General features: G+C 47.1%; 5 protein-coding genes, 5 non-coding genes and 1 pseudogene across 26 annotated transcripts; 2 read left to right on the top strand and 9 right to left on the bottom strand.

Annotated features, from left to right (window-relative positions):
* Positions 1-2,533: 2,533 nt before the first annotated feature.
* MAP2K1 (mitogen-activated protein kinase kinase 1) lies at positions 2,534-80,892 on the top strand. 2 transcript variants are annotated; one of them, XM_072738874.1, is made up of 11 exons: positions 2,534-2,986; positions 40,193-40,403; positions 41,680-41,826; positions 51,766-51,843; positions 52,391-52,442; positions 72,261-72,385; positions 74,429-74,630; positions 76,133-76,197; positions 78,959-79,020; positions 79,400-79,445; positions 79,852-80,892. In XM_072738874.1, the coding sequence occupies exons 1-11, from the start codon at positions 2,907-2,909 to the stop codon at positions 79,963-79,965; spliced, it is 1,182 nt and encodes a 393-aa protein (XP_072594975.1). In that variant the 5' UTR covers positions 2,534-2,906; the 3' UTR covers positions 79,966-80,892. The 2 variants fall into 2 exon arrangements, with proteins under 2 accessions (XP_072594975.1, XP_072594976.1); XM_072738875.1 differs by lacking the exon at positions 2,534-2,986 and adding an exon at positions 12,972-13,081.
* Positions 28,822-28,894, bottom strand: TRNAR-CCU (transfer RNA arginine (anticodon CCU)). Its single transcript has one exon. It is a non-coding gene; the product is annotated as a tRNA-Arg (tRNA).
* Positions 77,969-85,652, bottom strand: SNAPC5 (small nuclear RNA activating complex polypeptide 5). 2 transcript variants are annotated; one of them, XM_026010771.2, is made up of 4 exons: positions 85,510-85,652; positions 84,293-84,382; positions 83,384-83,506; positions 77,969-80,067 (listed from the first exon to the last, which is right to left on the bottom strand). In XM_026010771.2, exons 1-3 carry the CDS (start codon positions 85,597-85,599, stop codon positions 83,390-83,392), a joined length of 297 nt encoding a protein of 98 aa, XP_025866556.1. In that variant the 5' UTR covers positions 85,600-85,652; the 3' UTR covers positions 77,969-80,067; positions 83,384-83,389. The 2 variants fall into 2 exon arrangements, with proteins under 2 accessions (XP_025866556.1, XP_025866632.1); XM_026010847.2 differs by having other exon boundaries at positions 83,384-83,503; positions 85,510-85,640.
* A 1,489-nt stretch (positions 85,653-87,141) lies between these two features.
* Positions 87,142-92,070, bottom strand: RPL4 (ribosomal protein L4). Its single transcript, XM_026010917.2, has 10 exons — positions 91,982-92,070; positions 90,415-90,586; positions 90,121-90,227; positions 89,662-89,800; positions 89,109-89,233; positions 88,747-88,876; positions 88,110-88,266; positions 87,771-87,854; positions 87,554-87,674; positions 87,142-87,462 (listed from the first exon to the last, which is right to left on the bottom strand). Exons 1-10 carry the CDS (start codon positions 92,063-92,065, stop codon positions 87,232-87,234), a joined length of 1,350 nt encoding a protein of 449 aa, XP_025866702.2. The 5' UTR covers positions 92,066-92,070; the 3' UTR covers positions 87,142-87,231.
* LOC112918125 (small nucleolar RNA SNORD18) lies at positions 88,411-88,480 on the bottom strand. The gene has a single exon (XR_003234605.1). It is a non-coding gene; the product is annotated as a small nucleolar RNA SNORD18 (small nucleolar RNA).
* Positions 89,341-89,412, bottom strand: LOC112918110 (small nucleolar RNA SNORD18). The gene has a single exon (XR_003234603.1). It is a non-coding gene; the product is annotated as a small nucleolar RNA SNORD18 (small nucleolar RNA).
* Positions 89,862-89,960, bottom strand: LOC112918140 (small nucleolar RNA SNORD16). Its single transcript, XR_003234607.1, has one exon. It is a non-coding gene; the product is annotated as a small nucleolar RNA SNORD16 (small nucleolar RNA).
* LOC112918133 (small nucleolar RNA SNORD18) lies at positions 90,301-90,372 on the bottom strand. Its single transcript, XR_003234606.1, has one exon. It is a non-coding gene; the product is annotated as a small nucleolar RNA SNORD18 (small nucleolar RNA).
* Positions 92,071-92,284: 214 nt separating the features above from the next.
* Positions 92,285-129,592, top strand: ZWILCH (zwilch kinetochore protein). Of its 15 annotated transcripts, none has more exons than XM_026011165.2 (19): positions 92,291-92,629; positions 95,731-95,782; positions 98,375-98,470; positions 103,360-103,478; positions 107,295-107,491; positions 108,587-108,657; positions 108,995-109,150; positions 110,705-110,776; positions 113,799-113,892; positions 114,360-114,409; positions 115,025-115,130; positions 115,708-115,787; positions 117,819-117,975; positions 118,700-118,728; positions 120,872-121,008; positions 122,148-122,243; positions 123,408-123,520; positions 126,561-126,675; positions 129,133-129,592. In XM_026011165.2, the coding sequence occupies exons 1-18, from the start codon at positions 92,577-92,579 to the stop codon at positions 126,647-126,649; spliced, it is 1,767 nt and encodes a 588-aa protein (XP_025866950.2). In that variant the 5' UTR covers positions 92,291-92,576; the 3' UTR covers positions 126,650-126,675; positions 129,133-129,592. The 15 variants fall into 15 exon arrangements, with proteins under 15 accessions (XP_072594980.1, XP_025866950.2, XP_025867114.2 ...); XM_072738876.1 differs by having other exon boundaries at positions 92,466-92,629; positions 129,079-129,592; XM_072738878.1 differs by lacking the exon at positions 95,731-95,782 and adding an exon at positions 92,825-92,919 and having other exon boundaries at positions 92,500-92,629.
* Positions 129,235-138,732, bottom strand: LCTL (lactase like). The gene is made up of 9 exons (XM_026011880.2): positions 138,604-138,732; positions 138,404-138,499; positions 136,738-136,792; positions 136,492-136,653; positions 133,355-133,629; positions 132,497-132,623; positions 132,135-132,334; positions 130,806-130,869; positions 129,235-129,350 (listed from the first exon to the last, which is right to left on the bottom strand). Exons 1-9 carry the CDS (start codon positions 138,691-138,693, stop codon positions 129,235-129,237), a joined length of 1,185 nt encoding a protein of 394 aa, XP_025867665.2. The 5' UTR covers positions 138,694-138,732.
* Positions 138,733-176,913: 38,181 nt separating this feature from the next.
* LOC112929763 (uncharacterized) lies at positions 176,914-178,524 on the bottom strand (annotated as a pseudogene).
* Positions 178,525-260,635: the final 82,111 nt, after the last annotated feature.

Here is a 260,635-nt window from a genome sequence, read left to right on the forward strand (position 1 = left end):
CTATTCTTGGCTCTTCTCCTGAATTTCTTTGTTGATGTTGTTGCTTTCATAACAGCTTTATTGAGAAACAATATATATATACCATATAATTCACTCATGTAAAGTGTATATATAATTCAATTTTTTAAAAAATCTTCTTTTTTAAAAAAGAGTTTATTTATTTATTCATAAGAGACACAAAGAGAGAGCCAGAGACACAGGCAGAGGGAGAAGCAGGCTCCCTATGGGGAGCCCAATGTGGGACTCAATCCCAGGACCCTGGGGATCACAACCTGAGCCAAAGGCAGATGCTCAATCACTGAGCCACTCAGGTGCCCCAATTTAATGGTTTAAATAAATTCACAGAAATGTGCAACCATTACCAAAGTCAATTTTAGGATATTTTGATTACCTCAGAAGGAAACCTTATGCCCTTTAGCTATCATTCTACTTACCATCCCTAGTTCATCTGCTTTACCAAGCCTTAAACAACCATTAACCTCTCTGTCTTTATAGACTTGCCTATTCTGGGCATTTCATATAAATGAGATCATACAATACGTGATATTTTGTGACTGACTCTTTTCACTTGGCATAATATTTTTTTTTTGGCATAATATTTTTTAAAGTCATTTGTGCCTGCATGTAGCATGGATCAGCACTTCATTCCTCTTCATGGCTGAGTAATATTCTATCATATGGCTATGTCACATTTTGTTTATCTGCTCTTGAGTTGATGGAAATTTGGGTTGCTTCCCCTCTTCGGCCATTATGAATAATGCTTCCACAAACATCTGTGTATAGGTTTTTGTATGGATATACGTTTTTTATTTCTCTTGAATATATAGTCAGGAGTAGAATTTCTGGGTCATATGGTAACTATACTTAACTGGAGGAACTGCCAGACTGTTTCCCAAAGTGTCTGCTCTGGGTTACATTCCCATATCAATGTTAAAATGTTTAAAAAATGTTTTTAATTGAGTAAGTTACTTGCATAAGATTCAAATAGTACCAAGGGCTACAAAACAAAAAGGAAAACCTTACTCTCTTTATATATTACAAACAGCTGGGTGGCTGACTTTGTTCTGCACACTTAATACCTTTAGGACTGAATAGGAAGGGTGAAGGGGAAGAGAAGGACTGAATCTATATTTATATATGTATGTATGTAAGAGAGGGGCAGAGGGAGAGGCAGGGGCGGGGCAGAGGGAGAGGGAGAGAGAATATCAAGCGGGCTCCAGGCCCAGTGTGGAACCTTGATGCCCTTGATCCCGTAACGCCACCACCACGAGATCATGACCTGAGCCCAAATCAAGAGTCTTATGCTTGGGGATCCCTGGCTGGCTCAGTGGTTTAGCACCTGCCTTTCGCCCAGGGCGTGACCCTGGAGACCCAGGATGGAGTCCCACATCCAGCTCCCTGCGTGGAGCCTGCTTCTCCCTCTGCCTCTCTCTGCATCTCTCATGATTAAATAAATAAAATCTTAAAAAAAAAAAAAAGTCTCATGCTTAATAGAGCCACTCAGGCACCCCTGAATCTACATTTAAAAATAATAGAAAAAAAATAAAAAAAATAAAAATAATAGGTATGAATAAATAAAATTAAAAAAAATAAAATAATAGGTATGGTGCTTCCTATACTTTAGTAAGCTCTTTATTTACATCTTATTTCCTCACGTTTCATATACCTGGAATCATTGGTTTAAAGGTCTTTTTTTTTTTTAAAGGAAGGTTTCAAGATTTCGTTTATTTTATTTTTTATTTTTTTATTATTTATTTTTTTTTAGGTTTCAAGATTTTATTTTATTTTATTTTTTTGGTTTCAAGATTTTAAAAAATACTATCAATCTGCTCTCAAAAAAGGTTGCCCCAGTTACAATCTCATGGGTACTGAGTGCCCATCTCCCTGTACCCTCACCAGTAGATCAACAAAGTGCATAACAATTTTGCATAAATCGAGGTATCCATTTGCCAGTTTGTTAGGCGCAAGGAGTTTCTTGACAAGTTTTCTACCCCCCCCCCCCCCAGGCTCCCTCTCCTCTAGAAATGAGGCCTTTTTCCTTATTCGTCTGATTATTGCACGTCCTTCATCACGACCCGTCCCCAGCAGGACGCTGCAGTCCCCGCAGAGGGGGCCCCGGCGGCACCGGACCTTCCGCTCCGCTCCGGGAACCAGGTTGCACGGCTCCTTTCCCCGCGGAGGAGGGAGGAGGAGGAGGAGGAGGAGGAGGAGGAGGAGGAGGAGGAGGAGGAGGAGGAGGAGGAGGAGGAGGAGGAGGGACCCGGGTGGGGCGGGGGGCGGGGGGGGGGCGGGGCGACCACCTGAGCGCCGCGCGGCGGCAGAGGGCGCTGTGGAGCCCCGCCCCCCCCCCCGGCAGCGCGCCGCGCCCCCGTGACGTATTTCCGCGTCATCTGCCGCCGAGGCGTGCTCCCATTGGCTGTCGGCGAGGCGACGGGGCGGGGCCGAGTGGGCGTGTGTGGAAGGCGCCGCGGCCCCGCCGGAGGGGCGAGGCTTCCCTGTTCCCCGCCCCTCCTCCGCCCTCCGCTCCCTCCCTGGGACGGCTGCGCCGAGCGGCTGGCGGCGCGGCGCCGGCGACGGCTGTACTCTCCGGGCTGCGGCTGTGCGGGGCGAGCCTGAGGGACCGGTGGGCTGGGGGACGGACGGAGGGAAGCCGGGCTGCGAGCTGCGCCGGCGGGGGGAGCCCTTGGGTTCCCCGCGCGCCGACCGAGCCCCCCCGCGAGTGGGGCGGGGGTCCCCCGGGACCGCCGGCGGCTCCTCGGCCCTGACGCCCCCCCCCCCCCCGAAGGCAGCCCCGGGCCCTCGGCCCCTGCTCGGCCCTGCGCGGCGGGCGTGGGGCGGCGCGGACGCAGGAAGCGAGACACGGGCCGCTCTCCGCTCGGAGCCGGACGCGCCTTCCCGCGTCCAAAATGCCCAAGAAGAAGCCGACGCCCATCCAGCTGAACCCGGCCCCCGACGGCTCGGCGGTGAACGGGACCAGCTCGGCGGAGTAAGTGCGGCGCGGGCGGCGGAGCCGAGGCGGGGGTGCGGGGTGCGCGGCGCGCGGGGCTCCGCTCGGGCTCGTCACGCACGAGTCGGGCCGGCAGGGGCGAGGGACTCCCGGCCGCCGAGGTGTCGGTGACTAAGCACAGATCGTGCTCCTGACTCAGACCAGTTGGTGGACCCAGCGAGTCCCCATGTAACACCCCCCCGACCCTTGCAGTCATCCTTGGCCACTGGCCATTCACTTTCTTCCCGCCCCCCCCCCCCCCCCCGCCCAGGATGAAACCAGGTTCACCTCCCCCCACCCCCGCCCCCCGCCCTCCCCAGCTGTTTTCTCCAGCTCGTCTCGGGGAGCCCGGCCTGTGAAGCGGAGAAGGGAGGCAAGCGTCCTGCAAAGAATGAAGGCCGGCCCGAAGTACGGAGTGTGGAGTTGGGACCAGCAAGCAGCGTCCGCACCTTTGTGCCGGACACCTGTGGGCCAGGAGTGCCCCTGTTGCGGCCACCGGCGGGCTGGCTGGGGCTGGCGGGGGCGTGTGTGCACCTGGAGCCCCTCGGCCCTTCCCTTGCCGACGTCGGGGCGGGGGGCGGGGGGGGGGCTCCAGGTCCTTGGCCTTCTTCCTGGAAAACTGTGTTGTCTCTAGGGGAGCCGCTTTCCCCTTTCTCCGTTGGACTCTTCATTCATTAACAAATCGCTCCTCACCAGCGACTCTCTTGGCTCTCCGTACTTGTATCAGGAGCCTTTAAACTCCTAACCTAATACACTGAACACCCCATAGCTGTGAAAACCACACGCACAGGGTGCTCCATCTCTGCAGCTTCCAGTGTTGCTCGCAAACCAGCACTTTCTCTCATTAAACGGGTGACGAGGCTGTTTCCTAGGGAGGGTGTTTCTGAGCTCCCAGAACTCGGTTAGCATCTGGAGTAAGGGACAAGACTGTGAGGGAGAGAGACCCGGCTACCTGGAGAAGTAACCAGGAAAGATTTTTTTTTTTTTTTGAGATTTTATTTATTTATTCGTGAGAGACAGACACAGAGAGAGGCAGAGACACAGGCAGAGGCAGAAGGCTCCGTGCAGGGAGCCAGACGTGGGACTTGATCCCGGGACCCCAGGATCATGCCCTGGGCCAAAGGCAGGTGCTCAGCTGCTGAGCCACCCAGAGATCCCTGAAAGATTTGGTTCTTAATCTTTATCTGCACACTTGGAGATGTAGGGAAGCTAGCTGATGAAACGAGTGGAGTAGGTCTGAACCTTCTGCTCTTTGGTGATTTCTATCATCTTCCTTTCTCTCTTTAGATTTTAATAGCCTGGGGACCTGCTGGCTTGGTGACTCTGTCCATCCCTCTAATGATCACAAGGCCAGTGGTGGACCTGTGATGTGAACTCAGCTAGGTACCTCAGACCTGCTCCCAGCAAACGTCCTTCAATACTATAGTGTTTGTTTTGCACGGTATTTACTTGTACAGGTCAGATTCTGCGCAGTTAAGACTTTGCAGAATTTTACCCCTTAGAAACAAACTGATCCCCCCAGGACAGGGCAGAACATGTTTTGACCACAGTGGCTTTTTGAATGTTGTGGCCTGACCGTCCTGGTCCTGTTTGATTTGGAGTTAGGTACTGGGTCATTCTCTTGTTAATTGTGGCATCACAGCTGTATTCTTGCAAATGGGAGGAATCTTGTTAAAAAAAAAAAATATGAGGAAGAAAAGAATAAACTACTCTGGAGTTGGTGGCAGAAAAATTTGGTGGCACTGGGAGATTCTCCACAGTGCTTAAGAAGTTGGACTCTGGAGTCAGGCTAAGTTTGAAGCCTGGTTCTGTTACTTTGTGGTTTTGTGACCGGGGATGTCTCTCTCTAAGGCTTAGATTTAGTTTTCTCATCCGCAAAAATGGAGCTAATGATAGAACCTATGTAGGGTAGTCTTGAAGGTTAATTGAGCTAATACGTAGTAAATCTCCATAAATGTTAGCTTCTGGTGCCTTTGTTACTGGATAAATGTTGAGAAAACTGAAGGAAAGTGGAAGGTAATTTCCATTCGTGGTGGTGGGCATGTATGTTAAGTTGCCTTTGCTTCTGGATAAGCGACTCCCTGCAATCCCTTCATTTTTTGTGCCATCTCCATCTACCTCCATGACTCATTACTGTGTTACAATGGGAGGCATCTTTGTGTAGGCTGCTTGAGACAAACATGGACTGTTCCCCTACATTTCCTGGCACTAAAGGGAGGAAAGCTGTACACATCTTCATCTTTCACCTTCGAGAGTATTTCTCAAGCAAGGCTGCTGTTCTCTTGATTTCTGTGGTTAGACAGGGTACAGTTGTGAACATTACCATGTCATGTAAACTGAAGAAAAAAGAAAAACCTCCATTGACATTAAGGATCTCTTGGTACTAAATTGGCAAGGTTGCTTCTCTGTGGCTCCTTGGCACTCTGGGATTTACCTCTTAACTTAGCACTTAATGCATTTGAACGGAGCTGGGTTACATGGGACCTGAAGTTTATACAAGTTGTGGGGGTCCTTGAAGAAGAAGAGTGCAAAAATACCTCTTTTGCAAATTTTGCAAAAACGTATGAGCATACTTCAAGGGTGCTGAGTGTTAGGATGAAATAAATTGGAAATGAGATCATATCATTCCCCTGTTTAAAATGTTTTCATGGTTCCATTGGATTTATAATAAAATCCAAACTCCTATTGGGCTATGAGACCCAGAGATATGCCCACCATGAACCTCTACCCCCATCTCTTTCACCACATTTCCTGCCACCCCTTTCTTCCACTATACCAGTCCTTTTTTACTTCCTCCTTGGGATGGTCTCTACTCCCTCCAGGCCCTTGCACATGCTGTTTCCTTTGCCTAGGATGAATCATCCCTTCCTTTTCCCAAGCTAGGAAGGAAGCAATCATCATCTTTACCTAAATACCATTTCCCCTGAGGTGTTCACAGACCACCTAATTTCTAAAGGAAGTTACTTTCCCATGTCATCTGATTTTCTTTTCTTTTCCTTTCTTTTCTTTTTTCTTTTCTTTTCTTTTTTTTTTTAAGGCAGGGCACTTAAGAGTGCCTGCCTTTCTTTTTTTTTTTTTTCTAAATAGGCCCCACGCCCAATGTGGAGCAAACATGACCCTGTGATCAAGAAAGTCTCATGCTTCACTGACTGAGCCATCTAGGTGCCTATCACCTGATTTTTTTTTTTTTTTTAATGACACTCATTCACTGTCTATAGTTTCTTACTAGGATATTTTAAATCTCTGTCTTTTCTGTACACCATAAATTGTAAGGTCAGAGCTGCCTTTTTCTGATTCATTGTTTTGTAAGTACTCTCTGGAATATAGTAGCTGGCACATAGTAAGTGCAAAAATATTTTAGTAAATCAGTGAGTGACTTTCTATTTGCATGATGTATTTAACAAACCTTTTTATACTTTTTCGTTTTTTCTTTTCTTTTCCCCCTTTGCTGTCATTTCCCCCCTCTCGATTTCCTTTTCTTTCACAGGCACCCACTTTAGGGTATTTAATACATGGTCTTCTAGTTCCACCCATTTGTTGGGTATGTGTACCTTTGGGAGGTGGATGGTGTTCTGTACGTTTCTGTGCATAGAGTGCTGAATGCGATTGTGCCGTTATTCTGCCTTTAGAAAGGAGATCCTACCATTTGTGGCAACATGAATGAACCTGGAAGACAATTATACTAAATGAAATAAGCCAGACACAGAAGAAAGAAAATACTACATGATCTCACTTATATGTGGAATCTAAAACAGGGGGGGAATAAATAGAAGCAGAGACTAGAGAAGTGATTACCATGGGTGGGGAGGTGGGGGTGTTGGTCAGAGGGTACAAACTTGCAGTTAGCATAGGTGAATAAGTCTAGAGATCTAGTGTACAACATGGTGACTATAGTTAATAATATAGTTAATGTATTGAATACTGGACGTTTGCTAAGATTATAGATTTCAGGTGCTCTCATACACAAAAAAAGGTAACTGTAAGGAAATAGATACCTTTGTTAATCGGCTTGACTGTAGTAATCATTTCCCTACCTGTGTATCAAATCATCATGTTGTGCACCCTAAATATATTCAAATTTTATAAAGATTGCTCTTGTTTTTTTTTTTTTTTAAGATTTTATTTATTTATTCATGAGAGACAAACACAGAGAGAGAGGCAGAGACAGAGAGAGAGAGAGGGAGAAGCAGGCTCCATGCAGGGAGCCCAGCATGGGACTCCATCCGGGTCTCCAGGATCACACCCTGGCCTGAAGGCGGCGCTAAACTGCTGAGCCACCTGGGCTGCCTTAAAGATTGCTCTTGTGCTGTAAATATGCCCCAGTTGGGATAGATTAGGTTATATGGAGGTAACAACCAACCAAAAAAAATCTCAGTTGTTTAACACACTTGGAGGTCAGTGGGAGTCTCTGTTCATTGGATTCCATTAGGGATCAAGGCTCATGGAGGCACCATCTCAAATATGCTCATGTTAGAAGGGTGTCTTGTGAACTGCATTCTGGCTCCTAAAATTTTTGGCCAGAAGCGACACAGGTCACTTTTGCTCCTATTTCATTTGCTGAAGTAAATCACATGGCCATGCTGACCTTCAAAGGAGTGGGAGCTTCTTGGAAGGAGAACTAGGGATATTTAAACAGAATAGTTCCTTTTATTTTTTTTAAACTAAATACCATGTTTCCGACCTCTATTCCTGATGCTGCATTATGCTGTTCGTTATTTCTCTTGGTTGCAGAGTGGTCATGTGCATGTACCACATTTTATTTGTTATCCTATGTCAATTCCCCCAGAATGAGACAACTCTGTTTTCAACTCTTCTTTTGCTACATCAGGCAGTGCAGTCATGACCATCTTTGTGCACAGCTCTTTTTGTACCCTTGTGAGAGTTCCCTGTGGGATGTACTCAAATGGGATTGCTTGGGGGTACCTTGTGTTTCCTTCCATGATGAGGCACATACTTAATCTTTCTTTGTTTCTGTCTAATCTATAACCCGGCACTCCCTGTCACTCTCTGCCCCTTTATCGTGCCCAGTTTTTCCTCATAGCACTTGCCACTAACAGTGCACTGTAAGTGTCAATCTGCTGCCCCACTAATATGTGAGCTCCACGAAGGTGGGGCCTTGGCTTTGTTCCTTGCTCAGTGACTAGAACAGTGTCTGCTCTTCAGTAGACACCTGCTGATGAAATGAAGCATTCCTACCTTGAAAGAGTACTGTGAAGATTAAACAAGGGTACCTCATACAGAAGTGCTTTGAAGGCCATAAGGTGCTGAATAAATGGGAGGGTGTGTTGCTTGGCCTTGGTGGCATCCACAGATTATGGCTTTTGAACTGTGTCACTGTAACCCAAAAACAGACTTACCTCATGATTGCATTTGGAACATAGTTCCTAGCGTCAGCACTTCTGCTAGGTTTGTAAGGGACACCTGTCTCTTAGAATGTGAAGGCCCTTCAGAAAGGGGACAGAAAGGTTAAGACAGGTTGATGTGCTTTTTGAGGGTCTCCCACGGCCTTTCCAGGCTGTGCTCCATGATATCTAGGAACCCCCTTTTTTTTTTTTAAGATTTTATTTATATGTTCACGAGAGACAGAGAGAGGCAGGCAGACAGACTGAGGCAGAGGGCGAAACAGGCTCCTTGCAGGAGCCAGATGTGGGACTTGATCCCAGGACCCCAGGATCATGACCTGAGCCAAAGGGAGACACTCAATCCAACTGAAGCCCATGTTCCTGGGAAGAATGCCCCTGCTCTTGTTGCAGCAGGTACAGAAAAGGCAAAAAGATTCTTAAAGATGACTCTGTCCATAGCAAGGAGATGTGTGGGGCCCTTGTTTGAATATAAACACTTAGAATATTCTTCTTTCACTTACTTATGTGTCTTTGAAACAAAGGGAGAATACTTTAGTAGAGTATCTGCTACTGGTGCTGCCTTACCCATCTCGTTTGATTTTTCTCTCTTTGGTTCATCTGTTGTGGTTTGCACTGACCCCTTTACTGTCCTCCTTTCACCCCATCATGCTGCTTCCTACTTCTCCATGCTTGCCACGTGGTTTCTTTTGTCTGGAACGCCCTCCTCTGCTTTCCTATGTTACTGTATTTTTGTTTTGTATTTGCCATCACACTTTAGCTTCTGTGAGGGCAGGGACCATGACTGTCTTGTATACTGATCTTTACCTTGCATCTGGCAGAGTGTCTGGAATGAGTGAATGCTGCTGCCCATCTTTCAAGACCTAGCATAAATCTCATCTCCCATTTACATAATCTTGAGATTTTATAGCGTTTTCTGAGTAACTCCATGCTATTCTAGGACTTGGCTTCTAGACTTAGTTTTATTACTTCTTAATTGTTGATCTTGGCCGTGTAATTTGACTTCACCGAGCCTTGGTTTTCCTTATTAGTAAAGTAAGGATGATAATGTAACAAACCTGTGAGGGAAGCTGGGCAGGTGAGCATCATCTGAAATAATCTATCAAAGCACTTGATAATTACCGGAATGTTATTCAAAGGGGAAGTGTTGTTAATCCACTTTGATTTCTTCCTTCTCAGAAAGCTATTATCTTTTGCTCTTAATACCAAGTTAAAAGTGTTGATAAATCATATTAATTTGGACATTTTATATGCTGCCTGTCTTTTAAAATCTAAGCCAGATCTGTGTTTAGAATCAAGCCTTGAGACCTAACTTCCTGTTTACAACAAATGCAGGAACAGAGGAACAAGTTAAATGACACCAGGAGGAAATCATTAGACAAATCCAGGATGTGGAACATTCTCTATAACAACTGACCCAGTCTCTTTAGAAAGTCAGTATCATGGGCAAAAGGGTGCTAGTGGTATGGTTCTAGAATAACAGACTAAGGAGACATGCCAACCAAATGTAATGCATGAACCTCAGGTGGATACTGAATCAAAAATGAAATAGCGATCAAATGTATTCTTGGGACAGTTTGGGAAATTTGAATAGAAAATTGCTAAGTTTTTAGATGTAATGTATCATGATTATGTAGGGGAATGTTATTCATAGATGATACATGAGACTCACTTTGAAATGGTTCAAGAAAAAAATCCACATACATAGTAGATAAAGCAAGTGTGGCAAAATGTTCACAGTTGCTTAGTTGGTTAGTTTATGAGTTTCACTGTTTTATTCTTTCCACTTTTCTGTATGGAAAAATTCATTAAAAAATATATATTTTAAAGACTTTATTCATGAGACAAAGAGGGGTAGAGACATAGGCAGAAGGAGAAGGAGAAGCAGGCTCCCTATGGGGGAGCCCAATGCAGGACTTGATGCCAGGACCCCAGGATCATGACCTGAACCCAAGGCAGACGCCCAACCATTGAGGTGCCCCCATAATAAATATTTTAGAAGTACCCAAAGAACAAAATTCATCCTGAATCTTATGCCCTTTTTAATGTTAACTCACATTTTCTATTTCCTCTTTTGTACTTGTGGTCTATATTGTGTAATGAACATCACATTAAATGCAGTATTGTTTTATTGTTTTATTTTTATTTTGTTAAAAATTTTATTTATTTATTCATGAGAGACACACAGAGAGAGGCAGAGACATAGGCAGAGGGGAAGCAAGTTCTCTGCAAGGAGCCTGATGTGGGACTTGATCCAGGACCCCAGGATCACAACCTGAGCTAAAGGCAGACACTCAACCACTCAGCCACCCAGGCATCCTGCTTATATGTCTTTTTTCCCTTAACTTGTTTTAGGGCCATACCTTTTTGGACCCCTGGGTCTATGCCACTGTTGATACAGTTAATCATTATTGGTAGATTGGACAAAACCAAAAAAGTTTTTTTTTTTTTTAAGATTTATTTATTTTAGAGGGTAGGATGGGGCAGAAGGAGTTTTAAGCACATTTCACGATGAGCACGGATACTGTCATGGGGCTGGATCCCTGTGATCAAGACCCTGCTGAAACCAAGAGCTGTCAGATATCTGATTGTACCACCCAGACACCCCCAAAATCATGTTTAAACAAAGAGACTGAGTCACCTGGGTGACTTGGTTCAGTATTGGACTCTTGATTTTGGCTCAGGTCATGATCTCAGGGTCGTGGGATTGGGCCCCATGTGGGCAGAGCAAGGAGTCTGCTTGAGATTCTTGCCCCCTCCATCTCCTGCTCCCTCTCCTCCTTCCCGCCCTCAAATAAATAAATAAAATCTTAACAAAACAAATCAAAGACACTGATAACAGCAAAAAAACCTTCTTGGTAGCTTTCCTGTGTGTGAATTGTTAGTATTTGCACCACCTCCCCAGGAAGCACAGGTCAAGCAATGGTGAATGTTTTTGACATGCTGAGAAAACAAACCAAGAGAATCCACAGGATGGGGCAGAAAATGAAGTTGAGCCTGAGAAGAAAGTTTAAGGTCCCAATTTTGTTTCTGTTGTTTTCTTCTAGAAGCTGCCAATTTTCAAAAATGCTCTTACTGTCTTAATGCTGCTTGATTGTGTTTTTACTTCATGTCCTGTGTCCTGGTTCTGTTGCCTGAAAGCCCATGAGAGCTGTTTGGAGGCCCCTGTACCTGTTTGCTAAGTTAACTCCTCCCAGGATGAATGGTGTTTTGTTTTAAAGCAGCAGGTGTTCTCTGGGTCTTGGTTCTGGGCAGACTGTGAAAGAGCTGATCCTGCATCGGATTTCTCAGTGTATTCCCCAGGGGGTCCTGCTTTGATGTCACCAAGGGAGTCAGATTAAGAAGAGGTTACATGGGGGTTAAGAAAAAGCGGAGAGGGGTAATGTGACCTCTTTTCCCCACCACACCCCTTCCTCGAATATTTGCCTGCTAAAGCACAACTCTTTAAAAAACTTGAATGTGTTAAACATCTTCTAAAGAAGGAAACTACAGACATTCGAATTTCTAGTGTAACTTTTTGGACATTCCATTATTTACATGTGATCAGTTGGTGAGCACCCCCTCTTCCCTCCAACCCTTGCCTCCCCAATTTTGACACTTGGACATAATCCTCATGATTGTCATTTATTTTGGCTGAAGAGTAGAATTGGACAGGGTCTGGCTTTATAAATGATACTTTGTTGATTACTTAGGTGGTATCCAGATTTTTGTTTTTTGAAGATTTTATTTGTGAGAGAGAACCCAGGGGCTTGTGGGGAGGGGGACGGGAAAGGCAGAGGGGAAGAGACTTAAGCAGACTTTCCACTGAGTGTGGAGCCTGCCACTCCATCTCATAACCCTGAGACTTGGAGATCACCCTGAGTGAAAACCAAGAGTCGGATACTTAACCAACTGTACCACCCAGGTGCCCCCAGATTTTTATTATGTACGGATAGTCTTGCAAATGTTTTGAATTAATTTGTTTTGTTCTGCTTTTAGATTAATTCATACACCAAATCAGAGGCAGTGAACCATGTTGCCGCTGTTGTTACGTATTAACAGCATATGTTCCAAAAAAAGATGGAACCAATTATATTTCAACTGTTTCCTCAAGCTGCAGAAGGTTTTTTATTTTTAAGTGTAGTTTTTTTTTTTTAATAGTTTAATGGGTGAAAAGGGCTACTTTGAAGGTCAATCTGCTTTACTTTAGGTGTTAGCCAGGCTGTATTTTTAAAATGAAGTTATTTTCTGTATTTTACCAATTCTGTTTAAACTAATATTTATTGAATGCTTAATGCAATTTGCTATGCTAGAAGCTGTAGGCAGTTGAATAAGATTGTCTTTGGATTTTGCGCCCAGGGATTTTGAAATCTCATAGGACAGGGAGAGGTTGCAGGGCCACAAGAAGAAGGAAACAAATGGCTGCAGGGTAAGAAAAGTGCCTTGATGTACAAAGAAAGTACTGTCGGAGCTCATTGAGAAGAGGAAGGCACGTCCAGGGGGGGAGATTAGGAGAGCCATCACGGAAGAGATGACATTTGAGCTGGGTCTTGAAGGATGGCTAGGATTTCCATGGGAATGGGTGGGGAGTGGGGGTGGTGGGGGTGGGTGGGTGGGGGGGCAGGGCATGGCAGGAAGAGAGCACAGGATGAGCCACTTCACATAAGTGGGAAAGCCTGGGATGCCTGGAGGAGCCAACAAATAGTTGAGGGCTCTGGGTGCATAGGTGCAGGTTGTAGAAGATGAAGCCAGAGAGGTAGGTGGGTTGGTTTTGTGGTAGCTACTAGACATTTTGAAAAGTCACATGCAAACTTTTCTTCTCTGCTGATTTTTTAATAGATACGTCTAAATAGTTTTTATGTGCTTTGTATTTTTATTTGTTCATTCACATCTTTTGTTAATTTGTACATGATTACTTGTGGGTTGTTGAGGTCAGTGTGCTTTGTATTTTAAGATTTTATCAATTATGTGGCTACTGCATTGTCCTGTCGGTGTTTTCCTTTCATGTTGTGTTAAGAAAAAAAAAATCTTTATTTTTTCGTCTTTAAAAGCATGTCTTTTGTATGGGACAGTCTACTTCTCTTTAGTATTTAGACCTATCTCTTCACAACTTCGCAGGAGTATGTGGCTTCTTTTTCTTACAGTCTTTTCTCTCTTATATGGTTAATTCTGTCCCATCTGGAATTTATTAATGTGTTTGGTGTGAGAAACATGTCTAATTGTTCTCCACAATGAGTTCTAGTATCTTTTAGGAGTTTATTAAATATAATTTATCTACCTATCTGTTGTATTTTCAGGTTTGCTTTTATTTGGTCTTTATTGTATTTTGATGTATTTCTAAAATTTCCTTTTAACTTATGTAGTTTTGATGATTTTTTTTATTTGGTAGGGTTAATGAAAACTTATTTAAAAATATATTTTTTAAAGATTTTATTTTTTAGTCATCTCCACACCTGATGTGGGGCTTGAAGTTACAATCCTGAGATCAAGGGTGGCACACTCTACCAACTGAGCAGGCCAGGTGCCCCTAATGAAAACTTTAATAACTTTCGTGGTGTACCTTTCCGTTTATTAATGTCTCCTTTCTCTTCTATAATAGTGTTATAGTTTCTTCTGAATAATTCTTCTGTGTCCTTAGTTAATATTTCGAAGACTTAACATTTTGGTGCCATTGTTTTGGTTTTTGTTTTGATGCCGTTGTGATTGAACATTTTTTAATTTGTATTTTCCATTCTGACCATGGTTTGGTTTGTATGAATTGTTTATATCCGACAGCTTGTTAAATTCACTCATTATATCTAGTAAATATTTGGTAGAATTATATGCATTTTAGGTTTAGTATTGTCATCTTCAAACATAACTTATTTTTTCCTCTGAACACCTTTATATTTTTATAGCCATCTTACGTTACTCTCAATAGCAGTTCTTGTGTCCCATAGGAACACTGTTAAGTATAATGATGCTTCCCAAGGACCTTCTGGGCAAGGAACATTTCTGCTTTTTCCAAAGAGCCATGAAAATAAGAAGCAGCTGCCTAGCTTTATAGAAGCAGAGCCTGTTTGGGCTGAATGGGACCTTACAGATCCTTCAGCCCCCTGCCTGCATTTGTGAGATTAAACCAGACCCAGAGAGAAGGAACTTGCTGGGAGCTCACACAGCTGGAATGGAGGAGGTGGTTTTCAGACTTCAGTTTCTTTATGGTGTATATATTACATGTTTTCATTTGGGATACTTGGTTGGAAAAATTTCCAAGTTTACCCAACACCAAATTTTGAGAACTTTATCCAGTTATCCTAACAATTTTTAAAAAACTAATCTGAATTTGTTCAAGAAATAATCTGAATTTTTTCATGTAATAATCTGAAGGTCTTGTGGAGGCACTCCTCTCTATCACCATTCTCTTAGGTGTTTGAGTGAAAAGGGAATAAGGAAATGAAGGGAGGAAAGGGTATTTTAGTCTAGGATCCTTAGTAGGAGGGTCTATTTTTAAGCTTCATAATGTCAGTTTTAAAAGCAGTGGTTTTCAAAATAACCACAGACAAAAGTCCCCTTGAAATGAATGCCTTTCTGGAATTGACCTATTTTGAGTTTAACTGTTACCAAGAACGGTTCAGAATCTCGAATGCTCTTACGTGTATCTACTTTTCAGACTAAGTAGAACAGTAAGTTGAGTGAGTGATCTACATGGGTTCCAGATTCAGGTTAAATCTAGGAATATGGGGATCCCTGGGTGGCACAGCGGTTTAGCGCCTGCCTTTGGCCCAGGGCGCGATCCTGGAGACCCGGGATCGAATCCCACGTCGGGCTCCCGGTGCATGGAGCCTGCTTCTCCCTCTGCCTGTGTCTCTGCCTCTCTCTCTCTCTCTCTCTGTGACTATAATAAATAAATAAAAATTAAAAAAAAAAATCTAGGAATACGGGAAGTTGTAAGAAGACATGACTAGCCAATCATATTGTCCTTACAGACTTGTCTGTATCCAGGATAATTATAGTCCCTTCTTTATTGAGTTGTAGGTTACATTTCCAGATTAGTTTTAAAAATATTTATTTATTTATTATTTATGATAGACATAGAGAGAGAGAGAGAGGCAGAGACACAGGAGGAGGGAGAAGCAGGCTCCATGCCTGCTTCCATGTCGAGCCCGACACGGGACTCGATCCCGGGACTCCAGGATGGCGCCCTGGACCAAAGGCAGGCGCTAAACCACTGAGCCACCCAGGGATCCCCTCCAGATTAGTTTTAAAAAATTAGAGTTTCACCACATTTGAGAGTCCAGAGCTAAAGTTATTTGCCCAATTTGATTTCCTACCATCATTCAGTAAACGGTTGGGGGAGGCCTCAGAGGTTAACAAAAATTCCAAGCCAACTGTAAACCTTTTGTCTGATGGCTTACTAGAATCTAGATTGAAATCCTACCAAAATGCCAGTCTATATTTTCAGCTTCTTCCCCCACTCCCAGCCCCCAATAGGAAGAAGACAGAGGCTTGCCATTCCAATAATTATTAATAGAAAATTTATCCTGCTTCTTTTAGGCATTCATCTATGTCCACTATAAACCTTGGTCATTGGCACCATGGCAAGGTTCCATTCACCAGAGGACAGGCCAGTGGAATGCTTGGACCAGGCTTTTAACACTTATTAATTTAGGTAGAGACTGGGGGGCCTAGTTGGCTCAGTCAGTAGAGCGTGCAACTCTTGATCTCAAGATTGTAGGTTTGAGAGCAGCCCGGATGGCTCAGCGGTTTAGCACCGTCTTCAGCCTAGGGTGCGATCCTGGAGACCCAGGATCGAATCCCACGCCGGGTTCCCTACATGGAGCCTGCTTCTCCCTCTGCCTGAGTCTGTCTGTCTGTCTGTCTGTCTCTCTCTCTCTCTGTTTCTCATGAATAAATAAATAAAATCTTAAAAAAAAGATTGTAGGTTTGAGCCTCATGTTGGGTGTAGAGCTTACTTAAAAATAAAATCTTTAAAAAAATTTAGATAGGGACTACAACATTTTTATTATTTTATTGGAACACTCCTATAACATAGTCTCTTTTGCCTTGTTTTATTTTGGTAATGAAACTAATGCTGGGTTAGCTGTAAATGTAGCTTGTTGCATTTCTATTTCTGAGTATTCTGAATCACTGAGCAATTACAAAATGAAAGGTTATCCTAAAGCATTTCCAAATAAAGAAGCCATAAAATATTAGGGGAAGTTGGAGGGTGGGGGGAGTGGTAGGGAGAGTTAAGAAGGGAAAGACCAGAGCCACCAACAGGTGTTCTGGTTGCATTGAACGAAGTGTCAGCTTGGTATGCAGTCACGGGTAAGAGTTTTGTGAGTTCCTGAACGCTGGTGTGAGGGTACACAGGGTAAGCGGAAGTCAGCAGTTCCGGAGGTGCAGAGGACTTGGCTCACTGGCTCATCCACAGCTGAGGACCTGAATCAATTCCTGGGCAAGTTGCATTCTTGAAAGACAAGGGCTGCATCTGTAGGAGCACAGCAGTTAATCTGTGGGGTAATAAGTCCTTCCTACATCAGGAAGGAAGAGTAGGATGAAGTCCAGAGACATGAAACTTGCATCCCTGAAGGACATCATTAGTTGGAAAAATAACTTGACATTTATTGAGAGCCTGTCTGTTCTCTTTACATGCATTATCTTTAATTTGCACAAAAATTCTGCCAGAAAGATTCTAATATTCTGTTATACAAATAAGGAAAATGAAGTTCAGGGGAGTGAAGTAATTTGCAGATCACATAGCTAGAAAGTGGTGGGACTAAGTTTAGAATCTAGGACTAGCCTACTCTAACCTCCACGTTTTCCCCACATGGCTGTCCAAAGATTATGTAAAATGATAGAGGTATTGAAAAAAAATTTTTTAAGTAAGCTCTGCCCAGTGTGTGGCTTGAACTCATGACCCTGAGATCAAGAGTTGCGCACTCTACAGACTGAACCAGCCAGGCGCCCCCTAGAGATCTTTATAGAGTTGTACTCTCCAGAACTGGAGCCACTAGCCATTTGTAGCTATTCAAATGTATTTGTATGTATTTCAATGTATTAAAATTCAATGAAGTTTAAAAATCAGTACCTAAATTACACAAGCCACACTTCAAGGGACTAAGGCTGCATGTGACTAGTGGCTACTCTGTTAGCACAGATTAGAACATTCTGATCATTGCAGAAAATTACTGGCTAGACGTCATCCAATTTTACCCCTTTATTAATTTATTTTTGTCCCTTGCGAAGGAAAAAATGAGGGTCAAAGGAAAGTAACGTGTTCAGTATTGAGTCTGGTTAATCTGGGCCTGTGGACTGATCAGCTCATGACTTTCCCATGGCTGACGCTTTCCTTTGAAAACAACAGAAAGGTGTGCAAGAGGAGTGACTGTCCTACTCTCCCAGCCTTGCCTGGCCTGCAAACTAGATTTTTTTCTCCCAGAGTGCAGCCCTGTGTTTTCCTAAGTTCAAAGGGCATGTCCGGATTAGTTGCCTCTAGGAAAATGAGAGATGTTTGTCGGAAAGGAATTCCATGTTTAATGTATGAAACAGCACTTTGATTCCCTCTGGTTCGTGCTCCGCCTTCCTACCCAGCCCTTTGTAACTGAACTTGCAGCTGCTAGCCATTTGTCTTCCAATCAAGGCCAACTTCAAAACAGTTCAGATGACAGAGGTATGTATACTTTGAATAGAAGCAGCTGCTTGTTGTTTGTTGTTGATTTGGATGGCTTTTGTGTGAGGGTCAAATAGATTTAGATTTTGACTAAAATTACAATAATAGGTTTTGAACTTCGGTGTTAAGATTCAAATGTATTAACATTCATTTAACTGATAGTTATTACATACCTAATATAGACCAGGCACTGAGCTGAGAAATGGATGAAATGGACTTTTGCTGAAGATGGAAAAAGATGCCAGTGTTCTGGGCGAAGTCTAATGAATTTTAAATTCATTTATTGTCAGCATTTGCCATCCATGTATTTACCTATTTGGTCCTGATATGTAATGGAAGCTCCAGTTTGGATCATTTTTTTGAAGTAAAGTGAGGAATCATGTGCAAGTGTCCTTTTAGTAGATTAAAGACATTTAAAATTATACATGCTAGGATCTAAATAACAGTCTAAAGTGTATGTGTGTATTTGGGGGATGGGCATGTGGGAACAAAAGGGAGGCATTGTACAGGGGTAATATTTTTAGGAAGCCTTAAATGTGATATTTGATTTCAGTATAACACACTCTCTGGTTTAGAAAATTGTCTTTTAGGGATTCCTGGGTGGCTTAGTGGTTGACCACCTGCCTTTGGCTCAGGGTGTGATCCCTGGTCCAGGATGGAGTCTCACATCCGGCTCCCTGCAGGGAGCCAGCTTCTCCCTTTGCCTGTGTCTCTGCCTCCCTCTCTGTGTGTCTCATGAATAAATAAATAAATCTAAATTAAAAAAAAAAAGAAATTGTTTTTTTATTTTTTTATTTTTATTTTTTTTTATTTTTATTTATTTATGATAGTCACAGAGAGAGAGAGAGAGAGAGAGAGAGAGAGAGAGAGGCAGAGACATAGGCAGAGGGAGAAGCAGGCTCCATGCACCGGAAGCCCGACATGGGATTCGATCCCGGGTCTCCAGGATCGCGCCCTGGGCCAAAGGCAGGCGCCAAACCGCTGCGCCACCCAGGGATCCCAAGAAATTGTTTTTTTTTAGAAACAAATTGAAGTTTCAGGTTTTTTTCTCTCTAAAGAAATGTTGATGTCACATGCATGAGTATGGTCAGAGATTAAAAACAGAAGTTGAAGTGATGGCAAGGTATCCAGGAAAGTGCCTGTCTTTTCTGAGACTACAAAGGCAGAGGTGAAGAGGACATTAGAAATGTCTTAGAAGGGGTCCCAAGGAGCCTGATGTCTGGTCTTACTCTAATTAATTCCCTGAGGTGGTGCGGCTGTGGCAGCAGTGGTGGTGGTATTGGGGGGAGGGTGTGGGCAGAGCACCCATCCGACTCCTGATAAGTTTGACAGAGTAGAGTCTCATTTCTAGAAGGTTGGGAATGGGCTTAGGAGAGTTTTGGAGTCCCCAGGTCCAAACATGAGATGGTCTGAGGAAGACCTACTTACTGTTCCCCTCTTGGAGTTTTGGATGCTGGCAGTGCAGCAAAGAGCCCAGCTTCCTGGTCAGGTTTTAAGTAATTGTTTCTGTCTCTCCAGGTGTTTCATCTGAATCCAGAAATTACCCCCTCTTCCAGAGGGCTCCAAAAGTCTGAGGCTTGAGAATTGTCAGGCTGAAAGGCTTTTGAATAACAGCCTTGTGTTAGAGGGAGAGTGAGATCTCAGCTCCTTCCCTGGGAGAGCTGTTAACTTGCCACGTGACCACCCTGTGCCTGCTTCTCTGCAAAGTGGGCTGATGGGAATGCCTTCCTACCTTTCAGGCTTTATATAATGAGTCCACATAATCCTATAGGTCACCACTGTGCACACTTTCAATCTCACAGTAGATATCAAGTAAATGAAGTTTTATTACCAAAAGGAATCTTGGAGATCTCCCTTGGCAGTCCTCTTCTTTTGTCAGATAAAGAATTCAGGACTGCAAAGAAGGGCTAAAGGGAGTTGGCCACGTCACACAGTAGGTTCTACTGTGAGTGTGACTGTTGAGTAAGAATGGCCTGGAGATCGTGTGACCCAGGGAAAAGGCTGGCGGACATCGGTTTGAGTTCTGGCCTGGCCTCTTCGTCTCTTGAGTGATCTTGTGCAAGTTCTTTCACATCCTCGAGTCTGTTTACACATCTGTAAGATGGGCATCGTGACACCTACCCAGCAGAAAGGATTCAGACATTCCATGTGTATAGACTGGTTCTTACGATTAACAGGACTAGTGAGAAGGGCCAGGACTCGATTCCCTGCCAGGGTGCCTTATTCTCTATCATATGAGGAGAGACAGTTCTCCCCTCCCAAGGCACCTCCAGTGATGGGACTCTTCAGCTGTTCTTCATCCAGACAGAATAGAGACAGTGCTGGGCACACTTGCAGTTTTGGGGGAGGAAGTGAAAGAATTACTTTCAGTGAAACGGGAGGCTGCAAAAGGTGCTCAGCGAACAACTGTCACACAGTACATCTCAGTACAGACTCCTCATAGCTTCTCCAGGACCACCATCTGCCTGACAAGAAGCTCTGCTTTCTTCTCCAAGAGTTTAAAGAGGATCTCCTGTGGGGTGTGTGTGTAGGAATAGGAAGGGGTAGACACTGATGTAAAGCGAAGGTAACACTCTTGTGCTAAGCCAGATGTTGGGGAGGTCTGCTCTAGGTGGCTCTTGGGTTCTACTTTTTCATGGTTCATCCACATATCTTTCCCAGTGGGTCCTGGCCTCTGCTCAGACTGTCTTCTGGAGATTCCCTTCTCCACCTTTCAGTCCATGTTGCAATCCTAATCTTGTGTCAGAGCTCAATTTGTAGGGTTTTTTTTTTCTAAAGACTTATTTTAGGGAGAGAGAACTAGTTGGGGGAGGGGCTGAGGGAGAGAATCTCCATGTATACTTCCCTTTGAGCTCATTGCAGTGCTAGGTCCCACAACCCACAAGATTGAGCCAAAACCAAGATGCTTAACTGACTGAGCCACCCCTGTAGGTTAGCTTTTGTGTAAATCTGTCACAGGTCTGTCCACCCCACTCCAGTGGTCACTTTTCTACCTTCCAGGGCACTCTGTGCATATTCCATCACACTGCAGTTGTTTCTGGAACTCCTGTCCTGTTGGACTGATATTGGGGAAGCCTGGAACTGGGTCTTGTTCCCAGTTCATGGCATGTTCCCTGCCATCTGGTTTGGTGAAGTTTTGCTGAACGACTAAGTCGTGACATGACAGTAAAGACAGAGGGCAGAAGTACTCCTTTCCAAAGGTCAAAGCTCTGTTAATCCCTGCAAAGTCTGACTTATTTTGATTATTTTCAGTTTAATATTTTGGCACAAGAAGGTCACAGGTGGTAATCTTAGCTTTTATTCTGTGAGGCTTTGTATACTCTTCATTTTTTTTTTTAAAGTTATCTCTCTGTCCAACATGGGGTTTGAACTCACAACCCCAAGATCAAGTGTCCCATGCTATAGTGACTGAGCCAGTCAGGTGCCCTTACTCCTTATCATTTTTACATCTCTTTTTTCCTCATTCAACCACATGAGACGTGTGGGGATATGTGTTATCTTTACTCAACAGATAGGAAACCGATTCTGGTTAAGGGTCTTGTCCTTGTCATGCTGGCAGCTAAGAGTGCTTATAGTCCTCTATACTGCCTTTTCAGCCAACAGCCCCTTCCTTGCCCAGAGGGGAAACATTTGGGAAGCGTATACTGGTGATGACATATTCCCTGTTCTGTGATGTTCTGCAACTCCCTGCCTGGTGCAGAGGAAGGCTCAGGGAATGTTTGGGGCCAATGTATCAGCGAGCCTCTTTTGCATGCTGAGCTGAACACTTATCCCCAGCAAATGTTGGGCTTCTTGATGGATATGTGACATTGGTGGCTGAATATACATAGCACCTGTGGCTTTTCACACTCTCCCCCCACGCCTCTCCAGGGACTGGGATAGGACAGATGGTCATGGACACAGGATTCTCAGCTCTGCATCCTCTCTGCAAATCACATTTGGAGAAAAGTTAAGTTTGTGCAATAATACAATTTCAGTAACACAGTTTTGTACTGCCGGTGAGTTGTTTAACACTCTGGATAAATCACACTTCAGCAGAACTCATTTGGGAACAGAGTTTAATTCCACTGTAGGTGGCTGTGATTCTCACCCACCACACACCCCCCGCCCCCCAATAAATCTAGACTGATAAGGTGAATGCAGCACTAAGCCAGGCTATTTCTGGACCCAGGGTAGCATTACATTGTATTAATCATCCTTTTCACCACCAACACCTTTCATTCTTTCTCCCCTGAGGATTGCTACTTGTCTGTCCTTAAATGTTAGAGATGGAAAAGATCTTTATAGTACGTCCTCCTGGATGTATGATGAAGAGATGGAGGCCCAGAGAGGCCAGGTGGCTTATGGCTAGTGAGCAACAGCCTCAATGGAGATCCAGGACCCCTGACTTTTCTCTAGTGCAGGGCTCTTGTTTTTCTGCCCTGCCCACCCTTTGATTCTGTTTTATGACCAGAGGAGAGAGTCTTTATGTTCAGTTAGAATGAATAAAGGTGACCAGTTCACTGTTAAATGCTCCCAGCACAGAGTGAATTCATTTCCTATTAACCCTCACAGCCTCTCCTGACCTGTCTTTGCTAAGGGTTGCTAAGTCTTGACAGATTTCTATACAGGTCAACTGCATCCTAGGGGTGGCCCTGTATTGGTTTGATTGATAGGATTTAACTTTTAGGAAAAAAAAAAAAAGGAAAAGTAGGGATAATAAGAGTATGTGGAGAGAAAAAAATACTATTAAATTCTCTCTTAACAGTATGTCTTTGGGTTCTAAAAATCACCATATTTTGATGTTTTAAAAATGGCGGATAAGATATAGCACAAGAACTGCTGAAGATTGTTAAAACTTACAAAAGGTCCAATCCTGGATCTTGAAAAAGTACTTCTCATTTGTCATAGAAGCTTCGTTGTTCTACCTTCTCCTGCTGATGGAGTTAGGGCATCCTGGGAGCTCAGCAACTGGTGTGCCATTCACTGCTCTGTGGTCCTCCCGTGTCATGGATGAGCATACTCTTTGTCTAAGTGGTAACTTTGGGAAGGACACAGGCCTGGCCAGCCAGGGGGTCCCAGTCGACCTGTACAGGGGTGATATATGTGGCAGGAAGCCAGTTGTAGCACAGCGGAAGATAATTTTCCTCTGTATAGGATCTCACATGTAGTAGGTATTAGTGTTTATTGATTTCGGAATTTAAAAAAATACATATATTCCTTATCTTTCTTGACTACAAAGATCTCAAGTCTCTTAAAGGGGAAAAGAGTTTAATTATGCCCTGCTTCTCTTCTTATACTATGACCAGCTTTCCCACAGTTATAAACTCTATTCTGACACTTAGTGGGTGCTCTTGCTTTGTGTTGTAGGAGTGATCCCTAGAAGCAGATAGCTGAGGTTGGAGTCCTTCATCCCTAAACAATGATGTCAATTGGACTTTTTAAGGTCTGTCATCCCTAGCTTTCTCATTAGTAAATATGGGGGTGATAATAATACCTGATTTGTAGGGTTGTTTTGAGGGTTAAGTGTAAAGTCTTTAGCATAACACCTAAACCATAATAAGCATTCAATAAAATGTTACCCGTGACTTTATACATTTCCTTTGGGATTTCTCTGTCACGTTTATTGCCAACCTTTGGGAGTCTACCCTCTCGTTTAAGGTTGAAGTCCAGTATTATCTTGTCTGTGAAACTTTGCCTGGTCTCCATTAGAAAACTTCCAGTGGGGCTGTCCATGAACTACCTGTGAGACAAACCACTTTGGGGTGTTGTATGTGGATGTGTGATCTTTGTATATATCTGTTGTTTCATCATCTATGCTGTGAGCTTCTGGAGCCTCTTAATTTTGTCTGGATGCCCCATCTCTAGCCTAGGTCTGGTGTGTAGTAAGTGGTCTATAAATATGTAATGAATGTTGGTGTTAGCTTACAGAGCCCATGTGGGACAGGAGATTTGCTTCATTGGATTTTCCCTGATACCAAATACAGTGTGCATTAAGTTTCTGGATAGCTTTCCTTGAATCATTCTCCTTAAAAAAAAAAAAAAAAAAAAAAAAAAAAAGAGAGAGAGAGAGATAGGGATGCCTGGGTGGCTCAGTGGTTGAGTGCCCGCCTTCAGCCCAGGGCGTGATCCTGGAGACCCTAGATCCAGTTCCACATGGGGCTCCCTGCACGAAGCCTGCTTCTCTCTCTCTGCCTGTGCCTCTGCCTCTCTCCCTCTGTGTCTCTCATGAATAAATAAGATCTTAAAAAAAAAAAAAAGATATTAGTGTAGAGCACACACATGCACTAGTGGGGGTAGGGGCAGAGGGAGAGGAAGCGAGAGAATCCTCAAGCCAACTCTGCTGAGCATGGAGCCGATGCAGGGCTGTATCCCAGGACCCTGAGATCATGATTTGAGCTGAAATCAAGAGTCAGCAGATTAACTGAGCCACCCAGGGGCCCCAGTCATTTCTTCTTTTTGTCTTTTTTTTTGGCTGATTAAGCAAACCTGGACTAGTTGGAGCCCCCAGGTGGGACCAAGAGATGTGGCTCCTGCAGGACTGTGTTGTAGGTCAGATGCTTACTTCAGTGCGTAGCATGAGGAAGTCAGGAGTATTATCTGATCGTGTGGATTCTAATTACTAGACTGTAAATGACTGTGGTGGGTGAGGCTGTCATAAATATAGTAGTGGTTTGGGGGGCCTGAAGGAGTTAAACCTCTTCTCAGAATAGCCGGAGCAGCTCCTGGGAAGTAGCTTCCGAGGCAGGATGTGGCAAACCAGTGCGTAAAATGAATGCATTCTCCTTTGGAAGAAAAGGAAGTGGGTGGGGAGTAGTGAAGAGGAAGAGCTTGGTGGACAAATGTTTTTATCTGTTGCTTTAAGAACAAGTTTCTCTTTTGAATGCCAGTCAGAGCCTGCAGAATTTTAACGCTAAGTGACCAAGGTCCAGAGAATGCTTAATGATGCTGGTTTTGCAGTTTTCTTGTTTTTTTTTTTTTCCTCCACCAGTACCTCTAATTTAATATGCAATGGAGTGTTGTCTTAGTAGGTTTTGTTTACTGATTGTGATCATTGGTTATTATTTAATGCTGTTTGAGGATTCACAGTTAATGTGAAGTGTCTTGACAACCACAGTCACCTAACCAAGAATCATTTATTTATTTGGCATTCATTTAAAAACATTTTTTTTCTCTATACCCAACATGGGGCTCAAACCCACAACCCTGAGATCAAAGGTCACATGCTACAACCCACCGACTGAGCCAGTCAGGTGCTGCTAATCAAGAGTAATTTAGAAGAAAGTTTTTTGTTTTAGAAAAGTCTCTTTGATGTGTTTGCTTCTTTATCTGTTTTGGAACACATTCTCACCCACTGTCTGTGCAGGTGCTCGTAATAGCCCCTTGTGATGCGGGACAAGAGTCTGCTTCCGTTTTAGGTTCAGGGTTAGATGGCCTGTTAACTGGCAGAGGAGGGCTCCAGACATCTTGACTTCAGGTTCAGTGCTATTTCCAGAATTTTGGTACTTTTTGCTAAAAGCATGTTTTATACCCTTGAAGGCAAATTGACAGTGCGATTGTGTGAATAGAAATAGGTGTGAACTGAATTTGGTGAGCTTCAGGCATCACTGGAAAAGCAGCCACCACTTCTATGTGGATTGTATAGATGGCAGTAATGTGGATGAGTGTTGGATTTAGGAATTGGATCCAGGACTGTGGATTGGTGTGTGAGAAATACTGTCAGAGGATTTTTTGAGTCAGTCTTTGGACTAGGTAATAAGATTTTAGTTATCGGAAGAGAAGTCCCCTATGGGCTTCCTAAGATTTGGAAAGCTGAGCTCAGCAGCTTTCAGACTTCAGATTTCTACAGTCTCTGTCTCAAGGAAGCTAGTATGTCTCCTGAGATGTGCAGATCTTGACTCCATTTCTGTGAAGGTTCCAAACTAGAATTTTTACACTTATCTATGTATGTTTTGGACAAGCACTTTATGGGTGATTTGACTCCAAAACCACATACTTAAATTGCATCCTGGTCAAATTGTGATGTTTTGCATGTATTTTAGATTTTTAAATATAAAAGTGCTCTTACGGCATTTTAAATTTTTTTTAATTAAAGATATTAAAAAAAAAGAGCTTTATGGCATTTTTAGAAGCTAAGATGTCAGGCGGATCTTTGCCAAACCCTGAATATTCTGAGGCATTCTAGGCTGGTGTGCTGGGACTTTTTTTTTTTTTAAGATTAAAATTTTTTTTCTTGAGGTTCTAATTGATGCATATAAGGGTGCTGATTTGATACATTTATGTATTGTCATATGATCGCCACCATAACTTTAGCTAACATCTCTATCATGTCCCATAACTATCTCTTTTTTGTGGTAAGAGTATTTAAGATCCAATCCTGTAGCAGCTTTACTGTATATGATACAGTATTGTTGACTGTAATTACTGTGCTGTGCATCAGGCCTCCAGGACCTATTCATCTTCTACTGCAAGTTTGTACCCTTTGACTGACATCTCCCCAGTATCCCTTCCTTTTCTTTCTTTCTTTTTAAAAAGATTTTATTTATTTATCCATGAGAGACACAGAAAGAGAAGCAGAGACACAGGCAGAGGGAGAAGCAGGCTCCCTGCAGGGAGCCTGATGCGGGACTCCGTTCCAGGATTCTGGGATCACGCCCTAAGCTGAAGGTAGACGCTCAACTACTGAGCCACCTAGGCGTCCCTCCCTTTAACTCAAACCTAATCCTTCAGCAGGATGTACTATGCCCTTCCTTGTCTAGCCTCAACCTACCCTCCAGATTTATCTGTAAGTTCTCCTGGATGGATGCACCTACTCTCTGGCCACTTGGAATGGCTTGTAACAGCACCTTTTTTTTTTTTTCATGCTGATGCCCAAGCCTGGAGTTGGACATTACAGTTTCCGACCTTCTCTTCCCCTTCCTTATCTTAGATGAAATTGGGAGTCTTACCTCTGTTCTTTTTTTTTTATTTTATTTTTATTTTTTTTTTCTTCTTCTTACCTCTGTTCTAATAGCCCCCACTGCACACCTCACTTTCAGCATTATGATCTACTTTACCTTGTAGACATTTCTGTACTTGCTAAAAGCGTGCTGTGTTTGGCTTGCACTGTGAAACCTGTTTCTTTCATCTCTACATCTTTATCTCTCTGTCTCTCTGTCTTTCTCTCTCTCTCTCTCTCTCTCTCTCTCTCTCTCTCTCTCTCTCACACACACACACACACACACACACACAGAGTGCCTGATGAGGGCAGGGACCTAGTCAGCTTCATTTGTACCTTCCAAGCCTCTATCGCAGATAGATAGTGCATGGCGCACAGTGGGTGCTCCATGATAAATCTGCATTGCAATTTCAAGCTGTGGGTGTAAATGGGTAGAAACCAGATGTCGACTTAAACTTCCCCATCCTCTGCCCTCCTCTAGATTGGAGCAGCCCTACAGGTTTACATTCTATGATCACTTGTTTCTGTAGAACCCACGTTTCCCCTCCTGTTTTTTTTTTTTTTTCTCTTCTTTTTGCTTTGTGTTGAATCAGCTTGGAAGTTGGCCCTTTTTTCCTGGTTTCCACCAAACAACAATAAGAATGCAATACACACAAAGCTATTTTTGTGCACAGCAGATTGGACTGAAGGTCTGGGGTTAGGGGGATGTATTACATTATAGCAATAAAGACAACTTAGAATCTAGTGGTGTAACTATATTTGGTCTTTTTTTTTTTTTTTGGTCTTAAATGACCTTTGCCCCCTTGCCATGATGCCTCATTTCTTCCTGTGCCACTTTATAGCCACTCTCCAAACAGCCTTCTCCCATCTTACTCTGTAGCCTAAATCATTTCTCTGGTTCCTCCTCCAACATGCTGTTCAGGCCTGCTTCTGCCTAAGCCACGGATGAGGATCAGGCCCTTATAAACTATGGGCGAACCTTCTGGTCCTCTGGTAGCCTCTGCTGTGAGGGGGTTTGTTAGTGCACGCACGCGCGCGCACACACACACACACGCGCGCGCGCGCGGTTCTTTCAGAAGACAGAAGCCAACACGGTCACTTTTTGTTTTAATTGAGTTTTGTTCTCTCTGGTCTTATTGTTACTTCTGCCAGGTAGGTTTTGACCCTACCAGGCCAACTGCTATTTTTTTTTTTTTTTAATTTATTTATGATAGTCACAGAGAGAGAGAGAGAGAGAGAGGCAGAGACACAGGCAGAGGGAGAAGCAGGCTCCATGCACCGGGAGCCCGATGTGGGATTCGATCCCGGGTTTCCAGGATCGCGCCCTGGGCCAAAGGCAGGCGCTAAACCTCTGCGCCACCCAGGGATCCCTGGGCCAACTGCTATTAATTTGAGGGCCTAACTCCTAGTTTTCGACAAGGCGAGTGCTTACATAGACTTCTAGTCCTGGTCCTGAGATCAGGGTTCTGTGAGCATTGCCACACAGTGATGTAGGGAGTAGGGAGGGGGTTTTCCCTAGAGATGATGGGTGCTCAGAGACGAGGTTTGCTGACCCTTCTAGTGGGTACTTTGATTAAGGAGAAGGGCCAAGCTGTCATAAACATGTGTATTTAAGGAAGGAACAGGTCTGGAGAATTGGTGATTTCTCTGTGTGGACTAGAATTGGAGACATTTTGAATCTGTTTCTTCCAACTGGATCTTCCTGTCTTAGCTGTGCCTCTGAGCATGACTGTCCTCATGGTTCTGGGTTATGAGGTTTAAGATGATGGTCACATTGGGTCCTATACCTTTTTCTTTCATTGAAAAGCAGCTTGCACTGCTGATTCACAGAGTGACATGGGCCATTACTATATACATAGGCAGTTTCTCCTTTTCTTTCCCTTTTCCTTTCCTTTTTCCTTTCCCTTTTTTTTCCAAGGAGGCTCCATGCCTAACATGAGGTTTGAACTCATGACCCTGAGATCAGGAGTCATACGCTCTACTGGCTGAGCCAGCCAGGCACCCCTACATAGGCAGTTTCTGAAAGGTCTTTCTATATGTCAGCTTCTCAAGCGCAGGGAATGGGTATGGTCAAATATATTATCTTTCTAAGGCCACAATCAACCAGCTTGTCTGTTCAGGAACACACCCATTTTGTGGCCACCACCAGACCCAGGGCTCCCTTTGTCTCTGATGGCGACCACATATTTATTGGATGTTCCACTTGGATTGTCCGTGGTGTTTTCTCCCTCTCAATACTCCCTACTGCCTCCTCACCACCCTGCCTCCCTCAGTAGTCTCCTGGCCCTCTTATGGCCACCTGAATTTGTACTGCTGCTACCAGTGTACTTCACTTGTGCAGGATCCTTTCTTTTCCCTTCCCATCCTAATCAAAATGTCTCAGTCTAGGATGTTCCTCTGAAAGGAATTCCTCTCTGCATAGATTTAATTTGTTGCCTTTCCAGGAACCTTTTAGTAGAGTAGAGCACAGTTCTTTGCCTCAAAGGAATAGTAGCTAACAGGTAAATACCTGTGTTATGGCTCATTGAGTGGGGGATTTGTTTGAAGGACATGAGCTCTTCAGCTCATGGTGTGAAGGAAAGATAACTTTTAGAGTTCCAGCCCTACCTAGTCGTTACTGCTCCTGGCCTCCATTCCCATTTCTGTAAAATGGGAACAACATACATAATTTTTAAAATTGCAAGGATGAAGTGAGTTAATGGGAATAATATGGCTAGCATTTAAGAATCTCAAGTCTTTTTTTTTTTTTTTAAGATTTTATTTTATTTATTTATTCATGAGAGAGACAGAGAGAGAGGCAGAGACATAGGCAGAGGGAGAAGCAGGATCCCTGTTGGGAGCCTGATGTGGTACTCGATCCCAGGACCCCAGGATCGCAACCTGAGCCAAAGGCAGCCGCTCAATCACTGAGCCACCCAGGTGTCCAAGAATCTGGAGTCTTAACTGTATCTAAATTTCATTATCAGACAAGCATTATGTTCCTCTTTTGTTCTCATCAAGGAAGGGCATTATTCCTTTTTGTCCTTCATCTTCTGATCTTTTTTATCCCCCCCCTCTGCCTCCAAATTTTGTCACAATTTTTTTGATACTTTTCTGAAAGACTGATTCTTTAGTAATTAATTCATATATGGCTAATATGAAACAAATTTTGTCCACTGGAGTGGAAGACACCATAGTTAGTTCTTTCAAGCAACAATATGACACTCCCTCTCCAATTTAGGATGTTGTTCAATATTTAAGAAGAGTCTGTGTGAGTGGGTGGTCCTGTCATTCCAGAGGTTCCTCTGTGTGGGCATGTGCGTGTATTTTTCAGTGTGACTCTTCTGCAGAAACATGCCATGGGAAGGCAGTTTGTATCATTTCAGAAGTCTGATTCCGGAGGTTAAGTATTTTTGGTTTTTGTTTGCTTTTTTTTTTTTTTTTTTTTTTTAAATAGGCTCCACACCCAATGTGGGGCTTGAACTCATGACTGTGAGATCAAGAGTTGCACACTCTATTGACTGAACCTGCCAGGTGCCCCTGTTTATCTTCTTAAAATTAAACCTGTTTTCTTGACTTTGAAAAACATTTGTTGATTTGCTTGGAAGCTACTTGATTTAAAGTGAAATTAAAGAGAAACACTTGTCCTGACTCTTGTTTTCTTTTTTCTTGTAAGTTATATTCTTCTGACACGTTTTGTTTATCACAGCCTTAATCCCCATTTTCTACAGGAGAGACCATGCTACAATGCCCTTTTTCTTTTTGCTGTCTAAATTTTAAGTATCGTTGTAGACCAATTCAGGTCTCCTATGCTTGTAAAACTTAGACTGATTATGCCAGCATCTTCTGAACTACAGAGCTGTCTGTGTCAGGCCTCTTGAGAAAATAGGGGAACTGCAAGACAGTCTTTGCCCCACAGTCTTTTTGGATGTGGTGGTGAAACCAATGAAAGGCAATGAGAGTAGTTTTTTTTTGTTTTTTTTTTTTAAGTAGGCTCCATGCTGGGCTCGAATCAGAACCATGAAGTCAAGAGTTAGAGTTGGGTGCTCAACCGATTGAGCCACTCCAGTACCCCAAGCAGTATTTAACTACATTGTACATTTTTGTGAGATTATTTATTACATGAAAACATGAAGATGCAGGAATTTCATCAGTAGAATGGGGCTGACTGGTGATCACATCATGGTGTTGTTAAAGGGACACCTACCTTTTGCAGAATGCCTGATGAACACAATACTCAGTAAGTCAGTAGGGAGTACTACCAAATTGTTACCCCTACTAACCAACAATTACTAACCAATATTACCCTTACTAGTACTGTTAAATACTTGTTTAACACTTTAGAGGATTTCTACATTTTTTACATCTCTACAACAACCATTTTTCATTTTTATTTTTTTTAAGTAAGCTCTTCACCTATTGTGGGGCTTAAGCTCATGACCCCAAGATCAAGAGTAGCATGCTCTACCGACTGAGCCAGCTGGGCACCCCATCCACAACAGCCTTTTATTTCTCATCACATCATTGGTTTAAAGTGCCCTTGGCTGTCTGAATTCCTCTCACTGCTTCACAAAGGGCCTTCTGGTGCCCAAATGCATTGCTCACAGAAGGCTATGTAGCCTCAAAGGAAAAGGCAGGGGAACCCTCTCAGGTCCCCCTCCGTCCTTGGGAGCTTTGTAGTATCACTTCACTATTGCTCAATAGACATTGCTTTGCTTCCCACCAAAAACAAAACCAAAAAACAATAAAAGGAAAAGGCAGTGAGGGTGGGAAAACAGTCAGTGGGGTGTATGTGTGGATAAGAAGTAATGAATGACCAGGGCCTCAAACATGTACAGCAGAGGAAGCCAGGCATTGTGTTCACAGAGATGTGTGGCCCTGGGACTTAGCTGCAAAGTTCTGTCCTTAGAAAACTGCAGGATGAATCCGGTAGTAGGATTAGAGAATTTTAGCATTGCAAAGGACTTTAAAGACCACCTAGTTTAGCTTTCCTATTTTACCTATGAGGATAATCAAGGGGAAGTAACGGGACAAATCTTCTGACTTCCAAAGCCTTCACGCTTCTTAAGGAGTATATGGCAGCCACGTGGATTTTTTTTCTTTCTTTCTAGTTTTATGTCCTATTGTGAAAGACCAGTTCTGTGCTGACCCAGAAGCAGCAGATTTCCTGCATATGTCACTGGCCCTGGAAGTGGGTCTGGGGAATGCTTTCAAGAATGACTGTGAGACTTTGCTCACCTATGTCTATCAGCAAGCAGAAGAGAGTGGGCGGCCAAGATGCAATTTACATTAGCAGTCAGCATCAAGGAAAGGGAAAAAATACTTGAGCTAAATTCAGTGAAGCACATCATGATACCAGGCAAGGGAATGGCTGTACTGAAGCATGTCTTCCCAGAGCCGCTTGAGAGTCTAAACCCAAAGCTGGGTTCAACACCAACACAAAGCAGAGGTCTATTGCTGGAGGAGGAGTAGGAAACTTTCTCCTGCTCCAGAACTGCCACAGATACACATTTGTTTTCGTTGCCATGGAAAGGAAGGAAGTCCATGTTCACAGGGCCTGTTTAAGACCGAGGCTGGACCAGGATAGGAGAGAACTTCCCTATCGCTACCATGGGCACTGTGGCTGGCTTCCCATGCTTTCAGGTCCTGGTTGTTAATTTCTTGTTGACACATATGCCCCACTGACCCTTCTCCCTCCCTCACTGCTTTTTCCTTTGAGACTATATTATATTGACTGTTTTATCTTCCCAGGCCTTCTGTGAGCATGCATGCATTTGGGCACCAGAAGGCCCTTCATGAAGCAGTGAGAAGAATACAGACAGCTAAGGGCACTTTAGGCCAGTGTTGTGATGAGAAATAAAAGGTGGTCACTGAGATGATGTGAGAGCGTTATGTAAAAGTAATTGCCATCAACCCCCAGAGCAGGGGCAAAGGCATGGAGAAGGATCCCACTCTGTGGCCAGGCATCATGGGACACTTCAAACCTGAAGGAGGAGTAGGAACACTGAGAAAAATCTCTGCAGCTCTGGCTCCACTCTTTGCATAAGATAAAACCCATTGCTGGAGAAATTTACCTCATTTCCTGAGGTACATGGAAATTATCAGGGTTCACCAGAAAACCCAAACCTAGCTCAACTCCCAACTAATACTAACAGCATGACAGCATAATGTGCCTATCTCTAAGCATGAAGATAATGTACCTCCGTCTTTATTCTTCTATTACAGTGTGCACCAGTTAGTGCACAAAAGGCACAAAATCGAGAGAAGAAACAACCTACAAGAGATAAGGCCATCAATAGAACTAGACTCAGAGACGACTCAGATGATGGAATTAATGGACAGAGGCTTTAAAATAACCTATGATTATGGACAACATGCATGAACAGATGAATTTCAGAAGAGATAGAAACTAAAAATAAATTCAAGTGAAAGTGCTAGAAAATTTTGAAAACATGATCTCAGAGGTCAACAGGTCTGTCAGCAGACTGTAGGGAACTGAGGAAAGAATCAGTTACCCTGAAGATAGGTTAATAGAAATTATCTAAACTGGGGGGTGGTGGGTGGTATCCAAACTGAGACAGGAGGAAAGGAATAAAAAGAAATCGGATCACAGCATCCAAGTTATAGGTATATATAGAGAGGAAGAGATAGAGAAAGAGAGAGAAGACACCCTACTAGAACTTTTTAAGTAATTGGCCTATGTGGTTATGGAAGCCTGGGAAATCCACAGTCTGCAGGGTAGCCTGGCTTGCTGGAGACCTATGCAAGATTTGCAGTTGAAATCCGAAGGCAGGCTTCCTTCTTTGGGGAGGTCAGTCTTTGTGCTATTAAGGTCTTATACTGACTGGATGAGTCCCACTCCCATTATGGGGAGTATTCTCCTTTACTCAAATTCACCAATTTGAATGTTATTCTTATCACACCCCTTCCACAAACCTCACTTCCATGGAAACATTTTAAATAAAGTTTGACCAAATAACTTAGCATTGTGGCCCTGCCAAGCTGACACATAAAATTAACCATCACATGTCCCCTTCTAGTTACTGCCCCCACCCTAAAGCATGTTCACTTTTCTACCTTATAACTGCAAAGATTAGTTTTACCTTTTTTTGAATTTGACATAGATGCAGAAGAACATATACTTTGTTGTTCCATCTGGCTTCTTATATAATCCTAGAATTTTATTGCCTAGTTAGTTGAGCAGCCCTTCCCAGAGTGGCCTGTGGGGCTGAGGGGTAAAGGTATAGAGCCCCTTCTCCACTTTGTTGTTTGGGGCTGGCCTAAACTGCACTCCCTTACACCGATGGGCTAACTTAGGATGGAGTCTGGAATTGGTTAGCTCTGTCTTCCTCTTTCAGGCCCATTCTTTCCTCTCCTCTTTGTTGTTTTGTTTTGTTTTTATTTTTTTTTAAAGATTTTATTTGAGAGAGAGGGAGAGACAGTGCGCATATGCATGAGCAGGGGAGGGACAGAGGGAGAAGGAGACACCAGTAAGCTCGACGCAGGGCTCGATCCCAGGACCCCAAGATCATGACCTGAGTAGAAGGCAGACATTTAACTGAGCCATCCAGGTGCCCCCCTCTCTTATACTCTTTGTTACTCCCACACTCTATGCCCTGTCCATGGTTTGACTCTGTAGAGAATCGTAAAGCCAATCTTCCCTCTTCTCATATTTTCCTTTTGAAGATCTTTAGCTTTTCAACCCAAGCACACATTCTGTCTTACTCTGTATTTCCTCAGCTGGTTGTCACATTGACAGGCTTGGATCTCAGAGACACTTAGACAACTCTCCCCTCCCTTCTCTCCTCCTCCCCATGTACTTTTTTCTTTTGGTAAAAAATGGGTGTGGAAACTGAATACCAGAAAGGGTGGGAGCTTGCCTAGGATCTGACAGATGGGACTGGTATGGGGTGAGGATTGAGGGATTGCAATAAGTCCCATGCTGTTATTTGCCCTTAGCTTGGGTCCTTTACCTTCCCTCTTCCTTCTCTGTCCCAGTAGCCTTCCAACTGCCAAATGCCACAGGGGAGAGAGAACTTCCCAACTCACTATACTCTCTGAGGATACCCGCCTGCCTGCACTGGAACCCTTTCTTTCCTCCAGCACAGTTACTGAATGTCATCACATTCCCTCTTTGCTCCTTCCTGGCAGGAAGGCTAGAGCAAGGCTCAGGTTGGTGACAGACCCCTGGCTGGTGTTTACATTACTGTGTCCCATTTCTGTTTGGTGTGTGGCTGTTTGAAGACTCCATTCCTTTGTCTAGACGTCACCTCCCTTCTCCTTAAATCATTCCTTTAGGTCAGCTTCCCATTTCAGGGTCCATCAGGGCTGGAGATGGCAGTGTACGGCCTTGAAGAGAGCTCTGTTCTAGGATTTAGGAAACCTGCTGCCAGTGAGCTTTGTGACTTTGTACTCTCTGGACCTCTGTGACCTTACCTGTAAAGTGGATTGGATCAGGTGGTTTTTAAGGTCCCTCCCATGCCACGTTTTATACTGCTTCCTGACTTAAACCACCGAGCCACAAATGCAAGATTCCAGCTGTGGTACTGCAGTTAGGCTTAGTGGATGGGTGGGATGAGGGAGAGGGAAGGAGATGTTCTTGCCCATAGGATCATCCTTTCTCCACCCACTACATTGTGCCTTCTTGGTGTGTTCAGAATACAAATGACAACCCTTGTTTTTCTCCACATTCCTTGCTCTTCTCTACATTCCTGTTTCAAACCTATAATCTTGTATCTCGATGAACTTGTGTTTACTATAAGACAGCCACGGTGCAGAATTCATGTTGCCATGGGTTATTTTCTTTCTGCTGTGGTGCATGAGGGTGATGGGAGTCAGACTTTACAGCTGGTCCCTGGAGAGGGCTGTGTGTGTATGTCAGATATTTATTGTTCTGGGCTCCGGTGTCCTTTCTCTTTTTTTTTTTTTTTTTTTTTTTAAAGTTTTAGGGTTTTTAAAAAATTTTTTTAAATTTTTTTATTTATTTACGATAGGCACACAGTGAGAGAGAGAGAGAGAGAGAGAGGCAGAGACACAGGCAGAGGGAGAAGCAGGCTCCATGCACCGGGAGCCCGACGTGGGATTCGATCCCGGGTCTCCAGGATCGCGCCCTGGGCCAAAGGCAGGCGCCAAACCACTACACCACCCAGGGATCCCTCCGGTGTCCTTTCTCAATCCATAGTCCTGATTTTGCTGATTTCAGTTAAAGCCAAAGACTGGGCAGGACACAGATTCTGGTCCTCTGAGATTTGGAGACTTGTGGTGTGGTTGAAGGAAGACAGGCCCCTCTCTTCCTCTTTCCTTTGTTGGAAGCATTTCAGCTTGGGGTGGGGTAGGGCAGGAATGAGCCTTGTTGTTTTTTTTTTTTTTTTAAGATTTTATTTATTTATTCATGAGAGACACAGAGAAGCAGAGGGAGAAGTAGGCTCCCTGCAAAGGGCCCAATGCGGGACTCAATCCTGGGAATCTAGGCTCAAGCCCTGAGCCAAAGGCAGATGCTCAACCTCTGAGCCACCCAGGCATCCCACGAATGAGCCTTGTTGAACTTGATTGACTCCCTGTCCCGGAGGAAGCAGTACTAAACAGTGCTATGTTTATTGATTGATTTATTTTTATCTTTTTATTTATTTTAAGGATTTTATTTATTTATTCATGAGAGATACAGAGAGAGAGGCAGAGAGAGAGAAGCAGGCTCCACTCAGGGAGCCTGACCTGGGACTCAATCCCGGGTCTCCAGGATCATGCCCTGGGCCCGAAGGCAAGAGCTAAACTGCTGAACCATCTAGGGATCCCCGATTGATTTATTTTTAATGAGTACTGAAAGCCATTTAGATGCCGGGATTTTCCTTTCACCTTCAGATAAAATCCTTTGTCTTTCATTCACTGCAGTAATTCTTAAGAAACTTTTCAAGGGTTTTAGGAATTGTTGAAGGAAAGACAGTAGCTTCTGGATGCCACTGTTGCTGCCTTGGCAGCTCCTCACCCACACTTGCCCTAACACTAGTGTGGAAGTGTGTCCAAATGCCGTTGTTCCTTCCCATTAGTTTTCTGTTTTGGTCCTCCCCTGGTAGAAGAAGCACGGACTTGTGACTCTCTTTGACAGAAGAGAAAATGGAGATGTGTCAAAGTTAATGAGTAGTCAGTCTGTGGCCGCACAGCTGGTTGTTGACTACTTTAGGGTAAGAAACTGGGATTCCTGATGACAAATGACTTGTTAGCATGGCAGTGCTGTTCCACGCAGAGTCATCAGGGAAGTCATGCCACCATAGCGTACAGTCTTTGCTGTGTCCTGTGGCACAGCCTTCTGAAAGCACACACCAGGAGCAAGTCAAGTCCCTTAGTCGGTGCTGTGGGCGGTGAGACTGGTGAGCATAAAAGGTCGAGGAGGGAGGAAGCCTAGATATAGTTTTTCTTCCTGAAGGTAGGATAATTACTTATTTTACAGAGAGTCAAGGAAAATGAGCAGAGTTAGAATTTCCTCTTTTTCTTTGCTAGATGGATGGGGTTTCTTGTGGCCAGCATTACTTGCAAGGCAGTGTTCAGCTTGATGTGCAGGGCAGGCAGGATTGCATCTGGCACAGAGGGCTCTATGTAGGTCACCATCTTCGTGTATGATGGAGCCCTGGTATGGAAAATGCCCCACACTGGGATCTTATGCATGTCTGCAAGTTGATTCTCTTAAAAGTATTGAACTTTTTGAAGAGATAGTAGAGGTTAGAGATTCTCTCTGCCCTGGTTTCAGTCTTTGCTCTGTTGCTTACTAGCTGTGTGACCTTGGACAAGTCACTTCACCTGTTTGTGCTTGGGTTTGCTCTCTGCTGTGGATTAAATGCATTAGCAAGTATGAAACAGCGCAGCCCAGGTGGCTCAGCGGTTCAGCGCCTGCCTTCGGCCCAGGGTGTGATCCTGGAGACCCGGGATGCGTCCCATGTTGGGCTCCCTGCATGGAGCCTGCTTCTCCCTCTGCCTGTGTCTCTGCCTCTCTGTGTGTGTGTCTCATGAATAAATAAATAAAATCCTTAAAAAAAAAAAAAAAAAAAAGCAAGTACGAAACAGTACACAGTGTTGTGAGGAGAGTGATTTCCTTCCATTCAGTCCTCCCCTCTCCCTCATACCTGCTCAGTGTGTGTGCAGGTTTGACCCAAGCCTTTGGAGGGTGTGTTTCTAGTTGGACAGCTGAGGCCTACAGGGCAGCTGTAACTTCATTGAAATTTTAGCTGTGGAGTCTGTCTGCATTTGACAGGTGTCTCCAAACTTTGTCATTGATGAGTTCTTTGTGGAGTGACCTGAGAGTCCGGAAACCTGAAGGTGTGTGTTGTGGCCTCCCAGCCATGCTCATTCTGGGTCCCTACCTCTGAGAGACTGGGGCAGTTGTGAGACTTAGTTGAGCCTTTCAGCAGAATGAGAATATTACCAGCTGTCTTAGTCTGGGCTGCAGAATGAAATGTCATAGACTGGTTGGCTTAAACAACAGAAATTTATTTTCCCGTGGTCCTGAGACTTGAAGACCAAGATGACAGTGCTGTCATGGTTGGGTTCTGGTGAGGCCTCTCTTCCTGGTCTGCAGACAGCTACCTTCTTTTGGTGTCCTCACATGGTTGCCTTTGGTGTGTGTCCAGAGGCAGCGGAGGCCACCTTTCTTCTTATGGCCTTCAGTCCTATCTGATTAGGACTCATATGACCTTAATTAACCTTAATTACCTCCTCAAAGTCCTGTCTCTGAACATAGTTACATTTGGGGTCAGGGCTTCAACATATGAATTTTAGGGAGACATATTCGGTCCATAGGTCCGAATATGAAGGTGCAACAACCTTCCTTCCCTGAGAGCTACCCAGTGAGGTCACTTGGTAAAAATAGCCTGGTGTCCTCTGTGGCCCCTGTACTGTTATTTGTAAGGTATGTTGGGTCTTTCCATAGACTGGGGAGGCAGTAGGTCTGGATCTCCTTGCCTTCTTGAGAGTTGGAATAGAGGGTAAATGAAAAGTGGAAGGTGATGCTTACTTCAAGCTCAGTAATGGGGTGTATGTTAAGGGGTGGGCACCAGCCTTCTGATGTGTAATGATGCCCTGTCTTGTCACCCATGTTGTTTGTTTAGACTAGGACTAAAATCACATGAAACACAGTGGAAGCTCTCTTTATCATTGTCCCCTTAATGAACTCCCAGGAATAACGAATGCTTTTCCATTCTCTGAAAACCTCAGTGCTGCCCACAAGCGTGCTAAATGCACAGCTTGCAGGCTGCTCTCTGCCCTGCCCACTCGCCTCAGCACCCACTGGCTGAATTATGTGCTTACTAAGAACTAGTTTGTTCCCAAAGTCATTTGTACGGATGTGACTGGTATTGTAATTAAGTCATGTACTTAAATATCAGATAAACTGGTAAAATAAGCCTGCAAATGCAGTGGGTCGTCCCTGTCCCCCCCCCCCCCCCACACACACACACTTTGAACACTAATTAGAAGCCATGGAAAGATTCAATAAGTCCAGCTCACTAAAACATTACTGTCAAATTAGATGGGCGTTAAGATTGGGGGGAAACCTAAAACTCTTACAATTTTATTTTGATATTATTCTTTGTCTATATTTTTACTCCACTTTAATGAATTGAGCATTGGAAATGATGGACAACAGATCATGTTCTGGTTCATGTAAGGAAGATGATGTGGGGCTCTTACCAATGGATCTTTACTCAAAGTGAGGTCTTCCCCTACCTACATTAGAAGGTGGATGAATGAATGCACATTTATATATGTGATACAAAAATTAAAATTTTAGGTATATATATTTTAGGATTCCTTGCTTTATTTTGATGAACCTATCCCCTGACCTGATTACAGGTCAGAGGAGAGTGTTTGCTGTTGCCATTCAGCTTAGAGCCTATTTTGATGGTTTGACTTGATTTCAGTTTAGTGGTTTTAGGGCATAGATTTGATTTTGTGTATGATGTTAACTTAATAAATCCAATACCAGTGGGGCTTTGGGAACTGGGATTTTAAGGCAAATGAAAGTGGCTCGTTCTGGATTTTAGCAGATTCTTTGGTTCCTTCTGTAGACTTTCAGCATAGTGAAGAGACCTAATTCCCTCATTTGACAAATAAGGAAACCGAGGCTTCGAGAGAAGGGTGTCAGAGGGGAGGGATGTCTGGTGGTGCATTGAAGGGAGCAGAGGCAGGGCCACTGCACATGGAACTGTCCCCCAGAACCCCTGCATCCATTCTCCTATCCGGCCTGGGAGCTGGAAATCTCCACCATATAAGTGCTCCTCTAGGAGGGACCTCTCTGATGGCAGTTCTGACTCGTGCTCCCCCCTTTGGTACAGGACTAACCTGGAGGCCTTGCAGAAGAAGCTGGAGGAGCTGGAGCTTGATGAGCAGCAGCGGAAGCGCCTTGAGGCCTTTCTCACCCAGAAGCAGAAGGTCGGGGAACTGAAGGATGATGACTTCGAGAAGATCAGTGAGCTGGGTGCTGGTAACGGTGGCGTGGTGTTCAAGGTCTCCCACAAGCCGTCCGGCCTAGTCATGGCCAGAAAGGTGAGGCCACTCAAAAAAAAAGGGCGGGGGGCTGAATGGGATTTGACTTGGTGAATGGGTAATTGGATTATCTCTTGGAAGATCTGGGGCCAGTGGGAGGAAGACTGACTTTTCATTCAGTACCTTTTTGTGCTGTTGGAATTTTGAGCTCCTGTTATCTATCAGATTATAGGATAAACATACTGATGATGTGTTAGTGTATTTATCCCCACCCCCAGACTGGTAAATAACGGCAAGTGACCTTCCTTAGCTTTGTGCGTGCTCTAGAAAGAATGCAGGGGTGCCTATTTGCCATTATCCCATGCAGGAGAAGCTGCTTTTATTTAGCTAGCTCCAGCAATGCACCGACCTATCAGGTTGTTTGCCCAAGGTCCAACCCTGTAGATGCTTCCTCTGCAGCTCCCTGCAGTGTAACATCTCAGCTCCCCGCCGTGGTCAGCAGTGTTGGAGCTGGACTTCCTGTGGAGCCATGGTCCTCCTCTTTCTGAAAACGGCCCCTGCTCTGGCAAGGCTGGGCTCTTCCATGTTTTCCAGCATACTATGTTTAATCCTGACTGCATATGTTTGCTTGGGCCACTCCTTCCATCCTCTTGAATAGTGCCCCTCTTTATGGCTCGCCTCCTGTCTGGCTCTCACTAGCAGCTTCAGCCCACACCAATAACCATGGCTTCCAGGTTCTCTGCCACTCCTTGTCTGTGACCCCTTCTAGCAGCTTACTATTATTTAGTAACCATTTCATATGCCTGATGTGTCTGTCGCCTGTCTCTGGATGAAGCCAGGGACAACATGAGGGGGACATAAGGTGGACCTGAGGCCCTGGCTGACTCTTAACCACCTCGGGCTCCAGAGGTCAAGGGGAAATCTCCTGGGCAGCCTAGGTCACATACTTAGTTTCTCATACCCTTCTACTCCCATAGCCCTCAAGTATCAGCCAGGTTCTCAAGGCTACTTTTCCCTCATCTCTCAGCTTCACTGCTTCTTTTGGAGGAAACTCTCCATTCAGCTTTGTTCTCAGGAGGTGTGAGGGCCCCCCCCCCCCCCCCCAGTCTTGGCTCCTAGGAGCAGAGGCATAGCCACTCTCCCCTCGTTACAGCTCCTTCAGAACCCATACTTGCCTTGGTTAGTTGGCACTGAGTGCTTTGGGCAAAAACTTGGTAGTTAAAACTTATCTGTTTTCTCTCTTCCTACCTTTAAGAGCGTAAGCATTTAAGAAAGCTTCTTTCCATTCATCCATATATTTTTAAAGCCTCTCTTCCTCCCACCTCTCTTTCCCCAGCTAATTCACCTGGAGATCAAACCTGCAATCCGGAACCAGATCATAAGGGAGCTACAGGTTCTACATGAGTGCAACTCCCCGTACATCGTGGGCTTCTATGGTGCATTCTACAGCGATGGCGAGATCAGTATCTGCATGGAGCACATGGTATGTGGCAACCTGTCAGCCTCTGCAGGAATGGCCTGGGAGTTGGATGACTCTGGTGTCATCTTTGATTTGGGAAGCAACCAGCTGCCCACACTGTCCACTCCCCAGCCCAGCTCCAGATCCACATCACTGTCTTGGGCCTCTGGGAAGACTGTCTATAGAACCTGGAATAACCAAAAGATAATAGGCCTCTTTCCTTGGTCCCTTCCTGTCTTCAAAGAGAGGTGGCAGCAACCATAGATCCCTGCAGGGTGTGCTGAGAGACCATCTCTCAACTTTCTTGACCCCAAGGGTTTGATAAGAGTGAAATCTGGTTAATACAGTTTAAATCCATTTATTATGTGCACTGTTGTATGCTAGGTACCCAGTTCTGGAGATGATGGAGATGAGACATCCCTGTCCTCAGTCTATAATCTGATTTAGGGATAGTCTCTGCTTTGGGTGTGCAGAGAAGTAATGCCACCTGATGCACATCAGAGAAGGCAAGTAAGGGGGCATTTATGGGCTAATTGTGTGGATGTGAGCCGCCAGTCTTTGTACCATTAGCTGCCTGGAGCCCCTTCTTCCTCTTCCCAGTACCTGACAGTAATAGTAACCGTGTCCACAACAATAATAATGCTTGCAGTACTTACACTGATTAATTTCTTGGGTGTATATCATATCATGTTCTGCCCAATGCAGATTAATATTCTATTGCATTTTCTCAACAACCTCATTGGATGGTTAGATAATCTGCATTTCACAAATGAGAAGGCCGAGGCTCAGAGAAATGACTTGCCCAAGGTCATGCAGCTACTAAGTGGAATTGGTAGGATTTACATGAAGACTGTCAGACCGCAGTGCACGTCCTTTCTTGAATCCACTGGATAGCGACTGGGGCTCTGTTTCCATCCTTGGTGCAGAATTTCAGAGAGAGAGGCTGGCTTCGTGATCGCTATTTTTTTCCTGTCCCCATTAGGCAGCAGGGGACTTTGGAATCCGAGATGTTTATTCATATCTCCCTTCTCCACAAAAATCCAAGTAGACATTGTTTTGTTTGCCACTGTGTCTCCAAAGCCCAAAATAGCCCTGGCACACAGCAGGTGCTCAATAATGATTTGTTTACAGATTGTCTCCTTCTCATAAGTACCTGGGGCAAGTCTCTTTCTCTTTCTGATTCTGTTTCCTTGTTTGTAAGATGGCCATGACTAGACCTCCCTCATTGTAGATTAATCCTGAGGATTAATGAAAATAACAGAGTAAGTCTCGGTGCACTGACTCCAGGCCTGTCTTCTGTGAACGGTAGTGTTTGCTTTGTTTCCACTAGAGTTGACAGCTCAGATACAAGGGCTGACATGACTGAGTTTGTGCCCTTACGGTGGCTGGGCTTTCTCCTTGGCCGGGTAGAGTATCCTGCCTCAGCTCTACTTCCTTTCTGACCCTGGACCTGCCCTGATCTCTGGGGGGAGAGCCTCGGTGCCTGGTCTTAATGAACTCCAGGAGAACCTACCCCACGCAACCCCCCACATCAGGAGGTTTGTCCCTTGCTGGTGCCCCAGGATTTTGAACTTCTCTCCATGTTAACATGGAAGTGAGGAAGTGCCGTGCACACTGTTGCAGGCATCTGCTGGCTTGTGTGGTGTCAAATGGAATGTAGAATCTGAAATGTCTTCTGTGCTCCTGAACGTTATTGAGAAAGCTCTTGTTCTTCTTGCTTAAATGGGAATGAAGCAGCCTCTGGAAAGCACATGAACATTTCTGGTTTGGTCCTCACCCAGGCTTGGGGTGCTGATATGTTCCCCTTGGGTCTTCACCTCCCTTTGGTGTGGTGTGCAGTGCAGGGGGAGGGGGCTGCTTCTTATGCTTTGGGTTTCTTGGGCTCTTTGTGCTGTTGATGGTTGGTTTTTTAGCTCTAGCCCAGAGTTTTGGATGAAGATGAGTAACTGGTGGTAGAGGTCCTTGCAAAGTAGAAGGGGAAGAGGCTGGAGGTAGTGATAAACCCGTGACAAGAAAGGCCAGAGTAGTCTTTTTCCTCTTAGGTGTTGCAAATAATTGAAGGTGGGTGGTGGCATGGCTAGACATAATAGTAACTAGTTTTCCCATTTTCCACCTCTTGGTGAGTCATTTCCATGGTATAGAAGTTGACTACCCTCCCCAAGGTGGTGGATGGAGGGAGCAGGGCCTCGGGCTTTGTAACAAGTCTGAGTTACAGAACCAGTAAGTATCAGAACTCAGTTCTAATTAATGTCTCTAACCAGGTCTGCTTTCTTTAAATGTCATGCTCTCTCCCAGGTCTGCTTTCTTTAAATGTCATGCTCTCTCAGACTTTTCTCATCCATGCAGAGATATGTTTGGACCAGATCTTCTCTAGGGGCCCTCCCCCTGCTAAAACCCTGTGTCTTTGTGTTTTTTTGGCACTTTTAACCAGTCAGGGTTTACATTAGTTAGCATGGGTTCACCTTCACAGACACTTATTTGTAGTGCTTGTTATGTGAAGGGTTCCACGTTAGCTGCTGGGGGATGGAGACACTGAGAGTGCCCTCTTTGTTCCTCAGAGGTGTTCACAGCTGGATGGCTGTGTCCTAGGGCCTTCTTAGATGAGGAGTGTCAGTTTGGTCAGAAGGGCTTTTGAGCATCATCTCTGTGTCATCCCATGCCTGCTGGCTTCTGATCCATCAGAGACTCTTCCTGAATTACCTCCAAGTTCTTTGTCACTCAGCATCCTCCCCTTTGTGAGAGGAACCAGAATGCTATTTGTAGGATGTGCATGGTTGAACTCCAGGGTGCTTGCTTCAGAGGTTAGGATTAGGCCCCAAACATTGATAGTCAGTGGTCTTTTCGTTTATTTAGAACTTGCTGGAAGCTATTTTGTTAGCTGTATGTTGCCTCTTGCCATGTGGAGTTCAGTCTTTTTATTTGTCTTAAATGGACCTGAAGTGAGGCTTGCTCATTCTGGAATCCTTTATTCCCTTTGGATTCATAGAAACCGTGCATAACCTTTGTGCCTCTTGCTCTGTCCTACCCACCCTACCTTTCCCTTCAGGAGGACGAGGTGACTCAGGACAGGACAAGGGTTGGTTTCCCATTCTCTCTGCCCATTTCCAGTATCTGCAGGTCAGTTTTCCTCCTGTGGATTTGACTCTGTGGGCAGGGTAGGGTCCTCCCACTTTAGTCTCTGAAGGAGAAGAAACCTTTGGAGTTAGCCTGGGGATCCTGAGCCTAGAAAACTGGCTTTCAGAAGCTGGGAGGGTCAAAACCTATTGAGGACCAAGCACAGTGTCTGGCACCTGTTGGGTGATAGATATTGAGTGGCTGACTGAAGGAGGCCAAGATGCAGAGGATGTGGTCAGGCCTGGGGCTCAGTGGGAGAGAGTTAGGCCTTGGAGTCAGCAATAGGATCTTGTGTTCCTAGGTATCCACAGGCCCTGAGAAGAGCTGGAATAGTCTGTTAGTACTGGTGGGAGGCTCAGAGCTACCAAAGGCAGGACCCTGTAGTGAAGCTGTTGTGGCCTAGAGTCCAAGTGGCCACGCTCCACAGTAGTTTTCTGCTGTAGCCCTAGGCCCTCTCACCCCTTCTTGGTCTCTGAGTAGGCCTTTCCTGCAGGAGAGCTCCTGTCCTGGCCTCCTCTGACAAGAAAACCCTCTGATTGCTGGTGGCCACTTCTCTTTTAGGGAATTTCTGTTTTGTCTCAGCTTCCACATTTCAGAAGTGTTGTCATGTAGAGCTTTGTTCCTCAGCCACATCCCAACTTTATAGATTCTTTGGTTTTGCCTATGTCACAAGCTCTGTGTGTTCTTTGTCACTAACATTTCCCCCCAATACTTTACTAAGACAATTTCAAACACACAGCAAGGTGTGAAGGGATTGTGTAACATACCCTATAAACCTACCACTCAGATTCTGCAGTTTATTGTTTTGCGATATGTGCTTTACCATGTATCCCCCATTTATCCCTTGCTCACATCATTTCTTAGATGCATTTTAAAGGAATTTGTGTCACTGACAACCATTGGGCCCCATCTTCTAAAGGACTCAGCCAGGGGCTGACTTTTGCTAGAGATAAGCTGTGCTTGCTCTGCCCAGTCTGAATTTTTGAGACCCAAGGGGTAAACGGATGCCCCCTGATCAGCATAGGAATGCTCCTGCCTTGGGGGAAGTAGATTCCTGCTCAGGTGGTAGCTGAGCAACCAGAGAACTGAGGATTCAGAGTGGATGGTTCTCATGCAGGAGTAAAAGCTTTTGAGCTCTCTCTCTCTCTCTCTCTCTCTCTCTCTCTCTCTTTTTTTTTTTATAAGGTATTTGTCTCTTTTATAGAAAACCTTCACAAAAGCACCATTGACTTAATAATTGGCTTCTAAAAATAAGCACAATTTTAGTAGCTTTAGTCAAGAAAGGCAAATCCTTGGCAACAGTGAAGTAGAATTAAAAGGTTGTAAGGTGAGTTGTAGGCAGCTCTGGGTAATTCTGACTATGGTTCATGCTTCATAAATCTTGCTAATAATCCCATTGTTCATACTGTAACTCTGCTTATAGCTTGGAAGGAGGTGAAAGGAAAGAGAGCCAAGGTTTCTTCCCTTTTTTTTTTTTTTTTTTTATGAGAGAGAGAGAGAGAGAGGCAGAGACACAGGCAGAGGGAGAAGCAGGCTCCATGCACCGGGAGCCTGACGTGGGATTCGATCCCGGGTCTCCAGGATCGCGCCCTGGGCCAAAGGCAGGCGCCAAACCGCTGCGCCACCCAGGGATCCCCTCTTCCCTTTTTTAATAGAAATATTTACCACAACCTCCAGGGAAAGTGTGAGCCAGACTGCACTCTGTCCTAAGCTGTGGAACCTGAGAACCAAGGGGTTAACATTTCAACCTCATTTTCACAGAGTTGCTTTGTTACCTAGTTTTAACTGCATAGTCCTCCCTGATAATTAGGCAAAGCAGATCAAAGAAAGGATCTGAAACCACATCCAACTGGAAGCAAAAGAGAAATGGCTTGGAAACTTTCTTCACTGGAGTCCCTCTTCCCATTGGTAAAGGAAATTGAGAGGTGCTATCATGTTTCTGGAAGCCTGCTAACTTGGGTGTGGCTACCTGGACTCATGCCCTGATTTGGCCACCAGGGTCCTGCAGCATTGTGAAGGCCTCCAGGCTCACGGGGTTACTCAAACCTCAGCCTGGATCATAGCTTGGGTAGGGCTCCTCCAAGGACTCTGGGAAAATAAATGGGTCTATAGGGGATTTCTGTTTGGTTCTAGATGAATTATTCTACTCTCATGTCTGTGGGAATTCTGGCACATAGGAAATTTTAGATTGAATTTCAGAATCTTCCATCATGCACTGTGGATTCTGATTAGAAGACACACTATGTTCTGGGATACTAGTGTACATTTGTGAATTCACACACAACGTATACTACTTTGTTTTCCCTCAGCATCTGTGATCCAGAGTTGACTGTGACAGAAAGTGATTGGTTCAAGTGCTCCTTTTAATAAGCATAGGATTTTTAAGTGCATAATCTATTTTTAGCATTGTTTTAGGAGACATTTATTGAGGGATCTGTATCCTGAATGAATCTTATTTTCTCACCTCCTTTAGAAAGAAAGCAGTATTATATATCTTAGAGTGCCTTTCACAAACTGGACACTTAGTACTATTAATTGATTTGTAGGTTTAATTCCCCACTCTCGTAAAGGAGTTCAATAATTTAAAAAGGTAAAACATTTATCATGTGGAAAACTTACAAACAATAGAAAAACACAAAGAAACTATCATGCAACAGAAACCTCTCATCATCTTACAGCCTAGACTAGAAATAACCGTTGGTAACATTTTGGATGTTCTGGTTTTGTGTGTGAACACAAACATATTTTTATGTCTACCAAAGTGGGACTATGTTCTGTCATTTTGTTTATCATGCTGTGCCTTGTTCTGTGACCTTATGCTCCCTGACTATGTCATTGAGGCTGGGTGGTTTTGGAGGCAGGGAGCTTACAGAGATGTCTCTCTGCTTGGCCACATCTTGCCACCTCACACAGACAGTGTCCACGTCCCTCCTGCTGCCAGCTTTTCCCTTAGCTGTCCAGGAATCACTTCCTCCTCCTCTGAGTACCTGTAGTGATCTCTGTTCTCCTTATTCAGCTATTTCCTACCTTGTTTCAGAGGAGGATTTAAGGTGCCTGGCCTCACTGAATATTCTGACTCCCTGAGCAGAGTGTTTTTGTTTTTGTTTTTTTAAGATTTTATTTATTCATGAGAGACACAGAGAGGCAGACTCCCTGCAGGGAGCCCGATGTGGGACTTGATCTTAGGACCAAAGGCAGAGGCTCAATCACTGAGCCATCCAGGTGCCCTTTTTTCTGTATTTATAGTTTTTTCTATCCCTAGTTTCTCACACATTGCTATGCCTTTCATAGGGGTGATTAATAAATGATGGGTAACATTGGTAAGTGCTCAGCATAGATGAGATGATCAGTCTGATTCTCTCTCTCTCTCTCTTAAAATAAATAGGTAAATCTTTGAACAAAGAAACAGGGCACTTGAGTGGCATAGTCGGTTGAGCATCGACTCTTGATTTCAGCCCAGGTTGTGATCTGAGGGTCATTGAGATGAAGCCCTGAGTCAGGATCTGCACTCAGCAGGGAGTCTGCTTAGGTTTCTCTCTCTATCTCCCTCTGCCTCTACCTCTTGTCCCACTTGCCCCCCTCACAAGTGCTTGTGTGCTGTCTCTCTTTCTCAAAATCAATAAATCTAAAAATCAGTCTGAGTTTGCAGGAATTGTCTCTACTTCTGCGGGTGATTTTAAATTATGGCTGATAATTGGCAGCACTTGAAACCATAGGGGTATGAACCTGGCCTGCTTCACTACATCAGGGTTCCCTGAGTGAAGCTTTTCTTCACGATCTTAGGTTGCAGTGTAGAATCCATGAATGGGAAGGCCCTGGCATGTGAGCCCGAGAGAGACTGACTTCACACCCCATGTGAGTCCTGTCTCTCATTCTCCCTTTCCACTGCCTCAGCCCAGGGTTGGCCTGTATCACCTCCTGCTGATCAGCTCCTTCACACTCTCCCTGCCCTTTCCTTCAGCTGCTGTGGTTTTCACTGAAAGCAGGCAGCCTGGATTCCTTGCCTTCTGTCTCCATCACAAAGGCAAGTCTTGATTCTTTGGTGGGGTGCTGTGACTGGGCCGCAGGTGGTGGTTCTTGGCCTGACCCATCTCTACATTTCTTCATGCACCCATGGTGAAGTAAAACACACGTCATCCCAGGAGGACTAAACAGTTTGATGCTTTTCTGCTTTTGATCTAATTGAAATAACTTGTTCTTTCTTACTCTTTACCCCTGCCCTCCTGCCACCCCATGGTTCCCCCATTCCAGGTACAGAAATCATTCTTTAAAAAAGACTGTAACTCAAATTCCATCTTTTTTTTTTTTTTTTTTTTTAAGATTTTATTTATTGATGGGGGGAAGGGGCAAAGGAACAGAATCTCAGGCAGACATCTTGTAAGTGTGGAGAGCCATGCGGGGCTTGATCTTATGACCTATGGGATCATGTGACCTGAGCCAAAAACAGGAATTGGACCCTTAACAGACTGAGCCACCCAGGTACCCCTCAAATGCCATTTTCTTCTTCTCCTCCTTGTCCTCCTCCTTGTCCTCCTCCTTGTCCTCCTCCTTGTCCTCCTCCTTGTCCTCCTCCTTGTCCTCCTCCTTGTCCTCCTCCTTGTCCTCCTCCTTGTCCTCCTCCTTGTCCTCCTCCTCCTCCTCCTCCTTGTCCTCCTCCTCCTCCTCCTCCTCCTCCTTCTTCTTTCTTCTTTCTTCTTTCTTTTTTCTTCTTTCTTCTTTCTTCTTTCTTCTTTCTTCTTTTTTTCTTTCTTCTTTCTTTCTTCTTTCTTTCTTCTTTCTTTCTTCTTTCTTCTTTCTTCTTTCTTTTCTTCTTGATTTTATTTATTTATTCCAGAGAGGCAGAGACACAGGCAGAGGGAGAAGCAGGCTCCATGCAGGGAACCTGACGTGGGACTCGATCCTGGGTCTCCAGGATCATGCCCTGGGCTGAAGGGAGCGCTAAACCGCTGAGCCACCCAGGTTGCCCTCTTTTTTTTTTTTTTCCTTAAAAATTTTAAAATTTAAATTCAATTTAATTAACATATAGCATATTACTAGTTTCAGAGGTAGAGTTTAGATTCGTCAATTGCATATCACACCCAGTGCTCACTCCATCACGTTCCCTCCTTAATGTCCATCACTCAGGAACCCCATCCTCGCACCCCCCACCCCTCTAGCAGCCATCTGTTTGTTCCCTGTAGTTAAGAGTCTCTCATGGTTTGTCTCGCTGTTTCGGTCTTGATTTATTTTTCCTTCCCTTCTATGTTTATCAGTTTTGTTTCTTAAATTCCACATGAATGAAATAATATTTTTGTTTTTCTCTGACTTATTTCACTTTGTATAATACCCTCTAGTTTTATCCACATCATTGCAAATGGCAAGATTTCATTATTTTTGATGGCTAAGTAATATTCCATTGTGTATATATAACATATACACATCACATCTTCTTTATCCATTCCTCTGTCAGTGGACATCTGGGCTCTTTCTATGTTTTGGCTATTGTGGACATTACTGCTATAAACATTGGGTGTAGGTGCCCCTTCCAATCACTTTGTGTCCTTTAGATAAATACCTTAGAGTATGCTGATGGGTTCATAGGGTAACTCTATTTAACTTTTTGAGGAACCTCTGTACTGTTTTCCAGAGTGGCTGCTCCAGTTTACATTTCCACCAGCAGTGTAAGGGGGTTCCCCTTTCTTCACATCCTCACCAATATCTGTTGTTTCCTGAATTGTTAATTTTAGCCAACAAATAGCATTTTCTAAAGTGAAGTCAGTATTACTTCTCTCTTCTGCGTGTGTAACACTTTTCTTAAGAATTTATTCTGTTTTGTTATATTAGGAATTATATATTTACCCTACTTGTTTGTACTTTTTTTTTTTTTTTTAAGGATTTTATTTATTTGAAAGAGAGTGAGAGCACAGGTTGGGGAGGGCAGAGGGAGAGGGAGAAACAGACTCTTTTGAGCAGGGAGTCCAACTCCAGGCCCAATCCCAGGACCCTAGGATCATGACCTGAGCCAAAGGCAGATGCTTATCCAATTGAGCCATCCAGGTGCCTGTACATTTATTGAGGATGGAAACTAGGTCTTTTTTTATATCTCTGTCCTCCATAGAAACTAACACAGTTCATGACACTTGGTAGGATTTGTGGAACAAATTATTGCTTTCTGTGACTTTTTCTTTTGATTTTATTTAACTATGATTTTTTTTTTTCGGATAATACCAAATACAAGTTGTGACTTATATGCTGGTGATAAAATGGCTAACATTTATCGAGCACTTAGTATGGGCTAGAGTTCTTCTGAGTGCTTTATATGTATTAGCTTATTTAATACTTATAATAGCCTATGATTATTATAGTAGCCTTAAAATATCACCATTTTTCAAATTGTAAGTAACATGGTCCCAGTTTCCTTGATGGTCCCAGTTGGTGCTATGCGAGTTTAGACAGTTTGCCTCTAGAACCTCTGGTCCTAACCATATACTGTTCTGTCAGTTCAGTGCAAACCTTTGCTTTTAACGTTTTATTTTTAAGTAATCTCTGCACCCAACGTGAGGCTCAAACACACAGCTCTGAGACCAAGAGTCACATTCCACCGGCTGAGCCAGCCGGAAGCCCCAACAGGGTTCTTTTGATCCCTGAATTGGTAGTTCACTTAATGATTATCTATACGATTTGAGTTTTCGGTTATTTGATCCCTTGCACAGTATTTTGCATTTCTATCTTTTGAGGTCTGGAACAAATCAAAGGGTTCCCTTCCAGGGAGATTTGCCACATGGGGGATCCACTCCTCTGCTGAAGTTTAATACTTGAAAGAATAGTTTGAGATGCTGTCACTAAGTGGGATGGTATTATTTTTCTTAGGATGGGGGTTCCTTGGATCAAGTCCTGAAGAAAGCTGGAAGAATTCCTGAACAAATTCTAGGAAAAGTTAGCATCGCTGTGAGTATATTGTACAATTTTTCTTCCAAGTCTTCTCATTGAGAAGTTAATGAGTTGGCAGGAAATGGACAAGGGAGGAAGATAGTAAGTCAATCAAGGGAAAGTTTGTAAGAAAAATAGGGTTTTCTCACTGGAATTTTCCCTGTCTAGATTCTAGATATAATATTGTTTCTTTCTCTCTTTTCAGAACTAGGAAAGTGACTTTCTCTATATTAAAATCTGCATCTACAGAAATAGGACAGGGTGTCCAAAGGAATTCCCATTTGTGGCATGAGAAAGCCTCTTTTTATATCACAGCTTTAGGAAAAAGTCCAAATTCAAGCACAGGGGTTTTTAAAGTTGTCTAAACTTGCAATAATCAATGCTGCTTAAAAATAACTATATGCCATGTGAAAATATGGTTTCTTGATAATACAAGTTAAAAATAAGGGAAAAAGGCAAATTTGTGATGTTAGGTGAAATATTTTCTAGATCATTTTAAAATATAGAGGCTGACTAACCACCACCACTTCTAGTTTCCCATCTTTTGACATTGTCTTTCCTCTAGGTAATAAAAGGTCTGACATACCTGAGGGAGAAGCACAAGATTATGCACAGAGGTGAGAAGTTTCTTGCTAGTTATATTGTGAATTGTAGATGAAATCGAAAAATTGTTGTATCTTTTGTGTTCTGTTTTGGTGTAAAAACCATTGAATAGTATTTTTAATTTTTATAACAAGTCTTTAACTAGTTAGTTGTTTAGCTTTGAAGTAAGCTTTATGTCCAACATGGGGCTTGAACTCATGATCCTGAGATGAAGAGTTGCATGTTCTACTGACTGAACCAGCCAGACTCTCCAAGACTCTCACTATTTATTTAGTTTGATGGCTAGGGCAAGTCCCACTCTTGTTTTGGCCTGGCTTACACTTGTTATCTAAAGCTTTGACAGGCAGTCACCCAGTAAGCCCAAGTGGGAGCTTAGTTACCTATCCACCAGTGTCACCATCTGTCTACTGGACTAGATAGTACATAGGCTCAAGGCCATGACTGACTGACTGAATGTGAGTTTGACTATAAAAGAAACTGATTTCTTTTAATAAAAGTATCTATACACTTACCATATGAGCACTCTTAGATATTTACCCAAGATAAATGAAAAAACATGTCCATACAGACTCCTATACAGATATCTAAAGCATACATAGTAGAAAAAACCAAAGTGTTCTTCAACTGGCAAAGAGATAAGCAAATTACGGTATATCCATATAATAGAATATTATTCATCAACGAAAAGAAAAAGGCTACTGATGCTGAACCTCAAAAAACATTTATACTGGATGAGAACAACCTGATACAAAACAGTACAAACTAGGGGTGCCTGGGTGGCTCAGTTGGTTAAGCATCTGACTTCAGCTCAGGTCATGATTCTCAGAGAATCTCAGGGTTGATTCTCTGGGATCAAGCCTCGCATTGAGCCTCCACATCGAGCTCTGTGCTCACAGCAAGGAATCTGCTTGTCCCTCTGCCCCTCTCCCCACTCTTGCTCTCTCCCTTGTCTTGCTCTCAAATAAACAAATAAAATCTTAAAAAGGTACAAACTATTTCTATTTATATAAAATTATAGAGAAAGCAACAACAGATCCGTAGTGATAGAAAGTACATCAGTGGTTGCCTGAGGGTCTGAGGAGAAATTAACAGCAGCATGCAAGGGTACTTTGGGGGTGGTGGAAATGTTGTATCTTAATCGTGGTGGTAGATGCATGCATGAATTTATCAAACATCAAACCTTCTGCTAAAGTGTCTATATGTTATGGTATATAAATTACACCTCAGTAAAGTTTATTAGAAAAAAAAAAAAAGATAAGCCAGAAGACAGAAAAGAGGGAAACACAGTGCTGTGGACTATGTCTCTTCAGCTGTGGGGTGCTAATGGTGACAAGTGTAAGGAGGGAGAGCTGAGGAGGAGTGAGGAGGGCTGATGGAATCGGCTGGCCAGCTACTGTAGATTAGGTGATAAATTCTAAAATTGGAATTGGTTTTTCAAACACTATAAAATGTGCATAACATAAAATTTATAATTTTAAACCATTTTTAAGCATACGTTTCTGGCAGTAAATACATTCATGTTGTTATGCAGCTACCACCACTATCAGGGTTGTTGAAGTGTCAGTTTTGCTTTAATTGATCTGTAGATTGAAAGCCATCCTGTTGAACATCCCAGTAAACTTTATTGTAGAATTCATAAATTATATACAAAATGTATGTGGAAATGCAAAGGACCTAGAACCGCCAAAATGGCTTTGAAGAAGAAGAACGAAATTGGGGCACTTAGACTACCTGATTTCCAGATTTATTATAAAGCTGTGATAGTAGTGTTGTGTTGGTGTGAAGCTAAACATAACAGATCGAATAAAATGGAAGGATTCAGAAATAGACATGTACATATGTAGTCAGTTGAGTTTTGACAAAGATTCTGAGGTAGTTCGATAAAGGAACAATAATCTTGCCAGTAAATGTTGCTGGAACAGTTGTATATTCTTATGTACAAAAATGAACCCTCACGCTTATCTCACATCATAAAGAAAAATGAACTCTCAGTGGATCATAGGTCTAACTGTATGAATTAAAACTATAAAACATCTGAAAGAAAACATAGACTATCTTAATGACCTCTGTTTTAGCAAAGTGTTTTTAAATGGGACACAAAAGGCATGGAGAAGTATAAAGGAAAAATCAATAAATTGAACTTTATCTAAATTAAAAACATTGCTTTTCAAAAGATACAGAAACAAAGAGGCAAGCCGCAGACTAAGAAATTATTGGCAAAAGCAAAACCTGTATCTGTCTAGTGGCATTGTCTAAATTATATAAAGACCTCTTAAAATTTAACAATAAAAAGATAAACAACCCAATTAGAGAAATGGGTAAACCTTTGAACAGATGTCGTACTAATGAAGATACATGGATAGCATATAAGCACGTGAAAAGATACTGAACATCATTTGTCATTATGGAGATGTAAATTTAGTTCGCAGTGAGATACCCCTTCACAACCTACTGGAATGTCTAGAGACTACCCATGTGTTATTGAGGATACAGACCAACTGAACTCTCAGACACTGTAGGCAGAAATGTGAAATGGTACAAGCATGCTGGAAAACAGCTCCTCTGTTTCTAAAATGTTAAGTATGTGCCTACTCTATGTTCAGCCATTTCACTCAGGATTTTCTCTAAAGAAATGAAAGCGTATGTCCATTCAGGCCCTGTACATGACTGGTCAGGGTGGTTTTATTTGTAATAACCCAAAACTAAAAATAACCCAAACATCTATCAATAGTTGAATGGTTAAACAAATTGTGGTACATCCATACACTAGGATATTATTCAGCAATAAAAAGAATAAACCATTGATACATGAAAAATGTAACAGACAAAAAAGAGCATATATCATGTGATTCCATTTATATAATTCTAGAAATTACACACTGATCTGTAGTGATGAAATACAAATGAGTGGCTGCTTGGGGAATGAGAGAAGGAGGAGGGAAGGATTACAGAGGGGGACAAGGAGAATTTGGGTGTGATAATTTTGATTGTGGTGATGATAACATATATATGTTCATCAAATGATACACTTCAAGTATATGGGGTTTATTATTTAAAAATCACATACCAATAGGGGCGCCTGGGTAGCTCAGTCGGTTGAATGTCCGATTTTTGGTTTCAGCTCAGGTCATGATCTCTGGGTCATGAGTGGGATCAAGCCCCATCTCAAGCTCTGCACTCAGCAGGTAGTCTGCTTGAGGTTCCCTCTCTCTCTCTCCCTGCCCCTCGGGCTTGTTTTCTCTCTTTCTCTCCAATAAATAAATAAATCTTTAAAAAAAGAGAGAGAAAATGATATACTAATAAAACTGTAAAAAACAAACAAACAAAAAAAACCAAACCAAAAAGCAAACACCCTCCTCAAAAAGTGAAGTTGTTAAAAACAGTGATAAAGCAAGTTTCTTAAAAGCAACCAGGGAAAGGGACAAGCACTTTGAAAGAGAGTTTTGTAGAGTCTTTTAAAATTAAACCATACAACAAATCCCTTAGCCCCATGTCTCACTATTGACTTAAGAGAAATGAATACATTTGTCCACATAGAGACTTGTGCACAAATGTTCATAGCATCTTTATTCACAATAGCCCCAAACTAAGACCAACAAAATATTGGTCACTAGATTAGTGAATAAACAAATCTTGATAGATTTAAACAACAGAATGAAGCTCAACAATAAAAATGAGTAAACTATTGATACAACTTGGACGAATCTCAAAAACATGCAGAGTAAAAGAAACTCTATGCAAAAGAACACATAAGGGTAGGATTCCATGTATATGAATATCTAGGACAGATGTAATTTTTTTTTTTTTTTTATGATAGTCGCAGAGAGAGAGAGAGAGGCAGAGACACAGGCAGAGGGAGAAGCAGGCTCCATGCACCAGGAGCCCGATGTGGGATTCGATCCTGGGTCTCCAGGATCGCGCCCTGGGCCAAAGGCAGGCGCCAAACCGCTGCGCCACCCAGGGATCCCTAGGACAGATGTAATTAATCCACAGTAACATAGTAATAAAGTAGATTAGTGGTTGCCTGAAGGTGTCAGGGGACTGGAGTGGGGATCGCCCTCAAAGGGATATGAGGGAACTTTCTGGAGTAATCAAAATATTAAATCCTGATTTTGGTGGTGGGTTTACCATTGTATGCTTTATTCAAAAACGCATCAAACTACACACTTAAAATGCAAAATCGTAGAAAGCTTTCTACTTTATAACTACACTAGCTACTATTTTGTCCTTTTTCTAGTGACAAGAAAAGTGTCAATAAGGAGGTACAGTATCACTGGTGTGGGGGAGCAGTTTTCTAGTAGTATATAGACCTTGATTTTTTTTTTTTTTTTAAAGACCTCTGAGTTCCTGGATAGAATATTTTATTGTACTTATTTCTAGGAAATAGGAATAGCTGAAAGGGGGGGAGAGATGAACATTTCTTGAGCAAGGGGCTATGTTCGAGGGCTGCAAAGGACATAATTCTCACTTAGCAGAATCCATGAGGGACTGACCAGTGAGTGTTGTAGAAGGATTTGGTGGAGGAAAGCCGGTGTATCATCTATAAAATAGAATCCTCTTGCCTACTTCAAGGTTGCTGTGAGGATTGAGGACATTACATAAGGAAAACAATTAGCAAAATGGTTTGCGTAAAGAGGGGCCTAACAAAGGTGAATTGCCTTCCTTCTGCCTTTATGTACGAAGAAATTGAGACCCAGTGAGGATGAATTTCTTTGATCAGCTGTACCTTTGTGTGCTGCTCCCTTTTGCTCTTATTACTGCCTTTCCTGGGAATGTTTACTTCCCAACCCTACCGCGTCCCTCATATTCCTACCTTTTCTAGGCTAAGTCTGCTCATCTTTTTAAGGTATAGCCCCAAGGCTTGGGAATCTGTCAGTTAAAGTTCAAGTCTTAACTCTCTTACATACAGGGAATATAAACTCTTGAGTTATTTATTCATCCGTTAAATGAGGAGAGTTCATGCCAAAGGGCAGCAATTGCAAATTATACGCATATTTTGTATATTTGTGAGGATTTAAAGGGCTGCTTCCCATAAATCATTAATAAATAATGTTACTGTTTGGCTTAGTTATGTTGTTACTATAGTAATAATGTTACTGTTTAGTTCAGACGTCTCTTCCAAGAAGTGTTCCCATGAACCAGCCCCCTCCCAGAGCAAATTAAGTGCTTTGCGTCTGTATTCCTTTGGCACAGTGTCCATCCCTTTCTTACTGTAATAAATAATGAGTATTTATTGAGGGCCTGTTATGTACCAAGTACTGTATTATGTGCTTTAGCTACTTTTCTCATTTATTGGTCACAGCAACCTTGTGATAGGTTTGTTTTGCCTATTTTACAGATATGGAAACCCTAGCTGAGAGTTTGTTTTTCTTTCACCAGTTTGTGAGTTTCTTCAAGTCAGGGGACACATCACATTCATCTCTGTATCCCGACTCTAGTATAACAGAGAATAGCTTGCCCCTCAAAGGGTTGTTAAATGGGTGGATGTGTGATTAACAGGTGTCAGAACACACAGGAATCCAACAGTGTCTCCTGCCTCTAACAGTCATTGATCTAGGTCTGAGTTTTTCTCTCCCCACTGCCTTCCCTGTACCGTGCACTGGGTTTTTGATGGAGAGCTCTAACTTTATTTCTGTTCCAAAGAGAGGAAACTTGCAGCTCATTCCTGGAATAACCAACTTGCTTTTTCCTTCTGCCTGATGCTGCCCCCACTTTCTCAGGAATTTCTTTTTTGGCTCTGCAGTTACTGCTCTTTGGCAAGAAGAGTTGCTTTGTGAGCCAGATGGGTCTCTGGACAGTTATCTTTGGTGGAGAGTTCATTCTTTGCCCAGCCAAGAAGGGGAAGTCACTAGGACTTCTGCTCCAATGAGCAGTGTCTGCAGCAGGCAGCTTGGCCTAACTGCTCCACTTTTCAGACTCCTGCTGTCATGCATCTTCTCCAGAAGCCCTGAAAGAATTCACTGTGAGGCCTGGGCTGTGGAATGGTATTCTTGCACAACGCGATTCCTGAGCAAGAAGAACAATGAGTGGATGATTCCCAGAAACCTGGGTTAGGGTGATGATGGGATAGTGAGGCTCCTTGCTGCCAGTAAGTTTTTCCTCTGGTCTAAATATATTCTTTCCTGATGAAATTTAAACTCTGTTTCTTCTCATTATGTCCTTGAGGTGAAATGGGGAAACCTGCGGAGGCTTTTTCTTGGCTGTACATTTTTCTTTATTTCTACTTGCTGATAATTGATTTCCTGGTTGAAAGCTTAGTGGTTATTTCAATGAGTTTTCACTGTGGAATAAACCAGCCCAACCCTTAGTAGTTTAAAAACGGCAGTGTCGTGGGGTACCTGGGGGCTCAATCTGTTGAGCATCCAACTCTTGGTTTCAGTTCAGGTTATGATTTCATGGGTTGTGAGATCAAGCCCCACATCAGGCCCCTGTGCTCAGTGTGGAATCCGCTTGAGATTCTCTCTCTCTCTGCCCCTCCACCTGCTCTCGCTCTCTCAAGTAAATATCTTATTAAGTAAAAATTAGAGAAAAAAAAAACCCACAATAAACCAGTAGTGATTTACTCTCTGTAATTTTGTGGGCTGGTTGGACCTCTTTCCTCATGTTTTCACTCATCCTCTGAGACACAAACTCCCTGGCTTCTTCCCATGATGGTCTTGGGGTTTCAGTAATAAGAGAGGAGTAACCCTACTACTAAACCACCATTTAAACCTCTGTTCCCATCAGGTTAATGTCCTGTTGGCTTTAAAAAAAAAAAAAAAAAAAGTCACATGATCCAGTCAGGACTAAAAATGTAGAGGGATAGGTTCTGTCTCTTTGGGAGCAGCTAGAAAATATTTCAGCCAGTTTTCTCACTCTGTCCTGGTGACAAAAGTTCAGGGTTTGAATTCTGACTGTGCTACTGAATGTGTAACCTTGGGCAAGTTATTTAACTTGTCCAAGCCTCAGGAGGAATAGTCTACCTCCAGGGCTATGAGGATTGAGACAATGCCTACAAGCGCTTAAAATAGTGCTTGACCAACATCATGGACAATCTGTGTTACTGTTGCTTAACAGATCAATCAGTAGGTTTTTGTGATTGCCAGATGCTGGTTTAAGTATCTCAAAATGCCTAAGTGTTTTGAGATCCTGGAAAAGTTGAGAGAATTTTTTAAAAAGCTAGACTCCCACACTTGAGTAGGGCAGGAACCAGGGCCTCTCTGGTTGGGAGATTGGGTTGTGTAAGCAGAAAAGCAGTTGTCCTCGTTCCTCAGCTAGCTACCCCTGGGGTGCTGCTGCTGGGGCAGTGAGGCCTTCTTAGCCTCATGGTGGGTGTGGGAATAATGTTGGTGATATAACACTAGGCACACCTGAACTCACAAATGACTTTCTGTGAGAGGAAGAGCCATAATGGTAGTTGGGGGGAGACCACATCTAGGTGCCATTTAAGTACTGTGTTTTTCCACCTAGGTAATAGTCTCTTGAAAGTATTCACTTATTTTTAGTCGACCAGGTAAGTTGAAGGACCGTTGGCCCTAGTGAGATACCCTGCTTTGGGCATGCATATGGCTAGCTTTCATATATCTCTGATGTGTCTGTCCATGCTGGGTGCGAACCAGGTTCTCAGCCTCATTCCTGAAGGGATCTGTCTTTGCGGCTGTAGAGCAGGACTTCATGGGCCTGACTAGTACGGCTCATATTCCCACTGTCTGAGGTGATGGCCTGCTGTTCTGGACTTTGTTTGCAGGGAACCCTTCTGCTGTGATCCTGTAGCGGTGGACAAGGGTGCAAGAGCACCTGGCTCCGGGGGTACCACACATACTAGGTTTGACCACTGGCCATGGACAATCCAAAGGCAGAGAGAAGACTGGTGGTGAAACAAGAAAGGAATTTGTTTCAGTGAGGCCAACACTGAGAAGGTAGCAGACTAGTGTCTCCAGAAGGCTGAAAACACTTGGAGGTTTTTTTTTTTTTTCACTTGGAGGTTTTTAAGGAAAATGTGGGACAAAGGTCGATGGGTACATGCACGTGGGTAGTCCAGGTCAGGTCAGGTGGATCATTGTTTTTGGGGTCAGTCATGTGGGGTCTTGTGGGGGTCTTGCTGGCCTCAGGGCAGTCCCTGTTGCCCAAAGGGATAGTTCCCATCACAGGATGCTTTGCCTTCCACTCTTGCCTGAGTTGGAAGATAAGCTGCAAAGAAGAACTTAATCAATTGGAAAGAACAGATGGAGATCAAGGAGTAGTTGAAGTCCTCTGCCAGTCTGTCTTGCTTTTGTGTAGACATTATATTCTATTCCCCCGAGTGTTCAAAGGGCAAAGCAGACTGTGTGGCTTAGCCTGGTGTATGTAGTTTGTGGGCCGCTGATCAGAGAGTCGGTATTAGTTTTGTCTGGAATCTCTGGGTAACATTTTTTGGTATAATCATGGGTATGTATGTGCACATGTTCCTCCATGTTGATTTGCCCTTCTCCTCACTGTTGGCTTCCTTGATGCAAAGAAAGTAGTATTTGTATAATATTCATAGAATACCTCTAATTACAAGGTACTAAGTGAATCACTCCAGAGGCCATAAAGATGGCTCAGAAATGCATTGTGTCCTCCAGGAGCTTGGAGTCTAACAGGGGAAAAACGTCTCGAAATACAGGATGGTGGAACACAGCCAGTGTCATTTTTTTAAAAAATTTATTTATTTATGATAGTTACAGAGAGAGAGAGAGAGGCAGAGACACAGGCAGAGGGAGAAGCAGGCTCCATGCACCGGGAGCCCGATGTGGGATTCGATCCCGGGTCTCCAGGATCGCGCCCCCGGCCAAAGGCAGGTGCCAAACCGCTGCGCCACCCAGGGATCCCTATTTTTTTTATGCATGAATCGCTGCTACCCTGCCAACTTTCAAATAGAATTTGATGTGATATAATTAGGATTCTTTGGTTGTGTCAGAAATCCAGTGCAAGATTACTTAATCAAAAGAATGTATTAGTGTGGGTCACCTGTTAGAAAGCAAGGATGAATATGGGGTTGAAAAGACAGCCTCAGGACCCTGTTACCTCTCAGCATTACTCGTGGTGTGGGCCTTCTTTACAGTCTGAGGCTTTTCATTGGGGGCAGCAGGGACCTCAGTCCTTAGTGTTCTGTTCCAGAGAAAGAGCTCTGCCCACTGTCCTGTAGGCCTGAATCACTGATTGGCTGTGCTGCTAGTGCCCGCCCACTTTTGGGCCAATCACTTGTTCCAGGGACTAGCGTGGTCTGGTTGTCCACCTGGGATTATAACCTACTCTGTGGCAGGATAGATGGGACTTGTTGGTTGACAACCTAGCAGAAACACTTGTTGGGGGGAGCCTACCCCAAATGAAAAGAGGGGTTTTATTACCAGAAGGTGGAAAGGAGGAACAGAGGCTGAAAGCTAGCAAATTAGGAAGAAAAATTATATTTTGCTACTAATATGATCAAGCACTGGATCAGAAAGACAAAAAGCTGTTAACAGATCGAAACAATAATTAAACATTTAAGCAGGGGTGGGCAGACTGGCAGCCCACAGGCCACATAGGTCTACTGTCTATTTTTGTAGGGCCTGCAAGCCAAGAATTGTTTTCTAGAATTTTGTGATATATGATAATTGTTTTAAATTCAAATTTCAGTGTCCATAATGAAGTTTTGTTGGAACATAGCATGCATATTTGTTTTTCATGACTGTTTTTGTGCTATAATGGCAAAGGTAAGTGGTTGCGTGTGAAAGAGACCATATGACCCTCAAAGCCTAAAAATATTTGCTCTGTGGTCCTTTACAGAGAAAGCTTCCTGATTACTGGGTTTTAAGGGGAAGAATTTCCCCCAACTAAGGAAACCTTAGAATTTAAGTGCAAGAGGAAGCTCTGGGGTTTTCAGCTTTGAGTTCTTGGTGAAAACCTGATGGATGGCGTAGGTAGGAGAGAGGGTTTTTCACTGATCCTGAAGCTCTGATGGGAATTAACCACAAAGGTTTCAAAGTGGTCCTTGCACTCCCTGTGGCAGGAGCTCCTAGGTCTGGTGTCTCTAAAGCGGACTCAGGTGGTTAGGCTCTGAGTTCCAGGGTGGGAGGTGGGGGTCCTAAGAATGCAGCTCTGCTTCACGCCACTTACAGTGGTGATTTGCATTGCCAGCCTGTCATTCTTCTTAGCCCACTCTGCTAATCAAGGTCTTACTTTGATCAAGACTCTGAAGAAACATTATGTAAGTTAAATTGGTAGAGCATTTATACAGCTTAGCCCATAAATTGTTTCTGCCGTGGAATTGCTGGCTGATGAAGATCAATAAATGCCAAGAATAGTTTTAAGCTATGCCTCAGCTCATTTTTCTTTACCTTCTGTCAGCTGGGGTAGTGTGTAGCCTGCCTGATGCTTACATGCCGTGTTGGATTAGTAGCCTGGGCCCACAGTGCCCTGGCACCACCAGCCTAGACTTCTGAAGGGATGCCTGGCCATGGCTCTCTTCAGAGCTCGAGTAGCTCGTGCGGGGCCGTCCTGCTAGGAGGGCACCCTGGGGAAGCTCCTTATTGCCCAGGGAGCTGTCGGGCCAGAATAATTGTTGAGGCTTCTGCTGAGACTCTGATTGTTTTTGGATCACGGCCCCGGGGACAGTTGGGGGTGTCTGGAGCACGTTGTGGGTGTGCTAGCAACAGCCTCTGAAGGAACTGTGCCCTCCGCCAGGGTCGCGGTTAGAACCCTGACATCTTCGTCTTGCTGTTGGCACCTACAGGCAAGATTGGAAGTGGCCCAAGTGTGTTTTTGTTTTGTTGTTTTACAAGCCGCATGTAGCAGGCTCACATGTGATAAGTTTCTGAGTGGCTTCTTCTGTGGCCTTTGCCAGGCCCTGTCCTACCTGCCGGGCCTTTTCTGGTGTCCTGCCAGGCTTCCCTGAGCAGAAAGTCACAGTGGCCCCTGAGGCTGCACATGGGCCTCTGTCCTGACCACGGTCCTGCCTGGGTGGAAGGGGGTGTCCTTGTGCCACCATCTGTAGGCTGCCCAGAGTGTCCAGGGGGTGGCTGGGCTGCACTCCTGCTTCCTCTACATGCTAGTCTTATTCACCAGTCATGTGGTGACAGCCTTGGGGGCGGGGGCAGTGAATTTACAGGAAAACTGATTCCTTTGAACCATGTCTAGACTGCTCCACCTTACAGATGGAGAGAAACAGAGAGTGGCTAATCAGTAGCTAGAATCCAGCATGCTGGTCTCTTGGTGAGAAATGTGAATCACGTTCTCTCTAGAATTACCTCAGCTGCTAGACCCACAGAGATGGATCAGGGCTCCAGATGAGTGTCTCTTCGCTCTTTAAGCGAGGCAGATGGGCCTTTGGAGGAGGGAGAGTGCTTCCTCAGTCCCTTTAGGGAAGCACTGTGGAGGGGGTGTAACTGGCCCTGAGCTGGAATCCCAGGTAGAGGGGAGCACATGAATCGTGGCAACAGAGGCAGAGAACGCAGATCAGTCCTCACAGGGAACAGCAAGCTGTTTGGGTTGTCTAGGTTCCTGATGGCGTGTGGTGGGAGTCGATAAGGAATGCTTAAGGCACTCGAGGGGGTCTTCACTGCCCTTCTCAGGGGCTGGATATCATCATAGGCAGAGGGGAACAGAGGAGGGCTCCTACGCAGGGAAGTAAGGTGAACGATTCTTGGAAGAAGAGGGCCCCGGCTGCTGTGGCTAAGATGAGCTCGAGGGGGAGAGAGGACAGTTAGGAGGCCGTTGTCACGGTCCAGTAAGAGATGATGTGGGTGGGTCTGAGTCAGGATAGTGGCTTGGTGGGCAGCTGGGGGGAGTGGTTGTTGGGGAGCAGGTGGAGAGAGGTGGTCAGGGTTTATTCTGGAAGCCTGAGGAGAGCAAAGGGCAGGTGCCTGTGCATTCAGATAGGGAGGGGAAGACTTGCTCCCTAGCCCTTCCCAAGGCAGCTGTGGTGCAAAGGAGTGTGAGGCCCAAGCTTGTGTCTTGAGGCTCTAGCTGGTCCCTTGATGAAAGGCCTGGTGGCCCAGGCTGAGAGTAATCCTGGGAGATCTGTGTCCTGTTCTCTCTCACATCACAAAGCCTCACTTCTAAAGGAAACCTTGAGGCTATGATGTCCACCCAGAGCTCTTGTTCGGTGGGAGGGAGGAGCATGTCTTCCAAAGAAGAGTGTGTAGTTGGGGAGGGCTCTGCTCAGGACACTCCACAAGGACTGTCTCGTCCATCTGGCTCACGTTTGTCTGTAAATTGGCACACACACTCTGCTAAGTGCCTTTTTTAGGGGTCTGTCCCAATCTAAGCTAGAAATGACAATGAGTGGCCTCTTGACATCCTGGAATTTCCAGGCTTCTCTGGTGCGTGATGTGAACTTGTGACCCAGGTACATATGGTCATGCCTTACTTTGATGGAGCTTGGGCTGTCATAAATACAGTGATGCTACTAGAAATTCCCTCTCCTTGGCATTTAAAAATGAGATCTCCAGTTTTCTCTACCTTTCCTTTTTCCAATCTTTTATGCCTGTCTTCTGCTGCTGAGGAAAATTACCCTTCAGCAGGTCAAACACATTTTTTTAAGCTAATTCTCCTCTCTTGAATTGTGGATGAGAAGTATCCGTGTTAGCCAGCATTGTTTTCCTGCCTTCAGGTGGGTGATTGGCCTCGTGATAGATGTGCTGTCCTCTGAATTAGCCCACAGCCAGCAAAGGGAAATGTGTGCTTGTGGCCGGTTTCTTTAGTGGAAAAGTTTTTCTGTGTGATCTTTGGCAAGGGACATCTGTCTCCTTAAGCCTTGATTTCTGTGTCTGTAAAATGGGGCTGCTCTGCCAAATATTATTAGGGAGTCATTGAAGATGAGAGACCAGGAATCTGGGACCCATAAGCTTTTCCTGTGATTGCCCTTTCTTTTCCTTTCGCTGTCTCCACTACCACCATCCCTGCCCCCACCTCTCTTTTTTGAGTGTAACCCATGATGTACTTTTTGCTGTGGCTTTTGTTGCATCCTCTTTTAAAAATTGACCATTTCTTGCAATGGCATATATTAATGGAAACCAAAATCTGAAAAAGAAAAATGGATTCTGAGTGCTGGCAATACTGTCTCGTTTAATTGCTGACATTTCATGTGCCTTATGGGTTAGGAGATTAACACCAAATTTGCAGAACGGGGCACACAGAGTTAGAAAATGAAAGCATTTCAAAACTGATGAGTCTTGGGAGGGAAGAAAAAAAAATTAAATGGCACTCAGTGGCCTGAGTTGTAAGAAGTGCAGAGGTGAAAGTACCTGCTTGTTAGGACCAGGCTCCAGAAGTTCCGTGGTTGAACTCGGTTGTTGAAGCGGGAGGAGGTGGGAAGCAGCCTCTGGTTCCCTGTCTGCAAGTTTCTGAAGGTGGGACAGGGCGCCTATGCTGAGAAGGAAGCTCTCATCTCCCGGAGCAGAGAAATCTTTTCTCTCATGAGTCTTAAATGATTTATCTGTCCTGTTCCCAGAAAAAGCCTGTTACATTTATAATGTGAGTGACCTTCTTCCCCTACCACAACTTAAAAAAAAAACTGAGATATGATTAACATAACATTGTGTTGGTTTCGTGTGTAAGGCATGCTGATTTGATGGATGGATCACCACAGTAAGTATAGTTAATACCAGCATGCGATTGCATTTTTTTTTCTTATGATGAGAACTTTTAAGAACTTGCAGGAGCTTCTGGCTGCCTCAGTCAGTAGACAATGTGAGTCTTGATCTTGGGGTTGTGAGTTCAAGCCCCATGTTAGATGGAGGGATTTCTTTAAAAAAAAAAAAAAAAAAAAAGGCTGCCCGGGTGGCTTAGCGGTTTAGCGCCACCTTCAGCCCAGGGCCTGATTCTGGAGGCCCGGGATCGAGTCCCATGTTGGGCTCCCTGTGAGGAGCCTGCTTCTCCCTCTGCCTGTGTCTCTCATGAATAAATAAATGAAATCTTAAAAAAAAAAAAAAAAGTACTCTCTTAGCAACTTACAAATGAACAATCCAGTATTGTTAACTATAGTCACTGTGTTGTTCATTGCACCCCAGGAATATTTGTCTTACAACTGGAAGTTTGTACCATCTGACCACTGTCACCCGCAACTAAATAATGGCTTTTCTGAAACTTTGGAGTACAGCTCACCGTTTGCTCGGTCATCTAGAGCCCAGTTACCTCGGCTCTGGATAATCAAGAGTCTGAGTGCTACTGTAGCCTCTGCCATTAGCTCCCTGTATAATCTTGACAGACCTCTCCCTGACTCTGGGCCTCACTGTTTCTCATCTGTACACCAGGGGGTAGGGGGCTTGCTTCTCACCATTGTTGCGAGGATTAAAGAAGACTGTATTTAAAAGGCCTGGCATAGGAGGTCTTCGATGAACCAGAGCTGTTGTGGCATCTTCCCAGGCTGGCTGGGCTTGCCTGTGCCATCCCCCCCACCCCCGCCCTGGCAGCTGCATCCCTTCTCCTTCCCTGGGAGAAGGCAGCAAGAGGAGAAAGCCGTGCTCTTGAGGAGGTTGGGTGGGAGAGGAGGTTACAGTTCAGGGCTAATTGAGGGTTTGGGATTTTCTCTGAATGTTAATTAGGTTGCTATTTAATTAGCTCCCTGAGGTCATGGGTAAGGTAACTGGAGGTGGCTCTGTGGAGAACATTATTTGACATACCAGGGTTGGCCACTTTTCCCTTCTGTTTCTTCACTTTTAGAGAAGGGTTATTAGGGACCTTCCAGGGTTGCTAAGAAGGGATCATTTGAGGCCTAAAGTCATCATTTAAAAATCTCATTTGCCTTCATTTCTGTAACCTTTAACTCACTTATCCAAAGTCATCTCACTTTTGGATTTAGCCTTTGTCACAGATGAGCGGGAGTCTGGCTTCCAGGCATCATTCAGCTTGCTTCTTTCTCTGGGGCCCTCATTTCTTTTTTCTTCCTCCTATTTCTCTTGCGTTCCCCATCCCCTCTGCGGCTCCCCAGCCCTCTCTTTCTTCATGCCCTCTCTTCCATCGTGTGCACCCCCACCTCCATAGCGAATGCAACTTCCTATAATATTCTTCTCTGCCAAATGAAACGAGGTTACTCGATCATACCCTTTGGGGGGCTGACACTCGCCTTGCTGCATCTGCCTGATGGGAGCTGCCCACTAGTCAGGCTGGCGTTGAGCCTGGCCAGGTGGAAGAATTCAGAGTATCAGTCCACAGTGCCCTCAGGCCCTCTCCCTTCGCCCTCACCATCGTACACATGTGTACGACGTTCTTCTTACTTTTCGTGTCCTGTCTCTCCTTGTGGATGGCCTTGAAGAACCGTGTCCTTTTATTCATAGCTCAGTTGTGTTTATAAAATAAGTACATGACCCACTGATTTATTTAATCCAAACCCTTTGTTTTACAGGGATAGAAAATGCTCAGAAATTAAGTAAAAATTACGTGCTCTTGGGGAAAGGATCAGAAGGCTTTGCACAGTGGTTATTTTCTGGGGCAGAAAATAGGAAAGAAGAAAATACTTTGTCCACTTTTTTCATAAAACCTCCTTGTTTGTTTCTGAGGAAGGAGGACTTACTCGTCCTCATTGTTGCAGGGCCTGAGCAGGATTGGGGCAACAAACCATGGCTCCTCAGAGGTTTCCCGGGGAAGCTTGTCAGCCTGGGGGCCTCATGGATGCTGGGCGCTTCCTTCAGAATGCAGCCCAGCCCGCCAGGTCCTGTGGCTCCTCCCAGTCTCGACCTCTTGATATTGGAGGGTGAGAAAGGGAACCCACGGCCTGGAGAAGGCTTTGGGCAGTAGAGGGGGCCTGGGCCTCTGATGTGAACAGTGGTTGGGGTTGCTGCTAGGACATTGTGGGAGGAAGCCCGATGAAACCTTGGAGGGCTCCAGGAACAGGGCAGGCTCCCAAATGAGGAAGGGGACCCTTGAAAACTTGGACCTGGACCTGGAGGTGAGGGTGGGCTGGAAGGGTGCGTGTTTCACATGTGGGGGAGCGGGGGAGGCATGGTTAGAGGGGCAGGCCTGAGCTGGGGCCCGACACAGCAGGAAGCTGGAGAGGGAGGGAGGGCTTTGGGCTCTGTGGCTAATGTGGAAAGGCAGGCGAGAGGTGGGGACTTTCCCACTGCAGGAGCACCGATTTCTGTGCAGGACTGAGTGAGGAGGAGGATGTGGGGACAGGATGGAGGAACAAGGGCAGTGATGGTGGAGAGCAAAGGTAGGATGCTGCCAGTTGGAGAAAGCAGTCTCTCTGGACTTGTATGACATGGACCTTTTATGCCCCCAGAGAAGAGCCTGATTTGGCTGGGGCTGCTAGAAGGAAGCGTGTCCCAGCCTTGTGGCTCAGCCACATGCTCTGTAGTTGAGGGCTTTGGAGGCCCAGGTCTGCAGGCAGCCTCTTGTCCGCCCTCCAGGTCACCAGGAGGGAGCATCCAGGTCACCAGGAGGGAGTGTGTGCAGTGGGAGTGGTTCCCAGGGTGTGGTCCAGGCAGGGAAATCTCAGGGTTTCCCTCTGCTCCTCTGACCCCATCCCCCATGGTTTCTGCAGCCTCCCAGGCAGTGTTGTTCCCTGGCAGTGGGGGAAGCGGGAGCTGACAGTCAGCGATGGAGGAGAGTGGCGTTACATAAGTTTGGAGAAAAAGAGGCTTGCTTGCCATGTGAATAGAAATCAGATCCACGCAGTGACAGAGGCCGTGTAGCCACTCCTGAGCAGCAGCTGCAGCCTGGAGAGAAGCATCTGAACCAGCAGAAGAAGGAAAACCTGGGTGGGGGTGGGGGTGGAAGGTGGGGGAGGCTCTCTGGGGTGGAGGGAGGAAGCAGGTGTCTGGTGCTATGAACTGCTCCTCGTGGAGGGTGGCCTGTGAAAGAATCCTTTTGTCTCTGTAACATTGTGTGCCGTGTAAATGCCAACCCCGCATTAGGTTGGTCTTGGTCACCATCGGGTAAGGTCACAGGAGCTGTGATTGTTACCATCACTTCACCCGCAGGCAGGCCGGTGCTGGAGAAGCAGAGGGCCTGGCTCAAGGCTGCCAGTGGAGCAGATGGCAGGGCGGGATTTGAATACAAGTGTCTTTAGCCAGGCTGTTCTTTTGCTCGAAAACAGAGCCTAACCTGCCTTGGGCTCCTTTGGGAGGTGAGGGAGGCACAGGGGTGAAGGGCCGTCCAGGTTGGAGTGCCTCCTGTGTGCTCTCCCTGCGGCACCTCCTGCGAGCACCATCTCCCTGCCACTTGGCATCACCTGCCACACACTGGACACTCTCCTCTGGGGTGAGGTGTGTGTCCTCCGTTGGAGAAGGGCCATGGTACTGTGCGGGTGAAGACCGCGGCTCCTCAGCTGGAAGTGTGTGTTGGGGCCTGCCCTCATTCTAGGTGTGGAGAAGAAACAGAAGACAGGTTCAGTCCCTGACATCCCGAAGGAATTCTGCGGGAGGCTGCATGACTCTATCCAGGTCGTTGCTAAGGGTCCTCCTCCCTGCTCAGAGGCACCCTCCCCCTCATGGTGTGTGGTCTTACCTGGTTTTCATGGCCCTTGAGACCACCTGACGCTGCCCATTTGTTTGTTGGTTTTTGTCTGTACGCACGCTAAAATGTAAGCTCCTTGACAGTAGGCACTCCCATCGGTTTGCTTGCCCTTGTCTTCTTGGTATCTGCACCGGCCCTGACGCATCCAGGTGCTCCATGAACAGGAAGTGGATGAGGGGAGCAGAGGTGGGTCATGTGGCCGCAGGGTGGGAGGGAACCAGATTCCTGCTAAGGTTACTTCTGATGCCTGCATTCTGGAAGTCTTTATGGAACAGACACAGGGAGGGTGACAGGGCCTTTGGAAAGGTCTCATGTCCTGTGACATGATGAGGGCTGGGTCTTGGGAAGACTGCACCAGTGGCTCTGAGTGCTCCTGTATGTACACCGTGAGTTCAGAGCCTTCCTTTCAGGAGGGTTTAGGAGCCCCTGCTGTGAGCAAGTTCCAGGCCTGTCTCCCGGGGGGGCGTGAGGCACAGAGACTGAGATGCTGGAGCTGGCGGAGCATCTTGGGAATGAGGGGCGGAGAAGGGACAGGCAGGAGAAGGACTTTATTGGGATACAGGAGACTGGGTTTTTTGTTTTCACTTTATCCTTGGAAAGATGCTTCTGTAGACTTGTTAGAATCTGTTCAAGGATAAATACAGGCATATATCATTTTATTGTGCTTTGCAGATACTGCATTTTTTTGAGATTGATGGTTTGTGTCAGTCCTGCATCGAGTGAGTCTACACTACACCATTTTTCCAGCAGCGTTTTTGCTCACTTCACGTCTCTGGGTCACATTTTGTTAATTCTTGAATTTTTCAAACTTTTCATTATTATGTTTGTTATGGTGATCTGTGATCAGTGGTTATGACTTGCCAAAAGCTCAGGTAATTGTTAACAGTTTTTAGCAGTAAAGTATTTTTGAATTCAGGTATGTACATCATTTTCTTAAACATAATGCTGCTGTATACTTCATAGACTATGGTCTAGTTTAAGCATAACTTAAAAAAAAAAAAGATTTATTTATTTATTTGCTTGAGAGAGAGAGTGAGCATGATCGAGGTGGGGGAAGCAAAGGGAGAGGGAGAAGCACATTCCCCGCTGAGCAGGGAGCCTGACCTAGGACTTAATCCCACGACCCTGAGATCATGACCTGAGCGGAAGTCAGCTGTTTAATCTACTGTGAGCCGCCCAGGTGCCCCAACATAACTTTTATATGCACCAGGAAACGCAAGAAAACTCACTTGACTCTCTTTACTCTTTATATATATTCACTTTATGTAATGCAGTGGTCTGGACCTTCAAGGGGTGTCTGTAAATGCATTCATCTGAGAGTACTGAAGAGAAAAATAATAAAATGGGAATAGTGGTTCAGATAGCTTTGGATTATGGGGATTTGGTTTTTTCCCTTGAATTCTCCAGATATTCTCTAGAGTATCCCTATTACTTCTATCAAAGATTGCCTGTCCAGTTTATGCTTTGCCCTCGGCTATGGCCTGCTTACTGGGGGGGTATCATTGCTGAGGTCTGCCCACACAACCCTGGCCTGGGGACTTTTACCAACTTCCAGCCTCGTTTCCCCACGTATAAATAAGAACCCTTGACCCTGCTCTGCCCACTTTACAGAGCAGAGTTTGAATCAGGGGAGATGGTGGAAGTTCACATCCCTCTGCAAAGGGAAGGGCTGGTGAGCTAGTAGTGATGGGGCAGCCAGGTGGGAAGAGGGGAGGGTCCGAGTGCAGGGAAGGCTTTGGGGCTGGTACTGGCGGCACTGCCTTGACTGACCCTGGTAGGGCAGTGGGGGGCTCCCCTGGGCCCATAGCTGCTGTGGCTGTGGAGACTGTTTGGGGGATGACCTCCGAGACGTCAGTCCTAAGGCAGCTGCCAGCCTCTGCCACGCATATTTGTAAAACCCCCATGCTTTGTGCGTGGTGTGAAGGTCAAGAATAGGCATTCCTGTCTGGTCTCCCCTGATTCTTTGGTGTGTGGCCTCAGCCAGCATACAAGTCTTACTGTCTGTGCTGTTCTTCTGCCATATGATCCAACCGTTGCTGTTCCGTCTTGCCAGTGAGGGTGACTGAAGCAACCAAGTCTGAAATCTTATTTATAACTGACTCCTTCCTGTGGGTCATGTGTTCAAGTCTGGATTCTCAAAGAGTGGAAATCCACTGACTTTCTGGCCTGCTTGTATAACAGGTTGCCATTTCTTCTCCTGGCAGTCTTTTCTCGAACCCTGAACAAGACGGATTAAGGGACTGTGGTGTCCCGTGTTTGCAAGCCAAGAGCTGGCTGTGGGATGGCAGTACGTCCTGGGACTCGTGGTCAAGGCTGTTCTGTCTGGAGAGTGCTGACCCTTCTCGCCCCCAATCCACCTGTGTCAACTCCCTCCTTTTTCTGTGTTCTCTCTCCTGCAGATGTCAAGCCTTCCAACATCCTTGTGAACTCCCGTGGGGAGATCAAGCTCTGTGACTTTGGGGTCAGCGGGCAGCTCATTGACTCCATGGCCAACTCCTTCGTGGGCACAAGGTCCTACATGTCGGTATGAGCAGCGAGTTCCATTTCTCAGGCGTCTTGCCTGGTCAGGCATAGGAGCCAAGTGGGTGGTTTCCCCTGTGGGGCCAGAACGTGTCCTGGGTGATGGAGGTTGGGGAAAAAGAAATGGGGGAGGAGGCATCATGGTCCCTTCCTGAGGAGGCAGTAGCATCAGCATGTCTTCTTCCCACCATGCCATGAGCTCCCAGGGGTCAGGGATAGGACCGTGGGCGTCTCTGGTCCCTAGGGTCTGGCTTGGGGCCTGGCCTGTGATAGGTGCCCGGGCAGTGCTTGGTGAGTAGGCTAATGTTTGGTTGACTGACTGGGTGAGTAAATGGCTAGCGTGCTCCAGAGGATTTGGGAAGGGGGGATGTCTCTGGGTGAGTGCTGGGGTAGAGGGGCGCGAAGGTGAGTGGGGATCTCCATGGCAGGGACTGCAGCACGGATTAACCCGGGGGTGGGGGGGAGGCCCAGAGGCTGGGGCATCCCTGCACAGAGAGCGTTTCCCAAGCTCTCTTCTACATCCTTGAGGGATCGCATCTGGTCTATGTGGTTGTCCTGTGAAGTGCAGATTATCGCTCCCACTTTGGAGATGAGGAAATCCAAATGCAGAGCCTGGATTGAAAGCCAGGTCTTCTTGCCGTTTTGTCCCCTTTGCTCAGCACACCCTCACTTGCCCCTTGGATCCGACTCATTGACAGCTGCTTCCGGCCTCTGTGTGTGGAAGTCCATGCCCACATCCTCATTCCTTCTTGCCCGCCCCTTGCCCCTACCTTGACTCCAGCCACTGTCAGCGTGGGTCACCCAGTGCCGACCCACACTTCCACCCCCTCCACTCCAGTGACACACGGTCTATAAGAAACATGAAACCTGTGGGCCCTTCAGCTTCTTCCCTGAGTATCTAAGAACTGAGTAGCTCACACTCTGGGCTGCTCACCTGCCAACTGCAAAGTTCAAAATCAATCAACAGGCCCTGGGACTTATTGATCCAGGGTTAGTGGTTTGGGTTTTGTGGTTATGTGATCAGTTCCAAAATAGTCTGGTGTTTGAGTTAGTGAAAAATCCTATGGGAGATATTAATGATGTCTTAAAAATAGTACAATGGTCAGAATAAGGAGGTTTTTTTTTTTTTTGTGGTAGAGTTCTTAAAGTACATGTGCTATTTCAATTAATGCTGTATAGCACTATATACTTTTTTTCCTGGATTCTTCTACCAGTAACAACCCGTATTTGTGTAGTGTTTTGCAGCATCTAACATACATTTCCATTCGCTTTGACCTTCTCAGTAACCCCCGTAAGGAGAGCAGATATTTTGTGACGTCTGTATTGTCGTCCCCACCATCTTTATCGGCTCCACTTTATGGAGGAGGGGTCTCAGGCTCAGGGTCATGTAGTTTACAGAAGTCGCAGAGTTGGGACTTGAACTCCGGTCTCCTGACCCCAGATCCCCTACCTTTTCTACTGTTCCATGTTGTCTGAGAACAGTCAATGAGTCTGTGGTGGAGCTGGTCTTAGAGTTCAACTTTCCCAACTCAAGGCCAGTGCTCTACCCACTGCACATTTCACTCATGACTCACATTCCAGAAGCCACATGTTGCAGACCCAGGGGACAAGATGAGCCTCATAGGCCCGGCTTTGGACCAGCTACCCTGCACGTGCAAGACAGTGACGAGGCTGGGCAGAGCTGGAGCCACAGGGGAAGTGGCGGCCAGAGGCCAACCAGGCCTGTGCCTGTTAGTGGAGGGCCGTGAGGAGGCGTGGGTCAGAGCCATGGGAGCCAGCTCTAGGATTCAGTGAACACAGTAGTTGAGGGCAGGTCAGAAACCAAATTAAAGCAGTTAGTAGAGGTCCTAAAGAAGGAAAACTGCATCAGATCCAGGGCCAGAGTCCGGACGGAACAGGGCAGCCCACTCCCTGCAGTGTGAACAAGCCTCAAAGGGGCAGGGAGTGCCGAGGCCTCCCTTGGAGCCTCTGGGGGACTCGCCTCTCCCTCTCTTGAGTGGGCCCGAGTTAGCTCACAAGTGATCATAATTGTGTGTCTCTCCTGCAGCCAGAAAGACTCCAGGGGACTCATTACTCCGTGCAGTCGGACATCTGGAGCATGGGACTCTCTCTGGTGGAGATGGCGGTTGGGAGGTATCCCATCCCTCCTCCGGATGCCAAGGAGCTGGAGCTGATGTTTGGGTGCCAAGTGGAGGGAGACGTGGCTGAGACCCCACCCAGACCAAGGACCCCGGGAAGACCCCTTAGCTGTGAGTGGCCTGGTGTGGCCCCAGCTTGGACTGGGGTAGAGTGGGGGCAGGGTCCCTTATCGCTGTGGGTTACTTGAGGGCTGACTGAACATTCTCCCAAGACGGATTGCCTGTCTCCGGATGCCAGGGCGGGGCCAGAGAGGGGGGCTCCAGGTGGGTGTTAAATGACTGTTACTCCCAACATCTTCTCACCCTTTGCGGAGTGCCTGCTATGTTCCTGGCACGGCATTTAGGACTTTATGTGCACTCTTGGATTTTTTTAAAAACCATGACTTTTATTTTTTTAGGTAGATATATATTTTTTAATGGTTTTATTTATTCATGAGAGACACAGAGAGAGAGAGGCAGAGGGAGAAGCAGGCTCCATGCAGGGAGCCCGATGTGGGACTCGATCCCAGGGCTCTAGGATCATACCCTGGGCGAAAGGCAGGCGCTAAACTGCTGAACCACCCAGGGATCCCTAGGTAGATATTTTTGAGATAAAATTCAGACAACATAAAATGCACATTTTAAAGTGTACATTTCAGTGGCTTTTAGTATATTTTTCCATGTTGTGTAGCCATCACCACTATAATTCCAGAACGTGTTCGTCACCCTAAAAGAAACCTCACGTCCATAAGCGCTCATTCCCAACTCCCTGCACCTCCAGCCCCTGGCGACCCCCCAACCTCCCTGTCTCCGTAGACTTGCCGAGGATTACCTAATTTTATTTTATTTTAATTAATTTATTTATTTTTGGATTACCTAATTTTAATAGCGATTGTGTGTGAGTAGTAGTATAGTCTCCATGTTAGATACTTTTGAGAAAACTGAGGCACGCGGTGCCTGACTTTCAGGACTGCATTCTCTAAGTGTCCAAGTCTGAGTTCTAGGTCCTGAGCACTGGGCAGCACCACCTGCCTCTCTGATCACGCATAGTGGGAATAGACCTGGTGCTGGGACTGTCCTGGCTCAGCCACTGTCTTCTGACATACTTCCTGCTGGGACGCTCCTGTGTGGCCAGGAGGACCTGCCGTCTGCCCCGGGAAGGCCCTCACGGGAGGGCGATATGAAGGGAGAAACGGGGGCAAGGAGAGCGGGTGCTGGTGGGTCACTGGAGGGGCTGCAGTCCGAGGCTGACCTCGGACTCTGGAGGACAGAAGGAAGAAACCCAAGTTCAGGGAGAATTAAGACAGTCCTTGAGTTCTTGGTTATTACCTCATTTACTCCTCGGGAAGAAGGGCAGACATGATGATTATCCGTGTCCACTTTATCAAAGTCGTGGATTTGCCTGAGGTGGCCGTCCTTGGAGGGAATAGGGCCCAGACTCTGGCTGCTGGCCAGCTCTGTGGCCTTGCCGGTCCCTTCTGTGGCCAGCCTTATCTGTGGCTCTGGTATCGCTGCTTATCATCCACCACCCTATTCTGGTCCCGAGGACCCACGGTCCAGTCCCTAGTCTCACGTTGGAAGACAACTTCCTGTTTTTCTAAGTGTTTTCTTTTTTCTTGCTATAAAATCTGCAGCTTATGGAATGGACAGCCGACCGCCCATGGCAATTTTTGAGCTGTTGGATTACATAGTCAACGAGGTAAGTACCACATGGCTTCCTTGACCGTGGTATTTGCTTCTATTAAGAGAAACAGTTAATTTGACTGGAATATCTGTGAGTTGTTTGCACAGTGGGGCTTCTTGGGTTCCTGTGGATTCTTATAGGGTGTCATGCTCTTGGAACTGAGCGGCTGGTTTAGAGGCTGCAGGTGTCCCCTTTGGCAGGGAACATCTTTGGGTAGCTCTTTCTCTAGCTTTCTTAGAGTCCAGAGCCTCCAGCGTGCCCATTACATTCTTACTGCTTCATTCACCAGGCGTTTCTTGTGCACTTACATGGGTTGCATGTGCATTGTGGGGTGGTGGCAGGGATGCGGTGGGGGTCCACAGATGGAAAAACAGAAGTCTCTAGTCTTGAAGACCATTAGATTCACACAGGAAGCAAGGCAAAAATACATACCTACCTGTAGGATAGGGTTTTCTCTTGTGCCATTAAAAACCAGTGGATGTAGAAAAAAAAAAATGACAGTGTAGAAATAGTATGGAAAATATTCACTAGAGATTGTATGAAAAACATTACAAAGTAGTACGTCTGCTGTGATCAATTCTTTAAAAAATCTCTATGGGAAAAAATCCATGTATGCATGTAGGTTCGTAAAAGGCTAGAAAAAGTAGTATGAAAACAGTGGTTCTCTCTGGGTGATGGGAGTCTTTTGGCTTATTGCTGCTGGCTGACTTTAATGCAGAGAACACACATTATTTGTTCTATATGTAACCCATATACTGGTATGTTTAAATGAAGAGGACCAAGGAAGGAAGAGACCAACCAGCATTCATGAAATCCGGGTTAGAGGGGGTGGGAAGCCGTGGTGCAGAGGGTGGTGCAGGGCAGGAGGAGCAAGGTTTTGGGACAGGATCTTAGGTGGCGGGGCCAGCACGCCCAGCCTCAGGGCAGCAGGGGTAGCGGGTGAGAAGGGATCAGCTGTCAGAGGTTGGGGAGGCAGCTGAGTACATGCTAAAAGGCATGGTCCTATGCTCTTTTTCGAGACCAGTGGAGTAACTTTTTGTACTTTGTTACTGCTAAAATCAGACCCCAAAAGGCTCAGAGGGATCCTTGTCCTTTATAAACTCAACGGGGAAAATCCTGCCTCACTCCAGCAGTTAGTAAATCACTAACCATGGAAGCTAATTTACCTTTCCTGTCATTTTATGCTCAGCACCACGGGACATGAAACAAGTTGGGATGTGACCTTGGCTGCTTAGGACTCTGGGCAGGCAGAGGGCCTTGGCCTTGTAGGGGTCAGGGAGGCCGCCCTCTACTGCTGGGACCTGAGTGGGGCGCTGCCAGGTGGGAACCAGGTTAAGGGTTGATTAAGCAGCAGCAGCCAGGCTCCTAGTGTGCTCCGCTGCCTCTTGCACGCCCCCCCCCCGCCTCCTGCCCCCCGGCCTCATTACCCTTTCATGCAGGTGAGGATGCTCAGGCTCAAGATGAAGAGTAGCTCCACTCTTTCCTGCCCAGTGTTCATCCTTCTCTACCATCCACACCTCCTGGGCGTTGGGCTGCACGGTGGCCGGTGTGGGTGCTAACAGCTCTCGTCCTCCTCAGACTGGCCTGGCCTCTGGAAGCCAAGCTGTCAGTCTCTCCCTCGAGCATTCCCTTTATCCGTCTCAGCACCAGCAGTGGTCTGCGGGGAGGGCCTGAGAGCTAGGTTTTAGTCCCTGACCTCCGATCAGGTTCATTCACCTGCTGTTCTGGTAAGGCCTTGGGGCAAGAGAGCAAGGCAGGGTTTTTTTTTTTTTTTTTTTTTTAAGATTTTATTTATTCATTCATGAGAGACAGAGAAAGAGAGAGGCAGAGACACAGGCAGAGGGAGAAGCAGGCTCCATGCAGGGAGCCTGACGTGGGACTTGATCCTGGGTCTCCAGGATCAGGCCCTGGGCTGAAGGCGGCGCTAAACCACTGAGCCACCCGGGCTGCCCAAGGCAGGGCTTTTTATGGTGTCAGGGTCTGATTTTCAGTCTCAGACCACCTATTGATCTGGGCAACACATCAAATAGTGACACCCCAGGCAGCATCTGGGAGTCCACTCATTAGGAAGCTACACAGAGACCCAGCACCGGTCAAAGAGGGTGGAGCGCAGAAGCCAGGTGATCCAGGGCCCCGTCCTGTGTAACCCTGCACAACTTCCACTGTGTATCCTGAGACGAGAGCTGTTGCCAGTGTCCTTGCACTAATACCTGCCAACAGCTACATGCCTTGGAGGGTGAGGGTGCGGGGAACAGTCTTCTAGACCCAGCCTTCCATCAGCCTAGTGTTTTATTAACCTTTGTCTACCTCTTTGAGGCTTAGAAAAGGGATGTAGCTCATTACTATTTAGGCAGCCTTCTAGGCCGTGCACAGGTGCTGTCCAGCCTAGGCCATGCCTGGGCACTCATACAGCCCCTCTAACCGCTGCTGCTTCTAACTGCTGGGTGTTTCCGTGCCACACTCCGCGGTTTACAGTTGGGAGTGTCAGCAGACAGGCATCGCAGAGGTCAGGAGGCTCTCGTTTTATAGGATAAACTAAGGTTCATAGAGAAACAGTGACTTGTTTAGTCACCAGACAAGCGGGTGGTAGAACAGGAAGTCTGCCCCGGTTCTCACTGGTGGGCGGTTCCACCGAGCTGACCCCGCAGGCAGCCACTGGCGGTCAGCCGCTGCCTTCCTGTGGCTGGAGAAGGGCAGCAGTGCCCAGGGGCCTGGGGGGCCTACGGTTGGGGGGGGGGGGGACGCCAGGCCTTTACTTCTTGGTATATATTTGCAGCCCCCTCCAAAACTGCCCAGTGGAGTATTCAGTCTGGAATTTCAAGATTTTGTGAATAAATGGTAAGTCTGCCCCTTGCTCTCTGGAAGAGTATGCTGGTTTTGTCAGCCTCCCCACCCAGGCCTGGGGAGCAGAGCTCTGCTCTTTTCCCTGCATTTCCAGAGGGCTAGGACCTCGGGGACTGGTCTAACTACACCAGGGAGTAGAAGCTGCTGCTCTGGGCACCTGCTCTGTAGGGCCTGGCCATACTGCCTTTTGAGCTTAGTTTAATTCACCAAGCACTTACTCACCTGCCGGCATGCCACTGTGCTAGAACAGGAGGGCCAAAGGCTCAGGCACTCCTTAGAACCTACAGGGTGTGTGGAGGGTAGCACAAAGCCTAAGTAATTGGAGTTGGAACCAGTGCCAGGTAAGGTCTCTCACATTATCTTTTTCTTTCAGCTTAATAAAAAACCCAGCAGAGAGAGCAGATCTGAAGCAACTCATGGTAAGTCCACTTATTTCCCATTTGTACTTGCCCCGTTTATTACTTTGTTGTGTCATCTGCCCAGGACTCCCCGTGCCCATTCCCTGCACCACCTTGACCAACCCTGGGGCTGTAGGATCCCAAATATCAGCCTCTGCCCCTCAGTGTAAAGGACAGGCTGAGGGAAGGAAGCCCATCTGTTCCTTCGTTTCTCCTAGCCGCCACCCAGAGGCCCTGAGGGTAGAGCTGCCACCCGCAGGTCACAGTGGAAGAGCGTACGTTCTTTTGGCAGGAGCTGGTCATTTTCACGGCCCCCTATGGCTACCCCAGGACAGGCTCCAGGAGCTCCTCCTGAGCGAAGCTCTAGACCCAGGACTCTTGAACTTTCCTTTTGGTTTTTTGACACTTAACTGTTTCCCTCACATAGGTTCATGCCTTCATCAAGAGATCTGACGGTGAAGAAGTGGATTTTGCAGGTTGGCTCTGCTCCACCATTGGCCTTAACCAGCCCAGCACGCCGACCCACGCAGCTGGCGTCTAAGTATTTGGGAAGCAGCAAAGAGCGAGTCCCCTGCCCAGTGGTGTGCCATGTTGCTTTCAGGCCTCCTTCCCATGCCTGTCTCTGTTCAGACGTGCATTTCACCTATGACAAAGGATGAAGAACACAGCATGTGCCAAAATTCTATTTGTGTCATTTTTAATATCGTCTTTATTCTTACTGTTCTCTCCCTAAGTGGATTGGCTTTGTGCTTGGGGCTACTCTTGTGTATGTCGATCCAAACATGCGCAACGTTGAATTACTTTGGTGACACTTTGGTGACCGTGGGTAGTCATTCTTACTCAAAATTGCACTGCTCTTCCCTCACCGTGACTGGCTAGCTGCCTGTATTTTTGGGATTCTTTGACACTTGGTGGTACTGCATTCTTGCCAGGCATACCTCCTGTTTGAGTAGGAAGGAGCCTTGTAAGATCCTTCACAGGCAGTGCATGTGAAGCATGCTTTGCTGCTATGAAAAAGAACATCAGAAAGTATATATCATGTTATTTTATATTTTTGCTTTTGGTGTAGAGTGAAGCAATTTCTATCAAAATCTAGCCAGAGCCCTTCACTGCCATGATAGCTGGGGCTTTACCAGTCTGTCTACTGTGATGATTTGTAGACTTCTGGTTGTATTTCTATATTTATTTTTAAATATATTATGTGGGATATTTAGTGGTTTATGTCTCTTTAAGTTTGAATTAGCGTTTCTAAAATGGTGGTTACTTTGAATGTTACAAACGGATCAAGGCATTAAAATGTATGAGATTTATCTTTCCCCAGAAACAAGTACTGATGCTATTGTAAAACAAGTGTGTACAGTGCCTAAAAATTGTAACGAAAATCCTTTTAACCATTTCAATCCAAATGTTTAACAAATCTAATCTCTTATTCTAATAAATATACTATCAAGTTAAAAGGATGAAAAAATGTCTACTTTCATGATAGAATTTTCATCAGTGTCGCCGGCACACAAGAAATCAAATAATTTAGCCAAGCCTTATCGTGAGGGCAAAGGTAGAGACCGGAAGGAGGCTGGAAGGCCACACTGAGGACAAACTCGGTGCTCTGGACTAACAAATCTTCTCCTGATTCCAAGTCTGGGACTTTGTCCAACTATTCTCACCACTTGTGTGTGAATCTTCCAGCCACCTTTCCTGTGGACCCTGAATAGATCCATGTCTTCCTGCCATTTCTACACGGGGAAACGTAGGAGGCAAGTGGGGCTGGGGCATCACTGGTGTGCTCCTGGGAGCACGGAGCACAATGCTCTTGGCCAGCCATGCCTGGCTGGTGTGGGAGCCTCCACTCGGGACGCCCAGTCCCGTGTTGCTTTGCTCCCCTGAACAACGAATTCCTGCTTTCACCAGTGACTTCATTCTGCTTCCCCGGAGAGGAAGAGACCTGGCACTGGCCTGGTCCTGCCTGTGAGGTAGCAGTGAAGTCACAGAAAACAAAGCCATGTCCCAGATGACCACTGATGCTTTTCCTCTGACCAAGTCACTTTTGGAACTCGAGGTCCCTGAGATGCTGTGTGGTTAGCACCTCTTCCCTCATTTACTTGGACAGTGCAGGCTGTAGAAAACCAAAATAAACACCTCTTTAAAAACCAAAAGGCCTATTTTGTTCTCAACTAAAAACAGAACTTGGGTAGTAGCTCTCCTGAGTAGGTAGTTCCACTCTGGGTCTACCAGAGCTTGGAGCGCAGCCAGGGTTTTAAATACGGCTTAGTGTCCATGTATCGTTGCCTCAGCCAGTCCATTTTTTCTTGCTGTGAGGCCAACATCTGATCTAACGGTCTTATGTGCTTCCACAGCCATTCAGACCAAGGTTTAAGCCTCACACCCTGTGTCTTTTGCTAACGGAGAAGATACAAACAGAGAATGTCTCATGAAAATGTGCAAACTGCATCTTGGGAAGGCGTAACCTGGAGTCTAATATCTGGATCTGAAGGCTTTCATGATCAGTGTCTTTTGACAGGTGTTTTAAATTCTCTATTTACATCAAGAAGTGTTACATTTCCAGAGTCAAAAAGGTTTCTTCCTACTACTGGTGTAGATCGATCTTGTTTTCAAGAATGACGTTCCCTGCCTCAGTCTTGCAGTTTTGAGTTCCCTTTGTCAAAATCCCTTCCTTAGACTTCCTCTTGCTGAGACACCAACAATAGCTGGATTTTTAAATGATGCCTTGTCAGCACCCCACAGCCACCTGTGAAAGTGCTGGCAAAGGGAGGAATACTCTCATTTTACATACAGGCAACCAAGAACTGCAAAGAGTTAAGGGGGCAAGTGACCAGTTAGTGGTAGAACTAGAATTCAGAGCCAACCTTTCTAGCTCTCAAAAACCCATGTGCCTATTTTAAATAACACCCCCAAGTGTACAAGCCTGAGTGCTTTTCGTGGCAAAACAATTTTTTCACTTTTTCAAGAAGCACACTCATTTAAACTTCTGGCTACTTCCTGTAAAATAACTTTAATGAAATGTTAATATACTTATGTTCCTTTCTGGAATAGCTACAGAAGTAGTTCTTGAGTAGGTTTTTTGTGTTTTGTTTGACTTTTCCGTTGCTTGGGCAGGGCAAATTACTTTCATAAAATTAGGCAATAACTTAAGTGTATATTCACTCGAAAAGGGACAGTATGCAGAAGTGAATCTCAACTCTAAATACCAAGTTTTAACAACTTCATTTGTCATTACAAAACCCCAATCTCCTAAGCATAGTGATTTAATGGCACATTTCTTTTCTAAGGCCAGAAATGAGTTTTAAGCCATCCTGAAGTATTTTTTGCCCCAGAGAAGGAACTAATCCTTTCCTGTTACTATCTGGAAACTGGGAAGCTGCACCACGGCTCTTTATCTATGATTTACCACAGTGATGTCTCAACCTCCATGTGATGGCAGCCACGCAGAGCCGTCTCTAGTATGGTATTCCTATCGGCTGCACCGAGAGGGGGCAGCAGCTTGTGTTCTCAAGTGGCCCTCTCTGCTCCTTGCTTGTCATCATTCTCTCTGTGGCCTTGCTCTGCTCATAGTGGTTCAACAGCATGCAGATGGCCTTTAATTAGTTTTCTTAAAAGAGGCATTGTTGACTAGGAAAGGCTGCTTGTATTTAAACTTTGCCCTTTGTGCAAATGCCAGACTTTCTCAATAGCATTTTAGAGGAAGTTTTCGGTTTTGAGCACAATTACTGAATCTGACCAGAATAGTCACAGCACCATCCATATTGCTCAATGCTAAGACACTGTGTCTTTGCTTTTCCACAAGTCACTGGTTGTTATTAAAGTGTTCTTCAACTTAAGTTCTCAATGGAACCACTTTCATAGCTACATATCCTAAAGTTCTTGCTTTCTTTTAAAGCAGGCCAGAGGGCCTGCAGAAAGAAAGTTTTGGAGACAAAGTTCCTGAGTTGTAGAAACCCTACCCTGCTTCAGGAATCTGATTCTTCTTCCTCTTCCTCCTCCTCTTCGAGCACATGGCTCCTTGTGCTCAACTCCAGTGCAGTTTGGTTGATTGATGCTTCATTGTCTACATGCACCAGCATCTGCTTTAGGCAAAGACATTATCCATTAGGAGTAAAGACATTGGCATCAAACCAGCAAATTCTTAAATATGTTTTAAAATCAAATCTCAATTGCATATTCATCCCCAGTATTTATCACCAGGGGGTAAGGCCACTTCCTATTTCTCCAATTTCTAACCTGACCCTCCTACCCATCTCATTGCCAAAATGGGAGGAGAGCGAATGCCCCAGATTTGATAGACTGCTACCTCATCTATAAACACGGTTCATGCATAAGAATTATGCTAGTCTAGATATGCTTTCAAATGGTTTCAGATGCCTTAAACACATTTGAGAAAAAAATGCTCAAATATGGTAGATTTAGAGTATTGTACTATTTCACTTGAGGGCTTGGTAAGAGGAGATGTTGAGGACTAGAACTCACTGTTTAGCACTATGCTTTGTAGTTGAAGCTACACTGTTCTCAAATCCCAGGCTTACTTATTCATGAAGCAGTGGAAATTTTGACAGATACTTGCAAAACTCTCCAACTCACCCTGGGTTCACTGGATTAACTAGAGAGATCAGAGGACTAGGCAACTCAGCAGAACCTGACTAATAAATCAAAATGTGACCAGCTGGTACAAGGATGGGTTGTTCCCAGTCTAGAACAGTAATATGTAATAGCCAGTTTATTTAGAACATTCTAGCAATTCTCTGACTCCTTTGGGCTCAATAATGTAATTGACAAAATTTTTTTGGCCTCCAAGCAGCATGAGAGCAGAATGCACTTTACATTCTCTCCCTAGCCCCACACTTGATTAAACTTACATCATGTGACTGTTCAGGTGCAGGTTGAGAAGAGAGCATCTCATCTCCTCTCCTTGAACTAATTATTGACTGGAGGGCTAGTTCTTCAACCTAGAAAAGAAAAATTGAGAATACTTACTATTTGTTTTTTTTTTTTTTTAAGATTTTATTTATTCATGAGAGACAGAGAGAGAGGCAGAGACACAGGCAGAGGGAGAAGCAGGCTCCATGCAGGGGAGCCCGAGGTGGGATTTGATTCTGGGTCTCCAGGACCACAGACTGACCCACCCAGGTGTCCCAATTTGCTTACTATTTCACTGGGCTACTGACATGGGTAAAATCTGAGCATACTGTCAAAGGCTAGCACCACGACAAGTAAAACCAGTGTAACCTCTGTGCAGCTCTAAGAGGGAAGGGTGGGGCCCTTGACCTTTCCCCACATTTTAAGGAAACGAGCCCAAGAACACCTCCAGCCCCTTTCCCCTGGATGTACAGGTGTTTCAGCTGAACCAAGACTTTCATTCCCTTGGATACAGCAGATCTGGGTAGCAAAGCCAAGTGTGACCTTAGAGAAGCCAAGTGTCTTCTGATTCCACAGAAGGCGAACTCCTTAGACTGCAGTTTTCTAGCCGGTAATGAGAACGTGAAGGCGGGAAGAATGGGCAGGGCAGTGTTTCCTGGAGCATAGAGGCTCCTGGGCTTTAGAGGCCGCCCTCATCATCACATACTGTGCACACCCACTCGGCACCTGAACAGGTACCACCAACAGAGGAACGGACGTGCGGGCCATTAAAGGACACTTTGAGATGTCACAGCTATACAAGGCTCTCGGCTTACAAGGCGCCTTCATAACCTGCATCTCGTTTGGACTTAAATGATCGGGTGCTGAGCAGCCCTTATGGGGACCGCCGCGCTGGGGCACCCACGCTCGTCCAGGCCCTGGAGTCTGACAGCTGCCCCCGAAGGAAAGCCACCGGGAACTCGGCGACGGCCCCCGCTCCGGGGCTCGCCGGCGTCCTTCGCACAGACCTACGAGCGCCGGGGAAGCGAGGAGACCGCGGCTAGCACGCGCGGCCGGAGCTCGGGGCGGGGCCCGGGGGCGGGGCGGCCCAGGCCGGCCGACAGAGGTCGCGCGGGCCACCCGCAGGTGCGGCTGTCGGGGTGCCACGCGGATCGCGGGGCCTCAGCCGAGCCCCGCGGGCTCCACCACCGACGCCTAGGGCTCGCGGGGCGGTCACCTTGAGCCGGTTCAGCTGGTCGTGCAGGGCCGCCTTCAGCCGGAGCAGCGTCTCCTCCTCCTTGCGCAGCTCCTGAAGCCGGCTCAGCATGGCGCCGCCTCCCGCCCGCCGTCGGCCCGGCGCTCAGTAGTGACGTCACGCCCCGCGCCCCCGGAAGCCAAGCCGCGGGCGGGGCGGGGCTGGCGTCACGCGCGCCAAGGCGCTTCCGGCCGGCGCCCGCGGTCTCGCTCGCGGCTCAGCCCAGCCCAATCCCGGGGTTGGAAGCGGAGGAACCGGAGTCAAGGAACCGTCAGGAGTCCCTAAAGCACAGGGCGTGGGGCCGTAAGGAACTTGGGAGGTTAGAACGGCCAAGTGCCGAGTTTCAAATGCTTCTTTGGAACAGTGCTACCTGCGCTGCACTTTCGGTGTCGCATCCAGTGTGGAGAGCGCACCTGAGGGCGAGACCGAAACCCCGAGCATCTAGCACAGGCTTACGTGCCCTGTTCCGTTTTTGCAGCAAGGATTCCTGGTCCCGTCGAAGTGGTTCCCAGGAGCAAAGTAGAGCCTGGTTTAGGGCTCTAATTAGGAAGATAAAGCCCTGCTAACATTCAATTGGGACCTGGTGCCTTCAAATATTAAAGGACGCAAATCTCTACTCCAAACCAGCTTCATCCCCCTGGATGTAGATGTTAAGTAGGTTGCCAAAGGAAACAAACCAGATGCAAAGCATCTTGCTGGGACAAGATAGGTCAGGAAACAAACCAGATGCAAAACATCTTGCCGGGACAAGATAGGTCAGGAAACAAACCAGATGCAAAGCATCTTGCCGGGACAAGATGTGAATCAGGTGAGGAGAGGAGAATCAGGTGAGGACATGCTGACGGAACGGGGTAGGAAAAAAACCCATCTTTTTGGATTGGCTTTTCTGTGCTCTATGTGGCCAACATATGCATCATATCCATTCCCTACTAAAACCGCAAAACCCGACTAGCTGAAACATGCTGGACACTTCCAGGTCATAGGCCAAAATACCAAGGGTAGCATTTCCTCTAAGTGTCCTCTGTCACAGCAGGTTTTAACAGGAATCTTCCTGAAGGAACCATGAATTTTTTGCAGTGCCTCAAAATACATTCTGCCCTCTGTGGTCCTAAAAAGAAAACGAAGGCCTCTTACCTGTCTTACTGAAGATGTGGTTTTTGAGGGAGGAGTGCCAAATCTGTTTTAAAAAAACTAGAGCTTCCCAGCAAGCACATGGAGAGGGTCAAGGGAGAACCCCAAGCTGACTCTCCCACTTAACACAGACGCCAGAAGGGGCTCAATGCCACGATCCATAGGATCCAACTGAACCCAAAACTAAGAGTCTGTGCTCAACCCACTGAATCACCCAGGCCCTGGAGGAGTGCTAAATCTTGGCAGCTTCTGCATATGAGATGAGTCTTTTAACCATCTGCTTCTCAAAACATTATTTTCAATTTGGCTTTTGTATTTGGATTTATGCAACATTCTTCCCATTCAACTGCATGGATTTACTATAAAGACAAGGCCCTGTTTTATACCAGACTATAATGAAATGGAACCAGAGAGGCTGGAATTATGTAGAACAACAAAAAACCCACAAAATTCTACCCATGATTCACAAACACATCCAACAAGTTATGTTTCTCACTGTCTTTGATCAGGTCTTTATTTAAAATTAGCTGTCCAAAATGATTTGAGTTTTATGGAATAAACAAATAGAAGTTTTTAGGCAGCAGGCTTCTTCTCTTCTGTGGTAGGTTTCTTTTCTGCAGGTTTCTTGTCAGCTGCTGGTTTCTTGGTAGCTGCAGCCTTTTTTCCCACCACAGGTTTCTTCGGCTTTTTCACACCAATAGTTTTCTTTCCCTTCTTCCCTACCATGGGCTTCTTGCCTGGAACCCCCTTCTCCTCCGATTTGGCTTCTAAGGCTGCTGCCGCCTTATCCATCCGGAGTTTGTGCTGCAACAAATTAAAAAAAAAAAAAAAAAGACCTTAAGAATTTTATCTTTAAAAAAAAAAGTTAACGTTCCAGCAAAAACCTATCACTTACATTCTTGGCCTGGCGAAGAATGGTGTTCCGGCGCATGGTCTTTGCATACGGGTTTAGCTTCAACATGATTCTTAGGTTCTTCAGTGGATTCTTCTTCAGGACTCTACGATGAATCTTCTTGCTGTAAAAAGGCACACATTTTATTTTACGTTATCCACGTTTTTGAAATAACCAATACAGTACGAGCCTGGAGCATAATAAAATATCACAACTTTACCGTGGTGCTCGGAGGGCTCTTTGGATCTCTGGGCTTTTCAAGATTCTGCTGAGGTCTGTATTAAGCATCTTATGCATGGGAAGGCTGAAAAGAAAAACATGCTGACAATAAGATGCTCAATTCCTATTTCTCACTATCCATTGAAACTCTCCAAGTGTTCCATCAGAATTTCCACTACACTATCACTGTTCAGAACATCTCACCATTCACAGTATTCAATCTGTATGTAAGAGAAATGGCAACACATTATCCATCACCCGTAAACCAATTCTGATCCTGAATATAAATATCCACAGCGTGAACATCTGTGTTCAATACATGAACATGAAGAACACTCACTTGTAGTTACTCTTGAGGGAGGCAGCCTTACGCCAAGTGCCATACAGATCGTCTAACTTGCGGAAAGCACTTTCAGTCCAAATGCAGAAACGTCCCACATGCCCACCAGGAGCAAGTTTCAGAATGTTTAGCTTGCTTACATTAAGTAAAGTAATTCCTTTAGAAGGGAAAAGAGAATTAGGGAGCCTGTACTTTAAATACAAGAAACTTATCACGCTTATGACTTATGTGCTACCTAAGGTACCTGAGAAATTATGTTACTAATTAGGTAGTTCCAACCATCAATGTGCTCATTCAGCTGAGAATCAGAAGTTCCACAAAATCATGTATTTCAGAAACACGGACCATGAAGTGGAATTTCATCACATTAAAAGCTGAGTAAGCGGGATCCCTGGGTGGCGCAGTGGTTTGGCGCTTGCCTTTGGCCCAGGGCGCGATCCTGGAGACCCGGGATCGAATCCCACATCGGGCTCCCGGTGCATGGAGCCTGTTTCTCCCTCTGCCTGTGTCTCTGCCTCTCTCTCTGTCTCTCTGTGACTATCATAAATAAATAAAGATTAAAAAAAAATAAATAAATAAAAGCTGAGTAAGCTTGCAGAGTACAGGCAATCAAAACATGTATCAACAGTACAATTACCAGGGATGTTTCTGAAGGCCTTGATGATACCGTTGTCTTCATTGTAGATGATGCAGGGTCCCCTGCGCTGGATACGACGACGGTTTCTCATTTTGCCTTTGCCAGCTCTCATTCGCTGAGAGGCATAGACCTAAAGAGTGAGAGAATTATTTATGATAAAAAGGAGCCATAACAATCGTCCAACATTAACACACAAAGCCGTTAACAGCAGTCAGGATTCAAACCCAAGGTGTAAGGTTTCAGAGTCCCTGTTCTCATATCCACTTAAGTCACACTGCCCTCCAGTCATCTTTTGACATTAAAATCTGACAATAAATTTATGTTAAGGACCATGAAAATGGAAACCTGTTCATTAAGCCTACCTTTTTGATATCATTCCAGGCTTTAAGTTTCTTAAGAAGCAAAACCGCCTCCTTGGTCTTCTTGTAGCCTTCAACTTTATCTTCAACCACCAAAGGAAGTTCAGGAACTTCCTCAATACGATGACCTGACAATGCCAATTAACAAATATCAACAAATACATTACCCCAAATCTTTTGAAAAATCTACAAACATTTCATATAATCCACAAAAGCAAAATAGCATATGATGGGCCAAATCAGAATTCCACAAATATCATGTGTTTCAGAAACACGGACCAATTTAAGTGGAATCTCATCATTTTGACAGTTTACAAAATAAGCAACATGAAGTTTAAGTGGCAAGTTTTCTAATACATAAAAATCACATTTCATTTAGCTCCCCAGTTACACAGTATTTATCGATTACAACTATTACTTAATAGAGAGAAATTTAGTCAGAGACTCTGGGATGAATAGAATCCATACAGGTTACTGTTAACATGAATGAAATGGGTTGGGTGGAAGAAAAAAAGGCTATCCTTGTATCATTTCTGTAATAACAGAATATACAAACCTTTAGACATGACCAGTGCTGGTAAGGCTGAAGCAGCCAGGGCTGAGCAGATGGCGTATCGCTTTTGTGTTGTGTTCACTCTGCGGTGCCAACGGCGCCAGGTTTTGGTTGGTGCAAACATGCGGCCTCCACGACACATCTATTTTCACAGTTAAGAATCACATTTCTCAAAATTTTAGGAATTAAAAAAGGTTAGGTCTTGCTCAGTAAGAATTTTCGTCACCCTTCTGAACCAGCTTACTGACAGCAGGCAACTGTCGCTGAGAACAGAGTAAGACGCAAATTACGACATCATTGCAAGCAGAACTTCCTAATGCCAAGCTCTGAACTGCCTAGAACAATGTTTAACCTGGACACTTAGTATGTTGGAAATATTTTCATCACTAACATGAATAAACTTGGTCCAGTCTCGTAAATGCCTTAAGAGCTGACCAATCTATACAATAAAACAAAGGATACATTTCCAAATGCACCCTGGCCAGAACGGTGAGTCCCACCGCCTCGAACTCTGGGAATTCGAGCCACGGCTCTGCCAGTACCCCAAGACTCAGCACTGGTTTGATGACCTGAAGTTGGGAAGAAATACCAGTTTTAGCTACTCAACCATACCCATCCAGGACTATCACGCATAGCAGCAACAGCCTCAGAACATCCAGGAAAATCATGTAGTTCAGAAACACGGACCAATGGAGTGGAATTTCATCACTGCTGTTAAGTGGATCTTCAAAGTATCAGCCCATGAAAAACCCGTACCTGCTAATTCACTGACAGCATATGGCTGTCTGTTGTTTTTGCGCAAGTTGGTGTGAACAAAGTTCACGATATCGGGTCGAATGGGAGCCTTAAACACAGCAGGCAAGGTAACATTTTTGCCAGATGATTCCCCCTTTTCGGAGTACACAGATATCAATGGACGAGCACACGCCTGCAAAAAAGAAAAGATAATTTATATGGACAATGCCAGAGGCACTCATCTCGCATATCAACAGTATCCTTAAAAACTGCATTACAGAACAGATTGGTTTGGAACGGAAGACAACACTTAGAACTAAAACAAAGGTTGTGACCAACACATCAAGTCTATTGAGTTCAATAAATTCTAAAACTTAAAGGACATTTAGCTTATCAAACTCTACCACATGATTTGTTAAACTTTCAAACCACAGCTTACAAAAGAAAACGATCAAATGCATACTGTAAGGTTTGAAAAGGCTATTTAAGGCCTCCAACTAAACTCTCTTGCTCAGTGTCCCCAGATCTGGGCGACCACAAACCCAACCTCAGATTCCTGCCCCGGCCCCCTTCAACCTGAACACACCTGAAATTACCGGTCATGTTACTTTCTGCTGAACCTTCTCCAAAGACTTACCACCTGAGGGTAAAACTCAAGTTCCAAGAAAGGCCTACAACCACCTGCTGGACCCTTCATCTCCCTCTCCTTTCTAACCATCACTGTCCCTACACTCAGGGCCACTCCCCTTCTGCCTCAAACACACTGGTCTCCATCCTGAAGCTGCTCAACATGCTTCCTCACGCTCCTTCAAGCCATGTTCTCAGACGTTTCTCTGATCACTTTAAAGCTCAACTACTGCCTCCTCTCCCATTCCCCGGGGTCCACAGCACTTACCATCATCCGGCATTTTGGTGTTGTTTGTTCAAACTACCATCCAAGCATCATAAGGATGGATTTTTTTTTTCCCACCGAACTCCCCAGAGCACAAGACACTACATAATACGCATGCAAATGCTATTTGTGAAAAAAGTAGCGCGCGGGACATTAGTCCTATCATGGGCTAAGAATTCAAAGGACAAAACAGGACAACTTTAAAAATAAGAGGACCGGAATGATTTCTAGAGAGGATTCTTAAGATAAACACAAACGATTAAAAAAAAGCTAAAAAATAAACACAAACGAAAATTTTTTTAGAAAGTGGATATGCAAGTCCCTCACAAAAATCACTAATGGCGAAAATTATTCAACAGGACGTGAAAATAAAAGGCCCCCAAATGGATTTTCACGGATTCAGTCTTAGGCCCCGTGAGTTTCCAATTTTCAGGAGAACCGACGCCTTCTACGATCCAGGGAAAACTGGAATCCCGAAAGTTCCTCTGCACCTCAGAAGCCGGGACGCCCACGTTGCCTCTAAGATGGCTACCTAAGAGCCGCGCTCCCCAGCTCCGAGCTACAGACAGAGGCTTTTGGCCCTCATCTTCTTTTCCTCGCTTCCTCTCCTGAAGATTCTATGCCCCGAGCCCCGAATCCATTCCTGCCGGGTCCCGAGAAAGGGGGGAAAGCCCACCAGAAAGAGCTTCCACTCACCATCGCGGGGAGAGGAGAAGGCCACGCTCCTCTCAACCCGGCGGCTCCTACAGGAAAAGGAAGTGCCTGGCACTTCCGCTGCATATGTAACCATCAACGCTTCCGCCAACCCGCCCGCATCAGAACCACGCCACAGGCACAACATATCGCCCTACCACCCTATAAAAAAATAACAAATAGAGTGTTATTTCTTCGTTTACATCAATTTACGGTATCCACTGACTTTCAAAGCCAACAACAGCGCTTAGAAACAAGGGACTCCTTTTCGCGGAATAATCCATAAGGAGGCGTGGCAACTCTCGCGAGACTGTCTCCTTTTCCCCCCCTCCCCCTTCCCGCTTTCCGTCTCCCCTCCCCCTTCAACCTCTGCAATTTATTTTAGCTTTTTCTTGCGGGAATGGAAAGCTGCCGGGACAGGAAAAAAAAAAGAAAAGTGTGTTTTACAACAAAATATTAACTTTGTGGGCAAACGGGGCCTATCAGGAGTGCGGGGGGGGGGAACGTAGTCCCGGCGAGGGGGCTATAACCCCGGACGTCAGCGTCCGGCGCGCAGTTCGTTTTGGCGGCTTAGGATTTGCAGTGCGAGCCGGCTGCTATGTGGGCGCGGATGAACCGAGCTGCTGAGGAGTTTTACTGTCGTCTCCTGCAGTGAGTTGTAGCGGGAGCTGTGGCCTGGGGTGCGAGGGCGGTGCTTTGCCCCGGGCGTAGGTCTCGGTGCTGCCCCGTGGATCGGCGTCCCGTCGGGCCTCGGGGGCGCCTAAGTTACAGACCAGGGCGGCTCTCCTGGGGCCTGGAGTCGGGGAACGGCCGGGCGTCGGCTCCAGGGTGCGCTTGGCTCCGTAGGAGGAAGCGACTGCACGTTGTCGATCGGGGTGCAGGGTGACGAGTTTCTCGGGAGGCGCTTTATGGCGGTAATGCGTGGACCTCAGCCTCTCAGGGTATGGAGAACTAGACGTCGGCGTCCTTCATCTGTTTAAAGCCTTTCCGGTGTGAGACGTGATGATGTCCGTTCAGGACAGTTACTCGTGCTACAGGTGTAATAATAAGAGTGTGTTGGTGTCGTCGTTGTTGAGGATTTTATTGATTTACTCACGAGAGACACAGAGAGAGGGGCAGAGGGAGAAGCAGGCTCCCTGCAGAATTCGATCTCAGGACCCCGGGATCAAGCCCTGGGCTGAAGGCAGATGCTCAACCACTGAGCCCACCCGGACATCCGGGTTTTCTTTTCTTTTCTTTTCTTTAGTACTTTTATTTCACTGTGCTCTGAGATTTGGTGCTTAAAGTGAAGTGCTCATGCAAAAGGGGATTCCATCTAGTTCTGCATCCAACTTTAAAATCTAATCCAGTAGCTGTCAAAAAAAAAAAAAAAAATCTAATCCAGGGACGCCTGGGTGGCTCAGCGGTTGAGCGTCTGACTTTGGCTGAAGGGGGTGATCCCTGAGTCCCAGGATCGAGTCCCACGTCCGGCTCCCTGCATGGAGCCTGCTTCTCCCTCTGCCTGTGTCTCCGCCTCTCTCTCTGTGTCTCTCATGAGTAAGTAAATAAAATCTTTAAGAAATAAAATAAAATCTAATCCAGCAGTTCTCAAATTTGAGCTTGCATCATCAATCACCTGGAGGCTTGTCAAAACAGATTTCTTGGCCCCACCTGCAGGGTTTCTGATTTAGTGAATTAGTCTTCGCTGGGGTGGAGGGGTGTCAAAGAATTCCAGTTATTTCCAGGTGAAACCTGCTGTGGCCTGACACCGCACTTTGAGAACCTCTAATATAATGAAACCGCTTATTTTCTAAATGCCATAATTTTCCATTATTTACTGCTTTTTTCCTGTCTACAAAGGTAGTAATGCTTGCCAAGTTTTTGAACATTATAAACAGACACTAGGTTGTTATTTTTTTTAATAATGTTTTGGATGGCTTTCAATATGACACCCTGTAGATCTGTCTCATTGTTTTTTTGTTTTTTTTTTTTTTTTTTTGAAGATTTTATTTATTTATTCATGAGAGACACAGAGAGAGAGAGAGGCAAAGACACAGGCAGGAAGAAGCAGGCTCCATGCAGGAGCTTGATATGGAACTCAATCCAGGGACCCTCCGGATCGCGCCCTGGGCCAGAGGCAGGTGCTCAACCGCTGAGCCACCCACAGATCCCTGCCTCATTGTTTTTAACTGATGTGTAATATTTCATTCTATACCTGTCCAATGTTTTTTTTTAACGAGTTGCCCAGTGATACAGTTTTGTTTAGACTCTTTATAGTTCCCAGTTGTTTCACGGAGGTTAGTCTTTTTCTCTACTTGTAAGCTACAAGTCTCCTTTGCTTGTCTTGAGTTCTTCACAATGCCTGTGCATCCAGTTGCTTACTGGAAATTTCTGCAAGACCTCAAATTCAATATCTGCAAAACCAAATTCATCTTTTCCCAACAACCTGACACTCTACTCCTGAATTTCCTGGCACACCTGGTGTGCTTGTTTTCCCTCTATCTCTACTGCTTTTGTTCACTTATTCACAGGCCTGTGTCTCTGCCTCTCTCTCTCTCTGTGTCTCTCATGAATAAATAAATAAAATCTTCAAAAAAAAAAAAAATGAGACAGATCTACAGGGTGTCATATTGAAAGCCATCCAAAACATTATTAAAAAAAATAACAACCTAGTGTCTGTTTATAATGTTCAAAAACTTGGCAAGCATTACTACCTTTGTAGTAATTTCCTGGTCTCCAATAAATAAAATCTTTAAAAAAAAAAAAAAAAAAAGAATAAATCCATCTTATCCAAAATAGCAAAAGTGAATTATTCACAGACCTAGTTCTCCTCCTTTTATTTCAATAAGTCAGAGTAGATCAAATAGTAAATGGTACCCTGAAACAATTCCATTGGGCTTCTTTTAGGCTTCTAAAGATTTTGTCTCTTTCAGAGTGTAGATCAAACTGATGTACATTTGATATGTTTAATGGTTTATAGTTTACGTGCTTTGGGATGACTGTTTTAGAACTTCCTTGAATGAAGTTATTAGTAAATGATAATCCGAGAGTTTTGTGCTTACAATTTTACGTTTTTAGTGACAGTTCACAAAAATAGAGGGAGGATGGATGTTTGAATTCAGCCATAGAAATCTGGGTCTAGTCAGGTGGCTCAGTGGTTTAGCGCCGCCTTCAGCCCAGGGCGTGATCCTGGAGACCCAATATCGAGTCCCACGTCAGGCTCCCTGCATGGAGCCTGCTTCTCCCTCTGCCTGTGTTGTGTCTCTGCCTCTCTCTCTCTCTCTCTCTCTGTCTCTCTCTCTCTGTCTCTCTGTGTCTCTCATGAATAAATAAAGTCTTAAAAAGATATTTGGGGCTAGGAACCTTAAATAACTTTTCTGTGGTTACCCACTGATTCAATAGGCAGATCAGAATCCAGTGATTTTTACTTCCTGTAGATTATGTGGTAAATTACATTTTAATAGTAGCTGATGGTGTGTTTTAGAAGATAAGAGAGTAGAGATGGGTAACCTGATTTCCTGTTGCCTCTGTAAAGCTGTTGTGCCCAGTTGTGGGCAGCAGTCTATTAATTTCTACCTCATCTCTTTTTTTCTCATACTCTTTTTCTACCTTTTTTTTTTTCCCCTCTTCCCAACCATGCCTTATGGCTGCCATGAGTACTTTTGCACTTTGCTTTTCTCACTGGTGTCCTGCAGAGATAGAGATGACTAACTTCTGACTTTAAATATCAGAATATTGTAGCTCTGTTTTTCACATTTAGTTCTGCATTTCAGGGAATTTGATGAAGAAAAGAAAGGAATCCATAATGATCCATTTATCTATGAGGTATGAACAATTTATTTTTTTATTTTTTTTTTTAAATTTTTTTTTGATTTATGATAGTCAGAGAGAGAGAGAGGCAGAGACACAGGCAGAGGGAGAAGCAGGCTCCATGCACCGGGAGCCTGACGTGGGATTCGATCCCGGGTCTCCAGGATCGCGCCCTGGGCCAAAGGAAGGCGCCAAACCGCTGCGCCACCCAGGGATCCCCAATTTATTTTGTTTTTAAACACAACTCAGTAATCCTAACATTCTGCTTTTTTAAACGTTGGGTTCATTGAAGTTAGAGTAAATCCTACCCTTTTAGAGTACAGTTCTATGAGTTTTTACAAATGCGTTCGGTCATATAGCTATCCTGTAATCAAGATGTAGAACATTTCTGTCACTTCCAAAGGTCTCATGTCCCTTTATAATCAGTCTTTTGTCCCTGGCCCTTTCCGGAATGTCATATAAATAAAATCACACAGTATGTAGTCTTTTGAATCTGACTTCTATCAAGGAATACAATGCATTTGAGATTTGTCTACATTTTGTGTGTCAGTAGTTCATTCCTTTTTATAGTTGAATAGTATCTCATTGTATGTGTGTGTGACAGTTATCCACTAACCAGCTGATGGACACTTGGGTGGTTTCCAGTTTTGGATAGTTATGAGTAAAACTGCTATAAATATTCATGGATTTATTAAGCAGCTAATATATGCTAAGTGTTCCATAGATAAAGTCCCTATAAGGTTTAATCTATAAAATAATTAGTGAACTAAAATTAATTACATACTAAAAGACAAACTGGAGAGAAAGTTATATAAAATAAAAGTTAAAATAATACATAATTAGTTCATAATACATGAAAAGTTCTTAAAAATCCATAAGAAAAGTGACAGCTGTAATAGAAGAATAAACAAAGGAACAAGCCCAGAAAGAAAATTACAAGTAGAATTATTTCTTACAGTTTGAATTTTCACTAACTGGACTCAGGAATTAAGCATATCTAGGTCAATGTATTAATTCCTCCCCATTGGAATGTTTGCTTGATACTATATTAGTTTACTAGGGCTGCTGTAACTACAAACTGGTTTGCTTAAAACATCAAAAATTTATTCTGTTGCAGTTCTGGAGACTAGGACTCTGAAATGAGGGTGTCAAGAGGGCTACTCTCCTACTGAAAACTCTAGGAAAGGATCTTTCATTGGTTCTCCTAGTTTCCGGTGGTTTCCAACAATTCTTGGGGTTTCTTGGCTTGTAGATACATCACTCTAATTTCTGCCACTGTCAATACATAGAATCCCTTTGTGTCTATGTCTCTAAATCTTTCCCTCCTTATGTCAGTCATTGGATTTAAAGCCCTCCAAACCAAGTCAATCCTCAACTTGATTACATTTGCCAAGACCCTTTTTCTAAGATCACATTCAGAGGAACTAGGGGTTAGAATTTCATTGTATCTTTTGGAGGGATATATTCAATCCACAACAGACTTGAAACTCAAGAACCTAGTAGATGAGAATGACAGCATCCTTTGCCCCCTGAACTTGGTATCTAAATACTTCAGGATCCAAACTGAGAAACGAAACGGGTTCAAGTAATGAGAGTTATTTGTCAATAATAAGCCTATGAAAGACTGAAGTCACCTTCATTAGTAATCAAATAAATGAAAAAAAAAAAAAAAACAGTAACAAGCATGACACTTTCTGCTGTGAGATGGTAAAAATAAACTGAAAATACTCTGCGTTGCCATAAGTGACGGCAATGCATATATGTGGGGGTGGCATATTCACAAGGCAATTTGACATTATCAGCATGATTCTACGTATGCATCTTAAGAAGGTAACTCAAGGACATCTATTATTAGTTGTTTATTATAGCAAATAACTTAAAATTATCCAAATGTTGAACAAAATGGGATTAGTTATATGATGGCAGAGCCAAAGAACACCTAATGGATGGAAAGAAGTGTATGATACAGATGTGGTATTTTTCTTAAGCAAAATCCTATCTAGATATCTAAATACTGAATACATTTCTACTTAAGTAGATTTATTTACGTGTCTGGTAAAAGATCTGATAAAATATATGCTAACCAGGCTAATAATAGTAGTGATTATCTTGACTAGTAGAATTATATGTGAATTTTTAAAAAATGACCTAGCTATCTATTTTCAGACTTTTCTATAATAAACATGTTTGCAATTGGAATGAAAAAATATACAGTTCCCAGAAATGCCTAAAAGTTCTAACTTGCATAGTACAATCAGGAGAAAAGATCATTTATAAAGTGCTAATTTTATAGTACATTAAAGTAAATACAGTATGAGTCAAGAAAGAGGATGTCCATGTGATTCTAATCAAGAGAAAGGCTCTACATGTTGGAGTGCACTTTAGGTAACCCTTGAAGCATGTGTAGAGGTGAATAGAGCTAGGTCTGTCTAAACATGAAAAAACAACATGGCAAAGAATAAATGAAATCTCATCTTTAGAGCATTATGTCTTGTTCAAATTCTCTTTTTCCATCACTTGCATAAAACTAGTCTTTATGTGTTTAAATATTTGTACCTATATAGGTGTGTATATATAACATGGCTTGACGTTCTCTGTTTTTAATAGGCTGATGTTCAAGTGCAGTTGATCAGCAAAGGCCAGCCTAACCCTTTGAAAAATATCTTAGATGAAAATGACGTAGTATTCATCGTGGAGAAATTGGTAGGTAGTGCTTGAGCTTTGCTCTCGTTTAATTTTCTTGTTGTTGTTTTAAGATTTTATTTTTAATCTCTACCCTCAATGTGGGGTTCGAACTTATAACCCTAAGTTCAAGAGTTGTATGGTCCACCAACTGAGCCAGCTAGGCACCCTTGTGTTTAATTCCAGGTAGCCAAATTCAGTTTATTGGGAATGATCTCAAATGTGCACATTTATTTTTATCAGCATATTAGTGAAAGTGGATTCTAAGTCTTTTAGAAATACAATAATGTCCAATAGAAATATAATGAAAACTATAGGTAATTTAACATTTTGTAGTAACCATTATATAAAAAGGGAAATTATACAGTAAAATTGACTTTTTTTTCTTTTTTTGTCCACTGCTTTGAATTTTAGCACATGTATAGATTCTGGTAATCACCACATGGTCAGGGCACCAAACAGGTCCATCACCTCAAACAACTCCCTCATGCTATCTCCCTTTAAAATCTCTTCTCCCTGGTAACTGCTGATCTTTTCTCCCTTCCTGTAGTGAGAATGCTGTGAATGGCATTGTACAGTCTAACCTTTTGAGTCTGGCTTCTTTCACTCCATACAATGCCTTTGAGATTCATCCAAGTTTTATGTGTATCAGTGGTTCATTTCTTGTAATTGCTGAGTAGATTCTGTGGTATGGATGTACCATAGTTTATTTATCTAGTCACCCTTTCAATGACATTTGGGTTCTTTTCCATCTCCAGTGATCATGAATAGAGTTGCTGTGATCATTTTTGTACAGATTTTTGCATGAGCTTGTTTTTTCGTTATGGTAAATACTGAGGAGTAGGATTGTCTGAAATTAGGTTTAATAATGCTTATTATTTAGTCTGATGTATGTGATAATACCATTTCAATGTGTAGTTAACATAAAAATCATTAATGAGATATTTCAAGGTTTTTTTTTTTTTCATACTGCATCTTCAAAATCTAGTGTGTGTTTTACAGTTTCATCTCCATTTGATCTGGTCCAGTTTCCAGTACTCAATAGCTGCATGTGGCCAGTGGCTGTTGTATTGAACAGCACAGCAAAAGTAGCTATGATTCATGAAGTTCTACTCTAATTTTTGTTAAATGTAACAGAAAACTTATCTTTTGCATCACTTTATAATTCCAGCCTGAAACCTTTGTGTGTATGTGTGTGTTTTTAAATATTTATTTATTTGAGAGGAAGAGAGTACAGAGGGAGAGGGAGAAGCAGGCTCCCCGCTGAGCAGGGAGCCTGATGCGGGACTCAATCCCAGGACCTTGGGATCATGACCTGAGCCGAAAGCAGACACTCAACTGACCAAGCCACTCAGGCACCTCTCTTTGTGTTTTAATTATGGTGTTTTGGCATAGAAACTACAGTGATTTTTATTTATTCATGGGAGACACAGAGAGAAGCGGAGACATAGGCAGAGGGAGAAGCAGGCTCCTCACAGGGATCCTGATGTGGGACTTGATCCCTAAACTGAGCCAAAGGCAGATGTGCAACCACTGAGCCACCTAGGGGTCGTGGAGGTATTTTTAGAAGGAACTCTTGTTTGCTTGAAGATCTTCATGCTGTCTGGTGGATGAACAAGGAGCTTTTCATTTTAATGCATAAAAAAGCTACTTTGTCTTTTATGTTAACGAAAGAGTGTTATTACGGCTTATCTCTAGTGGACAGATGCTTAGGAAATAATTATAGGTGAATTACGTGGTTGAATTTAGACTTTTGTTATGGGGAGAAGGGAAAACGTATGTAGAGCAAAAGCTGAAAAGATTGAGATGTTCAGATGAAGAAGAGTCACATTGGAAAAGATAAGGATGAGCCAAGGGGGAATGTGGTAATGTGGATTAGGTTTCTAGTGAGGATGCAGCTTGCAATTGTGAGAAGGTCTCTGGTACTCACTGGGGCCCTGGCATTTTTGAACAAGGAGCAGAGGGGCTGTGTTTGGAAAGCTAGGTCTAGAAGGAAATGAGATCTGTGATCTGGCAAAAGAAATTGAAAGTTGAGACTTTCTGATCCTGGATGCCACCCAGTAAGCATCATTAAAGTCTCCCCTCCCACCGCTGTCATGTCTAAGTCAGTCTCCCAAAGAGCCTGAGCAGCTGCAGAAGCTCTTCATTGGAGGTTTGAGCTTTGAAACAACTGATGAAAGTCTGAGGAGCCATTTTGAGCAATTGGGGAACCCTTACAGACTGTGTGGTAATGAGAGATCCAAACACCAAGCGCTCCAGAGGCTTTGGGTTTGTCACGTATGCCACTGTGGAGGAGGTGGATGCAGCCATGAATGCAAGGCCACACAAGGTGGATGGAAGAGTTGTGGAACCAAAGAGGGCTGTCTCAAGAGAAGATTCTCAAAGACTTGATGCCCACTTAACTGTGAAAAAGATTTTTGTAGGTGGCATTAAAGAAGACACTGAAGATCATCTAAGAGATTATTTTGAAAGTATGGGAAAATTGAAGTGATTGAGATCATGACTGACCGAGGCAGTGGCAAAAAGGTTTTACTTTTGTGACATTTGATGACCATGACTCTGTAGACAAGATTGCAAGATTATCATTCAAAAATACCATACTGTGAATGGCCACAACTGTGAAGTAAGGAAAGCCCTATCGAAGCAAGAGATGGCTAGTGCTTCGTCCAGCCAGAGTCCGAAGTGGTTCTGGAAACTTTGGTGGTGGTCGTGGAGGGAACTCAGTGGTCAAGGCGGCTTCAGTGGCAGTCGAGGTGGTGGTAGATATGGTGGCAGTGGGGATGGCTATAATGGATTTGGTAATGACGGAAGCAACTTTGGAGGGTGGCGGAAGCTATAACGATTTTGGCAATTACAACAATCAATCTTCAAATTTTGGACCTATAAAAGGAAATTTTGGAGGCAAAAGCTCTGGCCCCTGTGATGGTGGAGGCCAGTACCTCGCCAAACCACAAAACCAAGGTGGCTATGGTGGTTCCAGCAGCAGCAGCAGCTGTGGCAGTGGCAGAAGGTTTTAATTACTTCTAGGAAACAAAGATTAGCAGGAGAGCCAGAGAAGTGACAGGGAAGCTACAGGTTACAACAGATTTGTGAACTCAGCCAAGCACACTGGTGGCAGGGCCTAGGTGCTACAAAGAAGACATGTTTTAGATAATACTCATGTGTATGGGCAAAAAACTTGAGGACTGTATTTGTGACTAATTGTATAACAGGTTATTTTAGTTTCTGTTCTGTGGAAAGTGTAAAGCATTCCAACAAAGGGTTTTAATGTAATGGTGTGGGTTTGTTTTGTTTTTGTTTTGTTTTGTTTTGTTGCACCCATGCTGTTGATTGCTAAATGTAATAGTCTGATCATGATGCTGAATAAATGTGTCTTTTAAAAAAAAAAACCAAATTCAAAGTTGAGGAAATATCTGGGTCTGATACCTATTAAACAAGCAGAGTATTTATTGCCCAAAGAGCTTGATGAATATGATCCCGAGTTTTGAAGTCAGACTGCTTAGATTCAAATGGGGTTGCCAGTCACTGGCTGTAATTCTAGGTGAGTTATTTAGCAGTTTGCTACCTCAATTTTCCCATCTATAAAACAGAGTTAATGAGACACCTGGGTGGCTCAGTCGATAAAGGGTTTGACTCTTGGTTTTGGCTTGGATCATGATCTTGAGGTCATTAGATGGAGCCCAGTTGGGCTCCATGTGCAGCATGAATCTGCTTGAGATTTTCTCTCTCCCTCTGCCCCTCCCCAAAATGAATAAATATATCTTTTTAAAAAGAGTTAATGATAGTATCTATTTCCAGGTTTGTTTGTTTTTTAATTATTTATTTATTCATGACAGACGCAGAGAGAGAGGCAGAGACATAGGCAGAGGGAGAAGCAGGCTCCATGCAGGGAGCCTGATGTGGGACTTGATCTCAGGTCTCCCGGATTACAGCCCGGGCTCAAGGCGGTGCTAAACCGCTGGGCCACCTGGGCTGCCCTATTTCAAGGTTTTTATAAAAAGTAACAGAACATTAAGGATGGCATGTGATGTAATGAGCATGGGGTGTTATATAAGACTGATGAATCACTGAGCTCTACCTCTGAAACCAATAATACATTTTATGTTAATTAATTGAATTTAAATAAAATTAAAAAAAGAAAAGTAGGGATCCCTGGGTGGCGCAGCGGTTTGACGCCTGCCTTTGGCCCAGGGCGCGATCCTGGAGACCCGGGATCGAATCCCACGTCGGGCTCCCGGTGCATGGAGCCTGCTTCTCCCTCTGCCTGTGTCTCTGCCTCTCTCTCTCTCTCTCTCTCTCTCTCTGTGACTATCATAAATAAATTAAAAAATTAAAAAAAAAAACCTCATTAAAAAAAAAAAGAAAAGTAATAGAAAACTTAGAACAGTAGCTGTTACGTAGTAATGCTTAGGAAATGTTAACTCTTGGGGTTATTATTATTGGCAGGGCTAAACTGTGTAACTACTTAAACATGTAGATATTAAAAACACAGATTTAAGAATCCTGTGACAACTGAGAGCTGCTAGTCCTAAGAGGAGTAGGTTTAAGGAGTAAGGGAGGTGGCCCTTTGAGTTTTGGGAGTGAAAATCAGGAGTGTCCCATGGGTTTCTTGGTGTTTTGTCTTTGGTTCATCATTTTATACATGTTGGAGCACTTCCTTCTCTAATGGCATCAGATACTTCCTTTATCAGTAGCAACTTAGATCGGTATCTTTTAATAGGACAGTGGAAATGCTTCTGATGGCAGGATTTGTTGGTACCAAACTGGTTTGTAGCTGTGATTCTTGACATAACCTACATATTTGTGCTTAAGGATTTGGAAGCCAGGATTTGTTATGGCCTAGCAGAGTGAAAAATTGACTTGTGAGTATTCTTTTTATCTGACTATATAATTAAAAATTATTTTTTAAGCCTTTAGAGAAGGAAGAAACAAGTCATGTCGAGGAACCACAATGTGAAGAAACTGCTATTTCTGATCTCTCTACTGGGGAGAATGTTGGACCACTTGCTTTACCAGTGGGGAGAGCAAGGTAAATTTTTCTTTGGGTCGGGATAGGAGTAGGGCTGGAGGCTAAATGGAAGCTCCATTTAAATAAAAATGTTTTTACAGGGCACCTGGGTGGCTCTGGTTGAGCATCTGCCTTTGGCTCAGGTTGTGATCCTGGGGTCCTAGGATTGAGTCTTGCATTGGGCTCCCCACAGGGGGCCTGCTTCTCCCTCTGCCTCTGCCTCTCTCTGTGTGTCTCTCATAGGTAAACAAATAAAATCTTAAAATTAAAAAAAAGTTTTTGCAAATGTTTCCCAGTTTTACAGACACTGGGGGAAAAAAAGATGTATTCAGTCCAGGTCCTTTCTTCCCTTCTTCCCCCTCTCCTTAGCCATGTATACCCAGCTTTTCCAGGGGTAGGTGTCCCAAGCATGACTAGGAAGATTGCCGTGGTCTCTTCCTCCATTCCCCATACTGTGTGTTCTTACTTCTTAATTGTTCTCTTTGTATTCTGTTCCCTTCCAGTCTTTCATCCTCACTGCTGCCAGAGATCTTTATAAATCACTGAAAGCCTGATTGTATTGCTTCCTTGCTTAAAATCCTTGGGTGGTTCTTGTTGCCTCATGATAAAATCCAAATTTCTCATGAGTAACACATAGGACCCTTACATCGTGCAGTACAGAGGTCCTCCAGCAGGGTTGCCATACCCAGTGGGCATCTGGAAATGTGCAGGGGTACTTTTTGGTGGTGACAGTGCTGAGAAGCAGTTAGCCTGGGCGGTGGATAGTAAACGTCCTGTGGTGCACCAGGCTCTCCTGCACACAGAGGAATTACCCCACTCAAATGCTAGTAGTGCCCCTGTTAGAAATCCTGCTGCCCTGTCTGCCTGGCTGGCTTCACTTCCCGCCTCCCTACCATGTAGCTACGTGCACTTCTTCCTCTGCCTGACTCACCTCCAGAACCAGTGCTCTTGCTGACAAGGAGTTCTGGAGGATAAAGTCCTCTAAACAATAACATTAGACAGTAAGGACTGTAATAATAATATTCACAGACGGACTACATGGTGGTTTTTGTTGGTTTTGCTAGGTAGAAACTTTTTTTTTTTTAAATTTTTATTTATTTATGATAGTCACACAGAGAGAGAGAGAGAGAGAGAGAGAGAGAGAAAGAGGCAGAGACACAGGCAGAGGGAGAAGCAGGCTCCGTGCACCGGGAGCCTGACGTGGGATTCGATCCCGGGTCTCTAGGATCGCGCCCTGGGCCAAAGGCAGGCGCCAAACCGCTGCGCCACCCAGGGATCCCATAGGTAGAAACTTTTAACATTTATGTGGTTAATCAGTCTTTTATGAGTTCTCGATTTTAAGTCATGTTGGCCTTTTTTCTTTTCTCTCCCACAACTTAAACATTATTTATTGGTGGTGTTTTCTCCAGCTAGTGTTTGTTTGGATTTGTCCATATGCTTATCATTGCCTTGCTTTGCATTTCAGACCTTCCTTTTGGGATTATTGTATTTCCTTTCTGAGGTACAATCCCTTAGAAATCCCTTTGTTGAACATCTGTTGATCATAAATTTTCATCTCTTTGAAAAATTTCGAGCTACATTTTTGGGTAACTTAATTTTGATACACTTGCAAATTTATAGAAAAGCTGAAAAATAGCACAGGAACTTCTGTACACCCTTAACCCAGATTCAGCAGTTATTTACATTTTGCCTCATCTGCTTTGTCCTTCTCTCACTCCTCCTCCTAGCCCTCTCCCACTCTGCCACCTGTGTAACGTACTTCTATCACCCACACACTTTTTTTTTTTTTAAGATTTTTTTTTTTTTTTTTTCATGAGAAACAGAGAGGCAGAGACACAGGCAAGAGGGAGAAGCAGGCTCCATGTAGGGAGCCCGACGTGGGATTCGATCCTGGGTCTCCAGGATCATGCCCTAGGCCAAACCGCTGAGCCACCAGGGCTGCCCCACACACTTTGTTGTAATGAAATCTTGAGAGAATGTTGGAGATACTGTGGTCCTTTACCTCTAAATACTTCACTATGTATTTTCTGAGAGCAAGTATATTCTCTTATGTAACCATACAACAGTGATCAAAATCTGGAAATTTAACAGTTCCAGTACTATTATCTCATTTACAGACTATTCAGTTTTCCTTAAATATTCCAATAATTAATGACTTGAAGCATTTTTTCATGTGCTTATTGACTCCTTTTTTTTGCCCCAGCTTTATTATGGTATAATCAACATATCCTATCTAGTTCTTTTGCTTCATCTTGCAGCCTACTTTTGCTTCTATTGAACCTCTTCACCCACAATGTTGGACTCCCTGCTTGTAGTAACTACATTCTCATCACTTACTGGTGTACACATCTTCGTCTGCATAATGTGCCCTTCTACTTCTTCACTGGGTGAAATTTTTATGTATTTTGCTACTTAATTTCCAGAGTTTTGTTTCTGGGATACTAGGGTATTCGAATTTATAATTAGAAGCATATTTGGTTTTTGTCCACTGTTCCTGGCACAGAGTTCCTAAAACCCTTAGAATTTCTAAGTGAAGAGAAAGGAAGGTATCTTCTCATATGTTAATGAGGTGGCTTTTGGGGGGCACCAGCTCAGTCAGCTGAACAGCCAGCTCTTATTTTTAGGTCAGGTCCTAATCTCGGTTTCTGGGATCCAGCCCCATGGCAGGCTCTGCGTCAGCGTGGAGTCTGCTTGAGGAGTCTTTGTCTCTCTCCCTCCCTCCCTACCCCTGCTCATGTGTGCACTCTCTCACTAAAATAAATAAATCTTAAAAAAATAAATGAGGTGGCTTTGGGAAAGCCTCTAGGTAACCATGGACTTGGGGGCTAAGGGGGGTTGCCAGAGTACCAAGCCTGTGATTAGAAGGTTAGAACATTCAGCCCCACCTCTACCTCCAGGGAGGAGAGAAGGGCTGGAGGGTGAATTCAGTCCCCAGTGGCTGGTGATTAATCATTTCATGCCTGTGTGACTAAGATTTCATAAAATCCAAAACAAGAGTGTTTGGAGAGCCTCTGGGTTGGTGAACAGGTGGAGATTTGGGGAGAGTGGCTCACTAAGAGAGGGCATGGGTACTCCATACCCTTTCCCCATACCTTGCCCTATGCATCTCTTCCATTTGGCTCTTCCTGAGTTATATCCTTTTGTAATAAATCAGTAATCTAGTACATAAAGTGTTTTTCTGAGTTCTGTGAGTTCTAGTAAATTTTTTTATTTTTATTTTTATTTTTATTTTTTTTATTTTATTTTTTTTTTGTTCTAGTAAATTAATCAAACCTAAGGAAGAGGTTGTTGGAACCTCACATCTATAGCTGGTCAGTCAGAAGTACAGGTGACAACCTGGACTTAGATTTGGCATTAGGGACACCTTAGGCATTAGGCTCAGTGGTTGAGCATCTGCCTTCGGCTCAGGGCGTGATTCTGCAGTCCCAGGATTGAGTCCTGCATCGGGCTCCTGCATGGAGCCTGCTTCTCCTTCTGCCTGTGTCTCTGTCTCTCTCTCTGTGTCTCTCATGAATAAATAAATAAAATTTAAAAAAAGATAAAGGTGGGTGATGGGGAGGGGGTTTGTAGGACTTCCTTAACCTATGGAATCTGATGCTGTCTCTGGGTATATAGTGTCAGAATGGAGTGGAATTGTAGATACCCAACTGGTGTCAGAAAATTACTTGGTATGAGGAAAAACCTCACACATTAGAGTTGGGTGCAGAATCTTTGTTGGTGACCAGAAGTAGGATCAGTGTTAGAATATTAGATACCCTTCATGGTATCTTTGGAAAAGAAAACTTGATTGATGGATGGTTTCTACTTACAATTTATTCTTCTACTCTTATTTTCAAGGCAGTTAATTGGACTTTACACCATGGCTCACAATCCTAATATGACCCACTTGAAGATTCCTCGTCCAGTTACTGCCCTTCCTCCCTTGTGGGTAAGGTGTGACAGTTCAGATCCTGAAGGGACCTGTTGGCTGGGAGCTGTACTTGTCACCACAAACAGCATTGAAGGAATTGTTTTATATGCAGTCAGTTGTAAAGGTGAGAGCTCACTTCCCACTCCTCTTACTTTTGTGGGGGTATGGCTGTTTATTTGTATTGTTACTATGTTATGGTTTTCACTGAAAACTGATATTGTTAAGAGGGAAGTGCACACAGTGGAACTTGTTAGCCACCAGGAATCTAGTTTTATTTGGGGTTCATTTGGTTTATATGTGTGTATTTTTGGAAATTTTCATTGGAGGATAAAAAAAAAAAATGGAATATAATGACAATAGAATTCCAATGTCATAGTAGATGTTTAATTATATTTAGTAGCATTCTTACCGAACCCTGAAACCAGATTTGTGTGTCCAATGTGCAGTAAACCAAATCTGAGTCACTGGGTTTGAAGCGGAGAAAATTTTATTATCAGAAAGGCAGCCCATCGAGAGGGCAGGGGATTATTCCCAAAACTGCCTTCTTGATGAGGCTAAAGCAAACTTTTTCATAATCAGAGGGGTTGAGATTGCATACATATTGATGAAAAGGGTGAGGGAAGCTTGTGACCATTCATGAGAAAAGACGGAGCATGCTCAGTAAGTAAGCATAGGTAATGTCTATCCCATGGTTGACACTTGGAACAAGGCCTATTTTAGTCTCTGACACCAGGAGTTTATCTGAGGACAAGGAGAAGGAGCTATGGACATGCTCCACAAGCCCGTGTAAACTGGATGGGGTCTTGGGCTCATTATCTCAGGTAAGGGATGCAGAGCCTTGCTTGTTCATAGGCTAGAGCCATAACAGTTGATGTCGAGTCCAGGCTTCGGCAGAGACAGCTAGTGGATTTGTTATTGGGGTCTGTAAAGACACAATAGCTGAATAGAGAGAAACAGGCCTCTGAAAAACCAGCTTTAAATTTTTTGCTAAGTTTCAGCATTATTAACGCTATAGGGAATGGTTTTAGTATTGACCTTTGTTTTTTGTTTCACTTTTCCTTCCTTTATCAACATGTCATCTGGATTTAAAATTTAAGTTCAGCAATTACTAGTGTAAGGTTGTAGTACCCTTGGAATTTGAGGGATCGTCATTTTCTAGCTCTAACAGTATAATCTTGAATTGTACCTTTCAGTAATTTTTTTCTTTTATGTCTTATAGCTGATAAAAATTACTCTGTAAATCTGGAAGACCTGAAAAGTTCACATAAGAGAAGACATCACTTGTCTATTGTAGGTATTTCTGTCTTCTACTTACATTAGTTTCTTCAGACTGTTATGGACCTGCCTCCCTAGTTTAGTGATTTTTTTCACTCATATGACTAGATGCTTTTTGGCTTTTTTGTAGTAAAGTGTTTGTGATTATTTTCATATCAGCTAATGACTAAACATAGATACTGCCTTGCCTTTTACCCAGTCTTTGGGATGGAAAAGAATTGTCTTACTTTTCCATTGGGGATAAAAGTGTGGCACTTTTTCTTCTGCGGGGAAAAGAACCAAAGTAGTTTTGATAAAGGGCACCTCTGGCCCTGTGAAAGTCGCTAATGGTGGCCGGATGTGCTCTTTTCAGGTAACAACCAGGGGCTTTGCCCAGTATGAGCTCTTTAAGTCCACAGCCTTGGATGACACACTTGCTGCATCACAAACTACAATTACTTTGGATATTTCCTGGAGTCCTGTGGATGAGATTCTTCAAAGCCCTCCGCTGTCTTCAACTGCAACTCTGGTAGGAGCGAATTCTATTTTGTGTTAATTCGGTGTGGATTTACTTTTAACTTGCTTATTGCTGGTGCTGCATGCTTCCAGCCCCCGCCCTGCTGGACAGCTCTGAGAGGCCTAGCTTACCCCTGAAGTCTCACCAGGGCAGCCAGTGGAGGTTTGGCCAGGTAACCTGATACTGTCAGTTGCCCAAAGTGGCAATTATGTAACTTAAGAATTTTCTAGTGACTAATAAATTCTCTTGAGTTGAGACCCTAGTGGAATTATCGAAGTGACTTATCTCTGCTCTTCTTAAAAGATGGCAGATATTGGCAACACATCAAGAACCATTATACTATTAAGGTTTTTCACATTTTTACATTTCTAGGAATCTATCTTAAGTTCATTGGAATTGCTAGCAAAAATATATGTACACAGATGTTACATACAGTGGTCATAATTGTGTTTCTAAAATATTTAAAACAGACCTGAATGTTCAATAGGGAAATACTTAATGTAGATTTCCCTGATGAAATGTTATATATTCTTTAAATATCATAATTTAAAGTGTTTTAATGATAATAAAAAACGCTTATTATGCAAACAAAAAGAAAATATAAAAAATTATATATATAATAGGATCTCATTTATGTTTTTGAAAACTGTGTACACACGAAAAAAAAAAAAAAAGAAAACTGTGTATACAGAAGCCTAGACAGTGTTAATAGTGGTTCCCTCAGGCTGGTGGAGTTATGGATACTTACTTTCTTAATGCTTTTCTTTTCCTGCAATAGGAATTTATTTACAATGACATTTCCTTTTTTTTCTCTTTTATCCCCCCTACCCCATTTTTTAAGGTTTTAGGAGGTTCCTAAAACTTTGACCTCTGGCTAAGACAGCATACTGTTGGTTTAGTTAGAAGGAGTCTCTTGAATATATTTTAGGGGGTGGTTATTTTTGGTATGTGGTGATGCTGAGCTTTTCATTGGGTCTTAAGATGTATTTATTTACATCTTAAGTTCTCCTACTTGCCTTTTGGAAATTCAGTGGGAAAGGACAGGAGAGGGCATGAGGAGAGCAGTTCTACGTAGGTACAGTAATGGTAGAGAGAGAGGTTGGAGGCATGAGTTTAGATTACTGTATTGGGATGGACAGGATCTGTGATGTCTCTGGGTATGAGGTTCTTTTTTTTGGGGGGGGGGGGGGTATGAGGTTCTAAATGCAGTATTACCAGGGCACCTGGGTGGCTCAGTCATTAAGCATCTGCCTTTGGTTCAGGTCATGACCCCAGGGTCCTGGGATTGAATCCCTCATCGGGCTCCCTGCTCTTTGGGGAGCTGGCTTATCCCTCTCCTTCTGCCTGCTGCTCCCCTTCCTTGTGCTTGCCCCCTCCTTCCCTCTCTCTCTTTATCTGTAAATAAATAAAATCTTTTAAAAACAATATTACCCTACCTATTTTAGCTCATTAGGGCTTTATGAAATATATTTTTTAACGTGTGGGCAATTTAAAATACAAGTAACTGTGACCGTTATGCAGAGAAGATGGAATTACCAGTAAAAACTGACTTTGGGAACTTTTTAGAACCTTAAAGTGGAGTCGGGAGAGCCCAGAGGTCCTTTGAATCATCTTCAGAGAGAACTGAAATTTCTCCTTGTGAGTATCCTTCTGGAATTTGTAACTTGCATTAAATTCTATATTTTCATAAAAATGTTTGCTGACATCATTGATGTTTAGTTTTGTGTTCAAATTTGTTCCAACTGTCATGTATTCAGTCGATAACTCTTGGCAATTTGGCCAGTGTAATTTTACAGTTGTCCTTATAATCATAGGGAGCTTTAGTTAAGAGCTACACTTCTTCCAGCTTTTTACTGGAATATTTGGTTTCTAGTCATATTTCATTTCTATTCTTTTTAGGTGGGTCAGCTGCCAATTTATTCCATAGTCATGTATAATCTGCTTCTTAATAACTGGGATATTGATTCCCGCTAAATATTAGTGAGCATGTGTTTCAAGACTTTTATGTTTCAGTGAGTTTTACTCTTTTCTACAAATTGAATCTCAAGGGGGTGCCTCATTTTAATGCAGTAGAAATTCTAAATGTCTTAGCCTGGCATAGAGAGCCATTTATATCCAGTCACTGCCCTATTTGCTTTTTTTTAAAACAGCTTTATTGAGATATAAATTATATCCCATAAAATTCACTTATTTCAAGTGCACAATTCAGTAGTTTTTAATATACTTGCAGAGTTGTACAGCCGTGGCCATACATAATTTTAGTCCATTTTCATCATCCCAGAAGGAACCCTGTACCCATTGGCAGTCACCTCCCACCCTCACCAGCAACTGGCAGCCACTGATTAATGTTACTTTTTGTAGTACTTTGCTCCTTTTCATTGGCGAACAGCATTCCATTGTATAGCTATCCCACATTGTGTTGATCCACTCATCAGCTGGTGACGTTTCTGTTGTTTCTACTTTTTGACTATTATGAATAATGTTGCTGTGAACAGTCTTGTAAAAGTTTTGTGGGACATAGGTTTTCACATCTTTTGAATGGAGTTGCTGGGTCAGTGTGATAACTCTGTGTTTAAGCTTTTGAGGAGCTGCCGAACACGATACCAAGCATTTCTAATACTTTTACCTCCTATTATTATTTCTCTGTTCATATAAAACTTGTATTTTTTTCTCACCTTTCTTTCTGGAAAGCTCTTCTTTTGGGACCCTTCCTTTGGGATTCCATCATACTTCTATCCTCAAGTCTCTGCTCTTCTCTCTCCACACCTTGGCAGAGAGCTTGTCATTCAGTGATTTGACTAATGCCTTTATAAGGGAACTCCAGACTCTTGTCTTGTAGCTGATGCCATTTCCCTTCCTTTTCACTTCCACCAGATTATTTCCCGATTGAGTAGACTGTTGTTGCCTCAAACTCAGTATTTCCAAACTGAAACTTGAGATCTCCTCCAGACTAGATCCCCTCAGAACCCACCCACCCCCCGGCCCATTTCCGTATGTGGTTCCACAATTCCTTCAATTTCCCAGGGTAGGAACCTTCTATTTTAGTTTAGTAAGAACTATTTCTACCACCACCACTAACTACCACAACTAGAAGCTGCCATCATGTACTAAGTGTGGTGCTGGATGGCACAGTTATTTTGCTGAAGACATCAGCAATTACAGAGTGGAAGACCTGATTCAGATGAATGTCTGTCATTCAAATGCATGCCTGTCTGACTTGAAAGTCCTTATGTTGTTATAATGTCCCTTATAAATTCACAGAATCTTGGATGTGCACGTGGCCATAATATCTCCCAAATTCAGTTCCCTGTATGGGGATTAAGATTTTTTTCTTTTATTTTTTCCACATCTCCCTTTCTCATTCCCTCTCTCTAATAAACTTCTTTTCCCCCTTTTCTGATTGTCTGCCTATCTTAGTTAAAGTCCTTATCACCTACTTCCTGGACCACTCTAATGGTCATTTGTTTCTCAACAGGGACATAATGAGCATTTTAAGCAGGACCATTCTTCTTGCTTTGGGACCTTGTACACATTGCAGGACACTTCGCATCCTTGGTCCTACCAAACTAAATGCTCAACGTGCCCTTGTGCCCCCAATCATTGTGACACCAAAAACTATCTGCACATTTTTCCAAAGACTCCTTGGAGGTGGAAAATGATTATCACCTCTGTTAAAAAAACATTGTACTTTCTCTTTTCCTTAGAATCCATCCTAGATATTTCTTTCTTTCCTTCCCTTTCCCCCTTTCCCTTTCCCCCTTTCCTTCTGCTTTCCCTTTCCTTCTGCTTTCCCTTTCCTTCTGCTTTCCCTTTCCCTCTGCTTTCCCTTTCCCTCTGCTTTCCCTTTCCCTCTGCTTTCCCTTTCCCTCTGCTTTCCCTTTTTCATCCTAGGTATTTCTGACACGAATTCTTAACTAATTGATCATGTCATTTTCCTGCCAGAAAATCGACAATGCCTGTTGTCTTTCATTTGAAATAAAAAAATCTTTATAAGTTTTAAGATCTGTATCTGTATTTCCACCATGGCTGGACCTTGCCCCAACCCTCTTCATCTTATTCCATGCCTCTTCCCTGCTCTGCTGCTCATGGTGCCCACATTTGAATTCCGCTGATGTTTCACCTTGTTCCCCTGGCTATTCCAATCTCCCTTTCCTTTAGTGGAGATATTGTATGTATAAGCCTATACATTTATATTATTTGTATATAAACTTCCATTCAGTTTCACATTTTTGTTCCCTGATTTTTGCACCTGGTTTGTCAGTCCTTTTTATCCAAAATTACAAGCATCTTCAAAGCAGTCTCATTAGTCTGTAATCCTCAGTAGCACTTATGCATGTGGCATCATCGTTAGAACACCATATTTGGTATCAGACTGCTAGGTGATGTCTTTGCGCTGTCAGTAACGTGTGACCTTGTGCAAGTTACTTCACCTTTCTTGGCCTTAGTGGAAGGGGGATGATGGTAATATCTGCCTGATAGGGGTTTTGTGAGGATTAAATACCATACTACATATAAAACACTTAGAACTGTTCTTGTCATGTGGTTAAACATTCAAGAAATGTTATAATGACTAATATCACATACATTCTTACTGATTTTTTTTTTTTTTTCTAAAAAAATTTTTTTTCTTTTTCTTTTTCTTTTTTTAAATCTCTCTTAGGTTTTGGCTGATGGTTTGAGGACTGGTGTATCTGAATGGCCTGAGCCTCTGGAAGTAAAATCTGCTGTTGAACTTGTGCAAGAATTTCTGAATGGTCTTTGTTTTCCTAACTCATGCTCTGTATTACATACCACAGCTGTATTTGAGATAATAGGAAAAGAGGGATGGAACAGAAACTTTGAGCACCTACCATGTGCCCAACATTGTGTGTCATGGGCTCTCACTGTATCTCAGTTATCTCCACACCCCTGCTTGGTAGATGTTTATCATAACTTCCATTAGAGAGCTAATAATTTGTTAAAATCCCTGGTTGTACTTCTACTGTCCTTATTTACCTTTTGAAAACAGGACTGGGATGGAAATTATTTATTTATTTTTATTATCAATTAATTTATTTTTATTGGAGTTCAATTTGCCAACATATAGCATAACATCCAGTGCTCATCCCATCAAGTGCCCCCCTCAGTGCCGTCACCCAGTCACCCCCACCCCCCGTCCAGGAAATAATTTAGAAAGCAGAAAAATAGGATGTAGAGTTAATAAGCTTTTGCTACTTTCTAGACTTAAATAAGCTGGATGGATTTGGTGATTCTACAAAGACAGACACAGAGGTAAGTAATTCTTATCAGAACTGTGCCCTGAAATAGCTTTAAAATTTGGTTTTATGGCTATTGTTCATGTCATACCATTTCAGCTGGATCGGGTACAGCCAAAGTAGCATTTTGAAGGTAGTTTTTTGTTGGTCTTTTATGTCAACACTGGTGATTATTATCCTTAAGAACTAATAAATGCTTTTGAAGAGAACTAATACATATGTATTATTAATTGATCAACTGCAGAGAAGCAGAAATGACTATGTCCATATGCTATAAGATGCTTGTATTATACTAATATACTATAAAATGGTATGATAGTATGCCTTTCCTGGTATCATTAAACTAAATAGGTTGTCATTTGATAAAATAGGAAAATGGAGACAAATGTCATTTAATTAAGTATTTTTGCATTGAAGGAAAGTTCAATGCTTGCTTTGAGGCATCACACTTTTACAACAATTTTAAGGGTCCAGTTCATTTTGTGTCTCCTCATCAGTGAGCGAGATTGTAAAAAATTTGTTTCCATCTGTGGATCCCATATTCTTGGAGCAGCATTTGAAAGCTCACTGGCTTTGAACTATTTCTTTTCTTTTTTAATAAACTGAGTATTCTATGACGCTCTTTTTTCAGACAGTGAAACATGACAGTGCTGCAGTTGACCGCTCCATTGAGTGTCTCTTCACTGTACGGGGGGATCTTGACTTTGCTGAGCAGCTGTGGTTCAAAATGAGTGGTAGTAGGTGTCTGTCATGATTGTGAAATAAATGTTTCCTGCCATTGGTTAGGTTTACTTTTAAGTCTTTGAAAATAATATAGGACTAAGTGTACTACTAGTCTTGTGTGGAGGGTTGGTTCGTATCTTCTCAAATTCATTTCTAGTGAGGTATTAGCACATTCTACTCAAGAACTGTACTAAGGCAAGATAATTCCTAGAGTCTATTCTTTTCTCTTGCCTTGAATATAAGACATAGATGGTTTTTATGTTAATATTTATATGAACCAAAACCTATACTTTAGTGGAATTATAACTATTAGGAAGAGGAAAAGATAGTCCTTAATATTATTATTATTATTATTATTATTATTATTATATTATTATAATATTATTATGTATTATTTTGTGACAGTGAGTTTACTCTCTTACTGTAGAGGGTGTGTTAATTTTTTTCTTTTTGGCTTGAATTTCTTTCCCCTTCTCCCCACCCAGAAGTACAGGTACTGTCTTCTACTTATTTGTGTATCCTTAATTTTGATGATATATCTGATCTGCAGAAATACCATGAATGTAATGTTGGACTGACTTGTTTTCCAAGGTGTGGTTTCATACCAAGACTTGGTGAAGTGTTTCACACTGATCATCCAGAGTCTGCAACGTGGTGATATACAGCCATGGGTAGGTTTAGTAGTGTTAGTTAGGACACTTTTTTTTTTTTTTTTTAATAATTTTTTATTTATTTATGATAGTCACACACACACAGAGAGAGAGAGGCAGAGACACAGGCAGAGGGAGAGGCAGGCTCCATGCACCGGGAGCCCGACGTGGGATTCGAACCCAGGTCTCCAGGATCGCGCCCTGGGCCAAACGCAGGCGCTAAACCACTGCGCCACCCAGGGATCCCCAGTTAGAACACTTTTTAATTGGCATGGCTCTGAAGGTTAAGGCATAGGCCTGGGAACAGATTGCCTAAGTTTGAATCCAGCCCTGCTGCTTTCCTAGCTGTGTAAACAATTCTTTATGTCTCTTTGCTCCAGCTTCCTCATCTATACAGTAGGGGTAGGAAAAGTACCTACCTCATAATGGTGTTTAGTGATAAATAATTTAATTCATGTAAAGCACCTAGCTCATAATTAAGTGTTCAGTATTTGTGAAATAGTATTGTCACCATTGTTGCTCTGAATGATTATTCTCATATACTACTGATAGTACAAATTGGGATAATCTCTGGAAAGCAATTTTGAATAATGTATTGAGGTCCTCAAACGTATCATGCATGCCCTTTGAATTATTATTTTTTTCTTAGGATCTACCCTAAGCTTATACACAGGAATACGTATTAAGATTTTCTATATTAGAATAGTCCCCACAGCCTCATTTATAGTAGCAAAAAATTATAAACGACCTAAATTTCCCCTGTTCATGGGTTAATGATATGGCCACATAATGGCATATGTAATCGTTGCTGAAAATGATGCTGATGGATGATGTGGAGAAATGCTTACAATCTGCAGTAAAAAGAAAGGACTATACACTATTGCATGAAGAAAGTAAATTTTGGAGAGAAAAACCTGGAAATATCCCAAAATGTTACAGCAGTTGCTTCTAGTGCTAAGGTTACAAGTGAGTTTTTTCAACTGCATCCTACATTTTTATACTTTATGGATATTTCATAATGAACTTGTGCTTTTACAGTCAAGAAAAAGGTAAGTAAAAAACTAGAAACTAAAAAATTCTTCATTTCATGGGAATTCTTTAAAGTATGGTAGCTGCCAATTCACGACTCCAAAACTTAGAAACCTTCATGGGTCTGCACAAAGATCCAGTGCAAATGAAGGCATGTCAGTGTTGCTCCTCACTGGGCAGTGGCGACTATAGGCATTTTAACCTCAGCCGCAGGGGATTTTCTCATGCAGCTTTCTGTGTTTGTGAGATGTTTGCGAGTATATCCCTGCCATGTGCAATGAGTGCAGACAACCCAGAAATTGTTTTTATTAAAACAAGGGAAATGCAGAAGGTTATGATGGAGACTAGAGATAATAGACATTAGTCTATTGGACATATTAGTCTAATAGACATAGAAAATGCCCAATATTTAGGTATTTTTAGAATGAAGTGTTTAACATTTGGTACATGTGTTAGATCTATAAGTTCACAGTTCTTGATTTGCAGATCTAGTTAGATATTGTAGATCTAGTTAGATATTGTAGCCAAGGAACTCCTTTTGACACATGTGAAAACCACCGTAGAGACCACTGAGGAAGGGAGTTGGCCCACAGTAGCAGATGTTCTGTGCAGAGGAAGATACTCAGTATCTGAGTATACTGAGTATACTCAGTTGGGAAAGATGCCCAGTAGCCCTTAATCAGCTAGGAGAAAAGAGGTCCTGGTTACAAAGCTTCAGAGGATCAACTCTGTCTTCTTTTTTGGTGGAATTGTATCTGGGAGATGATAAATTGAAACTCTTCATAGTTGCCTTGGCCTAAAGCAAATGCTATAGGAATGACACTTCAGGAACTGCCATGTTTGTAACTTAGACATAAGTTCAAACTTTTAATTTTTATTCAAGTAATTGTTGGTATTAGACTAAATATGCAAGCTTATAATTTTTAGTTCATAGCTAATATAGTTTGCTTCTGTTTTGTTTATTGGATTTGTTTATATTTTCATTTATGGCTTTATAATTTTTTCTTTTTTTTAAATTTCTAGCTCCACAGTGGAAGTAACAGTTTATTAAGTAAGCTTATTCATCAGTCTTATCACGGAACCATGGACACAGTTACTCTCAGTGGGACTATTCCAGTTACGATGCTTTTGGAAATTGGTCTGGACAAACTAAAGAAAGATTTTATCAGTTTCTTCATAGGTGAGTTCCTTTCTCAGCTCAAAAAATTAAAAAGCACTTCACAGTCGTCAGCCATAGATATTCACAGGCTTTTTCTTCCTACTTGGCCCTAGTCATTTTTTTTTTTTTTTTTTTAATTTTTATTTATGATAGTCACAGAGAGAGAGAGAAAGGCAGAGACACAGGCAGAGGGAGAAGCAGGCTCCATGCACCAGGAGCCTGACCTGGGATTCGATCCCGGGTCTCCAGGATCGCGCCCTGGGCCAAAGGCAGGCGCTAAACTGCTGTGCCACCCAGGGTTCCCGGCCCTAGTCATTTATAGCGCTGACTTTGCCTATGAATCACACTGTGAGACCAGCGCTTCTGTACTCTGGCACTCAATTTCCTTCTTGATAAAGATATTTGATTAAATATGACTCTAGTTTTTGTTTGCTTGTGTTTTGAGTTCAAACATTTTGAGATCTACGAGGTTAGTGTAGTAAATAAAAAAAACTTCTTTGTGGGATACTGTCTTACCACCCAACACTTAGTTGTTTTTATTAGAGGCAAGCTGTGATCATTTTAGAATAGTATTAATATGTATTTGTGGTGTAACATGCCAGAAAACTTGGCCATTTCTGAGTAACTATTTAGCTTGAGCATCTTTTTTGTATATGAACTCTGAAAAATTTTACTTAGGTTCCTTAACAAGTAATTGACAATACCTAATAAAGCTTATTTGCATTTATGTGTTTTTTCTTACTAGGTCAGGAACTTGCATCTTTAAATCATTTGGTGAGTTGGTTTTTTATTCTAAAGTTAGTGGGTTTTTTTTTTTTTTTCTTAATTCATTCTACCTGCAGATACTAAATACTTATTCCATGCTAGCCTCTCTCCTAGGACCTAGAGAACAGATAAGTAGACAAACCAATAAATAACCAGATAAAGTACTTTTTATTTTCATGAATCCCCCCCAGTCATTTCATTTGCCTATTTTTATTTTAATATGATTTGACTCCAAACTTTTAACACAATAGTCCTTATACTTGGAGGCTCCTTGAAGGCTTATTGAATTGCTAATTCCTGGGCCTCAGAGATTCCATAGACCTGCAGCTCAAGATTATGTGTTTTAAAACAAATCATCTCCTACTTCAAACAATTCTGATGCTTTTCCCTTACTGTATTTGTTTTCTGTTACTGCATAACAAATTACAGTAGTCCCCACCTATCTGTGGGGAATACCATGGGCAATACTGAATCTTATATATACTGTGTCTTTTCCTTTTTTTATTTATTTTTTATTTATTTTTATCTTTTTATTTATGATAGTCACAGAGAGAGAGAGAGAGAGAGAGAGAGAGAGAGAGGGAGGCAGAGACACAGGCAGAGGGAGAAGCAGGCTCCATGATCCGGGAGCCCGATGTGGGACTCCATCCCGGGTCTCCAGGATCGTGCCCTGGGCCAAAGGCAGGCGCCAAGCCACTGCGCCACCCAGGGATCCCTACTGTGTCTTTTCCTATACACACTTACCTATCCTAAAGTTCGGGCACAGAGATTAACAGCAATAACTAAAAATAGAACAATTATAATATACTGTAATAAAAGAATGATGTGGTCTCTGTCATTCTTGCAATATCTTACTGTACTCACCCTTATTGTGATGTTGGAACATGATAAAATGCTGATGAGATTGAGGGAGGTAAGTGATGCAGGCACTGTGACCTAGCATTAGGCTACTATTGACCTTTCAGAAGGACTGAAACCATGGAAAGTGGAACCTTGGATAAGGTGGGGGGGCGCTTCTGTACCGCAAACTTAGAAGCTTAAATGAACACAGATTTATTACATCCCAGTTTCCCTGGGTTGGGCATTGGGCACATTTTAGCTGGGTCCTCTGCTTTAGGGTTTCACAAGGCTAAATCAAGGTGTCAGCTTGACTAGGGAAAGATAGTCTAAGTTCCCTCATTTGTTGTTGGCAGAATTCATTTCCTTGTAGCCTGATAACCAATGTGCCCAATTTCTTGCTAGCTATTGGTCCAGAGCCAGTCTCAGGTCTTAGGGTTTGCTTGTGGGTCCTTGCCATGTGGCATTCTCTCCAACGTGGCAGGCAGTTTGTTTCTTCAGAGCCAACAGGAGAGCATCTCTAATACTTCACTTTCTCTTAAAAGGCTCACCTGATTAGGTAGGTTGTAGTGATGATGACCAGGTGATAATCTCCCTTTTGATTAATTCAAAGCTGTCAATTAGTAACCTTATCATGGAAGTAACAGCCCATCGTATTCACAAGTTCTGACCTCAGTGAAGGGGAAGGGATTATATGGGATGTGTAGTTTAGGCAGTGGGAATTTGGGGGCCATCACAGAATCCCACCTACCATATTTACCATGGATGATTTCCTTAGGATGTGTTCTCAGAAATAGTATTAGGTCTGAGCATTTTTTGATGCTTGACATACATTGCCAAGTTTTATTTTTTTAAAGGGTTGTACCAATCTACCAATAATTGATGTGACTGGAACCTTATCAATACACTTGATTGATTTCTTTGTACTTGTTAACTTATTTTTAGAGGTTGACACTTCTGTCAGCCTGGCAAGGGTATTGAAGTTAAGAGTTATCTTGTGGATTTGCCAGTCATTCCATCTGGAGAGCTTGGTGCGTGGTATTAGTTATCCACTCAGGCCTCCTTGGTAAGGCAGTTCTCAGATTTGTTTTGACCAGAGAATGTAATGGTTTGCTGAGAACATTCTCAGTGACAACTTTGCTCATGATTTAGTCTGAAGAATAGCACTGAAGAGTGATAAACTCTATCTGGCTGCCTCAATTTTTTTTTTTCCTATTAATCAGGCCTAGTTGAGGTTTAGCAAGCATAGCAATCTTTCTGAAGTTGGTTCTTGTTCTTTAACTCCCTATTTTGCTTGTACTGTTTTTCATTCCAGGAATATTTCATTACTCCATCAGTAGATATACAAGAACAAGTGTGTCGTGTTCAAAAACTCCACCATATTCTAGAAATATTAGTCAGTTGCAAGCTTTTCATTAAACCCCAACACGAGCTCCTCTTTGCTTTAACACAGTAAGTATTGCTCTCTTGTTCCCTTCACATAAACATGTATTCTCTTGTGAAACAGCTGGAGCCAAAATATGTGCAGTTTTTATTACCAGTTAGACTAGAATCGGTACAGCCTGTCTTCACAGTAGCAGAATGCTTCTCAGTCCGTGTTGGAGTAAGGGAAAGACTTTGGATTCAGGACTCCGGTTCAACCCTTGGCTCTAACACTTTCCGACTTTCTGAGGAAGTTTCTTTTCGCTTCCTCTTGTTTTCTCATCTAGAAACAGGAACTAGTAACCTCATGTGTTTGTTGTCCGGGTTAATGATGTTCATGTGAATGAAGTACCTGACACCTAGTAGGTAGGTGTCGTGACTCTTCTCCTTTCTTTCCTTATACACTGGGGCCAAACTAATGATTGCTAGATCTCCATGTAGTAGTTGCATGGAACCAAATATTATTAGATTTCTATTTTAGAGATTCTGCTGGTAACTTTGCCTAGAAACAATTTGCAATGATCCTCTTAAGTGGGTTGCTGGTGTCTTACGTGTATTTGAAGCCTTAAATTGGAAATGAGTGAATTTACAATCTGGTGGAAGGGCTGACTTTTTTTCCCTGTAGAAGGAAATGTACTGTGGCCTTTCCTGAAATCAGAATTTATCTCAGTTGTAAAGGGAAAAATTAGAAATTGTTCACAGAATCTAAAAGATTTATTTTCATTAGAGATGAATACTGTAAATGAGTTAACTCTTTAATTCCCCAGAGTCTGAAAACCATGGAGGCTAAATATTTGTCTCTCTTTTGCTTCTTTTTGGTTTTCTTTTACTGATACCTCTTTTTCCCCACTCATTCCTTTACTTTGGCTCAACTTAATTATATTTTATGAGAAATATGTCTTCTATTGATTTTTAAAAATTGGGGGAAAAAAAAGTTGAATGAGATTTCCTTTCAAAGTCAAAAACAACCTAAATTTTGTGTGGGAGGGGGCATTGTTTTTTGTTCATTTACTTTCGTGTCCCTGAAATTATTCTTTTGTTGTTTTGGTTGGTGGTACTGAATGGAATGTTTGGCTTATGAGCTTTAGATTATCAGAAAGCCTTTATCTCCAAGAGACTTTTTTCCTAAAAGAGGTCCTTTTTTTGTTGTTGGTTTTTGTTTGTTTTAGATCCTGCATAAAATATTACAGACAAAATCCTCTTGATGAGCAACACGTTTTTCAGCTGCCAGTTAGACCAACTGCTGTAAAAAGCTTGTATCAAAGGTCAGCAATTTAATAATTATGTCTTAAGCCTGGCTATAATTCCTGGGCAATTTCTGTGTCCTTTCCCTGGGGATTTCATGACCAAGAGTTGTTCCACCTCTGAAACCTTAATCATCTCTATCCCACTCTTTGACTATCATCTGATAGTTCACCCTCTTTCTTCTCCCAGACCTTTCTTTTGTCTTTTCTCTTTCTGCCAGTGGGCCTCTAGTCTTTCATTTTTTCTCAATCTAATTCTTTCACAGTATAGGGCAGAAAATATAGCCAGAAGGGAAATGACAGATTGGAAAGGAAGTGATCAGGGTAATAATGACAAAGTCAAGGCTATGGCTGTGGGAGCGAGAGAAGCCTTGGGATTGGGGAGGTATGGGACTGTGAGGCTTAGGGCACAGATTGGCCATCCACATGGACTTTGATATTGCCTCAAATGATGGTCTCCTCAGCTCTCCCCTCTGCATGCAGTGTACTTGAAATTTCTCTCCTACTGAAGCTATTGTGTTTATACCCTCCCTCAGTTTGGTTCCCTCCTGGCCAAACCCTGTCATTCTTTGAAACTGCTCTGGCAGAGGTCTCCAGTGACTTCCTAATTGCCAAATCCATGGGACAACTTTCTAGTAAAAGAGTGTGTTTTAGCCCCTTGTGTAATTAGCTGGCCCACCAATTCATTCTCCTTACAAGTAAGTACTCACAAGGCTGTTAGGCATTTAACATTATTCCTTTCTGGGACCTATCCCCTTGCTTCATTTCTGTGACATAGCTTGTGTCTTAATTTTAATTCCATCTCTCTTGTCCACCTCCAAGACTGCCTGCTTCTCGTATGAGTTTTCACCAGAACTCCACTGTTGCCTCTTTTTCTTCTTACTTTCTGTCTTTCCTGGCTCATTGTATTCATACTCAAGGCCTTGCTTCCTCTGGGCCAATGATGATCACAACTCGCATCTCTAGCTTCTCTGGAGCTTTGGGCCGTGTTTCTGAATGCCTGTTAGATGTGAGTCCCTGACTTCAATGTCTGCTAGGTAGTTCTGACTCAAAACCCAAAATTTAGGATTGTGTCCTGTCCGTCTCTTCTTCCTCTATGCCTCTCACATAGGACTTCACTATTGAGTATAGAAGGAAGGAAATAACTGGGACTTTTTTCTTCCTTTGATGTTTTCCCTTCCTTAGTGAGAAGCCACAGAAATGGAAAGTGGAAATAAGTGGTGGTCAGAAGAAGGTGAAAACAGTTTGGCAACTGAGTGACAGCGCACCTGTAGACCATCTGAGTTTCCACAAACCTGGTAAAGATGGTTTGTCATCTAGTTAAATTATTCCAGTAGAAGAGAAACTGAATCTTTACTGGTACATTGTGATAGCTCTCATACTCTGTTTTAAATAATTTTCCTGAACTCTAAGTGTAAAACATACTCTGGGGGAAAAAATCCCTGGAAGAGTACTTTTTCTCATTATCCTGGATAGAGGAACCTTTTATCAAAAGAGGTCAAGCAATGGAATACAGGGAGTCAAAATAGATTTTAAAGTTGAAATGCCAGCTCATTCTTTTGTGTACTACTCTCAGTGATGATATTTCTGCCTTAATGTCTGCTCTGAGGGGCTTAAAGAAGGTTAATATTTCTAATATTCTATCAAAGATGGCCCATTTCAGTCAGAGAATGTGTGTGAGCCCCTGGTGTAATAAGGTGGCTCCAAGTATTTCTCCTTCAGCAAGCACCTGTAAAACTGTCATGGTCATGTATGAGGATTGTAGTGTGCTGTCCTCTTTGTATAGATCTTAAATGGCTGCATTTCAGATAACGTGAGGACTATCCAAAATCAAATCTGACAGTTTTAAGACAGAATCTGAAAAGATTTCAAAAGCCTATAGTCCACCACTGCTGGTTGTTGAACTATAGAACTAGACAGATAGTTCTCTTGTAGAGATGATACCTTGCAAAATTATTTCCAGAGAATGTTTGTTCTCTCCTCGAAATATTTTTTGATTCAAGCATAATGAAAACTTCTCTCAACCGCAATGGAAACTTCTCTGTTCATATGGCTGAATGATAAAAGTCCTAAAGAAACTGAATAATTTAAAAAAAAAAAAAAAAAGAAAGAAAGAAAGAAGCTGAATAATTTTCCTGAGAACCATCAGTGAAGATCATGCTGTCTTTTCTAAGTGTGATATGAAACACGGAAGGTATAGAGCTTGAAAGTCAACCATATAAAGTTAGAAAAATGTCTGCATGACAAAAAATACCAGGCGTGAAACAAATGATAAACTAGGAAAATTAATTTTACAGCTCATGTTCAGAAAAGGGGCTACATTGCCTGGTATATAAAGAAGTTTCAAATAGTAAGAAAAATACGTTAAGAACACAATAGAAAAATGGGCAAGTAACACGAAAATTTTACCAAAAAGGAGTTTCAGATGTCATCTTCAGAATAAAAGGTGCTCAGGTGCTATGGTAAGAGAAATGCAAACTTACATTCCAGAGATATTCTCTTTCAACTGTCAGATTAGCAAAGATCAAAAAGTTTGGTGTCACAATACTGGCAAGAATGTGAACAAGTAGCCTCACACATTGCTGGTTGACGTGTTAGGATGTATAGCTTCTGTGGAGAGCTATACCCACCAAAATTTTAAAATATGTTTTGTAGGCCTGTAGTTTTATTAGTAGGGATTTATTCCATGCATAAAACCCAACATGTACAAAAAGACCTATGAACAAATGTGATATTGTTTACAGTAGCAAAAGCCTGGAAAAAATATGGAGAGTGAGGCATAAGAAAAGATCTGGAAGGATACAATGAAATTTTAACCTGGAGGTATGGCATGCAGTGGGGGGAGGGCTTGTTCTCAGCTTTGAGTGAACATTAAAATCATTTAGGGAGCTTTTAAAGTCTTAATACCAAGACCAAGCAAATCAGAGTCTCTGGAGCTAGCGCCTAGACATCTGTGATTTTTGAGGTTCTCCAGGTGATTCCACTGTGCAACTAGTTTGAGAACCACTAATTTAAGCATTTTGTTTTCTCTGCATAAGTTGTTTCAGGTTTGTTTTTAAAAAGACCTATATTTTATGATTTAAAAAAGTTTTAAAGCTATGAGCATATGTGATATATTTTTGGAAAATGCCATTTTTAAAGTAAGTTTTATTATAACATAAAGATCAAACCTGTTCTTTGAGGAAATTCGTGCAAGATTAAACACCTTTTTTTCAATGCTGCTGAATAAGTGAAATAGATTAAATGTACCATCTAGGCTCTTTGATGAAGATTACTTCAAAAAAGAGTGAGTTGCTTTGAATGTTTAGAGTTAAAACAATTTATTGATGCATTGTTTCAATGACTTGTGAAAATAGGGAATTCTTTTTTTTTAATAGGAATTCTTATGAAATTGTATATTTATGTGCTTGGAAAAGCGCTCATACTGCATTTTAGCTAGAACTTTATAACCTCTTCTACCCATTTTACGTTCTTGATGTGTTTATCTAGAAATTATTCAGTCACTTCCAGCCCAAAGTAAGACCGACTGGTGAAGGAGGCCCTCGTTTGTAAGCCTCATGGGCTATTCAAACAAAGGCCTGATTTTAAATATTAAAGCCCAGTCATGATTTATTTTTGCCAAAGATTATATGCATTTCAGAGGTTTAACTTTCTGCTTCATTGGACTGAGCACTTAGGTCAACTACTAGCTTTTCAAGGTATCTAATGTGTTACTGTTGAGTAAAACATTGAGATTAAAAGCAGGAACACTTGAGAAGAAATGTCAGGAAAGAGAATAATGATTTCGAGCGAATGAGGGAGAACAACAGTGTCTGAAGAAGTGGTACTTGCCCAGCAGGCACTTCGCAAATGATTGTTGGTAATGGTGAGAATGTGGAAACCAAAATATTGACCCCACAAGACTGGAAACATAATCTCATTTAAATGTTCATTGTACCGTCTTTTTTTTAAATACAACAGTCTTCAGGAGAGGAAAAAATGCATATGTGTCTGGCCGTAAGACTAGAAATCTCAAGTAGAAATTGTTTTCTGAAACATGTTAAGATTGGAAAAAGAGTTTAACTATAGTGGATGAGGCATAAAGATAAAGCAGTAGACTTCCAAAATAAGAATATAGTATTTCTAAAAATCTGTTTTTTATTTTCTTTAATCAACGTTTTCGGTGCATCAGAGGGTTTACTATTTAAAGGAATTGTCCCTGCTGGCTTTTCTTATAAATTCAAAGTAGAAGACATCTTATTTAAATTATCCCTGGATTATTATGAAATTCAGCAATATATAGTAGTATTTAGTAGACCAGCAGGCTGGTAAGCAATTATGATCTCTGTCTGGTTACAGATGTTTCTGAATTAACATTGAGTGGTAGCCTAGAAGAAAGGATCTTCTTTACTAACCTGGTTACCTGCAGCCAGGTGCATTTCAAGTGAAGTGTGCTGATGGAGTCCTTTGTAAGGTAGTATGTTCACTTTGTATTCCCTCCAAATACTTTGTAATGTATTATGTATGTTTCAGTTTTTTCTACAACAGAAATGTTGATTTAATACATTTGGAATATGAATTATTTTTCATTAATCAGGCAAGAGGTTTACCAGATGTTATGGAGTAATGCAAGTCTTTAATTTCCTTTCTACCTTCTGTAGTCCACTTAATAGGTCAGATTAGTCCTAAAACCAGAAAAGCAAAAACATTTCATTAAAATGTCTTTGCATTTTAAATCTGTATATGTGGTATAGAGTTTGATTTCAAAAATATTGACGGGAGAGAAAAATCCTAAATGAGTGTCAATTTGACATTGAAAGCAAAGAAAGTTCTGTTAAAAAACTATTTTACCGGGGCAGCCTCCGGGGCGCAGCGGTTTAGTGCCACCTGCAGCCTGGGGTGTGATCCTGGAGACCAGGGATTAAATCCCATGTCGGGCTCCCTGCATGGAGCCTGCTTTTCCCTCTGTCTGTCTCTGCCTCTCTTTCTCAGTGTGTCTCTATGAATAAATAAATGAAATCTTAAAAACAAAACAAAACTATTTTACTGGGCAGTCTGGGTGGCTCAGCGGTTTAGCGCTGCCTTTAGTCCAGGTCGTGATCCTGGAGACCCGGGATCAAGTCCCATGTCGGGCTTCCTGCATGAAGCCTGCTTTTCCCTCTCTCCACCTGTGTCTCTGCCTCTCTTTCTTTGTGTGTGTCTCTCATGAATGAATAAATAAAATCTTAAAAAAAAAAAACACTATTTTACCCCAGCACCCCAATATTTTATAGCAACATTATCAACAAGAGCCAAACTATGGAAAGAGCCCAAATGTCCATCAACTGATGAGTGAATAAAGATGTGGTATTTGCACACAATGGAATATTACTCAGCCATCAAAAAGAATGAGGTTTTGCCATTTGCAATTATGTGGATGGAGCTAGAGTATATTATGCTAAGTGAAATAAGGCAGAGAAAGACAAATACCATGTGATTTCACTCCTATGTGGAATTTGAGAAACAAAACAGATGAACATATGGGAGGGGGGAAAAAGAGAAGCAAACTGTAAGAGACTCTTAATGTTAGAGAACAAACTGAGGGTTGATGGGAGATGGGCGGGGGCTGGGTTAGATGGTTGGTGAGTATTAAAGAGGGCACTTATGTTGAGCACAGGGTGTTATATGTACGTGATGAATCACTGAATTGTACTGAAACCAATATTGTAACCAATATTGTACTGTATGTTAATTAACTAGAATTTAAATAAGAATTAAAGAACAAAACAGGTTTACACTAGCCTAATTGTAGCACTAAGCCCCAGATGTAAATTACTTTTTAAAAATGTTTGAGATGGTATTAACCAAGAGAATTAATGTAATAGCATTATCTACTGTTTTGGTGTTTTAGAAACAATAGAATCAGGTAATGAATAAAATGCTTCATATCATTCTTTTTTTAAAAAAAAATTTTATTTATTTATTAATGAGAGGCACAGAGAGAGAGAGAGAGAGAGAGGCAGAGACACAGGCAGAGGGAGAAGCAGGCTCCATGCAGGAAGCCCGACGTGGGACTAGATCCTGAGTCTCCAGGATCACACCCTGGGCTGAAAGCAGCATTAAACTGCTGAGCCACCAGGGCTGTCCACTTCATATCATTCTTATGCCATGTTTTGTCCCCAGATAAATAGATGTTACTTAATTTTAGCATTTTAGTGTAATTGGAGAATAAAATAGACCTTTATTTTAAAAACTCTGAATATCTAGTTACAGAGAAAATAATTAAATACGTATTTCTTTGAAGTATTTCATAGAAGTTGAGTTTAGTGCAAGAAAGTTTATCTCAGAAAAGGATATGTGCTCACTTACTTGGTACTCACCCAGTGCATTTCCCTAGTTGCCTGATAGATTGAGAACCTGAAAGGCCTGTTAGGTGTAGACGTTTGATTGTGACCATTGTTTATAGGACAGTGCTAAGCTGACAGTTATTTCCACATTATAGTGATGTTTCTGGATAGATTTTTATTTTTATTTATTTGCTTAAAGATTTATTTATGCATTTGAGAGAGAGAGAGAGAGTGCACGAGTAGGGGAAGGAGCATAGAGAGGAGGAGACAAGCAGACTCCACGCTGAATGGGGAGCCTGTCTCAGGGCTTGATCCCAGGACCCTGAGATCATGACCCAAGCCGAAATCAAGAGTGTGATGCCTGACTGACTGACTGAGCCACCCAGGTGCCCCTGGATAGATTTTTAGAAGGAGAAAAAATGAAGCATCAAAACAGTTTGTGCATCATGATTCCTTTTTTGCAAAGTAAAAACAGATGCATAATAGCAAAATATTAACATTGACTTTGACAGGTGATTTTTATTTCATTTATGCTTATTTTTATTTTCTAGTTTTTAAATCCCAGCACAAGACCCAAATATATATATATATTTTTTTAATCACAGAGCCTGAAAACAGAAATGTATATAAACCTTCAAAGCAGAGAAAGGAGGAAGATCCTGAAGATCCTTGATGAAAGATTAATCTATAAAACCTGTAACCCTGTCTCAACTCTGGCTCCGTAGGAGGAGCATCAGGAGAACTGCAGAGATGAGTACACAGAGGGTGCAGACTGTGGGTACCACGATCTCTGTCACCATCTGCATGTGACTCAGCAAAGGCTCTGAAATGGCAGAGAAAACATCACAAATGACAATGTCATCATTTCAACGAATAATAGCTTTTCTGAAAGATGCAACTGTATTGGAAAATGTATCATCAAGCTTTTTTTTTTTTTTTTTTTTCATCAAGCTTTGTAATTATTTTCACTTGCTCCCAAAGAGAACATGGTGAATAAATGTTATAAAAAAATGTTATAAAAAAATAAATGTTATAAAAAAAATATTTCACAAAATATAAGATAAATAATGCCTACATTTGGTTCTTCCATAGGTATTGGAATAAAATCTAAGTGTTATACTTACTATAAATTAATGTGAGAAAATTAACAGACATGTTCCACAGTTTCTGTGTTTTCACTGGGCGGGGGGCGGTGGGGGGCATTGTGAAAGAAAAATCCTTGAGAAACATCTCCAACCTTTCAAAGATGTTATTGTGTATCTTAAGAGGTATAGAAGTTTCCATATTGAAAGTTCATGGGACAATTCTTGCATAGCTAAGTAATCTTGAAGAGGTGAACAATGAGCATGTTCCATGTACTTGATTATAGTAGTGGACATTTATGTAATTCCTGCTTTTAGGTCTTGTGCCTGGCACCTTGGCTACCATGATAAATAAGGCCTGAGGCCCTGCTCCTACAGATTTCAGTAAATCTATATTGTGTGTCTAGGTGATAAAATACAAGTTTATTTTGGTTTAAAGGAATATGCATCCTTAATATCATCTGGTTATTTAGATGGGAGCAGGGCACAGTAGTAGTGTATTGGCCTATAAAAAGAGCTGAATTAGAAAAAGAAAAAATAACTGGTAGGATTTGTTTCATCTAGCACTTTCCATCTCTCATACCACATTAAAGATGGGTTTGTTAAAACAGGAAGTACATTTCTCTGATTCCCCTTAGAGAAAGAATTGAAGGAAACAAAATGTGCTGGCATTCATTGATGTGTAGATGCATCTTTGTTATACATCTCAGAGCCTTTTAGATCCTATTGCACAGGAAACCATGCCTTCCATGAGGGCAGGGACCTTATTTTATTGCTATATACCCCAGGGCTTACAACAACCCCTGCTAATAGTGAGTGCTTAATAATTACTTGCTGAATGAGTGAGTATAATATCTGGAGTATCCTTCGCCTTTTCTTTATTGGAATATGCTTACATTTTCCCTTCCTTCCACAAAGCCCACCATAACAAAAATAGGTTTATAAATTGACAGATGACTCACAAAGAATAAAACTAGGGTGAATAAAATATTTCTTTTGTAGTAGATTTTTAAAATATTATTTGAAATGCTTATAAAACAAATTTAACTTTGTTTCAAAGTGAAGGAAAAAATCATTTTTTTAATTGTATGCTTTGGAATGATTGACTTCAGATAGATCCACATTTTGAGGTTTTGGTAACATCATTATATGTATAATTATGTGCCTTAATTGTTGAAGGGAAAAAATATACTTACCTGCAGCAAGCATCTGGTTGTTGATAGAGCAAGTTTCCAAGGCTTTGAGATACCAACTTTCCACCTAATAAAAACCAACTAGATAAGTAATGTCATATAGACTAATTTTTTGCTATTTGAAATCATTCTTGAAATAATGTGGGATTAAAAGAATTTAAATCTGCCTGGAGTTTAAATTAGTTAATATTTATTGTATTGCCTATGTGCATCATTGTGAGGGATTAAAGAAAAAAAAAAAACCTACAAAACCAGTCTTTATTTTTGAGGACCTTACAATCTAGCACTTTCCTAGAAATGCCAAACTGGTGAATGCTTATGAGTCACTGTTTGTTTATCGTGGCACTTGGCTCATCCTAAAAGAATGTTGGTAAACAAGTGAGATTTAGGGACACCTGGGTGGCTCAGCAGTTGAGCATCTGCCCTTGGCTCAGGGATCAAGTCCCACATCAGCCTCCCTGCCAGGAGGCTACTTCTCCCTCTCTCTGTGTCTCTCATGAATAAATAAATCTTTAAAAAAAAAGTAAGATTTATTTTTAGAAATTATCTTTATTGAGACATTCTAAATTATTTTTATTCCCTGCTATCAATAGCAACATAGAGAACTGATAGAAAAATTTATAGGTGATTGAAAACGTTTGATATGTTTTAAAGGATTATTAATAGTAGGTTTGATTATTTTTAATCTCATTTTGGAACTAGTGGGAAAAGAAGTGAAAATTATGGTCATTATACATTTAATTTACTTAACTGTTTTGATATAAGTTGAAGAGTAAGTAGGCAGTATTTGCATTAAGATGTAACATTTATTTTTTAAAGATTTTATTATTCATCAGAGACACAGGGACCAAAGGCAGGCGCTAAACCACTGTGCCACCCAGGGATCCCCAAATGTAACATTTAGAATAACATTTAACTAGAAGTCTCTACTGACTACCATAACCTAAAACAAATAGGACTTGTGTATAACTCTAGTTTATCCTTCATGTTCTGCAAGTTAGGATTGAATTTTAAGTTAGGACTGACTTTTAAGGCATATTTGTCTCATTCTAAGCAAATGAGCAAAAAGGTGGCACAAGTTAGGAGATAGTCAAAGGCCCATGTTCCCACAAAGCCCTGTCCTCCACGGAGGAGAGAGAGACGCTCACCACACTGCACACCCCCAGTTGCTTAGCTCTTCTAAAATCTGGAGCAAGTGAGGGGCTCATGGCTGGCTCAAGCCAGGAGAACACATGACTCCTGATCTTTGGGGTCTTGAGTTCAAGCCCCATCTTAGGTGTAGAGATTTTTTTAAAAAAATCTAGAACAAATAACATCAATAATTAGCCCTACCTCTCTTGGATTGGGAAATCCATTGGCAGTGATAATCTTCTCGTAATATTGAACTGATGCCTTTGGGTAGCGCGGCTTATTTCGGTTGTTAAATTCAACATAGTAGAATCCGTATCTGTCAGAGTATCCTTTCTCCCATTCAAACTTATCCAACAAAGACCAGGAAGTATACCCTTTTATATTAGCACCATCTTTTATAGCTGCAAAGACATGTTCCATTTTTAATAAATTTCATTTACTTGGAAAAAATAACATTGTGAAGGTAATTTTAAATGTGTTCATTTATGAGATTCAGAAACAAGCTTCAGTCAATGAAGGCTATTAACCAAAATACGTGAAGACAATCTTGGTTAGTATCTCACCTTTTAGCATTTCATTTATGTAGCCCTTAAGGTACTGAATTCTCCACTCATCACATAATTGTGTACAGTGTAATTTTTGAGACGCGCCGTTTTCTGTCACATAGATGGGAGGATTGCCATATTGAGTCTGAAAGTGAGTCATAGTAAGGAATAGCTTAAAAATTCCAACCTACAGGTGGGTTTCTGAATCTGAGGCACATAGAGTAACAGCATACTCAAGCCCGCCATATTCTAATCAAATGTATTTAGCATTTAGTAGGTGCCAGTTCACACATTTATTTGGAGGTGAATATAGACAGGAGCAAGTCTTTCATATGAAAGACTTTTTCTCAGTTAATCCACATCATTGTAGAGAAAATGTACCTCATTCAGGTCTTGTTCTTTCCCACATAGTTCAAGTGAGAAGGGCGGCCAAATAACTAACGTGGGATGAGACTAGCTACAGCTCTACGTTCAGGTAGTTTCTCATTTAGGCATTAGTCTGTGAAGCCTTTATCTAGTAGCCTTTGATGTATAGAGGTAACGGAGTTTCACTTCCAGATGTACTCCCCTGACTAACTGAAATTAAAATAAAAACTTAAAAAAATGTAGGTACCTGAGCCTAAGCTGTAAGACATGAATTCAAAAGTGTTCAGTAGGGGACTACGAGTGGCTCAGTTGATTGGGCATCCAACTCTTGATTCCAGCTCAGGTATTGATCTCTGGGTCCTGAGATGGAACCTCATGTAGGCTCAGCAGGGAGTCTGCTTGTCCCTCTCCTGCCCTACCAACCCCACACATGCTTGCATGCACGCACTCTCTCTTTCTCAAATCTTTAAAGAAAAAAATGTTCATTGAATAGCTTAATGTGATAATCACCTGAGCAAAGTGGAGGAGCCTCCTAAATCCCCATGGCACAGAATATAGCCATTTAGACCCCAGATCAGGCCAGTTTGGGTCAACCAGTTCTACTAGATCACGATCATTCTGATAGCTGGGCCCCTGGCGGGAGGGGTAGTTCCTTTCGGTGATGTACCGAGTAGTAAAATGACCTAATCCCAAGAAATCAGATGTGCCTTTAATGTAGCTCTTTTCCTGGAGTGAGAACACTGGTAACCTTGACATATCCAAGCCTTGCTCCACACTCTTTTTCCCTATTGAGAAAGAGAAATAGGATTTAACAAAGTTTGATTTTCTCACAATCCGTTTGCTGTTGTGTACCATGATAATACTAGCATATTGACCTAAAAACTGTTATCCAGGTTCTGGGTTTTGGGATTCATTTGTATGGAAAATGTAACCTTAGACTTTTAAGCTGGAATTTTGACATTTGAATGCTATCCAAAATTTTAAAATTTTATATTGCTTAGAAGTTATATTTTCATAGATTACTCAGTAAATGACAACTTTGTAGCTGTATTGAAAAAAGGGGTTGGATTCCTATATTATTTCTTATGCAAAAATTGGTAATTTTGGTTTTCTTTGGGAAGAGATGTGGAAGGTCATTGGTGTGGTGGGGGGACATATGGTCCCCTTCATGCTTTGTTGTAGTGTAAGCTGGTACAACCTCTGTGTTGGGAAATTTTGTCCTAATGTTTAAGGTTTTTAAAGGGTATGTCCTTTCACTAACCAATATCTGTTTATGCTGCATTTTACTCACACATGTAAAAGGATGTGCGTACGAGGATCTTCATTGTAGACTGAGTAGCAAAGGATTGGAAACAACCTAAATGTCTATAAGGAGAGTGCTTGGGTAAATGATTGGATATCCGTCCATACAACACTGTGCAGTCATTAGAATGAATGACGCAGCACTTTATATACCAACATGGGAAGAATGCCAAGATACATGTTTAATTGAAAGACAGAGTGTTGCATTTGACAAGTACACACATGGAGCAGCAGTGTTTTTGCTCACATGTACAATCCATCAGGAGGTATGCTTCCTCCTGGGAAAGATGAAAGCAGTGGGAAGAGGGAGGGAGGTAGGCTTGACTTTTCACTTTGTACTCTCTTAAAATTTAAAAAATTTGAAACATGCATAAAATCTTTGTATATATGCAAAAAAAAAAGCTTTTAAATGAGTGAAGTAGCATTTGTATAAGTTTTAAAATATAACCATAAACATGTTTCTAAAGAGGCTATTGGTTTAGATGAACTGAGTGAAAAGCTGGTATTATTAACTACCTTTCAGATACTAGCATGTTATTATTTTCAGTGACATTCAGTAACTTGAGGAAAACCACAAAACATTGACCCTGGACTGTCTAATACAGTGGCTACTGACTACATGTGGCCATTAGATTATGCATCTTTAATGCAGTCACACGGAAGGGCTGAATTTTTAATCTTTTAAAATTTAAATAGGCACAAATGACTACAGGCTATCGTATTGGACAGCACAGATAGAGGACACTTCCATCATCACTGGAAGTTTTTTGAGACCGCACAGGTCGAGAATTACTCTTGTTCATGTATTGTGCTTATGAGATGCTTTCACTAAAGAAAGTATTAACTGCTCAGAGGATCCTTCTTTCCACATTGTAGCAGGAAAAATTCAGCCCAATTTTCACTTCAGTTACCACAGAGTTGTAGTTGATCAAGTCTGGAATTATTGGCCTGAAGCCCAAGAACTCTTCTGTGATAATTTGGCTTTTTTTAGTGCCATCTTGTGGCTCCTGCCTCTGGGGGTCCTGGGAGTGAATGCAATAGGTGAATGATGGGGTGTGCTTGCAGAGCAGAGCAGGGGAAGGCTTTTTCCCTGTGCATCTTGAGGACCTCATTCTCAGGATTTTGAATATACCTGTATAGACGTGTCACAGAACTGGTTATTCCAAGAGATTTTTAGAGATTATTTGTCTAATCCTTCACTTTCAGATAATAAGAATGATGCGCAAAGGGGTAAAACATCTCACCTAGAGTCACTGGTTAGTGGCAAAGCTAGAATTAAACCTACTGCTCCTATTTCAGGTAAGTCTGATAAATGGTGCTTTAGAAAGGGAATTTTTTGAAACATTGACAGTTCTCTCTTGGTCAAACACAGTCTTGCTGTGTGAGATTGTAACCTATTTCAATGCCACCCCTGTCTCTACAGGGGTATGCAGACTGATACCTCTTAAGTAAACGGAGCTAATACTTTTAGACTCCTGTGGCCAGATACTGGTTGCCCGCCCATCATTAGTCCCGTGCCTGTCTTCTTTCTTGCCCTCTTCCTCATCCTTTTCCAAGGGGCCGTATCCTTTACGAGTGTCCTGACTCCCCACCTCGGAGACCCTAGTCCTCATGGTGTAGGGCATTCAGGAGTATCTGACAGTTCAGTCCCTTGAGGACTTCCCTTGAAGAGAAGTCCATTGTGGGAGGAGACTGTCTTCTGGGAAGATTTTCCTTGTTCTTAGATATGGCTATGACAGAGCTATTTCCATTTTTCTGCCTCTGGGAGTTGATGTGCAAAGATATGATGCCTGGAGCTGCTGCAGCCATCATGTGACCATAGGGAGTGGTTGATGGGCTGGCTAAAGGAGCTGGAGTGAAAGATGGAATGAGCCTGGGTCCTCAAAGACATCCCTGAAGGCTGGATTAACTGGCCCTGGATCACCCTTTTCTGGTCTTCTCTGATGTTGTGAAAACCAGAGCTTGGAAAGCATTTCTCAGGCGGCAGAACCAACGATAGGACTGGCACTGCCCAGGACTTAGTCTTTAACTTCTCCCTCCGACTTCACTTAAAGTGAAATGGAGCAGGGTGGGGAGAGCGAGACAGGAGAGCAGAACATAGAAGAGAATTGCTCTATTTTCCCCTGACTTCTGAAGGCCTCAAGCTCCCCCTCTGGGGATTTGTTTGGGTGTCCTCCTCCCCTCTCCGCAGTTCAAATAGGCAGTTCTCAGTTCCTTGGGGGCTGGGCTACCCCTTGAGGGCCCCACCCAAGCCCCTCGTGTCCTTCCGTCCCCCGGCCTCTCCTTCACTTGCGCTCAGTACTGTTGCTGTGGTGCCTGGACCCTAAAGACGGGACTTGGCTCACCGATCCGCTCCTTCATGACCTGGGGGTAGTCTCCGGCGTAGATGGGGTTGGCGAACCAGCCGAGGCAGAACTGTAGGTATCTCTCGGCGGCTTCTATGTCCTTGGGGCTACTGATGTCCACGGGCTCTCCCCAGTCGCAGTTTAGTGAGATCCCCACCAGACCTTAAGAGAAAGGACAGGCGGGTGGCAGGTGCGAGCGGCGTCCCCCCGGGGCTGGGACCCTCGCCCACGGCTGGTGGGGCTCACCTCGCTGCTTGGCGCGCCACGTGCTGTTGTAGGAATGCCAGGCCTGGGCGTGGGCCTGAAAACGGAGGGGCGGTGCGTCAGAGGGGGACATTGGCCGGCACCTTTCTCGCCTGCCTTTCTGTCCCTCTGTCCCGACTAGAGATCCAGTCTGAGTCCCATCTTTACCCCGAGTCCAACCTTGATGATCCCAAACCCTTGTTTCCTTTCCTCTGACCTCCAGAGGCACCTGTTTTCTTTGTTCTGTAGGGAAACTAGGTCTCCTTCTGGCACAAGCACAAAACCAATCCCTTTGTGTTATTTCTCGTTCCTACGATTTTTGCTCAAGTTTCTGGTTTTGTTCCTGCTCGTCTTCTGCAGTAACTAAGCGGTTCCTTTTACCCTAAGTGGTCAGGAAGTTTGGAAAATACCACGCATCTGGAACAGTCTTGGGAAAGGACTTCAAAATGCGCCGACCTGCCTTCTCTCCATATTCTCTATCAGGGACTCACTGATGCCTTCAGAGACCCTTTTAAACATTCACGGTTGATGGGCCGCCTGGTGGCTCAGCCGGTTGGGTATCCGACTCTTGATTTCGGCTCAGGTAATGATCTCAGGGTCGTCGGGTGGAGCCCCCCATGGGGCTCCCCACTCAGTGGGAGTCCGTTTGAGATTCCCTCTCTCTGCCCCTCCCCCTGCGCTCTAGCTCTCTCTCAAATGCATTAATAAATCTTAAAAAAAATACTCGCAAAAATAAAAAATAATAAATAAATACTCACAGTTTAAGAACTCATAAGCCAAATGTAGAAAGAATAAGAAAGCTCTCCCCCTGACAGGAATTTGGGAGCCTAGTGTGTCACTCAGGGGCCCCCTGACTTCCTAATTGATTTGATTGTCTTTCTGCTGAGAGTCCATTGGAGCCATGCTGTCATGCCTCACGTCCCTGTTCCCCAGGCAATGTCCCCTGCACCCTCTTCTGTGACCTGTGACCCAATCCCTTCCCCCTTCTCCAGCCTTCCCAGCAGCCTTGTCACTACGAGTCCCCCCGCAGCACCTCTCCTGTCTCCCTCACTTCCATGCCCTTACTGAGCGTGGCTGCCCCAGAGACCACCTCCACTGCAGCTCTTCCAAGAAGGGGCCACTTTCCCCCCTCACACCCCACATTCCTTGGGGTGGTGGGTAGTAACTGCCTTGCCCCTTATTACTGCTTGAAAATTATTTCTCCTTCCAAAACCCTGGGTCCTTTGGAGTCCACGCCATGAGGCAGACACTCCTAACTCCTTCTTACTGTTGTCCTTTACCAACCCCCTGTTGCTTCTGCTCATCCATTGAAGATTTCAGCCCCTGGTGCACTGTCATCCTGCCCCTTCCTCCTGTCGCCGATCCTCACGGGACTGTTTAGGCCAAAGGTGACAAACTTTCACATGCGTGCGCTCCATCCCCCTTGACTGAATCGTAAGCTCTAGAGAGCAGCCACTGTATTGTCTCACTGGCATCCAGCACTGGATGACTGGCCACTCCCTCCATAGATCCATATGGAATGCAAGTGACCAGTGCGAAGGTGTGATAGAATTTGCTGGAACCACAAAGGACCGAGCTCAGGCTCAGACCCCCGGGGCCGGCTGAACTGACACTGGGGTTGTCCCTCCACCTTGAACGCAGCCGTCCCTCCCAGAAGGACCCACCTCACCTTAATGATGTGGTGTGCTGCCCTGTACAAGCCCGTGCCGTGGAGTTGCAAGCCTGGAGCGTGGTGGCCCGTCTCGAAGCCTTTTTCTGCCATTGTCTACAGGGACGGCAAGCGGGGACCACAGGGCCGGTGAGAAGGGGGTTAGGAGCCCTCTGGTCTGGGAAGGGGGGCTTTCCTACCTGGAGAAGGGCCCTGCTTACCCGAGGATCACTGAAAGTGATCCAGTGCTTCACCCGGTCCCCAAAGGCCTCAAAGCACAGATCGGCGTAATCACTGAAGTAGTTGACCATGCTCCCGTTCTGCCATCCGCCGTACTTGACCTGGAGCAGCTGCACACACACAGTGGAGAAAGAAGCAGGCGCCCCAAGGGTCTGTGTCTAGAAAAGACCTCTGGAGTCGATAGGCCAGGGACGTGGGAGCAACGGGGCGATGACAGTACAGAGGCTGCTGAGAGCAACAGAGCAAGGAAGGGGGTCTTGGGCATTACAGCCAGCGGATGGTGGCCAATAAGGAACCATGAGGCGACGTCAGTGTGGACCTTCCTTGTGCAAACGAGGGTGGGGGAACACAGAAAGTCTGAGACTCTCACGCTTAAAAGGAATGTTTAGGAAAATTGGCCAAGGTAGAAAGGTCTGATATTGGGAGAAAGAACCTGGTATGTACATTCAGAAGCAATAAGACATGATGTGGGACACGGAAGCTCTGATTAGGATTTTGAGGGCCAGACAGATGTCGGAAACCTCAGCAGCTCTGTTAGGAGGGTGGGTTCTGCTTTCTCCAGTGGACAGCTGTCTTCCAACCAAGGCCATCTGCTTATGAAGAGGTCAAGCATTCCCCTGAGATCGCCTACTGAGCTCTCCCTGGTGGGTTTTGAGGGGGGATGCTAAAGGGCCAGGTTAGTGAGAGCAGTTAACCAGGGAAGAAGCTGGAAGGTGGTTTCCAGTTTGTCTCCCTAAAGTCTACTGTACCCCCGCAGCCCCATTTAGAGGCCTCTCGCAGCTCACCTTCCCAAGGGATGATCCCAGGCCCCTTAGCTCAGCAGTCAAGGTCAAGTCAAGTCAGGCCTGGCCCCAAGCCACACTCCCACCTCTGCCCCTCCCCGTCCTGCCTGCTCCCCAGACCCTTAACTCAGTCACTTGCCACCGCCCCCCTCCCCCCCCCCCTCTGCTCCTTGCCGTGCTGTGCTGCATCCCTTCCACTTCATGACCAACCCTTCAAAGCACTCATGGGACCCCATCCCCTTCCCAACACCTCCCTGAGGCCACATTTCCGTTCTCTGACCTCCTGCGGCCTGTGTCAGAGTCATGTACACGGCTCCTCTGCCAGTAGGCCGTGATCTCCGTGGGGCCTTGCCAGGTGAAGGAACCATTGCTTGAGTAGTGATATCCGATGGGGAGGTTGAGACTCAGCAGGGATTGCTCGGGGCTGTGCTCATAGGATGCCGGCTCAAACAAACTCGTTAGTGATGCCGTGTCATCACATCTCATGCAAAAGAGGTTTCTTTTTGTTTTAGTTTGGTTTGTTGTTTTTAGGCCAAATGTTTGGGGAAAACCTCAAAATCCACACTTGCCACCTATTACAAACATGAGTTAAACCAGCACGATGTCCCTCCATGGGTGAGTCAGATTTCTTGGCTCCCTCGCAGCTCCTGGTCCAGACCCCAGGCTTTGCCCCACCTTGGCAATTCCCACCCTCCAGCCAGGCTCTCCCTGCTGAGCTGAGACCCCCAGGGCCTCCGTCGGGGTCGCACCCGCCTTACCTGCGGGAGATCCCAGTGGTGCAAGGTCACGATGGGGGTGATGTTGCTCTTCAGGAGGGCGTCGATGAAGTCGCTGTAGAATTTGATTCCCCTCTTGTTCACCTTTTCAGCTGAAGGCGAGGTTAAAAGGGGCCTTGGCCTTCTGCAAAGGACAGTGCTCCTGGGCCCTGTGGAGCCCCCCAGCCTGCCTGATCCCGGGTCTGAAGCATGGCATGGGGGCCCAGCTGCCTACAGAACCCGGGGGGCTGCTACCAGAGAAGCCATGTTTCGGGGCTGCTCTCCTTCCCCAGCACTTTCTGGGGTCCCCGCAAAGCCAACATGGCCAAAGGGAATCCTGCTTGGGCTTCAAAGGCGGTGCCCTGTCTCACCTCGGACACCTGTGGGAAGGAGCCGAGGCCAGGACAGGGAAAATCGGTAGTGGCTCACGTGCAGCTCCCTCAGCAGGATGATGTCCTCCTGTGCAGACAGGGGTGAGAGGCAGGGCAGGGTCACCTAGGGCTCTGGGGTGGGAGGTAGGGGTCACACTGGGGGCCCGGGCCAATGCTTAGTCCTGTCTGTAGCTCCTCATCTATACAACAGCTGTGAAAGCACCTGCCCCGCTCTCCCCTGCCAGGAGTCACCTAAATGCAGGATATGGGGATGCTTGAGATGTCCATCGGGGTGTTCCTAATAAGCTTGGGTGATGAATCCCCCAAGAAGTCATCCCAGAGAGGAAAAGTAGGTCCCAAGCAGAGGGACTTCCTCCATAGGGGCCCAATTCACAAGCAGAGGCCAAGGGTTCGGGCCACCGAGGCGCGTAGACCCTGCGATCATGGCATCAGCAGCTCGGTGGCCCATCACTTGGACCAAGGCCCTGCTTTCCTTTCCTCCCCCTCTTGCACACACACCCCCCAGCCCACCAATCCCTGGCCCACCACAGCCCCACCCCGTCACCTGCAGTGGGAGAGGGGGTGCTGAGCAAGCACCAGATTGACGTTGTCCCCGGGCTCCCCTAATACTTCACAGCACTTCCTCTAGGTGCATACTCACCGCCCCCCCCACACCCATCACTCACCTGCACCTTATAGTAACCATCACAAGCCACATCTGCTGTCTCATCCCCAAGCACCTTCCCCTTCCCGCTGTGAGTGAAGGCATCCCAGATGCTGGGCCCTTTGCCATCCTGGTCCCACGCTCCCTCTGTCTGGAAGGCAGAACTGCCCACGCCCCAGGAGAAGCCTGCAAGGAGACACCCCAAGCTGAGCCTCGGGCCCCCTCCGTCCCCTCCCCCAGCACCTGGACTGTGGGCCGTGCCCCCTGAGCCGCAGGGCTGGCCCCCTCCCCAGCAGCCTGCCCCTGTCCCCCTAGCAATGGGAGCGTGGGGCAGGGCGGGGGAGGACAACCACATGTGGAACATTCGTTTGCACAGTTTCGGCCCTGATTAATACTTACTGTCTGCGTAGTAAGTTTTAAAAGATCTGTGAGGGTGGGCAGCCCGGGTGGCTCAGCAGTTTAGCGCTGCCTTTAGCCCAGGGCCTGATCCTGGAGACCCAGCATCGAGTCCCATGTTGGGCTCCCTGCATGGAGCCTGCTTCTCCCCCTGTCTGTGTCTCTGCCCGTCCCCCCCCCCCCCCGTCTCTGTCTTATGAATAAATAAATAAAATCTATAAATAAATAAATAATCTCTGAGGGACTTCTCCTATTTTAGAACAACTCTATGGAGTTGTTCTTCTCATCCTACCTGTCAGAAGACTAAAACATCAAGCTCTTGGGCCAGCCGGCCAAGGCGGGCAAACTGACACACAGACGGACAGACCAACAGAGGAGTGGACATACCAAGTGGGAAGGTTCCATAGTAGAAGGAGGCCTCTTCTGGGGATCCCTTCCTGGCGGCCCCCAGCCTGGACACCAGCAGTAGCACCCACCAAAGTGTGACAACCTGCACTGGCTTCATGGCACCCGGCCCTCCCCCATTCCTGGAAAAGCACACCTGACAGGTGTAGGCCCACGCAGCCAGGGCTGGGGGGCCAGATCCCAGCTTGGGGGTGAAGGCCAGGAGGGGCGGCGGGGGGGGGGGGAGGAGACGGGGAACTTTATCTAGAGAAGCCTTGGCTCTGCTGGGGCAGCTGGCCCATTGCTCTGCTGGGAGCCACCAGCAGAGGCTGAGCACCAGGTACAGATTAAGGAGGAGATGAACGCTCTGGGGTCTGACGTGCAGGGCTCCAAACCACCCCCTCTCCCTGTCCGATGGGGATACCCAGCCCATACCCTGTGAGAGGCCCTGACTGTGTGGGGAAACCATTTCTGATTTAGGGAAGCTCCAGATGACAAGGGAGGCAAGACAACCCACAGATGCCCTGAAGCGCCCCCGCCTGTATGCTGTGGCATGTGCAGGGGGACAGACTTGTCCCCAAGCTGGGGATCACGAGCAGGGTTGCCATCCCAGGGCCTGCAGTCCCGAGGGTCAGGACGATGCCCTCCCACTGGGATCCCCTCCCTCTCGGGTGCAGCCTAGTCAGATTACCTGGGGTCGTTGTCCCGTGTCCCAGACACCCCCAGGCTAGCAGTGGCAGCCAGAGCACTCTCAGACTGACCCCAGGGCCGTTGCTGCCCCTGAGAGCAGAGCCCACAGCACAGCGAAGGCTCTGGTTGGGGGTGTGGCCGGTGTCCCAACCTCCCCCTACAAAGAGGTTCAATAGCCCCATTCAGTGGGGAGGGCAGGAATGCTGAGCTGGCCAGTGGGGCCTGAGTCAGCAGCAGGGGCAGCCTGGCCCTGGGCCCTGGGCATCCAGTCAGCCCCCTCGCAGGGCAGAGGGGCAGGGACCCAGGCCCCCGGGCCCCTTCTGGGCCTGATGTGCCCATTCCACACACCTTAGCCTGGGAAGCCGGAGGTGGGGGTGGCGGGGTGGAAATCAATATTTGCAGACAAGCCTCCGTGTCTGCGTCTCCCCACTGCTGGGGAAAACTCCTGGCAGAAGGCGAAGTTGGTCCTTCCACCTTGCCTCCTCCGTTCGGACCCTTCATTCCTTACCTCACTCTCTCCCTCACTCACTCAAGCAGGATTGCCTGTTAGAAGAGCCCCCTGGAGGTTCAGCCCCTGTGGCTTCCCATCCTGGCTGGCCAGCTCTCTCCCTCCCCTCCCGTTCCCCCTGCAGCCCACTCGCCTCCAGCTCCCCTGCCTTCCGCTGAGCCCCACGGGGTTCTCTCAACCAGGTCCCTTAACTCTGGGTGGTTGATTCATGTCTTTCTGCCATAGTGGAATGGGACTGGGCTGTGCCCTCCAGTGCCCTCCCCTACTCCCAGGTCTGGTGGGGGAGGAAGGCGAGGGTGGAGGGAGGGGACGGGAGGTGCTTCTAAACACTGTACAAGGGGGATCAGGGCTCTCATGGAAGGATGGGCAGGATACTGCAGAGGCTCAGGGAGGTGGGGCTGGCTTCCCAGGGGAGGGGACATTGGACAGGACGCTTGAAGGCTGCAGAGGTGTTGGCTAGGTGGCAAGGAGCAGGGAAGGCGTGGGAACCAACAAGGGGAAGAGCAAAGGCCCCGAGGTGTGTTTGGGGAACCAGGAGCTTGGTGTCTTCCCTCCTCCTGCGTCTGTTGTGCAGGGTGCAGCCAGGCAGGGCGGCGTCCTCGGGGTGAGTAGGCCGCTGAACAGCCACCTGAGCACCCATCCCTCTGTGGGTGGACTGCTGTGGTGTCCAAGGCCAGTGCTGTGCTGTTTGCACCAGGGCTGGTGCCTCCCTCACCGGGCTCGGGGCGCTGGGGACTCTGCTTTCTGGGCTGAGGCAGGCAGGATACATAAAACTTTAAGAGCTGATGTCATCTCTGAAAAATGCCCCCTTCCTGCAGAGCCGGGTGTTTGTGTTGGAGGGGATGGTCAGCCTGGCACGGCCAGGGCTGCTTGGGGGTTGTCTGGCTCTACTGTCCAAATCCTGTTCTCCTTCCACCCTCGTCATTCCTGGCTTTGGCTGGAAGGGCCTGGGTCTCCCAGCTGGGGAGGGAGGGGACTTTTTACCTGGGGACTTTTTACCACCCTCCTCCCCTTCCAGTCCAGGGGCTGCTTGGGTCCAGCCTGAGGCCTGCAGCTCCCAGGGCAGGACCCTTCCTTTGGGTCTGACATCCTGGAAGCCAGGCCTGGCTGGAAAACAGGTGTGTTGGGGGCAGGGGGGTTTGGGGCCCCTGTAGCTCTCCCTTTTTCCCTCCCTGCAAGGGGCTGCAGAGGTGGGCCCCTCTGCCAACAGCCCTTGCAGGACCCAGTGCACAGCCCAAGCTCTGTGACTTTTAGGAAGGGACTTGGTAAAAGCCAGAAGGTCTGGGCAGCACCGGTGGGTGCCAGGTATTGGGGTCTGGATATGAAAGAGGCCCAGCTCAGTCTGCTCTGGGTCAGGATCCTTCATTGCTAAGCAAGGGGCTGGAGTGGGAAAGACTGCAGATTCAGGCAGACAGACTCCTGCCCCCATGTAGCCAAGAAGTAGCGTGGGGTCCAGTGAAGGGACTTTCTCTCTCTGGGACTGAAGCTCCCTATCTATAAAATGAGAGTAGGTCTCTCAGGGTCCCCTGGCTGGCACTGTGGGACCCAGCAATTCTCTTCCCTGGCCCTAGGAGCTAGCTTTTCTCTCTCTGGAGGGTCTGTAGGCTCCATCTACCACCAGCCCCAGCCTGGCAACCCAACTCAGCCCTATTCAGCCCTGACTGAAGGGGACAAGCCCCAGAAGACAAGGTTCAGTCCTGGCGTGCTGTGTGACATTTGGTCACCCACTGCCCCTCTCTGGGCCTTTGTTTCCTCCTCTGTGAAAGCTAAAGAGGCTGGCTACCAGCTGTCAGGTCTTCCTTAGCTCTGAGGTTCCATTAAAGAGGTGATAGGCTGTTTTGAGGTTGTCTTGGTTTTGTAGGAGGCAGGGAAGGTGGTCAGGGCAGTGCTGATGATGCTGCGATGGAGGTGAGGGGTTTGCAGGGATGACGGTGGGGCTGTTTCACGGGAGCACATCTGTGTGTGTGTGTGTGTGTGTGTGTGTGTGTGTGTCCAGGGAGTGTCAGGGGAAAGAGCCCATCTCAGGGTGTAGACCTGTTCAGGGGAGCAGGAACACAGGGCCAGCAGTGGGATGCTTGGTTTATGAGGAGCAGTCTGAGACCAAGTCAGATTTTCTTCTGAGGATGGAGCAGAGACCAGTTGTCTGTCTGTCCCCCCTCAGGGAGACAGGGTGGGGAGGGGGGTGGGGAGGGGGGGTGGCAGGGATGGGATGAGTGCTTGTAGAGCAGAAGTGGGCAGTGGTTAGGATGGAAGAGTCTGGAGTCAAATATAACTTGGCTTCCCAGCTCAGCATCTGCCAGTTGAGAGTAACATACAAGTCCCCCGACTTCTCTGAGCTGTTTTTCCCGTATGCATGGGGATGAGGATAGTACAGGATGGGCTTCCTGGCGTCATTTAAACATTAAAGGACATGATATGAGAAAATGCTCTGCATCACTTGCCATCAGGGAAATACAAATCAAAACCACAATGAGATACCACCTCACACCAGTGAGAATGGGGAAAATTAACAAGGCAGGAAACCACAAATATTGGAGAGGATGCGGAGAAAGGGGAACCCTCCTGCACTGTTGGTGGGAATGTGAACTGGTGCAGCCACTCTGGAAAACTGTGTGGAGGTTCCTCAAAGAGTTAAAAATAGACCTGCCCTACGACCCAGCAATTGCACTGCTGGGGATTTACCCCAAAGATACAGGTGCAATGAAACGCCGGGACACCTGCACCCCGATGTTTCTAGCAGCAATGGCCACAATAGCCAAACTGTGGAAGGAGCCTCGGTGTCCATCGAAAGATGAATGGATAAAGAAGATGTGGTTTATGTATACAATGGAATATTCCTCAGCCATTAGAAACGACAAATACCCACCATTTGCTTCGACGTGGATGGAACTGGAGGGTATTATGCTGAGTGCAGTAAGTCAGTCGGAGAAGGACAAACATTATATGGTCTCATTCATTTGGGGAATATAAAAAATACTGAAAGGGAATAAAGGTAAAGGAGAGAAAATGAGTGAAAATATCAGTGAGGGTGACAAAACATGAGAGACTCCTAACTCTGGGAAATGAACAAGGGGTAGTGGAAGGGGAGGAGGGAGGGGGGTTGGGGTGACTGGGTCATGGGCACCGAGGTGGGCACTTGGCGGGATGAGCCCTGGATGTTATGCTATATGTTGGCAAATTGAACTCCAATAAAAAAAAATTAAAAAAAAGAAGGACGAGATAGATGTAAATGCTTACTGCAGCGCCCTGCAGAGAGAAGGGCCCCAGTAAAGGATCCCTGTCAGCAATGCCATCGTGTTCTCAAGGCTGAACCCCACTTATGGGGGTGTTCTGGATAAGGCCCAGCGCCCCAGGGGGTAGATGTTCCCTGATGGTCTGACGAGGGGTTTCCGTGATCTGAGGGCTTTGTTTGTTTGGGAGATCCCAAAATCCTGCCATGCTGCGGGCTCTGCAGGAGCCAGGCCCCTGTGTCCCTGCTGTCCCGAGCCCTGCACTGTAGAAGCCCCGTCCTCACCCACGGCTGGGGTGCCCAGGGGTTAGCGGACCTGGGGGCTCCCGCTAGCTCTGAACAAAATGTAAAAAGGGCCTTTTACCTTTCCTGACATGGATGGTAACTTCCGTAGTCTGCCTCACTTCTCAGAGTGCCCAACATTTTATTATAAAAATGTTCTGGGACGCCTGGGTGGCTCAGTGGTTGAGCGTCTGCCGTCGGCTCAGGTCACGATCCCGGGTCCTGGGATCAAGTCCCACATCAGGTTCCCTGCGAGGAGCCTGCTTCTCCCTCTGCCTGTGTCTCTGCTTCTCTCTGTGTGTCTCTCATGAATAAATTAATAAAATCTCTAAAAAAATAAAAATGTTCAAACACACAGGGAAGTTGCAAGAATTGCACATTTCACACCATACGCTCCCTGAATGCGTGCTGAGACCATATTTTACTCTACTTGCTTTATTGCACGTCACTGCCTGTCCCCCCCTCCCGCAGCCAGCCATTCATCTTCTTCCATGCATTTCCCAGCAAGGTGCGGGTGCTGGTTCACCGCACCCCGAAACTCTTGGTAGGCATATCGCTAACTGTATCCGTTTAGGCCTCATTTCTCTTCCAGGTAAAATCTGCTTCCAGTGAAATGCACGCATCCTACATGCACTATTCTGTGGCTTTTGACAAAAGCGGTCACGTATCACCAAACTACCAGGTAGGCGGAGAATGTGCGTGTGTTCTTTTCCAACTCGGAGTCACACTGCATCTTTCTGAGGACGTTTGGAGGGAAATTCCTGCAGGTCTGAAGAGCAGGAATCCGTGTCCTGTTTCCCGCTGAGCAATGACTGCTTGGAAATGCTCAGAGACATCTGCGGCGCCTCAGGCCTGTGCCCAGGATTTGACTTATGCATTTCGATGTCATCTCACTCTCCCTTCCCCCGATCGCCCTGCCTGTTATGTTTAAATCCTTGCAACTCTACAAGCTGGTTCTCAAAGCCTTTTTCTGGAACAAGACAGAAGGAATGCTGCATAATCCTATTGGAATCTTCGGGAGATTTCAATGGTTTGTGGAGTCCAAATATGTGAAATTGAGGCTGTTCCAATACGTCTGGAATGAATTGACACCCTGTCCACAGAGCATGGACCTGTGTGTATAGTGTGCATGTGTGTGTACACACACACACACACACACACACACAAATAGCCCACTCAGCCGTGGCCTTGCTGCCCAGGACCCTTGCAGAGGGGAAGCTGGGGAGGGGATGGCTTTGGATGTGTGGACGCCAGCACCTGCGAGCCAGCACCGATGAGATGATGGCGACTGTTCTGGAATCCGGCTGTCCCGGGGGCCAGCGCTTCCCCACCGGGGAGCTCTTTGGTCTGAGCTTATCCGCTGGCGGCTTCCCAGCTCCTGTCTCGCATTTTCTCCCTCCTCACCACTGGTGGGGAGCCCTGGGCCAGCTGCTGAAGACCCCAGCCAAGCAGGTTCTTGGAGGGTGGAGAGGATGAGGAATGGAACAGCATGGGGGGATTGGGGGATGGGGGGCAGGGACTCTCAGCAAAAATGGGAAAAAAGCCTCCATCACTCTTCCTTCCTCAGAACCTTGCCTGGGTCTGCCCAGGGTCGGCCCTCCAGGGCCTCCATCACGGACCTCACCCCACGCTTATGTGGGAGGCTGTTTGATTAGAGTCTCTTTAGACTAGACTCCAATCTCGGGGGCTTTTATTCAAGATTGAATAGTATATAAGGCATGAATGAATGAGGATGTTTGGGGGTTTGTTATTTGCCTTCCTCCCCACACAGACAGTGTGAGAACAAGCTCAAGGGGTCATCCTGGGCAGAGAGTAGGCCTGGGGTGGAGGCCGGTTGGAGGAGGGACCTCAGGGCTGCATTTGAGGCACCTCATCCAGGAGGAAGCGCCAGCTTGGAGTGGGGAGCCTGGGTCCTTCTACAGGGAGGGTTTCAAGGAATGATGCTGGCAACTCCCTCCTAAGGAGGAAGTACCCATGAGGCCCGATGATGATCTCAGAAAATTTCTGAAACAGTAGCCAGGGATCCAACATTTTAAAGACAGTGAAAGAGTGCCTTGGTGGCTCAGTGGTTGAGCGTCTGCCTTTGGCTCAGGTCATGATCCCAGGATCCTGGGATCGAGTCCCACATCAGGCTCCTGCTTCTCCCTCTGCCTATGTCTCTGCCTGTCTCTCTGTGTCTCTCATGAATAAATAAATAAAATTAAGAAAAAAAAGACAGTGAAAGATTCTAAAGCATATATATGTATGTGTAAAAAATATATATATAAAACTTTTAAGTTTAAAAAAATTACACAGCAAATCCACACCTATATTCACATTACAAAGCAATGGTGACCATCCCCGAAGTAAATGGAACAAAAATGGTAAGGTGCCTTCTCCTAGTCACCTTCTCCCACCTTCCCCCTGCAGATGGCCATTTCTGACAACCCGTCGCATGGCTCCCTGCATTTCCTGTTTTCATACAAATTAGGTGCATATACATATAGGTGGCTTTGATTGTTTATAGCAGCGGACATAGATAGGTAGTATTGTTTGACAGCTTGCTTTTTTCTTTTTATAGTATATATTGGTGATCTTTCTGGATCAATGCACCCAGTGCCACCTCATTTGTTTTAATGCCTTCACAGCGTTCCACTGGATGGATGTTCCATAGTTGATCTAACCAGTTCCCTGTGGATGGACACAGGTTTTTTTTTTTAATGATGCTTTGCTCTCACAAAGAGCACTGCAGTGACTATGCCTATACATGTGATTACATCCCTATGTGTGCACATCTATTCCTAAAAGTGGAATCGCTGAGGTAGTTGGGATTTTGACGGATGTTGCCAAATTGTCCTTCATTAGAGGTAAACCTCATTCTTTTTAGCCAAAGTGTATTCAGTGTCAACATTTAACCAGTGTAACTAGAAAGAGATGGGAATGGAACCATGGATCAGTACATGGGAGCCAATATGGCCTGTGGCTGGCGCCTGGGGAAGGTCTTGGCCCCTGTGGGGAGCTCAGTGGCAAGAGGGAAGTATATTTGCTCCAGCTAATCTCTGAAGAAACCATCACTGGTCCAGAGCTTTACAGTTTGCAGAGTGTATTTCTGTGTATAATCAATCTCGTTTAACCCTATTGAATGAGGAAGGGCAATATCACCTACTTTCACCCCATTCTGTGGATGAGTAAACTGAGGATTGAAAGAGTCACACTCCAGTGACCAGCATGCTCAGGCTCTGAGACTCTGTCTTTCAGGAATCTTTCCACTGTGTCATATGCTTTCTCCTTCCTCTCCGGGTCACTTCCTGTGTCTCTCCACTCCTTGCCACCCCCTCTACATCAAATAGTCTCCAGATAATGCTGCTTTCAGGATGACCCCCCACCTCTACCCCAAGCCAACTCCTCAGGCCCCAGCAAACACAGGAATATGTAATGAGATTAGAGGTGGTTAGGATTTGCCTGAAACACACCCCGGAGGCTGTCCGCACGTGAGAATTGATAGATTCTTCTTGCTGGGACAGGCTCGAGGACAGGGGGGTAGGAACTGGACTCCTTCTACCCAGCCCCTTCGATCCCAGGGCCAGATAATCAGTTACCTAAGTTTGAAAAATAAATAATGGGGGGTGGAAAAGATGCAGAAATTAACACTTGTGTGGAAAAGCAAAAGACCTAATTCATAAAGGTACTTTATCATGCAGACCCCATTTGGTTTTTTGGTGTGTGCATTTGACCCCTGAACAACGTGGGGGTTGGGGCATTGACCCCCGAACAGTCGAATATCCATGCACAACTTTTGACACACCAAAAACTTAACTAATAGCCTACTGTTGACTGAAAGCCTGACCAATAACATAGTCAATTAACCCATATCTTTTATATTACATGTATTATGTACTGTATTCTTACAATACAGTAAGCTGGAGAAAAAAGTATTATTGGGGAAATCATAAGGAAGAGAATCTTTCCAATAATAAATCTTTTATTTATTAAAAATAAATATATTTACAGTGCCGTTCTGTGTTCACTGATACTGTAAATTTACACCATCTATTTACAAGATGAATAATCTGTCCGTACCTACGTCAACATTGTCTTACATGATACAAACAGTATAGATAGATGTTCTATGTGCTGATAACACTTGGCATCAAAAATGTAAAGATAGTGTCTGATCTGGGTTCATGTGCGTAAGTTTTATACATTTTAACTTTATAATAAATTTGTATTTCATGGTAGACTAGTATCCACATGCATTCGTGGCATATCTAACTTTTTAAATTTTTTGACATTTCTAGGCTATGTGATGTGTCTGAATTTTTTCAAATTGCCACAAACCTCCAAACATTTTCCCATATAATTTAATTGAAGAAAAGTTGTGTATAAATGACCCACGCAGTTCAAACCCGTGTTGTTCAAGGGTCAACTGTAAATGTGTTCTTTAACAAATTTCTTCCTATCCTTTTTCCCTATTGTATTCTCAGATATGATCGCCTTGTGTATCCAGTTTTGAATCCTGTTGTCTTCATTTCACTTACGATCATAAACATGTCACATATGCTTTATGCTCGGTGGCTTCTAGGATGGCCTTGATGGGGTGGTCTTAATGGGGTTTGGGACACGCTACCCCAAAATATGGCACCTTGGCATATTGAATAGTTTAAGCTGAAGGAGTCTGAGAAGACAACAGAAGCAGGAAGGTCATTCTGACCTTCCCTCTGCCCTTCTCCCCAGAAGCAAGTCAAAAGCCATCTTGAAAGGGGCACCTGGGTGGCTCGTGGGTGAGCATCTGTCTGAATAAAAACAAAAGGGAAAGAAAGAAAACCCTCTTGAGAGAGGTGCTCTGCCCCATACGGGAAGAAAGGACCACCACTATCTCCAGAGATAGAAACAGCCTGAAGAATCTGAACAGACAGGCCTTGCTAAGCTTCCCCCAGCTTACTGGGGGGAAGCTCACTCCCATTCTCTGACCTATCATATTTTTACACGACTGCCCACTCTGTATCAAACCCTCATCAAGACCTTTCTGGTCTTCATTTCCTTAGAAAGACTCCCAGGTTATGTGAAACCTATATTAGGTGCATTTGTATGCTCTTCTCATGTTTATCTGTCCTAGTCAGATTAATTTTCAGACCCAGCTCAAGGACCCTGAAGGTGGAGGAAAGTTTTTCCCTTCCTGACAGTCCCTATCACTTGGCTGGGCTAGACCTGGGGACTCAGTTCTTTCTTTCTTTCTTTCTTTTTTTTTAATTTAAAGATTTTATTTATTTATTCATGAGAGACACAGACATAGGCAGAGGGAGAAGCAGGTTCCCTGCAGGAAGCCTGGTATGGGACTCGAACCCAGGACCCCGGGATCACAACCTGAGCCGAAGGTAGACGCTCAACCACTGAGCCACCTAGACATCCCTAAGGACTCAGTTCTAATGAATAGAATACAGCAGAAATGGGGGGGGGGGGTGTCACTTCCAAGGTCAAGTTAGAGAGAGCTGTGTGCCTTTCAGGGTGCTCACTCGCTCTGAGGGAGGCCAGCTGCTACGTGTGGGCTGTCCTATGGAGGGGCCCTCAAATTGAGGAACTGTTGTCTTAAGGACCAACGAGGACCCGAGCCTGCCAACAGCCGCGTGAGTGAACTTGGGGCTGGATCCTCTCCCAGTCAAGCTTTGAGGTGGTGGCAGCCTCTTGACAGACCCTGACCCAGAGGCTCCCAGCCAAGCTGTGCCTGGATTCTTGAGCCACAGAAACTCTGAGACAGTAGAACGCCTGCTAAACCACCAAGTTTAAAGATAATTTACAGGGAGCTCATCCACACTCTCTGGTCTCCATTTTCCTATTGCTGGATGTCTGGGCTGTGTTTCACCTCTCATCAATACAAAATTCACTTCAGTGAATATCTTCCTGTCCAATGAGACTTTTCTGAATGTAGGATGATTTCTAGGGGGGTGGCTCCTTCAGGGAGATGATGGAGGTCAAGATTAAGACATGTATAATTTTTCATCAACATCCGCAAACTATCCTCCAAGGAAGGGGTGACCAAGTGGGGTCTTGAGGAGTGTCCCCATTTCCACGCAGCCTTGGCCAACACCTTTCTTCATCTTCCTGATGATCAATGTTTCCAGCAGCAATCAGATGATGGTACCTTCCCTGCCTACCTACCAGGGTTATTGCTCAACCTGAAATCAAAATCATCTCAATCCAAAGTCCCCTGGAGGCTGCACGGTGCTCTGTAAGGTTGTGAGAGGATACGGTTTTTGCTTAGAATTGCCGGACTGCTCAGAGCTCCACTTATCCCAGCCTCCTTTATTTTATAGGAGAGGAAGCATGGCCTCAGAGATGACCACGGGTGTGCTTGGGGTCACGGCTAATTCGTGGTAGGGCAAGGACAAGATAACCCAGGTCCTTTGCCTCCCTGCCTAAAGCTCCTCCTTCCAACACAGCTTCTGCCTCTCAGATTGCCTGAACCAGACATGTAGGCAAAACTGTAGGTCTCTCCTGCAGCCCCTGAGGACCCAGAAAATCCCCACATTTCAAGAAAGGCTAGTTCCAAATCCTTCCTCCCTCTGCTGACCTGGCTAGCCAACAAACCACTCTCATTTTCTTTCCCTGAGGCCAGTGAACTACCCCATGTGGCTCTGCTCGGCTACTCCTGCACCTCAAGGCCGACTGGCCCCTTGGCTCCGGCCTCCTCTTCTCTCCAGGCCTCTCTCTTAGGCCATGATCCCCAGCCTGGTTGTTTCCATCCCTCTGTCACTGTGGCCAAGAAAACAGGAAGTGTCTGAGTCACCCGTTGTCCCCTGGGCTCTGGCTGTCTGGGCCCGAGTTCTGGAGTCAGGGAAGGACAAGGAGGGAAGGGGTTGGCTCCACAGAAGCCAACAGTCTTGTGGAGCCCATTTTTCCAGCACTGTGAGGGGCCCCAAATAGCCAGTGGGCTAGGAACCTCCCCAGTTCTTCTTGGGATAAAAGCAAGAGCACCTCCTCAAGATTTGGAATTCTAGAGTTGGCTCTGCTGTGGCCCCTTGGGCTTGTCCAGTGGTTCTGAAGCTTGGTTATTTATTAAAATCACCTGGAGTGCTCTACCCCCAGAGATCCAGGTTTAATTTTTAAAAGCTCCCTAGGTGATTCCAAAGTATGGCTAGGGCTTGGGTGGAAGTGGGGTATCTCGAGGGTTCCCTCGGTCTTGAGAACTCAAGTCAAGATGACAGTGGCAGGACGTTGATGAGTGTGCTAAAGAGCAGGTGCAAGCTGGTCACCTGCCCCCTGTGGTCATGCTCCAAAGCGCCTAGCACCTGAGCAGAGGAAATGCAAGGGGCAAGTGGCAGGTGTCCCTCCTGATCCAGCCCCTCAATAAGGTCCAGTGGGGGGAAGAGCGGGAATGCAATGGCTCAAAACACAAGGCAGAAGGATAAAGGTGTTCCAAGAGAGGAAGATAAAAGCAGACAATGAGATGTCTTCTCGCTGGAGGAGTGAGGAAGACTTCCTGTAGGCGAGGACATCTACACCAGAGGGCTCCTGTCAGATCCTGGAACTCCAGACTGAGGGAAACACAGGAATAAAGGCAGAAAGGTAGGAAGGAAAGTGCATTCGAGGCTTCCCATGGCCACCTGGCAGCAAGTGTGAGATGGAAGGGACAGGACAGGCAGGAGGCCAGTCACCTGGGCAGAGGCCAGCCTTCCCTTCCGGCCCTTTCCCCTTGGGAACACAAGTATATACCATGTGATTCCACCTGCTTTCGATAGCGATGGTTTCAGCTGGCCTTTGGTTATGTTGTCTTGTTACCTGTGTGCCTGGTTATATTTTATTTTTAAATATTAAAAATTATTTATTTATTTATAGATTTAAGTTTTTTTTTTTTTTTTAAGATTTATTTATTTGAGAGAAAGAGAGCAAGAGCAGGGGAGAGGGAGAGAGAGAAAGAGAATCTCCAGCAGACTCCTTACTGAGCACAGAGCCCAACTTGGGGCTTGATCTCACCACCCATGGGACCATGACCTGAGCCGAAACCAAGAGTCAGATGCCACCCAGGTGCCCCATTATGTTTAAGTTTTTGTGTCTGTTTATCTTTGACTGTAGGTTGAACATTTGTTGGAAACATCACCTTTGGAAATGACTTGACACCAGAAGGAATGTCATCTTCCCTAACTTAGGGTTTCTGTTAGCTCCTGCCAGGCATCCAGAGCACTGGCAATCTTGGATCCCAGTCCTGAGTGGGGCCCACTTCCCAGTTTTCTGGCCTGATCTCCGTTCCTTGACCCACTCCCGCTTCTCAGAGGCTCTGCCCGGGTTCCCCACAGCCTGCCCTTGGGCGGCCGACTCCACTGTGGCAGAAGTGCCTCCCCATCTTGGTTGGGCTCCCTGGCCAGGCAATCTCTTGATATCTCCCTGGCTCTTTGATGATTTTAAGAGTATTTAAACTATTGTGGCCAGTTTTTCTAAGTCGCCATGCAGTAGCAAGGTTGGTCCAGACATCTAAATCTGCCTTTACTGAAAATAAAGGTCATTTTCTAATTTGATTCTACTATGATAGGGTTCCTACCTAATTTTTTAATCCTATCATTGTACCGCTTGCTCTTTCAACTTGAAAAGATTGATAGTCCTCTAAATATACTTACTTGCTTTTTCCAACAATATAAAAATGTTCAAAACAATAATATCAATATGAGTTAAAAACCAGCAGTGACAGGCATCCACCCTGCATCCACCTGATGCGATTTGTCAGGGTCTATGCAGTTCTCTGGGATCTCACTCCAGTCTTTCCTCAGGCTGCTGGGACTGCCTCAGGACCACATACTTCCTATCTAGGCTATTTCTTCCAGGGGGAAATAAGACTGGGGGTACCATTCTAGACTTTAAAATTCAGTTTGTGGGGGATCCCTGGGTGGCTCAGCAGTTTAGCACCTGCCTTTGGCCCACAGCGTGATCCTGGAGACCCAGGATCGAGTCCCACATCGGATTCCTTGCATGGAGCCTGCTTCTCCCTCTGCCTGTGTCTCTGCCTCTCTCTGTGTGTCTCTCATGAATAAATAAATAAAATCTTTAAAATAAATAAATAAAATTCAGTTTGCAAGTCTTATTCTATTTATGAGCATCAAATTTTAACAATCTCCTTTAAGACATCTTTGAATAATGTTTGGTCCAATTTATAACCTTAGTTAATCAAATATCTTAGAATATTTTATTTTAGATTTTTCTCCTTTTTTTTTTTTAGGTAGACTCCACACCTAATGTGGGGCTTGAACTCATCATCATCCAATTTACAACCTTAGTTAGTCAAATATCTTAGAATATTTTATTTTAGATTTATCTCTCTCTCTCTTTTTTTTTTAGGTAGACTCCACGCCCAATGTGGGGCTTGATCTCACCACCATCAAGTTGCATGCTCTAGCGACTGAGCCATCCAGGTTCCCCTTAAAATATTTTAACTTTTATTTTAAAAACAGACTTCCAATTTTAGTACTCCAATATCTGAGTGAACCAACAAGTTTTTTTCCTCCCGAGTATTAGATAATTTTTATAAAACTATATGTTAAACTTATACAAAGTTTCAATTAAATAATGAAAATTAAAATATGAATTTTATTTTATTATGAATTTATTTTATTATTATTATTTTTAAATATGGTGAATTTAAAGTTCTCTTACATGTTCTAATATGATGCATAAACTTGGTAAGATTTCAACTTAAGATGCTTAGCTTATTTATACACTTTCAATTAATAGTTATAAGGCTGTTGCTCTAAAAGACCAAATCACCTTATGTATTACAAGGTGATTAGAGTAACAAATGCACACTGATTCCCTCAACACAAAAATATCAATGTCATGGTCCAGTAGCCCACATCCTTGGAGCTAAATGTTATACACGCTTCCCAGATTTGCTGCAGTTTCCTACCAGGCAGACAGCCTGATTGGATTTTTTGCACTTGACCCTTAAACTAGGTGTGATAGGCAGGATAAGATCCTCCCTCCCTGAGATATCCACATCCTTATCCCCAGCATCTGTGGATAGGTTACCTTTCGTGCAGAAGGGACTCTGCAGGTGTGATTAAGTTAAGGATTTTGAGATGGAGAGATTATCCTGCATTATCCAGGTGGGCCCGATGTAATCACAAGCGTCTTTATAAGGGAAGGGGAGGGAGAAGAACCAGAGAGAGAGAAGTGATAACCAAAGCAGAGCTCGGAGTGATGTCATTGCCTGGAGCCAAGAAATGAGAGTGCCTCCTAGGAGGTGAGAAAAAGGTGAGGGAACAGATTCTCCCCTGAATGCAGCCCTGCTGACACCCGATTTCAGCCTCGGGAAACCCATTTGGGACTTCTGACGTCTAGAGCTATAAGATAATAAGTCTGTGTTATTTTAAACCACTAAGTGTGGTAATTTGTTACAGCAGCAATAAGGAACTAATACAGTATATAAATACAATTGTTCACTTAACTCTAAGATTTCTGAATTCAATATGGTCCTAAGATATGTAAATATTCCATTCTATTGAATTTTAAGGACTTTTGAAGGGTCGCAACAATCCAATTACGTTGTAAACCTAAATGGAAGCTCACGTTTGTCTACACAATTGCATCTGCCCAGCACATGAAGCTCTGTTCCTCACCACCCCTCATTCCCGGTGGCTCCGTAAGCACTTGTTGAATGTGATTGTTTGGGTTTGTTCCTAATCAGACAGGGTTCACATTCTAAAGTGGACAGTCCTAGATTCTTGGAATGTGGTTTCTGCAGCTCCTGGCGCTTCTTGATGCTATTCAGACACCTGGGGGTGGTTGTAGGAGTCACCTCTATCAGCGACTATATGAGACAGGTCCCCAGAACACCTGTAGTGACAGCTGCAGAGAGTAATCATGATATGGTATGGTTAAGTGCTGGGACGGCCAGTTGTGCAGAATTACTTTTCCATCATAGAGGAGGGAGGGTGGGAGGGGATGGTCAGGGCGACCTGGGGCATATGGGCCGAGGAGGGACAGCTCACAGACTGGAATTGCACTGGGCCAGGCTGGGAAACGTAATGAACAGCTGCCATGCCTGGGGGCCCTTGATGGGGAAGTGAGGAGACCTGTGAGCTGGGGCTAGTGGGGATCCCTCTGGAGCCTAGCCCCTCCATCAGCTTGGATTCAGGCAGGCTGGGTTTCAGTCTCCGCCCTGTCTAGTGCCCCAGTTTCTTCAATTGAACAGTATTATTTGTGCTAGAACCTTCCTCTCCATAAGGAGGTAGGAAGCCACTGGAAAGGCCTACCTACATTTAGGAAGGTAAGTCCAGCTGCCGGTGCACCTACTGGGGATCTAAGCCCACTCATCTTTGAGGAAATCCCTTGCCTGCCCACTGCTCCTCAAGGCCCAGACCCAGGCCTTCACTTGCGCTGGTGATAAAACTGGCAACTGACCCAGTGAGCGGCGGGTGAGACTCCGGACTAAACAGAATGGACCAGAATCTGGGGGTGTGGCCATTCTGGGAATCTGATCACCAGGGGAGCCTGGAGCCTCACTTGGAGTTGAGAACTGCTGGGTCTAGTCTCAGGACTCGAGTCTGGGTCCACACACACTGCTCCTGACCCAGCCCTTCTCATAGGCAGGTTTACGCCTCAGCCTGGTGCTGGTTACAGTGACGTTCTCCAGCTCTGCCTTCCACGGCATATTTGGGCTTTGTGCAGGACACCCAGTCAAATTCTAATTCCAGGAGTGCCTGGGTGGCTTGGTTTGGCTGGGGTCATGATCCCAGGGTCCTGGGGTTGAGCCCCATGTGGGACCCCCCTGCTCAGCTGGGAGCCTGCTTCTCCCTCTCCCTCTGCCTGTGCTCGCGCTCTCTCTCTCTCTGTCAAATAAATAAATACAATGTTTAAAAAATATATATTTTAATTTCAGATGAGCAACTTAGACTTTTTTTAGTGTGTGTTCCCAGGTTTGCATGGGATATACTTCCACTAAGAATATTACTTGTCATTTATCTGAAATCTAAATGAACAGGCATCCTGTATTTTACGTGATAACCCTATTATGCAGCCTGAGGCGTTCAGACACGCTCATGCCCCCGGTGGACACACTGATGCTGTGAGCTCTGTTAGTTGGACCTGTGTCTCTGCCTCTGTCCCGGAGATTTCCCACCTGGCCCAGCATCACTGGCTGAAGTATCCAGGGAAGCCTGGCAAGAGGTGGCTGTCTTGAAGCATGAGTGGGAATGAAGCCTGGAAGGTGTCCCCTTGGCTGAGAGACACCTGCTTCTAGGCTCTGACTCCCTTTAGGCCCCCATGGAAGGGGGAAAGGGTAAACTCTACCCCTGCCCTCCCCTGCCACCTCCCCACGCCTCTGCCCAGGTCCCCAGGATGGTGGGAAGGCTCAGAATTTGTGATGGTGAATCTGGAGGGAGCTCTGGAAACAGATATGGCAAGATTAGGATCCCTCCAGATGGTTCCTTTGGGCCTGTTTCCTGGGGAGAGGGGTTGATGGCCTGCAGAGGGCACCCTCCCCCCATAGGTCCCAGAGCCCACCTGCCCCATGATGCTGGTGGTGGTGATGAGATGAGTTGGGAGATAGGTCAGGCCCAGGAGAAGAGCACACACTCAGGCCAGAGGTTCTTAATCTGTCAGACCCACTACCTTCTAATATAAAATATTGTGTATGCCCCTTTTACCATCCTGAAATGAAATTCACAGATATTACAACCAATCCAGAGACCTAAAAACCAAATGTACTGCTTTAATAGTAATAGGAAGAAGACCTAAACAGAAAGCAATGAGAATAAAATAAAATGTATTTTAGTCTGTAAATGTTTTTATTTTTAAAGATTTTATTTATTTATTCATGAGAGACACACAGAGGGAGAAGCAGGCTCCCTGCGGGGAGCCCGACATGGGACTCGATCCCGGGACCCGGGGATCACGGGATCACGACCTGAGCCCAAGGCAGATGCTCAACCACTGAGCCACCCAGGGGCCCCTCAATCTGTAAATGTTTAAGCATGGCTACAGTAGGAAGGCCTTGCAATGTTTAATCACCTCTGGGTTCTGGCTGCAAACAGAGGCACTGAAAATGCTCCGCATCACTTGCCATCAGGGAAATACAAATCAAAACCACAATGAGATACCACCTCACACCAGTGAGAATGGGGAAAATTAACAAGGCAGGAAACAACAAATGTTGGAGAGGATGCGGAGAAGGGGGAGCCCTCTTACACTGTTGGTGGGAATGTGAACTGGTGCAGCCACTCTGGAAAACTGTGTGGAGGTTCCTCAAAGAGTTAAAAATAGACCTGCCCTACGACCCAGCAATTGCACTGCTGGGGATTTACCCCAAAGACTCAGATGCAATGAAACGCAGGGACACCTGCACCCCGATGTTTCTATCAGCAATGGCCACAATAGCCAAACTGTGGAAGGAGCCTCGGTGTCCATCGAAAGATGAATGGATAAAGAAGATGTGGTCTATGTATACAATGGAATATTCCTCAGCCATTAGAAACGACAAATACCCACCATTTGCTTCAACGTGGATGGAACTGGAGGGTATGATGCTGAATGAAATAAGTCAATCGGAGAAGGGCAAACAGTGTATGTTCTCATTCATTTGGGGAATATAAATAATAGTGAAAGGGAATATAAAGGAAGGGAAAAGAAATGTTGGGAAATATCAGGAAGGGAGACAGAACATAAAGACTCCTAACTCGGGGAAACGAACTAGGGGTGGTGGAAGGGGAGGAGGGTGGGTGTTGGAGGGGAATGGGTGACGGGCACTGAGGGGGACACTTGACGGGATGAGCACCGGGTGTTTTTCTGTATGTTGGTAAATTGAACACCAATAAAAATTAATTAAAAAAAAACAAAAAAAAACAGAGGCACTGAATGTGACAGGTAAAATGCAGGTGCATCCAGAGCAGTTGTCAGGTGGGTCAAATACCTGCCAAGATTTTCTGAAAAAGGAATATTTCTTTTTCTTTTCTTTCTTTTCTTTCTTTAAAAAGAAGTGCATCTAGTAATTTTTAAGTAACCTCTACACCCAACTTGGGGCTTGAACTCATGACCCTGAGGTCAAGAGCTGCATGCTCTTCCGACCAAGCCAGCCAGGTGCCCCTGAAAAAGAAATGTTTATTTTTAAATATATTTTATTTATTCATAAGAGACACAGAGAAGCAGAGACATAGGCAGAGGGAGAAGCAGGCCCCCTGCAAGGAGCCCGATGCGGGACTCGATCCCAGACCCTGGGATCAGGACCTGAGCCAAAGGCAGATGCTCAACCGCTGAGCCACCCAGGCATCCCAAAAGAAATATCTCTTGATGAAATTCCAAACTAAACAGAGTACACATCTTCCCTGGATTTACTTAGTAGTTGTACTCCTGAAAAATTTGGTGTATGCTTTTAAAGCCATACGACAAAATACTTTGTGCTGATATGTAAAACAGAGTTCAGCTCTAGACTTGGAGATTTATAAACAGGTTTTTCACCAGTATGAGTTTTGGGATGGTTCTTTGTTGCAGAACCATCCCCCTGCCCACTAGTGGTGCCCCCTCTTTGCTGCAATGACCAACAGGCCCCCACAATTCTATAAAACGTGTCCTGGGGGCAGCATATGCTCTGTGAGGGTCAGCATGGTGTGGCCACATGGGGAACCCAAAACCCCCAGCTTTCAGCTGGGCCCCCTGCACTCAGCCTGGGCTCAGTCCACCCCCAGTTTACAGACACTCGGAACTCAGCCAGGTCCTGGGGTCTGTGCCAAACATGGTGGCCTGCAGGTTGTTGGGGGGTGGAGGAGGGAAGCAAAGGATACAGGACTGACGCCGCCTCTATGCTCCCTCCTTTCCAGGGACTCTGGAGAGGTGGGGGAGGCAACAGCTGTGTGTCTAATTGCGGTGGACAGGGTGATGGGGCTCCCAGATTCCTCTTCCAGGACAGATCCCAAGTCCTCTTCAATAACTCCTGTACCTTTAATTCTACCTTCGAGTCTTCTTGGAGAAGCCAACCTGTGACATGTGGCAATGGCAGTGTTGAGGGATGGTGTGACCCAGGTCCTGGGAAGGGGAGCACCAGAAAGGATGGAACCTTCCTGCTTCGAGCATTCAGGAGGCCCTCCAGAGACAAGGACTCAATGGGGTAGGTATAGATAGATGAGATTTAGTAGAAGGGACTGGCTCATATGCTTGTGGAGGCTGAGAAGTCCTACCAACTGCCGTCGGCAAGCTGGAGGCCCAGGGAAGCCGGTGGTAGAGTTCCAGTCCAAAGCCAGAGGCCTGAGAACCCGGGGACCCCATGGTGCGAGTCCCAGTCTGAATCTGGAGGCCCAAGAACCAGAAGGGATGATGTCTGAGGACAGGAGCAGATGGATGTCCCAGCTCAAGGAGAGAGCAAATTGACCTTTCCCCTGCCTTTTTGTTCTATTCAGACCCTCGGACTGGAGGATGCCCACCCATTCTGGTGAGGGTAATCCCCTTCACTCTGTGTACAGATTCAAATACCAATCTCTTTTGGAAACACCCTCATAGTCACACCCTGAAATAAGTTTTACCAGTTATCTGAACATCCCCGACCCCCATCAAGTTGATACATAAAGTTAACTACCTCAGCCCTCCTAGAGGAGGTGGGCTTTGGGTCATCCTGAAGGACAGTTAGGACTTTAAGAATCTGAGATCGGGAGGATGAGAAGTGCAATCAATGGATCACTGTTACCATCATCGCTGATGATGTGCCCTTGCAGAAGGTACTTTATACATTTCACATGAGCAAGGAGTCCTGTGCAGGGGAATGGGGAGGTATGAGGCTTCTCTGAGCCCTGACAGTCTCCGATGGAAGAGAAGGCTTGATTGAGTGGGAACATAGGCTTTATTTGGAAGGCAATGGGGAGCTTTAGAGCGGGGAGAGTTGCTGCAGATAAGGCATTTTTAGAAAAGTCTCCGTAGTACAAATGCATGTTGCATTAGAAAAATTTGAGGCTATCGCTGATGTCTGAGATCCCATGAGTCCCGTCCAGAGCAGCGGCCACAGGGATGCACACAGGAGATGACTGGGTGAGGGGTGGGGGGAAGGGAAGGATGGCTCCAAGCCCAGAGCTGGGCATGTGGAGGATGGTCACTGGGCAGGTGTGGATGGCTGCAGGGGACTATAGTTTTTCTCAGTCAGGGGGTGGAGGTGAGCTTTCCCCTGTGCAGGGTCTGCCTGGGGACCCACTGGATGCAAGGAGCCCAGTCTCTGTCATGTTGGCCCGAGGGGAGGGCCAGGAGAACAAGGGCTGGAATATCAAGGTAACACTAGCTAAACACATAAGGGTGACATTTATAAAACACCCTTACCCCCAACACACGCACACTCATTTCAGTGCCTTAACACAGTGTTCACTCTCATACACCCTAATGCATGTGTTCCTAGTTGGCAAGTGGCTCTTCTCCGTGGTGACCAAGGCTCCTCTAGCTTGTGGCTCTATGAGCTCTAAGGTTCTCAGTGTTCCCTGTACTCAGTGGAGGGGTATGGAAAGAGAGGGGCATGCCCACTTCTTGATGGCCTTGACTAAGAAGTGACACATCACTTAATGCCCACATTCCATTGGTGAGAACCAATCATAGGGCCATGCTAGATGCAAGGGCGGCTGGGAAATGTAGTCTGTGGTTGGCAGCCACTTTCTGGTGACACTTGCATACTGAGGAGGGACACATCAGTGTTGGATCCACAGGTAGCCACCTGCCTGGCAGTGGGCCTGGTAGTAGGAAATGCCCCCAGTCTCCAGCAGGCTTCCAGGAACAGGTGTCCATAGTGTTGAGGGCACTTCATGTACCTTGTGGGTGGCATCTGCACGTAATAGACTGGGGGTGGTAGTACGCACCGAATGTGACCGTCGTATGCTCCATATGGATGCGGTAAATGTGGGCTCTGTGTGTGTTGTGCACAAGGGCAGTGTTAGTTTTCTCTTGCTGTATAACAAATGATCACACATTTAGCAGCTTGAAGCAACATCCATTGATTAGCTCACAGTTCTGTAGGTCAGAATTCCAGGTGGGGATGATTTGGGGTCTTTTGTTTAGAGTCGCAAAAGGCCAAAATCAAGCTGTGGCTGGGCTGGGCTCTCCTTCGGAGGCTCCAGGGAAGGTGTGCTCCTAGGCTCACTCAGGTTGTTGGGAGAATTCAGTTCCTTGCGGTTGTAGGACTGATGGCCCGTTTCCTGGCTGGCTGTCAGCTAGGGGGTTGCTCTCAGCTCTAGAAGCCCCTCCACTTTCAAAGCCAGCAACCATGTGTCAGATCCTTCTGGTGCTTCGGAGCTCTCTGATGCCCCCTTCTGCCACCAGCTGAAGAAAACTTTCTTTTAAAGGACTTGTGTGATTAGATTATCTCCCTTTTGCCATATACTGTGATTACAGGATGGATATCTCATATCCATAAGGACCATCCACACTCAGGGGGGAGGGGGCCTGACAAGGTCAAGGGTCAGTGGGATTATTCTTAGAAATCTGCCTCCCACAAGGGCTGGGGCCAAACACCTTCGATCCCAGTTTCTTCCTCTGCAAAGTGCAGATAATTCTATTGCATGAAGATATGGTGAGAATTAGATGTATTAATCTTGTAAGAGCAAACATTTGCCAAGCACCTTCTCTGCGCTGGGGGCAGCTCTGGGCACTAGAGGTACAGCTGCAAACATGACAGGTGAAGGTGACGTGCGTAAAGGGCCAGCAACACAACTGCCGTGCGGCCGGTGCCTGGGCAGCAGTCACAGTCACTGGCTTTAGGCTGCTGTTTCAGGCCTTCCCGCCAAGGCCATGTCTCTCCCTGGGTCTCCACGTCCCCGCCATCTCTCTCCCTCTGCACCCTGGCACAACCTCTTGCGCCCTCCCCACGCCCAGGAGCAGATCTCTCCCAGTTGTTGGGAGGACAAGCTGCCTTCCCTGAGCTCAGGCTTGCACAGCGGTGGCAGAGGCAGCATCTCCATCCATCAGCTCCATCCAAGGATTCAGAGAGTTCATCTGCAGGTGTCTCCTGGGATGTTTACGGTGATTGAGACAGATGCCTACTGACTGCCCACTGCGTGCTGTGCTTCCTCCAGGCCGCCCTCCCAGACTGCCCCCAGCAGGGCACACTCCCTCTCGGGCGGCTGCAGTCCAACCAGCCCCTTCCCTGAAGCACGGTGCCCCCCATCCCGCTCCACTGGGGCTCCACATCTTACCTGCGTTCCTGGTCTTCGTCTGGAGGGCTGCCTGGAAGAGTTGCTGGAGGAGCAACTGATGGAAGTCCTGTAAATGTCAGCCGTGGCCCCTGTACCCTCAACCCTAGAGAAAACAGAGGCCAAAATAGAGGCTTTTGCTTTCAAGTTGTGGCTCTAAAGGCCTAAGCTCTCCCCTTCCTCTCCCTGCAAGTCCCACTTAAAGGGCCCCTTCCTGCACATCGGCCTCCCCCCACCACCCGGATCCCCTTCTTGCCTGAATTTTCTGTCTCAGTCCTATTTCACTGCCTGCTGTCACCCCAAACTAAAGACCCTCACCATTTCCCCAGTTCTAAAAAAATCCTTCCTCCGCCCCTCCTCACAGATGTCCGAGGAGTGAATGGTTGATGGTGGCTGATGAGCTGAGCAGGATGAGGGCGGGTTTGAACCCTGGCTTTTCCTCAGGGGTTTGGTGGGGAGGCTGTGTTGTTCTCTGTGGTGGGGGTCCCCAGAGTGAGCCGGTGCCGGCTATGCTGTGGTGGAGGGCTGGGCCGGGGGAGCCTTGGGGACTCCTGGCATGGGCACTGGAATACAGAGAAGGCTCCTAGACAGGAAGGAGTCAGACTCAGGGACACGGCCCATGACAAAGCTGGACTCTCAGAGGGTTGTCTCTGGGAAAGGAGATTTCTTGGTTTGGTTCTGACCTAGAGGGGCCATGGAGGAAGACAATTTTTTTTAAAAAGGGTGGAAAACTCACGTTTATTAACTATTCTTTCCTGTGAGAACATGAGCTATGGCTTTGGGAGCCTTAAAATATAGGAGAAATTGGCAGGGGATCCTACAGGTGGCCTTGGCAGGTGGAGACCACAGCCTGGGAAACATGGATGGGTTGGTTCTACACAGATCTGAGCTCTGAATGACATGATGTCACCGGCAGGGGCCTCCTCCCTCTCCTCCCAAGAGCAGGGGCTGTGACTAGCCCTTAGTGGATGCTCACGGTTACAGATAAAGGGGAGGTAGGTACATAGGGACTGCACGTGTGCGCTCATCACCTTTCTGGGGACTGTCCACCAGTCTTCCTTGGGATCGTGGAGATCTGGCCCAGTAGAATGGATCGCCGAGGATGTGCTGGTTCCCTGTGACAGCCCGGAGCAGGAGGCTGCTGACCTCAGGGAGGAGGAATGCAGGCTGTCTGAAAGCATGGTGATGATGGACAGAGGGGAAAAGGCTGCATTCTTTCCTAGCAGAGAGCTGCCAGGCGTGAGCACAGGGGTGTGTATGTGTGTGTGTGCACGTGCGTGCGTGTGTGTAGCAGGAAGCCAGGAGAATGATATTTCAATGGCTGAGCTCCAAGTCGGCGCCCAAGAAAATTTAAAATTAAAAGACACTCTGGTCTTGCTTCCTGCTGTGTTCCCAAGGCCCTCCCGGGTGACTGGCTGGCCAGCTGGCCGGAGCTCAGGGACTGACGCCAGGTGGGCAGTGTCGTTGGTGTGCTCGGCCAGGGCTCCTGTGTGGGGTGTCCCTGCCAGGTGCCCTGCTCTTCGTCCAGAGGCCTCCTGAGGTTCCTTCTGGTGTGTGGCTCTGCCTTCCTCAGTGCCCAGCGTCCACCCTGAGGTCTAAACTGTTTGCCATGCCCCAGCTGGAGGAGGGTAGACGGGAGCAGTAGGTGTGCTATTCTTTTTCAAGGTCAGATGGAAGCCAGGCCTATCGCCAGTGCTCACACCCAGGAAGCCCGAGCACAGTCACATGGCCCCACCTGGCTACAAGGCAGGCCGGCAAAGGTGACCGGCCAAGAGGCAGGGGTTCTGTTATTAAAAAAAGAAAGCAAGAATGGATATCGGACAACGGTTAGCATTTTGTCCAGATAGCCAGAGATATGGGAGTGGATTGGAGGCTTGTGTGTGGAGGCAGGGAGGCCAGGTAGGAGGCTACTGCAGTAATCCAAGTAAGAAGTTATGGTGGCTTAGACAGGAGGTGAGCTGGGTGAGACAAATGGGAAGATTCAGGAAATATTTGAAAAAAAAAAAAAAAGAAATATTCGGGAGGTAGAACCAACAGGATTTGGTATTAGTTAAATATTGAGGGTGAAGGAGTAGAAGGGATCAGGGACGATTTCTGTATATCTGGCATGAAAATTGGGCACATTCATTCTGCAAACATTTGTGGACTTGATCCCCCATGGCAGGTACCATGCCTGGAGAAGTGGGGCACCATCTCTGTCCTTGTGGGGCATTGGAGGAGAAAGAGTAACCCCCCAGGAAATGGTGGCGGGGGGAGCTGTCAGATGCTTGGAAGCCAGTTAGGATGGACAGTGGGTGGGCAGGATTTCAGAGGAAGCAGAATTTACCTTCAGACATGGGGCTATTTGGTAGGGGTGAGGCCTCCTAGAGGAGGAGGCGGGCATTCCAGGTGAGTAAGCAGGAGCACCCAAGACTTGGAGGTGGCCCAAATTATCAGGAAAAACTTTCTAGTGACGGTAGTGGTCACCATGGTGCGGAACAAGCCCTTTGGAACCAGATGGACCTGAATTCAAATCCTTTCTCTGTGCTTATGTGTTGAGGTGGAATTATATATAGGATCAATCTCTGTTGTAGATTATTTGGCATTATCTATAGAAGCTACCATCACATATATCCCTCAACCCAGCAATCTACTTCCAGGAATTTATACTACAGATAATACCCAAGCATGCGGGAAGCAACACGTTCACAAGGCTACTTATTGCAGCATTATTTTTGTTATGACAGTAAGACTAGAAATAACCCAAATGTCCATCCATACAGGATTAAGTAAATAAATGATACATTTATGCAGTGAAAAAGAATGAAGTTCCTCTCTATGTACTAATAGGAAAGATCTCTAAGATATATTGTAAGTGATAAAAGCAAAGCACAGATCAGTGTGTAGAGTTTACTACCATTTGGGTAAAGAAAGAAGATGGGAAGGGAAGGATATCTATCTAAATATATCTGTATATTGTTCTATTATTTTATTTATTTATTTATTTATTTATTTATTTATTTATTTATTAAGGATTTTATTTATTTATGAGAGAGAGAGAAAGAGAGGCAGAGACACAGGCAGAGGGAGGAGCAGGCTCCATGCAGGGAGCCCGACATGGGACTCGATCCTGGGTGTCCAGGATCACACCTCGGGCTGAAGGTGGTGCTAAACCGCTGAGCCCCCCTAGGCTGCCCCTGTGTATTGTTTTAAATATCTGCTTGTGCATGCATGGAATATCTGTGGAAGGGACATACAAGGCCAGTAGCTTCCAGGACCGAGAACTAAATGACTGGGAGGCATGGTTGGCAGGCACGACTTTCTACTGCACTCTTTGGTACATTTGGATTTTAGATTATGTGGATGTATTTTTTTGAGAGAGAGTGCAATTGATGGAGGAGGGGATGGGGGCAGGCATATTCCCTGACTGAGCAGGGAGCCCAATGCGGGGCTCGCTCCCAGGACCCTGGGATCATGACTTGAACCAAAGGCAGGTGCTTAACAGGCTGAGCCATCCAGCCCCCCCCCCCCCGATTATGGAAATATATTCCCATATGGGATATATATCCCAGCCCTGCTATTCAGTCACTGTGTGACTTTAGGCAAGTCACTTGGCTTCTCTGAGTCTTAGTTTTCTCTTCCGTAAACCATCACGAGCACCATTGGCCTGGTGAGGATCACTGGGTTTCCCAGCAGAAGGGCAGTGGCACACACGTCCCTCCTGCTCGGTCTTCCTTCTTTCTTCACCATCCTGCTGCTAAGCCTCGTCTGGCTCACCCACTGGCAGCTGTGAGCTGCCCACCCCAGACTTAGCTGTGTTTGGGAATCAGGGTGGGGTACGTTCGACAGTTCTTCCCTTGATTCCCCAACCAGCCAAGATGGGGGGCTCGAGAGAAGGAGCAGTTTGGAGGAGCCAGATCATGAAGCCAGTTGTGATCAAGCTGAGTGTGGCATGTCTGATAGAGCTTAACATCTGGGCTGGTGCTAGGGATTTGAGGGTCTTCAAACTCTTCCCTGGAAAAGGAATAATAATTATAATAAAAATAATTACTGGGGATCCCTGGGTGGCTCAGCGGTTTGGAGCCTGCCTTCTGGCCAGGGCGTGATCCTGGAGACTGGGATCAAGTCCCAAGCCGGGCTCCCTGCATGGAGCCTGCTTCTCCCTCTGCCTGTGTCTCTGTCTCTCATGAATAAATAAATAAAATCTTAAAAAATAATAATTACTAATGTTTATTGGGCATGTACATGCACTATCTCACTTAAATCTCTCAGCAACCCTTCAGGCTGGTTACTCAGGAAATGCAGGGATGGATTCTAACCTGGATCTGATCAGCACCGGGACCCAGATCTGCAGCAGGCCATCAGGAGCAATAACTTTGGGCTTGGCAGATGCTTTCTGTAAAGGGCCAGATAGTAAATATTGTAGGCTTTGCAGGCCGCTCGGCATCTGTTATAGCTGCTCAACCCCATGATGTATTGTGAAAGCAGCCCTAAACAAGCTGCAAACAAATGCACAGGGCTGTGTCCCAGTAAAACTTGATTTGGGGACGCTGAAATCTAGATGTGATAGAATTTTCATGTGTCATGACATTTTATTCCTCTTTTGATTCCCCCCCCCCCCCCATTTAAAAATGTAAAACCATGCTTAGCTCAAAACCTTCACAAGCATAGGTGGTATGGGCCACAAGCTGTGGTTTGCTGACCCTCCGCCCATCCCACCTCTCTGAATGATCTGATAACTAGAAAAGTCACCCCTGGCACTAAGTCTTACTCAGGATGGGGTTTTGTGCCCAGACACCAGCGGCCATAAGGCTAATACCTGCCCCTCGCTGTCTGGCTGCTTGTCTCCAGAATAGAGGGGGAAGGGGCAGGGCTTGGGCCCTTCCCTGATAAGTCCTGGCCCCTTGAAAACCTGGTTCATTTTTATTTTTATTTTTATTTATTTTTAAAAGATTTATTTGTTTGTTTTTTTTAAATATTTATTTATTTACTTTAGAAAGAGAGAGCATGCATATGTGCACGAGAGGGGGGCAGGTGGAGGAGCAGAGGGAGAGGGTGAGAATCTCAAGTAGAGTCCGTGCTGAGCATGGAGCCAGATGCAGGGCTGGATCCCGGGACTCCAAGATCATGACCTGAGCCGAAATCAGGAGTCCGATGCTTAACCAACTGAGTCACCCAGGTGCCCTGACCTGGTTCATTTTTAAATGAGAAGCAGGCCTCTAAAGGGTCTGACTTTTCCAAATCTGGCCAGAAACTGGGGTCTCTCTTGACGCAGGAAATGGGGGGCAAAGTTTGGCTCCCCTTTTATGCCCTGTTCTCAACCAGTGCCACACCTGCCTCTGTACCGGTCCTGCCAGGGCCACCTTGGGTGGTGGTGGTGGGGGGGTGCAGAGGAAGAGGGGACACCTAGCCATGGCTGCGGGGGGAGGCCGTCCTGTCATTTGGGGCCTACCTGCCTCAGGGAGGCAATGGGGCCGGGAGATTTTCTTTGAAAACCTGCCTCAGGAGCAGGAGTGCCCTGACTACTCCCTTCAGGAGAGCTTCTTTCAGTGATAGCTATTCTTTTCTCCTCTCTGTTCTCTCTTTCTGGCTGGTCTCTCTTCCCAGCCCTCTTTTCTTCCTCTCCCCCTTGATCTCCGTGTGTTTCCTTCTCCCCAGGCCCCTCCCAGCAAGGCCTGAGTGCTGCTGCAGGGTCTGTGCTCAGACAGCTCCTTCCTGCTGGAAGCCCTGTGTCCTGTCCCCCACCCTGGACGTACCCCCCCTTTCAGAGACAGACCACCTGCTCCTCTCCCAGTGTGGCTGGGACCGTATCTTCCTGGGGAGTGGCCGGCCTTCTCAGAATCACGGGCCTGGATTCCGTGCTCCCCAGTGCCCAGTGGGCACCTCCAGACCCCCCTCCCACCCCCGGCCTGGTGGCCCTGGCCCTTCATGGTCTGTCCCAGGCTTTGTGCCCTTCCCCAACAGCCTTTATAGCCTAGTAGGGGAGAGATTATCCTAACATATCCTAACCCAGTGCCAGCCAACAGAAACACGATTCGAGCCACAAGTGTAATTTTAATTGTTTTAGTAGCTACATTAAAAAAGTAAAAAGGGGATCCCTGGGTGGCTCAGCGGTATAGCGCCTGCCTTTGGCCCAGGGCGCGATCCTGGAGACCCGGGATCGAATCTCACGTTGGGCTCCCGGCATGGAGCCTGCTCCTCCCTCTGCCTGTGTCTCTGCCTCTCAATCTCTCTCTCTGTGTCTATCATAAATAAATAATAAATAAATAAATATTTAAAAAATAATAAAAAATAAATAAAAAAGTAAAAAGGAATGGCTGGAGGCAGCCACCTCCTGTTATGGGCATCGGGGGATGTTGCTGTGTCTGAGCTGGGTCTCTCCTCGTCTCCTTTTTTTTTTTTAATTTTTTTTTAATTTTTTATTTATTTATGATAGTCACAGAGAGAGAGAGAGAGGCAGAGACACAGGCGGAGGGAGAAGCAGGCTCCATGCACCGGGAGCCTGATGTGGGATTCGATCCCGGGTCTCCAGGATCGCGCCCTGGGCCAAAGGCAGGCGCCAAACCGCTGTGCCACCCAGGGATCCCTCCTCGTCTCCTTTTAGCATCTCTGTCCATCTTCTCCTCCCTTTGCTCCAGAGCTAATGAGCTGAGGCCCCCCACTGAAAAAGCCTATATCCACCTATTTCTCCCTTGAATGCCCAGGCTCCAGCTGGTTCCAGAGGAGCATCCTGGGAGAGGTGGCCAGCAGATGCCAGATTCTGGCCACCTGGAAGCCCGATGGCACCTGCAGGTGGTACCTCCCCCACCTGGGCCCTGGGACCTGGCAAGCAACCCAGCCCACCTGACTGTGCCCTCAAACACTAGCCCCTTCCACTCAGAGTTGCTCACAAAACGTGAGTACATGAAGGGGACTCGGACTGGGGGAGGGGGAGGGCTGTCTGGGGCGCGGGGCTGATGGCCAGGGTCTCCAGGCCTGTGTGGTATAAAGGGAAATTCATTCCTGGCAGGTGTGCGCTGGGCCTAGGTCTGGCCAGGGCCAGCAGAGCTTTCAGCAGGATTTAATCAGGGCTGAGGTGGGCCCCTCCCTCCAAGAGCTGCAGTCTGCTCTTGCAGAGGTCACCGTTTCACGCAGGAACCCTACGTGGGGAGCAGAAATCCAGCCCGAGCCAACTGACGGTAGAGCCAGCTCGCCTGGGTGAGCAGCTGGTGCAGCCTGCCCAGGCTACAGATGGGCACACTGACGCCCCAGGGAGAATGAAGAGATGAACACTGATTCAGGGTCAGCCCATGCAGATTAGCTCACGGACTTGGAGCTTATTATCCCTGTTTTACAAGTAGAAAAATCAAGGTTCAGATGCTTTATGAGCTTGGCCGAGGCTCATGGCAGGTAAGGGGCCGAGTGGGCTTTCCCGCCCCAGGACAGTGACACAGCTGTGCCTTTTGACGGGGATCCTCTGGCCTTCAGCTTCTCTGTCCTTCCTTCGGGGCTTTGTCTGACCAGGTTTAGGGACAAGGGAGGGGGATTTCAGGCAGTGAACTGGGCAGCATAACAGGTGCATCCTGGACCAACAAATTAGGTGAGCAAGGAGTGTCTTTTTCTAGCATTCTCTTTACTGTCTATATCGAGCCCTCCTTGGGGACTGGGGGAAGCAGAAAAGGTCATGGTGCAGATGTCACTCCAGGCAGTGTGGGTCCTTCTCCTTTTCCCCAGGGGGTGGTTTCAACTTGGTGGGCAGCTTGCTCCTCACATCAGTGTGCTGTTGGGGGCCCGAGAATCCTTCTGTGGTTCTGAGGACTTGCTGGGACCCAGAAATCTCTGAGACTTACTTATAGAACTTTCTATAGATATGTAGATCTAGATGCTCTTCCAGAAATGCCCCCTTCTAAGTAAGGTTCTGTTTCATGCCTGGGCCCTCAGAGCTTCTCGGGATATCTCAGATTTCATCAGTGGGTTCCATCATCTCTCTTCCCTGCAGCCCCCGGGCTTGGTGGGCAGTGAGGGATGCCGGGAGGCTGTCCTCTGCACCGACTGAGCACCAGTGTGGGCTGCTCTGCTGCTGTGGGCAAGACGGCATGTTGTGAGGGTCCCTGAGGGTCGAGGTGGCCTTCTACTCTCTGGGGGAGCATGTCCCATCATCAGTCCACTGTGAGTCCCCAAGAGCCATGGGGGTTGATGTGGCCCAGCTGGGTTCTGGAAGCCCTCTGGTTTCTCTAATCGAGCCTAGGGACAAGGGGAAGACCGGCTTCCATGAAGGAGGGGGGGTTATCTTGGTTTGCCTAGAATTAGGAGCTGGCTCTCAGGATATAGGAGTTTCAGTTCTGAAACTAAGTCCTGGGTAAACTGAGGACTGACACACTCTTTTACCCTCCCTTCCCTCCCTCCTGCAACCTGCTATGGCTGGACTAGGGAGGGGAGGAGGGATCAAAGGGGCCTTCATTTCTGTATTTTGTGCTTAGGATGATATTCCAGGCAGACGTAGGGGACAAGGCTCCTTGGTGAGTCCAGCCCCAGCACACCCCCTCCCCGCATCGTTCCCAGTCCCAGTAAAGGCGTAGGTCTGTTTCTGGTCCTCCCTGTTCTCAGGCTGGGCTGCTGCCAAGCCTGGCCTCCTGTTGATGTCAGTCCTAGGGACTTATGGATCCACAGGCCAAGGAGGCAGCATCCTGGGCCCATCCTGCCTCCCCCTGTGATCTTAGGCAGGTCCGTCCACTTCCCTCTCACCCCAGTCTCCCTAGCTGTGAAATGGGGGTTGGATTTAGAAGGTCTGAGGAAACCACTCTAGTGTTGTTTTGAGCCCACACAGATGAGAACCCTGACTCTGCTCCCTGGAAAGTCTAGCAAGAGGCCAGCAGCTGGAGCTGTTAGGCTTTGGGAAGGGCAGGCCAAGGACAAAGCTCTGTGGGGCTGGACAAAGGAGATGAATTAGTCCTGCCTCAAGAGGGCGGTGGTTGGAGCCAGGGCTCCCTGGAACTTGGACTTATCCTTCCTCTCTGCTGGGAGCAAACTGAAGTAGAGCAAATTGCCCAAAGGAACAGGGGGTGACCAAGCGGGCGTTAGATGCCTGGTCTCCTGGCTTTATGGGCATTTAACCCTCTTGACTGCTCTGCAGGACAGGGAGTAGCACTATGACCATTTGATAGCTAAGAAAACCAGGCAGAGGGAGGTAAATGCCATCAGGTGGTCACTTCACTGAAGACTAGAGGGGGAGAGCGAGTTCCTAGTCCCAGGAGGCTGAGTGATGCTGAAGGTTTTGTTCTGAAATTTAGAGCAGAGCTTGCGGTGTAACACCCAGCTGTGTCAATGTTGATTTAACTACGATATTTTATTTTATTTTTTATTCTTATTATTTCTTAAAGAATTTTATTTATTTATTCATGAGAGATAAACAGAGGCAGAGGGAGAAGAGGGCTCTCTGCAGGGAGCCCGATGCGGGACTCGATCTTAGGACCCTGGGACCACGACCTGAGCCAAAGGCAGATGCTCAACCACTGAGCCACCCAGGGGCCCCTAACAACGGTATTTTAAATGACAACTTTTTGGACCAGATCTTCACATTCAATTAAACTCTGGTGGGGTTTGTATCCTACTTCCTGGAACACTTGGCTGGGCTGCCCGCAGGGGGCACTCACGCCCCATCCAGGGGGCAGGTCTGGCCACAGATACCTGCCCCCTCCCCTCACTGTGCAGGTCCCCTAAGTAGAGATTCTCTGGAGGGGCAGGAGGTATCTGCGGAAGCAGGGCACCAAACTTTCACCCCCAGGGCGTGGCTCCTCCCCCCATTAGCAGAGGCTCCCCCCAGGGTGGTATGATGATGGGCTTCAGGGAATCTGTGTGCAAAATGATGTGAGGGGGACACATAGGGTATTTCTAGGGAGAGAGTCCAAGGTTTTCATCACGTATCACAAAAAAAGTCGTCTGATATACCTTCACGGTTAGGAACTCTGCTCTGGGTCCCAGAATCCCAGGACAGGGCTGCTCCCTTCCCAGCCATGGGTGGTCACTTGGGCATCATCCCTGCAGGGCAGGCAGTGTTAAGCACCCTGAGAAAAAGGCAATAGAGCCCCCTCCACTGTCTTCCCCCAAAGTAAGAGGCTTGCAGAAAATGCCCTACCCATCCTGCCACAGCTTGAGTCATGTCTGTGGGCAGGAGGAAGCCCAGTTCCCCTGCTGCTTCCTTGCCTCATGGGTTCACCTTCTGGACCTCAGTTTCCTCACTTGTAAAAGAGAGAAATGAATACTTGCTTTGTAGGATCAAAGCTACTTCTCATGAGTGGGGGTCCGTTAGCCCTGCAGAGCTGGGTACCAGGGAAATTCTGGGCCGTTCTTGGCTGGTGCTCTTTTTCCAGAGTCCAGGCCCTCTGTCTGCAGAACCAGGACATGAGTAGAGAGTTTTTGGCCGGCCAGGCCTTCCCGGCTGCAGCAGGACAGCATTTGTCCCCCTGTACCAGGCAGGTGACGTAATAAGCTAGAATGTAAGCTCCACGAGGGTAGGAGCTTGTCTGTTCTGTTCTCTGCTGGGTCCTCAGGACCTACAACATTATCCCACACCTAGGAGGTGCTCAGTAAGTCTTTGTTGAAGAGCAGATGGGGCCATGGGGGTGGGGAGAGCCAGACAGAGCCAGGAAAGCATGAGGGAGGGGCTGTGACATTTTTATATTCAAAGGTCCAGATTCAGCTCTGTTACAAACTTTTGGGGTGACCGTGGGCACCTGTTTTCCCACCTATAAAATGAGGAGATTGTCCCAGGGGGTCTCCAGGCTCCATCCAGGCCCTGTGCATTGGTGAGGTGGTTTGTAAACCATTGAATACTAACCCCACCACTGCCCTCCTTTCTCGGTCTTCTCTTTCTGAGTTACTTCTGGGGCTATAGCCCAATATAAAAACCTATCTGGGAATATAATTAGATACATTTTACTGTTTAATTTAAACAAGGGATTTCATCAGCAATAGAGAATGTATTTTATAATACCGGTGACCAATGACTATTAAAATGAGATCTCCATCTGTCCTTCTGAGAAAGTTCTCACATGTCACCCACTCCCCACCCCCCACCAGCACTGTCTCTAGCAACCACTAAAATAGTAGTAAATACAACCCAACTGCAGTACAAATTATTTAGAACAAAAGTAGGATGTGCTTTGGGTGAACATTGCAGAATTAGATGAGATTTTTTAAAAAATGAAAACTATCTTCCCTCTAATAGGAATGGTTTAGTGTATCATGCTAGACGTTTCCATGCACATATGAACACACACCCATTTGTATGATTTCTTGTACAAATAAAATCATAATCTACATATCGTTCTGCAACATATAAATACCCTTCATGTCAGAACATGAGAGTCTCTCCTGTTGTTTGCATGACCACATTAGTGGACATTTGGGTTATTTCCAGTTTTCCATTATTGCAAAAACTGTTGATATGACACTTTGTGCCTAATCTTTGTGCACTTATATGAATTTATCTGCAAGGCAAATTTCTAGAAGAGGAATTACTGAGTCCAAGAATATATAAATTTAAAATATTCATAGAGGATAGCCTGCCTGGCTCAGCCAGTGAAACGTGCAACTCTTGATATTGGGGTTGTGAGTTCGAGTCCCACATTGGGTGTGGAGATTACTTAAAAATAATATCTTTGGGGCACCTGGGTGGCTCAGTGGTTGAGCAGCTAGCTGCCTTTGGCTCAGGTCATGATCCTGGGGTCCTGGGATCAAGTCCCACATCAGGCTCCCTGCAGGGAGCCTGCTTCTCCCTCTGTCTATGTCTCTGCCTCTGTGTGTGTCTCTCTCAGGAATAAATAGATAAAATCTTAAAAAGTAAAATAAAATATTTTTTAAAAAGAAATAAAACATTCATAGATGTCACCAAACTGTCAAAATCAAATTTTTGTCTATTTATATGTTCGCAGTGTGCAGTTGCTAATTCACCACCATGATCAGGCCATCTTGTGAATCTTTACCTGATAGGTGAGGGTTGTATCTTAGTGTTTTAATTTGCATTTCTTCAACTGGAAGTGGAGTAGAGCATGCTGCTTATATTTATGGGCCTTTATACTTTTTCTTTTTTTTCTTTATACTTTTTCTGATATCCATTGTCCCACTTTTAAGTTGTCTGTTTCTTTTTTTTTTTTTAGAAAATGTCCTACAATGTGCATTTTATTCCATACCATTATACAATGTTTATATATAGTTATAACTCCTATGAAAATGTTTCTTCTTTACCAATTGTACATAATGCCTAAATCTTTCACTTTAACAGAGAAATGGAGAGTGGAAATCCACATCGAATGCTATCTTATAAGTTGTAATGAGCTGCAAATGTGCCAATGAGGAGGCTAGAAGTCTTACAGGAGCAGCGTGCCTTACAAACTCTTGGCTTTAGTGAATTCGGGCATACAGGACCCACAGTCTCATCTTGTAGTAAAACTCAAGACAAAATAAATTAGTGTTGGACAGAATTCTAAATTGAACAATATTGAACGAAAGACCACAGTGGGACTTTTTGTTTAAAGTAGCACCAAACCACACCTGATTGCATTTTCAACATTAATCTGCCTGTTGAATACATCGTTGGCACTTTGAATGGAAATCTTTCTGCTTTAGTGAGGATCGCTAGACTGGCGGAGTACGCGGTGTTGCAAAACTGTCTATGAAGTGTGGCAACGTCAACCTGGGAAATGGCACATTTAAGTCATTACGGCCCTGCCACGGGCTTGCCTTTGTGTGTGTGTGTGTGTGTGTGTGTGTGTGTGTGTGTTTTCCCCATCCCCTGATCTAGCTGGTATCTCGTGGATGTTTTCTGTGACAGTGTAAAAGTAAATAAAAATGCGTTTAAGGGGGGGGGGGTCATGGTAAGCATGGTGTTACAAAACAAAACAAAACAAAACAAAACAACAAAACAACATGAAAGAATGTGGTTGCAGCTAAGGAGGTTTTCACATGTTGTTTAACTCCAGTAAAGTCTGATCCAGCATCTGATGCATACTAAGGTTTTCTTCTTTGGCATGAGCCACTTTCTCTTCTAAGTCATCAATGCTTTTCTCCAATTTAGTTACTGACCTCTCCGCAAACTCAGCCTGAGTCTCGGCCTCCTTCAGCTTGTCAGAAAGAACCTTGATCTCTTCCTCATATTTGTCTTCCTTCTGCGAGTACTTATCCTCTGCAGCTATTAATGCTTTCAAGGTCTGATCCATTATTCTTAATTGTTCTTCCAGCTGTCGAACTTGGCTTTCTGAGAGCTCAGCCTGTTCTTCTGCCCGTTCCAGGTCGCTCTCAATGATGACCAGCTTACGGGCCACCTCTTCATACTTGCGGTGGGCATCTTCAGCAATGTGCTTGGCCTCTTTCAGTTGGATCTCCTGAATTTCCATTTTCTCCTCATCCTTTTGGACTCGGCTTTCAATGACTTTCATGCCTCTCTCGCTCTCGTCCCCTGCCTTCTCAGCCTCCTCCAGCTTCTGCAAAGCTGTTGCCAGTCGCTCCTGGGCACGATCCAACTCTTCCTCAACCAGCTGGATGCGTCTGTTCAGAGAAGCTACATCGGCTTCAGCGGTCTCCCTCAGCTTCCTCTCGTAGTCCAGCTCGCGCTGCAGGCTCCCCGCGCTCCTCGGCCGCGTCCGCCTGCTCCTGCAGGCTCCGGATCTTCCTCCGCACCGCCTCCAGCGAGCTGCTCCCGGCCATGGCTCGGGGCGGCGGCGGGCTGCGCGGGCAGAGGCCGGTGCTGCGCTCCCGCCGCCGCGGCCGCACTCCCCAGCGCCAAGTTGTCTGTTTCTTATTGATTATAAAAGTGCTTTACATATGAAGGTCATTGTTAAATTAATCTTTGGCTTGTTCTAATTACTGGTAAACATTTTTTTCTCAATTTGTTTGTGTTTTATTGATTTATGTCTTATTTCCAAAATCTACATAGTAACAGTTATCAGAATTCTCTTTATGGAGTCCTGGTTTCTTGCTGAGTTGTGTTTTTAATACTACAACCCCAGTGACTGGGATGGTCCTCAATCCACACATTGAGACTCAAGGGAGGAAGTGTTTTACCATTTGCAGCTGAAAAGTGAGTGGGTGCAGAGGGTCTGCAGATAACTGGGGCAGCCAAGAGACCACATGGTGTGATAGAGAAAAATCTAGACTTCCTTCCCAGATCACTTCCTGGTTTAACGTTTTTATGAGTCTGTTCACACGTAGTGTGCCCTCAGGTTGCTGGGAATTATTTGGGAATTATTTCTTGTCCTCCTTAAAGGTGGAGGTAGAGGGGCACCTGGGTGGCTCAGTCAATTAAGCGTCTGCTCAGGTCATGATCCCGGGGTCCTGGGATCGAGCCCTGTGTTGGGCTCCCTGCTCAGCAAGGACTCTGTTTCTCCCTTTCTCTCCCCGCACTCACTTGCTCTCTCTCCCTGTCTCTCAAATAAATAGACTTTTTTTTTTTTTTTTTTTTTAAAGGTGGAGGTAAGGGACGCCTGGGTGGCTCAGAGGTTGAGCAACTGCCTTCGGCTCAGGGCATGATCCTGGGATCCGGGATCAGGTCCCACATCAGGCTCCTTGCAGGGAGCCTGTTTCTCCCTCTGCCTGTGTGTCTGCTTCTCTCTGTGTGTCTCTCATGAATAAATAAATAAAATCATTTAAAAAAAAAAAGGTGGAGGTAAAACGAGGTGAAGGGTCAGGTCCTTTACGACTCTGATCTGACTCCACAGCAGAATTTCCCAACATTCACCACGACTCCGGAGCACGTAGGGAGCAGTGGAGAATATCAACATCTGGGGCACCTCCCCCCCATCTAGGACAATTAGATTGGAGCCCTGGGAGGTGGGGTCTCAATAGCTTTTAATGCTTCCAGCTGACTGATGCTCCTTGTATCTGGGGCGAGCCTGAGACTGGGCATTTCCAGCCAGCTCCAGGAGATGCTGATGCTGCAGGTTCAGGACCACACTGACAGGAGGAGGTTGGCAGCACCTGCATCCCTGGGCACCTCTTTAGAAATGCAGTTGCAATTGATCCCCCAGTCTGGCTTCCACTGCTTCTGTGCTGCTTGGGTAAACACACTTATCTTCGAATGCAGGGCTTCAGAGCTTACACTATTATATTTGCTTTCTGATAATTCATCAAGCTGTATACTTATGATCTTGCCAGGGAAAGAGGGACAGGTTATCCTAGACCCCCCCAAAAAGGATGAGGAGTCCTGATGCAACTGCACTTTGCCTTAGAGGCCATGCACATAGGGGCAGAATTTGGGAGTCAAGAGGATGATGGTGGTACATGCTTCTGCTTTCTTTTCTTTTAGAATTAATTAATTAATTTATTTATTCATGAGAGATATATAGAGAGGCAGAGACACAGGCAGAGGAAGAAGCAGGCTCCATGCAGAGAGCCTGATGTGGGACTCGATCCGGGGTCTCCAGGATCACACCTGGACTGAAGGCAGGCGCTAAACCGCTGAGCCACCTGGGCTGCCCTGCTCTCTTTCTAACACAGAAGGAAGAGGGGAGTGCCGGGGTCCAGCTCAGCTACCAAGGAGTCCCCTGGGCCATGGATGTTTGAAGTGGATCTTGGGTGAGCCTCAGTTTCCTCAGCTGTGTACAGTGAGGCTGGTGATGCCTCCTTCTCCAAGCTATTCTGTTTTGGGTCAAACGCACTCAAGCACAGCAGCTAACCTGGCACAGATGATTGTATGATCCAACCTAGCCCCCAGTGAGGGCTTCCCAGGAAACAGGTTACAGGCAGCTCTTGGTCCTGGAGCCACGCATAGTGCTTAGTGAGGCAGGCAGACCTGGTTTGCCCCCCGTGAGTGCCCGTGCACCTCAGTTTGCTTGTCGGTTCCAGGCAGATAGTCCAACCACTTTGGCAGGTTGTCGTAAGGATTAAAGGGGGCCACGTATGTGAAGTGTGGAGGCCAGCGCCAGGCCCGGAGCCAGCAGCTCTGTGTACCCTGGGGGGGTTCCTGGCCTCTGAGAACAGAGTCCCCTTTGACTCTGCTGGCCACCGCGGTCATTCCAGCACAATCGCTGAGCGCTGGAGAGCAAACATCTCTGCCCCACCTTTTCCTTGGCTGCAGCCCCTCCGGCCAGCCAGGTTTGGGTTGGCGGGCAGGGCGAGTGGCTCGGCTTTGATGGGAGTTGTGTTGAGGCCGGGAGACGGAGCTGGGGCTCCCACCGGCCACGGTGGCTCGGGCCCAGCTCCTACTCTTAACCCCCAGAGCCTGGCAGGGCCCTGCTGGAGGGAGGTGACTTGGCATCCGGAGTTCCTCAACCACCCCTAAGACATGGGCATGGTTGTGATTCCCATTGTATAGTTGGGGAAACTGGGAGAATTGGTCCCCAGCTCTGGGGATCACCAGGGAACATGGGAAGGCAGAAACGCCTCCTGATGTGCTGTGAGTCCCAAAGTCCAATGCATCACCTCCACGAGACCCCCATTTAAATGAGGACAGCAGACCCCAGAAGGGCAGACATGTGCCCATACAGGCTTCCCGGGCATCTGATCTATGCCTGTCTCGGCGCCCCTGCCGGAGGAGCAGGGAGGATGAATCAGACATAGGCCTGGGTTCAAATCCCAGCTCTGTTTCTGGCCAGTGGCAGGGACAGCTCCTCTGCACCTCAGTTTACTCATCTGTCAAATGGGATGTTAAAGGGAAAGTTAGAGTATTGTGTGCTAAAGTGATTTTTTAAATGGCACTGGTTTATGCAAGTGAGGCATTATTAATCCTCCCGAGCTAAAATCTAGGTCTCTGGGGCTGAAGCAGAAAAAGCACGGGGGAGAGCACGGGAGGGACTGTGGCATCTCACACAGGTGCAGGCATGGGCTGGGCAGGGGGCAGACTGCTAGTCAGCAGGTGCGAAGGGCAGAAGACTTGTCTCTCTGTGTGTCTTGCTCATTTTTCAGAGGAGGACAGAGTAGCCCAGAGCAGGGGTTTTGCCCCAAGATTAGAGAAGCAGGAACGTGTCCCAGGTCTGGGCAGGAGTTCCCAGTGTAGACTACTGTGCAACCCCAGGAAACCACTTTAACCTCTCTGGGCCTCAGTTTCTCCCCCTGTTGGTCACACCGAGAGACCTGCCAGATGTGCCTTGTTTCTGATGCACGAATACTTGTCATGGAATGACCCAAGGGGCCATCGAAGGGGTCCCCCCAGAACCAGGCTCAGGCTGGATCAGACTAATGTGGAAGGTGGAAGGGATCAGGTTGGGGAGCCCCTCGCAGCAGGGTCCCAGAAACCTGTAAGGGATGACATGGCCTTGGGGAGGAGAGTGGCTTTGTGTTTGCTGTGGCCTCTGCTGTGGATAAGGTGGTCCTGGGTCCTCAGGAGGTGGGGAGGGAGGCGAGGATGTCTGGGGAGCTGCAGGCCTTTCCCACCGGGGTGGGACCTGATGTGAGGAGAGCAGCCTGCTGGGGGGGGGGGGGGCAGGCCTGGGGGCACGAGGGGAGGAGGAAGAAGGGGAGGCAGGGGACCGTTGCCAGCCAGGAAATGTCTGTTGGCTGGCATCAGGCGTTCTTGAGCTAGCGCGCTTCCTGTAAGCAGTGCACACAGACCCAGTGACCTCACCCCTCAGACATTCGGGGACAGCCCCCCATTCCAAACAGGCCGTCCCGTGGTCCCCTGGGACCGCAAACGGGTGGTAGTGCAGACCTCTCAGCATTTAAACAACACCCATTCATTCAGCAATGTTTACTGAGCACCCACTTTGCGCGGGCACCATGCCAGGAAGCAGCTCACAAGAGACACTCTGGAGTGTGGTGACCAACGGGCTTGCCTTCTTCTAGCCAGTCCCTGGCACCTGGAGCCAATCTCCTTGTGTGCTCTTTCGGTTGGGACAGTTGAGGTCAGCACTGCTGGGAAGAGTCCCTAGAGTGGGTTAGCCTCTGAGAGGTGGGATGGGGGATGGCCTGTGAACGTGGATTTGGCCCCAGTCATGCCAACCTGCTGCAACCTGCTGCACTGGGGGTCTGCATCCCCCGACAGTCAATAGGGTGTCATCACCCTCACTTACAGAGACACACTTGGAGCCTCTTGCCTCAGCCAGAGGGCAGGCATTTGGGAATCCATTTTCTACCCACTCAATTCTTCATTCTTAGCAATCCTACGAATGAGACCCTGTGAGCTCCATTTGATAGATGAGAGAACTGAGCCTCAGCGAGGCTAAGTGACTTGCCCAAAGCCACTAGACTAGTAGGTTGTTTCAAACTGAGGCCAGGGGCTCCGTTATGCTGGTCTAAGGTCTTCATGGTGAGGAAAGACCCAGGTCTGAGTCCTGGCCCAGGCTTGCATGGACTGTGTGACCTGGAGCAAGGTCTCTCACCTGAGCCTGTCTCCACCCTGCCTGGACATTCTGTTTCCTGGGAGCTATGTTCTTTCTTGGAGCAAGCTGGGCTGTGCTCAGGGGGTGCCGCCTCCCAGAACTCTCTGGCCACATGGGACCTGGAGAAGGCCTGAGCCCATTTCTCTGTCTCAGGTCTAACCAGACCATCGGCAAGATTTGATAGAGTGTATGCCCTTTGCTAGGCGTACTGGGCAGGGCCAGTTGGGGAGGAAGAGGAGAGGAAGGTATGGCTGAAGCACAGGGCACAGCACCGTGTCACCCTTCCTGTCCTCTTTCAGGTACCAGAGGATGTTGGGGGTGAGGGAGGACCATCCTATGTGAAATAATGAGACCAGTGTGGGTCACCATGATGACCACGTCTTTGTTCACACGTTGCTTCATGAAGATACCACGTCTTAACTCATTTCATCCCAAAGACAGCTTTGTGAGTTGCTGATATTGACTCTGTTCTGCAGATGAACAGATGAGGAAAATGGCCCTTGGACAGATTGTGCTAATGAGTGTATGGGATTTAAGTCTCTGACTCCTCCGTGGAGGCTTCCAGAACCAAGCAGTGGAGGGGGCAGATTCAGATCAGAGAAAAGTGGAAGGCTTTACTTTTTACAGCTGTGTGGAGCTCCTGCAAAGGCTTTGAGGCAGGTGGAAATAGAAGCTATTGGAATAAAACACCCTTCAGATGTTTGCCTCTCTCCGGTGCCCTCCATCAACCCTAAAACCCTGTGGCTGCAGTTCCCACAGCCTCGGCTGGGCCGACAGGCTGCCTTTTCCATGGAACCACACCAACCTTAGGCTGTGGGTATAGTGCTGGGGACCTGCTAAGGGTCACAACCTCTTCAAAGCTTCAAGTTTGCCTTCTGTTAAGTGGGAATATTGCTAAATGGGGTGACGAGAAGATTGTACTGGGCACAGCTGGGAAGGTTGGCAGCAAGCTTTTCCAGTTGACTTCCATTCCTCCCTCCCTCTGAGGAGATGCAGCTTGGAGATGGTATCAGATAAAGGGGAGGCAGCTCAACTCTGTGTAAAGAATGGGGACACTGGCTACAGACAGCTGAGCTCAAAACCCAACTCTCTCTCATACCAGCCTTGATCAAGTATGTCACTTCTCTGGGACCTGCACTTTTCTCATTTATAAAATAATGCCCACCACCAGAATGGACTCCTTTCGCATGGCTGCAGGTGTTACTCGGCAGAGGGGAGGTTCATACTCACTATAGAGACGGTCATGTTCCACCCAGAGGAATGCCACAAGGTTGGTGACATCTCAGAGCCACGGGGCAGACGCTCACGGTGAAAATGGGGAGAGAGTCTCTAGGACCTCCTCAGATCAAATCACTTGCATTATTAGTTGCTCAGATAGAAAACCTGGCTCAGATATTCCCAAAGGGAAACCAGGCTGCTCCAAGAAGGAACTTAGCTCCCAGGAGACAGATGCCCAGGCAGGACGGAGACAGAGGCCCAGAAAGGAAAGTAAGCCAGACTCTGGGCTCCTTCTTGTTTCCCTACTCTAGTTTAATCCAGGCCAATGCAACAGAAACTTTCTGAGCTTTTACTATGAGCAGGTACCTTGCTAGGTACTTTGTAGGATCGGGGAAATGGTGGATCAGACATTAACGCTGTCCTTAAGAAGCTTACAGTTGAGTGAAAAAAATTAATGATACTATGAATGGGATCTCTCCATGCAGCCCTGCCTCACAGGCACCTAGCACAGCACTTGGTACCCAGTAGGTGCTCAGTCTACGTTGACTGAATGTAGGCTATGAACTGCAATTGGCGGCAGACCCGGGGTGGGTCTTCTTTGCAGGGCTTTGACGGCTGCTTAAGAGTCCTCTGCTCCTGCATTTGTCCATTGGTTCTTCCTTAAGACCGATGAAGATCACAACCCCAGCTTCTCCTCACTCCTGCCACCAGCCCTCCTCTGAACTCTGAGGAGTCTCCGGATGTGAGGAGGAAGTGGCCAGGCTACGGAAGGCAGGCTCATTTCCAGTGCGGGGCCCTGCCCGCCAGCCCCGGGTCCTGTTTACAGAGCAAGGCGGACAGGCCGGCGGGACTTGGCGGCAAATGCGCTTCTGCCTCTGAGAACAGAAGAGGCTGGCAAAGCCTGGCCAGGCCAGGCGCGGGGAGGCCTGTGCCAAGGGGAAAGTCGAATGTAAAGAGTGTTTCCTCCTGGCCAGGCGGCCCCAGACTTTTGTCTCCAGTCTGTGGGCAGTTCCTCTAATGATTCATAATCGGCGGGAACTTAAAAATAAACCCCACCTCAGCCTCGCACCATAGCCTGGCCGGGCCCTGGGGAGCTTGGCAAACGGGGAGGTTGAGGAGAGGCCCTGAGGAGGCCTGGGGCACCTGGGTGCTGCCGGGCAGAGGCATTGCTGGGCTGTGGGCAGCAGTCACGTTTTCCACCAGAGGACTTGGAAATTAGGCCACTGGTTGGTCTGGAGCAAGGGAACTCCGCAAGGCCTGGGTTTTCATCTGCCCCCCCCCCCCCCCCGGAGTATGGTGGACGAAGCTAGGTAGAATTTTGAAACAGCTGGGCCTTAAGACATATTTTGGATATAATTTCGAATTTATGGAAAAGTTGCAAAAAAAAAGAAAAAAAAGTAAAACAGAGAACCCCTGCGTAACCTGTGACCAGATTCATCAATTGCTTATATTCTATCCCCTTTGCCTTCTACACTCTATCTCTCATATTTTTTTTTTCCCCAGAATCATCTAAAAGTAGGCTTCCAGCATCACCCCTCTCTGGCCTCTGGGCCTTCAGTGTGTTCGTTTCCTGAAACAGTCAGTGCTTGAATTCCTGACCGACCACTTACTAAGTGTATTCCAGGGCGAGCTGTTCAAGTCCCGCATCCCCCTCTGTGAAGTGGTGCTACGAGGGCCCCTCACTGTGGAGAGGACGAGAAGTAACTGGAAACATCTGCTGGGATAATAATAATAAGCAGAGCTCATTATCATGTGCAAAGCAACTTGCACACATTACATCATTCACCCTGCACAACAACCCTCCTTTCCCAAAGAAGAAACAGCCTCAGAGACAGTGTGTAATTTGTCACACAGCAAGCTAGGCTTTGCTGTCCACAGTGAGCACTGAATTCTGGGCCTGTCCTCTTCTCTTTGTATGTATTTTGCTATTTATTGCAACCAACGACTGGGTTTTCTAGGGATCTCTGGGGCACAGGGATCTCTGGGATAGGATGTGAGATGCTTCTGCAGCAACCCAGCGTTCCAGATCCCTGGAGGCCAGGTAGGAAGGAGCCCTTCCCTGTGGCAGGGCTGGAGTGGAAGCTGCTTCAGCAACCAAATGGGCTTCCTCTGAGTTCCTCTGGCCGCCTCGTGATCTGCGCTTATAATTCTTGCAGATTGTCTCCAGAACCTGGGAAATCCCACCAGAAGACCCCGAGCCTACCCGGTCTCTCTGGAGGTCCTGCAGTGATGAGGCCTGGCCACCAGATGGCCCTACACGGGTCACTGCGCTCTCAAGGAAGAGACCTGTCCTCTGTCCAGTGTCTGTCTTAGAGTGGCCGCTGTAATTCGAGTATGTTCATACTGCCATCCCATTTAGCCTTGGATGCAGCCAAGGAAACTGAGACCTCAAGGGGCAGAGACCCGCCGTGGTCACTTGGCTCACAATTAGTGCTTCCAAGGAGTTTGTTACCTTGGTTGAACAAGGCCACAGGACTGTGACAGTTGCTGGATTTCTCTGGACCTCACTTTCTACGTGTATAGAAAAGTACGAGTCACTTCTTCCTAGCTTTCTTCAAGGGGTCTGGACGTCAGGTCAAATGCCAAGGCTTGGTTTCCCCATCTGTGAGATTGGTATGGTGGTAGAGGTTGTTATGAGTCTCGGGCGGTATGAACAGCCATCCACATCTGAGGTGCTCTGAGGCTTCAAGCCTGCACGCCTGAGTCCAGCCACCTACAGGTGAGCTCTGGGCCTGCCTTCAGCTCCCAGGGCAACCTCATTGTTGGACTGCAGTACAGGACACCCCAGGACTCGCCTCACCCATACCTTCCATTCCTCAGCTCGAGGAGAGTCCAGAGAAGACCATGATTTGCCCAAGGTCTCCTAGTCCCACCTGACCACACCACAACACCCATCCACTAACCCTGGGGACAGCTGATGTTAACTCTTCTCTTTGCCCAGAGATCCAGTAAAGAAGCCCATGTGGGGAAGGGCTGGTCCAGCTGGGGCAGGAATGGGTACATGGGAGACACCAGGCCCTGGAGGCCATGCTGCAAAAGGGCTCTCAGTTCAGAGCCCAAGGAACATTCCTTCTCCTGAGGGACAACCAGCCCTCCCTCATCCCAAGGTCTTCCATGGAAAAACTCCTCGGGGCTCACCTGCCCAGACCCTGGGGGTGGGGGTGGGGAATATTTTTAAAGTTTAAACACTCTCCAAGAGCATGCTACATTTCTATTCATACAGTGTATCTATGATTTTATTTATGAAATAAGGCTTCTGTTCTCTGTTCATTAGCAGGCTCATGTAAACCCTTTCCCTAGCTCAGGATGTGGGGCCCGGGGAGAAAACTAATAAAAATATAAAAATATGGAATTCCAGATGCAGCACCGGGCAGGACCAGGCTTCCTGCCTGGCGGGGAAGGGGGGCACATATTACCCCATATTAGTAACTGTCCAGAATCCCAGGCTGATAACATGCATATTTCGGGAAGCACATGCTAATAACTTAAACTCATTCATACTTAACTGCAACTGGCTGATGGAGTGGCTTTTCCTTGAGTAAGTTTGAATGGCGAAGAAGAGAGAGCAGGGGCTCCAAGAGCCCGAGTGGGATGGGGAGGAACAGGGCAGATGGTTGGGGGGTGCCCAGAGGGTGGAAGCACAGGGCCCCACAGATTGCCCATATGCCCACCTGCCAGAAGGAAATGGGAGATTTGTTTTCAGGAGAGGCCTGCCTGGGTTGCAGGGAGCACAGATAACTCAGTTTCCATGAGTCAGAGTTTGTAATGGGGGGGGGGGGCAGGGAGAGAAAGAAGCATACCTGTGACCTAGAATTTCCCCCAGCAAGAGGGGTTGGCCAAGCGGCCCAGCCTTATCCATCTCTCTGCAGAGCCTCCCAACTAGTCTGGGAAGCAGGAACTGGGAAGTCATCTCCATTTGTCTCCGAGAGGCTGAGGCCCAGAGAAAGAGAGGGCCTTGCCCATAAGTGGTCAACTGAGTGCCTGGAAAAAACCCAAGGTGTCCTCCTCCATTACCTTTTACTCACATACTGCCTGAATCTGGAGTTGGGCCAGGCCAATTTCTGGCTCTGTGACCCTGGACAGGTTAATGAACCTCTCCAAGCTCAGTTTTCATTATCTGTAAAATGGGAGTGATCTCTCCTATCTCTTGGGGTTGATGACAGGATCTGATATTGCAGGGAAGAGCCTGGCGCACCGCGGGCCTGAAAATTAGTGGTAGCTATATCACAGAGGACTTAAACTTTGGGCACGGTTCTTCAGGCAGCTAAATGCAAAAAACCAAACCAAACCAACCCTTGGCAATCCTTTATGAAATTACCACAAATAGTTAAATCCTCATTGTGGGGTTAAGTGGAGGAGGAAGAGGAAGGTTTTAGGGCTGCCCAGGAGCCAAGAGGGTGAGGGAGGCATTGTGGCAGGCACACTGTACACCGTGGAAGGGGCGCTTTGGAGGCCTGGCGGGTACAGGAGGGTCAGTGCCAGGATGGGCAGGGCCTTGAATGCCAGGTGGAGAAGTCAGGGCCGGCTTGCTCTTGTCTGGAGATGTTTGACTTTGGCAATGGGGTGTCTAAGGGAGGTTCCCTGTGTGTGTGTGTGTGTGTGTGTGTGTGTGTGTGTGTGTGTAAATTTCCATCCACTCCCAAAGTTGTTTCTCCACTGCCGGAGAGCCACCCGTTTATGGCTCCTGGCTGCCCCTGGGCGGCCTCTCCCAGCCCTCCTCCTCCCTGGCTGTCTGGCAGCCAACTGAATTTTATGTGGGGAATTTGAGGAATTCGAAAAGCCAGAATGCAAATGTCACTGGTGGAGATTTCCTTGTCAGCCTCCAAGGTGGTGGTGGTGTGTGTGGGGGGGGTGAGGTTGGGGGGGGGGAAGCCCCCTGCCTGTGCGACAGCGACAGCGTTAGGCCAGGGTGGAGCCCCGGGGTTGGGGACCCGGGGCCAGGTGCTCGCAGCCAGGTGGCCCGAGGCGCGCACGGACAGCTGCGGGCTGCTGCAGGGCGGGCTGGGGCGCCCAGGGCGCGCGTCCCTAACGGTGCTTAGAGCCGCGCTGTCCCCAGGGAGGCTGCTGTCTGGGGGGCCCAGCGCCGGGGTGGGGGTAGGTGGGGGTGGGGGTGCGGGTGCGGGTGGGGAGGGCCCGCGAGGGGGCGGCGCTGCGGGGCGGGAGCCGAGCCGGAGCCGGAGCCGGGAGCCGGGAGCCGGGAGCCGCGCCCGCCCGGGGCGTCTCTATCTCCCGCGGCCGCGGCGTCTCCGAGTCTCGGCGGCCGAGCGCTGGGCCTTATCTGCTCTCCCCGGCCGGGCCCCTTCCCGCCGGGCCGCTCCCGCCTTATCGGCCGCCCCCGCGAGGCGCTGGGGCCCCGGGCGCCGGGGCTGCTGCAGGGCCCTCCGCCCGCACCCCTGCCCTCCCCTCCCCTCCCCTCCCTGCCGGGCCCCTCCGCACGAGCTCCCCCCCCCTCCACGTGCCCCCTCCCCGACACGCCTCTCCCCGAGCTGCCCCCTCCCGGGGGCCAGGAGCACCGCATCAGAAAAGGGTTTTCGTCACATCTGGCCTTTCCTGAAAAAAGATAAGCCTAATTATGCTTAATCCCATTGCAGTCACGTTTTAAAGGCTTTCAAAAAAGAGACCACACTATGCAAAAGCAAAGCGGAAAAACAAAAGCGCCCAACTTCTAACCCCACTCTCAGGAGGGCTGTCCTGGGACCCCAGAGTCCTTATCTAACAGATCTTTCTAAAAGGCTTTTCTACTCAGGGCTCAACGTGTTAAAAGCAGCAGCCCCCCCCCCTCCCCCCCCGCTGGAAGCTCAGTTTCCCCACCTGAATATTTGACGCTGTAGAACATGAAGCTCGCCTCATGGTGCAGGGAATGTGGGTGCAGACCTTTGTAATAACAACTTGGCAGTATAGATGGAAAGCCATAAAAGTATTCATACCCTTTGACTCAGTAATCTCTTTCTGGGAATGTATCCCAAGGAAACAGTTCAGCAGCAGCAAAAGAAAAAAAAAACAAAACAAAAAGCGATGGGTTCATCAATGTGTTATTTGTAAAGCTAGGAGGCATATCTTTCTAAGTGCAAAATAGGAACATACAAGTCGCTTGGAACTGGGTTTGAACCCCCCCTTCCCATGGTCACCCAAAACCTTCAGTGAATCTCTTAACCTCACCGAATTTCCCTTTTCCTGTCTCGAAAGTAGAGAATCCCACCCGTCAGAGGACTTTTCTAAGAATTCCAGGAGATAACCTGTGACACATCTAGTACAGGGTTTGGGTAGAGGAAGAAAATTTAAAAAAATGTTTATTTTACTTTCTCCATCCTTACAGAAACGAAAGTTGGGGATACTTCAAGACACATTTGCAAATACTAAGGAACACGTATCTGCTGGTTAAGGTCTTGGGATTTTTGAGTCCTTCACTGTTGGATTAGATCAGAATCCTAGCTTCACCACCTATTTCCTAGCTGTGTAATCTTGGCAAGAGAATAAAAGACTCAATAGAAGGTACCTCGTAACTGCCGTGAATTACATGAGGTAATATGCACAACGTGTGTATGTCTGTGCCTGGCATGTAATAAGCGCTTGATATTTGGTCGCTATTATTGTTATTAAATAGTATTTGAAACTGGAAATAATTTCAGCACCCCAAATACTACAAGCTAAATAAGCCAGGGACTCTTCCAGTGGAATATGATGCGATATTTAAAAAGAGTAAGATAGTGATCCCTGGGTGGCTCAGCAGTTTAGCATCTGCCTTCAGCCCAGGGCTCGATCCTGGGGACCTGGGATCCAGACCTGCATGGGGCTCTCCGCAGGGAGCCTGCTTCTCTCTCTGCCTCTCTGTGTCTCTCAGGAATGAATGGATAAAATCTTTAAAAAAAAATAAAAATAAATTAAAAAAAGTAAAAAGAGTAAGATAATTAATATAAACTAAGGAGGAAAGATGTACAGGATAAGTGCAAAAAAGAACATCGCATCTGTCTGGATAAATATGAAAAAATCAGAAGTAAAAATAGAAGATGAATGCTTTAGGAAAAATCTTGTATAATGCTGGGGGTAGAAAGAATCTTCTCAAGAAGCCAGGGACTCATGAGCATGAAGGAAAAGACAGATTAGACCAAATAAGAGGTTTAGAGGTCTCCATGGCAAGAGACTCCATGGCAAGGCTTCATGTCTTTTATCCCTCTTGATCCCTCATGTGGAATTCCTATAAATTAATTGGAAAAAGTCAAGCGATAGAAAAATGTACAGCATCACTTCACAGATGAGGAAATGCAAACATAAGAAACATACACAACCTTCCCACTTGCTGGGGAAATGCAAATAAAAATATGAACTAAATACCATTTTTCACCAAGCACTGTTGAAGTAGAAAAGGGCATGCCCTTTGCCCCACCAATCCCACTCGCAGAACTTTATCCATAACAAAAAATATTTTTTACTATAGTGTTCTTTATAGTGAAAGTCTCAGTGTCTGCCTCTGGGGCATAAGTAGATAGATTTGGTTACATCCAAACTGGGGAATTGCCGTGCACTGCTAAGAATGAGCTTGTTGAAGTGTTGGTGAGGATGTGGAGAAAAAGGAACGCTCGTGCACTGTTGGTGGGAATGCAAACTGGTGCGGTTATTGTGGAATAGATTATGGAGGTTCCTCAAACAATTAAAAAAAAGAATTATCATATGATCCGGTAATGGCTTTGGGTATTTACCCAAAGAATACGAAAAACACTAATTCGAAAAGATATATTCACCCCTATGTTTATTGCAGCATAATTTACAATAGCCAAAATGTGGAAGCAGCCCAAGCGTCCATTAACCGATGAATGGATAAAGAAGATGTGGTATATAGATACAGTGGAACATTACTCAGCCATCCAAAAGAATGAAATCTTGCCATTCGCAACAACATGGATAGATGTAGAGTATAATGCTAAGTAAAATAAGTTCACCAGAGAAAGACAAATACCACATAATTTCATCCATATGCGGAATCTAAGAAAAAAACCAAATGAACAAAGAAAAAAGAGACAAACACAGAAACAGACTTAACTCTAGAGAACGCTGGATGGGTACCAAGGGGAGGGCAGTGGGTGGAGGATGAAATAGGTGATGGGGATTCAGTGTACACTTGCCATGATGAGCGCTGAATAATGTATAGAATTGGTGAATTACTATATTATCACCTGAAAATAACAACACTGTGAACTATACCAGAATTAAAAAAAAAAAAAGGAATGTGTTTGCTCTTTTTATATGCAGTGACTTGTGGGATTGTCTGTGATATTGATGGGCAAAACAAGGCAATTGTGCAGTAATATGTAGACTATGATCCCATTTTGTGCTAAAAAATAAAGCTTGTGTGTGTGTGTGTGTGTGTGTGTGTGTTAAGAGCAAGCTTCCAAACCTTCAACCAGGGTAGATATTTGGTTATGTTTGAGCCTAAGGAAAAGTGGGTGCATATATGGAAAGAAAGCAATAAGTGGTTTTGCCCATTCTTCTTTTTTTCCTCCCAGTTTTATTGAGATATAATTGACATATTGTATATGTTTCAACATATACATATACATGTACATATATGTTACGTACAACATAATGAATTGAGATATATTTTGTGATCACTATAGTTTAGCTAACAGTTGTCACTCCACATAGTTACAAATTCTCTTTCTTGTGAGAACTTTTAAGATCTACTGTCTTAGCAACTTTGAAGTGTACAGTACTGCTCGCTATAGTCACCAGGCTGTACCTTACATCCCCAGAATTTATCTTGTAACTAGAAGTTTCTACCTTTTGACCCCCTTCACTCTTCACCCCCAACTAGCCCCCTCCCTCTGGTAACTGCCAGTCTGTTTGCTCATTTTTCTTTTTTCTTTTCTTCTTTTTTAAGATTTTATTTATTTATTCATGAGAAACACAGAGAGAGGCAGAGACTTAAGCAGAGGGAGAAGCAGACTCCCTGCAGGAACCCGATGGGGGACTTGATCCCAGGATCCCGGGATCATGCCCTAAGCTGGAGGCAGACACTCAACTACTGAGCCACCCAGGCGTTCCTGTTTGCTCATTTTTTACAGTTTACCATTTCCATTTCATTTGTAGGAATTCTGCATATGAGGTATATGAACCCTTCTTTCCTTGCACATGAGTCTGAGGAAAGATTCCTACCAGCCTGTTTAGAGAGAGAGAGAACGGAAGCGCAAACAGAGGGAGAGAATCCCCAAGCAGACTCCCCAGAGTCTGGGCTCTTGGCTGAGCCCAGAGCCAAGGTGGGGCTCAATCCTACAACCCTGAGATTATGAGCTGAGCCAAAATTAAGAGTCTGACACTTAACTGACTGAGCCACTCAGGTGCCCCCATCTTAACCATTTGTAAGTGTCCAATATAGTAGTGTTAACTATATATATTTTATTGTGCAACAGGTCTCTAGAACTTTTTCATCTTGCCTAACTGAAACTCTATACCTGTTGAACAACTCCCAATGTTCCCCTCCCTTCTGCCTCTGGAAACCACATTCTACTTTCTCTTTCTGAATTTGATAACTTTAGATACTTCATATAAAAGTAGACTCATGCAGGATTTGTCATTTTTTTTTTTTTAAGATTTTATTTATTTGAGAGAGAGAACGCACAAACAGGGAAGGGGCAGAGGGAGAAGCAGACTCCTTACTGAGCAGGGAGCTCAATGTGGGGCTCAATCCCAGGACCCTGGGAGAAGGACCTGGGCTGAAGGCAGACGCTAAGCCAACTAAGCCACCCAGGAGACCCTAGGATTTGTCTTTTTTCAACTGATTTATTTCACTTAGCACAATGTCTTCGAGGTTTATCCAGGTTGTAATGTAAGACAAGATTTCCTTCTTTTCTTAAGGCTGAATAACATTCCATTGTATGTATATATGACATTTTGTTTTGTCCTTTTTTTTTTTAAAGACTTTATTTATCTACTCATGAGAGACAAAGAGAGAGGCAGAGAAACAGGCAGAGGGAGAAGCAGGCTCCATGCAGAGAGCCTGATGTGGGACTCGATCCCAGGACTCTAGGATCGAAGGCAGACACCCAACCGCTGAGCCACCCGGGGATCCCTTGTTTTGTCCTTCTATAGACCTATAGGTTGCTTCTTCTTGGCTCTTGCGAACAATGCAGTAATAAGCATGAATATGCAAATGTCTCATTGAGATACTATTTTCAATTCTTTTGGACATATACTGATATGAACTAAATGTTTGTCTCCTCCCAAATTCATATGTTGAAACCCTAATCCTACAGGGATGGTATCTGGAGATGGGGCCTTTGGGTGGTGATTAGGCCATGACAGTGGAGCCCTTATGAATTAGTGGAATTAATACGTCAGTAGAATTAGCTTTCTGCTCTTTGCTGTGGGAGGATCCAAGAAATTAGCAGTCGGCAGCCCAGAAGAGGGCCCTCAACAGAACTTGACCATGCTGGCGCCCTGATCTTGAGCCCCCAGGCTCCAGAACCATGAGAAATAAATTTCTGTTATGCATAAACCACACAATCTATGGTATTTTGTTATAGCAGCCCAAATGGACTAAGACACGTAGCAAGAAGTGGAGTTGCTGAATCACCTGGTAATTCTATTTTTACATTTTTTGAGGAATTGCTATACTGGTTTCCATAGTGGCTGCATCGCTTTACACACCAATTGTGCACAAAAGTTCCAATTTCTCCACATCCTCGCCAATACTTGTTATTTTCTGGTTTGTGTGTTTTGTTTTGCATAGTGACCATCCTAACACATGTGAGGCAATTTTTCATTGTGATTTTGATTTGCATTTCTCTGATGCTTAGTGATGTTGAGCATCTTTTCATGTGCTTGCTGGTCATTTGTATGGGCTTTTTTTTTTGAGAAATGTCTTTTCAAGTCTTTGCCCATTTTTACACTGGGTTACTTGGTTTATTTATTTATTTTTCTATTGAGCTACAAGAGTAGTTTATATATTCTAGATTTTAACCCCTTATCACACATAGGGTTTGCAAATATTTTCTCCCATTCTATCGGTTGCCTTTTTTGCTCTATTGATCATTTCTACTTTGTTTTTTGTGCTTCGTGAAGGTTTTTAGTTTGGTGTAGTCCCGTGTCTATTTTTGTATTTCTTGCCTGTGCTTTTTTTTATTTTAAGATTTTATTTATTTATTTATTTATTTATTTATTTATTTATTTATGACAGAGAGAGAGAGAGAAGCAGAGACATAGGTAGAGGGAGAAGCAGGCACCACGCACGGAGCCTGATGTGGGACTCGATCATGGTACTCCAGGATCACATCCTGGACTGAAGGCAGACACTCAACTGCTGAACCACCCAGGTGTCCCTTGCCTGTGTTTTTTTGTGCCATATTCAAGAAATCCTTGCCAAATCCAATGTTGTAAAGCTTCTCCCCTGTATTTTCCACTAGTAGTTCTGTAGTGTCAAGTCTTACACTTAGATCTTTAATCCACTTTGAATTTATTTTTGTATAAGGTGTGAGATAAGGATCTGACTTAATTTTTTTTGCACGTGGACGCCCAGTTCGCCCAACCCATTTGTTGAAGAGACCATCCTTCCCCATTATGTAGCCCTATGGAATCCTTGGGGAAGATCATTTGACCATCACAGGAGGGTTTGTTTCTGGGCTCTCTGGTTCCATTGGTCTAGATGTCTGTTTTTATGCCAGTACCATATTGTTTTGAGTATCATTGCTTTGCAAGATGTCTCAAGATGAGGAAGTGTGAAGCTTCTAATTTTGTTCTTCTTGCCCGGATTTTAATGTGGCAGATTTCCATCAAGTACATTTGAAATTCTTATCCCTGAGAAGACTAAGAAGGTCCAGTGAAAGGACATGGAATGGATGTTGGTGCCAGCTATTAGCACATGACAGTGGGGCCCACCCAACCCTCCACCATTGCCTCTGTTGGTTTGCTCAGCCTGCAACAGTCCCACATTGGCTGACCCCTGGGGGTTATGTTACTTTCTCTTTTTCTTCTTTCATATCCTTCTTTCTTCCTCCCACCCCTCCTTCTATCCTTCCTCCCATCCTTCCTACTCTCCTTCCTCTTCTCTTCCCTTCCCCTTCTAGCCCAAATGAGTGGGGTGACTTGCCTAAAGTAACCTAGGAGTGATCCAAATCCCTGTCTAGACCTTTGTTTCTCTCTCCTCCCAGGAAGAGAGGAAGGGAAGTAGGGAAGTAGGATCGTTCAGGCTCCAGGCCAAACACTTCACTCGAAAGCTAGGGGTTTTTTGGTTTTGTTTTGCCTCCACTTCCTTATCTATAGGTCTACAGATGAGGAAACTGATGCTTAGCTACCAGTACATTGTCTGAGGTTCCACCAAATACAGAGTACTAGGGAAATGTCTCATGTGGATCCTCTAAATGTCTCCTCCCAACAGCACTATGAGGACAGTGAGTGATCGTTCCCCCATGTTCCAGGTGAGGAATAGCCAGCTCCGAGCCCTACGTCACACAGTTGGCTGATAAAGGATGTGGACCCCAGACCCAGGCCATCAGGCTGTCCAGCTTGTGCTCCTCATCACCATGCACTGCCCCAGGCCCTTGTCAGCCCCTTCCCCACCAAACCACCAGATAGAAGCCACTCAGGCAGGTCTCCCAAAGGCCATTTTATGTAACTAATTCGGCCAAATCTTGATAGTGTTATTTGTCATCCTTCTACAAATGATGGATGGAGTCCATAGCTTCCAAGGTGCAGAGCATCCGTGATCTCAGACAAACCGGGGCGGGCATGAGTCGCGGGGGCAGGGAAGCCTTGATGAGCATCGGATATTGCCACATTGTGGGGAAGGGCATTCTAGTTAGATGGGAAGACATAAACATGACATGACATCAGCCAACACTTACCTATTGATCTGCATCTTGACTATTCCAGGAGCTTTATGTCTATTCATTCGTGGAGCCCACAAACAATCCTGTGGGGTAGGCACTTTTATTATTCTCCCTTATATAAGAGGAAAGAGGCTTGGAGAGGCTCAGGACACACAGCCGATGTGAGGAGGGGCTGAGCCAGGGTAGAGGTCCCAGGACTGCATGTCAAAGGGAGGCTGTGTGGTTAGGAAAGGCTTTTTTAAAGCAAAAGGTTGAGGGGGTGGAGCACCTCCATTGAAGGTACAGCTACCTAGAGCTCTTAGGCCTATAGAAGCCAGATTGTTAACCCTCTGTAGGCCCCCTTGAAAATGGGGCGATGGTGAGCTGTCCCCACATTTTCCTCCCCAAGCGCTCCCCTTCTGCCAACAGTAGAGAGAATTCTCAGCTTTGCAGCAAAGCTCTGGGGGATGAGGGGCTGTTCCTAGGAGGGTCCCCAACTCCAGCAGCACGGGGTTAAAGCAAGTCTCTCCTCAGGACCCCCAGCCCCGTGTCCCTGGCAGTCCTGCCCACTGCAAGGCTGTGGGAGCCCGAGGGCTTCTCCCTGCCCAGCTCTGCAGGAGCCCATGCAGGTCTCCTAGGAGACCCAGGAACAGTGGTGCCACCGCAGTAACCTGGGTAAAGACCCTTGAGTCCTGGCTGCCCCCTCGCCCCCCTCGCTGTGTGACCCTGGGCAAATTGTCTTAACATCCTGGAGCTTGCATTCACTTTGTGGGTTGCTGTGAAGATTAGAGGAGTCTCTGTCTTTGGGGTGCTCAGAATGCTTCCTGGCACTGAGCAACTGCTACGTGAGTGGTGCTTCTATATTCATAATACAGCAAATACTTAGGGAGCCACTAAGTGCCAGGCACCCGGCTGGGTGCTAGGAGACTGGGATGGATGGGATAGAGCCCTCTGGGCCCTCACAGGGCTCAGTGTCTGCTGGGGGACCAGCCATGCTGGGTTTCCTGGGCCTGAGGGCTTTCCCGCATTGTAGGTCAATCAGCATCCAAGCTGGGATCATTGGTGGCAAACTGGAACAACTTGGTCACCTGACTGTCCAGTAGGGGCACAGATGATTTTTCTTTTTAAAGATTTTAAAAATTTATTTATTCATGAGAGACACACAGAGAGAGAGGCAGAGACACAGGCAGAGGGAGAAGCAGGCTCCATGCAGGGAGCCCGATGTGGGACTCGATCCCGGGTCTCCAGGATCACACTCTGGGCCGAAGGCAGGTGCTGAACCACTGAGGCACCCAGGGATCCCTGAGGCACAGATGATTAAACAGGCCATCCCAGGTGGGCAAGGTAAAGCAGTCTGGGGGGGTCGTGGAGGCAACAAGCAGGGGAGGACTGAAGCCTGGGGAGCAAGGGAGGGCTTCCAGAAGGAGAGTGTTTAAACTGAGAATGAAGAGGAATGAGCAAAGGAAAGGAGGATGTGGGGGGAGTGGAGAGGAGGACCCTGTGCTGGGTAGAGGAATGGCAAGAGTGCAGAGCCGGGGGCAGAGGGAATGTGGCACATGTGGACCCAGGTGTTTCCAGAAACACGGGCACACACACCCAGGACACCCTCCAGCCCCCAAGTGCTGGGGAGGGGTGCAGAGGGCAGCGCGGCAGGCCTACCCCCTGTATACCCGCGCATCTTATAGCAGTGGCTGCCTCTGGGGAGAGTCCGGGAGGAGAGGAACCATACAGAGCTTAAGACCTGAGAAAATATTATCCCTACACCAAAAGATAAAATAATCTAAACCAACAACTGCGCACGCCTGTGCTCATCTGCGCCCAGCTCATTGTAGCCAGCGGCCTGGAGGCGGTGGCCGCAAGACCCCCTAGCAAAGGCCTTCCCAGCCCAGGGAGGGGGGGGCATGCCGGCCCAGGAAGGGGAAGAGGCCACAGCCACTCTGTCTGCCGCCTGGGCCTCCCCCCAGGACCTCCGCAGACAGAACTAAACAGGCCGGCTTATCAGCTGTCGCCACTGTGTCCCACCCAGCTGAGTTGGGCTCGCTGCTGGGAAAGTGGCCCCCAGCCTCTTGCCAGGGACAGCACTGGCCCAGGGTGGGGAACCAGCGGGGGTGTTTTCCCAGGGGTCAGTCTGGGGTGGGGTGGGGGTGTCTAGTGAGCATGTAGAGCCAGGCCTGGAGCCTGGGAGTTGGTCTGCTACAGATTTGCTGTGGGGTTTTAGAGAACTAATTGGGGATGTTATTTTAAAATTATACAAGGGATCCCATAATGTACTCGCCTTATAAAATAATCGGGCCATTCTTCAGTCTGTGGATGATAAGCTCCCCGTCTCTGGAAACAGGCCTGTGGGGTGCTGGGTCCAGGCTGTACTCTGGAACAGACTCACCCTCATTCAGTATTTATAGCTGCTGGGGAGGCAGACAGGGAGCCCCAGCAGCCTGAAAGGTGTCCTAACCCCAGGGCAGGGGAGCAGCAGAGCTGTCTCCGAGACACCTTCCCACTCAGCAGCTCCTCATTGAGAGGTGGGGGGCACTGATGTCAGAGGGGAACATGACCAGATAAGCATCATCTTGCCTCTCTGGGCCTCAGGGGTCTCAACTCAGCAATGGGTCAGACATTCTGGCCCTGCTTTCAGGGTAGGCATGAGGGTGGGCCAGGGATGAAGGAGTGGGGAGTTCCTCCTATGTTCATCTCTCTTCTCTGTATCCCAGGGGTCCCAGCTGGGGGCAATGGGGGTGTTGCCCCTCACCATTGCCTTTGTCACATAAGACCTGTCAACCCCCATGGGGTCTGGTCCCTAAACACAGCACTCCTGACCTCCCCTAGCTGCCCCCTGGCTCCTTGCCCAGGGAGACCAGACTGTGGTCTGCCGGGCCAGCCTGGCTGGGCCAAATCCAGGTGTCTGGGGGTGAGGAGCAGAGCTGAGAGGGGGGAGGAGGGAGAGAAGAAGGAGGGGCCATCAAAGGGGTAGTTTCGAAGGACCAGTGGGCACTGGAAGTAGGAGGCGGGGAGCTAGAGTCAGGGCAGAGGGGAGGGCCAGGGCTGGGCCCCCAGCACCGCAGGGACTCCCATACCTGACTCACCCCCTGTCCCCCAACTTGTCCCAGGGGGACTGGGGGGTACACCATCAACTGGGACTCAGGCTAAAATCTGGGTGTGCTGCTGGCTAAAATCTGGGTGTGCTGCTGGTTCCCTGAAGACAACCGCTCACCAAGTCCTAGGACTCCTGCCTCCTCAGTATCTCCCCAGCCTGGGCCTGCTTACCCTGCTCTGGGGCTCAGGCCTCCTCTCTTCCTGGTAGGACCTTGTCCGTGGCCTCCCTGGCCTCCGGCCTTGCCCCTGTCCACCAACCCCTACTCACACACTCTCTCACACACACAGTCTACTTCTCTCCAGAATTCCCCAAGTTCCAGCTCCAAAATGCAAATCTGACCCCTTTATGATCCCTTTTAAAACCCTTTAATGGCTCTCTAGTGCCTAGAGGGGTGGTCTAAATGTTTTAGGACAGCTTGGAGGCACCCCGGCCACCCCACCCCATCTGCTTTGTCAGCCTTACCCCCTCCCAGCCCTGCTCCAGCCCCAGGTGATGCTCTCTGGCCCCACACCTTTATCCCTCTGTTCCCTCCCTTGGGACCTCCTCCCTCCCCCATACTCCCTTGTCTACTTCCCAGGGGCCGGAGGCTCCTCTGCGGCTCTGACACAGAAGTGTACATCACCAGGGAGCGTGGAGGGCTCCGATGGAAGAGAACATGTCTGTCTCCACCACGGGGCTGGGTGTTCCTCGACGGCAGGGCCGGGTCTTTCATCTCCTATTCCCAGTGCCCACCTCCTGCTTGCCCAAGATTGGGGGCAGGAGCTCAATAAATGTTTGTTGAATAGGTGGACAGGGGTGAGGATGGAGGACGGACAGAGCTAGTTGCAGGACAGGGGAGGACAGGGGAGTTGGGAGCATGAGGGTCCCCTGTTTAGGGAGCTTCCAGTGATCTGGGTCTGGGGGCTCCTATTCTGGTAGAGAAGACAGGAACATGTTCCCAAAGAGGCCTTGCCCTGCCCTCCCACACCCCCCGGAGTATCCTCAAGGTGGGCCCAGCCAGGACCTTCTCTAACAGGGAGGGCACTCCTGGCCTATATGGCCTGTCCCTGGGTGGCATCATCTTCCTGAAGCTCTTCCCAAATGCTCCCACGGGGGACACTCCCTGGCTCATACCTCCTCACTCCTGCACAGCCTGCGGCAGGAAGTCCACTCCCTGGGGCCACCAACCTCCCCGCCCCCCGCCCCCACCCGCCACAACGCCATCCCCTCCAGGCTCTCGGCTCAGCCCTGGCTTCCTCTGCTCCTTGGCTCCCAGCCTGGGCTCTGACCACCAACCCACTGCAAACGACTGGCTATTCTCTGGGAGGCCCCTGCATCTTCTCAGCCTTTGTGCTGTAGGGTCTGCTGGAGGTTTCTCCCCACTCCTCCTCCTCCTGCAAAAATTTGCCCCCACCCAGGCCCCCCAAATGCAAACTCTGCATGGCCACTTCCCAGATTCCTCTGCTGACCACAGCCCTTAGCTTCCTCTGTTTGGTATTAGGGTTATTTTTTTCTGGTCTTATGTCTCCATGAGCCTGGAAGAAGCTCTTTGACCCCAGTCTTGGTGTTTGACCTTTCTCTGGTCTTCTGTAGACTGGGACATAGCCCCGCTCTGCCCAAGTAGTAACCCCATCAGAACTGTGGAGACCTGTCATCCCCTCCCAGGCAGTTAGCTCTGAGTGTGAATATGACCCATTCCCTCCTGGTGGCAAGGCCTTGGACAACCAACTTAGACTCTGGTGGAAACAACCTGCGGGAGTGCCTTAGATCCATAACTTCCTCTGGACAAGTCCCTCTCATGGGGTGAGCAGCCTGCAGGGCCAAAAGGATGTGTCCACCCAGAGCCTACACACCGGCTTTCCTCCCAACAGCACTCTGGCCCTGGGGACTGGACCTCCCTCCAATGGACTTGCACCCTCTCGAGGACAGACATGGATGCCAGTGTGCGCACCCCTAGGCTGTGCGTGTGTCTGGAGATGGCACGGAGCTTGGGGTAGAAAGAGAAGGGGGAATGCTGGGGTGGGTGCCACCAGTTCCAGGGAGGGACTCCGAGCTATCAGGAAATCTAAGCATGAACTCGTCCTTCCCAGTGATTCTGAAGGTAACTTGGCTACTGAGTCAAGGCAAGAGGATGGGACTTTAACTGATTGTTGATTTGACTTACAACTTTTAGGGATCCCTGGGTGGTGCAGCGGTTTGGCGCCTGACTTTGGCCCAGGGCGCGATCCTGGAGACCCGGGATTGAACCCCATGTCGGGCTCCCGGTGCATGGAGCCTGCTTCTCCCTCTGCCTGTGTCTCTGCCTCTCTCTCTCTCTCTCTCTCTCTCTCTCTGTGTGTGAACATCATAAATAAATAAAAATTAAAAAAAAAAAACCTTTAAATATTTAGGCTTAGAGTGAGCGGGCCTGGGGCCCTGGGACCGTTCGGGGCACCTGCCCAGCTGGAGGGGATTGTGAGGGTTAAACCAAATGGCTCCTGTCTGCAGCTGGGAGCAGAGCAAACACAGGTAATGCTAATTACTGTCACTGAGGACAGGGAAGGCTGGGAACGGAGAGTCGGGGCTGCCTTCGGAGGAGTCTGGAGCCCGAGGAGGAGAAGAGCTGCCCCTGTCTTTAGGATTACTCTTCAGCTGCTGGCAGCATGGACTCCTCCTCTCTTCTTTCTCTGTGTGCTCTTAGCTCCCCAGGTCATCAGGGAGGGCCTCCTGGAGGAGGTGACATTTGCACTGGCCCAGGAGAGAATTCACCATGTCACAGTGAGGGTGTTCATGTTAAGAAAGAAAACTTTCACACTCTGGAGTAAGATTCAAAACCAGTACTTCCATTAATTTGAGAACTTTGCAAACGTAGTGTTATTATTATTATTATTTTTTTCTATACAGCTATATGTAGTTAAGTCATCATCAAAATAGCAGCATAAAGAGATAAGCAAAAAAAACAAACAAAAAACCACCCCAAACCCCCAAAACAAAAAATAACACTGGCCATCCCTCTCTGCTGGAGCAAAGCCACCATGAATATTTTATGGGGTTTCCTTAGAGCCAAAGGACTGAGCCTATACTTCTCTGATGAAGCTTTCTGCACTGTGATGGCAACATTCAATTCTAGCAAACTGTCTCCTTCGGCCTGTCCCCTCCCTGTCCACCAGGATCCACCCTGCCCCGGGCTGCTCAGTCCTCCCTGGCCAGCCTCCCCCTTTTGCCTGAATCGCCTGGCTGAGTCTGGCGCCCAAAACTTTGCTGAGGAAGTGAGTCAAGGCAGGCAAAGGATCCGGCCGCGTGATCATCTGAGGTGACCCCATTTTATTTGAGGGGGACTGCTTGCCCAAGAATATGCAGCAGCTTGGTGGCCCTGCTGGGACAAGAGCTCCAATCTTCCGACTGCCTTTCTGGTGCCTTTCTCTGTCACCACCATTTGGAACCGAGCCCTGCTTGCCCTCTGTGGGCCTGATTCCTCCCGGGCCATCAAGCCTGCCTTCTCTAGGGAGTCAGTCCCCCCTGACTGCTGCACCGGACGCCTTCTCTCCGTCCCGCAGCTTGCTGATAATGACTCGCAGACTGAGCACTTTCTGTGTGCGAGGTGCAATTCTAAAAACCACAGAATAACCCTATTATCCCTATTTTACAGAAAAGGAGCCTGAGACGTTGAGACATGAAGTGAGTTGCCCAAGGTAGGTGGCAGTGATGGCTCCAGTCCCAGCCACTGGCTCGAGAACCCCTATTCTTGGCTCTTATTCAGCCTCTGCTCTTCCTCTTCCTGGGAGCCTAAGTCTTGACTGCCACGTCCTTCTGGGCAGCTGGGTGCAGCAGAAAGAGCCCTGACTGGACATAGAGTCTGAGTCAACTGGCTTCAAGTTCCAGCTCTGGGGCCACTGCCCAGCTGTGGGAGCCTGGGGAGTTCCACTCCTCCTCTGAAGACCAGCATTGCCATGGTCCGTCCTGCCCCTGTCACAGGCCCGTGTGAGCAGCCGTGGGCGGGACAAGGCCAGAGTGATGGAAGAGTCTGTTTCCCAAATGTGAGGCACCCCCGAACTCCCAACAGTGCTCTACGTGCAGCTTGGCACAGCAAAGGGACTCAGTGCAGAGAGAGGGATGGGGTGGGGGGTTCTGGAGGGGAAAGAGGGCCTGTCTTTCCCTCAGAGTGGGGTGGAGGACAGGGCCTGTCCTGGGAGTCAGGAGAGCTGGGCCATCGGGAGTATGTGGCCTTGGCCTCCCTTCTCTCCGGCTTCCAGAAGGGGAAGGGTCTGTGTCCTGGCTAGGCTCCTAGGCTCCCGGCTACTGTGCTCTAGGTTCTAAGCCCGGCCTTTCAAGTGGCTGGAGGAGGAGGCTGGCCTTGACCGCTGAGGCTTGGGCCCTGCCCCTCCACCCCCACGGAGGGCTTTCTTGTGCGGTTTGGGAAGGATAAAGAACACCTTTTGTCAATAGGGCAGAAATTACACGGTGGGTGTTCCTGGCAGGTACACCGAAGTGTGATGCTGGCCCCAGGTCTGGTGTGGGCACCACCGAGCCACAGAAGCGCGCTTCTGATTGCAGTGTGCATGTGGCGGCCCGGCCCAAGCATCTTACGGGATCCTAGTGCAAGGAGCACTAACCAGCTCCTCCCACGGGGGTGGCTGGGGGCACACTGGGAGGGCAGCCCGGGAAGAGCGCGAGAGAAGCAAGGTGGTGATGTGACGTGGGGAGACAGGGAGAGGAGGGCGCCGCCTCAGGGACAGCCCTGCTGTGGGAGGCAGGTGAACCTGGGCAGGTCACTTAGCCTTGTAGTGTCGCAGTCTTGCTTCAGAATGAAGATGAGGGGATCCCTGGGTGGCTCAGTGGTTAAGCGCTTGCCTTCGGCCCAGGGTGTGATCCTGGAGCCCCGGGATTGAGTCCTGCATCAGGCTCCTGCGTGGAGTCTGCTTCTCCCTCTGCCTGTGTCTCTGCCTCTCTCTCTGTGTCTCTCTCTGGGTCTCTCATGAATAAATAAAGAAAATCTTAAAAAAAATCAAAACAATAAAACAGAATGAAGACGATGGCCTCTTTCTTGCAAGGATAGTGTGAAGACCAGAGATGACGTGTGTAAAAGTGTTTAACATCGAGCCTTTACACCGGCGGCGGAAAGAGGGAAAGCCATCGTGTCCCGGGGTAAGAATCAAAGTTTGGACTTCTGCGAACTTCCCAATTTTGAAAATTATTTTTCTCTCTGTGAAGTAGGATAGGCTCATCGTCAAAATGTCAGTATGGTCCCCAACTTACCGCGGTCGGACTTGGGATTTTTCGACTGTGAGAGTGGTTGGTACACATTCAAGATCGAGTCATGAATTTGGATCTTTTCCTGGACAAGAGATGTGTGGTGGGAGCGTTTCTGGGGACCCCAGGCCGGGGCAGTGGCTCCCAGGCAGCCACGCCAGCCACGCCGTCACGGGGGTAAACGACCCATACGCTTACAACCACTCTACACTCAGACATCCGTTCTAGATTTTTCCCTTTCAGTAACAGGAGTCAACAAATTACATGAGATATTCAACCCTTTCTTATAAACGAGGCTTTGTGTTAGAGGATTTGCCCAACTGTAGACTAATGTAAGTGTTTTGAGCACGTTTCAGGCAGGTGAGGCTGAGCTATGGTAGGTTATGGGTATTGGATGCATTTTTGATTTACCATACCTATATATTTTTAAAGATTTGCTTTATTTATTCATGAGAAACACAGAGAGAGGCAGACACAAGCAGAGAGAAAAGCAGGCTCCATGCAGGGAGCCCGACGTGGGACTCGATCCCGCGACCCCAGGATCACGCCCTGGGCCCAAACCGTTGAGCACCCCAGGGATTCCCCAACTTACCATATGTATATTTGTTTTAACTTACCACATTTTAAACTCATGATGAGTTTATCAGGATGTCACCTCATCATAAATTGAGGAAGATCTGTATACAGATAAGGAAAATAGTCATTGGTAATCTCTTTACCAATTATTATTATTGTTATTTATCATTAATTATTAAGTGTTAATGGTGGGGTTTAGGGCATAGGAGGGGAGATGATGGCCTCATATTCTCAGAGTGCCTCAAATTATTCTGCTTAGGCTGAATGGATGAGCTATTGCCCTCTTCCAAAGGAGGGCAGCCTTGGGGGGGTGGCTGGCCCTTGATTTGGTGATGCAGGGAGCTGGCTCTGCTGGGGGAGGACACCCAGCCTCAGGCTGTGGCAAGCCTGCCCAGCCCACTTCCTGACAACATTTCAGGGACATGAGAGGGAAAAGAACAAAGAATTAAGGGTTTGGAACCCCACAGACTTGGGTTGCAACCTAGCTTTGGTCCTAAGGTGCTTAATTTAACATTTTTATTATTTTGGGGGCACCTGGGTGGCTCAGTGGTTGAGCGTCTGCCTTTGGCTCAGGTCGTGATCCCAGGGTCCTGGGATCAAGTCCTGCATCGGGATCCCCACAGGGAACCTGCTCCTCCCTCTGCCTGTGTCTCTGCCTCTCTCTGTGTCTCTCATAAATAAATAAACAAAATCTTAAATTTTAAAAATTATTTTAATAGAAATGATGCAAGTGATTGTAAAAAATATATTTTTAAGTATAGGAAATGTAAGGACAAAACTACAAACCCTAGCACCCAGAGGTAGCCGTGGTTAACTCGGGGAACATCCTTTCAGTCAGGTCTCTGTGCAGGGAGACGTGTGTGTTTATGCGACTTACATAAACCAGGTCAAGTGATGGGAGCTGTGTGAGCAATGTGTCACTTGCCTAATTCAGCCTCACAAGGCCACCTGTGGAAGGGTCAAGTAGAGATGAATGGCCATCGCTGCAGCATGGACCATGGTGGGGGTCAGCAGGGGGATGCTGCTCACATGTCCCTCATCCCCCCAACCCCCCCATTGTATCCTGGTCAATGTGTGCAAGGAGAGAAGGAAAGCTGGCAGCTGAGACAGAGATTGAAGAGCTCGCATGTCCTGGACTGTTCTGGGAGCCAGTGTAACTCAACGGTTAAAGAGAGTCAATGCTGGTGCCAGGCTACGTGGGTTCAAACCCTGGTTCTGCTTTAAAAAAAAAAAAAAATTAAAAAAAAATCCTGGTACTGCCATTTGCTAGTTACCTCACCTTGGGCATCTTACTTGATCTCCCTGTGACTCAGTTTCCTCATTTGCAAACCAGAGCATAATAATACAACCTCCTTGCCAGGCTTGCCTGAAGTTTAAATGAGTTAATTCAAATAAAGCACCTACTGATCCTCGCATAAGGTGAGTAGTTCATAAGTGTTGGTTGTTGTTAATGCCACTATTATTATTCGGTGGCCACATTGCTCTGTCTGTGGAGCCAGAGGGAGAAGCAGACTCCCTGTGGGGAGCCCGATGTGGGACTTGATCCCAGGACCCCAGGATCATGACCTGAGCCGAAGGCAGGTGCTCAACCACTGAGCCTAGGTGCCTCTGCCCTCTTTGGCTCTTGTTCACCAAAAAGCATGCACCTTTGGGTGCGTGCGTGATGACACTGGTACCATCTGTCAAGGGCTAGGCCCATGCGGGCCCACTGTTATCCTTGGCTACCACTGGCTTTCCATCTCCCAGGCCAGAAGCAGAGCCAGAGAAACTGTTGTTCTTGTGGCGGTTGTTTTCTAAAAACAGGCCATTTGGAGTCCTCTCGGCTGCCCTGCCATTGTACATAGAGGAAACCTGAGGCCCAGAGAAGTAAATACCATCGCCCGCTGGTAAGCGGTAAGCTGTGGCTCTAAGCGCAGACCACGAGCTCTTTTCCAGACCCGGGGCAGTGAGGTGCCCGACCCCGGCCTCCGTGTCCACGGGGCAGCCTCGCTGCTGCTAGGTCTCCGGAGGCTCTGTTAGCAGTTCTGTGCTCACTTCATGCTTGCTCTTCAAGGACCGTAGAAATGCATCCTCCACCCTCTTGTTATACAGAGGAGGAAACTGAGGCCCAGAGAACCGGCTGGCGGCTCTGGGTCACACAGTGAGCCAGGATAGGGGGGCCAGAGCCCAAGCCTCCTGGTACCTGGGCCGATGCTGTGCCCCCTCCGCCCCCCTCTTGCCTTCCAGTCAGTGCCCTTGCTGAGCACCTCCACGAAGGAGCCAGGAGCCAGAGGGGAGAGTGTCAGACCAAGAAGAGGGCAAGGGAGGATGGCACTCAGGGCCAGGCCTGGGGCACAGGACAGAGAACAGGATGGGGCTCGGGCCCACACCATATTCACGGAGGGAATCCCTCCATTGGTCCATCTGCCTTAGGATGGAGGGGTGGGGAGGTAAAGGCTAAGCGGGTTCTTGGGCAGTTGGGAAAACTGAGGCAGTGAACTTTAGAGCAAGAGAGTGGTTCGTTTGGGTCCAGAAGAGTCTATACCAAAGCCTTCTGCTCTCAACTTCTGGCTTCTGAAGCTCTGGTGCAGGCACCCCAAATCCCTGAGGGTATCCCCACATCAGAAGGATCTAGAGCTGTGGGAGAAGGCCACTCAGCCTCTCACTTGCAGGCCCCCTTTCCTCTGCACGAGGTCCAAAGGGAGTCACTGGCCTCGCTCATCCCTCGAGGACTGAGATCACAGATGTGATTTTTCTTTAAAAATTATAGAGTGGGGCAGCCCGGGTGGCTCAGCAACTTAGCGCCCACCTTCAGCCCAGGGCATGATCCTGGAGACCTGGGCTCGAGTCCCACGTCGGGTTCCCTGCTTGGAGCCTGCTTCTCCCTCTGCCTGTGTCTCTGCCTCTCTCTCTCTCTGTGTCTCTCATGAATAAATAAATAAAATCTTAAATAAAAATAAAAATTGTAGAGTGAAGAGCACGTGTGGGGTTCATGAAGAGAATCCAGAAAAGCTAGAGGGCTAGGGTTGGGAGTGGGTTACAATTACCCCAGGAGAGAAGTTATTGTGGGAGGTGTCCAAACTCCGTCGGTGTGTCTAACATCACTCTATTTTTCATATTTGTCTTTTGATTGCTCTCAAAACAGACTTTACCATGAGTGTAAGGAAACAGAAGTAGAAAAAAGGAAGGAAGGGAGGGAAGAAGGAAGGACAGACCCTCATGGTGTCAACTCCCAGGGAAACCACTGTTCATATTTGGTGGAGCTCCTTTTTCTTTCGATGCTTGTGCATTAGAAAATCTTTATGTATGTGTATGTTGAAGACTGTAGCATACTATTCTGTGTATTATTAAAGTTTCCTCTTTTTTTTCACTCACCAGTATTTTGATAACACTCTGCCTTGCCAACAAATGTTTATCTGCAGCACCCTTTTGTCCCTCCCAGCTGTGGGGAATTTGAGGCTAGGTTACTGTGGTCTGGGGAGCTGGCCGCAACAGGTCCAAGTGGTTTCAGTGATAGACCTTGCAACATCTCGAGGTTCCGGCCTCCAGGCCTTTGCCCCAAGTGGTGAGGCTGGGTGTGGAGCAGGAGGCCGGGGAGGCCTTCCAGAGGTGAGGTCTGTCCCCTGACAACACTGGCTGGGACCGTGGTGCCAGGACCTAGGCACGGAACTGCCTGCACCCATGCCCTCCTTTGCCTGCTCTTGGGGTCTCTTGCAGAGCTGGGATGGTTCCCCCAAATAGACTTCACTACCTCACTGGGCTATAAAGTGCTGCCCCACCCCCCCCAACCAGAGCCACCCCAGTGTGGGCAGAGCAGCGGCGGAGCATGCATAGAGGTGAATGTGGCCTAGAGCTTGCTTGCTTCACTCCCTGCTCTGCTGGGTCCCCAAGAGGCGACTTTGTTCCATGGCAGAGAGGCCAGACACTGTTCTTTTGTACCCGTGGAAGGCCTTGATGCGGCAAGGAAGAGGGGTTGCTTGCCTGGGACCCAAGGGTCATCTGATCTTACATGTCCTCCAGCAAGTGGAAACACTGAGGCCCGTGGGCTCCCAGCATGTGATGAGCAGCCTAGGGCTTGTCTGTGGTGCCTCATCGGATGAGAGATCCCAGTCCTTGGAGCCGGGTTCTCCTGCCACTGCCACATGGGACAGCGGGCGAGCCACTTACCTTCTCTGTGCCCGTTTCCCCTTTCCTGAAGTAGTTACAAGAACTGTCACATATATCATAGGATTGCTGTCAGGTTTAAGCAGGTTGGCACAGGCACAGGGTCTAGAACGAGGCCCCCACACAGCAAGCGCTCGTTAACGCCAGCTGTTTTCTATCTGGCACTCAGAGGACGTGTAAGCCTGCCTGTGTCCCCTCCCTGCCCTCGCCAATGTCTTCAGTCCCAAAGTTTTCTGAGCTGGAAGAGCACAGACAGGAGGATGTCACCTTTTAAGGGAGGGGCTCAAGATTGTCCTCTTTATACTGTCTTCACTTGGATTCCAGGAGCCTGGATTTTATGGCTATTTGTCTTTTTAAAAATTATTTATTTATTCATGAGAAACACAGAGAGAGAGGCAGAGACACAAGTGGAGGGAGAAGCAGGTTCCTTGCAGGGAACCCGACATGGGACTGGATCTCAGGACCCCGGGATCACGACCTGATGCTCAACTGCTGAGCCACCCGGGTGTTCCGGATATTGGTCTCTGCTGTATCACCTGGGATAATCACTTACCCTTTCTTAAAAAACAGGAATTGGACTTCTAGATGGTTCTAGCTCCTTCCAAGGCCAAAGCGGAGGATTCTGGGTTGGAGCCTGGAACGGGGCAGCTTGGCAAGAGGTGGACTTGGTGGGTGTTATGGGCTGACTTGCGACCCTCCAGCATTTATCTTCCAATAGCTGAGAATGGGACTGTATTTGGAGAGAGGGTCTTTAAAGAGGTAATCAGGCTAAGATGGTCATTAGGGGGCCCTGATCCAATGTGACTGATGTCCTTATGAGAGGAGGAGATCAGGACAGACTCACATGGGGGGAAGACTGGGTGAAGTCTGGAAGGGAAGGATGGTCACCTGCCAGCTGAGGAAGAGGCCACAGAAAGAACTGGCCCTGCTGACCCCACGGTCCTGGACTTCCAGCCTCCAGGGTTGTGAGAACATCTATTCTTGAAGTCACTAAGTCTGTGGTTCTTTGTTATGGCAGCCTAGCAAACTAACAGGTGAGGGGCTGTCTGGTCCCACAAGGACTGACTTTGATTGACCAGGCTGCTAGAACCTGTTGGGGACAAAGAGCCTGTGTAGCCAGATGCTTCCAGAAGAGGACAGAGTCCTTCATCATTGGGCCGATGGACCCTGGATCTCTAGGATGATAAAAACTGGCCCTGCAGCGTACCTGGCCCTGGCCATCCCTGGCTCCCCTAGTCATCCCTGCACTTTGAGGTAGGTAATCTTAGTCATGCTGCTCAAAGGTGGAAGCAGAGGCTCAGAAAGTGCCCTGGCCAGGGATCCCAGCCAGCCTTGGTCTGCCCGGCCCTCGCCCGTGCTCTTTGCCCTCATACCCTGGCGTCCTCCCAGAAGGCCTCCTGTAGTGCCCATGCCAGTGCCCCGGCACCCCACATCCTGGGGACGAGGGAGAGGGGGAAGGCCCGAGGCTCTGGGCAGGAGTGCCCTCCCCCAGCTTCCTTCGGCTCTTTTTCTGTTGTTTCTTTGCTCAGCCGGGCCCTGTTATCTTCCGCTGAGTCTGACGCCTAGTTCTTCCTGTTTAAAATTCAGACTCTGGACCTTTCCTTTGGGGGCGGTTATGTGTTTGTTTTGTGTTTTGCATCCCCCCCCCCCCACCTGCCTTCGCCATAGCCCCTGCCTCTGGCGCTCAGGTCCCCAGGCTCAGCACTAACCATGTTCAGTACCTTAGTACCCAGTGAGCCAGGGCCCTCCACCCGGGGCCCTCCGCCCCGTGCCCTGCCTGGGGGCACTTTGGCGGTAGGAGAGTGGGGAGGCATCTGTTGCTCTTTCCCTGGTGTAATATCCAGGCTCCAGTAGCCCTACCCTGCTGCCTCCCTGTCACCCCAGCCCCTCCTCTACCCCAGCCCAGGCTGAGGGTCTCCAGGGTCCCGGGAGCACTCTGCTTTGAGCCCAGAACATGCCAGGAAGGAGATTCAGTCATAGAGCAAGAAAAAATGGTTTGGACGTGGGTCACTCTGGGGAGCTCTGTTCTTGAGAACCTAGCATGGGCTGCCTGCATGGGGGGGGGTGCCCTGAACACAGAGCCAAGAGACTGGGGCTCCCATCTTGACTTTCCACCCCATACTGCGTGAGCCTGGGCACATCGCACCCCTCTCTTGGCCTCTGCTCTGTCACAGGAGGGTGGCTGAGGAGTGGAGCCAGCTGGCTCCTGAGTGCCTTCCAGCCCGACGAGCTGTCACCTAAAATGACCCAAGGTCTTTCATGAGATGCTGGTGGGGACTCCAGGTGGGGTGACTGTGTGAAGACACAGGGGACAGAGCAGACAGAGGGTAAGTTGTGCATGGCCTCGAGGATCAGACCCAACATTGCCTGTCCGGGCTGCTTCCCTTCTTTCTGGCCCCACAACAAACACCGGGAAGGCCTCGGGCTTGAAGTGAAACTTTGGGAAGGTTCTTTTTTTTTTTTTTTTTAAAGATTTTATTTATTTATTCATTTTATTCATGAATGAGAGAGAGGCAGAGAGACACAGGCAGAGGGAGAAGCAGGCTCCATGCAGGGAGCCCGATGCAGGACTTGGTCCCAGGACCCCAAGATCATGCCCTGAGCCCAAGGCAGACGCTCAACCACTGAGCCACCCAGGTGACCCTGGGAAGATTTTTAAGCTCTGTGGGCCTCAGTGTTCTCCTCCATCACATGGAGATGATGTCATCTTAGGGTTGCTGACAGCGTCTTGCGCACGAGAGGTGCCGAGTGTCCGGTGGTCCTGGTTGTCGTTATCACCTGGTGGGGGGACGCATGTGAGGGCTGCTGACTTCCTGGAGGGCAGGCGTCGGGTCTGAGCCATCTGTGGGTACCCCTGGCCCGGGGAGCGCCTCCGTGCAACGTAGTGTCAGGCACCTCTCGAACCCCACCTTGTCTCTCAGCTGGCCTTGGTACAGCAGGCCTCACTGAGGTGGCTCTAGCTGTGCACAGGTGTCAAGGGCTGGCCCCTTGGCTCGCTGTCCCACTGATGCTTGCTTTCTGTCCGGGGTGATCAGAACCAGCAGGTCAGGTACCCTTCCAAGCTGCGGAGGCCTGGTTCTGGGCCCATCCCACACCGCTCCTCCCACGGGCCTGACAGGATAGAGTCGCAGCTGCCCACAATGATGACTGGCTCACTCACACCCTTAGACTGGCTCTCCGTCTCTCCCCCCTCCACTCCCCCGTGAGGGAGAGGGGCTTATCCCAGTTCCTCATCCTGACTTTGGGGGCATCTGAAGTGGAAGTTTCTCAGGGATCGGGGTTGGTGTGCGAGCTGCGGCCCCCTTCTGGAAACCTCAGGCTGAGCCCGTGGGGAGCCCGGAGCTGCAGGAGGGAGCCCCGCTGCCCAGACCCCCCTGCTCCTCTCGCCGGCCCAGTGAGCCCAGGAGGCACTGCCCTGTGTGGATGGAGCAGCTGGACGTGAGCGGCAGAGCGGGCACCGAACCTGCAGAGTCCCAGTCCACCCAGGTGTCCTCTGTTTTACCAGGCCCTTGAGGAAGGGCCTGAGCCCAACCAGGCTTCGCTCCAACTCTCCCTCTGTCTGTAGGCTTTATTTTTATTTTTATTGTTTTTAAGATTTTATTTATTTATTCATGAGAGACACACAGAGAGGCAGAGACACAGGCAGAGGGAGACGCAGGCTCCCTGCAGGGTCATGCCCTGGGCTGAAGGAAGGCACTCAACCACTGGCCACCCAGGCGTCCCTGTCTGTAGGTTTTAGATATTTTTCTTTTTCTGGTTACTGATATAAAAAGAAAGTCTAGCGGCTCGTCCCCATCCCTCGGCCCTCCCCTCGGAAGGACCCATGGCTGAGGGACAGGGACCCTGGAGGCCCCCACTCAAGGGGAAAGCTGACCGCCCCCAGAGGCCTGCAGACAGGCCCAGCCGGCAGGAGCTATGTTCTCCGAGGTTCTCTGGCTCCTCAGTCAACAGAACCAGGCTTCGCAGGCTCGTTGAGGTACGGGCTGGAGGGCGCCTGGTGCTCGGGGCCAGAGAACCGGCTCCCAGCCTGGCCCTGCCACCGGCCGCCTGGGAGGCTTTGGCCCCGTCCGAGGCTCCCAGAGTCCCCTTTGGAGGAGGACAATCTCGAGGAGGCTCCGGGGAGGCGGGAGGGCCGGAGTGCTGTGCCTGTCCCGCTGGCCCCGTCCCAGTCCCCACCCCAGCCAGCTCGGGCCCGGGACAGGCAGGCACGGTGACCGCGGGCGGCCGGCTCCCAGCCTCCTGCCGCCAGCTCCGTCCGCCGGCACGTCCTGCCCTGCCCGGGCTCCAGGGTGGCTGAGGGCCTGGAGCCGATGGAATCAGCGTGCCCTTCCCTCTTTTGTCTGCTGCCGCTTCCTTCCCTTCGCAGCATGCTTTCTTGTTTCTGGTTTATCAGGCCCTGGGGAAAGCGGGGGCCAGCCAGGCTCGCAGCCGAGCACCCCTGGGAGGCCGCCAGGCGGGAGCAGCCGTCGCATCCCTGGGGCCAGAGGCTCAGCATCCCCGCCCTCCACCGGAGGCAGCTCCAGTCTGGGGGCCAGGCCCTCTCCCAGTGTGTGTGTGGGTGCCCAGAGATGCCCCCTTTCAGAGGCTCGAAGCCTGGGGGATGCTTAGGATACCCCAAGGCCTTCTCTCACTTTAGGAGAAAAGGAACTGCCCACCTTGTACCCAACTCTGGGAGGTGGGGGGAAGCTCTGTGACCTTGCATTTGGGCCCCAAAGCAGGAATTGCCTGGAAGGGTCTGACTCTCAGCTTGGGGCTCCTGCCCTATCAGCACACAGATGCTCCTTGTCTCTCTTAGGATACCTGGCGGGGCAAGGGACCTGCATTCTGGAAGTCCCACTTGTGTACCCGATAGCCCCGTCAGTCACTAGCTGGGCGAATTAACACCAGTGCCTCAGTTTCCAATTTGTACGGTGGGGACATTGGTGCCTGCCTCACAGGCTGGGTGGAAGGCTAGAGGAGATAATGTGCAGGACTGCTCACCCTGGAGCAGGCATTCTCATGGGGGCAATGTTGCTCCCCCCTCTCCAGGAGGCAGAAATGGGTTCTGAGAGGAGATATGAGAAGATCCAGAAGATTCTCAGTCACACATATGGTGCTCAGACAGGTAGACAGTATAGCTGGGCCATTAGGATGTTGTAGTGGGAGTGACTAGGAAAAACTGTCCCTAAAAAGGCTCTTTGCTGGGTGGGGGTGGGGGTTAGAAAGCAGGTTGAAAATCACTGCCCTTGAGCTAGATCTCAGTTCACCCCTCCTCACAGCGTTTTCCTCTCACTTCTGGCTGGCCCCGTCCAGGATGGGCTTTTGAGTAAGATTAGGAACCAGGTTATGCTCATCTTTTCAAAAACTCATGAGAATGGGGAGTGGGATCCTCCAAGTTTTGACACTGAAAAACTCATTTGTTCATCCACCCATTTGAGATTTGCCCAACGTCCCAAAACTACCCCTCCGAGGAGGGTACAAGGTGGGCAATGACAGCTCTGGTCCCAGCCTCAATAAATAGCCGAGACACATGGTAGGTAAAGGTGATAAGTCCGTCTTGGAGATAAGACCCAAGCCCTGTGGGCAGCCTTGGTGTGCTGGCAAGCTTGTCCAGCTCAGAGAAGAGGGGACATTTGGGATGGGCTTTGAGGGATGGGTAGGAGTTTCTCAGGTGGAGCTTGGGGCCCTTCTCATGGGAGTCAAGGACACACAGTTCCTTTGGGGGTATGGGGTGGGCACCACTTTGGCACAGGGGAGAGAGAACTCGGTCCCATGGGGGTCTCTTCTTTGGCTTTAGTTCCTATGCCCGACTTGGTCTGCCCGCAGAAAGTTCTTCCTCACATCTACCCTAACACTGTCCTGCAGAAGCTCAAGCATATTTTTTTTCCTGCCCTCTGTGCTCCCTAAAAGTAGAAACTAGCTCCAGAGAGGAGCAAAAGCTCCAAGTTCCTGGGTGCTTATACTCGGAAAGGTAACTAACCAAAGAAAGTGAGCCATAAACACGGACCCTCCCAACACACACACACACACACACACACACACACACACACACACACACGACTCCCTGTAGGTACCTTGGGAGGAGACAGGTTTTCCCTGAAACACCTGTCTTCAGTTGCTCCTGACCCTCAAGCCTTTAGCCAGCTAAGCCTGGTGATTCACACCACCTGTAGCGAAACTTTCAGGTCCCTCCTGCCCCAAGGCAATGCCAGCTGCACTTGGGTTCTGCTCGGGCCTCCCTCTTCTCATCTGTCACATGAGGGAGGGGGACAAGTTGATCTGTTTGGCTTTTCTAGTACTCACTCTGTGATTTCAATGATCAGTCACCAATCACAGCTTGTGTTCATGCTGTAGCCTCTGCCAGGGATAGCCTACCTCTCTCTCTCTTTTTTTTTTTTTTTTGTCTGACCTGCTTCTACCCATGCTTCAAGGCCTGCTGCAAAGGCTGCTGCTCCTGGGAAGTCTTCCCTGATTTCGCAAACCAGAAGCAGCTCATGCTTTATTCTGGATCTCACCTCGCAGTGCTTTAGTTTGACAACACCTCTGGGAATTATGTCATTGCCAGCCCAGGAAAAACCTGAAGGCTGGGGCTGTTTTGCTCTGATTCCCCAGCACTAGTGTGATGCCTGACGTGGAGGCAATGGTCTGTGAGTTTACTGAATGAACGAACCAGTGAATGAGTGAGTGAGTGAGTCAATGAGTGGATGAATCTCCAGGCACCTCCTTCCTCCGGCCCCTAAGGGTCAGTGGCCTGGGAAGCCTCCTCACCGCCTATGTCTCAGCATTTTGGGGTCATTGGCCGATAGTTGGTATTTCATGTGGCTCGGCTGGGAAGGCTGGGTGAAGTGCATGCACCCCTTTGTTTGCCTTGGCTGGCCTGCCATGGGGCATAATGCCGCCTTAGTCTGGGGAGGCTCCCAGGGGCCAGGGGGAAGTGGGATGGGAAAGGCTTGCAATGGTCTCGAGATTCAGACTGCACCCAGCTGCCCAGGTCACCAGTCGCCTGGATCAGCCTCCTGGCCATCTGGCATATCTCCAGGAGCAGGGCACAGAGATGGTTCAGCTGATCCTGGGGGCCACCAGACCGAAATGATTCCTGAGAGCACCTGCTTCAACTCTGGGCCAAGAATACAGTCAGGGAAACTGAGCCTAGAACCTATCATCAAATGTGCTAGAATCAGAGAAATTGAGTAGGGTGGGAACTCAAAGTTTTCTCGGGCCAATTCTATGAGTTTTTCTCTACATTTGTCTTGACAAATGGGGGGTGGGGGGGGCACCTGGAAGGCCACACAGCAAGTGAGCATCACCGTGACTGCCTTTGGTCTTCTGGCTGTTGCATGTCAGACATGAGGCTAAGTGCTCCACTTGTAGAACAGCACCCATTTATAAATGAGGAGACTGTGGCTCAGAGAAGGTAAGCAACCTGCTGAAGGTCTCACAGTTGCTAAGTGACAAGCAGTACCGAACCCGGGTCTAAGCACACGCTTGGGCTTGCACTCCAGGCCACTTGGCAGTAATGCCTCTTTGTCAGTTGGGGTGGACTGGACTGTGAATGAATTATATCACTTGGTTTTGTTTATCTGCACTTTCTCATTTTTCTTCAGTGACTATGGAATACTTGTATAATAAAATCAGCTAAATGAAAACAGCAGTCGTGTATGAGTTTGTGTGTATAAGTGTGTGTTTCAGTGATTTTAAACTAGGAAACAGAGGACCTATGCAGCTCTAAGTGTCCCTTGGCATCTCTGTACTCCCTCCTCCGAGCTGGCGGTATTGTTCTTTAAACAGCAGCACCCCCCCACAAATTAATTGGGAAGCAGAAGAGAGGCCCCGCAATCTGCCCTCCCCACAACTTAACCAACTGCAAAGTAACTGGTGCCTTTTGAAAACACAGCCCCTACTTGATTCAGAATGTTTCCATGCCCAGATGCCAAGGCAACAGGGAGACCACTGGCCTGGGAGTCTGGGAGCCTGAGGTCTGGCCTGGAGTCCTGCTCTATAGGCCTGCCCCACGCTAGGCCTCAGTTCTTCCATCTGTCGATGAGAGGCTGTAGCAGGTGAGCACTTCCTGGCCTCACGGTCCTGTTTGTGGAGCGTCCTGTCAACTGCAGAACCAAGGCAGAGATGATAGATCAGAGATGATCCGAAGGTACCTCGGATTAGAGTCCAGGTCTCTAGGGCAGCCAGAATTTCAAATAACTCTACCCCCCAAGCTGTCAGCAGAGCACTCCCTCTGGGTAACAGCCCTCTAGGTAATCCCTCCAATGTGTGTTGGGGAACAGAGTTCTCTGGGGTCCTGCTCTGTGTACAGAGTATTGAAATGTAAATAAATACTCTCCTATAATACAGCCCTAGGCCACCGCTAGCTTATCAGGTTTGGGTGCTATAGCTTGGGGCTTGATATCTAAGGGGGAATCTAACAAAGGAAGTGGCTGTTCCACATGTATATCCTTTTTTGGAGAGTTTGCAAATGATCAAGGAAGATGGGAAGACTGGTTATCAAAAAAGGAGTAGGGGTCTAAGGAGGTTTTCAGGATGGGAGATGGGCAGTGTCTTTCTGAGGCCCCCTGCCACGGGCACCTCCACGTAACCCCATCCAGCTGGCATGAAGGGTTCTGAGTTGGTGGGGATGTCCCCATTTTTTAAAAAGATTTTATTTATTCATGAAAGACACACACAGAGAGAGTCAGAGACACAGGCAGAGGGAGAAGCAGACTCCCCATGGGGAGTCTGATGCGGGACTCAATCCCAGGACCCTGGGATCACACCCTGAGCCAAAGGCAGATGCTCAACCACTGAGCCACCCAGGTGTCCCAGGATGTCCCCATTTTCACACAGCCCCCACCCCTGCAGTCATCCTGCTGGTCCAGCCTAGGGCCATGCTACTTACTCTCTGTCCCTGACATCCTGCCTTTCTTTGGCCATGACTCCATGGGGCCAGGTCCCTTTGGCCAGACCTCTTCCCCATGGTAGTCCTGACTTCCCCATCCATCACCAACACCATCAGAGAAATACAGGGAGCAAGCAGAGCCCGGAGCCAGGGGAGGCTTCCTGGAGCAGGGTGTCTCTGAGCAGAGTCTGCAAATAACCAAGCAGAAGAAATAACTGGTGCAAAATTGTGTCTAGAGAATGGCAGGGTGAGGTGGGAGGGGCTGGCAGGAGATGAGAGCATATATTTGGACCTTGGAGGCCATGGATGTTGTGCCAAGGAACCTGGGCTTGTTATGAGGCTGATGGGGAACCAGAGAGCCAGCATGGAGAGGGGAGCTGGGGACAGATCTATGTTTTAGAAGAGGAGTTTCTATGGGGAGGGAGAGGAGAAGATGAGTTTGAGATACAAGGGGTAATGGGAGTGGGGGGGCGGTTAGATGTGGGTGAGAGAGAGAGAGAGAGAGACTGAGAGGGGTCAAGGAAGACTCAGAGTTCCTGGCTGGGGAAAGGCAGAGAAGCCTAAGCGTCCTTTGGGGCAGGATGCTTTGACAAAGGCATCCAGAACAGGGAGCAATGGTATTTGAGAGTCATTTGTGTCAAGGAGGTAGTTGAATCTGTAAGCCCGGGTGAGAGAAGGGGAGAGGGAGGTGAGCCTGCAGCCAGTGTGTCCCGACGTTAGTGGTGGGGTGGAAGGTCAGGGTCCTCTTCAGGAGCCTGAGCAGAAGCAGTTAGAAGGGGAGAGGGGGGCAGGGGGTAGAGGGCACGGGCCCTAGAATGCCATGGACAGGGGCAGTTCAGGGAGGGAGCAGCCACCGGGCCCAAGGCACAGAGGGTCACGTGGACGTGGCCACAGGGGGAAGTCACCAACTGAACCTGTCAAATGCTGTTCAGTGGAGGGGTGATGTGAGGCAGAAGCCAGACGGACCAACCAAGGCCAAGCCCCTGGCATCTGTTTTGTGGGCTCCTGCCGCAGCCTCCTGTCCAGTCTCCCTGCTGTCCTCACCCTCGAGTCCACTCACCACACAGTGGCCAGAGGACCCTTAAAAATGTCCCCAGTTCCCAATGCTCTCCGCCTTCCCACCACCACCTTTCCGTGGACCACCTTGACCATCTCGAAGCCCTCTGCCTCTGCCTCCTCCCCATTCACGTTTTGGGGTTCTGCTCTGAACAGGGGCTAGCTTCAAGCCTTTCCACTCGGCAGAGCTGTCCCCTGTGGCTTCAGCACGCAGGAGGCCAAGGGATCCCCCTTCCCTAGGGACTACCCAGCAGTCAGATCTCTGGGCAAACTGTCTTCCTGCTAAAGGAAGCACCCCTGGGGCACCCCTGCCTTCAGCCCAGGGCGTGATCCTGGGGACCCGGGATCGAGTCCCACGTTGGTCCCACGTCGGGCTCCCTGCATGGAGCCTGCTTCTCCCTCTGCCTGTGTCTCTGCCTCTCTCTCTCTCTCATGAATAAATAAAAGTCTTAAAAAAAAAATAAAGGAAGCACCCCTGAGCCCCCCTCCACGCTCCAAAGTGTGGCAGTTTCTGCTGTCCTCACACCGTACCCCTCGTGAAATACTCCTCACGGCTGTAAATTTTTTTTTTTTTTTTGTAGTTAAGTTTTGAACTGTGTTCCTCCCTAGGCTTTCCCTTTAGCATGCGAGCTACCACGCTACCGTGAGGCGTGAGGCGCAGGGGCCAGTCTGCTGCGTCCTCCACACGCTGCAACAGCCGACCGGGTGCCGGCCTGCAGTCTGGGCCTGGGCACAGTTGAATGAATCAGTATTAATGAATGAAAACACGGATACAAAAGGATGAAAGGAAAACACGGATACAAAAGGATGAAAGGAAGTATGTTGAGCAACTGCAAGGCCGCTGAGAAGTTTGAGTGAGGATTGTAGGAGGCAGTGAGACTCCTGCAAGGGGCAGGGGTGGGGGGCTTGGCCCGCAGTGCCGGTCTCTCTCTCTCTCTCTCTCTGGTCTTTCCATTTTAAGAGTAATAATGATCCTAATTGTTGGGCAGACAGTATGTGGTCAGTAAGTGCTGGTAACCAGACCCGCATGGTCCCCTGGGGATGGGGGGGACCAGTGGGCCCCGAGGAGCCCATCCCTGGGCCCCACCCCACTGGCACCGCTTGCTGGAACCCAGCACCCCACCCTCTGCTCCATGGCGAGCTCGGGGATGGGGAGGGGACCCCGCAGGCTGGCCCGCGGCCTGGGAGGAGGGAGCCCCAGCCCCCACCGGAGCTCGAGGGCGGCTGCTGTCCTCCCGGGCCTGGGAGGGGCCGCCAAGGGCCGCCGCCTTATCGTGCCCTGTCTCCGCGCTGTCTCCCCGCCGGCCTCCAGCCCCGCCGGCCTCTCCCCCTCCCGCCCGGCTCCACGCTGGCGGGCTGCTCCCCGTGGGATCCCCGGGGCGTCGCTGGGGTTGGGGGGGGCCTGGGAGAGTGGGCGAAGGGTGGGCAGCTGGCCCTGGGTCCCGAGGGCCCTCACCACCCCCTTGGCAGCCGCCCTGGGACGGGCTGGCCAACTTGGAGCCCGGCGGGCCTTTTTGGGAGATTGCCCCATCCTCATTTTATAGCGGAGCCACTGGGGTGGGACGCCACCGCCCAAGCCACCCCCTCATCCCCCATCAAGATCGTCCTCATCCTGGGGCCGGAGTGGCTCTCCTTTCCCAGTGCCTGGGGGCCGTGGTGGAGGGGAGGGCCGGCTGAGCCCCGGGATGGGATGGGATGGGATGGCCGGTGGGGGCCCAGGCCCTGACACAGCCCAAAGGGCCGGGCTCCGTGGGGGCCCAGGCCCTGACACAGCCCAAAGGGCCGGGCTCCTTTAGCAGTGGCCATGGAGACAGATGGCTGAGTCCTCTCTGCCCGGTGTCACATGGGCCACCTTGCCTCTGGTTGCTCCCTCTGCGTAGAAGGCCCTGTTCTTCTCAGCTTATAGGACTCTTCCCCTCTGAGATGCCACCCAAATACCACCTTCAGCCCCTGAGCCATGGGGGGGCTAGAAGCTGCTGCATGCTAAAAGTCCCCTCCCTGCTGCAGGCAGTCTGAAGGAACCCAGGACTTTGCAGGTGAAGACACCTGGCCCCGGGGGTGGGGGCAGGGAGAAGGGTGGGGGTGGGAGGTGGGATGGGAGGTGGGCGCTGCAGGGGAGACCTGAGCACGAGTCTGAGTCCAGATTTCACGCAGCCACTCAACAGCCCGCTTGCCCCCTGCCTGTGCCCTGTGTCGCCTAGGCGGGCCACTAAGCTGAGGGGCAGTGAGGGGTTTTGGTGGGAAGGGGCAGGCCTGGCGGAGGAGAGAAGCCAGGTAACACCCAGGTGCGGATGTGGGAGCGGGTCTGGAGCTGACTAGGTAAGCCAGGGCAGGACGGAGAAGGCCCTTATATCCCAAGGCAAGGACTGAAGAGCAGGTTTCATATCACATGACCGTTACCTCACCACATTATTAAGTTGATAAATAACAATAATGGGTGTTATGCCCATCTTCCAGACGAGCAGACTGCGGCTCAGGCAAAGGACTTGGCCAAGGTGACTAGAGGTGGAGCCAAGAGCATGCTGTGCACAATCCGGGGGCTGCTGCCTCCCTGTCACAGCCTCCAGGGAAAGCAATCCCCGCGATGTCTTTGGTGTCATTTGCTGCACTTTGCTCCCACCCTGTTTTCCTGGATGAAGACACCCAGGTCGGTCCCAAGAGGAGCCAGGCTTGGCCCAATTTTCCTTCTTCCCAATTGGACACCCCCAGTACCCCTGGGAGCACCAGGCCGGGAGCTGAATAACAACACAGATTTTCATCCCCCGCCCCCAGCCTCCCCCCCCCCCCCATTTAGGGAGTTCCAGGCAGGGCCTGGGAATCTGTATTTTTGGCAAGCGGTTTTTGGTGGTTCTGGGTCTGCTGCTTGCCCTTAAGCACTGGGGACCCATAAACTTTCCTTCGAGCCTCTCCCTGAGCCTCCTCTCGGCGGGCTGCCTCCTTCCTCCCTCAGCTCGCCCCCCAAGGGCACACATTCTCTCTCCCCATTCCCCTCCTCTCTTGCGCACCCCGGGCCCTTCCTCTTTAGGCTCCCCTCACTCAGAAAAGTGAAAACACATGGTTTCCTAGGCAACCGCATCCCTCCTCCCAGCTTGCCCGGAGACCTCCCAGCGTCTTTCAACCGTTCAGAAGAATATTTCAAATACCAGCCTCACCAGGCGGGGCCTGACAAAGGCTGAGTTCCCCTCAAAGCCTCTCTGAGGGGCAGGAGCCCTGCTCCCCTGGAACTTGGGGACCTGGGGTCTCAGGGGCAAGTTCCGGGCCCATTGCCTTAGTTACCACCTGGGCCCACTCCACTCACTAGCTCTCAGCAGAGAGCAGACATCCCTTGAATGGGGAGGCCGGAGCCTAGAGAGGGAAGGGACTCAGGACCCAGGTCACCCGTCAAAACCGTGGCCTGAGTTAGGGACTGGAGGGAAGAGGAAGTAGGATTGGTGCCACCTGCTTGCCACAGTGCCGGATGCTCCAGAGACATGAACATGTTACCCCTCCCTACAACCCTGTGAGGTCGGTTTCATTCCCATTTTATGGTTGAGAAAACTGAGGCTCAGAGAGATGAAGTCCCTTCCCTGGTCACCCAGAGAGTGAATGTCAGAGCCACATTTCAGGAAGCCTGATCTGTCTTCCCAATAAGGCCACCGTCTTTGCACTTAGACTCTGCTGTTCTCAAGGCTGGGCAGCGGTCGGGGGAATTATGGGGCTCTGTGAATTCCTTCCTGATTATTATTTTTACATTTCCTCATTAGAAGATTTGGCTGAAGTTCTTTGGGGGCTGGGCTCCAGATGAGCTCCTCTCTTGCGCCTTTGCTCAGCCCTGACCCCCTGGTCAATATTTCTCATCCCAAGATGCCTTTAATGGCGTGGCTAAGGATAGAGAGGTAGCGTCGGGACAATTCTCGGCCTCTCTCTGGGCCTCAGTTTCCCTGCTGGTATTGTGAGGGTGTTGGAATTGAAAACTATGAAGATCCGTCCTAGCTCAGATATCCTTGGGTTCTCATATCGAGTGTATGTGTGTGTGATGGTGCATGCGATTGAAGGCAATTAAGTGTGTGTGTGATTAGGTGTGTGCTTGTATGTGGGGGCTGGCGAGTCGGGGTGTAATTGCATGTGTGAGAGTACATGTGTGTGGACTACGTGTAGGTGATTGTATGTGTGTGAGTGATTGTGTGTGTGATTGTATATGTGTGTAGGGAACAGAGACTGTGAATGTATCTGTGTATGTTTGGGGTGAGTGTGAGCATGTGTGCAATTGTGTGTGTGCATGTGTATGTGGGTTGTGTTATGGGGGTCTGCGTGCAGTTTGGGTTGTGAGCATGTTATTGTGAGAGATTATATAATGTGTATGTGGATGTGTGTATGCGTGGTTATGTATGGGCAATCTGGAGTGACTGGTGTCTGTGTGTCACTGCGTGTGAGACGGCCATGTGGCCCTTCTGAGCCTGGCTGATCAGGGCCTGGAGGGGGCAGGCCAGGCACAGGAGGGGACCCCAGCTGCCCATGATGCCAGCAGGGCAGCAGAGCATATCCCCTAGGTAATCAGCTCCAGACGTGGCTGCGTCGCCTCCCTCTCACAGGAGGACGCTGGAAACACGCTCTGGCCCCAGCCAGGTCTCTTTGGGGGAAAAAGTTAAAGGGGGAGGAAATATTCCCAAAAGGCAGATCTTTATTGAAGCATTTCGTGACACGCACACCAACTAATTGATTTCCTTATTAGTAGCAGATTTTTCTCCCGGCCTTTTCTCCTGCCTGAACTTATAAAAATGAAGGGTGGAGAGCCAGCTCGGTGTAGACCCAGGGCCAAGTTTCTCCGGGATCCTCCCAGGGCCAAGGAGTCAGCAAAGGCGGGATGGGATGTTTGTTCGCTTTTCCAGGTCTGATTATAGGTAGAGAGGACCTGAGCACCTGTGGGATCAGGCTTCAAAAACCTGGGGAAGCCCTCTTACCTTCCTTCAGTTTTTTCTGCTGTCCCTTCTGCCTGAAATCCCACCCGTCCATTTACTGGGCTTCCTTTGGGTAAAAATGTAAATGTGCGCAGGCAGGAGCCCGGGCACCCTTGGGTCATTTCTGTGTAGCTCGTGCTGGGGGACTCTCGGAGCCTCTGTTTTCACATCTGTACAACAGGAGGCTCCTGTTACTGAGGATACAGGGCGCTTGAGAAAATTAGATGTGACTCCCAGAGCCCTTTGTAAATGTCCGTCGTTCCCATTATGATGACAGTGAACAGCACAATTCAAGGGCTGGGCAGTCACAAGGTGGGGGCAGACCTTCCATTTAACAGAGTAAGAGGTGTTGTGCAGCAGCCAGATTCAAGTGGGGTCTCTCAGGAGATCCTTCACCCTCCGGCCAGAAAGCCAAGGCAACCCCTCTATACACCCGGACCTGTGGCGGGGGTGGCTCAAGTTTAAGGGTTAGTGAAAAGAGAGGGAAAGACACTTCACCCAGATGGTTCCGACCGATGCTTCAGGCAGCAATCGATAACCCCATTTGTTGGAAGGAGGAAACTGAGGCACAAGGCAGTTTATGGACATCCCAAAGAGCACGTAACTATGAGAGGAGAGGCAGGGATGTGAACCCAGGCCTGAGTGGTTCTGAACGTACATGATGCTTTTTATTCATTAAAAATAAATGCAGCCCCTTTCGTGGAGGTAGAGATGGAAAAGACATCCTGTGCTCTTCCCCCCAGAGTATCTCAAGGGACAGACAGATAAGGGAACAGGTATTGGAGATCCTGGTGTGACAAGTGCTGTGATGGGGGTAAGCATGGCCACTGGAAAGGTTACCAATATTACATAGTAGGATCAGGGAGGGCTTCCTGGAAGCGGTGGCACCTGAGTAGGCAAAGGGCTCTGATCCTGCAGGGCTGACCTTCAGCTCGTGCACAGGCATGTCTGTACCAGTGGTTAAAATACTGACACACTCACATATGTGCTGTCAATTGCCAAGGTCGGTGTCCCCTCCTGGCTCTGGCTCAGGCTACCAGCCCCTGCCGCAGGCCCCTGGACCTCTCCATACCCAGAACCTCTAAGGACACACCCGGGACCCCACTAGAATAGTGAGTGACCCTTCCGACTGGGGGCCCCAGGGCCTGGCTGGTGTCCCTTTTCTTTTTCTTTTTTTTTTTTAAGATTTATTTATTTATGATAGACATAGAGAGAGAGAGAGAGAGAGAGAGAGAGAGAGAGGCAGAGAAACAGGAGGAGGGAGAAGCAGGCTCCATGCCGGGAGCCCGACGTGGGACTCGATCCTGGAACTCCAGAACCGCACCCTGGGCCAAAGGCAGGTGCTAAACCGCTGAGCCACCCAGGGATCTCCTGCTGTCCCTTTTCTGATCGTGTTCTCTCTCCCTGGCACGGGAGGGGGGCACAGGGGCAGTGGCTGCAAGTGGGTGTCTAGGCTGGGCAGACAGGCCTGCCGTTTGACATGTCCCCTCCGTTCCACGCGGACTTCCTCGGAATGACTGGGGGCCTCTGCGCAGTTCCTGTTCCCAGCGGCTCACAGTCGCCAGGCCCAGGGAGACAAAATGTCCCTGAATGTGGGGAGGCAGGGAGGGAACAATATGGGGCGGGTGGGGGAGGCCACAGGAAGCAGGGCAGGGACAGCCGGGGAGGGGGAGCTGGCCGCGGGGCTGGGGGTGACTCAGGAACTGGTGACTTGATAAGGTAAGATGATTCCAAAGGATCGAGGCCAGCGTCCAGGGGCTGGGAAACGGCTGACGGCCGGGATTTCTGGCATCTGCTCAGACGCTGGCTCTCCAGTCCTCCCGTGTCTCCGCACAGCAGAGGACCTTCAACCCCGGCCCGGTCTAGTAACAGTGGGGGGGGGGACTACAACCCCGGCTTCCCGGGGGCAGCAGCCGGGGCTCGGGGAGGTGGGCCGGTGAGCCTCCCCAGGTGGCGCAGGAATGGCAGTGGACCAGATGGCGGATGGCTGGGCTCCGGAGCTGGGGTGCCAGCCCAGGCCTCCTGACGGCACTCACCCCCAGGAACCGGGGGCGCCCCTACCTGCATGCAGGGCCTCCCACCAGGTCTTCCCTCCTTGCCCACAAAGCCAGAACCCCCCGCCCCCACCCTGCACACCCTGAAAAGATCCCCAGCCAATAGGGCCACTTGGCCATCAGAACTCGGAGCTTAAGAAAATGTCTGAAACTGGGGAAAAGCACACATCTTGGCCCCCCAAACAATGAGAACAGTGCGTTTGAAATGAATAAACATGGTAAAAATCATATTCATTTCAGGATCTGTGGGCTGAATGTGTCTCCCGCCCACTGAGTGGGGTGTGAGCTGCAGAGTAAGACTGCTCAGGGTTGGGGTGCCTGGGTGGCCCAGTGGTTGAGCATCTGCCTTTGGCTCAGGGCGTGATCCCGGGGTCCTGGGATCGAGTCCTGCGTCAGGCTTCCTGCATGGAGCCTATGGAGCCTGTCTCTCCCTCTGCCTGTGTCTCTGCCTCTCTCTCTCTGTCTCTCATGAATAAAAAAAAAAAAAAAAAAAAAAAAAAAAAAAAAAAAAAAAAGAGTGCCAGGGTTGAGAAAAGCTAGCAATGGCCCTGCTGACACAGATCTTCCCGCCTGCCTGTGAGCACCCCCAGAGGCCTGCTGTGGCTGGAGGTGCTGGTGGCTATGGCCTTCTGGGCAGCCCGTCGCCTTGTTCAGCCTCCCTATCGTTACTAGCAAAATGGGACCACTATTGCTAGCTCACTCCTGGGTGACAGGAGGGTTAAATTCAATCCTGTGCGCAGAGCGCCTGGCTCCATAGTTGGGGCTCCACTATTGTTTTTGACTCCTCAGGCCCTGCCCAATTTCAGGAAGTCTTTTTTTGGCTGGAAACTTCTTAGGATGAAAGAATGTTGGAGAGAGAAGGCTGTTAGAGATAAGGCATAGCCAGCCTCTCACGTGGGAGGGCGACTTCAAGAACTCTAAGGCTGGAGTCTTCAGCCCGGCTCCCGCCCTCCCTCTGGACCTAAACTCTGCCCTTGCAGCTTCTCCTTTGAGCCTTCCAGCCTCAGACTTTGATTAGGTTACGGTACTAAGTGCTCGTCCTCCCCACACAGGGTTCTAGGAGCAGAGTCCAGGTCAGATTGATCTCTGTGTTTCTTTCTCTAATGTTTAAAAACAGCTCCGTTGAGATGTGGTTGACATACAAGAAATTGCACGTACTTACAGTGTACAGCGTGATAAGTTTTGACATATGTTTACACTCATGAAACCATCACCATAATCAAGAAAATGAACATGTCCATCACTGCCAAAAGTTTCCTCATGCCACTTTGTAAATCCAAGATGAAACATGGCGAGGAAAAAGAATTAGGGAAAAATCAAGAGAACATTAATGAACTGTGTGGGGCTTCAAGAGGCCAAGTAGACGTGTGATTGGAATCCTTGAAGGAAGAAGATAGTTAGAAGTTAACAACAGAAAGATCTCTGGAGGAATGACCAAACATTTGGAAATTAAGTAACACACTTTGAAATAAATCGTGGGTAAAATAGGAAATCAAGTGTGAATTAAGAAGTATTTTGATATAAAAAAAAGTATTTTGAACTGAATGTAAATGACGGCACATCTCCAAATTTCTGCGAAGCATCTAAAGCAGTATATGGAGAAAAATTATACTACTAAAATGCCTATATTAAAAAGAAGATGCCCACAGGGGTGCTTGGGTGGCTTGGTTGGTTGAGCATCCAACTCTTGATTTCAGCTGAGGTGGTGATCTTGGGGGTCCTGGGATTGAGCCCTGTGTGGGGCTCTGCGCTCGGCAGGGAGTCTGCTTTGGATTCCTCTTTCTCTGCCTCTCCCTCCCTCAAATAAATGAATAAATAAATCTTAAAAAAATACTCTTTTTTAAAAAAGATTTTATTTATTTATTCATGAGAGACAGAGAGAGAGAGAGAGAGAGGCAGAGACATAGGCAGAAGGAGGAGCAGGCTTCACACAGGAAGTCTGGTGTGGGACTTGATCCTGGGACCCCAGGATCATGCCCTGGGCCAAAGGCAGGCACTAAACCACTGAGCCACCCAGGCGTCCCTTAAAAAATGCCCACAATCTATTACTTCAGTGTGTACCTTAAAGAAGGAGATGAACAAATGAAACCCAAAGTAAGTAGAAGAAGGAAAATAATAAAGATCAGAACAAAAGTCAATCGAATAAAAAAATAATAACAGAAAAACAATAGGTTACGAATTACTAACATTGGGAATTAGCGCCACTACAGAGTCTACAGATATTAAAAGGATCCAGGGAATGTTGTGTACAAAAGGTGACTTGACAACTTAGATGAGATGAACAAAATCCTTCAAAGACAAGAACTTCCAAAACTCAAGAAGGAGTATATAACAGCCCAATATCTATTAAAGACATTGTTTGTAGTGAAAAAACCCTCCTGTGATGAAAACTCTAGGCTCCAGATGGCTTCACTGAAGAGGTCTGGTAGACATTTAAGGAAGAAATACACGAAGTCTTCTAGAAAACTGAAGCAGAGGGCATTCTTCTTAACCCATCCTATTAGGCTGGCATTACTCTCATAGCAAACCAATGACATTACAAGAATAGATCAATATCCTTTGTAAACATAGATGTTAAAGTTTTTTTTAAAGATTTTACTTATTTATTTGACAGAGAGAGAGTGAGAGAGCACAAGCAGGCAGAGTGGCAGGCAGAGAGAGTGGGAGAAGCAGGCTCCCCACTGAGCAGAGACACACGCCCACCCACCAACTTGGGACTTGATCCCAGGGCCCTGGGATCATGACCTGAGCTGAAGGCAGATGCTTAACTGACTGAGCCACTCAGGCGCTCCTAGATGTTAAAGTTAATAGCAAAATTTTAGCAAATTGAATTGAGTAATATATGAAAAAGATAATATATCAAGTGGGGTTTATCACAGGAATCCAAGGTTGGTATACTATTAAAAAATCAATATAATTCACCATATTGATACCCTAAAAGTGAAAAACCATATGATAATTTCAGTAAGTGCAGAAAAGGTTTTTGGCAAAATCTGACATCCATTCCTAATGAAAACTCTCAACAAATTAGGACTAGAAGGGAGCTTCTCAATATGCTTAAGGGCATCGGCAGAAAATCTACACCTAACATCTTAATGATAAAAGACTGAATGCTAAAAAAAAAAAAAAAAAAAAAAAAAAAAAAGACTGAATGCTTTCTCTCCTAAGATCGGGGATAGGACAAGCCTGTCCACGCTCACTATTTCTATTCAACATTGTAGTAGACTGTGTAGCTAGTGTAGTTAGGCAAGAAAAAGGAAAACATCCAGACTGGAAAGGAAGAGTCCAGTTGGCTGCAGCTGGACCACAGACTTCTGGGCCTCTCGGGAGAATGGCAATATGTGTGTGTGGCCATGCAGTGTTGTGTTGGTGCATGTGGCACCTTGCTTCTCTGAAATGTCCCTCAGTGTTGGGGAATGGAAAAATGTACCTCTGAGACTTGGCCGACAGGTCCTATGCAACCCCTCCAGTTTCTCTTAGGTCTCAGGCTTTTTCTTAAAATTTCAGATGGTTGGGGATCCCTGGGTGGCGCAGCAGTTTAGCGCCTGCCTTTGGCCCAGGGCACGATCCTGGAGACCCGGGATTGAGTCCCACATTGGGCTCCCGGTGCATGGAGCCTGCTTCTCCCTCTGCCTGTGTCTCTGCGTCTCTCTCTCTCTGTGTGACTATCATAAATAAGTAAAAATAAAAAAATAAATAAATAAAAATTTCAGATGGTTTTTGCACTTTACTTCATAATATTTGTGCTATTTTAATAAAGAAGGAGTATTTTAGGTAGCTAAAGCCCAACCAGATATTATAGTGGAGGCAAGGAGGGTCACGATTATCTGAATTCCAGGCCCCTGGCCACCTGGATGGTGGAAATAACTTATTGTGAAATGCAAGGTTGCAGGAGAATGAGCAGATGATTCAGAGCATGTGCACATGTGCTACATGCAAGACACTGGACACGTGACCTCACTTCCCCAAGCCTCCTTTCCTGCCCTTTACGATGGGGATAAGAATCTTTGTGGCCTGCAGCTCAGGATTGGTGAGATATCGATACCAGGTGAAAATGCTCTAAGGGGCCACTTTCTTCTTGCCAAGTGGCCCACTGCGAGTCCCTGGCTGGCCCCCATGTGTTCTTCCTTGCAGGTGATGAGAGGCGGCCCAGCGCTGGAGGCCTAGAGGGCACTGGGGCCCGAGCTGTCCCACTGTCAGGTCTTTGGAGATGCTCCGGTGATCTCATGGATATTTAGGGACTGAGAGTTTCAAGAAACAATCTGAGAAACACCTGTGTGGTAGGCAGAAGGAACCAAGCGCTCCCTCCTTGGCCCCTCCCCAGAATGCCCACGTCCCAATCCCCAGAACCTGTGAATTGTTAGCTTACATGGAGATGGGGAATTCGGGCTGTAGGTGAAGTTAAGGTTACTATCAGCTGATCTTAAGATGGGAAGATTACTTTCAATGATCTGGATGGGCTCAGTGTGACCACAAGAGTCCTGAAACATGGAAGAGAGAGGCAGGAGGGGAGAGGTCTGAGGAAGGAAGCAGAGAGCTGTGGCCTAAGAAGGACGTGATCTGCTGTTGATGGCTTTGAAGGTGGAAGAGGCCCTAAACCAGGCAGTGCGGGAGGCTGCTGGGAGCTAGAAAAGGCAAGGAACTGAATCTTCCCCTAGCAGGCCCAGAAGGAGGAACACAGCCTTGCTGACATGTTGAGTTTAGAGACCCATAGCAGACTTCTTTTTTTTTTTTTTTTTAATTTATTCATGAGAGACACACAGAGGCAGAGACACAGGCAGAGGGAGAAGCAGGCTCCCTGCCAGAAGCCTGATGCAGGACTCGATCTCAGGACCCTGGGATCATAACCTGAGCCAAAGGCAGACGCTCAATCACTGAACCACCCAGGTGTCCCCATGGCAGACTTCTGAGCTCCAGAACTGAAGGTAAGATGCCTGTGTTGGAGTTTTATGGCCATTTGTGACAGCAGCAACAGGAAACTATTCCAGAAGCTACTGCTCTGCCAGCTCTCTGCCTGTACTGGAAACCCCAGTGGATTCAGGGGCACGGCCTCCATCTGTGGGGCTTCAGGTGCACCGATGCTCCAAGAGTGGCCCTGAGGCCCTTCAGGCCTGCATGTGGTCAGGAAGAGGTGCTGACCAGCCCGTGAGGAGGCCGGAGTTCCAGCAAAGCCCCAACTCACCCAGAGCCCCAGGGGAGAGCAGCCCTGCCAGCAGCCTGGGGGTAAGAGAGGGCCCTGACTGAAAGGCCTGAATCCAAATCCTGGACTTGCCCTTTATTAGGCCTATGACTGTGGGCAAAGTACTTCACTTCTCTCTGCCTCAGTTTCCTTACCTGTGAAATGGGGACAGCAGTACACACGTCACAGGATCATTAGAAAGGGTAAGTGAGTTCATGTAGAAAGCTTGGAACAATGCCTGACACATAATGCTCAAAGAATGTGTTAGTATTATTTGTATCAAGATGACATAGTTGCTGTCTTGGGGGGTGGGATGGAGACCATGAAGCAGGAGGGAGGCATCCTTTCTCTTAGGGCTGGGGGCTCAGGAAAGGAGAGAGATCCACTGAAGCTTGAGCTGAGCTTCTCCATCACGCATGCACATCCCTGTTCCTTTAGTCATTCAACGAATCTTTATGGAGTCCCTACTTTGTGCCAGGCATGGCGCTGGGAGCTAGGCATGCGTCTATGAACAAGAGAAAGTCCTGGGGAGGGGGGGTGAGGGATGAGGTGACTGGGTGATGGGTACAAAGGAGGGCATGTGATGGAATGAGCACTGGGTGCTCTATGCAACCGATGAATCACTAAATTCTACCCTGAACCCATCACACAGTATATGTTAACTACATTGAATTTAAATAAAGGATTTTAAAAAAGAGAAAGTCCTGCCTGCACAGAGCTCACAATGTGATGAGCAACTTTGATAATAGAGACCAACAAGGAAACACAAAAGATCAAGGTGCACAAATGCTCTGATGGAACCACAGGAGGTAGGAGGGGCAAGCTGTGTAGGGGGGCGCTTTCTACAGGGCAGTGAAGGGAGCAGCAAGCCATTCAGATGGGGTCAGAGTGAATCCCAGAGTTTTAAATTCCAGCTCTGCCACTGCCGTGAGGCCCTGAACAATCCCTTCTCTCTGTGCCTCAGTTTACTCATCTGCATGATTGGGATAATAGTATCTATCTGTAGGGTTGTGGAGAGGAGTAAATGAGTTAATATCAGTGAAGTGTTTAGACAGTGCCTGGCACATTATTAGTAAGTGCTAGAAGTGTCTGCTGCTTTGACTTTCTTGCAGAGGGAACAGCAAGAGGTGGAGAAGCACTTAGAATGTTGTAGGAGGAACAAGGTCAAGAGTAAACAAGGTGGGCAGCCCCGGTCACCCAGAGGTTTAGCGCCACCTTCAGCCCAGGACATGATCCTGGAGACCCAGGATCGAGTCCCACGTCGGGCTCCCTGCATGGAACCTGCTTCTCCCTCTGCCTGTGTCTCTGCCTCTCTCTGTGTCTTTCATGAATAAATAAATAAAATCTTAAAAACAAAAAAAAAGAGTAAACAAGGGGAATGTAGCGAGGAGTGAAGTTAGGAAGGCAGGGGTATGGGTAGCTACCCCTCCATGGCCAGACTTCCTCCAGGGTCAGCCTGGCCCCCTGATGGCTCAAAAGCTTGCCATGGCTCCCAACTGCCTATCCATGAAATTCCCACCTCCCGGCGTGGTTTTCAAGGATCTCTACATCTCAGCTGCGTCTCTCTCTCCTTCCAGCCTGATGTGCCTGCTTCCCACCACACCATCTGCTCAGTTCAGTTGGAGCCTCTTCTTCCAGAAGTGCTTGGTGTCTGCTCGGCCAGGCTCTTCCTTTCACAGGGGGGCCTGGAGCCCAGAGAGGGATGTGACTAAGCCTGGGCCACACAGCAGACTGGGGCCACGTTGGGATCCCAGGTTTTCATGATGGGACCACAGTTTCTGGTTTCCTAGGTGGGTCATTTTAACAGACGTCTTGTGTCTCATAGTGTGACTTGAGTTGAGGAAAGTGTGGAGAGGCAGGGAATGAGGAGGTGGAATCCACTAATAGAAATGACTTCTCCCACAAATACTTTTGTGTCCAGGCCCCTTTAGTGCTCAGCATACTGTTCCTGAGAAACAGAAGCCGTTCGTGAGGCCGGGACACAGCTGGAGCAGATAGGCTCCATCTGCCTTTGCTTGTGTCCATCCACTGCTCCCCTGGGAGAGCCGAGATCGCTCTCTGCTCCTGGCTGTTGTTCAGGCTCCAGGGTTCTGCTAGGGAGCAATGGCAAAGCCTGCCACAGCAGCCTGAGGAGGAGTAAGCTTTAGAAAGGGCAGGCCCAGCAGGAAAGATGCCATTCACCACTTGAAAATCTGTATTAGTCTATTAGGGCTGCCATAACAAATACCAGACTGGAGTCATACATATATATAAAGATTTTATTGATTTATTCATGAGAGAGAGGCAGAGACATAGGCAGAGGGAGAAGCAGGCTTCCTGCGGGGAACCCCATGTGGGACTCAATTCCAGGAGCTCAGGATCATGACCTGAGCCACCCAAGTGCCCCCAGACTGGGGTCTTAATAGAAATTAGCCTTCTCACACTTTTGGAGGCTGAAAGTCCAAGGTCAAGGTGCCCCCGGGTAGGTTTCCTCTGTGGTTTATTTTATGTATTTATTTATTTAAAGATTTTATTTATTTATTCATGAGAGACACGGGGGAGAGAGAGAGAGAGAAAGAGAGAGAGAGAGAGAGAGGTAGAGGGAGAAACAGGCAGAGGGAGAAGCAGGCTCCATGCAGGAAGCCCAATGCAGGACTTGATCCTGGAACCCCAGGATCACACCCTGGTCCAAAGGCAGGGGCTAAACTACTGAGCCACCCAGGGATCCCCCTCTTCTGTGTTTTAGAGATAGCCTCTTCATTGCTTCTCACGTGCTTTTTTCTCTGTGGGCACACATCCTCTGTGTCTTTTTGTGTGTCCAAATTTCCCCTTTTATCAGTATACCAATCAGATGGGATTAGGGACCACAGTGACAGCCTTATTTTAAGTGAATCACTTATTTAAAAGCCCTCTCTTCAAATAGAGTGACATTCTGAGGTACCACAGGGGTTGGGTTTCCACATCCAAATTTTGTGTGTGTGCGGCGGTGGGGGGCGGGGGCACAACGTGGCCTGTAACAAAACCAAACACCGGGCACTGAGGGGAGTACTTGACGGGATGAGCACTGGGTGTTATTCTGTATGTTGGTAAATTGAACACCAATAAAAAATAAATTTATTATAAAAACAAAAAACAAAAAAACCAAACGCCAACCAATGCTTATTCCTGGGCAGAACTGCAAAGATTGAGGACTACCAGGAGGGAGGCATCAAGAGTTGGGAATTCTGGGAAAGTTTCCTGGAAAAGAGAAAGTTGGAGTTTTGGGCAAAAGAAAGAAGCCATTTATAAGTGCCTGGACACACATGCAGGAGTGGGGAAGACAAGTGAGTTGTTTAGGATGGTCCTAGGGGCTGATGGTGGTTCTAGGGGGTGATTGCAGGGGGGAAGGTGAGCTGTGAAAGGCCTGGGATCACAGAAGAAGGGCTTGGGCTTGATTCTATGGCAGTAGGCAGCCCCTCATGATACCCTTGAGCATAAGAAAGATGGTAACTGTGGTTTAGGCCAGAATCAGGGAAATGACAGATTAATAGTTTTCAAATTTGAGCATGCAGCAGAATCACTTGGAGGGCTGGTTATACCAAATTGCTGGACCCAGTCTCCAGGGGTCCTAATTCAGTGGGTCTGGGTGGGTGGAACTTGAGAATTTGCGTTTCTGACAAGCGCTATAAGTTTAGTGCCCACCTTCATCACTTTCATTGGCAGTTGCAAATACAAGTTATGAGTATCACTGGAGAGGGTTTCAGAACCAGTAGCGCAGCAGTCACCTGCTCTGCCTACTGCCAATTATCAATGGTAGAAAAAGAAAGCTGACTTCAAAAATTACCAGGGGATCCTGCTAATGCTGTGTATCTCAACATGACAACTGCTGGAAGCTTTGCTGGAGGCCAAGATGGGCAGTGGGGAGCCGGCAGGGAGGGGTCTGTTTCATCTCCCAAAGAATCCCAGGCTCAAGGGTGGAAGGTCACGCCCCCACCAACTGGCACACTTTGCAGACACGGGAACTGAAGCCCTGAAGGTGACAGCTTTAGTAGGGGGTATTTCCAGGCCCTGAGCCGAGAACCTTGGGTCTGGGTGGCCCTGGCATCCAGCGCTTTGTGCAGGAAGGCTCCCGGGGCACCTCCTCCTGGGTCCACCGGGCCAGGCCCCTGCGAGGGCACTGCCATTTGGGGTTGGAAAACAGGTCCCAAAGAGCTGGGTCTCTCGGAGCAGGCAAAGGACAGCTGGGCCGCGAGCCCGAGCAGGGGGCGGAGCTTTCCCGCAGCTCTGCAGGGAGGCAGCCCCGGCCCCGCCCCACGCGGCGCAGGCCCCGCCCCCGCCCCGCCCCCGCCCCGCCCCGTGCAGCCGCGGCCCCGCCTCCCTCTGGGTGGTGTCCTCAAGCCGGTGCCGCGAGTGTGGCCGCCTGCCTGGCTCCGCTGGTCTGGCTGAGTCAGGCTCTGCTGCCAGCATAGTGACCCTGGGACAGCTGAGAATGGGGACTGGCGACAAACAGGAGGGAGAGGAAGGGGTGTGGCCAGGTTGGGGAAGGAGCGCTGGACCAGGAGCTGGCCCACCAGATTCCCATGGGAGCCTCCTCTTGGAGGACTGTGTGACCGAAAAGAACTCGCTGAACCTCTCTGGGCTGCACTCATGCAACGAAAACTTACAGCAGACTTGGTGTGCGCCCGGGGCTGGGGCTGCTGCGGTGACCACGACCCACGTGGCATAGAAGCCCTGGTTAAGGATGTGACCTCGGAATCCCAGTAGCTTTCACACCCTACTGACTGGGTGACCTGGGCAAGATAACCAACCTCTCTGTACTTCATTATCCTCATGGGTAGTTTGGTAGTAACACCTGCTCACAGGGCTGTGAGGATTAAATATATGCGTAGGTGTGAAATCCTAGGACTAGTGTCTATTAGGCACTATTATTAAGTGTATAAGAATCTTCATTATTAGCTATCGCTATCTTTACCCTCCTGGAGCTTGTATTCACTGACTTTAATTTTAAAATTTCTTTTTTATTATGAACCATCTGATATATAAAAAAAGAACACTAACAGTGTGTTCCCATCCCCCTATTTAAGAAATAAAGCATTATAAATCCATTCTCTTTGCTCTAACTTTAGTCAAGCCTTGATATTTCCTGCTTCCAAAGCCTCTGAAATCCGCTGCCTCCGACCCATCCTCTGCAGTGCTCGCAGTCTGGGTGAGATCCACATCAAACACAAATGGGACCTGGCCATGACTCTGCTTGAAAATGTCCACCTATAAGATGAAGATAAAGTCATACACACCCCCTTCACTTCTGATCCTCACTGACTCTTCCTGTTTGGTCTCTGCCGCCCACTTTGGTAAGTTCCTCTTACTATTTCTTAAATATCTCTGTTCTTTGTGTATGTTGGCCCCTCTCTCTGGGGTCCTGTGCATTCCTTTCCTCTCTCACTCATTCCAGGAGAAACACCATCTTTTGAATCCCCCCGGGCTCCTGAGTACCTTCCCCACTGGTGTATGTGTCCCCATCTGTCCATGTGTCTGTCCGTCCTCCCCTAGACTGTAAGCTCCTGGCAGTGGGCCCTCCAATGACTCATTTTCATCTGCTCCTAGTAAAGGAAAGGCATGTCCTACACTACAGTTGTAGTTGACTGTAGTTGACTGTGTCTGGGGCACCCTGTGCTAGGGTGTCCACCCAGTGACTCCAATGCCATCCTTTTCATGGGATGACATTACAGTCCCTCAGCAGTAAAACCACTGGGGAAGAATACAGAGATCGTTAAATGGGGTCCCCATTTTAAAGACACTCCAGCACAGTGCTGTTTTCCTACTGTGCCCAGTCCCCCTTCCGAGCCTGTTCTTACTCCTCCCCGCTTCTTGCTCCATCCCTGTCGCCTCTCACTGAGGACACTGGGTTCCTCATGAGGAGTGGATCTTCCCCAGGGACTAAGATACAGGACATGCAGTGACCGTGTCATGAATCCAAGAGGCTTGTGGATTTGGGGAAACCGAGTGGATGCCAAGCCTGGCTCCAGAGAGCCCAGGTTCTAGGAGCAGAGAAGAAATGCTCCCAGCCTGTTTCTAACCGGTCAGCTATATTTGCGAAGCAGATTCTTTTCACAGAAAGAGGGAAACCAAAGTCCCCATTTAAGCAAATTGGAAATAAACTGGTAAGTGTCCCCAAACTCTAAGGAGGAAGCTAGAGGGAGCTGGATGGAGGGGGGGAGGGGGAGGGGAGTGAGGAGAAAAGAAGACACTTCTATGCCTCCATGGATATTTTGAATTTTGTACTATATTCACATCTGACCTATATTTTCAGAAATGAAATCATACATTGGGTGGTAATCAGAAAAGCTAGGTTCCAGTGTTGCAAATGCCAATTACCAGTCTGCTCACCTTGGTCTCCCTGAGCCTCACTTTAATAACCACCCAGTTCCCAGCTCAAAGAGTAGGTACAAGGGAGACCTTTTTAAACTTGGTGGGGCTGGGCACATTTAATTATTATTTACTCTTCATTCAGCTCGTCTCAGTAGACAATAACCGAGCCCTTCTCTATGGCCGCAGTGTATGGGTCTCTCTGTATGAGCGTGGGTGTGTGTGTCTGGGCATGAGTGCGTGGGTCTGGGTGTGTGCGCTTCTGGACATGTCAGGGTGGCGTGTGGGATGACTGTGAAGTTGGCCATCACAGGATCCCTGCCTGAAGGAGCTTTGGCACAGCAGGACAGGTGACCAAGTAAACAATGTCCTCTCGAACACCTCTTGCACTCAACACTCTTGAATCCTGTTAAAGGCCAAGCAAGGGGATGAAAAATGTGGGTGCACAGGGGAGGGAACATAAATTCAGGCAGGGGCCTTTGCACTGGCTGTTCCCCCTACTGTTCCCCCAGGATCCTCAAGGCCCAACCCCTTGTATCCTCCAACTCTTTGAGCAGATGTCACCTTCTCAAGAAGGCCCACTTGGGATGCCTGGGTGGCTCAGTGGTTGAGCGTCTGCCTTTGGCTCAGGGTGTGATCCTGGGGTCCTGGGGTCTAGTCCCTCCTCGGGTTCCCTGCATGGAGCCTGCTTGTCCCTCTGCCTATGTCTCTGCCCCTCTCTCTGTGTCTCTCTTGAATAAGTAAATAGAATCTTTTTTTTTTTTTTTTTTTTTTAAAGACCCACTTGACTGACTTGTTTAAATAGCTACTCCAACCTGCACTCATGGAACTCGCCTCTTTTATTTTTAGCCAAAGGCCTCATTTTCAATGACAGTAAAGTTACCTATAATAAAACTAACTTGAAATACTATGTATTTTACTCATTTTAATTATGTTTCCCTCATGTCCTTCATTAGAATGAAAGGGACCATGTCTGTTTTGTTCACTGCCATGCATCACCCCACTCCGCCTGGAGCCTAGAACGGTACCTGACATAGAGGAGGACGCTCAGTACGTATCTGGGAATATGGTGGCGATGGGGTGGTGCTCAAGGGTGGATGGCAGAGTGGCCGTGACCATGTCTGTGTTCAAGGCTACAGCCGTGGACTAAGGGAGCACCCTGTGGTGTGGGATTGATGAGCTGTGGATGGTGGAGGTGGGAATGCTCCAGTGGGCACGGGGAGGAAGATCTGGCCTGGAGAAAACCTGAGACATTTTGGGAGCCATTCTGTAAGCTCCAAATTCCAGCTCAGTGGGCGTCCCTTCCCTCTGCTACTCTGAGAAACTGAGCCTGTTGATGTGGAGGAGGGGAGATTCAGGGGCCCTGCTGGTTTGTTGGGGAAGGTGATGGTGGACCCATTTGTGAAAACCAAAGCCCACTGGTAGGTCCCTTGCCTATGAGAGAGAACCTGTGGTGGTGGTGGTGGTGGGGTAGGTGTTGAGAAGGTAGGAGACAGCAGAAGTCCCTGTGCTGGTGATGGTGGTGGCTGGATTGTAGACTCAGAGCAGAGATGTTTCTGTGAGTGTCAAGGACAGAGAGTAAGGCCCTGATAGAGAGCACTCTTAGGGCCAGAGAAGAAATAAAGCAGACACTGAGGCCAGGTTGGGAAGGGCCCTGAAGACCAGGCCAAGGAGTCAGTAGAGAACCCTGAAAGTCCAGGGAACATATGAGTCTCTGGAGCTGAGAGTAGGAAGTGAGCAGCAAAGGAAGGAAGCTGCATTTGGGAAGAATTGCCACTCAGAAGTCTCTTCCAATCTTTACAGAAGGGGAGGAGGAGGCGGCATGCTGTCTAGGGCTTGTAGACAGAGAAGGGGGCAGAGTGAGCATTTCACTTTGGTGGCCTCTTCATTGACTTAGTGTGTCTGGACTCTATGCTGGGGCCTGGGGGTGCCATGAGGAATCAGTCCTAAACTTTGACCCCATGTAAGGGAGAGGATGCCCCAGGTGAGATGTGATAGTATCAAAGAGGCTGTGATTATGCCCAGCTCAGAGACCAGGGAGGGCTGCCTGGAGAGGAGGCATCTGAGCTGGGCACTGAATGATGGTCTGGGGTTTGAAAGACAGTTGATCCGTAGGAGACGACTTTTGACTTAGGAGCCCCAAACCAAGGGGTTTTGATATGCACTAACTATTGTATTTAATTCCCCTAGCTATTCTCAGAAGAGGTAGCCAAGGCAGAGGAGGGGATTTATTTAATGGATAAGGAAATAAAGATCTTGGGACCAAATCCATAGAGGGTAAGTGCCCAGCCCTAGGTCACTAGCCTGAAAATAGCAGTTGCTTGGAACCCAGGGCTGTTGGACTCCCAGCCAAGTGCTCACCCTGCAAGTCCACAGCAGCCTCTGGCTATTTGGAGTTCCAGTCACTGTGGCTTTCCAAGGTGCGATGGAGAAGCTGTCAGCTAATCTTCAGCTCCCAGGATTTTTTTTTTTTAAAGATTTTATTTATTTATTCATGAGACACACACACACACACACACACACACACAGAGAGAGAGAGAGGGAGGGAGAGGGAGAGAGAGAGAGGCAGAGAGACAGGCAGAGGGAGAAGCAGGCTCCATGCAGGGAGCCCGATGTGGGACTTGATCCCTGGTCTCCAGGATCAGGCCCCGGGCGGAAGGCGGGGCTAAACCACTGAGCCACCTGGGCTGCCCAGCTCACAGGATCTTGATCTGCTTCCACCTGACCCCGCAGAGAGGATCCAGGACACAGACCAGTGACCCAGTCTCAGCTCCTCAGTGGTTAGCCAAGGGCAGTCACAGGCCAGGGGGGAAAAAAGCTCGGGAGACTTTGAGTCTGAGGGCTTGTGGCTGAGATGTCCTGGCTGTAGTCTTCAAGGCATGTCACCCACCCAGGGCCTTCAAGTCTGCTTCACCATCAAATGGGGACACCATTCACCCCAGCATTTTCCACCTTTGGTGAGCCAAGAAACTGAGGGCATAAACTGAGGGAACATAAATTCAGGCAGGGGCCTTTGCACTGGCTGTTCCCCCTACCGTTCCCCCGGGAATCCTCAAGGCCCACCCCCTTGCATCCTCCAACTCCTCCAACCTGGAGCCTGACCATCCCAGAGAGCAGTGAGCCCTGTTGGCTTTGAGGGACTGGGGGTTGCCTGCACCACTTGCGTGATTACGAGAATGCAACCACTCTGCCTCCTGCAAGCTAACTTTCTCTGAGCCCTCACCGGGCCCAGAGCTAAGTGCTTTCTGCACAGTAATTCATTGACTGGAGCATGGATTGGCAAATGCTGGAAGGAGAACTATCATCAATATGTACAGTCTGTGAAGATGATGAAGTGGGCTCACAGAGCATTGTGATTAATGGATCCAGAAGTCTCTGAGAGCAACGGGGAGCTTTGCAGACCGTGTGCCCTGGCTCCTTGGCACAACTCTGGTCCTTCGCTTCCTTCATTTGAGTGACTGACGTCCTCAGTACACAGGCAGCCAGCTCCCTACCCTCAGCCCCCAACCCCTGGATGAGGTATTTAGGCCCCGAGCCAGGCCAGCTCTAAGATTCCTATTCCCGGGCAGCTCGGCTACAGCCCCAGGAGGACAGCCAACAAGGGGCCCAGCAGCTTATCGCTCTGCAGAGAGTCTCCAGCGGGCAGACTGTCTCCACTGCTGCTGAGCCAAGCTGATAATGAGGACAGACCCTTGTGTTTACTGTGGCTGGGAGAGTGGGGCCTCCTGGGGGCGGCCCCGGCTCCTCTGGGAACAGACTGTCTGTTTGCTGAGATACCATCGCATTCCTGCAGCCGTGGCCACCCCAGGATGGATGGTGGGGGGGAGGTGGGCGAGGGGAGGGGAGGAGGAAATAGGACAGCTGCTGGCCCTCTGCTCCCCTGGGGCCCACATGGAGAAGGCTGCCTTACTAGGTCCTGGCTGGGGTGTGGGGGGTGGGGTCTACGGTTTTCTGGCCTGCTTGTTAAGTACTTCATAAAGGTCAGTAATAGCCAATGCGGGCACTCCCCTCTACAGTTTACAAGACATTTTCTCAACAATTGTCTATTTTGCTCTTCCTGAACCTTCTGTGTAAGTAGTCTGGGGTGATGACGTTTCACAGGACAGAGCTGCGTAGGCAGGCAGGAGCAGAGGCCGACAGCATGGCCCCTGACCGGGCCAACCCGCGATAGTAGCTAACACTTAGAGTGCTTACCGTGTGGCAGTGACTGTCAAAAGCTCATGAGCTGTGTTACCTTGTTTCTTCTTCACCAACCACCCCTATGAGGTAGGTGCTATCAATATGTCCATTTTATAGATGGGGAAATTGAGGTAGACCCTGGCAGAAAGTTGGAAGCTGGGATTTGAACCCCAGTACCATGGCTGCAGAATCTGCAATTTAACCACAGGGCTGCACATCCAGCTTAAAGCCCACTAGTGATAGATAGCTTTTGGACTGGCTTACAGAGGCAGATTTGGGATTAGGCCTGGGGTCAATACCCAGAGCTGACACCAATGAACCCTGGAGGCCAAGCCTCCCCCAAGTCTCTGTTTCCTCCTCTGGAAAGTAGAAATGATGCCTGCCTTGGCAGTGGGGGTGAGAAATACTGGGTGAGAAGGTTCTGGCACATGGCAGATTTTCTTTTCTTTCTTTTTTTTTTTTATTAAATATTTTATTTATTTATTCATGAGAGAGAGAGAGAGAGGCAGAGATATAGGCAGAGGGAGAAGCAGGCTCCAAGCAGGGAGTCTGATGTGGTACTCGATCCTGGGTCTCCAGGACCATGCCCTAGGCTGAAGGCGGTGCTAAACCACTGAGCCATCCAGGGATTCCCCCCAGATTTTCATTAAATAATTATTATTATGACGTTGGCAGCCGAGTTGGGGAGGGGTCTGCCCAAAACTGAGACTTCAGACGACTATCTCTTCAAAGAGAAGCCCAATCTTCCTCGGCTATGGGAGCACAGGGGAGGAGGGACATCTAGTTGAAGGGATCTGGTGGCTTCAGAGGAGGCCCCATAAGTGAGTGGTTGGGACTCTGGCTTCAGAGCTCGGCTGACTTGAATTCAAGTTCCAATATCCAGCGTGTGCTCTCTGGGTGGCCTTAGGGAGTTGCTTAACTTGTCTGCAAGATGAGAACACTGATAGAACTTTCCGCGAAGGGGTGTGAGAGTGGGTGAGATCATTCAGGGAAAGGAGCACTGTGCACACTGGCTGGCACATAGTATGTGCTCAATAAAATGTGGTTGCCATCAGCAGTCGTGGGAGAGGGTGGTAGAGCAGTGGCCCCCAGCAAAGGCGTCCATGTGCTAGTACCCAGAACCTGTGAGTATGTAAGGTGACATGGACAGGGGGGTTGTGCTTGCTGCTGGACTTGAGGTTGCTAGTCAGCTGACCCTGAGATGGGGAGATTATCCTGGCTTGTCAATGTGGACCCACTTGTAAGGTAATAAAATTTGAGTTGTTTAAAGCTGCTAAGTTTGTGATAATTTGTTATCGCAGCAAAAGGAAGCTAATACAGGGTATAAGTTGGTGCTTGAAGACTGGCAGGGTGATAAAAGGTGGGGCTCAGATGTATGAGAAGAAACTATACCCAATGGCCTTGAGGCTAGAAAGCACAAAGTATTTTTTTAAAAAAGATTTTGTTTATTCATTCATAAGAGACAGAAAGAGAGAGGCAGAGACAGGCAGAGGGAGAAGCAGGCTTCATGCAGGCAGCCTGACATGGGACTCGATCCCGGGTTTCCGGGATCATACCCTGGGCCGAAGGCAGATGCTCAATTGCCGAGCTCCCCAGGCGTCCTAGCACAAAGCATTTTTGAGGACTGGTGGGCAAGTCTGTTTGGTTCTTTGCAAAAATGGACACAATTCTCCATCCTTGCTCATATGCCCTTTGCATTGTAACTGGGTGACTCTCCTCAACAAGAGATGGAGTCCACCTACCCCATGCCTCGACTGTGCGCTTGGCCCTATGGCTTGCTTTGCCAAACATATACACGTTCTGAGCCTGGGCCACAGGAGGTTTTATACACCTCTGCACTCACTCTTGTGGCTTTGAAACCCTGAAATGATCAAGCTCAGGGGTGACAGACAGACTCTAAAATGGCTCCCAGTAATCCCCAGTGCCTGAGATGAGTGCCCTGTGTAATCTGCTCCCATTGAGGGTTGGTTGGACCTAGTGCCTCACTTCTAATGAACAGAACTCAGCAAAAGAGACGTATTGGCTCTTCTGAGATTAGCTTACAAAAAGACTACGTGACTTCCATCTTGCTTTCCCTTTCTTGCTGTCTTGCTGGCTCGCTGTTGAGAGAATCCAGTTGCTGAGCTTTAAGTGCCTATGGAGGACCCCACCTGGCAAGGAAATGATGCCTCTGGCCAGCAGGTAGCGAGGACCTGAAACCTACCCAAATCCACATGAGTGAGCTTAAAAGTAGATCTGCCCTTGGATCCTTGAGATGATGGAAGCCCTACTTGATACCTTGACTGTAGCCCTGTGACAGTCCTTGAGCCAAAGATATCCAGCAAAGTGGCACTAGGCTTCCTGACCCCCAGAGACTGTGAGAAGATACCAGTTTGTTGCTTTTGGCTGCGTAATTCGTTATGCAGCTATAGATAACTAATACATCACCAGACTAGTCTGCTGGGTGATGAGTGACATGTGGCCCAGTCACTTCCTTTCACCCAGACAACCACTGGACATGGGAGTGAGGCCGTCCTAGACCAGCTAGCCCTTAGCCAAGCCCTTGGCTGCTTGACGTGCGGGTGGGCCAAGCCAGGATCAGCTGTGCCTGGCCCAGAGCAGCAAAAGTTCTAGCTGACCTTGGACTTGGTAGCAAGAATATACGTTGTTGTTTTAAGCCACAAAGCCTTGGGATAACTTTGTACCCAGCAGTAACTGACTGATATAATCTGTGTAGCCAGGGGGTCACATGTGTAGCAGGAAATGGGGCTGGGAAGCTGTGTAAGGGCTTAATGTGCAGGGTTTTGTTGCCAGGTTAAGGCATTTGGAATCTTATCAGCAGGCAATAGGGGCAGGTTTTAGTGGGAGAATAAGATTGTGATCAGAGCTGTAGTTGGGGACATTTCTTATGGCAGGGGCCTGCATCAGGGGTAGGGGGCTCACCTAGGAGGCTGCTGTCACAAGGCAGATGAATGGTGGTGGAGGCCTGAAATTGGGAAAAGGTGAGGAATGGGAGAGACCAGTAGAGATAGGATCAGTGAAGTCTGTTCTGGATTGGGTTGCGGATAGGGCAACGGGAGTGCCAGTCCAGATTTTGTTTCTGGGAGCCTGAATGGTTCATGGTGCTGTTGACAAAGATGGGGAAGTCAGCATGAGGGACAGGGAGATGCCAGCCAGGATGGATTTGAGGATTCAGTGCTGAAGAGGCTTGGGAGATAATGATTCAAGACTGCAAAGGGAGCTTTAGCCCCTGCACAGTGTACCATCAGGTCTCGGGCAGCATAGAGAATGGCACCTTCAGACGGATAACAGAGAGGTGGATAGAGGCCTAATGACAAGGGCGTGTGAAGGGTCTGGGCATTGCCCAGGAGTGGTGAATGAGCCTGGGCTAGCGATGGGGGGCAGCTGTTATCACCCCCTAGGATGGAGAAGTCCTCCAGGACTGGAGCAGCAACCAGAACCAGGAGAGACTGTGTACGGAAAGGACTGCCTTACAGGAGCCGGGCCTCCGGTAGAAGATGCAGATGACACATGGCAAGCCGGCAGGGAGGACATGGGAAGAAGCACTCTGATCACTCCTTTGTCCTGCCTGGGAGCACTTCCTGGTGTCCCCCACTAGTTGAGTCCAACCTGAGGCCAACAGCAAAGTTGTGCATTGATGCAGCCCCTGCGCACCAGCCTCCCAAGATGCGGGGGGTGGGGGAGCAGGTGAATGGAAGATACCTAGCCACCTACCAGATGAAACTTCTGCAGCTTAAGTTAATTGGTGGTCCTGTTCTGGCAAAGGAGATTTGAGGGGATATCTGCTAGGATATTCCTGGGAAAAGGTTCTTGACTTTTAGAAAGGAGAAGGAAGGAGAGCTGTTCTTCTTTTGTGTCTGCTGTGATGCCTAGAACTGCAGCAGCTATCTTGTCATGGTGGGGGAGCCATCCCAAGTCAAAACCAATCCATTGAGGATGGGAAAGGAAAGAGAGGGAAACAACTGGGTCCTTGATGACTTCGTAGAGTGCTCTGAGAACCTATCAGATGTTCTATCTCTGAGGTTCTTTCTTTTTTTTTTCATGAAATAATAAAAGTTTTTATTATCAGAATCACTTTGAGTTGGATTTCCCATTACTTGCAGCTCAAGGTGTACTAAAGGACAGAGCTGTTCCTGCATTATCTCTAAGCCCATGTGCAAACCCTCTTGCTTCTCAGAGCTTGCAGGCCAAGCCTTCCTCTTTCCCTCTGCTGACTGCAGCAGATTCAATGCAGAATTGCAAATGCTTTTTCAATCTGTGAGGAAAAGAGTCAGAAGGAGGCAATGGGCTCTGCTCTGCAGTGCTGCCCCGTTGCTACAGATGACTTCTGTTCTAGCACTGACCGCAGCACACACATATCCATGGAGGAAGGTGCAATAGCCTTGCAGATTGTCATAACCGGCTTCAAGTCTACATCTACTGCTTCCTAACTGTGTGACTTTGTGCAAATTAGTTAACCAGAGCCTTGGTTTTCTCACTGGAGGTGGTAAGGGTTGAATTAGATAGAAGAGAACAACAAACAACCCTTACATGAATCCTAGACCTGAGAAGCTGTCCTCCAAAGACTACCACCCCTCTTCCTATTCCTTTCGACTGCTGGGTTGGATGTGAGAGAGGTTGGGAAGGGTCCAAAGAGATATCGGCGAGAGAACCCAATCAAAGGAAGGAGGTGAGCTCCCAGATAGTAGTGACTTGACCTGCCACACAAAAGGGCCCCCCTCCATGTGTTTGATGTCTGAATGAATGAAAGAATAAACGGGAAAAATAAGAATGAGAGGGTTAGAAAGACAGGGATTTCACCCACAGGGAGACAGACTAATGGAGGGCTTTGTCAAATTCCAAGGATCAATACCTAGGATGCAGATGAGTCAGGAGAGGCTAGGTAATGCCAGTGGTAACAACCAACCCCCTCCAATCCCAGGGGTTTTATAACAACCATGTTTATTTCTTGTTTATGTACTACACGGTGAGTTATTCAAAATCACTCAAAGATTTAGCTGAAGGAAGCTCTATGTAGACATGCTTCTATAATGATAGCAGCAAGGCCCACAAAATGTGGTAGATCCCACACTGGCTCTTAAGTCACCTGCCCAGAAGTGGTTCACTTCACATCTGCTCATATTTTATTGGCCAAAGCAAATCACATGGCCACACTTGAGTCAAACTGATGGAGAAATCTAATCCTCTGTTCCCAGAAAAGAGGGCGGGCAGTGTGTCAGCAATCCTGACCCCTACCATCAGTGGTATATAGGTCAGAGGGCCCTTGGGCTGAATGCAGCTCAGATATGGCTTGTCTGGCCTGTTTGTATTTTAAATATTTTTGTAAGGTTTCTAACCTATATGATATTAAGATAATGTCATAGATGAATCTGTATAATCCTGGCTAAATTTGGAAAATTGGACTCTTTGGTAATAGGGTGCCCAGGTATAATAATTAGGATTAAGATGGGTAACAGGAAAACTCAAAATAACAGAAGCTAAAGTAAGATAGATCTTTCTTACATGCAAGAAGCCTGGAGATAAATAGGCAACCCAGAACCGGGGCTGTGGATTTAATATTAGGGGCTCAGGCTCCTTTTCCTCTCTGCTCTGTTGTCTACAGTGTGTCACTCCCACTTGCGAAGATTGCTTCATGGTCCATGATGGCTTCTAGGGCTCCAGCCCACACATTCATACTTTAGGCTGAGTTGGCTCTCTTTCTACTGCCTTTCCAGAATCTCTGCACAAAGCTTCTACTCACACGTTATCTGTCAGAAACAGTCATCTGGCTATACCAAGTGCAAGGGAGGATGGAGGTAGTCAGGTGACTATGCTCAGGCCAAGGTAGTCTTGGGATAAAATTTGCCCAGCTGAAAATAAATCCTCATTCTACTATTAAAAAGAAAGAGCTGAGGTTGCCATAGGCACCTATGAGTCTCTGCCAGGGGTTTACAGTCCTGATTGCCTGGACCAGAAGAACAAATCCTTTGCTTACACTGGGCTCTCCCAATTTGCCACAGACCCCACCGCCCCCTAATGCTTCCTACCCCACTCAATGTCAGTTGCTATTTATCACTGGGCTTGTGCTGGCTTTATTTTTCTTAGTGGAATTAATAAGAAAAAGAAATATTCCCATGTCTCTATTAGAAATCAAAAGAGCAAAAGATATACCAACAGAGACACATGTTTCAAGCAAAATGAGAGTGGAAGCATATTTCTTTGGGGAAGAGAAAAATATTCCTAGCTATGTATCATGCAAACAAGGTGTATTGAAAAAAAGTCAACTTAACACTATTAAGAAACAGCTGACTTGGGCAGCCCTGTGCCTCAGTGGTTTAGTGCCGCCTTTGGCCCAGAGCGTGATCCTGGAGACCTGGGATTGAGTCCCATGTCGGGCTCCCTGCATGGAGCCTGCTTCTCCCTCTGCCTGTGTCTCTGCCTCTCTCTGTGTGGGTCTCTCATGAAGAAATAAATAAAATCTTAAAAAAAAAAAAAAAAAAAAGAAACAGCTGACTTGCTTTTGCTCACCACTCTGGCCTGGCAGGCATTTTACCGGTTGTACAGCTCCCTGGGAAGACAGTGGGCCTCAGATCTCCCTGGTTCTGCACAGCTCACCCCTCTCTCTTTGAGAGGAGAACAGCCCCATTTTGTCCAACCCCTCTCACCCTTCATTTGGAATGATGTTGCCCTTCTTTGTATTTGGGGCTTATTTTGAGCAAGTTCAAAACCGTCTTGCAAAGTTCAAGATCATTATGGCAGGCAAAAATGCAGTGAAATAGCACACCACTGTCAGTTAATTACTAAAAATCCTTTAATAGCTGACATTATTATAAATTATATACCCATTATGACAGGGACAATTGGGCTCTCTGTTTTTCTTGCCCTGCATTGGAACCCCAAACAATGCTGTCTTGTTGGGGAGAATGACCTGGGTGCACTTGGAGGCAAGTTGGGAGTTTACATGGGCTACCTATGCTGACCACAGCAGCCTGTGGGCCTCCGAGGACCTGTGGGTGGGGTGAGGCTGCTGTCTCACAAGGCTCCAGAACCAACTCCCTGTCTCTGTTCCTACCTGCCACCCTCACTGCTATGGCCACAAGTCCCTTCCCCATGGGCCTCCCAACTCCCTCTGCCCTGTTCCCCACTCCTCTCCGTGTCTAGGCCTAGCTCAAAGAGCTCCTCCTCCCGGCAGCTTCGCCTGATTCTCCTTCCAAAGCTCCAGACACATGGTAGGCTGGTTCTCTTTTTCTTGATTGATTGATTTTTAAAAGATTTTATTTATTTGAGAGAGAAAGAGAGAGAGAGCAAGCAAGGGGAGGGACATAGAGAGAGGGAGAGAACCTCAAGCCAATGTGCCACTGAGTGGAGAGCCTGATACAGGGCTCAATCTCACGACCCCTGAGATCGCAACCTGAGTCAAAAACCAAGAGTCATACACTTAACCGACTGAGCCATCCAGGTGCCCCAGTGTTTATATTTGTCAGGTGCCCCTTACGTGCCGACTTTCATGATTTTTTACATATGTGCACATTGTGTAACCACCCTCGCAAACCAAGATGTAGAGCTAACTCAGAAATGTTCCTGTGCATGGGAATCCCATCAGAAGCATGTAACAAATGCAGCTTCTGACCTGACCCAGAGATGCTGATTCAGTGGCCCAGGACGGCAGGTTAACTGCACGGGATCTCCAGGTGGAGGGGCCCCCGCCGACCCTTGCAGAAGCCCACTCAGTGCTTGCTGGGAAGGTCCCTGGGTCTTAGGCGGGAGGCATCCTCTGGACCTTTTATGTCAGTGTGTCTGTCCAGCAAGATTCTGGGCCGGGAGTGGCACCCAACGGTGAATCCAGGCCGGCTATGATCTGAAGCTGCACAAAAAGCTGCACTTTTTAAGAAAAGTGATGTTTGCCCCACTGCCTCTGGCAGCCACTAAGGGTACGTGGTCTTAGATGTTGTCAGGGTGAAAAGTCATCTACTAGACAAGATAGAGTGTCCCCCAGCTCCCTCCCTCCATTCACAGGTGGGATGCTCAGCCCCGCCCCCTGTTAGAGTCACCAGGGGAAGCTGAAAACCGGAAACTAGCCCTGGACCCCCATCAGATATTTTGATTTAACTGGTCAGGGGGTGGGGGACCAGGCTTTAGTGGCTTTAGTATTTTTTTCAAGCTCCCAGGTGATCCTAATGCATAGTCGGTGCTGAGGATCCCTGAGCAGAGAGATCTGACTCAGAATTTTAAGCTGTCTTTATCTGGCTGTGGTCCATGTGGACCACCTCCAGGGGTCTTCCTCCATCCTGGGGACAAATCAACCAGTAATATCAGGTGATTATCAAGCACCTAATCCTCATGGCTGCACTGCATGTTCGCAGGGAGGATGCTGAACTCAGGAAACCTTAGTGATTGCTTTCAGAGCCCTGGTGGTGAGGCTGGAGCTGTGGCTTTGCCTGGCCTGACTGTCCTGGAAGCAGTGCTTGCTTACTGACCACCAGCTATGCCTAGGGCACAGGTCCAGGGCCATCTTTATCCTTTAGGCACAGCAGATAGAGGACCTAGGGGCCACAATAACTTTAAGGGACTGATTGGATGTTTTAATTTTGATTTCTTTTTAAAGAAGATTTTATTTGTTTAAGAGAGAGAGAATAAGCAGGGGTGAGGAACGGCAGAGGGAGAGGGACAGACTCCCCACTGAAAGGAAGCCCAACACGGGATCGATCCCAGAACCCCAGGATCACGGCCTGAGCCGAAGGCAGCCACTCAACCAACTGAGCCACCCAGGTGATCCCTTAATTTTGAGTTTTGTCTGAAATCAGAAGAAAAAAAAATGATGCATAATAAATATATAACAACGAATCTAGCCTGGATTACATTTGTCTTTATACCAACACACTTGTAAAATATACTTCTTCATTTTTTTTTTTTAAAGAAAGAAGTGACTCATGAGGTGGAAGTGTCCAGGGCCTACGGATGTTGGAATGCAGCTCTGCACACAGTCCTGGGCTCTGGAAGGGAGGCGTTGGCCACTGTGCCCCTCAGCCCCTTCCCCGACCGAGCATGGCTGGTGCCAGTGGGCATTGAGGCCAGAGATGTTTATCACACACCTGCTGTGTGCCATCAGGTGTGTCCCAGTCAGCCTGGGAAGAGTAGATATTACATAGAAAACCAAGGGCAAGACAAGACAGGATGCGCTCTCCAACGGCAGTCAAGTCTTACTTTTATCTCTTCTTGGCTTTGTCATGTTGTCTGTCACTAACTAGGTCATGCCCTCTTTGGTGATAGAGTGGTTTCATATGTTGAATTCTACAGCCAACCATTTTTTGTTGACTTATTCTTTTCTTCAGCCAATGTTTACTAATATTCATAATTCAGGTTTTTAAAAAGATTTATTCATTAGAGAGAAAGAGAGCACATGTAGGAGGGTGGGGGGTGCGTAGGAGCAGAGGGAAAAGGAGAGAGAGAACTCAGGCAGACTCTGCGCTGAGTGTGGAGCCCGATGCAGAGCACGATCCCACAACCCTGAGATCACGACCTTGAGCTGAAATCAAGAGTTGGGCACCTGGGACACCTGGGTGTGCTCAGCATTTGAGCATCTGCCTTCGGCTCAGGGCTTGATCCCCGAGTCCCAGGATCAAGTCCCACATTGGGCTCCCTGCATGGAGCCTGCTTCTCCCTCTGTCTATGTCTCTGCCTCTCTCTCTCTCTCTCTCTCTCTCTATGTCTCTCATGAATAAATAAATAAATAAAATCTTAAAAAAAAAAGTCGGACACTTAACTGACTGGGCCACCCAGGTGCCCCAATTCAGTTGATTTTTTTTTTAAATACTGGATTTAATTATTTTTGAGTGGGTAATTCTGCCCATGTTGCAGAGATTCAGAAGGTACCAAAGAGGGCAAACCAAGAGGGCTAGAAGCAAGAGAGAGAGGGACATGTCTTTTGGACTGAACCTTGGCCTTGTTTAGATTTTGCACCATGTGTAAGCAATACCTATTTAATAGAATGAGTTAAAACAAGCAAGGAAGCAAACAAAATAACCAAACAGTTATGGGTTGAAAAATAATCCCCATCTCACCTGGCTTCCACCCCCAGCCAAACTCTCCAACTCCACAGACAACTGCCTTGACCCGCTTATCCTGCCTCTTCCCCAAGATAGTTTATGTGTATGCACATGAGACTTATAAAAAAAATTTACGCAAATTGTAGTATACTGCCCGCACTGTTTTTTTTTTTTTTAAAGACTTTATTTATTTATTCATGAGAGACAGAGAAAGAGTCAGAGACAAAGGCAGAGGGAGAAGCAGGCTCCCTGGCGGGACTTGATCTCAAGACCTGAGCCTAAGGCAGACTCTCAGTCACTGAGCCACCCAGGTGCCCCTTGCCCACATTGTTGTGAGTCATTTGCTATCTTGATTTTTTCATACTGAAAATGGCCTTTTTTTCCACAACTGGGTGATTTCCATTATTTATTTAACTAGATCCTCTACAGATAAAGTTAGCATTGTTCACAATCTCTTTCTTCTAAAGTGACCTTATAGAGCATAATCCCCCACTGTAAGTTATGCATATGTAACTGTGTGTATACATCATTTCACTCCCGTGCAAGCACATCTGTATGGTATCTGTAGAAAGTGGAGCAGTAGTGTCAGCAGGTGTGGGCATGGCTCTAGGGAGACAAGTTGGGACCGCTGTATCTATCAAAAATGAAATCTCCACTTCCCAGTTTCTAGCACCTCTTGGGTGCTAGATGAGGGGTCGAGAGATGAGGAGCACTCAGGCTGAGCTCTCAAGGGGCTCTCAGGTGTGGACAAATCACTCTTGGCCCAGGAAGGAAGGATGTAAAAATGCTAGGACAGTGCAAGGAAGATAGCCTTGGCCCTCTCACTGGGGAGAGAGAAAGAGAAGAGGGAGAGAGAGAGAGAGAGAGAGAGAGAGAGAACGTTTGTTCAGAGAAGGAAGGTCATTCCAGGCAGAAGGATCAGCATATGTGAAGATTGGATGCCAGAGAGCAGGACACAGGGGAACTTTGGGGCGGTTCGAGGAGCAGTCCCTCTCATGGTCAGGGTCCCTGTGGTGGGAGGGGGATGTGAGATGGGACCTGCAGCCGGCAGGGTCTAGAAGGTCCTTTTGAATGCTCTGGTCATGAGGATCCATTAAAGGGTTTTCAACCTGGGAGCCTCAGGATCAGAGAGGAATGCTAGAAGGCTCTCCCTGGCCCTGGCGGTGTAGAGGAATTGCTGAACGCAGACATTTATTTGAATAAGTTCCCAGTCTCCGAGGGGCATTACATAACTGTATGTATGTTCACAGAATACCTTTGGCCTCTAGCAAATGCCCAGTAGAAACCTGTTGAAGTAAAATGAGCCACATTGTTGTCTGTGGGTGTTGTCTCTCCAGTGAGGGTCCCTATATTCCCCTGAAGGCTGAGGGGGTGAGCCACATCCAGGAGGCCCAGGGTTAAGCCTGGGGCAACGGTCTGATGCCGTTCATCGGAAGTCTCCCTTCTCTGTCAAAAGCTCATGGGACCCCTGCATTCTATTCCTTGATATATCTGGGTTAGCTTTAATATTAAACATGGACTATATTACAATATAAAAATAAATTTCTCCAACATATATATATTTTAAAGTAGGCTCCACACCCAGCTCGAAGCCCAACATGGGTCTTGAATTCACAAACCTGAGATGGAGACCTGAGCTGAGATCAAGAGCTGGATGCTTAACTGTCTGAGCCAACCAGAGGCCCTTTCTCCATCGTCGTTGAGTCAAATGAACTCTTTGACTTCAAGAGGCCACCACCCCCACCCAGCTTGAGAAGGATGTGTGGGTTAGCTACTGGGTGGGGGTTAGCCTGCTGCCCCACAGGAAATCCACAGTCCTCACCCCGACCTCTGCACAACTGCCTCCAGCCCTCTTAACAATTGTGTGAGACTTGCTGCACTTCACTCATTCATGCCTCCATCCATCCATCCATCCATCCATTCATTCATTCTGTATTTCTGAAAGCTGGTCATGTGCAGAGCGCTGCCCTCTCCTGCATCATCCATGTGGAGCCAAATGAGAGTAGCAGCTCTAAATGCTTTGCATAATAATCTCAGTGAGTATGACAGCCCCTATGAGACAGATACAATCATTACAGAGGGGGAGCTGAAATTCAGCGAGCATAGGTAAAGTGACAAGGCCACTGTGTCAGGGGCAGAAACAGAATTCGAACCCAAGCAATCTGACCTCTGGAGCCTGCCTTCCTACTTCCTGCACCACATCCTCTGGGCACTTGGGCTGAGACGGCCGTAAGCACTGGAGAAGGAGTAAGGAGCTCAAGGAATCAGAACCTTGGCTGGATTCCTGGCTTCCCTGCAACCGGCCCTGTGACCTTGTTTGAGTAACCCTCCTTCCCGGGTACTAGGTAATCTCCCCAGCCATCCCTTATCCCTGCCACTTCCTGCTCTGTACTTGTGAAAGGCTGCTTAGAGAGTGGAGGGTGTGATCCATAGGCGGTTCTCTTGGTTCCCTTACACAGCCGACCTTCCTTCTCCCGGTCACGTCTCATGGTGGGCTGCTGAGTCCTACTGTGCCGCAGAACTTAATTCATCTCGCTCCCGCCTCGGGCCAAGTAGGTCCACTTTATAGATGAGGAAACTGAGTCTCCCAGAGGCTAGTTTTAACAACCCTGCGCACCCTACCCTGGTAGAGATCGACTCCGTGCTCATTTCAGCTACCATCATTTACTCAGCACTTGTTAGGTGCCAGACATAGTGCGAATTTTAATCTTCAGAACTGTTTCCCAATATTTTTATTCCAGGTTATGTCTCAGGCTTTCCATCTGGAATCTATAACCTGGGAATGAAGATGGCACCCACCTGGTTGTAGGGGTTTCCAAAGGAGTTAAAAGAAGTTGCCCAAGGCCACACAGCTAAGAGGTGGCTAAACAGGATTTGAATCCAGGTCTGTTGGGTTGAACAAAGTAATGGTGAAGAACCACTTCTCTACTGCCCAAGCAGAGGTTGTCTGGAGTGACCAGAGATAAACCAGCATTTAATGCATTGGGTCTCTGGTAATGGGTCCCATAACTGTAGACAGGACCAGGAAAAAAAAAATTTTTTTTTTCTGCAAGAAAATAGTAAAAAAAAAAAAAAAAAAAAGTAGTAAAAAAGCAAGCAAATAAACAAGCAAAAGATCCTGAAAATGGGTGAGATTGGCGATTGGTTAAATCAGTGTTCCCAGCATTGCAGGTATCCAGGTAGTCCTGGGCTAATTTTAAGTGATGCACGAACATATTTTATGTCTTTATTTTTTAATTTATTTATTCATGAGAGACACACAGAGAGAAGCAGAGACATAGCCAGAGGGAGAAGTGAGAAGCAGGTGCCCTTTGGGGAGCCTGATGTGGGACTTGATCCCAGGACCCCAGATCACAACCTGAGCCAAAGGCAGATGCTCAACCACTGAGGCACCACGTGCCCCTTATGTACTCATTTTAAAATGATAAATATAACTAGCACATTTGTGACTCTGTGGATGTTATTGCTTATGAGAAGGCCAAGTAAGAGCGAATTGATTTTTAACATTAACTTAAATAAAGTGTCAACAAGATGTGTTCACCGTTGAGATGTCCTCACACACTCAGATATATAACAGCAAATCATGGTGGTTCTATCTTCAAACCGCTGAGCCACTCAGGGATCCTCTGGTTCTATCTTCAGATCTATCCAGGACCCAACCACCGGTCCTCAAGCCAGCGTGGTCTCCTCTGGACCACTGCAACAATTACCCACTGGTCCCTGTTCCCAGCTCTGTCCCCTGCAGTCTAGTCTCCACGTGGCCACTAGAGGGAGCCATCTAAAACAAGGCCGCCCATGCCCCCCACCCCCCCTTCTCAGAACCTCCAGGGGTGCTCCACTTGCTCACCAGGACAAGCCAAAGACCTGACCATGGCCTGTGTGACCCTTCAACCTGTCCCCCCCCCCCCCCAGTATTTCTCACATAGTATCACCTCTTTGAGGGTCCTGGAGCACGCCAGGCACATTCCCACCTCCAGAACCTTGTACTTGGTGTTCTCTGTGCCTAGAACATTCTTTCTCATAAGTAGTGACATAGGGGTTCCCCAGCCACCATCAAGACTTTGTTCAAATGTCACCTTCCCAGGGAAGTGTTTCCTGACGACGTTCTCTGAACCACACCTACCCTCTCTTGGTATTCCTCTCTCCTCTTCTCTGCTTTATTTTTAATGTTGGCACATTTACCTCCCAATATACCATATACCTGGTTATTTTGCTTATGGTCTGTCCTCCCACTAGACTCTATGAGCTTAGGAATTTTTTTGTTTGTTTGTTTACGGCAGGATTCCCGCGCTCATAACATGGCCCGGCACCCCATAGGAAGGATGTGTTGAACGAATGAACACAAAGTTCCACTCATGTACATGTGCATTTTTCAAAGAGGGTCCATAGCAATCACCAAAGCCTCAGAAAGGTTGTCTGCCATCTACAGGTGCCCTGACTGCCCCATTAGGGGCCATGTTGGCCAAGTAGATTTACCTTCCAAAGGAGCAGAAAATACTACTTAGCCGGTCAGGCCTACAGTTGTTCTCTCATTATGAAAGTTAATAAGTGGGGCCTTGGTCTATCCGTCACTCTCCCAGGAGAAGTGGGAGAGGACGCATCATTCACCTTGCCAATCCATCTGACCATAGCAGGAGGTTGCCCAGACTCTCTCTGCGATGCTTCTGTTCATAAGCAGTCGCCCCTACAGCTTGCCTCTTCCCGCCACCAAGAAGCAAGTGCTGCCTTGTGTGATTTCTGCTGTTTCATGCCTTGTGCCTTCCCAGCTAATATGGAAACTTTCCAAAGGCAAAGGACCACGTGTTCTTTTTCAGGACCAGGTACTAAGAGGATGAAGATTCAGCTTAAGCAGCCCCAGGTTCAAGTCCCCAGTCTGCCACATAATGGACTGTGTGACCAGAGACAAATTACTTATGCTCTCTGTTTCCTTCTCTAAAAAAACAGGTCTAGTAAGAATGATTACTTCTTCACTGTATCATTTTTTGGGGGGGGGGGATTTGACAAGATAGTGCGTATGGATGTTTGACACAGTATGATGATGAGCACGAAGCTTGGCGAAGCGAGAGATCTGAATTCAACCCACCCCACGAATTCTTACCAACTGCCTACTACGGGGCAGGTGTTGGGCTAGGGACTGGTGAGAAGGAATCGGGCAGGTGCTGTCTTGTGTGAATTACCTTCTTTGATGGCACAGGGTGTTCTCATATGGCCTGTTTCTGACTTCAGTCCCTCAGCACTGCTGCAGGTGGCTGGGGCCTAATAGCTTCACCATCTCTCCCCACGTGGGGCTCATGTTCCAGAGGCAGAGAATGGACACAGAATTAGGTGGTTATGAATTGTGAGAAGGACTATAGAGAGAAAGCACCGGGTGCTTTTGGAAAATACCAGGATCATGGGAAGGGAGCAGATTTGAAGCTGAGAGGTTAGGACTTACTCTCTGTGAGTTACTTTGTGAGAGAGGTGGCTGCAGAGAGCTGAGGAGCAGCTTGCCCCTTGCCTCCTCTCCTATACCCCCATGGAACTGGAGCTTGTTTTCCCCAGGGCGGTCTAGGAGGGTGCCCTTAGGCTGCAGCTCACAGCTCTGTCCTGCTAGGCCCTCCCTCACACACCCTCTAGTGGTCACTGTGCACGCCGGTGCTCTGCGGGATGGGCCCTGGAAATCCAAGGACAGTGGAACTGACGGTCACTGCCTTTCCCTTCCGGATACTACTCTGCTAAGAGGCATCTTCCTATAATGAGGTGTCTTTCTCATGTCATTTAATTTTGATAATGGCCCCAAGCATGATTCCTAGTCCCATTTTACAGATGAGAACTCAGAGGCTCAGAGAGCCGAGGGAGGTTTAGGAAGGTCAGTACTGAACTCAGGCCTACCAGACTCTGGTTTCAGGGCTCCTCACGTGGCATCCAGCAGGTATCTCATGGCACCCCACCCCTAACGTCACAGCTCTGCATGAGCAAGAGCAGAAGCCAAAATTAGAGTTATCGCTCAGAGAAGAAGGTAGCCTTCCCTAAGAAGGTAACCCATCGCCAGCCTGCTGCCCCAATTACTTTTGCTTCCCACATACCTGCACCGTATCCCCTGCCCCCAGCTGGCTGGGTTCAAATTCTGCCTCTGCAGCAAACTAAAATCTTGTGCAAATTGAAGCCTCTATGCCTCTGTGTCCTTATCTGTAAAATTGTGGCAACAACTATACCTACCCCCAAAGTGTCAAGTGGCATTTGGAGCCTCACCCCACAATACTTTGATTCAGCAAGTCCAATGGACCACATTTTGAAAGTGACTGCCCTGGAAGGGCGTGCTTTGGCAACACAGACCCACACACCACTTTCTAGCTGTTGGGGGTGAGCATTCATACTGGTTTATGTCGGGTCTGGTTTTAGCATTTTAGCACTCTCAACACTATCTTCATGTCGGTGGCAAATTAAATGGCGAGTTCTCGTGCCTCAGTTTCCTCATCTGTAAAATGAAAATAATAATAGAACCCATCAGGATTGTTGTGGGAATCCAATGACTGAATCCTTACAAGGCCTGAAACATTGCCTTGCCCACAGTAAGCAGTCAGTAGGCGGGAACTATGGTTGCTGCAATCCCCAGCCAAACCAGCAACTACCCTGGTAAAAGAAAATACTCTGCATTGCCTTGAGTGTCTCTTAGTATTTCCTCCCCCCCCCCTCCAGGGTTGAGAAATGACCCGAAAGGAAACAGGAGAGGGGCTTCTGGGTGCTGATTACGCAAGTGTTGGAGTCTCTTGCGAAAATCCATCTTGCCATTGACTTGCCATTTGCGCGCTTAACATGTACTATCTCCTAGGATCTTCACGGTCCAGTGAAGAACGCAGGGCAGGCATCGTCATTTTTTCAAACAAGAAGCTGACAGCTATTTTGATTCGGCCAGAGCAGTTAGAGGGTGGGGGTGAGGAAGCTTCTCGGCCCGGCCTTCCTTTCATGAGCACCACGCAGCGCGCACAGCACCTGGCTGCAGGTAAAAACTTAGCAAATGGTTCTGAGTCCTTCCTGCACACACCGCCCTTCCCCCCGCGCTCACGCGGACTTCGGGCCCCGCGGGGTCCTCGCAGGGCCGCGCAGCACAAGGGCCAGCCCCACACGTGGGCACCCCGGGGGCGACCCGCGCGCCCGCGCCCCGGCGGCCCCAGCCGGGGCACGGCGCCCAGCCCCGGGCCAATGAGAGTAGCGGAATTTCTTTCATTCAGTGCGGGGCCGGGCTCCTGCCCGGAAAGGGGCGGGGCGCCGCGCCGGGGGCGGGGCCGCCGCGCTTCGGGGGAGAGGGCGGTGCCCGCCCCGCGGCCGGACCAATCGGCGCCGCGCCCGGGGGGGGAGGGGGGGGCCAGGCCTTTTTTCCCTCCGCGCGGGACCAATCCCGACTTTACAAGCTTGAACTTTTGCCACCCTCGGACGAGCGAGCGCGCCCGAGGAGGTACCCCGCCGCGCCGGCTCCAGGGGCAGGAGCGGCCTTAACCCTTCCCGCGCCGGGCGGCCGCCGCCGCCGCCGCGCCCCCCCAGCCCCCCCAGGGCCGGGTGGGGCGGGACCCTGCCCTGCCCCCAACTCACTCGTTTTTCCCTGGGGGGAGATGTCGCGGGGCGGGGGAGGGGGGAAGCACGACCCCTATCCACATCCCGCTCGGGGGTGCAGAGAATCAATTTGGGGAAAGGGGAGGAGGAAGCGCCCGGCCTCGAGGGGGCCCGGGACGGCTGGCGGTCCGCCTAGCTCCGAGGGAGGGCCGGGGCGACCGCGAGGAGCCGGAGAGGAGACATTCCCCGCCTCTTACCCCACCCCCTGCAACTCCCTACCTCGCGCAAGCCCGGTGCCCCCGTGCGCCCAGCGCCCCGCGTCGCCCCCGTGGCCCGGCGCAGCGACCCCTGACTGCGCAGGGGGTGCGGAGACCTCGTGCCATCCCG

Source organism: Vulpes vulpes, chromosome 15 (assembly GCF_048418805.1).
Source record: "Vulpes vulpes isolate BD-2025 chromosome 15, VulVul3, whole genome shotgun sequence".
In the NCBI taxonomy this organism is placed as follows: Eukaryota; Metazoa; Chordata; class Mammalia; order Carnivora; family Canidae; genus Vulpes; species Vulpes vulpes.

Bases quoted from the DNA above. Each gene is read 5' to 3' on its own strand.
- MAP2K1 (XM_072738874.1), top strand. From the start codon at position 2,907: ATGCCCAAGAAGAAGCCGACGCCCATCCAGCTGAACCCGGCCCCCGAC. The intron at 2,987-40,192 runs GTAAGTGCGGCG...CCTTTGGTACAG, and splicing joins AACGGGACCAGCTCGGCGGA to GACTAACCTGGAGGCCTTGC. The intron at 51,844-52,390 runs GTGAGTATATTG...TCTTTCCTCTAG, and splicing joins TAGGAAAAGTTAGCATCGCT to GTAATAAAAGGTCTGACATA.
- SNAPC5 (XM_026010771.2), bottom strand. From the start codon at position 85,599: ATGCTGAGCCGGCTTCAGGAGCTGCGCAAGGAGGAGGAGACGCTGCTC. The intron at 84,383-85,509 runs GTGACCGCCCCG...TTTCTTTTCTAG, and splicing joins ACCAGCTGAACCGGCTCAAG to GTTGAAGAACTAGCCCTCCA. The intron at 83,507-84,292 runs GTAAGTTTAATC...CTTTGCCTAAAG, and splicing joins CACCTGAACAGTCACATGAT to CAGATGCTGGTGCATGTAGA.
- RPL4 (XM_026010917.2), bottom strand. From the start codon at position 92,065: ATGCAGCGGAAGTGCCAGGCACTTCCTTTTCCTGTAGGAGCCGCCGGG. The intron at 90,587-91,981 runs GTGAGTGGAAGC...TCTTTTTTGCAG, and splicing joins CTTCTCCTCTCCCCGCGATG to GCGTGTGCTCGTCCATTGAT. The intron at 88,877-89,108 runs GTAGGCTTAATG...CTCACTCTTTAG, and splicing joins CCTGGAATGATATCAAAAAG to GTCTATGCCTCTCAGCGAAT.
- ZWILCH (XM_026011165.2), top strand. From the start codon at position 92,577: ATGTGGGCGCGGATGAACCGAGCTGCTGAGGAGTTTTACTGTCGTCTC. The intron at 108,658-108,994 runs GTAGGTATTTCT...TGCTCTTTTCAG, and splicing joins GAAGACATCACTTGTCTATT to GTAACAACCAGGGGCTTTGC. The intron at 117,976-118,699 runs GTGAGTTCCTTT...TTTTCTTACTAG, and splicing joins TTTTATCAGTTTCTTCATAG to GTCAGGAACTTGCATCTTTA.
- LCTL (XM_026011880.2), bottom strand. From the start codon at position 138,693: ATGGTCAACTACTTCAGTGATTACGCCGATCTGTGCTTTGAGGCCTTT. The intron at 138,500-138,603 runs GTAAGCAGGGCC...CCGTCCCTGTAG, and splicing joins TCACTTTCAGTGATCCTCGG to ACAATGGCAGAAAAAGGCTT. The intron at 132,624-133,354 runs GTGATTATCACA...ACTCACTTTCAG, and splicing joins GGCTCCTCCACTTTGCTCAG to ACTCAATATGGCAATCCTCC.